This window comes from Bufo gargarizans, chromosome 9 (assembly GCF_014858855.1).
Source record: "Bufo gargarizans isolate SCDJY-AF-19 chromosome 9, ASM1485885v1, whole genome shotgun sequence".
Taxonomy (NCBI): Eukaryota; Metazoa; Chordata; class Amphibia; order Anura; family Bufonidae; genus Bufo; species Bufo gargarizans.
Window position 1 is genome coordinate 144,904,037 of NC_058088.1, and position 288,358 is coordinate 145,192,394.

At 44.0% G+C, this 288,358-nt stretch overlaps 1 protein-coding gene and 1 long non-coding RNA gene across 2 annotated transcripts; one reads left to right on the forward strand and one right to left on the reverse strand.

Moving 5' to 3' along the window:
- Nucleotides 1-23,198: 23,198 nt before the first annotated feature.
- Nucleotides 23,199-175,034, reverse strand: CNGA2 (cyclic nucleotide gated channel subunit alpha 2). Its single transcript, XM_044269008.1, has 7 exons — nucleotides 174,919-175,034; nucleotides 129,229-129,339; nucleotides 107,803-107,982; nucleotides 45,260-45,370; nucleotides 25,338-25,444; nucleotides 24,024-24,787; nucleotides 23,199-23,828 (listed from the first exon to the last, which is right to left on the reverse strand). Exons 1-7 carry the CDS (start codon nucleotides 175,032-175,034, stop codon nucleotides 23,199-23,201), a joined length of 2,019 nt encoding a protein of 672 aa, XP_044124943.1.
- Nucleotides 54,339-60,695, forward strand: LOC122946734. Its single transcript, XR_006391257.1, has 2 exons — nucleotides 54,339-54,696; nucleotides 60,253-60,695. It is a non-coding gene; the product is annotated as an uncharacterized LOC122946734 (long non-coding RNA).
- Nucleotides 175,035-288,358: the final 113,324 nt, after the last annotated feature.

Consider the following 288,358-nt stretch of genomic DNA (forward strand, 5'->3'; position numbering starts at 1 on the left):
CTTCAGACCCAATCCAGCTGAGAAATCCGTGAAGTTCGTGAGGAGTCTAGTGTTCAAGACCCTACTATACCGTGCCGAAGGTGACGGTCAGCTGCCACGTTGGGTGGACCTCCATCGGAAGTTACAGTTGCGGGACAGAGGGAGCCCAGTCTCCATTCCCCAGCGGCAGTGTGAATTGCAGGGAATTGGGAGCCCAGTCTCCATTCTCCAGCGGCAGTGTGAATTGCAGGGAATTGGGAGCCCAGTCTCCATTTCCCAGCAGCAGTGTGAAGTGCAGGGAGAGGAGAGCAGCGTCCTCCCTCCCCAGCGGCAGGCTGAGTTACAGGGGGCAGAGGTAGTTGTTCCTGCCCCCCAGCAGCAGCATGATTTTTTGGGAATTGGGAGCCCAGTCTCCATTCCCCAGCGGCCGTGTGATGTACAGAGACTTGGGAGCCCAGTCTCCATTCCCCAGCGGCAGGCGGAGTTACAGGGTGCAGAGACAGTCGGTCCTGTCCCCCAGCGGCAGAGTGTCCAGCAGGGAATAGAGAGCCCAGTCTCCTTTCCCCAGCAGCAGGACACTATATTGGGAGCGGAGACAGTCGGTCTCCCCCTCCAAAAACCAGGCTCCAACCAGGCTTCTTCCATGGTAAAGCTGGCACCAGGGCAGAGTATCGCTGATACCTGCCCACAAAGCAACCTCCACTCCAAGCCAGGGAGCAACACAGAGACCGGGAGTACCAGCTACCAATATAATCTTGGTGGATTCACTGGACAGAGACAGGCTACTAAATTCAACAGGTCCAGTATTGGGTTGTGGGTGGGCTGCCAGACTAACTCAGGTACCGACCGGCGTGAGGTCAGGTATCTGGTTAGTCTTCCCTGGGGGGGGGGGGGGGGAGATGTTAGATGAAACCAACCTCGCCACTGGGTTTTGGAGAGGCCTGTTTAAACGCCTCTTGCCTCAGGATTATGGCCCATACTAACTTTTAAACCCCTGAACCTATTCCAGGGAATTTTGGATAGGTTTGTCCCAAAGTTATACTGTTTAAATTGATGTAAGTTATATGTATGGCCACTGTAACCTCACAAAGTTGTAACAATTTATAATAAGTGTAACTTGTCAGCGGGGGTGTGATCTGTGTTTGGTGACTAATCGTTTGGCTTAATTCTGTACCAAAGGTGTTGGAACAACAAGCCATAGAGTTGCACATCACCTCGGTTAGGGTTTCTAGTTGGGGGACTATAGTGGTATAGTGGTTGTAGTCCGTCAATCCACCACAGAAGAAGCCACCGGACAGTGCTCTGCTAAATTGGTGCACGGGTTTCCCTGGACGCAGGGGTAAGACTAGAGTCGATTAATCGCCAAGGGCAATGGGCCGTCCATGCAAGGTAAGGAAAGCGAGGCTTCCCACAGTCAGACGGCTGCACAGTACATGAAATCTAGTTTTGGGGCGAAGGCCATGAAACCCTTTAAAGAATGGCATAGATGGTCCAAGGGTACCGCTTGGAGGGGATGTTTGACACCTGGAGATGGGAAAAATTCATAACTGAGTTTAAGCCCAGGCTCTGGACAGCAAGGACCTTAGATGTAGCAGAGCTGTGGCTTCAGAAGTCTATTATGGTAAACCGGCAGGGTATACAGAAGGCGGTATCACTCCGGAAGAACCGCATTATGTATACCTGGCCAGAGGGTATAGCCACAATTGGTTATCCAATGCTGGAAGTGGAAGAGGCTCTTTCTGAGCTAACTCTGCTAAGGCAGGCTAGATCCACCAACACTGTATCTGTTGTAGTTTCCCCTGATGCTTCTGCCATCACCGATGTAACCAACTCTACTCTGCTCTCTCCAGCTACCATTTCTTTCTCTCCCAACTTCACCTAACCGTGTCATCTTTGAAGCTAACCCTCTCTATTAGCCTCCCTCTGCCACATCTGGGGCATTTCCCCTTCGATTACGGTTAATTACGAATCATTTCCAACTGGTGATCTGCAGATGCCGTGAGGGAATTGGGACCAGACTAAGGAACCGTGGGGATTGCATAGCTGCCCTGAGAGCTTTTGATTCAGCCATACCTACCATCTACCCTTCATTGGATGGCTTCCAGACGGGCAAGGTCATGGGCGACGTAGTACATAGTAGCCCACCAATGAAGCCACAGCCTCCAAGGTATACACCTTACCCCACTTATGTCTCTGACCCTGGTACTTATCAAGTCCGGGTGCAACAATACGAGGGTGTACCCAATGCCAATGGTGAAAGGACTTTAGGGGAGAGGGTGGTATGGCATGTCCCTTTTGCTTCCTCGGAAATTAGAACCATCTTGGCCGAACTGCCTGAATATAGAACAAATCCATGAGGGTTCGCGAGAATGTTTTGTCAAAATCAGTTTAGTTATGGCATGAGCAGAACGGATTGTGCCCAGGTTCTGAGGGCAAAAGTGGGAAAGGAACTGGCAGGGGATAATCTCCCGTTGCAACATTGTCACCCACAAATAGGCCACTTCTGGAGTTAAGGCATTCTGTGGTACCCTACTAGCCAAACTTCCAGAGATGTATTGTGCATCCTCTACTACGGATGTGATGAAACTCAGTCAAAATCCTGGGGAGGATAAAGAAACAGGATAAAACATCCAAAGTCCTTGTGTCTCAAGCTCCTGGTAATCAATAATCAAGATCGTTGAAAAAAGACACAACGCTGGAAAACCAGAACTTGTTACATCTGCAAAAAGGAAAGACATCTAAAGTGTGACTGTCCTAACAGACCCAAGGGTAAGTGGCAGTTCATTCAAGACGATCCAACAACTTTGGTTGTGGGGATGGCCAGCACGGCTATGATTCTTCATAGGACATTGGCAAACTTGTGTCAGGCCATTTCAACCTGTTTATTATGGAATTAAAATATCCCCTTCCTTGCCTCATTGACATGATGCAGCCAAAACTATTCTGCGGCAAGGTTTCCCTCTCTGGGAAGACTATACCCACTGTGGGTCTCACAGATCAGACAGTGTCTCTACAGACCACCAAACCACTCCATTGTACACTAGGGCAGCACACGGAAGCCATCAGGTCTGTACTGGTTTCGGATGATGTTCCCATTAATTTGTTGGGAGCTGATATCTTATCATAAATACAAGCGATTATTGAGTACACTCCAGCTGGTATTGTGGTCATTAGTGCACTAACAGAAGAATGATTATGTGCTATGGTAGCATTACCATATCTAAGGGAACCAGCCTGTTTCCTGGAGTTGGATGTGCTGGCAGAGGTAAATTTCAAAATTTGGGCGGCTGACAAGTACGATGTGGGTCTTCTGCCTGTGCCACCAACTACAGTTAACATCAAGTCAGGGAGCGTTTTGCCCGATTACCACAATACCCCTTGAGTGTGGCTTAAATGGATAGTCTTAAGATCCAAGTGGACCGATATCTACAGATAAAGGTCCTCATGCCAACCAAATCACCCTGCAACACCCCACTATTCCCAGTGGCCAAAAGGTCGGTCAAAAGCCAGGAAACAACATACCGGCTAGTGCATGACCTGAGAGCTGTAAACAAGATTATTATTAGTGATGCTCCTCTGGTACCTAACCCCCACACCTTGCTGGCCTCTGTACCACCAAACACAAAGTTTTTTTTTTATTGTTATTGATTTAACCAATGCATTTTTCTCTGTACCACTGGACTCCCAGTGCCAGTACCTTTTTGCTTTTACATTCCAGGGTCAACAACTAACATGGACACGTCTCCCTCAGGGGTCGGTGACCAGTCCCTCGGAATACAGTTGCAAGCTTAAAATTGTGTTAGACCAGTAGTCCCGATGGATTCAGGGGTGGTACTGCTGCAGTATGTGGATGACTTGCTAATTTGCTGTCCCACGCGGGAGGTCTGTTATTAGCATACTGTATCATTGCTTAACCATCTGGCATCCCTGGGGAATAAAGCTAGCAAGGAGAAACTACAGTTTTGCAAGGAATAGGTTATCTTTTTGGGACATTGCATCTCTCAGGGAACCCGACATTTAATCACCCAGAGAGTACAGACATTGAAAGACCTGCAGAGACCTAAAAACACCTGACAATTGAGAGCCATTCTTGGACTAATCAATTATTGCAGAGACTGGGTCCCTAACATATCATCCAAATTAGGGTCCCTTTATGAGCTGACATCAAAAACACCTTTTCAATGGCCAGATGACAACTGGTTGATCCTACAGGATCTGACCCAGGAGCTCTCCAAAGCACCCTCCTTAGGTCTGCCCAACTATGACCTCCCCTTCTATCTCTTTTGCCATGAAAATCAGGGCCATGCAACTGGAGTATTGACCCAACTACACAGGTCCAGGTACTGACCCACCATATACCTATCGACCGCACTAGATCCGGTCATCCAAGGCTCACCGTGATGTGTACGAGCCGTGGCCGCCTCCGGTGTACTACTACAGAAAGTAGGTGACATAGTCTTGGACTCCCCGTTGACCCTCTATACTCCCCATTCGGTGCAGGAGATCCTGAATCAGTCCCAGACAAAACACCTCTCGGCTGCCAGGTTGACTAAGTACAAAGTGGCTCTCCTAACACCCACTAACCTGACTTTAAGACGATGCACCATTTTGAACACAGCGTCTCTTTTCCCTGTTATTAAGGAGGAAGAGAAGTGTGAAAACAATGGTGTGAACAACAACAATTTTCCAACTTTTACTAACCATTCTAACCTCTCAACTTCCAATCAATTTTCCAACCTAGTAGGAAATTAACTTGAGGACCATCACGACTGGTTTTCCTTGATGGAACTTGAGTCAACAGCCATCAGCCCGGTGAGGAAGACTCCCATTGCAGAGGCCTAAAACCTTTTTGTAGATGGTTCCAGGTACGACACCCCAGACGGTAAGCCACACACTGGATATGCTGTACCTACAGTCAGTGAGGTTGTGGAGAAAGGCTCTTTGAGCTCACACATGTCAGTACAGGAGGCTGAGCTGTAGGCACTGGCAAGGGCTTGTGAGATCCACAAGGACCAGAGGATTAATGTCTATACAGACTCTAGGTATGCTTTTGAGATAGCACATGACTTTGGAGGAAGAGAAGGGATGCGCCAACGCCACTATCATAGCAAAAAAGGCCATGTCCGAGATAGTGTGCCTCTGGGGCCTGCCTGAAACGATCGAGTCAGATCACGGCTCTCACTTCACCGGTCAGATTTTTGCATAAATATGTAAAGCTCTACATGTCAACCAGGGATTACATACCCTGTATCATCCTTAGAGCAATGGTAAGATTGAATATCTTAATGGGATTATTAAGAGCAGGTTCTTAAAAATCATGGCCGATACTCAAAAAACATGGCCTGAATGTCTTGCTATAGCCCTTTTGTCACGGGGCACCAAAGGCGCACTATCAGCCACAGACCTGCTGCTTAGCTTCGGGAGCGAGGATCTGTGTGTGCCCTCGTTCCCAGGGCGGCTTTGCTAGCTGGGAGGCTCCCTGCTCCTAGGTCTGCCTTGAGCGCCAAGCTTATCACTCGGTGCTCGACTTGTCACATGACCCTCAGACCCCACTATTAATACAGGCAGCCTGCTGGCCACAGGTTGCCTGTTAATTCTAGGTTCCTGGCTATTTGTTGGACTACTGATTACTCACCTTACCCTGTTCCCTGACCATCCTTTGCCTGCTCCTCCTGTACTGCGTATCCCTCCTGGTAATTGTGACCTCGGCTCCCACCTGACTACTCTTTGCGGACTCCTCTGGTACTTTTCTACTCTCCTGGTATTTGACCCCGACTTCTCCTGACCATTCTTTGCTTAACCCTTTGTACTGCGTAGCTCTCTTGGTTCTGACCCAGTCTGTTCACATTCTGTTATTTGTCTTGTCTGTCTTCCCAGCACGTATCCTAAGTTAGAGACTGCCGTCTAGTTGTCCCCTGTCATTTGGACTTGCGAGGCAAGTAGGCAGGGCCAGGGATGAGGCTGGAGCGCAGTGGTCACTATCCTCCCCCTGTATGTAGTGTACATGACCGTCAAACCTTTATTCTATCAAGAATGCCCCCAGGAAGCCCCATGGGTTATGGCCCTACAAAATTTTATTTGGTAGTCCTCCAAAGATGGGATTGTACTACCCTAAACAGCTGTCTTATTTACATTCCCAGCTGACGGGGTATGTGCAGTCTCTGCAAAAGGAGCTCAAAAAAGTCCACCACCGGGTCCAGGAGTCTCTCCCAGACCCAGACTCAATAACCGGTGTTCATTCTATTCAAACAGGTGATAGGGTCGTGCTAAAGAAACATCAGAGGACTGGACTAGAACTGAGATATCTTGGGCCATTCCAGGTGCTGTTGATGACGCCAACCTCTCTGAAACTCGAAGGACGAGACAACTGGGTCCACGCCAGTCACTGCAAGAAGCTGCTTAACTACATCAAAGAATGAGAAGTGTAATTTTAATTTATTTGTGTAGTATAGTTTAGTCTAGCGAGGGAAACTATCAAAAGCATCCTAATCTTTTGTTTAAAATGCACCTCCAGCTAGCCAATTGCTGGGTGTGCTCTAAATCCCCCCCTAGCCATTATACCCCAGCAATGGCAGCTGTTTATGCTATATACAATATTCATATTGGCATGAAGAAGTACGAGAAATTAGCCAAGACCACCCAGAGACATTTGTCGATAGGATTTAACTATACATTCCTACAGGGTAACATCAGTTATAGTTTTAATATTAGCTCTGGGTCTTGCGCCTCGCTTGCCAATCCTGTATGGGTGTCCGGTCAGTTAGGCGACCCGCAGGTATGCTTCAACATCAGCTTCGGTAAAGGGAATAGAATTGTGGGATCCTCTAGTTGTAAGAAAGGTATAACAGTCAACCTTACTAATGAAACCCCTGATCTCTTTAGTAACACCCATAGACCAGATTATATCTGTTGGAAAGAAGAATGCGATGTTCAGACTGCAGGGGCGATCCCAGTCTATTCAGTTATTATTTAGTGCATGAGATCATCAGAGGCCCATATTATTTCCTGTGCAGTTCCGCCGATTATAAGGTAGTCCCCCCTAATACAAGAGGTTCATGTGCTTTAGTGAAGCTTGTTCCAGCATCTTACATTGCAGCTAATCGAGAGGATCTGATTGTGCGTAAGAAGGCAAAGATGTCCGGGAGAGCTCGTAGGGAACTATTCTCTAGCCACGATCAGGTTTGGGCATGGTTCCCCGCGTGGACTGGATGGGGGATCGAGCTTATGAAGCTATTGAACAATTTTTCCTCTATTGTAGATGAGATGTTCAATGAAACCGTAGAAGCTGTCAGGGAGATCACCCAGGAACAACGACAGATGAAGACTCTAGTACTGCAGGAAAATATGGCTCTTGATGATCTTTTAGCGTCCAAGTGGGGTTTCTGTGAATTCATAGGTGAGGACTGTTGTACCTGGATAACAGACACCAGTGACATGGTCAATGCACATATGGATAAGGTTAGCACCCTGCAAGGCAGAGCCAGAGCTATAGCTAGTGAAGGTTGGAAACCTTTTAAAGGTTTGGGAAGCTTCTGGGATTTTTTGTTTTCCATTGGATCCTGGCTTAAGGAAATAGGAGTATATATACTTATGGTGTTTATGTTTCTTTTCCTTCTATACGCCGGAATGAGATGTTCCTATTGTCTAATCGACCGAGTCACCAAAGCCCAAACAGATGACTACATTTTCGTTGCCGAGACAAGACATCCTAAAGACCAACCCATGGACCAGATACAGAGGATTCCAAACAGACCGGCGACCATCGCGACCCACCACCACCTCTGAATTACCTCCCGAAGAGCAAAACCTCTGAGTTAGGATTTGTTTTTAAGCTCTATTATTTTCCATCATCTGTTTTTCTTTTTGGATTCAGGACTTTTCGTATACAAGAGGGACTGTTTATTTTCTTTTTCCAAAGAAGATCGTGATTCATCGAGGGACACTGGGGAGCATATGACAAAGAGGAGGGACTGTTGTGGAAATTTTATTATATGGAATTATGCAGACATTTTGTCTTAGGATGTGTGAGTGTGTTTTATAGATTGTCATCTGTCTCCCTGTGTCGGATTTAACCGAGTAACGCTCTAGCAGAGGGTACTTGGGTTGAATCGGGAGCAGCGGTAAAACCGTCAGTATAAAAACCTTCTCATGGGCTTGGAGATGTGTTCTTAGTGTGTAGGGGGTAGAGATGGCTATGTGGTTGGCCCGGCGGTTGTTTTGTGGCGAACTTTGCGTGTTCGCGATTCGCCGAACATGCGAACATATGGAGATTTTCGCGCCTGCCATATTCTTTTACATTGTGAAGAACTTTCACCCATGACACATCCATCAGGTGGTACAGGACAGCCAATTGAGTCGTTTCAGCACATGGACATACCCCCACCTTATAAATAAACCTGATCTGGCTGCCATTTTACATTCAATGTTTTGCCAGTGTAGGGAGAGGTTGCTGTGTGGAGCAGGGACAGGCTGTTAGGGACACCAAACGCTAGCTAATTGGGCCACAAAAGTCCTTTTAAGGACTGGTATAGGTGTGCTATCGATAAGTGTGATACACAGAGGGGTGCGATATACTTATAATATACTTTTATAATGAATCAAAAACACATAGATCTATATAGTGATCACCTGAAAGTCAGGGGCTAGGGGCTTACTAGGGCCATTTTTATATAGGGTAATGTTCCGGACGGGGTCGCTTTTATTAGGGTGGGTGGTCTGTGGTTAGGCTATCAGGGCCAAAATAGCACCCCCCTGTAGGGCAATATCAGGGACAGGTCTTTGCCCACCCTGTCCTTCAATACCACATCATCATCTAGCCCAGGGATAGATGTTTTTTGCTTTCCCTCCGGGATTCATGGATGTATACTGGAACCCCCCCTGATTGTGGTAAGACATATGGTTTCTTATCAGGTGCTGCCGAGCACCTGATTTAGTTCCGCCGAGCACTTGTTATTGCCTACTATGCTTTTTGCTTAACTTTAATAATTTAATTCATTTTCATTTTGAGGGATATCTTTTCCATTTACACGTCCGCAAAATGGGCCCGCATCCGTTCCGCAATTTTTTGCGGAACGGGTGCAGACCCATTCATTTTCAATAGTGCTGAAATGTGCTGTCCGCATCTTCCGCACTTCCGCATCCATGCTTCCGTTTCCGAATAGAACATGACCTATTCTTGTCCGCAATTGCAGACAAGATTAGGCATTTTCTATTATAGTGCCGGCGATGTGCGGTATGCAAATTGCGGAACGCACATTGTCGGTGTCCGTGTTTTGTGGATCCGCAAAACACTTACGGACCTGTGAATGGACCCTCATAGTAACATTATTAAAGGCAGGGGCATAGCTATAGGGGGTGCAGAGGTAGCAGTCGCTACCGGGCCCAGGAGTCTGAGGGGGCCCAAAGAACCTTGCGCCCAGTAAGAAGACACCAGTATTATAGAAAGTGCATGCTGGTCAAGTTATAGCTCTGGCTGGAGGGAAGGGCTTGGGTCAAGAATTTGGCATGGAAGGGTATGGGGGGGGGGGGGGGTCTAACTGTTAAAATGTTTGCCGCAGGCATCATGAAGGCTATGTGCTTCCCTATCCACAAAACACTGAGGGAAGGGTGGGGGCCCAAGCTGAACCTTTAGACCAGGTCCCATGAGCCTTTAGCTACGCCCCCGATTAAAGGTTATGTTTTATCTTTATGTATATTCTAATGGATTGCCTTCCTTGTACAATGTTATAGTATACTTTCTATGTTAGAAAGTATATTATAGTGCATTTGTATTGTGCGGCAGTTGTGTGTGGTTCTGCTGTGATACTGCAGGTATATAGAGGGACAAGCGTTATTGGAACAAATAATTTCTACTGGTGTGATATACCAGTCGCCCCCCAAAAAAACTGATTGAAGCAGGGTGTTATATACCAATATACTTTCCTTATAGTGCATTTGGGTACTATATAGTGCATTTGCGCATGCTCGTATACGAAAATTATATTGCAGATATTTTGCATTAAAAAAAATAATGAATGGCGATCACAAATTCGAATAATACATCTGGTATGTCACTGTCCATGTTGTGGGACTATTTGTGCACTTCTAGTAATTTATTTCTTGGCTTCAAATATGAACTGAAGGTTTTTCAGGTTCGCCTGCCATTAAAATGAGTGGGACTCACCGTGAACTTGTGGTTCGCGAAGATTTGATCGCGTTCGCGCATTTGCGTTTGCGAACTGTCACGGCAGATGTTCGTCCATCACTAGTAGGGGGGCATTTTCCGGTTTTCCAGTATTTATTTTTACAGCGTTATCCCGAGGGGTTCGGTCAAGTGATATTTTTATAGAGAAGATCGTGACGGATGTGGCGATACCCAATATGTATACTTTTTCCTATTTATTTAAGTTTTACACAACAATAGCATTTTTGAAAAAAATGTGTCCAATGTTTTTTTTTTTTCTACGGTGTTCACCCGAGGGGTTATCATGTGATATTTTTATAGAGCTGGTTGTTATGGACGTGGCAATACCTAATATGTATACTTTTTTTATTTATTTCACATTAACACAATAATAGCATTTTTGAAACAAAAAAAAATGTTTTAGTGTCTCCATGTTCTGAGAGCTATAGTTTTTTTTTATTTTTTGAGAGATTTTCTTATGTAGGGGCTAATTTTTTGTGGGAGGAGGTTATGTTTTTATTGGTACCATTTTGTGGGACATACGCTTTTTGATCACTTGGTGTTGCACTTTTTGTGATGTAAGGTGACAAAAATAGCTTTTTTGGACAGTTATTATTATTTTTTTATGGTGTTTATTGGACTGGGTCGATCATGTGATATATTTATAGAGCCAACTGTCATGGACGCGGCAATACCAAATATGTCTATTTTATTATATTTTTTCTATTTAAAAAAAAATAATATATTCCTTACTTGGGGATATTTTTTTTTACATGTGAAACCTTTTTTTTAATTTTATTTTTTTAGCACTTTATTTTTATATATTTTTTTTACACTTTTCGTCCCCCATAAGGTCTTACAAGACCTCTGGGGGACAATTACTTCACTTTTTTTTTGTTTTTTCACTGTTGATTTCTTCTGTAACTGGGGCTGACATGCAGCGATCCAGAAGGCAAGGACACCTGGGCACTGTCCCTGCCTTCTCTTTGGGTTACCCTGCTGTCACTGACAGCGGGCAACCCGATCAGCAGCTCCACGATTAGCGTGCATCTGCAGTTTCTGAATGGACATTCTGGAACGTCCATTCAGAAATAGAGAACCACCTCCCGTACGTTTTTAGTCTATGGGTGGACGGGAGGTGGTTAATTTGTCAAGTGATTGGCACATTTGTGCATTAGGCCTTTGACGAGGTGTACAGCATTGGTGTCAGTTACTTTGTGCGGTTTGGTTCTCCATGCCGCTCCGTCCCCTACATTAAGTATAATCATGTATTGCACTCGCATTGCTTTTTCCGTAATATGTTAAAATAAGATATATACTTTGTGCACAATTATTGATTAATTGTTCTTAATTACTTGTAATCATGTGGACATGTATTTATATCTGCACTGAGCACTACTTTATTGTCATCACTGCTTGAGAAAGGTTCCATTGAGTGGACCAAAATGTCGCTGTCACTTGGTGAATAAACACACGTTTGATTTTGGAAGGTCCCACCAACCCAATTAACCAGCTGAATAACTATTATATATCCCTGTGACAGTGGCAAGTAGAGTGTTTTTTCAAACAAAAAAATAGGTAGATCTCGCAGACACCATTAACCAGCTGAATAACTATTATACTGTATATCCCTGTGACGGTAGCAAGTACAGTGTTTTTGCAACCAATAAAATAGGTAGGTTTCACCGACCCAATTAACCAGCTGAATAACTATTAAATATCCCTGTGATGGTGGCAAGTACAGTGTTTTTCAACCCAAAAAATAGGTAGGTCACACCAACCCAATTAACCCTTTGAGGACCATAAGATTACCGTCATCAATGTAAAAATAATTATATTTTTTTCCATTTATGAATGTATTTGAACAATAAATAAAACCATTTCCACACTTGTGTCATTTTTGGGGGAGGAGTTATGACACGGGACAAATGTGACTTTTTACATTACTTTCAATGGAAGGCCAAAAGAAGCTAAATTTTTTTTGTTACAGCAACTGAAGTTCGTACACTTCAGTTGCTGTAACTAAGCCATTTCATGAAATAACTGGCAAAAAGCTAGATCCATTTGTTGATAAGAACTAATATTTTGACTGAAACAAAAAAAAAAAGTATTTTAAGTTCTTAATCAGACGATACAGGCAATTAAAAACATGGAACAAATACGTCCCTTGGTCCTCAAAGGGTTAACCGGCTAAATAACTATTATATATCCTTGTGACCAGGCTCATACTGGCCCACAGGGGTACAGGTGAATCCCCTGGTGGGCCCCTAGTCTCCCACCTCCTGCACAAATGGCACATAGCACAGTAGACTTACTGCACTACATACATATATTACATGTACCGAACCTCAGCCAGCCGATGTTCACATAAAAACTTGATAGATTATTAAAGAAACTCCCCACTTTATTATAATAGACACGATCAGAGCTGAGACGACTTCTAGGTATAGAGGAAAGCTACTAGTGTCCTCTTCTCCCCAGGACCTACCTTCTCAAAGTTGCTGCAGGGAGACCTATAATCAATCATCTGGTAGCATCTTACTGCTGCGTGAGCTGGTAATATTTGAATGTATCCGTATGGTGGGCCCCCAATATAAATTTTACTGGTGAGCCCTAGGCACCCCAGTCCGACACTGCCTGCGACGGTGGCAAGTACAGTGTTTTTTCAACAATAAAATAGGTCGGTCTCACCAACCCAGTTAATCGGCTGAATAACTATTATATATCCCTGTGAGGGTGGCACATACAGTGTTTTTTCAACCAAACAAATAACCGACCCAATTAACAAGCTGAATACTTATTATATATCCCTGTGATGGTGGAAAGTAAAGTGTTTCAAACAGCAAAAATAGGTAGGTGACACCGATCCAATTTACTGGCTGAAAAACTATTATATATTCCTGCGACAGTGGGCCAAGTACAGTGTTTTTCACAACAAAATATTAATAAAATAGGTAGGTCTCAATGACCCAATTAACCGTCTGATTAACTGTTATATTTCCCTGTGATGGTGGCAAGTAAAGGCTATTCAGATTCTTATCTTGCTACTAAAATAGGTCAAGCTGTAGTATGGCCTGTTTCCAAGCAAGGGCACTATGAATATGGCTAAAACAATTGCATCACTATGGAATTTATCTTTATTGAAGGTTCCTCTGTGGTGCTCCTATGAACACTGCAAAATGCGATGGCGCGCTGTGAGAGACCCTGCTTATGCAGTTCAACAACCCAACCACGTTCAAAAAGAGAGAGTTTTTTTGCCTTTGCCATCACAACGTGTTACTACCTGACATGTGGTCCTAAAATTTGGATCAGCTGAAAAACAGCTTGTTTCAGTTTAATCGTTATTTTCAATTAATTGAATGCTCAAAAAATGTTTTGTCTCACTCTCATTTCTTCTTGTTGCATGTTGAAGCTCTACTTGGAACCTTGTTAAGATCCAACAATAAAAAATATGATTTTTTGCCATTTTTCAAGTGGTCTTAAACTTTTGATCAGGATTGTATCAATGATATAATATAATGAGAAACATTGATATCTATGGACTTAAATTAAACTGTGTACTTTGATATAACAGTTTGGGTTTGGAGAGACAGGGGACCATTGTCTATTAGCCTTAGAATACTCTACCTCATTGCCATGTTCTGCCTGCCAACTATACTATTTCCTGTATCCTGCCTTTCTGCACTGTCTCTAATAAACATGTTAGAGCCTTCCTAAGAATAATCAGTTTAAAGAATTTAATATTGCTGGGGATGCTTTCCAACAGGTCTTCTCAATGATAAGAAAAATCTATATACTCGAGTTGAGAAAATTCTTTACAGATGCCTTTGTCTCTAAAACAAACAAGGATCCATGTGTTTCTTTATCTCCACCTTAGAAGAAATGCCATCTCTAGGGAAAAACGTGACTGGTGAAGAGGAAATTCAAAATGAAGACTATTCAGTCATTCAGGATGTTATTGTAGATGGATGATATCCTGACTACAATAAATTTCACAGATATCTACCAGCACATGCCCATGTAATACTGGCCACAGGAAATTTCTGAAAATTACAGTATATACAAACATGATAAACCCCACCTTGTCACCTGTGCCTCAAAGTGTGCACCCAAACCGGTTGTGGTTATCCAGCAACCCCACCTGGTCAACAAGAAGGATCAATGTGGTGCCCTTCCATTGATCCCATCTGTGATAATCTGGTGAACCACTGCAGTATCCAGCGTATCCATGATAAAATTATTATAGGTGGAGCATTATCTTGGAGCTGTCACGCCCATGTTTATGGTCGTGACTCCTTGGGAGCTGCATGCAGTTGCCCGCGGTCTGGGTGTTGTGTCAACCGCAGCTGTGGGCACTTAGTTGTTTGCCTCAAGTGCAGTTGCCGCGGACAACAGGTATGCGTCCGGTTGCCTTTGGTTATGTGTGGGTGTTTGTATGCACTTTCTATGTCTGGTGTGCACGGGGTTTATGTATGTGTGCACTGTGACACTTCCCTTCGCCGGTGGCTGCCCGTGGCAATGTGTTGTTTTGTTTACATGTGTTGGCAGTGTCTCTGCCTTCTGGCCGCCTCCCAGGACACGGTTGCCACGCATGTCGTTGTCGCCGGTAACTGCTGCAGTGTATTTAGTTATGTGTGCACTTTCCCCTTTTAGTGGCTTCACTACCCTGTTTGGTGATGGAAGGGTTAACTCCCTTTCCACAGTGTGTCTGTGTGAGTGTGGCCACTTTGGGCTATAAAGCCTCTGTGGAGACCTGAAGCTGAGGGGTTCTTCAGCCATGGTTTGCTGGAGACATCCTCCTGGTTATTCACCATCTCTCCAGTGAGGGCCACCCTTGTGGTCATAACTCTTGTTTGATGTTATGAAAATGTGTCTGTGGTATGCTTGTTTATTGCACCTTATGGTCCTGGGTTCCTGTGTGATGTGTGTTGTGTGCTGTCTCCTTTTGTAGTGGATAGCAGCACTTGCACATGGGTTCCAGGCTTAGTGTCTGTGGCAGGTGAATATTGTGTTTGTGGCATGTACCTGCCATTGCCATAAGTTGCATATGTCCCCCTTCCTTGCAGTTTGGCCAGTGAGACTCCTGTTCCTCTGTATCCAAAAGGAACAGGTTGTCTTACTCTGCTCCTAGTTTAGGGCCAACCTGAGGGCTAGCAGGGACTTCAAGGTTCCAGAGTATGAGCCCTCCTACCATCAGGGTCGGCTCATACAGCTAGGAGTCAGGGTCAGATTAGGGATGCGATTAGGAGGTGACCTGCTCCCTAATTCTGTCGTCCTGGTCGAGCAGCGACCACCATCTTCTGTCATCGCACGGCTGAGGGTTTTCCCCATCCTCAGCCGTGACAGTATGACCACAATGGCTCCTCACGTGACCTTCGGAAGAGGGTGCAGCATGCATTGCCATAGGTTTTTGGGGTGCATGCGCTTTCTCCGGAGGGAGAGCATTTTGGGGATCACCGCTAACGGCGCAGTTGGTGGCTTATTCTCCGCCACCTTACCTTTCGTGTCTGTGTTGGTGATCCCTCATCCCTCTCTGTGTTCCTATCGCTGGTCATTTGCTGGCAGCATTCCGTTTGTGTTCCGGCTGTGTGCTGGTTAGGGGTGTCTGTTGGCAGTGACTGGAGTGGAAACGTTAGTAGACAGTGGACACAGCGTCAATGCGGTCTCCCCGAGCTGTTTCTTTGCTGGTCTCTGGTTCCTGTGTGTTGCTCCAGAGGCTGGCAGTCGGATCCTGGTTCCTATGTGTTGCTCTAGGGTTTGGCAGCAGTCCTGGGGAGACTCGCATGTACCGGTGCTGATTCCCCATTTTTTCCCTTCTCCCATCCCATTTTGAGTTCCGCTTTAGTTTCCCCTTTTTTTTTGGTGGGGGGGCTTTGAGGGGTGGGAGTGTCACGCCAATGTTTATGGTCGTGACTCCTTGGGAGCCGCATGCAGTTGCCCGCGATCTGGGTGTTGTGTCAACCGCAGCTGGGGGCACTTAGTTGTTTGCCTCAAGTGCGGTTGCCGCGGACAACAGGTATGCGTGCGGTTGCCTTTGGTTATGTGTGGGTGTTTGTATGCACTTTCTATGTCTGGTGTGCACAGGGTTTATGTATGTGTGCACTGTGACACTTCCCTTTGCCTGTGGCTGCCCGTGGCAACGTGTTGTTTTGTTTACCTGTGTTGGCAGTGTCTCGGCCTTCTGGCCGGCTCCTAGGACACGGTTGCCACGCATGTCATTGTCACCGGTAACTGCTGCAGTGTATTTAGTTATGTGTGCACTTTCCCCTTTTAGTGGCTTCACTACCCTGTTTGGTGATGGAAGGGTTAACTCCCTTTCCACAGTGTGTCTGTGTGGGTGTGGCCACTTTGGGCTATAAAGCCTCTGTGGAGACCTGAAACTGAGGGGTTCTTCAGCCATGGTTTGCTGGAGACATCCTCCTGGTTATTCACCATCTCTCCAGTGAGGGCCACCCTTGTGGTCATAACTCTTGTTTGATGTTATGAAGATGTGTCTGTGGTATGCTTGTTTATTGCACCTTATGGTCCTGGGTTCCTGTGTGATGTGTGTTGTGTGCTGTGTCCTTTTGTAGTGGATAGCAGCACTTGCACATGGGTTCCAGGCTTAGTGTCTGTGGCAGGTGAATGTTGTGTTTGTGGCATGTACCTGCTATTGCCATAAGTTGTATATGTCCCCCCTTCCTTGCAGCTTGGCCAGTGAGACTCCTGTTCCTCCGTATCCAGAAGGAACAGGTCATCTTACTCTGCTCCTAGTTTAGGGCCAACCTGAGGGCTAGCAGGGACTTCAAGGTTCCGGAGTATGAGCCCTCCTACCATCAGGGTCGGCTCATACAGCTAGGAGTCAGGGTCAGATTAGGGATGTGATTAGGAGGTGACCTGCTCCCTAATTCTGTCGTCCTGGTTGAGCAGCGACCACCATCTTCTGTCATCGCACGGCTGAGGGTTTTCCTCATCCTCAGCCGTGACAGGAGCATTGTTTTTAGGGAATATATTTTATTTGATATTTATTAGTAGGGTCTGATGAAAAGGCCAAAAGAGCCTAGAAAGCTTGCAATTTTGTCATAATCTTTTCAGTTAGCCTTTAAAAGGTATCCACTGCTGAGGAATCTTTCTTTATCAGATAATTTATGAGGAGTCACATCTAGTTGCAACTCAGAAGCTAAATTATCTGGTTTGATCATAAAATCAGCTAACATGTCATCAGAGAGGAGAGACATAACCATGAAGTGGGTGAGTCACCTCTTCCCTTACCCCTAAGTTTCTCTTTGCTATAATAAAAAAGTGTTGGATCTCCTATTCTCATCATACATACAGGCCATATCTCATAGACAACATACATACAAGAGCCTAAAGATGTACAGTAGGCTTTTTGGATGTATCCATCAACTCGCCAAGATCTAAAGTGGTGGGTAAAACCCCCAGCAGCCTGCTACATGGAAAATTTCTGATTCCCCATTCTCATAAAAATCCTCACTACAGATGACTCCGCCTGTGACTTGGGTACACATGTAGACAGATAGGCCTAAGAAGAAGAGGCTGTCTTCCAACCTAAAAGATCTCGGGGCAGTCAGACTAGCCTTAGCTCACTTCTGACCTTACTCTCACAACCACCAAATCCTTGTCCAGGTTAACTAATTTTCTAATTGTTTTGTATCAATAAACAGGCTATAATTAGCTTTATATAAGACTGGCACTCACTATGTGGGTCACATCAACACAATTTAATAAAGCATCGGAAATACATATGCTAATCACACCATAAAAATCACATAGGGGTAAAGCCACTGAGGAAGGGGAGTGAAGTCCCCGAAACGCATCTGGCGTTATACCCCTGCACCTACAAGAAACTGGACACAGCTTGGACCACCTAAGAAAGTTCAAAGATTGGAGCGCTCCAAATTTCTTCACTTTGTGAGTACAGTCTCACCTACGAAGCGGACTAAAAGACCAAACCTTGCGATATCTCTGAGATAGTCACGTGAGACGCACCAGAGAGCGAGGACGCCAAGTGAGCAAGAACAGCCATGCGGTGGTGAGTAGAAAGCTAACAAACGGGACTGCCAACTGCCGTCATCTACCGGTAAGATCTGTATTCCCATACCACATTGTATTGCCTACAACACCATTGGGCATAATGTTACCTTGATCACGGCATCTGCTCCCTGCCGGATAAAACCGCTATACATTGAGTGTGGATATTGCACTTCAGGAGGAAAGACTTTTTGTGGCTAGACTGCATTGTCATATGCCCAAAGTGAACTTTCTACTCTAGGAACACAGACGGACATTGCTTCTTGCCGAATTAACTGCCATATGGACAGTACAAATACTCTTTGTCAAGGAGCACGATTGAAAATCAAATATACTGCTGCATAATAACAGGCTGGTGGAACATTTGGCACTTGAGTAGCATAATATCCCACAATACAGCATTTGAAGGAATTTTTTCTATAGGGCCCTACTTTGTATGTAGAGGACTGCTGCGAGTGCATTGCGTTTTTTAAGCGCTTTTCATACATTTTAGATCGTGATTGAATGTGATTGCTTTCATTCTATTATTTCCACAGATATACATCTATCTGGAACTGTGGTCATGTAGAGTTGTTTTAAGTGATTTTTATGGTGTGATTAGCATATGTATTTCTGCTGCTTTATTAAATTGTGTTGATTTGACCCACACAGTGAGTGCCAGTCTTATATATAACTTTTTTCATTACAGATTCTTTACTGATTGGGTGATCAGTCAAGACTAGAGCACCTTTTCCATTCTGAGAAAGGTTGTGAGCTATCCACGTTAGGCTAGGTCTACACGACAAAATGTCGCGCGACAAATGTCGTCGTGTAGACCTAGCCTTAATCCACTTTTATAATTAGCTTTATCCAGAGGAGTGGAACCTCAACTGTACAATCTTCTCTTGGATAGTGAAAAAGTTGTAAGAACCTGCTCTGGAGGCTATACTGAGGAAATAATAAGATATCCAACTTTGCTGTCTGAATTGATCTCACCTTGTTCAAACATCATGTGATTTTATTGATCAGCTAGGATAAGAAGCTGCTGTATATACAGACGTGGACAAAATTGTTGGTACCCTTTGGTCAATGAAAGAAAAAGTCACAATGGTCACAGAAATAACTTTAATCTGACAAAAGTAATAATAAATTAAAATTCTATAAATGTTAACCAATGAAAGTCAGACATTGTTTTTCAACCATGCTTCAACAGAATTATGTAAAAAAATAAACTCATGAAACAGGCATGGACAAAAATGATGGTACCCCTAACTTAATATTTTGTTGCGCAACCTTTTGAGGCAATCACTGCAATCAAACGCTTCCTGTAACTGTCAATGAGACATCTGCACCTCTCAGCAGGTATTTTGGCCCACTCCTCATGAGCAAACTGCTCCAGTTGTGTCCGGTTTGAAGGGTGCCTTTTCCAGACTGCATGTTTCAGCTCCTTCCAAAGATGCTCAATAGGATTGAGGTCAGGGCTCATAGAAGGCCACTTTAGAATAGTCCAATTTTTTCCTCTTAGCCATTCTTGGGTGTTTTTAGCGGTGTGTTTTGGGTCATTGTCCTGTTGCAAGACCCATGACCTGCGACTGAGACCAAGCTTTCTGACACTGGCTAGTACATTTCTCTCTAGAATTCCTTGATAGTCTTGAGATTTCATTGTACCCTGCACAGATTCAAGACACCCTGTGCCAGACGCAGCAAAGCAGCCCCAGAACATAACAGAGCCTCCTCCATGTTTCACAGTAGGGACAGTGTTCTTTTCTTGATATGCTTCATTTTTTCGTCTGTGAACATACAGCTGATGTGCCTTGGCAAAAACTTCGATTTTTGTCTCATCTGTCCACAGGACATTCTCCCAGAAGCTTTGTGGCTTGTCAACATGTAGTTTGGCATATTCCAGTCTTGCTTTTTTATGATTCGTTTTCAACAATGGTGTCCTCCTTGGTCGTCTCCCATGTAGTCCACTTTGGCTCAAACAACGACGGATGGTGCGATCTGACACTGATGTTCCTTGAGCATGAAGTTCACCTTGAATCTCTTTAGAAGTCTTTCTAGGCTCTTTTGTTACCATTCGGATTATCCGTCTCTTAGATTTGTCATCAATTTTCCTCCTGCGGCCACGTCCAGGGAGGTTGGCTACAGTCCCATGGATCTTAAACTTATGAATAATATGTGCAACTGTACTCACAGGAACATCTAGTTGCTTGGAGATGGTCTTATAGCCTTTACCTTTAACATGCTTGTCTATAATTTTCTTTCTGATCTCTTGAGACAGCTCTTTCCTTTGCTTCCTCTGGTCCATGTCGAGTGTGGTACACACCATATCACCAAACAACACAGTGATTACCTGGAGCCATATATATAGGCCCAATGGCTGATTACAAGGTTGTAGACACCTGTGATGCTAATTAGTGGACACACCTTGAATTAACATGTCCCTTTGGTCACATTATGTTCTGTGTTTTCTAGGGGTACCATCATTTTTGTCCATGCCTGTTTCATGAGTTTATTTTTTTACATAATTCTGTTGAAGCATGGTTGAAAAACAATGTCTGACTTTCATTGGTTAACATTTATAGAATTTTAATTTATTATTACTTTTGTCAGATTAAAGTTATTTCTGTGACCATTGTGACTTTTTCTTTCATTGACCAAAGGGTACCAACAATTTTGTCCACGTCTGTATATTCCCATAGCTTACATTATTACCAGAGCCTTAAAGAATCTCAGTCCAGCATTCATTGACTGAACCATATTGTGGTTGTATATAGTGTTAGCTCCACTGACTAAGCATCAGTTTAAAACAATGGAGGATTCTTCTTTCAGGTTTATCAGTTTTCAGGATTGTCTTGATAGTTGTCGTCACCTCTGCAAAGTGTATTAATGAACTACAGGATTGGTCATACAAGGAACTTTATTAGAGATCTAGATTCCGACAGGTCACAAACGGGATGAATGACACTCCCTTGATGTCATAAGGATTGTTGATGTCCTATGTACTGTATTACCATATATCCAGAAGACAAATATTTTCAGAAATTCTGAGACCCTGTTTCTTCACCATCCAGGACCTAATAAGGGCCAGAGAGCAAGTAATACCACTAGCTTGGTAGATCAGGGGACCTATTGAGAAGTACTACCAGTTTCATTAGTCACGGCCCCTTTCATGCGGGCGTTCCGGGAAAATGTGCGGCTGCGTTGCGGGAACACCCGCGATTTTTCCGCGCGAGTGCAAAACATTGTAATGCGTTTTGCACTCGCGAGAGAAAAATCGCGCGTGTTTGGTACCCAAACCCGAACTTCTGCACAGAAGTTCGGGCTTGGGATCGGTGTTCTGTAGATTGTATTATTTTCCCTTATAACATGGTTATAAGGGAAAATAATAGCATTCTGAATACAGAATGCATAGTAAAATAGCAACAAGGACCTTTGGTGACGTCACAGTCATCACATGATCCATCACCATGGTAAAAGATCATGTGATGGATCATGTGATGACTGTGACGTCACCAAAGGTCCTTGTTGCTACACAAAGCTAAGATCAAGACAGAAGGAGATGCCGGGCTGCACGAGCAAGTGGACTAAGGTCAGTTAAATTATTATTATTATTTTTTTAACCCCTCCAGCGCTATTTTACTATGCATTCTGTATTCAGAATGCTATTATTTTCCCTTATAACCAAGTTATAAGGGAAAATAATAATGATCAGGTCTCCATCCCGATCGTCTCCTAGCAACCGTGCATGAAAATCGCACCGCATCCGCACTTGCTTGCGGATGCTTGCGATTTTCACGCAACCCCATTCACTTCTATGGAGCATGCTGTGATTTTCACGCAACGCACAAGTGATGTGTGAAAATCACCGCTCATGTGAACAGCCCCATAGAAATGAATGGGTCAGGATTCAGTGCGGGTGCAATGCGCTCACCTCACGCATTGCACCCGCGCGGAATACTCGCTCGTGTGAAAGGGGCCTACTTGCTCAACTGCCATCTCCTGTACTGAACCGGGGCACATACTACTGGAACAATTTTTGCAACGCGGATGCTTGGTCAATGTCATTACCCTTGATGAAGAAAGACAGGCTATACATTGTTTCTGCATAGGCCTTTATTTACCATAATATTTGAACGTAGTCTCCTATCCCACCCACTTGAAATTGTAATTTCTTGTTTTCTGTAGGCAGCACAAGTTTCCATCCCTTTAATAAATTCAATATTGCTTTATAAAAATATACTGGCTCCTTCTTCCTGCCCATATTTTATAGGGGCCAGGGTGAATAGTTATTTGATTGATCATGACTGCGTATTACCTTTCTCTGTCTAGTTGTACCTAGGGATCTTTAACCCATGTGTGACTGTGCTGCCTACAGACGTCATGAAATGAACATTTCAGGTAAATTATAATCTATCTATCTATCTATCTATCTATCTATCTATCTATCTAGTGTTTGTTTTTGAAATATATGTAGTCCCTACCAAAGCATCACAGACATCATTATTCTTTTGATGCATTCTTGCCTACCAATGAATCTCCTTATAGCTCCCTGATATAAAACTTATCGATGATATTCTCATTAAAGCACAAGTCATGTATATTTTGCTTCTACTTAGCAAAGGTATCTGATCTGAAAAATAAATAGTTTTGAATATGTATAAGCAAGCATTGCTTGTATAAACTGAGTTTAGTTTAGTTTTTTCTGTTCTTTATTGACAGGATAAGTTTGATTGGTTGCTTAGCAAGTGCCCAAGAGATGAAGTACATGTGAAGCAGCAATATGCTGAAATCATGAGGTAATTAGTAATGTGTTTGATACTCAAATCCCAGTTGACACAATTATCAATCAACTAGGGAGTGGGAGCGCCACCAGAACCTGTATATGTGGAAAAAGTCAGACTGGATTTTAAGAAATGCAAAAATAATGTTATTTGAAAAAGGAGAATCACACATAAACTGCAATATTTTGGTTAGAACTTAGAACATCACATTCTCAGGACAGTTCATGAAATGAAGCCATTTATATGAAAGGAAAAAAACTTTGTTAGGCATCACTTTTTCCCTCCATGTCATCTGAGGATATCTCACCAGCTTGTAAGTCTTTTAATCTTCCCTCTAAAAAAGTGACCCTTTGTTTGAGGTTCTGCTGTGCATCACTATATTCTCGAAGCAAACGGGCAAATCGAGTGTGCAGCAGGTCCAAATTCGACTCTAGGAGCTCTAATTTCTCTTCTGTAGATTTACCATTCATTGCATTTTTCTCCTTTGTTTCATCAAGTAGGCCCTCTTTTACAAGTATTTCTTTTCCTCTTTCTTCAAGAATCTTTTTAGCATCTGGATATTCTACTAATGCCTCCATTAGATCATCTTTTGAAAGGCAAAAAAGGTCAGAGTAACCAAGGCTACGAATGCTAGCTGTCCGGCGGTTGCCCATCTTGCTCCCTTCAATATTTAAAATACTAATCTCACCAAAGCAGCTCCCTGAAGTTAAAATAGCATATTGAGTAATTCCATCTTCCCCAACAACAGCTAGTTTTCCTTCCTTGATTATGTACATTTCCCGACCTATATCCCCTTTCCGACAGATGTAATCTCCTGGGCTGAAAACCTGAGGTCTCAGTTTAAGAACCAACTCCACTAGGAGGCCTGCTTCACAATTTTGAAAAATGCGTACCTGAAAAATATCAATGTATAGATCAGAGATGAAAGAGAAATTTACATAACTAATATACAACAAACTAAAGGACAATAATGATCTTTATACAAGTAACATAACACTTGCACATGTTGTCCTCTCATATACTGCAAGAGATATTGAATAAAAAATTCCAAAACAATTATAGAGATGGAGGATTTAGCAGCAACTTACCTTCTTTAGTGTCTCCAGATGAACATTTATTGCAATCTCAGCCCTAAGTTTGTCAGGAAGATTTTTCAGCACTTCTCTTTCATCTACTGTCTTTTTGTTGGTCCAAAGGTAATCAAACCACCTGATAACTTTGGCCTCCAAATCTTTGCTTACCTTTCTGAATTGCATATAGTGTTTGATAGCATCTATTTTAGCCTGAAACTCAGCCCTGGTTGCATTCATGTTCGAGATCATAGAACCAACATTTCCTACAATAGTAGCGAAGATCAAAACACCAACCAAAAAGTCAAAGATGACAAAAAGGTACTCTGTGTCTGTGACTGGAGGAGGGGTTTCTCCAATTGTAGTAAGTGTTAAAGTAGACCAGTATAAACAGTAGACATATTCACGTGTCAGATAACCATAGGCAGGATCAGTAACATTAGGGTAAACCCATGTGTCCACACCAAAACCAATTGCTTTAGATATAGCGTAATAAATGCAAGCATTCCAGTGGATAATGAGTAGAATGTATAGCACTAGATTGAATATTCTGAAAATGTTTGGATAACTAGTTCGAGTCTCAGTTTGGTCAAAACATTCAAACATGCGTGGGAAATGTAGTAATCGGTTAAAGCGAAGCTCTGGGCGGTGAATCCCAAGCCCAAGGTAACCCAAGTCTGTGGGAAGTATAGAGATGACATCTAATTTGAACTGCAAGGTTTGTATATAACTGTCACTGAGCATCTTGGGATCTCTGACAAGTAGTCCTTGCTCTAAGAATCCTAAAAACAGGAGAGAGTACAGGTCTGTAAGTTTGATACCTTTTTAAATTGTTCATTTTAGTAGTTTTCATTTGCTCGCTGCAACAGTACATGAAGACATTGTGACTGTGACCATGTCTTAAAGTTAGTACAGTTCAGGCACTAAACATTGTCAAGTAAACATTTGGTACACCTGTATGAGATCTATGTGAGCACTATAGACAAATGAGTGCAGTGGACTAACATCCCCTTCTTCCTTTTGTTCCCTCACCGTGTCAGTCTCCCATTTACATGATTTACCTTTCCAGTTTTAACCACTACTGTGGCCTAATGTGGTTCTGATACTGTTAGTGCTTCAAACAGCTATCCTTTTTATTTGCTTTATTTTTCAAAATATTTTTCATTTAAGACTATAAACACTTTGAGCTATATTCCCAGCAGAATGTCTCTTGTCCCATATTGTTTGATTCTGTATATCTTTTGTTATGCATGTATTGGATTGTTATAACAATTTTTGTTGTAAAACTACTGATTGTAAAATTGAATGAAAAATATTGAAAGCATAGATTACCTGTGCGAAATCGAATAATTATGTCAATGATGTATATGATGTCAGAAACATAATCCAGTGTGAGCCACACTATAATATAACTGGTCTGAAGGTCATTAAAACAAGCCCTAAAATAAAAAGAACAATTATCAATGATTACTGGAAAATTACTGGAAGCCCAAGACTCTGATTACATTTTTTTGTAATTTAACTAGTTCAATTAAAGGCATTGTCAAGTTATATTTATTGGTCATCAATATCAGATTGGCGGGGGTCTGACACCCAGCACCCCTGCCAATCAGCTGGTTGATCAGAAAGTACAGCCATCTCTTATTTGTTTACCTGCTCGCCATCGCAACCGCAGAGGTGAGCAGGTGTAACTACAAGAAACAGTCCCATTCACTTCTATGGCATAGCTTATTCCTTTTCAAGGGCATATGAACGAGTTGTCCCATAGATGTGAATGGGAGGGGGGGTTCTTGTAGCTACACCTGCTCACCACTGCAGTTGCAACAATGAAGAGAAGGCAGTGATGGCACAGCAAGTGCCTTCTCTTCAACCAGCTGATCAGCAGGGGTGCTGGGTGTCGAACCCCCACGATCTGATATTGATAACAAAAATAAATTGGAAAACCTCTTTAAAACAAAACAGTTTATGTTGAGTTATTTCTATTGACTTTAAAAGTCCTCCTTGCTCTCTGTAGGTTTCACTGGAGCCAAACTATTACATAGAGCTCAGAGCACAGAGCATCTATCTCTGTTAGTTGATACAGGAGCAGAAAGCTTCATGCAGCAGCTAAGTACACAAGCTTTAGTAGTCTCCTGGTTGGATGGTAAGGCTGTCACCCAAAGCAAAAAGGAGGGACTGTGAAGCAGCTCAACTCAGAGAGCAGGTTCTGGAAAGGGAGCTGGCTTGCATGTCTGTCTGTCACAGTGCAGTTCAACGTGACGAGTGTTGCCGTGCAGGCTGGCTGCATGGTTTTTGTGTACTGGCTGCGGGTGAATCCTGTGCAGGCTGGTTGCTAGGGGCTGCATGCTGTATGCGGTTTCTAGTCTGTACTCTGCTCGTGTACGTGTGTACCCCTTTGACTGTATCTGCATTTCTGTATCCCGTGTATGCCGGTTGCCAGGGGCAACGTCTGGTTCTGTTCTTGTGTGTCTTGTTCTGTGCTCTGGTGCTGATGGGGTTAACCCCCCCTGTCTGCTGTGCCTGGGTGGGGTTTTGCAGGTGCACTCGTTCCTGGGGTCAGTTCTGGTTTATTTGTTCTGTCTGTCAGTTTATCCTGTTCCGTTCTTGGTGAAGCTCCTTGCTGCTAACCCAAGGGGTCTTTCCATCTGTGGTTCCGCCTAGGTTTACATTGTTGTATTCTGTATTTAGTATCTTGTTTTTGCCATGTCCTGTTCTGTCTGTACCTGCCCTGTACTATGATGTTATTTGTTCCTGTTCTGTTCCTTGCTAGCCTAGCAGTGCTTAACTGCATCCGTTGTCATTTCTGCATTTCTGTATAGCCTAGCAGAGCTTATCTGCATCTGAGCCTAGCGGAGCTTATCTGCGTCTGTTCCGTGTCCTGTTATTTTCTGTCTGGCAGTCCTTACTGCTTCTGTTATTCCGTTCATGTCTGCTTCTGTTCTTGTTTTATGTCTGCCTCCGAAAGAGGGTCCCTGGCTTCTCCGGAGGGGGAATCACCATCCGTGTGCAGCTCTGCCTGGGGCCGCTTAGCTTCTATCGCTTGTTGCGCAGGTAACTGCTTCTGCCTTGTTATGCCTTGCCTGTCTTTAGTTCCTGCATCTGTTTCTTTATCAGTATCACTGTCTGACTCTGCTGGTACCATTGTTCGTATCTTCCGGTCTGCTGGACCAGCTGCCACTGACTCGGTTTACGCTCTGGAGTAGCCCCTGGCAACTACCGTGGCTCAAGTCTATCCTCATCACCAGAGCCGCTAGTGAAGACCTGGTGTTGCTTAGTTACGCCCCTCTAGAGTATTGCCAGTTAGTGGCACAATGGGTTCACACCCGCTGGTTCGTTACAATGTCTTATTGAGGAAAGTATAATCCTGGTGGTATGTTTCAGTTCTCTTGCTTTGGATAGAGAATTGGATTGCACATCTCACTTGTAGTTAACAATTAATTAATTAATACTCGTGTTTATTCGCGCATGTCTATTGGCTTTTTAGAAAATTAGATGAGTCTTAGGAGAGTAGAGGGTGTTATATAGGAAAATGTTATCATATCTGATAAAAAAAAATAATCCAAATTAATAGAATTGATTTGCTCATCTTAAGTATGTATATTCTGGCAGCATCAGAATAGTGGCTAAAGCACGTGCTGAGAAGTAGCTGGCCATTTTTCACAATATTCTGGTATGGCAGAACACTGCAGTCAGAGCATTACTGCAGTTGCACATTACTTAAGTTGCTGCTGATGGAGCTGGTGCTGCTCCTGCACCCCCCCCCAGCAGTTATGGCAGTGGAACGTGAGGGAAAAAGGTCCCTCCGGTCAGACCTTCTTTAGGATGGGCGATGGGACACATAGGCAGCGAACAACCAACTACAAAGGATGTCTCGATAGTACTTGAGTTTATCATCCCTCTCAGCAGGTGTAAAAAAGGCCCTAATTTTGTTCTGGCAGCTAGGGTCTAACATCATGAAGAGCCACACGTCATCCGCTTGCCAAATGGTGATAATGTGGCTATCACTACGTAAGCAACTCAGCATTTGTCCATTTGCGCAAGGGAATTGAAGAGAATCCACTGCATTCTGCTACAGTGTGTTAGGGTCATCTGCCTAGTCTTTCTCATCTCTCATCACCCTCCAGCTCCTCATGCTCCTCCTGTTCCTCTCCTGTCTTTTGGGAAGATAAACCGCCTATTTCTGTATGTAATCCCTGGGCATTAATGTCCTCCTCCTCCACCAGTTCAGCCCCCATAGGGCTCATATGGCTGTAAAATGGAGGCAGCATATCTCCTGTCCCCTGGCCAGCCAGATTTATCAAAATCTGCTCCAGGACGTGAAGGAGTGGAATTACATCATTCATCCTCTGGTCCTGCCGACTGACAAATAAAGTAGCCTCCTCAAAGGGCCTGATCAAATGGCACAATGTGGAAGCTGCCACTGGTTAACGTGGAAGTTATACCAGGGAGTAGACCTGTCTGTCTGCTGCATAAAAAAATCATTGACCGCCTTTGTCTGCTCATACAGGCGGTCTAATATACTGTATGTAGCGTGGGAGTTCCAATGGGTAAAAATCCAGGATATCAGATGATGTTGGGGAAGAGCATTTTTCCTTGCAGCTCAAGGAGGGCATGACGTGTTAGTGTGCTGAAGTGCATGCACAGTTTTCTAGATACAAGAGGCATTATTGTGGAAAAAAAAAACATGTCTCAGCTTTTATTTACATTTGAGCAAAAAATACAAGATGTTCTGTGGAAAATCTCAGAGGACATGGACGGAAGCCAAAAGCGACACCTGTGCTGGCCAGGAGGATAGTTAGAGAGGTTAAAAAGAATCCAAGGATCACCACCCCAAGGCCATCCTGGTGATTCTGGGCTCTGCTGGTGGCAATGTCTCAAGGCAGACAATCCAACGGACACTGCACACTGCTGGGTTCCACTTCTCCAGATAAGGCACAAAAAAGCTTGCTTGGCCTTTGCAAAAGCTCATCTGGACAAAGAAGAAGACTTCTGGTCTTCTGTGTTATAGTCAGATGAAACCAAAATTTAATTGTTTGGTCAGAATGATGTTTCCTCCATTTGGCGTAAAAAAGGAGAAGCCTTCAACCCAAAGAACACCACCCCCACTGTCAAACATGGTGGTGGGTACCTAATGCTTTGGGGGTGTTTTTCAGCCAATGGACCAGGGAACCTAATCTCAGTAAACGGCACCATGAAAAAAGAGCAATACATGAGGATTCTCAACGACAACATCAGGCAGTCTGCAGAGAAACTTGGTCTTGGGCACCAGTGGACATTTCAGCATGACAATGACCCAAAACACACAGCAAAAGTGGTGAAGAAATGGTTAGCAGACAACAACATTAACGTTTTGGAGTGGCCCAGCCAGAGTCCAGACTTGAATCCAATTGAGAATCTGTGGAGGGAGCTAAAGATCAGGGTGATGGCAAGAAGACCCTCCAACCTGAAATATTTGGAGCTCATTGTTAAAGATGAATGGGCAAAAATACCTGTGGAGATATGCAAAAAGCTGGTCTGCAATTATAGGAAGCGTTTGATTGCTGTAATAGCCAATAAAGGCTTTTCTATTGATTATTTAGAAGGGTATGAATAATTTTGGACTGGACACTTTTTGCTCAAATGTAAATAAAAGCTGAGAAAAGTTTTTTTTCCCCACAATAAAATATTAATTTTGAGTTATATTTCTCCAATCTCTGGCCCTGACACCCAGAAGGTATTGGACAAATGTTTCTAGTTACTGCAGACACCCTCTATAGAAAAAGTATTGAAAATGGTGGAAAAATATAGTAATTTTCACTTATATTTTTCCAATCTCTGGCTCTGACACACACAAGGTATTGGACAGATGTTTCTAGTCACTGCAGACAACCTCTATAGAAATAGTAGTGAAAATTATGAAAAAAATATATAAATTTTCACTTATATTTCTCCAATCGCTGGCCCTGACACAGAGAAGGTATTAGACAGATGTCATTAGTCACTGCAGACAACCTCTATAAAAAAAAGTATTGAAAATGATGAAAAAAATATAGTAATTTTCACTTATATTTCTCCAATCTCTGGCCCTGACACACAGAAGGTATAATATAGATGTCATTAATCACTGCAGACACCCTTTATAGAAAAAGTATTGAAATTGATGGAAAAAAATATAGTAATTGTTTACTTATATTTCTCCAATCTCTGGCCCTGACATTCAGTAGGTATTGGACAGATGTCTTTAGTACTGTACCCCTCTATAGAAAAAGTATTGAAAATGTTGGAAAAAATATAGTAATTTTCACATATATTTTCCAATCTCTGGCCCTGACACACAGAAGGTATAATATTGATGTAATTAGTCACTGCAGACACCCTTTATAGAAAAAGTATTGAAATTGATGGAAAAAATATATTAATTTTCAGGTATATTTCTCCAATCTCTGGCCCTGACATACAGAAGGTTTTGGTCAGATGTCTCTAGTCACTGCAGACACCCTCTATAAAAAAAAGTTTTACAGATGGTAGAAAAAATATAGTAATTTTCATTTATATTTCTTCATTCTCTGGCCCTGACACACAGGAGGTATTGGACAGATGTCTCTAGTCACTGCAGACACCCTCTATAGAAAAGTATTGAAAATTATGGAAAAAAATATAGTAATTTTACTGATATTTCTCCATTCTCTTGCCCGATACACAGAAGGTATTGGACAGATGTTCCTAGTCACTGCAGACACCCTCTATAAAAAAAGTGTTGAAAATTTTGTACTGTAGCTATAAAATACTGCCAGCCTGCCACCACACACAATAGTCCTTAAAAGGACTTTTGGGTCTTTGAAACGTTTTTTTACTGAATTGATTTCAGACTCCCTACACTCTCTTTCCCTTATGAAGCGCAGCTCTTGCTGACTACAAATGAGTTGAACATGCGTCATCGGGTGCTATATAGCACCTGATGACGTGTTCCGGCCAGCCAATCACTGTAATGCCAGTAGCCAACATGGCTACTGGTATTAAAGTGAGGGCAGTACTTACCTGCACGTTTATTGGCTGCATTGCAGCCGCAAAACTTGCGGAGAGGAGACTCGAGCATCAAAGTTTCTTAAAACCTCACAGAGGTCAGACATCCATGCCCACACCTCACTTGTGAATAGCGAAAGCTGACTGGAAAGGCGATGACCATGTTACAGCTGGTATTCCACTACTGCCCTCTGCTGCTCACAAAACCTGTCCAACATGTGGAACATGGAGTTCCAGCACATGCTCACATCGCAAAACAGCCGGTGAGCTGGCAATTTAAAGCGCTGCTGCAGCATTGACAGACCGGCTGAAGCTTTCGATGTCTTGCGGAAATGTGCACACATGCGGCGCACCTTCACCAGTAGTTTAGGCAAATTGGGGTAGGTTTTAAGAAACTGCTGAACCACTAAGTTTAAGACGTGGGCAAGGCATGGGATGTGTGTGAGCTTGCTGAGCTCCAAAGCTGACACCAAATTACGGCTATTATTAGACACAACCAAACCTGGTTGTAGGGTAAGTGGCGAGAGCCACAGTTAAGTCTGGTCTCTTATCCCCTGCCACAGCTCTACGGCAGAGTGCTGCTTGTCTCATAAGCATACCAGCTTAAGAACGGCCTGCTGCCGCTTCCCCACTGCAGTGCAGTGCTTCTAGCTACCAACTGATGACAGGCAGGTGCGGCAGGCAAATAATTCGGACGTGGAAGTGAAGTAGGAGGCGGAGGAGGAGAAGTGTGTGTTGCAGCCACTAACATAGGTGCTGGCGGAAACCTTGATAGATGTAGGGCCCGCAATCCTTAGCATCGGTAGCACCTGTGCCATCCCAGGGTAGAACTCGCTCCAGGCCTCCACAACATTCACCCAGTTTGCCATCAGGGAAATGTAGCATCCCTGGCCGAATGCACTTGTCCATGTATGCGTGGTTAAGTGGACCTTTCCCAGTAACTGCGTTGGTCAGGGCATATGTGATGTTACGGGACACATGTTGGTGTAAGGCGGGCATGGCACACCTTGAAAAATAGTGGCAGCTGGGGACTGCATAACGCGGGACGGCAGACAACATCAGGCTGCGGAAGGCTTCTGTGTCCACAAGCCTAAATGGCAACATTTCCAGGGCCAGTAATTTGGTAAACTGCACATTTAGTGCTACAGCCTGTGGGTGGGTGGCTGGTTATTTGCGCTTGTGTTCAAAGGCCAGTGGTAAGGACATTTGGATGCTGCGCCGGGACACGGAAGTGGATGTGGTCTCTGATGGTGCTTGCAAAGGTCCAGGTGAAAAGCGGGAGGCATCCGGGCCTGCACCTTCAACAGGGGATTGGCCAGAAGGTAACATAGGGGAAGAAGAGGCAGTGGTGTGACCCGCAGACACCGATTGTGGACCCAGGTGTTAATCCCACTTATTACGGTGCTTGGATGCCATGTGGCGGATCATGCTAGTGGTGGTAAGGTTGCTAGTGTTCACGCCCAGGCTCATTTTGGTACTGCACAGGTTGCAAACTACTATTCTTTTGTTGTCCGCTCTTTCCTCAAAAAAGCACCTACACCCTGGAGATTTCCGCAAGGGGGTGGAACAGTTGCGGGCCTGTGTGGTGTGGCCCGCCTTCTTTCTTTTGCCACCCCACTGCCTCTTACAGCCTGTTGCGTTGCTGCAGATCCCTCCCCCTCTGTACTGCTGTCCTTGCTCGGCTTTCCACCTTCCCAGGTTGGGTCAGTAACTTCATCCTCCGCCACTCGCCACTTCCTCTTCCACTTCCTCACTCTCCTCATCCTACTGACTTGTTGACCTAGCCACAACCTCAGTGATTGACAACTGTGCCTTATCCTCTTCCTTAACTTCTTGAGACAGTAATTGCTGTTGAGTTATTCACAACTGTGTCTCATCATCATCCACCTCAATAAACAGTAATTGCCGTTCCCCACCGTCTTCTTATGACTGTGGATGCTCAAGAGTTTGGGAATCAGGGCACAAGATCTGTCTCTCTTCAAGCGTGCAGAGGATGTCCCCTCGTCACAGTCACAGTCCTGGGGATAAATAGATGATGGGAGATGGGATAGATCTCTGTACTGACCCCTGTACTGATATATTTATACATATTAATTAGATCTCCCCTCAGTGGTCTTTTTTCTAAAGTGAATAACCCTAATTTTGATAATCTTTCAGGGTACTGTAAATGCCCCATTCCAGTTATTACTTTAGTTGCCCTCCTCTGGACCCTCTCCAGCTCTGCTATGTCTGCCTTGTTCACAGGAACCCAGAACTGTACACAGTACTCCATGTATAGTCTGACTAGTGATTTGTAAAGTGGTAGGACTATGTTGTTATCACGGGCATCTATGCCCCTTTTGATGTAACCCATTATCTTATTGGCCTTGGCAGCAGCTGCCTGACACTGGTTTTGCCGCTTAGTTTGCTGTTTATTAGAATTCCTAGATCCTTTTCCATGTCAGTGTTACCTAATGTTTTACCATTCAGTATGTACGGGTAACTTGCATTATTCCTTCCCATGTGCATAACTTTACATTTGTCAGTGTTAAACCTCATCTGCCACTTACAGTATCTGCCCAAGCCTCCAATCTATCCAGATCCCTCTGTAGTAGTATACTGTCCTCTTCAGTGTTAATTACTTTACACAGTTTAGTGTCATCTGGGAAAATGTATATTTTACTATGCAAGCCTTCAACAAGATCATCAATAAATATATTGAAGAGAATAGGGACCAATACTGACCCCTGAGGTACCCCACTAGTGACAGTGACCCAATCTGAGTGTGTACCGTTAATAGCCACCCTCTGTTTTCTATCACTCAGCCAGTTACTTACCCACATACAGACATTTTCTCCCAGTCCGAGCATTCTCATTTTATATACTAACCTTTTATGCGGTACAGTGTCAAATGCTTTGGAGAAGTCCAGATATACGATTCGCTGCTGTCAAGTCTAGAACTTACCTCCTCATAGAAACTGATTAAATTAGTTTGGCATGAGCGATCCCTCATGAAGCCATGCTGATATGGCGTTATTTGCTTATTTCCGTTGAGATGCTCTAAGATAGCATCTTTTAGAAAACCTTCAAACAGTTTACCCACAACAGATGTTAAACTTTCTGGCCTATAGTTTGCAGGCTCTGTTTTTGGACCCTTTTTGAATATTGGCACCACATTTGCGCCAATCCTGTGGGACATTCCCTGTCAGTATAGAGTCTGCAAATATCAGAAATAAGGGTCTGGCTATGACATTACTTAATTTCTTTAGGATATGGGGGTGTATGCCACCCGGTCCTGGCAATTTGTCTATTTTAATATTTTTAAGTCGCTGTTGTACTTCAATACATTCGAGAAAAAAATATTTAACAGCTTTGCTTTCTCCTCATCATTCTCTGCGACTCCCCCCTCATTACTCTTTAAAGGGCTGACACCTTCAGATTTATACTTTTCAGCATTTATATAATTGAAGAACATTTTAGGGTTAGTTTTACTCTCTTTGGCAATTAATCTCTCAGTCTCTAGTTTAGCCGCTTTTTATAGTTTTTTACATGTTCAATTTTTTTCCTGTTTCAGTGCTTCTGTGCTACCCTCCTGTTTTAGTGATTAATATGCTTTCTTTTTGTCATTTATTGCTTTCTTTGGAGTTCTATTTATCCACATTGGTTTCTTTTTGTTCCTTAACCTTTTATTCCCATACGGTATGTATCTCTCACAATGAGATTTTAGGATGCTTTAAAAGATATCCCATTTTGTGGCTGTATTTTTATTTTTGAGATTTTTGTCCCAGTCAGTTAGGCCCATGGCCTCTCTTAGTTTGCCAAATTTTGCTCTTTTGAAGTTTGGTATTTTTGTTCCTTCCTGTAGAAACGCTCTTTTAAATGATAATTGGGAGGTTATTACTTTATGGTCACTATTTCCCAGGTGTCCCTCTACCTTCACATCTGTTGTTCTGTCAGGCCTATTGGTTAATACTAAGTCCAGTATGGCTGTCCCTCTAGTCGGGTCCTGAACCAGTTGGGAGAGGTAATTTGTCTTTGGTTATTGCCATACAAGTTTCAGTTTCCCAGTCTATATCTGGGTAGTTGAAGTCCCCCATTATAACCACCTCATTATGATTTGCTGCCTTGTCTATCTCGTTTAGTAGTGGTGTAACAACCGTCCGGTCTGTCACTGCAGGTCCAAGGGAGCATTCCTCACCAAGTGACAATAGCTAAAATGTGAGTACATTATCTTGGACAAGCTCCTTGCCCAAGCCAGTGTAAAGCTGTTCTGTAATTATAGGAAACATTTGATTGCTGTAATAGCCATTAAAAGGCTTTTCTATTGATTATTGAGAAGGGTATGAATAATTTTGAACTGGACACTTTTTGCTCAAATGTAAATAAAAGCGGAGAAATGCTTTTTTCCCCGCTGCCTCTTGTACATCGTCTTATTATCTTTTGGGAGACACCTATGTTATTTCCTGTCAAAAAATGACTTGCTGGTTGTATAAAAGTAACTTTAAGTCAAAATTTGCCAGGGGTATGAATAATTATGGGCAGCACTATACTGTCCCCGCCCATGAAAGCTGTTCCATGTGTCCAACGTGGTATGCGCCTTGACACACAGGTAAAACTTAAAGGGGGTGCCGATAATCTTTGCTATGTGTAAGTATAAGGCAGGAATAGCTTTTTGGGAGAAATAATACAGGTTAGTTATCTTCCAGCGAGGCTGAGCTCACACCATTAGCTCCCTAAAGGCAGCAGATTCTACTAAATGGTACAGCAATGACTGTGTAACACCCCAGAATTGTGTTACTAAACTCTTTCACCCCGCTACAATCTGTTAAGAGTCTTTACCTTGTCATCGGATGTGATTTCACATTATGTCTTCACGACTGTGCATTATAAACCATGTTAAATGTTTATTGTTGCAATTTTCCATGTTCACCAGCAAGTGGTGGAAATGTGTTGGTAAGGGACTTAGTTTCAGTTTAGTATTTCTAAGCTGGAATAGTTCATTCCAGCTTAGCTCTCGCTCTGTGATTAGAGTGGGCTGCACCCACATCCTGCAGCTTGGGTGGAGAAGGAAGTTAGAGTGAGTGTGCCAGCCACCACTGTTGGGGAAGGCTGTGTGATAGAGTTGAGGAGTGCTGCTTGTGGTAGGGTGGACGTGTTAGGAGCTCCCAGATATAGGGAAGAAAGGCAGAATCTTGTCTCGGCTGAGACATTGATCACAATCCCCAGCCTGAGCCCTGCAGCCTCAGCTGGATGAAACAGCAGACAATCTCCAGTTCCGGGAAGAAAGCATACCCTGTGAAGATAACTGTGAGTAAAGTCCAGAGACCCAGGAGAAGCCATATTCCTCCTCAGCTAGTCGGTCCCCATAAAGCAGAAGATAGAAAGAAAGTGCAGAAGCCAAATTCCTTCCACAGTATAGAGCTACAAAGCAGTCGTCCTTTCCTGGAAGCTCTAGGTTGATAAAGCAGCAGATTCATTCCTGCCAACCATTGCTGAAAGTCTGCTGGGACCTAAGACAATAATCTGTACCTTGCTTGGATGAAAGTTACCCTCAGTAAAGACGAGTTTGAACTTTACCAAAGGTCTGGATCTCAATTTCTGCTGCAGAATCCATCTATTACTCCTCCTATCACTACACTCCATTTTATTTCAAGTGAGCCAGGAGTCCAGCCGTACCCAGGTAGGAGACACAGTTGACACAATTAACACTACCATACAGAGACATTACCCCACTCTGGCATTCCTAAACTGGGACGTGAGTTATAACACCTTTGGAGGGCCATGTGATTGTACCATGCACACGCTGCAATTGGCATCATGACCAATACTGAACAATTTAAACAACCCATTCCTGGCCACTGCAAATGCACCACCAGCAACTTGGCCAGGTTGAAATTAAGCTTGTGCACCAGATTGCTGGGCTTGTAAATTGGTTTCTTGGCCACGCATTCCATTATCAATGACTGACAAGAGAGTAGAAGGGACGAGTCTGAGCAGAAGAGACAGAAAATGAGGATGATGATGCAAAGGACACCATACTGCCCGTGGATGTAGCCTGGCTTTTGCAAGAAAGTTCTGGAGAAGGAGGAAAATGTTATTGCAGTAGCTGGTGGACACCTCTGTTTGCCCATGGCATGGGATAATGCCACTTCATGTGGTTTAATAGAGCTGTGGTGCTTACTGTATGTTTGTTTTTGACTATCCATGGCTTATTTTACTCTTGCAGAGCTTGCACAAGGCAATGCTTCTGTCCTCAGGCAGTATGGAGAAAACTGCCAGGCAGGAGATACTCTCACAGAACTAGAAGCAGCCAAGCTTGGTTTAGCTCTGGCAAGTTTTGGGCCTAATGCACCCACAGTGTCGGTGGCATCAACATTTCCCAAACAAAAATTGCCCTTGAAATTGTTTGGGAGGTTCTGGCCTTTGTTGCCTCTGCTCTTCATTGCTGCTGCTGCCACCCTCCTCCTCCTCTTCTGATGTTACCTTCTCCTCAGCACTCCAATCTGGCTACCAGGTCCTGTCCAACACACAATCCTAATCACAGTCTTCACCCTCACCCCTCCCTGCCACTTTTAGCAGACTGTGATATATCACGGTGGGCTCTTTGGCTCCTCTTCCGATTTCCTATTCAGAATTTGCCCCAACTGCAACTGTCGCTGTCCCCACCACCAATACCGTGGCTACAGGTGCGACAATTATCACCAGCAACATAGCTCTGCAGGTGGTCCCCAGCCTCCTCCTGAACTCCCTCCTCAAGGCAGTCCAAAGGCTTACGGCTCTCACACGAGTCATCAACAGGAAGACTCTCTGGATGTGGTGGGGTTGTGTTGCCTCTTCTTATGAAAAAGAAGGTGCCCCACTAGAAAGGGGCCATGAAGACAAAGATGATGGCAGTGAATGGTTTCTCTGGGCCTGCAAGAAGGAAGAGCAGGATGTGCTGTGATGCTGTGACCCCTGGCAATTTACAATGTCAGACTCAGAAGTCACCTTCACATCATCCTGCTGTGATTGAGAGGAGTAGTGAACCATCCACTCCACAATCATATCCTCTTTCTCCAAAATGATAATGTTGCCAGGGAGAACTGTGGCCTACTATTACTTCTGGCCAGATAGCTGACACTGCTACTACCCACATTCTTCCTCTGGGAGGCCAAGGTATGGCCCTGAGGCTTTCGTTTGGAACCCTTCCATATTGCTGACATTTTTTTATGTAATATACACAGTCACACAATGTATGGCATGATTTGTCTGTTTTCTGGAACTTAATAACAGAAAGGTACAATTAATTGTCCTAATGATTTGGGCCTAATGTCCATTCATATATGCAGATTCTGAAAAAAGCTTTCTCTAATGTAAAACACAAGTTGTCAAACCACTAGAGATTATTCTCACCCCCACACCAACATTTGAACTGTCTGGAGATGCCCTGTCAAAGATTTTGGACTATTATGTATTGTGTTCTAATTCTTTAAAGCCCTCATGCACACGGCCGTTGTACCCACTTGTATTGATTCTGCAAATCCAGAGACGCGGAACGGAGTCACGGAACAGAACACCGGAAGCACTACGAATGTCATATTTTTTTGCGGTGCGGACATACGACGGACCCATTCAAGTTGAATGGATACGGCCCGCTGCACGGATGTTGCCCGTGCATTGTGGACCACAATTGAGGTCCACAATGCACAGAACGGACGCCCAACGGCCGTGTGCATGAAGCCTAACTCTGTTTTGCCCTGTAACGCTACCCTCTGTATTGCAAAACATGTGTTGCACACTTGTAATGCTATTTTTAAAAAAAACTATAAAAAAGAAACCCTTTCACTCAGTCACAATGTCCTGTCACAGATTTCCAACTACTATGTACCGTGTTTTCACTCAGAGGTTTAAACACTACCCTCTGATTTGAAAAATATGTTTTGCACCCTTGTATTGCTTTTTTTTTGCAAAAATAGAAACAAAAAACACTTGAACTGTCTGGAGATGCCCTAACACAGATTTCAAACTACTATTTCATGTGTTTTCACTTAGAGATTTAAAATACATGTTGCACACATATTACTATTTTTGCAAAAACAAAACAAAAACAAACAATTGTGTGGAGATGCCCTCTCACAGATTTCAGACCACTGTTTTGGGTGGTTTTTTTTTATACTACCCTCTGTATTGTAAAAAAAAATGTATTGCACCCTTGTATTGCTTTTTTTGAAAAAAATTAATAAAAAATACCCCAAAAAATATATCAGGAGATGCCCAGTTGAATAGTTTGGTCTACTATGTAAAGTGTTTTCACTGAGAGATTTAAAACGCTAAGCTTTAAATTATAAAATGCGTACTGCTCACTTGAATTGCTATTTTTGCAGCAAAAAACACTTGCACTGCCTGGAGATGCCCTGTAAAATAGTTTGGCCTACTATTTACAGTGTTTTTACTTAGAGATTTAAAATGCTACACTCTCATTAAAACATGCTGCACACTTGTATTGCATGTTTCGCAAAACAAAACAAAAAAAACTTGAACAGTCTAGAGATGTTCTTTCCCAGATTTACAACTAATGTTTTTCCTGAGAGTTAAAAAGCTACACTCTGGATTGTAAAGCAAGTGTTGTACAGTTGTATTGAGTTTATTCCCCACACACCAACACTTGAATAAAAGCTGTATTTGTATTCAAATCAGAAAAGAAAAGAAATGTTCTTGCAGGTAGCTACTTTTGAAGTCCCAAAGCAGATGCAGCTGTGCCACAGTAGGAGGCACTGCCAAGCACATGCAGTCGCATCTCCATACTCCTAACTCCCTGGCTGAAAGCTTTCCCTGCCTTCTCCTATTCTACACCGTTTTTCTTATTTCAAGTCTTTCAGTAAAGTGTCCCTGACACTAGAATAGAAGCTTGATTGTGACTGTACTGTGTACTGTAATATTGTTTTCTGTCAGACACTGCATTGACCCATCCACCCACATCCAAAGCCCAACACAGAATAATGTTCAGCTCGTTCTGCAAGGGCACCTCCCTGTCTGCTGCAGCACTGATTGGCTCAACCAGGTCTCCTGCCCACTTCCTCTCAGGGTCATGTAAGCCTCCTTATCCACCCTTCCTCCCTCGTGCTTTTTCACACTGACATGTTCAGTAAAATGACTCTGTGCCATTTTATGCTGGATTCATCCATAGCAAACCTAAAAATCTTCGGATTGGTCTGGCGGATAGATTTCAACCCTGTAAGTTTCCTTATGAACTGATCTAGTGCCTTCCTCCATTCCACTCCTAGTTCCATTACCTCAGCCCTAACTCTATCTGCACTATTTTCGCCTCCTATAATGCAATTACATACCAACTCCCCAGTGCCTATTTCAAAAACACCTCCAATTTTCTAGCTATCTTCTCCCCCAAAACAGATGCTCCTTCCTCATTGAGGGGCAGCACATCCCTATGGTAGAGTCTGTAGCCGACTAAGAAGTCAGCTCTCCATAAACCCCAAACCACTCTATCCTTGTTTACCTCCCTAGTCTCCTGCTGCCTTTTTGGTGTGGCTTGTGGTACAGGTAGTATTTCAGAAAATACTACCTTTGAGATCCTTGTTTTGAGCTTGCAACCCAAGTCCCTGCTAATTTGCGCCATGTCCGCTGTCCTTCCCAGTAATCTATCAACCCGATGATATGTCGAACTCAAGAGCCAGGAAGACAACACACCATTTGTTCAATGAGCCCTGTCTTTGTGGCAGATCACCCTATTGATTGAAACTCCCACTACCAGCACCTGTCTGCCCTGCCCTCCTTAGGGGAACAGACATTCCCCTGACTGACAGAGGAATTGTCTTGTTACAGCAGTGAACTGGAATCCCCCTCATCTGCTAACTTTGCAAACTTGTTGGGGTGTGTGAGATCACAGCTATCCTTCCCTGTCACTCTTTCCTTTACTCCACTTTCTAGGTGTTACCCAACTAGCTATCTAAATTTCCTGCCCCTCTATGCTACCACCAATGAGAGGTGAACTCTTTTACATATTTTCAAAGCATCTCAGTGTTGTAAAACTTTAATTTAGATACAGGGTATGGGCTTCCAAATGTGAAATTTGCTTACATTTTGCACACCAATATAAAGTCCTGATTAAAAGTTTAAGACCACTTGAAAAATTGCAAAAAAATCATATTTGGCATGGCTGGATCTTAACAAGGTTCCAAGTAGAACTTCAACATGCAACAAGAAGAAATGGGAGTGAGACAAAACATTTTTTTAGCATTCAATTTAATGAAAACAACAAATAAACTGAAACAGGCTGTTTTTCAGCTGATCAAAAGTTTAGGACCACACCTCCCAAAAAAAAACTAAACCCCCCCCAAAACAGAAATCCAACTTCCAAACATAAACTCAGTAATGAGTAGCTCTGCCATTATTGTTTATCACTTCAAAAATTTGTTTCGGCATGCTTGATGCAAGCGTTTCCATGAGGTGAGTGGGAACATTTCTCCAAGTGGTGAAGACGGACGTACAAAGGCCATCTACTGTCTAGAACTGTTGCCCATTTTTGTAAACTTCCCTTGCCACCCATCCCCAAAGGTTCTCGATTGGATATAGATCAGGGGAACACGCAGGATGGGCCAAAAGAGTGATGCTAGTCTCCTGGAAGAAGTCCCTTGTCCTGCAGGCATTGTGTACTGTGTACCCAGACCATTATGGCGCCCCCTCCACTGTGGCGAGTAGAAAACATCTCAGGTGGGATCTGCTTTTCATGCCAGTAACGTTGGAAACCATCAGGACCATCAAGGTTACATTTTTTCTCATCAGAGAATAAAACTTTCTTTCACCTTTGAATGTCCAATGTTTGGTGGTCTCTTGCAAAGTCCAAATGAGCAGTTCTGTGGCGGCCAAGGAGACGAGGTCTTTGAAGAAGTTTTTGGTTTTTTAAGCCCTTCAGTCTCAGATGCTGTCTGATGGTTATGGGACTGCAGTCAGCACCAGTAAGGGCCTTGATTTGGGTAGAGGATCGTCCAGTGTCTTGATGGACAGCCAATTGAATCCTCCGGCTCAGTGCTGATGACATTTTTTTGGGTCTTCCACTTGACTTTTTTGTTCCATAACCCTTAGGATCATTTAAGAAATTCCAAATGACTGTCTTACTGCGTCCCACCTCAGCAGCGATGGCGCGCTGTGAGAGACCCTGCTTATTCAGTTCAACAACCCAACCACGTTCAAAAAGGGAGAGTTTTTTTGCCTTTGCCATCACAACGTATGACTACCTGACAAATAATGACAATGAATCCACATCTTTGCACAGATTTGGCCTTTTAAAGGCATGTGGTCCTAAAATTTGGATCAGCTGAAAAACAGCCTGTTTCAGTTTAATCGTTATTTTCAATTAATTGAATGCTCCAAAAATGTTTTCTCTCACTCTCATTTCTTCTTGTTGCATGTTGAAGCTCTACTTGGAACCTTGTTAAGATCCAACAATGTAAAATATGATTTTTGCCATTTTTCAAGCGGTCTTAAACTTTTGATCAGGACTGTATATCCAAATGGCTGTTGCAGGACTGCATACATTGCACAAGATGCACAATGGACTGCTTTTTCATAATAGAGCACATGCTTGATAATGGAGATTTCACAAACAAAAAAAAACCTGACAAAGTAAATTATACAATGTAATGAAAATGATAATCAAATGATTAATGCAGTTTCCTCCTAAAGTTCCTGAATATCTTTAGGTCTAAATACACTTTAGGTCTAAACACATTCACAACTCACAAACTCAATGTCTCAGTCTGCTTATTAAGCTGCTATTCCCAGTTAGTTAAAGCCATTCAGCAGTTTTATTTATCTCTGGATTCAAAAGGCCGCCAGAATCCTGTTGGGTCAAAGTACTCATTACACCCCTTGAAAAATTCCTTGGGGTGTAGTTTCCAAAACAGGATCACTTCTTGGGGGATCTTGTTTATTTCAAATTAGAGCCTCAGCAATGGTCAGTAATTAAGTTAAATTAACTAATTAGGCTTCAAATACCCATGGTGCTCTTTTACTCCTCAGCCAGGGGTACTTCAGGGTCTTGCAGCAAAATCTACCCTCCAAAAGCCATATGGAGATCCTTCCCTTACAAACCCTGCTCTGTGCCCATACATCACTTTACAACCACCTACAGAGTGTTTCTGTAAACTGCACCATCAGGGTAATAAATATTGAGGTTTGGTTGCTTCAAACCCTTGCTGCATTAAGTAAAATGCATTAAAATCAAAAATCTGTTAAAGGAAAATAAAAATTTCCTTTATTTTCTGTGGAACACCTAAAGGTTTAACAAAATTTTTGAAATGAGCTTTCATGGGAAAGACACTTTCCGTTACTGATAAATGTATATGGCGGAAATTCCCTTTAACTGTGCGAGTATGGCCAGTATCACTGCCAAGTTAGGTATTATGTTCATACAGTATGTTCACATTAGTACATCGAATTAAAGGCTATAGATGTAAACCATTTATGTCCTTTCTACATGCGAAATTAAAGAACTTTCTAATAAATAGTCTACAGTAGAAGTTTCTTACAATGTTGTGTGTAGGTTCTTCACCTAGGCAGCTGCCCTGCAGAATCTTACATTTATCCGTCATAACATTGATTCTAATAGCTTGCTCTTTTTTCTTAGTGTTATATATGTTGGGAGAGGAAAGACCTTGTGCACAGCAGGTCATATACATTTTTTTAAATAATAATGTAAAAATAAATTACCACTAGTTGTACTGGCTTTCTTAGTGCAGCGTCCCACATTTGTGTAAATGGGATACTTTAAACATCTGCCTATGTATTTGCATTGTATGCTATTTCCTATTATCAGGCTGGCATTGTCATTTCATCTATTCGCCCCTAGGTGATGCTGGCACCACATAATATATATAGCTTGGTGTCTGTTAATAAAGTTAATTGAAGTGAAGTAGTTAGTGAGAGGAGCAAAGCAAGTGTATGGACGAGAGAAACAGGTCTAAATCAACATGTAGCTGTTTTCCTTTCCTCTGGGCCCTGATCAAGCCTGGAGAAGACAAACACAGCAACCAAGCACCAGACAGTGAGTCTATGTCTAAATATAAAGTAAGCCTAGTGAGGGTTACAGCTGAATCTAGCTTATGGACCTCATCAGCACAAGTGCTTAAGAGCAACTTTCCAAGTGCCGGGACACAAATGGATAATTACAGCTCAGAAATGTCATTATTCACTAGAATCCTTCCGGGATATAGTGGAAACCTAAAAACCTGATTACTTTAGGAGAGCATTTTGTAAATAATGTAGCAGAAGACTGATGCCTGCCACGAGGGAGAACGCCCTTTTTGGATAGCTCAAGATAAGTAGAAAACAGCATATTTAGTACCAGAGCTATAGTCGGGGCTTAAAGTAAATATACTCAGTCTTTGCCTGTCAAGTAACAGTATTAGAAAATCCCTCTATTGACAATTGCCTAAACCTGATATAAGGATTACAATTACCTTAACATCTGAATCATTAATGGTGCTATATGAAAGCTCTTTATTGATGAATTGTAACATCTGCCTTTAGATTATTGAATCTATTATTGAGTAAATGTTCAATTGTTTTACAACTGACTCTTCATTACTACTACTACACTCAACATTTGCACCTTGCAGTGCTGGTGTCACGAACACAGGGGCCCAGCCAACAAAGCACCTTAAACACCAATTACCATCAAGGGCACCTCAACCAACATCTGGTTGGTGTTCCCTGCAATAGAGAGTGCCCCGGAGGATTTAGTGCTGTCTTCTCATCCACTGCACTGCCAGCCCAGGGAGGCTCTGCTAACCGTGAATACATGAACAACTACCCCAATCAGCCCACTGTGAGTCTCACGTGGTTCCCCTGCGGTCTGACTCGCTGCATTAGGACTTGTGGTTCTACCCTTGAATAGATTACAAATTTGGATGTTACATATTAAAACAAGATCAAATTAATTAGCAAAACTAAACTGTATTACACTTTATTGCAGACACAAGGTTAATATAAATAAAAAATAAAGTGATTGCAGGTAATGTCATGTAAGCAATCTATAAAATTATGTTTGGTCACTATATGGACCATTTTGGATGATCTCCTAATTGCCAGTGGTTCAGCTACTAGAACCCTGCAGAGATCATCTGCTGTCAGTGGGAAAACTACAGGTACAGTATATCCAAGTTTTCCAATGTCACCCATTACATTCAATTGACATAGGATATGTGGATTTCCTGACAGGACAACCACTATAGAGTCCAAAATAGTTCAGCATTAAGGAGGTTCAAAGGTGGACTTACCTGACAACTAGTAAAAACCAGTTATATAACACAGGTAATGAAATTACAAGAAGCCAACGGTAGTACCATTTTCCAGAGGGGTCAACTACAAGCCTTTCAGATATCTTCAAACTGGTTGCAAAAAGAAATATGAATAATGTGTGTTACACAGGAAATATTTTTATAAGCTGTATAATACAATATGCAAAGTACTAATTTATGAAATGTGTCAGGGACCACATAAAAAAAACATATACTATATGTTCACAACACAGCACACGTGAATGGAGCACACCCAGGGTCGTAACGTTCATGGTCGCAGAGTGTGCGATCGGGCCTGGCTGGGAGGAAGGGGACCCGTTGCGCTCACATGTAACGGGGCCTGGCACTGTCACTGTACTTCATGCTGGGCCCCATCAGAGCACTCAACTAACCTGTATCACATGCAATACAGCATCTATCAGGCCCCAGCACTGCCCTACTAGAATTAGTCACAAATTAAATGGGTGGGTGAAGACTGACTAACATTGGTTAGGCTCCACCCTCCCACTTAATTTGTGAATAATTCTAGTAGGGTAGCGCTGGGGCCTGAGAGATGCTGTACTGCATGTAAAGCAGGTGAGTTAGGCGCTTTGACGGGGCTTGGCATGAAGTACAGTGACAGTGCCATGCCCAGTTACCTGTGAGTGAAGACTGGGGGCAGTGGGGAACATTACTAGGGGCAGTGGGGGATATTACTGGGGCAGTGGGGGACCTTAATGAGGGAAGTGGGGGACTTCACTGAGGGTTAGTGGGGGACATTACTGGGGGTCAGTGAGGGACATTACCTGGGGCAATAAGGGACATTACTGAGGGAACCGGGGGCAGGGTGGGACATTACTGGGGGCAGTGGGGAAATTACTGGGGCAGGAGAAGGATATTAATAGAGGCAGTGAGGGACATTACTGGAGACAGTGGAAGGGCACTGTAGAGATATTACTGTGGGAGCTACAGGTACATTACTGGGGGGTATATTATCGAGACCAGGGGTTGTAACGATCACAGTCACAGAGGGTAAGACCAGGTACAGTGTGCGGGGAAGGGGGGGGTGCGGGGAAAGTTTGCCCTGGCGCCCATAGAACTCTAGTTACGCCACTGAGCACACCTAAAAAAGTAATATATAATAGATCATTTTTTTGTCACAAAAAAGAATGCTTACAATTCATAAAGACTATAGAAGATGCCACATAAATAATATATTGGCAACCTCCTACATTGATATTTGCCAACCTATAAATAAAACATTGAAATAAGAAAAATGCATACAGCCTAATTCAAGTGAATTAGATAATAGAGGAAATTGCCAAGGACCTCTCTGTTGGAGTGCTGTGGGCTAAACCCCCGCGTGTATTGCTTCATCAGTGGTGACTGGCAACTAGTGATGAGCGAACTACAAGTTTTGAAGTTCGACATTCGGGTTTTCTGGCAATTCAGTTATGGATTTCGTTACTTTGGGCCATAACGGAATTCTATGACAGAATGCATAACAGAATACCTTTAAAGGGCTTCTGTCACTCCACTAAACATTTTTTTTTTTTGTGTACTTATAATCCCTATACTGCGATTTATCCATACAAAATGTGATTAATCATTTTGGTTCAGTAGATTTTGCTAAAAACATACTTTTATCATATGTAAATTACCTGTCTACCAGCAAGTAGGGGGGCTACTTGCTGGTAGCAGCTGCATCCTCCTATCATAATGACCCCCCCTCCACATGTTGATTGACAGAGCCAGCGAAATGGATCGTTCTCTGCTGGCCCTGTTTGCATTCAAAATCTGGCGCCTGCGCCGTACCTGTCTTCAATCGGCGCAGGCATACTGAGAGGCGGACGCTCGCTCGGCCGCTCCATCCTCAATGCGCCTGCGCCGGTTGTAGATGTGACATCATCGGCGCAGGCACATTGAGGATGGAGCGACCGAGCGTCTGCCTCTCAGTGCGCCTGCGCCGATTGAAGACAGGTACGGCGCAGGCGCCAGATTTTGAATGCAAACAGGGCCAGCAGAGGACGATCCCGTTCGCTGGCCCTGTCAATCAACATGCGGAGGGGGCGTCATTATGATAGGAGGATGTGGCTTCTACGTTTGTAGCAAAATCTGCTGAACCAAAATGATTAATCACATTATGTATGGATAAATCGCAGTATAGGGATTATAAGTACATACAAAAAAAAAAGTTTAGTGGGGTGACAGAAGCCCTTTAAGAGGCATTATGTCATAATAAAAGTCTATGGGCCGCATAACGGATCCGTCTGATTTCCGTTATGCAGGAGTTCGTTATGCGGCCCATAGACTTCTATTATGACGGAACGCAAAATGGAATGCTTCTTAAAGGTATTCTGTTATGCATTCCGTCAAGAACCATAACTGAATTGCAAGAAAACCCAAACCCAAATGCCGAACTTGAACTTCAAAACAAGAAGTTTGTTCATCACTAGTAATAACCATTACTTGAGTTATTCATTATCGGCATTTCATTGTAAAACCGTGCATCAATAGATTTAACATTGTGCCGTAATCTACAGGGTAGGCCATTTATATGGATACACCTTAATAAAATCGGAATGGTTGGTGATATTAACTTCCTGTTTGTAGCACATTAGTATATGTGAGGGGGGGGAAACTTTTCAAGATGGGTGGTGACCATGGCGGCCATTTTGAAATCGGCCATTTTGAATCCAACTTTTGTTTTTTCAATAGGAAGAGGGTCATGTGACACATCAAACTTATTGGGAATTTCACAAGAAAAACAATGGTTATTTACAAGTTTCTAACCACTTATAAAATGTGTTCAATGTGCTGCCCATTGTGTTGGATTGTCAATGCAACCCTCTTCTCCCACTCTTCACACACTGATAGCAACACCACAGGAGAAATGCTAGCACAGGCTTCCAGTATCCGTAATTTCAGGTGCTGCACATCTCGTATCTTCACAGCATATGCTGTGCAGCACCTGAAACTACGGATACTGGAAGCCTGTGCTAGCATTTCTCCTGCGGTGTTGCTATCAGAGTGTGAAGAGTAAAAAATTATATGGTTGCATAAGTGTGCACACCCTTAAACTAATACTTTATTGAAGCACCTTTTGATTTTATTACAGCACTCAGTCTTTTTTGGGTATGAGTCTATCAGCATGGCACATTTTGACTAGGCAAGTTTTGCCCACTCTTCTGTGCAAAAACACTATAAATCTGTCAGATTGCGAGGGCATCTCCTGTGCACAGCCCTCTTCAGATCACCCCACAGATTTTCAATCAGATTCAGGTCTGGGCTCTGGCTGGGCCATTCCAAAACCTTAATCTTCTTCTGGGGAAGCCATTCCTTTGTTTATTTGGATGTATGCTTTGGGTAGTTGTCATGCTGAAAGATGAAGTTCCTCTTCATGTTCAGCTTTCTAGCAGAAGCCTGAAGGTTTTGTGCCAATATTGACTGGTATTTGGAACTGTTCATAATTCCCTCTAGCTTAACTAAGGCTGTGTGGTACATGTGACAATAACTACGCCACAAGTGACCCCATTTTGGAAAGAAGACACCCCAAGGTATTCCGTGAGGGGCATGGCGAGTTCCTAGAATTTTTTATTTTTTGTCGCAAGTTAGTGGAATATGAGACTTTGTAAGGAAAAAAGAAAAAAAAAGAAAAATCATCATTTTCCGCTAACTTGTGACAAAAAATAAAAAATTCTAGGAACTTGCCGTGCCCCTCACGAAATACCTTGGGGTGTCTTCTTTCCAAAATGGGGTCACTTGTGGCGTAGTTATACTGCCCTGGCAATTTAGGGGCCCAAATGTGTAAGAAGTACCTTGCAATCAAAATGTGTAAAAAATGGCCTGCGAAATCCGAAAGGTGCACTTTGGAATATGTGCCCCTTTGCCCACCTTGGCTGCAAAAAAGTGTCACACATCTGGTATCGCCGTACTCAGGAGAAGTTGCGCAATGTGTTTTGGGGTGTCATTTTACATATACCCATGCTGGGTGAGAGAAATATCTTGGCAAAAGACAACTTTTCCCATTTTTTTATACAAAGTTGGCATTTGACCAAGATATTTTTCTCACCCAGCATGGGTATATGTAAAATGACACCCCAAAACACATTCCCCAACTTCTCCTGCGTACGGCGATACCACATGTGTGACACTTTTTTGCAGCCTAGATGCGCAAAGGGGCCCAAATTCCTTCTAGGGGGGCATTTTTAGACATTTGGATCCCAGACTTCTTCTCACACTTTCGGGCCCCTAAAAAGCCAGGGCAGTATAAATACCCCACATGTGACCCCACTTTGGAAAGAAGACACCCCAAGGTATTCAATGAGGGGCATGGCGAGTTCCTCGAATTATTTTTTTTTTTGCATAAGTTAGCGGATATTGATTTTTTTTTTGTTTTTTTCTCACAAAGTCTCACTTTCCGCTAACTTAGGACAAAAATTTCAATCTTTCATGGACTCAATATGCCCCTCACGGAATACCTTGGGGTGTCTTCTTTCTGAAATGGGGTCACATGTGGGGTATTTATACTGCCCTGGCTTTTTAGGGGCCCTAAAGCGTGAGAAGAAGTCTGAGAATATAAATGTCTAAAAATGTTTACGCATTTGGATTCCGTGAGGGGTATGGTGCGTCCATGTGAGATTTTATTTTTTGACACAAGTTAGTGGAATATGAGACTTAGTAAGAAAAAACAAAAACAAAAACAAACAAAAAATTTCCGCTAACTTGTGCCAAAAAAAATGTCTGAATGGAGCCTTACCAGGGGGGGGGGGGGGGGGGGGTGATCAATGACAGGGGGGTTATCAATGACAGGGGGTGATCAGGGTAATCAGGGTGATCACCCCCCTGTCATTGATCACCCCCCCTGTAAGGCTCCATTCAGACATCCGCATGATTTTTTACGGATCCATGGATACATGGATCGGATCCACAAAACACATGCGGACGTCTGAATGGAGCCTTACAGGGGGGTTATCAATGACAGGGGGTGATCAGGGTAATCAGGGTGATCACCCCCCTGTCACTGATCACCCCCCCTGTAAGGCTCCATTCAGACATCCGCATGATTTTTTACGGATCCATGGATACATGTATCGGATCCACAGAACGCATGCGGACGTCTGAATGGAGCCTTACAGGGGGGTTATCAATGACAGGGGGTGATCAGGGTAATCAGGGTGATCACCCCCCTGTCACTGATCACCCCCCCCTGTAAGGCTCCATTCAGACATCCGCATGATTTTTTACGGATCCATGGATAAATGTATCGGATCCACAGAACGCATGCGGACGTCTGAATGGAGCCTTACAGGGGGGTTATCAATGACAGGGGGTGATCAGGGTAATCAGGGTGTTCACCCCCCTGTCACTGATCACCCCCCCTGTAAGGCTCCATTCAGACATCCGCATGATTTTTTACGGATCCATGGATACATGTATCGGATCCACAGAACGCATGCGGACGTCTGAATGGAGCCTTACAGGGGGGTTATCAATGACAGGGGGTGATCAGGGTAATCAGGGTGATCACCCCCCTGTCACTGATCACCCCCCCTGTAAGGCTCCATTCAGACATCCGCATGATTTTTTACGGATCCATGGATCGGATCCACAAAACGCATGCGGACGTCTGAATGGAGCCTTACAGGGGGGTTATCAATGACAGGGGGGTGATCAGGGAGTGTATATGGGTGATCACCCGCCTGTCATTGATCACCCCCTGTAAGGCTCCATTCAGACGTCCGCATGTGTTTTGCGGATCCGATCCATGTATCCATGGATCCGTAAAAATCATGCGGACGTCTGAATGGAGCCTTACAGGGGAGTGATCAATGACAGGGGGTTGATCAATGACAGGGGGTGATCAGGGAGTGTATATGGGTGATCACCCGCCTGTCATTGATCACCCCCCTGTAAGGCTCCATTCAGACGTCCGTATGCTTTTTGCGGATCCGATCCATGTATCCGTGGATCCGTAAAAATCATACGGACGTCTGAACGGAGCCTGACAGGGGGGTGATCAATGACAGGGCGGTGATCAATGACAGGGGGGTGATCAGGGAGTTTATATGGGGTGATCATGGGTGATCAGGGGTTTATAAGGGGTTAATAAGTGACGGGGGGGGGGGGGGTGTAGTGTAGTGTGGTGTTTGGTGCGACTGTACTGACCTACCTGAGTCCTCTGGTGGTCGATCCTAACAAAAGGGACCACCAGAGGACCAGGTAGGAGGTATATTAGACGCTGTTATGAAAACAGCGTTTAATATACCTGTTAGGGGTTAAAAAATTCGGATCTCCAGCCTGCCAGCGAACGATCGCCGCTGGCATGCTGGAGATCCACTCGCTTACCTTCCGTTCCTGTGAGCGCGCGCGCCTCTGTGCGCGCGTTCACAGGAAATCTCGCGTCTCGCGAGATGACGCATATATGCGTGACTGTGCGCCAGCCTGCCACCTCCGGAACGCACATGTGCGTTAGGCGGTCCGGAGGTGGTTAACAGGGGTGTGTAGACTTTTTATATCCACTGTAGTGGATCCATATTGTAGTGTTTCTATGAACTAGTCATGGGTCCCATATAAAACAATTCATATGTGATACCCATCAATGTGCTGTCTTCGCACAAGAAAAAACACAAGCGCTCACCGTGGTATAGTGTGGTCCGCTAAACCACTTAGCTTATCAATTAGAAAATCACTAAAAGATAGAAAATCACCTTGTAGAAATGACTTGTACTTAACGGTACAAACTGCTGCTAGCTGTGTCTTTTCTGATTTATAGGCAGGAGGTAACTTTTCCAGGCACACTCTACCAACATGCAGATTGAGGATGTAATATGTGGGTCACTATTACAGATATATGCCCACCAGCTGCTTCTCCTCTAATCAGAGCTTACTCTGCAGAGGAGAAGAAGGAGCTTGCTCATCTTCATCCCTCTTGCTCTGCCTGTAGTCTGCTGCCTGTGTTCTCTGTGGCCCTGACATTGCGTTGATCCTCCATCCTGTTAGGTCTGCAGTCAGTGCTCAATGACCTCCTGACGTTCCTTGCCATTGCAGACACTGTACTATGCCACCTGACCTCCTGGTGGCCAGCATCCTCTCCATGTTGCTGCCTCCATGCCCCTGTCTGATGCTCACTGACCTCAAACCTCTTAAAGGGCTAGTATACATAATCGCAAATCTTTCCCCAGCCAGTGGCTGTGGTTCCCTGGGTATTTAAGGTACCCTCTCAAGGCAGAGGGTGCCTGAGCTTTAGGTTCCCTGGTAACCAGCAAAGGTGTTTGATAGTCTAGTACAATTGCGTTTTAACTGCTTTTATGTTGTGTAATTTCCTGCCTGTGTTCCTGCCATGTTCCACTCCGGTAACCATCCGGCTTGTGTGCTCCTGCACTTCTGGTTCAATTCTGTGTTTTTAGTTCTATACCTAGTCTGTCTGTCCTTCAGTCAAGTTCTCAGTCTGCCTGCATTTTATGTGCTTCACCACTAGCCTGCCCGCACATCTATCCTAAGTCTAATACTGTTATTCTGGTGCATTTTCTATATCTTGAGCTCCCGATGCTTGCACCTGGTTGCTAACTCGCACTAAAGTTCAGATCCCTGTATAGGGGTTAAAAGGTAAATCCCAGGAAGTGCCAGGATAACATCCTCAGGGTTATCCCTAAACCAAATCCATTAGTTGGCACCAAACTCACTGATCTGTAACACATCCATTTTGCTGTCCAGTACAGTGGGGTCAGTGCCTATTGGTACTATATACCTCCCCACATGACCTGGCTGGACCAAAAGCCTCCAGCCAATCAGAGTGTTGTTTTTGTTCTGCATTTTACCTAGCTGGCAACAGCGCCAGCCTGGAAGCGTGTGAGGTGGGAGGGAGAATAGCTTATTACAATGAATAGGGGAACAAGGATCCAGTGTCTCTCTGCTCCATCATAGTTTTCAACTGTATCCACGTCCTGAGAAAGCAGAAACAATTTAAACTGATGCTGCTGCTAGGGGCCTTACTGCCAGGAAGCCCATTGCAGGTGCACTATTCGCTCTATGGTTAAAGTAGCCTTGCAGTGGTCTGAGTCACATTAAATAGACTGTACCAAGTTTTTCTGGTAAAAAAGTATAGGGAATTGTCCATAACAGCTCACCACACCCTGCGATTTTGCAAGTTCTCCCACTTAGAAATCATGGAGGGGTGGAGGGGTCTGAAATTCACATTGTAGGTGCATTCCAACTCTGAGAGACAGAATAAAATTAAAATAAAAAATCTGAAAATTACATTGTATAATTTTTAAAGAATGTATTTGTCTTGCACTGCTGAACATAAGTATTTGAACACCTGAGAAACAGCAAGAATTCTGTCTCTCAAAGACCTGTTACTGTGCCTTTAAAAAGTCCACCTCTACTCCACTCATTTTTCTAACTTAGTAGCACCTGTCTGAGCTCTTTAACCCCTTAGTGACCAAGCCTGTTTGGGCCTTTATGACCAAGCGTTTTTCTTCCTTTTTTCATGGTCTCGTTCCAAGAGCTATAACTTTTTTATTTTTTTGTCTATATAGCTTTATGAGGGCTTGTTTTTTACGGGACAAGTTGTAGTTTTTAATAGCACCATTTTGGGGTACACATAACTTTCTGATTAATGTAAGGAAATTATGTCTGTATCCACACACGTTCACATATATGTATTAATTCAGCCTTATATGCTTGTATTAAAGTATACAGAGTTCTTCTTTAAAGGAAGTAACAACAAGGTCTAGTAACACAAGCTAACAGGAAATGGCTGTCTGAAGCTCAAAACCGCATGGCTAGAAAGAGATATGCATGCTTTGCAAAAGAATGCCACATTTATGATGAAGGTATCTGGAGAGAGAATTGCTGAATGCATGACATCATAGCTGCAGAAACATATATATGCATATATACATATATACCTTTTTACACTTATATCTAATATGTGCATTAGACATATATTTTACATTTGCTATAATACTGGTTATATAAGCATCTTGTATATTGACGTTCATCTTTGGTTTAGATAAGTGAAGGATGTTTTATCAGATAAATGTTGGTACAAAATAAACAAGGATGATTCCGCGAAATATTTGAACAGAGCGAAGGTTGACAAACATGGTGGTTAGATATCTAAATTCTAAGAATTATAAATGCGTCACATATGTACCTTGTTTCTAGGAAATTATCATGACTTTTTTTTACTTTGGCTGTATAAAGATGAAATTGATCAATTCGTTACCTGATTGGATTAAACTTAGGGGAGGTATATGCTAATTTTGTGGTTTGAAGCTATAAATTTTCTACGATGTCAAAATAAAGCAGCAACCATTTTATACCTATCAACGTGTATTGGTCTTCAGTGGTTGTCCGGCCGGTGATTCACCCACAGACAAACCAGGGGCTCCTTTCAATTGGTAGCAGAGGATGGTTCACTGACTATCCAGGTGAGTAATAATTTCTGCCACTATTTATGTTGGTTGGAATGTTTCTCTCCTGGATACGGTGGATATCTGATGTATACTGGATGGCAGGTTAGTTGATAGGTTAGTTTAGTGTTCATATGACTGTGGGACAGACACGAGGCAGCACTCAGTGTTCTGCGTATCCTGATAGGAGCGGCGTCTCCTATAGGCACAGTGGTTGGCAGGGGATGTTGTTCCAGGAACATACATCATATTGATGGCAGGGAATTTTCCGAATGTAGAACTAGTCTCTTCGGACGTTGGCAGGGATTTTTCAAGTGGGAATTAGTCTCACTTGACGGTTTATTGAGTTACAGGATAACTCCGGATATATGTGAATGAGTTAAAGGATAACTCTGGATTTATGTGAAACAAGGAAACAAGGTACCTGGAATATATGTAAAGGAAAAAGTGAGGGAAACGCATACATCTCAATGCAGATGTTGGTTTCTAACTCACTAGGATTGTCTGTGGAGTGAATTGTTTAAAGAACATAACTGTACGGTTATAACTTGGAAGGTGACATTGATTACTGCAGTCTATTAAGTCAATAAATGGTGTTGCCCATATTAGATATTTTACACGTGTTATAAGAATATTGTACTGGTGGAAAATCTGATTGTGCTGGCTTAATTGATCCTCAACATAACAGTACTAACACAATTACTTGCTGCTATTCAATTGCTGCTATTTCCACCTCACTGTTTGCTGCTCAAATATATATATATAGAGTTTATTGTCAATTGCATTAAACATTATGGGTAACAGCGTGGGAAAGGATCTGGATGGTGAGCCAGAGACCAGACCCACACCGTTACATTTTGTATCAGGCACCTGTGGGATTAGTGTAACTGATCCATTTTGGGTAAATATCTGTGACCGCAGTCAGCAACTGTGTATTACGCAGATCAGCGATGTAGGTCCTCGCAATGAAGGGGACTGGGAGGAGGTTAAAAAATGGTGGGGCTTCACCCGAAATATAACTATCCAGCCGGTGCCTGGGATGAAAATTATATGAAAACATGTTTTAAGAAATGGGAGAAAGCATTAAAAGAATATAGAAAGAGATTTCCACCAACCCATCACATATACTTAAAACAGGATAGGGGGACAGTGAGTAAAGAGGAAGAAGTTCCATGGTCAGAAATTCTGCCCTCCTTACCAGATAAACCACCGGCATATGACGTGACGGTGTTAGAACCAGAAAAGGCAACACTCCCAGCTGTCTCTACGGAGGACATGCTACAAGACCCTTATGATAAGGTCCCCTGTCCAAAACAAGCAACCGCACCAGAATTATTATTATTTTCTGGTGAGAACCAAAAGAGAACCGGACTGTACCCGGATTTGGGGGATAGAGATTCCCTTGTGAATACTGCAGTTATAGTGGCAGCAGCACTTAGGGAACAAAAAAATGTGACTCCACAAGTCAAACAGGCTCAGGAAAGGAGAAAGGAATATAGAAAAAGTATGAACATTTATGTACAGGAGCTGACCCAACTGAGGGATAAACTAAGGACAGACATAGCCTACATTAAACAACTTCCCCTTCAGAATGTCTTTCCCGTTATATATGATCACGAGAACCCTGATAATACTGACCTCCCTAGTGAGGAACAGATGGATGAATTGAAGGGTATTCTGGGAGGAGAATGTGGAAAAACCAGAGCTGTAACTTACAAAAAGGACCAGCTGCTGACCGAGATAGAAAAACTAAGACAAGAGTACAGGAGGGTGAGGAAGGACTGGGAAACCAGAGCTCAGGAAGAATACAGTAGGAGAACTGAAACACAGATAGGGGCAGACAGTTTAGAACATGGTAGGCCCCTGGCAACCTCCACCCCTAGAGTACCTGGAATAATGCAACCCCTGACAGACATATTTTCCAAACTCGCTCTAACACCTGAGGAAGGGGATAATAGAGGCACAAAACTACAGCTCCCCATGATCACTGTAGGTGACACTGAAGTCCATATCCCTCTTCCTTTAGGATTAATGAAAGAACTGAAGGATATGTGTCCCAATCCAAAAAAGGACCCTAGAGCAGCAGCAATGTTTCTGCAGAAGTATACTGCAGGGAGCCAATTAACAATGGAGGATATTCAGATAATACTCTCAGCCATAGACCCAGACACTGGCTCCCAAATCGGGGGAACAATCACTATTAGGGGTGCCCAGAACGAGTCCCGTCCTTCATTATGCATTTTGTTCCAACTGATTGGCAAATTTTACCACAAGTAATACTGCAAATTGATGGTATTACAGTTAATTTATTGCTTGACACCGGAGCAACGACTTCAAGCGTAAACAAAATAGACTTCATTAACGACAAATGCACCGAAGGAAGTTCTATGGGTATCAATGGGACGACAGTGATACATAAGGTGACAGCACCGCTCCCGGTTTGTACTCTTACGGGGGAACTAGTGACGCACATGTCTTTTGCAGTCCTGCTAGAATGCCCCGTTTGCCTATTAGGAAGGGATCTAATGGCAGCATTACAGATTTCATTAGTTTTTGACAAAAAGGGAAGACTGACAGCAACCTCAATGAAATGTGACCTGACAAACCCAAAAAGACGTGACATGAATGGGTTCTTTTTAAGCATACCAATGTCCCTGGAAAATCATCCAATTTGGGCAAAATGTAAAGACTCAGTAGGAACGATTAACTGTGAGCCCTACCGGCCCTGTTTGAAGGAGGGGGTTATGCCAACCTTTCAGAAACAATACCCATTGAGTGAGGAAAAGTTAGAGGGTATAAGTCCGCAAATTGAGAAATACTTACGGATGGGAATTCTTAGGAAGATTGTCAGTCCCTGGAATACACCGATAAATCCCGTAAAAAAAAATAATGGCACATGGAGATTTGTACAGGATCTAAGGAAGGTAAACAAGGCAATTATCCCACTTCCCCCCTTGGTGGCAGACCTTACAGCTGTGTTTGGGGCCATTCCTGCGGGATCCAAATACTACACTGTAGTTGACCTCAGTAATGCGTTCTTTTCCATACCAGTGGCTTGGGATGCACAAAGTCTTTTTGCTTTTCAGTGGGCTGATGATGGTCAGGTGACTTGGACCCGTCTCCCACAAGGTTTTGGGGATAGTCCAGCAGCCTTTTCTATTGTATTAAAGGCTACATTGGAAGATTGGGAACCAAAGAGGGGATCCACCTTAATACAGTACACAGATGACCTTTTACTCTCCAATTCGGAGTTTGAAGCCTGCGAAATAGATTCACAGAGTTTATTAGACCACTTGGCAAGCAAAGGACACCTGGCCTCGAAGAAGAAAATCCAATATGCAAGTACCCAGGTAGAGTATCTGGGGTGCATAATAGAGGCAGGAGAGAGAAAGATCTCACCCGCTAGAGTCAAGGCAGTGACCTCCCTAAGCAGGCCAGGGGACAAAGCTACAATGCTGTCCTTTCTAGGGTCAATAGTGTATTGTAGGCAGTGGATCCCTGATTGCTCCCATTGGGATTCAATCCTAAGGAAAACTACACTCACAGAAGCACCAAAGGTAGTGGAGTGGACAGAGGACAGAGTAGAAGCCTTTGAGAGATTGATTCGGTCCCTGACCCAAGCCCCAGCCTTGGCCCTGGCAGATTATGGAAAACCATTCCAATTATACTGTGTGGTATCAGGAGAAACCTATGCAGCGGTTTTGACACAGACACATGGGGGAAGAAACAGGCCAGTTTCATACCTATCGAGAAAATTACCTCCTGTAGTTCTTGGAATGCCTCACTGTCTCCAAGCATTAGCAGCCGCGGCCATGTCAGTAAAAGATGTTACTAAGATAGTCCATGGAAATGTAATGGAACTTTTCACCACTCATACAGTTTTGTCCCTCCTTCAAAACATGACCACACAACACATGACAGCTCAGAGACTGTCCGGATATGAGACCATATTACTCAGTACGGCAAACCTGGTGATAAAGACATGTCCAGACACCTCACCAGTGATAAGATTTTTTCATACACTTTTGAGACTTAAGTGTGAAGGTTCTGACGAACAAGTAGACCCAACACCTGAACACAGATGTGATGAAGTGATCTTGTCATGCACAACACCTAGGAAAGATTTAAAGGACACGCCACAGACTGACAGTATAGATGTTTTTGTGGATGGATCATGCACAAGACCAGATGACAGGACATATCAAACAGGTTACGCAGTGGTCATGCTCCCAAATCAAGTGATAGAAGCTGAGCCAATTGTCACAACTTCGGCACAACAAGCTGAGCTGGTAGCGCTCACAAGAGCCTGTGAAATATTCGCAGGACACAAAGTGAATATTTATACTGACAGTAGCTATGCATTTGGAACAGTGCATGATTATGCATTAATATGGAAAAATAGGGGATATATCTCAGCAGATGGGAAGCAGATAGCGAATCAAAAATACATAGATCACCTGCTACGTGCAATTCAACTGCCAGAAGCTATAAGTGTGATAAAAGTGAAAGGACACTCTGCAAAAGGAGATTATCAAGCTATGGGAAACAACTTAGCAGACAGAGCAGCGAAAATGGCAGCCAAGAGAGACACGAGAAGGGAAAGTAAGTTATTATTCATGACAGATTTTGAATGTGAAAACTGGGTGTCAGTAGTATATCAACTTCAGAAGCAGTCTACCAGTGAGGACATCAAGTATTGGAAATCTCAGGGACTGCAGATGACAGGTACAGGTATATGGACAAAAGATCGGATATTGGGGGTTCCCACTGCATCAGCACCGCTCCTAATATCCTATCTTCATGGTCCTGGACATTTGTGAAAACAATACATATCAGAACATTACAAGTCACTGTTCTGTACACACCAATTGCAGAGATTGATAGACGATCTGGTCGACTCATGCATGACTTGTGCACAGAATAATGCTCAAGGAAAAGCACACGGAAGACATGGGAATCTACCACCCCCTACAGGCCCTCTGCAAGATTTGCAGATGGATTACACACACATGCCAAAGCAACCCGGGAATATAAGATATCTCCTTGTAATAGTCTGTAGGTTCTCCGGATGGTGTGTAGCCGTACCTACTTCAGGAGAAACAGCTGGTGTGACAGCTAGGGCATTGATAAATCAATGGATTTCAGTGTATGGACTCCCTCGGGTAATTCATTCAGATCAGGGACCTGCTTTCCAGTCCAAACTAATACAAGAACTGACGAAGATTCTGGGTTTCCAGTGGAAGCTCAATATAGTCTATCACCCACAAAGTTCAGGAGTCGTGGAAAGAATGAACCGAACCATTAAGGATAGGTTAAAAAAGGCTACTTCGGGAACATTGAAGGATTGGCTGAAATTTCTACCCGCCATTCTCTACCAAATAAGAACGACACCAAATAAACAGACAGGGTTGTCACCTTATGAAGTGTTATTCGGTAGACCCCCTAATACCCGTGAGGAACCAGATATTGACAGTAACATTTTTGCCTTGCAGGAGCAGTACGTGAAACATTTGGTAGGTATACTCTCGGAAAATCATGATAAGGTTGCTGTCACCTTTCCTCCTCTTTCCACAGACCCAACTCATCCATTCTTGCCCGGAGACAAGGTTCTGGTGAAACAACTGGCTGTCCGCCACAAGACTGGTCCAATATATCAAGGTCCATTTGAGGTTCTGAGAGTTGCTCGAACGGCTGTCCTTACTGACCAGAGTCCACAGTGGATACACGCCAGCCGGCTCAAGAAGACACCGGAAGGAGTCCTGAAGGAATTCCCCGGACAAGCATGAGTCTTTTGGACAAGATGCCTTCAAAGGAAATGACTTTGATCATACCCCCAAGCCTGCAAAGTAGATATGAGCAATGGCTAAGAGGCTATCCTAAACCACTTTGTCCAGAGGATCCAAAGACTATGCAGGACTTGTATGAGGAAGAATTCATGTTCAGGGAATATACCAATGAACTAGAGACTGAGGACTTGAAAGATCAAAACTTTCCTGAACCATTTAGTAAGCAGATGATTCAGAGAATGAAAATGGTGTGTGGTATAAGGAGTGATCATATGGAATGGGAATTCCATATGATCAAAGAGGGGATTGTAAGGAAATTATGTCTGTATCCACACACGTTCACATATATGTATTAATTCAGCCTTATATGCTTGTATTAAAGTATACAGAGTTCTTCTTTAAAGGAAGTAACAACAAGGTCTAGTAACACAAGCTAACAGGAAATGGCTGTCTGAAGCTCAAAACCGCATGGCTAGAAAGAGATATGCATGCTTTGCAAAAGAATGCCACATTTATGATGAAGGTATCTGGAGAGAGAATTGCTGAATGCATGACATCATAGCTGCAGAAACATATATATGCATATATACCTTTTTACACTTATATCTAATATGTGCATTAGACATATATTTTACATTTGCTATAATACTGGTTATATAAGCATCTTGTATATTGACGTTCATCTTTGGTTTAGATAAGTGAAGGATGTTTTATCAGATAAATGTTGGTACAAAATAAACAAGGATGATTCCGCGAAATATTTGAACAGAGCGAAGGTTGACAAACATGGTGGTTAGATATCTAAATTCTAAGAATTATAAATGCGTCACATATGTACCTTGTTTCTAGGAAATTATCATGACTTTTTTTTACTTTGGCTGTATAAAGATGAAATTGATCAATTCGTTACCTGATTGGATTAAACTTAGGGGAGGTATATGCTAATTTTGTGGTTTGAAGCTATAAATTTTCTACGATGTCAAAATAAAGCAGCAACCATTTTATACCTATCAACGTGTATTGGTCTTCAGTGGTTGTCCGGCCGGTGATTCACCCACAGACAAACCAGGGGCTCCTTTCAATTAACTTTTATTAACTCTTTCTGGGAGGGAGATGGGGAAAAATAGCAATACTGCCACTGCGCTTTTACATTATAAATTTTACCGCGTTCATTTTTCGGTACAAACAACATAATATCTTTATTCTCTGGGTCAGTATGATTACAGTGATACTAAACACTTATAATTGTTTTTAAGTTTTACTACTTTTTTTTTCCAATAAAACCCCTTTTATTAACCAAAAAAATGATTTTGCATTGCCACTTCACAAGACCCATAACTTTTTTATTTTATTTTTCTATGAAGTTGTGTGAGGGCTTGATTTTTGAGGCACAACTTGTATTTTTCATTGGTATCATTTTTGAGTAAATTCCGCTTTTTGATCGCTTGTTATTACGTTTTTTTCGGTGGAAACTAAGAATAAATTAGAAATTCTGTCTTTTTTTTTTATGGCGTTCACTATAGGGGATAATTTATGTAATATTTATGTAGTCCGGGTCGTTACGGACGCGGCAATACCAAACATATGGGGGATATTTTCTTTTTGCTATTTTTTTCATTGAAAAGCGTATTTTCAGTTAAAAAAAGCATATTTTTTATTTTATGGATTTTTATTTATTGAATAAATGTATTTTTTTTCGAATTTTTTTAATACTTAAAAGTCCCACAAGGGGACTATAAAATACAGTATTTTGATTGCTTTTAAAATGTAATGCATTATCTCTATAATGCATTACATTTCTATAGCGATGCTATTTAAACATTGACCAGCAGGCTGCGCCAGAGAGGCACACCTGCTGGAGATAACTGAAGACAGGCTCAGGGCCCTGATCGGAAGCAAGGTAAGCTTCCCAACACATCAGCACCCCACGATCGCATTTTCGGGGAGCTGATGGGAGACAGAGGGAGTCCGCTCCTTCTGTCACCACTTTACATGCAGCGGGCGCCATTGCGCCCGGCATGTAAAGGGTTAAACAGTTGCTGTTAGAGCAGGGCCCCGACTCTCATGTGAGAGCCGGGTCCGCGCTCCCCGCTGCACGGGGGAGCCGTGCAGCGCTTAGACTGGGCCGCCGTAAAAATGCGGCGGCCCAGCCTAAGGCCCCTTAGTGACCACCGTAAAAAGATGTATGGGTGGTCACTAAGGGGTTAAAGACACCTGTCACAGTCAGTCAGATACCAACTACTACCATGGGCAAGACCAAAGAGCTGTCAAAAGACACCAGAGACAAAATTGTGGACCTCTATAAGGCTGGAAAGGCTATGGGGCAATTGCCAAGTAGCTTGGTGAAAATGGATCAACTGTTGGAGCAATAGTTAGAAAATGGAAGAGGCTAAAGACGACTGTCATTCTCCCTCGGACTGGGGCTCCATGCAAGATCTCACCTCGTGGGGTATCACTGATGATAAGAAAGACAACAGAATCACATGTTGTCTTTCTACCAATGGAAACTGGTAAGGTTTGGAAGCAACTATAATGATCCAGCTGCTTTCTAGCTACTAGAGTAATACAAAAACACATCCTGATCTAACCTATGTCAATTAGACTAAACATGATTTTATATCAAATTCTATATTTAACTCACCAGGTTGTAGAGCCCCAGCTTATATATCCACTCTACCTCTTGGTGGTTTATTTTGGTGACAGGATCCTCTCCTTGCCATTTATTTTGTACTCACTCTAGTCCCAGAAAAATTAAGCCTGCTGGATTTTTATTGTGAACTTTTTTGAAATGTAAAGAGGCGCTATGTAATCTCAAGCCCTTTTTTTGATGTTCCAGACATGTTCTTGTACCCTAGTTTTTAGTTTTCTCATGGTTCGCCCCACATACTGGCACTCCAGCATGTAGACGACCCCCGAATGTTCGCATGTCCTTCTATCCTAAAGACTATTCCATTGGTATTTGACACAACCTTCGTAATGCTACGCCTCATATTAATTGCCATGCGATTTTTCTGTTCACCTTTTCTTTTTTCATTAGTAGAAAACTATGCACAAGGTGGTCTTATATATTAGGTCCTTTCTAAAAATAACATCCGGTATGGCCGAGAGCACAGCTCCGAGAATGGGATCATTTTTTAACACTGCCCAATTTTTTCTCAAGTCATTTTTAATGTCTTACATAAGTGTTATACTGGGTAATAAAGAAGAACCTAAAATCTTTCTTTGTCTTTTCTTGTGTTCCATTCATAGTAATCTTCTCTTCCTCTACTTCTCTCCTACAATGTTCTAAATATTTAATTTGATAACCTTTTGATAACCTTTCTTCAAAAACCTTTCTTGTATAATTATACTCTGCTCACTAAAGATGTCGGTACATCAGTACAATTACGTTATAATTTTTTTAATTGTCCTTTCGGGATATTTTTTATCTACGGTCTGTGATTGCAACTAGCAATTTCTATATAGGCATTCACATCCGTAGGTTTGAAGTAGGTTTTGGTCTTTATTTGATCATCCTCCACAAATAATGTTAGATCCAAGAAATATACTGTATCCTGGCTAATACTACCAGTGGACGCTAGATTCCATGTATTGCAATTAATGTTGCAGAAATTCTTCCAATCTCAACTATTCCCCCTCCCACACTAGTAAACAGTCATCAATGTAATGTTTCCAAAAGCATAGTCTCCCTTTCCCTTGTTCAACATTTATAATGGGGTCAATATAAAAAAAAAAAAATTAGTCCACAGCAGTATAGGCCCCAAACATTAGGCAATCACCGGACAGAAAACATCAAGTGATTATGTGCCTGGAGGTATATTAGACGGTCATTGGATATAAATTTTACTGCAGGCCAGTACAAATACATGTCAAATACATATGTTTAAAAGAACTAAAAATATAAAATTAGATTAAAAACATGGCTAACGAAATCCCCCCTCTTGAATAAACCCCAAATGATAATAGATGAAATTGGATAACTCATGGTCATCACAGGTGTTAAAGTCCTCCGAGGCCCCAACAATTAGACATTCACCGTACAAAAAAGATCAAGTTTTATGTGGCTGGAGGTACATATATTAGACGGTCAATGGATATCAATTTTACTGCAGGCCAGTGGACTACAGTCTCCAAAAATTATTCATTCACCAGACAGAAAACATCAAGTGATTATGTGGCTGGAGGTCCATTAGGCGGTCACCTTATAACAATTTTACTGTTGGCCAGTTAGATTACAGGCCCCAAAAATTATGCATTCACCGTACAGAAAATATCAAGCGATTATGTGGCTGGAAGTACATTAGGCGGTCACCGTATAACAATTTTGCAGTTGGCCAGTTACATTACAGGCCCCAAAAATTATGCATTCAACGTATAAAAAAGATCAAGTGATTATGTGGCTGGACGTATATTAGACGGTCGATGCATAGATGGATCTGTATAGCTGCGGTATGTCAGCAGAACCGCACACAACTGCTGCACAATACAAATACACTATATATAAAATATATTATAGGCATATCACACCCCTGCCTCAATAAGTTTTTTTGGGGGCAACTGGTATATCACACTAGTTGCAATTAATTGTTACAATAGCATTTGTCTCTCTGTATAGCTGAAGTATCTCAGCAGAACCACACACAACTGCTGCACAATACAAATGCACCATATAGAAAGTATATTATAGGTATATCACATCGCTGCTTCAATCAGTTTTTTTGGGGGGCAACTGGTATATCACACCAGTTGCAATTAGTTGTTCCAATAGCATTTGTCCCTCTGTATAGCTGCGGTATCTCAGCAGAACCGCACACAACTGCTGAACAATACAAATGCACTATAATATACTTTCTATGTTAGAAAGTATATTATAAGTATATCACACCCCTCAGTATATCACACCTATCGATAGCACACCTATACCAGTCCTTAAACAGACTTTTGTGGCCCTATGAGCTAGCATTTGGTCTCCCTAACAGTCTGTCCCTGCTCCACACATAAGCCTCTCCCTACACTGGCAAAAGACTGAATGTAAAATGGCCGCCAGATCAGGTTTATTTATAGGGTAGGGTGTATGTCCATGTGCTGAAACGTCTCAATTGGCTGTCCTATCCCACCTGATGGATGTGTCATGGGTCAAAGTTAGGCGCTATGCAAAAGAATATGGCGCCGGCGGACATCGCCATATATTCGCATGTTCGGCGAATCACAAACAAGCAAAGTTCGTCCCGAAACGACTGCTGGGCGAGACGCAAGGCCATCTCTAGACCCCACTAAAAAACTCAATACATTTGAAACATTTCTAAATGTGCACAAGTATATAAGGAAGCTTAATCTAGCCAAATATGCTATTGCTAACCCTAGACCAATTTAAAGTATCTTGATTGAAGGAAGAACAGTCCAATCTAACATATGAAGAGAAGAAAGCCTTAAGGTCTTTAGAAGAAAATACTGAAATAGTAATTAAACCTGCGGATAAGGGAGGAGGGATTGTAGTTTTAGACAAAAAGAAAAATGATGTAGAAATGTTGAGGCTGTTAAGTGATGTGAAGAAATATCAGATCCTTAAGAAAGACCCCACAACAATATTTAAAGGAGAGATGGAGACCCTTCTTGTTTAACCACCCCCGTCTGCCCATAGACTAAAAACGTCCGGGAGGTGGTTCTCTATCTCTGAATGGACGTTCCTGAACATCCATTCAGAGACTGCAGCTGCACGCTAATTGTGCAGCTGCAGATCGGGTTGCCCGCTGTCAGTGACAGAAGGGCAACCCTTAGAGAGCGCTGTGTATAGAGTGCAGGAAGCGCTATGCTCTTCCTGTTCGGGCCCGTCGGTTATGTGACCACCGGAGCCGGGTGAGTGTAGGAGCTGTGAGGTCATCTACAGACCTCGATCAGCCCTGCACTGAGGCTGTACAGCACAGTATAGTGCTGTACAGCCTCTCTGGGGGAGTATTTCTCCTGTAACTGGGACTACTATGTTAGCCCCAGTTAAAGGAGAAATCAACAGTAAAAAAAAAAAGTTTAATGTCCCCCAGAGGTCTTCTATGACCCTATGGGGGACGAAAAGTGTAAAGTAAAAAAATAAAAAAAATTAAGTGTTAAAAAAATAAAGGTTTCACATGCAAAAAAAAATTCCCCAAGTAAGGAATTAAAAATATATATATATATATCACATGATCTACCCAGTCTGATAAACACCATAAAAAATTAAAAATAAAAACTGTAAAAGAAAAGCTATTTTTGTCACCTTACAACACAAAAAGTGCAACACCAAGTGATCAAAAATGCGTATGTCCCATAAAATGGTACCAATAAAACCGTCACCTCATTCCTCAAAAAATGATCCCCTACATAAGAAAATCGCTAAAAAACAAAAACAAACTATAGCTCTCAGAAAATGGAGACACTATAAATATCACATGACCTAACCCCTCGGATGAACACTGTAAAAAATAAAAAATAAAAACAGTTAAAAAAACATTTTTGTCACCTTACATCACAAAAAGTGCAACACATAGTGATCAAATAGGTGCATGTCCCACAAAATGGTACCAATAAAACAGTCACCTCATCCCGCAAAAAATGAGCCCATACATAAGAAAATCATAAAAAAAAATATAGACAAGAACATGGACACATTAAAACATAATTTATTTGTTTCAAAAATGCTATTATTCTGTAAAACTTTAATAAATTAGGAAAAGTATACATGTTAGGTATCGCACGTCCGTAACGATCTGCTCTATAAAAATATCACTTGACTGAACCCCTCAGATGAACGCTGTAAAAATAAAGAAACAAAAACTGTGCTAAAACAACCAATTTTTTTGTCACCTTGCCCAATAAAGTGTTTTAGTGAATGATCAAAAGAATCATATGTACCCAAAAATAGTTCCAATAAAACTGGCACCTTATCCCCTAGTTTCCAAATGGGGTCACTTTTTGGGAGTTTCTACTGTAAGGGTGCATCAGGGGGGCTACTAATGGGACATGGCATCTAAAAACCATGTGGCTCTCCTTTTATTCTGCGCCCTGCTGTCTGCCCATACAGCAGTTTATGACCACATGTGGGGTGTTTCTGTTAACCGCAGCATCTGGGTAATAAATATTGAGTTTTGTTTGGCTGTTAACCCTTGATGTGTTAAAGAAAATATTGGATTAAAATAGAAAATCTGCAATAAAAGTAAAATTTACAAATTTGTTCTCCATTTTCCTTTAATTCTTGTGGAACTCCTAAAGGGTTAACAAAGTTTGTAAAATCAGTTTTCAATAACTAAAGGGGTATAGTTTCTACAATGGGGTCATTTATGGGGGTACCCACTATGTAAGTCTGACAAAGTGACTTCAGACCTGAACTGGTCCTTAAAATGTGGGTTTTGGCAATTTTCTTAAAAATTTTAAGAATTGCTTCTAAACTTCTAAGCCTTCTAATGTCTTAAAAAAATAAAATAACTTTTCCAAAATGATGCCAACATAAAGTAGACATATGGGGAATGTTAAGTAATAAATATTTTATTAGGTATCACTTTCTGTTTTAAAAGCAGTAAATAGAAAATTGAAATTTAGAAAATTGCAAATTTTTCAATTTTTTTTGTCAATTCAGGATTTTTTCATAAATAAAGGTGAAATATATTGACTCAACTTTATGCCTAACATGAAGTACAATGTGTCACGAGAAAACAATCTCTGAATAAGCCATTCAGAGATTGTTTTCTCGTGACACATTGTACTTCATGTTAGGCATAAAGTTGAGTCAATATATTTCACCTTTATTTATGAAAAAATCCTGAATTTACAAAAAAAATGGAAAAATTTGCAATTTTCTAAATTTCAATTTTCTATTTACTGCTTTTAAAACAGAAAGTGATACCTAATAAAATATTTATTACTTAACATTCCCCATATGTCTACTTTATGTTGGCATCATTTTGGAAAAGTTATTAGATTTTTTTTAAGACGTTAGAAAGCTTAGAAGTTTAGAAGCAATTCTTAAAAGCGTTCCAAAGTTATTACCACATAAAGTGAGATATGTCAGATTTGCTAAATTAGGCCTGGTCAGGAAGGGGGCAAATGGCCTGGATGTGAAGTGGTTAAATATACTGTGATATTTGTGTAGGATGATCAAATAAATACCAAAACCTACTTCAAACCTATTGATGTGAATGCCTATATAGAAATTACTAGTTGCCATCACGGTCCATGGATAAAAAAGGACAATTTAAAAGATGATATTGTAATTGTACTCTTGTTGATGTCTTTAGGGAGCAGAGTGAAATTATACAAGAAAGGTTTTTGAAGAAAGGTTATCAAAAGAAAGATTTAGAACATTGTAGGAGAGAAGTAGAGGAAGAGAAAGATTTGAGACTCTCTTTTATCACCCAGTATAACACTATTGTTGGACAGATTAAAGTTAATCTGTCACCAGGATAATCGCTATTGAAGTAAAGTCATGGCCTAATAGCATTTAGTACCTTATTTCTAGATGTGACTTTGTTTCAGCAATAGATGTTTTCTATCTTCTGAAAATCCAGTTTATTTGATATTCAAATGAGCCAATAAGGTGCCCAGAGGGGCGTCACTCTTGCAGAAAGGAGCCCAGGCATGCCTCATACTACTGCCCAAGCCCACCCTCATGCTGGGAGCAGGGAAAAAGAGGGCAGTGGACACTCTGTGGCAGAAGGCGTGCCTGAGCTCCTTTTTTTTCAAGAATTACGCCCATCTGGGCACCTTACTGGCTCATTTGCATACCAAATAAACTGGAATTTCAGAAGATAGAAAACATCTATTGCTGAAACAAAGGCACATCTATAAATAAGGTACTATGGCTTTACTTCAATAGCGATTATCCTGGTGACAGTGCCAGATTTCCCTTACAAAGCCATCAGAAAAAAATTGTGCAGTGTTAAAAAAAAAAAAAAAAAAAAAAAACATTCTGGAACTGTGCTTCCAGTCACGCCAGATGTTATTTTTAGAAAGGACCCTAATATGAGGAACAACCTTGTCCATAGTTTTCTACTAAAGAAAAAAGAAAAAGTGTTCACATGGTGTGGTTTTTGTCTAATGTGCAAAAACAGCATGGTAGAAAATAGGAGGCGTAACATACCAAATCAAATTCCAATGGAATAGTCTTTAGGGTAGAAGGAGAACTTACATGCGAACACTTGGGGGTCGTCTACATGCTGGAGTGCTCCTGTGGACTCCATTATGTGGGACGAACCATGAGAAAACTAAAAACTGGGGAATAGGAACATGTTTGGAACATCAAAAAAGGGTTTGAGACACATAGCGTCTCTTTAGATTTTAAAAAAGTTCACAGCAAAAATCCAAAAGGCTTGATTAGAGTGGGTACAAAATAATTGGCAAGGAGAAGATCCTGTCACCAAAATAAACTGCAGAGAGGTAGAGTGGATATATAAGCTGGGGGCTTTACAACCTGGTGGGTTAAATATAGAATTTGATATAAAACCTTGTATAGTCTAATTGACATAGATTAGATCCGGATGTGTTTTTGTATTATTCTAGTAGCTAGAAAACAGCTGGATCATTATAGTTGCTTTCAAACCTTACCAGTTTCCATTGGTAGAAAGACAACACATGATTCTGTTTTTGTGAATGAAGAGCAGGAGTAACAGCTCATTGGCAGTTATACTGCATGTGATCGCCTTTATTTAAAGGGGTTGTCCGAGTTATGAAAAAAAAATATGTAGCACTGTAAATCTCATGGGCAGCATTATATAACTGAGCTAATCAAGTTTTAAGTAAAAAAAAATAATAATAATCTATTTCCTCATTTCCCTGGTTCTCTTCTGGGCAATAACAACAATCTCTGCCCCTCCCCCTGCTCGGCAAAGGGAGTGAATAAGTCTGCCCTGAGTAACATGTCTGACTGCTGGGATACTCAGCAGCATGTTGTATGTGTAGGACTACTAGTCCAAGCTGTACAATTACACTGCTGACACACACAGGATCTTATCCCTACCAGTTCTTGTGCAATGCTCTGCAGAACTCCTTTGTCAGTTTCTGTGCCCAGTATGTGTCTCCACACTGCCTGCAGCTATTCAGTAAAGCCTTCAGCCATGAGTCTGTGCTTTTGAAGGGGGTAGTCTTTCCTGAAGTATCCAGTAGGAGGGAGACACAGGGCAGAGAGCAGCAGCTCAGCCAGTGCTGGGGGCCTGATCAGCACAGTGACATCTTGTGTACAGACTCATATCTGCTCCTCAGGTTTGTACACAAAACATCAACAGAGCAGGGAGAGAAGCTGACATCATAGGTCATGTGACCCCCAGTGAAATCTGAGGAAAGAGGAACTACAGATGCAGTAAGTGCAGGGTAAAGCCTTTACATTTGATTAGTTCAACATACAACATACATGGAAACATACAAAGAACAATAAAATAACTCGGACAACCCCTTTAAGAATGGGGATATAGGAGTAACATCTAATTGGCCAGATAGCAGCATGTGACCATGAATGGACATGTAGGTTTGGGCTTTTATTGGTCTATTTATAACATGTGGTTGCAGGAGGAGGAATATTGAGTTTTTAAATGGTTGGAGGAAGAATGAATACCTTTTGGATGGTTGCAATTTTTGTTTTTCTGATAAAATAATGAAGTGTATATTTTATGGACAGAAATTTATGTGGATATGGTGAAAAATGAAACAAGAAGTTGTATGTGAATATAAAATACAGAGGGAGGAATTACTCCCTGCTAGGTATAAAGGACATGCCCCCGAAAGGTGGTGCACATGCCCTGATGAAGCAGAGGTGAAACCCAGGTCTGGCACATGACAGGAGACTAGTTTTAAATTTGATATGCCTGTGTTTTAAGCAACTTTGTAAGTACAATAAATGCTGGATTTGCAAAAGTGGTTACGGTACTTCACTATCTTCTGCCTCTCTGTCCGTTTTAATACAGGAGAAGCAGATAGGAGTCATTATAATACCAACATTTGCTGAAACCAGCAGAATACAACACGTGGTATACAACCATCAACTCCTATATAAAGTTAAACCAACCTGCAAATAACAAATCGATCCATCTTTATTGCAACAGATAAAATGACATACATAATAAAAATCAAGAAATGCAGAGAGGGGCTTTTGAGTACCTGGCGGGAGAAACGGCCCAACGTTCGTTTCGCAGTGCACCCTTTGAAAAATAGCGACTGCGAAACGGATGTTGAGCTGTTCCTCCAGCCACGTTTGTTATTATTATATATGCTCACGCTGTTCACTGTTGTCTGTGCTTTTGCCCCTATTATAGCCTTTATCTATATGCATGGTAGGTGGCCCCCACCCTGTTAGATTATGTATTATCCTGTATATGCCACTATTGTGGCGAATTGATAAACATGTGTGTAGGGCCGCACCTGGCACATTTGTTCTGGCGTACTGCATATACAACAGTGATCCTTGCATTTACATTTATAGCTGCATTATTCTTGGATCTGGAAGTTTCATCCTCACTTCTCTGCATTTCTTGATTTTTTATTATGTATGTAATTTCATTTGTTACAATAAAGATGGATCAATTTGTTATTTGCGGATAGGAGTCATTGTGGAGTTCATGTCTGATGAATCAGTGATTGACTACATCGTTGTCTATATATTTTGGACTGGCTGGATCTGTATCTACTAGGAGCAGCGCAGTCTTTTATTATTTTATGCTGACACTACCTTCTGAGGTCCGATTTCCTGGGAGAACTGATTTTACACAGAAGTCGTTCCAGACTCGGGAAATCAATGGAAAAATAGAATTCAGCACAATGTCCAATAAAACAAATATCCTTTATTAATCACATTAAAAAGTCCATGAAGTGCAAGTTTAGCAGCTACGCGTTTCAGAAAAATGTCTGTCATCATCATGGCATTTCTGTTGGGAATACGAGTATCGAGTTTCAAGATCCAATGAAATTCCCTCAACATAGAACCTACTGGTACTCAAAAGCCCCTATTAAACAAACATCTAGGAACAGGATAGATGCATCCTGGTAATCATCGGTTAATATCAAATTAACTTAGTTATTGTTCATAAAGAACAAAGATCACCTTCCAGAAGTTAGTTTAAGCAGGTTCTTTGTTCCCTTTATAGAAAGTCACGGGCAACTCTCTACTACATGCGACAAAATGCAATCCCAGACATGTGGTTCAAAATTTATTTGGGTTAATAAGGTGTAGCAGTAGGGACATTGATTTTCATAAAGGAACTTCAAATTTATGTAACAGTAGGTATTAGTGTATATACACAAATAATATTGATAAAGCTTACTGTACAGCCATCTCCAAAGCTAGTTCTGAATTATCACAGTATATAGAACCACAAAAAAAAAAAGGAAACAAAATCTCTTGTTTTCAGTACCATTTATAGTCAGCAATATAAGAAATTTGTGGACATTATAACAAAATATGTCTTTATTATTTACACTGTTAACACTTTACATACTATCACGAAGCTCGTTAAATCGGCTATATCTCGGCCTCCGAGGACAGTGTATCTTGGTGTACATCACTGTGCATTGCAGCAACATGCATAGCTAGTCCTTTCTGGTTACTGTGCATCAGAATTAGAGATCAGCAAATCAAAGTTTACGAAGTGGAATTCAATCTGAATTTCAGGAAAAATTCTATTTGTCCCGAAGTCGAATTTCCTCCCACTTCCTGGTAACAAATCAAATTTTTTCTAAAATGGCTGCTATGCATATTACAAAGTGAAAGTAAGAAGCCCGGAAAAGAGGGAGCACCCATAATTCCGTGCAGGCAGCCAATCAGCAGATAGCCAGCTCCTGTTAAGTTACAGCACTATAAAAATCCTCCTCATGTCCTGTCTCCGCCATTTTACAGTAAACTTAGTGCAGGGAGAAACGTTACAGACACTAGGGACAGTGTTTAGGAAAGAGTTTATTCACAAAAATAAAAAGATTCAGCTGTTCAGGGAAAGATTATTCATAGTGTAGGGAAAGGATAGGGAGGCATTCTCCAAACTATAGAGAGAGAGAAGGGACCAATGGGAAAGTGTAAAGCCTGGGTAATAGGAGCTATTCTATTGCACCTGGCTGCACTACATTGGGTTACTAAAAGTGATCTATTATTACAGATTTTAGGTTGCTTTAAACCGTAATCCTAGCATCTGTTATTGGGTTGAAAGTGCTGTCGAATACAAACAGTTTTGGGACGTGTTTATTTCATACATAAAAGCACTCATCTCTGTGTTTGGGGTGAATTTTCAGCCTGATAGTATTGCTCCTTTCCCCTTTCAGTTTCTTTTAATTTACAGTATGTCGGACAGATCGGTGACAGGCCCTTCCAAGGGAACGGGCAGTGGCCAAAATATTTCTGGAGCAACCAGAAGTAGCAGCACAAGAAGGAGGGGGTGGCAGCATTAGTGGCAGCGACAGGCCTGAGCTGCCAGTCTCATATAACAGTTGTGTCTTGACCAGCAACCCAGGGGTCCTTAAATGGTTAACTCTGTATTATACTTCGTCACTAGCCAGGAGTTGGTGGGTTCCTCTGACACAACCCTGAGACTGGTGAGGGTGACATCAGTGACGTGCAGACAGTAGTGGATGATGATGTGGCCAATAGCACGTGGGAGCCAGGTGAACAGGGGGCTCCATGATCATCAGGAGAAGAGGGTGGCAATAGTGTTGATCGGGCACCAAAGTGCTCGGGTGTTTGGGTCGAACACCTCAGGATGCAAGGGTGCTCTACCGATCATCCGAGCACAATGGAAGTCAATGAGAGAACTCGAGCATTAAACCAGTCACCCCTGCTCTGAAGAGGGGAGGGTGTCTGGTTCATAGGAAAAGGTCAGAAATTTATGTAAATACTACCGAAATGGTTCGGTAACAGCATGAGGAGGCTGTCTGGATGCATCTTGGACTCCCAGGTTGCTGCTGGGAACGATGTTGTCCGAGTACTAGGCCACTTTTACAGACTGAAAATAATATGCACCAAACCAAAGATAAAATCGATTTTAGAGGAAAAATTGTTAGGAAACATTCTTTTCTGTATATTTATTTGTATATAAAGTGCAAGTGCCACCAAACATTGCAAGGAAAAGGCACTCTGATACAACCTGTATATCACATAAAGGAGGGCCTAATTCACATTGTGGTATAATACTTCAGGTATAGTTAGATAGTTACATAGTTAATACGGTTGAGAAAAGACATACGTCCATCAAGTTCAACCAAGGGATAGGTGGGGATCTGAATCCCAAAAGGAATTGAGACTCAGATTTCTACCTGTTTTCATTCATAAGCATTGTTTTTTACTTTTAAGAATTTGTCTAAACCTTTTTCAAAACTGTCTACTGTTCCTGCTGTGACCATGTCCTGAGGAAGTCTATTCCACAGCTTCACAGTTCTTACAGTAAAGAAGCTTTGTTTCCGAAGACTGAACTTTTTCCTCTCCAATTGGAGGCAGTGCCCCCTTGTCTTTTGAGCGCATTTTACATGGAATATTTTTTCATCGTATTTTTTGTATGGCCCATTTATATACTTGTACAGGTTAATCATGTCCCCCACTTAGACGTCTCTTCTCAAGACTAAATAAATTAAATTATTTTAATCTTTCTTCATAACTAAGACCCTTCATGCCCTTTATCAGTTTAGTAGCTTTCCTCTGTACTTTTTCCAGCTGCAGTGCGTCCTTTCTATGTACTGGTGCCCAGAACTGGACTGCGTATTCCAGATGAGGCCGCACCAGCGATTTGCAAAGTGGTAGTATTACATCCCTGCCCCGCGAGTCCATGCCTCGTTTAATGCAGGACAATAGCCTGGTGGCTTTAGAAGCAGCCGATTGACAGTGTGCCGTAATTTGATCTACCATCCACAAGGACACCCAAATCCTTCTCTATAAGTGACTATCCCAGTACTACATCACTTAGGACATATGAAGCACAGAAATTGTTACTACCAAGATGCATAACTTTACATTTGTCCACATTGAACCTCATTTTCAAAGTTGATGCCCTAATAATCAGAGTGTTCAAGTCAGCTTGTAGTTTATGGACATATTCCATAGACTGTACAGTTCTACACAGCTTAGTGTTATTTGCAAAAATAGATATGGTGCTATTAATCCCCTCCTCAATATCATTAATAAATAAATTAAATAATAAAGGGCCCAGCACTAAACCTTGGGGTATACCACTTATAACCTGGGCCCATTGTAGTAGGGAGGAATCGAGCAACTATAGACCAGTGAGTCTGACATCAATAGTAGGCAAATTAATGGAAACCCTATTAAAGGATAGGATTGTGGAACATCTAAAATCCCATGGATTGCAAGATGAAAAACAACATGGGTTTACTTCAGGGAGATCATGTCAAACAAATCTTATAGATTTTTTTGACTGGGTGACTAAAATAATAGACGGTGGAGGTGCAGTAGACATCGCATATCTAGATTTTAGTAAGGCTTTTGACACTGTCCCACATAGAAGACTTATCAATAAACTGCAGTCATTGAGCATGGACTCCCATATTGTTGAGTGGATTAGGCAGTGGCTGAGTGACAGACAACAGAGGGTTGTAGTCAATGGAGAACATTCAAAACAAGGTCATGTTACCAGTGGGGTTCCACAGGGATCTGTACTGGGACCAATTTTGTTTAATATCTTCATAAGTGATATTGCAAAAGGCCTCTTTTTGCTGATGACACAAAGATATGTAACAGGGTTGATGTTCCTGGAGGGAAACGCCAAATGGAAAAGGATTTAGGAAAACTAGAAGAATGGTCAGAACTCTGGCAACTGAAATTTAATGTGGATAAGTGCAAGATAATGCACCTGGGGCGTAAAAACCCAAGGGCAGAATATAGAATATTTGACACAGTCCTGACCTCAGTATCTGAGGAAAGGGATTTAGGAGTAATTATTTCAGAAGACTTAAAGGTGGGAAGACAATGTAATAGAGCAGCACGAAATGCCAGCAGAATGCTTGGATGAATAGGGAGAGGTATAAGCAGTAGAAAGAGTGAAGTGCTTATGCCGCTGTACAGAACACTGGTGAGACCTCACTTGGAGTATTGTGCGCAGTACTGGAGGCCATATCTCCAGAAGGATATAGATACTCTAGAGAGAGTTCAGAGAAGAGCTACTAAACTAGTACATGGATTGCAGGATAAAACTTACCAGGAAAGGTTAAAAGACCTTAATATGTATAGCTTGGAAGAAAGAAGAGACAGAGGGGATATGATAGAAACTTTTAAATACATAAAGGGAATCAACTCGGTAACGGAGGAGAGCATATTTAAAAGAAGAAAAACTACCACAAGAGGACACAGTTTTAAATTAGAGGGGCAAAGGTTTAAAAGTAATATAAGGAAGTATTACTTTACTGAGAGAGTAGTGGATGCATGGAATAGCCTTCCTGCAGAAGTGGTAGCTGCAAATACAGTGAAGGAGTTTAAGCATGCATGGGATAGGCATAAGGCTATCCTTCATATAAGATAGGGCCAGGGACTATTCATAGGATTCAGATATATTGGGCAGACTAGATGGGCCAAATGGTTCTTATCTGCCGACACATTCTATGTTTCTATGTTTCATTCTGAACAGGAATCATTGACCACAACTCTCTGGACACGGTCCTTCAGCCAACTTTCAATTCAATTACAAACTATACTTTTCAAGCCTATAGACCTTACTTTACCTATTAAGCGTCTATGAGGGACAGTATTAAAAAGCCTTTGCAAAATCCCAAAACACTATATCCACAGCCGCCCCTCTGTCCAGGCTACTACTCACCTCCTCATAAAAACAAATCAGGTGAGTCTGACAACCTATGTCCTTAGTAAACCCATGCTGGTTATCACTTATAATATTATTTATAGTCACATACTCCTGTATATAGTCCCTTAAGAGTACTACACTCATAAAGCCTATGCACTAAGTGAAATGGTTTCCAAAAATGACAAGGAACCGGCACTCCAATACACTCTTTATTACACATAAAGGAGGGCATCATACACCCTTAAAAAATAATGATTGATGGACTGCTGGTGACCCTCTAAAACGCAATCAAATATTCAGCTCATATTTGCAGCCACCAAATACTTAGTAGAAGTTCACAAATAATCCCACAACATGGACAATGACATATTAGAGGGGGATCAATGCCAAAAATTCCAACAAAACATATGTATCTTAATCAGGGGACATTTTTATGCGCCTTAAAGGGAAATTCTTTGAAATGTGCCCTGTTGGAGCCTAGAAAATTTTTATTCATTCACCTGACATAAAAGAAATTCTGATTATGTGGCTCGAAGTACATTCTGTGGTCAATAGATAAAAACATTACTGTAGGTCACTGGACTACAGGTCCCAAACATTAGGCATTCACCAGACACAAAAGATCAAATGATTATGTGGCCGGAGGTATATTACATGGTCAATGGATATACATTTTACTGCAGGCCAGTACAAATACAGGTCAAATAAATATGTTTAAAAGAACTAAAAAAATAAAATTGGATTAAAAACATGGCTAACGAAATCCCCCTTCTTGAAAAAAAACCTAATGATAATAGTTGAAATTCGATAACACGTGGTCGTCACTGGTGTTGAATTCCTCCAAGGCCTTCACAATTATTCATTCAGCGTACATAAAAGAACAAGTAAGTTTGTGGCTGGAGGTAGATTACACGGTCATTGGATATCAATTTTCCAGCAGGCCAGTGTACTACAGGTCCCAAAAATTATACATCCAGCATACATAAAAGAACAAGTAAGTATGTGGCTGGAGGTAGATTACATGGTCATTGGATATCTATTTTCCAGCAGGCCAGTGTACTACAGGCCCCAAAAATTATGCATTCAGCGTACATAAAAGACCAAGTAAGTAAGTTGCTGAAGGTAAATTACACGTTCATTGAATATTAATTTTCCAGCAGGCCAGTATACTACAGGCCCCAAAAATGATGCATTCAGTGTACATAAAAGAACAAGTAAGTATGTGGCTGGAGGTCTATTAGACGGTCAATGGATATCAATTTTACTGAAGGCCAGTACAAATACAGGTCAAATACATATGTTTAAAAGAACTAAAAATATAAAATTGGAATAAAAACATAGCTAACGAAATCCCCCCAAAACCCCCTAATGATAATAGTTGAAACATGTGGCCATCACAGGTGTTCAATTCCTCAGAGGCCCAAAACATTAGGGATTCAACGGACAGAAAAGGCATTTTATGCCGCTGTATTTAACTAAGACAGGGGGCAATATTTGTTCTGTTTGGTGGCGGATATTTGTGGGCTGGCATGAGTAAATTCAATAAAACGTGGTCGTCACAGGTGTTGAATTCCTCTGAGATCCATGCCTCATTCATTTTTAGAAATGTGAGTTAGTCCATACTGTCGTGAGCACGGCAAGTACGCTGAACGTCCCTTCGGGCAGGACACTGGACGAGGGGCAAGCCAACAGTTCCATGGCAAATTGTAGCAGCTCTGGCCACAGGTCAAGCCTGCACACCCAGTAGTCCAGGGGTTCCTCGCTTCTCTGAGCGTCCACTTCGGCCGTTAACCTGATGTGGTCAAACACCTGACAGTCTAGGCGTTGCCAGAGGCTGGATCCGGAGGGAAGCTGTCGATGGGTTGGCTGCAAGAATGATCTCATATCCGAAGTGAACAACACATCTTCAAACCACCCTCTTCTTTCATGCGCCGTTGGATTGGTACCCGCAATTGTTTCTCTGTGAGTGGAAATTCCTCTGACAGCACCCGCAAAAGCAGAATGCAGCATTTCTCGAAGCAAGGTAGTAGGGACGGGCAACTATAGGCCAGTAAGCATGACATCAATAGTGGGGATTTTTTAAATCTAAAATAATAGATGGCGGAGGTGCAGTAGACATCGCTTATCTAGACTTTAGTAAGGCTTTTGATTCTGTCCCACAAAAGAAGGCTTATCAATAAATTGCAGTCTTTAGGCTTGGATTCCCATATTGTTGAATGGAATTAGGCAGTGGCTGAGGGACAGACAACAGAGGGTTGTAGTCAATGGAGTATATTCAAACCATGGTCTTGTTACCAGTGGGATACCTCAGGGATCTGTTCTGGGACCCATATTGTTTAATATCTTTATCAGCGAAATTGCAGAAGGCCTCGATGGTAAGGTGTGTCTTTTTGCTGATGACACAAAGATTTGTAACAGGGTTGATGTTCCTGGAGGGATACACCAAATGGAAAAGGATTTAGGAAAACTAGAGGAATGGTCAAAAATCTGGCAACTAAAATTTAATGTTGATAAGTGCAAGATAATGCTCCTGGGGCATAAAAACCCAAGAGCAGAATATAAAATCAGTGATACAGTCCTAACCTCAGTATCTGAGGAAAGGGATTTAGGGGTCATTATTTCAGATGACTTAAAGGTAGGCAGACAATGTCATAGAGCAGCGGGAAATGCTAGCAGAATGCTTGGGTGTATAGGAAGAGGCATTACCAGTAGAAATAGGGAGGTGCTCATGCCACTCTACAGAACACTAGTGAGACCTCATTTGGAGTATTGTGCACAGTACTGGAGACCATATCTTCAGAAGGATATTGATACTTTGGCGAGAGTTCAGAGAAAAGGTACTAAACTAGTACATGGATTGCAGGATAAAACTTACCAGGAAAGATTAAAGGACCTTAAAGGTCTTCTGTCACCCCACTAAATTTTTTTTTCTTTTGTGTACTTATAATCCCTATACTGCGATTTATCCATACATAATGTAATTAATCATTTTGGTTCAGTAGATTCTGCTAAAAACATACTTTTATAATATGCTAATTACCTGTCTACCAGCAAATAGGACGGCTACTTGCTGGTAGCAGCCGCATCCTCCTATCCTAAAGACGCCCCCTTCGCATGTTGATTGACAGGGCCAGCGAACGCGATTGTCCTCTGGCTGGCCCTGTCTGCTATCAAGATCTCGCGCCTGCGCCACAGCGGTATTCAGTCGGCGTAGGCGCACTTAGAGGCGGACGCTCGCTCGGCCGCTCCATCCTCAATGCGCCTACGCCGATGACGTCATCAAGTATACCCGGAAGAGAAGACAATCGCGTTCACTGGCCCTGTCATGCGGAGGGGGCGTCTTTAGGATAGGAGGATGCGGCTGCTACCAGCAAGTAGCCGCCCTACTTGCTGGTAGACAGGCAATTAGCATATTATAAAAGTACGTTTTTAGCAGAATCCACGGAACCAAAATGATTAATTACATTTTGTATGGATAAATCGCAGTATAGGGATTATAAGTACACAGAAAAAAAAAAAAAAGTTTAGTGGGGTGACAGAAGCCCTTTAACATGTATAACTTGGAAGAAAGACGAGAGAGGATATGATAGAAACTTTTAAATACATAAAGGGAATCAACAAGGTAAAAGAGGGGACAATATTTTAAAGAAGAAAAACTGCTACAAGAGGACATAGTTTTAAATTAGAGGGGCAAAGGTTTAAAAGTAATATCAGGAAGTATTACTTTACTGATAGAGTAGTGGATGCATGGAATAGCCTTCCTGCAGAAGTGGTAGCTGCAAATACAGTGAAGGAGTTTAAGCATGCATGGGATAGGCATAAGGCCATCCTTCATATAAGATAGGGCCAAGGGCTATTCATAGTATTCAGTATAATGGGCAGACTAGATGGGCCAAATGGTTCTTATCTGCTGACAAATTCTATGTTTCTATGTTTCAAAGGCCTGGAAGTGCTGACAGCCCTCTGTGATGCTAGTAACATGTCCACCATTTTGTGTTTGTACCGGGGGTATAAGTGCGTTGCCACCCAGTATTGGTCCTTGCCCTTTATGCTTTTTATACCTCTTCAAACACTGGAGCATGAAGGCCCCCATTTGCATTAAACTGGAAACGGTGGAGTGGCCTGGCTCCTGCTCATCGTCCATGATAATGTGATCCTCGGTCTCCTCCCCCCAGCCACGGACAAAACCATGCTCTTCTTGCTCCTCCACCATCCTCCTCTGACTCCTCTTCAGACTCCTGTTGACTTGTCTCAGATAGCTACCCCTGGGAATTCATCCAGCATTGCGACTCATCTTCCTGCTCCTCGACGGCTTGATCAATGAAACAACACAATACACACTCCAGAAAGAAAGTATAAGGTACGATGTCACTGATGGCGCCCTGGCTGTGACTGACCAGTTTGGTGATCTCATTAAATGGGTCGCAGAAGTCTGCATGCGTCGGGCAGCGCTGCCCCCGGTCCCCCTGCTGTGTGTGATGGCGGCGGCTCCATTCCTGAGCCGCCACCATCAGCAGAGTGTCAGCTCTATGCTGACACTCTGCTGTAACCCCATAGTTTCCACGGTTGCGGCATCCATGGGGTTAATAGAGGGAGGGGGCTCCCTCTCTCAACCATCAGGACTGCCGCGCTGCGATGGAAGCACCCAATGGTTGCCATGCAACCGGACGCTTTACAAAAGCGTCCGCTGTTGCCACCTACAGGGCATCTAATAGTATTATACTTTGCAATGCAAGAGCATTGCAAAGTATAGTACAGATATCAGCCCCACTGGATCTTCATGATCCAAGAGGGACTTGATAAAAAAAGAAAGTGAAAATCATAAACATGAAAAATGAAAAAAGAAATAAAAATTTTAATTAAAAAAAGAAATTGCCTTTTCCTATAATAAAAATTTAAAAATAAAATAAAATACACATATTAGGTGTCACCGCATCCGTAACGACCGTCTTTATAAATATATCACATGGTAGCCCCCGTCCGATAAACACCATAAAAAAAAAAGTGCCAAAAAAGCTGTTTTTGTCACCTTACATCACAAAAAGTGCAACAGAGAGAGATCAAAAAGGCTTATGACCCCCAAAATAGTACCAATCAAACCATCACCTCATCCTGCAAAAAATTATACCCTATTTAAGACAATCGCCCTAAAAATAAAAAAGCTATGGCTCTCAGACTTTGGAGACACCAAAACATAATTTTTTTTTTGTTTCAGAAATGCTATTATTGTGTAAAGCTTAAATAAATAAGAAAAAGTATACATATTAGGTATTGCCACGTCAGTAACGATCTGCTCTATAAAACTATCACATGACCTAACTCCTCAGATGAACGCTTTAAAAATAAATAAATAAATGAAAACTGTTCCAAAACAGCCAATTTTTGGGTCACCTTGCCCCATAAAGTGTAATAATTAATGATCAATAAATCATATGTACCCAAAAATGGTACCAATAAAAACCTCAACACTTTCTGCAAAAAACTAGCCCCTACACAAGACGATCGGCAGAAAAATAAAAAACATATGGCGTTTAGAAAACCAATCCAGCAAAATCTGCCTTCCAAAAACCGTATGGCATTCCTTTCCTTCTGTGCCCTGCCGTGTGCCAGTTTACGACCACATATGGGGTGTTTCTGTAAACCGCGGAATCAGGGTAATAAATATTGAGTTTTGTTTGGCTGTTAACCTTCAATGTGTTAAAGAAAAAAATGTAATAAAATGGAAAATATGCCTAAAAAGTGAAATTTAGAAATCTCATCTCCATTTTCCTTTAATTCTTGTGGAACACCTAATGGGTTAATAAAGTTTGTAAAATCAGTTTTGAGTAACTTGAGGGGTGTAGTTTCTACAATGGGGTCATTTATGGGGGTATCCACTATGTAGGCCCCACAAAGTGACTTCAGACCTGAACTAGTCCTTAAAAAGTGGGTTTTGGAAATTTTCGTAAACATTTTAAGAATTGCTTCTAAACTTCTAAGGCCCCTTTCACACGAGCGCGTATTCCGCGCGGGTGCAATGCGTGAAGTGAACGCATTGCACCCGCACTGAATCCTGACCCATTAATTTCTATGGGGCTGTTCACATGAGCAGTGATTTTCACGCATCTCTTGTGCGTTGCGTGAAAATCGCAGCATGCTCCTCTTTGTGCGTTTTTCACGCAACGCAGGCCCCATAGAAGTGAATGGGGTTGCGTGAAAATCGCAAGCATCCGCAAGCAAGTGCGGATGTGGTGCGATTTTCACTCATGGTTGCTAGGAGACGATCGGGATGGAGACCCGATCATTATTATTTTCCCTTATAACATGGTTATAAGGGAAAATAATAGCATTCTGAATACAGAATGCATAGTAAAATTGCGCTGGAGGGGTTAAAAAAAAAATAAAAAAATTTAACTCACCTTAGTCCACTTGCAGCCCGGAATCTCCTTCTGTCTTGATCTTAGCTCTGTGTAGCAACAAGGACCTTTGGTGACATCGCAGTCATCACATGATCCATCATATGATCTTTTACCATGGTGATGGATCATGTGATGACCGGAGTGACGTCACCACAGGTCCTGTTGCTACACAAAGCTAAGATGAAGACAGAAGGAGATGCCAGCTACGCGAGCAAGTGGACTAAGGTGAGTTAAATTTTTTTTTTTTTTTTTTAACCCCTCCAGCGCTATTTTACTATGCATTCTGTATTCAGAATGCTATTATTTTCCCTTATAACCATGTTATAAGGGAAAATAATACAATCTACAGAACACTGATCCCAAGCCCGAACTTCTGTGAAGAAGTTCAGGTTTTGGTACCCAACATGCGCAATTTTTCTCACGCAAGTACAAGACGCATTACAATGTTTTGCACTTGGCGCGGAAAAATCGCAGGTGTTCCCGCAACGCACCCGCACATTTTCCTGCAACGCCTGTCTGAAAGAGGCCCAAGCCTTCTAACATTCTAAAAAAATAAAATTACATTTCCAAAATTATGCCAACATAAAGTAGACATATGGGGAATGTTAAGTGATAAATATTTTCTTAGGTATTACTTTCTGTTTTAGAAGCAGAGAAATTGAAATTTGGAAAATTGTTAATTTTTCAAAATTTTGGGTACATTTTGGATTTTTTCATAAATAAAGGTGAAATTTATTGACTCAAATATATGACTATCATGAAGTACAAATTGTCACGAGAAAACAATCTCAGAATGGCTTGGATAAGTAAAAGTGTTCCAAAGTTATTACCACATAAATTGACGCATGTCAGATTTTTCAATTTTGACCTGGACACTAGGGCATCAATGACCCTTGGTCATGAAAGGGTTAAGGCGGTTGTCCCTAAGTGAGTATTTGGCTTACCGCTACTAATGCGTTGACAGCACAGGCTGCAGGTGGCAACACTATTGTCAGCAGCGGACACATTATAAAAAGCCCACACTGCAGAGCCATGTGCCAGTGTCCTGGGAGTGCGAGATGTGACCGTGCATTGTGGATGGCTCGTTCCAGATACATTATCAGACTGCTTTTTGCCTCCTGTGCACTGTAAGCTCTGCCTGCTTCTCCTCCTTCTCCTCCCTATCTGCTGCTCCGTCTCTCCCTCTGAGCTCCCCTCCTCTTCCTCATTTGTGAGCACCCACGTGACGTCCATAGACACGTCATCATCGTCCCCTTCAACACCACTGACAGAGATCTCGGAGTAGGCAGCAACAGCGGGGACCACCTTCCTTGGGCTGATCTGGGTGCTGTCATCAGACCACTGAGTGGTGGCCGTTGCTACCTCTTCTTCCTCATATGATGCCAACAATAGCTGTGCATCGGTAAAGTCTTGGAATGGATGGGAAAATAATTCCTCTGACTCTAGTGGAGGGGCTATGGTGGTGGTGGTGTCTTTGGGGGTGCACACAGCAGAGAGTGAAGAGGGTGCGGATAGAGAGGATGAGGAGGGTGCAAAAGCGGTAGGCTGAGTGAGCCACTCAACCAAGTCTGGTGCGTCCTGTGACGCAGCAAAACCACAAACAAATTCTGCACTACCCAAATGCACTATATAGAAAGTATATAATTGGTATATAACACCCCTGCTTAAATCAGTTTTTTTTTAGGGGGGGGGGGGAAACTGGTATATCACACCAGTAGAAATTATTTGTTCCAATAGCGTTTGTCACTGTGTGTAGCTGAGATAACGCAGCTAAACCACAAACAAATGATGCAAATTAGGCAAGTTGTATTTTTGAGGATTAATTTTATTATTGAACAACAACCATGTTCTCAATGAACCCAAAAAACTCATTAATATCAAAGCTGAATATTTTTGGAAGTAGTTTTTAGTTTGTTTTTAGTTTTAGCTATTTTAGGGGGATATCTGTGTGTGCAGGTGACTATTACTGTACATAATTATTAGGCAACTTAACAAAAAACAAATATATACTCATTTCAATTATTTATTTTTACCAGTGAAACCAATATAACATCTCAACATTCACAAATATACATTTCTGACATTCAAAAACAAAACAAAAACAAATCAGTGACCAATATAGCCACCTTTCTTTGCAAGGACACTCAAAAGCCTGCCATCCATGGATTCTGTCAGTGTTTTGATCTGTTCACCATCAACATTGCGTGCAGCAGCAACCACAACCTCCCAGACACTGTTCAGAGAGGTGTACTGTTTTCCCTCCTTGTAAATCTCACATTTGATGATGGACCACAGGTTCTCAATGGGGTTCAGATCAGGTGAACAAGGAGGCCATGTCATTAGATTTTCTTCTTTTATACCCTTTCTTGCCAGCCACGTTGTGGAGTACTTGGACGTGTGTGATGGAGCATTGTCCTGCATGAAAATCATGTTTTTCTTACCTTGCAGACTTCTTCCTGTACCACTGCTTGAAGAAGGTGTCTTCCAGAAACTGGCAGTAGGACTGGGAGTTTAGCTTGACTCCATCCTCAACCCAAAAAGGCCCCACAAGCTCATCTTTGATGATACCAGCCCAAACCAGTACTCCACCTCCACCTTGCTGGTGTTAAAGATGTGTGAATTTTATTCTATAATTTTTGTATATCTAGGACTGTAATGAGTTAACTTTTTCTTTTTCCAAGTGCCTTCCTCCCACACCTCTCTCTTTGTCTCAAGCTGGAGAAGGGAGAGGGGGGCAAAGAGCTGTGCTGTGGGAAGTGTCTGATTTCTCATCCTTCTACAGGTATCCTACAGAGTGTGGTGGAAGGCGTAAGCCAATCATATGGCTTGATGATATATATTATTCACTGCCTATAGAGAAGCACCTCTTTGAAGTGTCACATATGACGTATGCAGTATTATTGTTAGATTGTCGGCCATTACAAAATGGCGACCACCTAGATGTTTACATTAGTTCACATTCCAAAGTGGTACCCACTGCGCAGATGTTGAAGTGTTATCTCTGTTTCTCTTATCTCTTCTTCCTTTTTGACCAATGAAACAATGTTTTAGCCTCAGAGAGGACTGCCCTCTTCTGAAGATGTATATACGGCTTACTCCCATATAATAAAGTTAGAGATTGCTTTGACCAACTTCTGTGTCAGTGTCCAGTCTCTCAACCACGCGTGGATATTAACCCCCTGAGGGTACATTGATTTGGAACACCAGGGTGTATCTTAAATGCCCTAATTTTAGGGCAGCTTTATCAAATGGCACCCCAGTTGGCACTCTGAGCGAACGTAGCATCAAACAGCTGACAAGACGGGCCCTGAGCTTGACGAACGGCAGAGGGGAGAGGACTGCAGCCTCAAAGAAAGGTGAGAAAAGTTTTTATCTTATCTGCCTTTCTGCTATTTACTTCGTCATGCTCAGATAGCTCAGTCTGCTGTGAGGTGGTACCGATGTGAGTATAGTAGTCAGCTGTAATGCTGAAAGCTTAGAGTCTATTGAACCAATAGTCTGAAATCATAGATCACTCTTGTGTGTATATGTTTTGTGTGTGTCTGTGATTTATGTGAGGAGTGAGTTGAGCACAGACGGTAAAACCACAGACAAAGGGAGGGGACAGTAACCTCCTGGTTGGGAAGGGGGCGCTGTAGCGCCGAGGTGTGGGACAAGGAACTCCGGCTGACCTGACCAGGAAGATGCGTAGTTCCACATGACTCATTGATCAGGGGAAGACTGTGGAGACTACCTGACTTGAACCCCAGGAAGACGGTAGTTCCACATGACTCATTGATCAGGGGAAGACAGCGGAGACTACCTGACCTGAACCCCAGGAAGACGCGACGGAGCCCGCCTGACCTCTGGTTTTGGGGAAGACGTGCGGGGAGTCCCGGCTGACTAGTCAGACGTAATAGTCAGATTTGAGCCAACCAGAGGGGAGGGTGAATCCTTTGTCTGTGGAGGAAAGGGTTAAAGGTGCTGATCACTCCTCTGTTTTGTGTGTGTGTCAGTCTGAAATACTGTTGTTAAGATGGGTCAGGCCCACTCACACGGAGGAGAATATACTGCTCCTCAGCTTGTAGTGAGAGAAGAAGGAAGTCAACATGTGAAAAATTATAAGAAGTGAATGAAGATTGCAGGATGTGATATTAATGGAGAATTGAATGTTGAACTATTGAAAAGACTGGTACAGCGATGTCGGGGAAAGCTGAGTGATGAAGGATTATTAGGTGCAGCACAGGCATGGCACCGAGCGGCAAGTCGATTTATGGCAACTGGAGGGACAGAAAGATGGGATGAAAAAACAAAGATGTATATGTATACTGTGGGACCAGATGAGCCACCACCCTTTAATGGTGCTCACAGACAAAAGAACTTGCAGCCCCTGTTGAAAAGTGCCCACCCCCAACAGAGACCAGAGGGGTGGGTTTGTGATGTATGCAGGCAGAAAAATCCAGATACACATAACGCTTGCCTGGCATGTGGAGCCCCCAGGCCTTGTAGCACCTCCTCTCTGATAGCAGTAGCTGCAAACCCCTCAGCTCCCCCCCTTGTGGCTGCAGATAATAATGTACCACCTCTCATCTCCTTTGGGGAAACAAAGGAGCCAACTCAGCCCATGCCCCCCCTGCCAGCGCCCATATGTCCAGTCATAAATGCTCACGGCACCTACTACGTACCAGGAAAGGGAGTGTCACAAAGAGTGAAACCAGTGGTGCCAATCATGATGGGGGCAGGAGGAGTGAGGAAGACAGGAGCTGCAAAATCTAATGAGAGAACAGACGATGAGGACAGGGAGAGTACAGGTGCAGGAGATGAGGAACCACCTGAGTTGGACGATATGTCCAAAGTGGAGAAAGAGAAGGAACTGGATCTGATGGTAGCCAAACTGTCTGGACAAATAGACATCCTAACACGACAAGCCCAGACCTCAACAGCCAGGTCCAGTGAGGAGTATAAAACAGGAGGAAGATATGTTACGTTTAGCCCCACCCAAGCCACAAATTTAGTGAACTCACTCCCGGATCCAGAACTGCACCCTATGCCTTTCTACAGAGCAATAGAGCAGATAAGGAAGACGCATTCAGCTGCATGGAGGGACTTGTCTGGGCTGGTACAAATCAAAGCAGGGGACTCCTTCTGGCCCACCATGCAGCGTGAATTGAATCTCCCACCGTATGCATCAGAAGAACACTTAAAGACATATGAGTCAGGGGAGGAGTTTAGTCAGAAGTTGGAGGAATGGGCAAGGGGGAGATTGGCTGATCAAGCTACTCAGATACAAGACATGAAGCAGGACAAAAGTGAATCCGTAGAAAAATTTGCTAACAGGATGAAACAGATGTTCCGGGATCTAGGATTCAAACGTAATGATACAGTGCAAGTAAGGATGTTATCCAGTGCCTTCGTGGATGGGCTAAAAATACCAATCCAAAAATCCTTAAAAATTGCCCGCCCTGAGTATCGGACGGTTGACCTGGAAACACTTGTATTAATAGCAAAAAGCATTGAGGTGGCCCCTCGAACTCATCCTGTTATGGTTAGCAGGGAAGGGCCCAGGGGAGCAGAAGACAGATTTCAGGATCCGGCCTGGAGGGCCCGTATCACCTGCTATGGATGTGGACAACAGGGACATTTCAAACGGGAATGCCCACATCGGCCAAGGGAGGGGCAGAGGAGACCTTCCCAATTTCCTTGGGCACCAGCCCAAACTGCCCAGGCAGTTCAACAAATGGGGGCAGCCCCAAATCAACCATAGGATGGGGGCAAGCCAGATCCACAAGTCGGAGAGGCCATTAATACTATGGCTTTGTGTCCTCCCCAGTGTGGCCCTACACCAACTGTGCAGCTGCAGGTGGGGGGGAACCAACACACCTTTCTTGTGGATACTGGTGCAGCCAGAAGTGTGCTCCGACTCTAAGAGATCTATGACCCGTCCTTTCTAGACAATATTACTGTACGATGTATTGGCATTGATGGAGAGGCAAGAACATCTGTGCTGACTAAACCATTGCCTGTGTCCTCAGGTTTAGTCCTTTCTCCCACGGTCCTGTCACAATTTTAGTGTCTACTACCTGCCCCCTCAATCTCTTGGGGGCAGACCTACTCCAAAAAATGCAAGCAAACATCCAGTTCCATGAAGACGGAACAATTACACTTTCTTCCCTCCTACAACCAGAAGAGACAGTTATGCTTGCTGCCCTACAAATAATACAGGATGAGATATCTGGAACAGCCATCCCATCAGATGTGATGAAGCTGATACCTCCCTATCTATGGTCCTCAGGACCACAAGATATTGGAAGACTAAAGGTCCAGCCGGTAGTAGTCACGCTCAAGTCAGGTGCCATCCTACCACGTAAACCCCAATATCCATTGTCAGTGGCACAAATAGATGCGGTGACTAAGCAAATCTTGGCATTCCAAGAAAAGGGAGCAATAATTAAAACAACCTCTCCGTGTAACACGCCCCTTTTCCCAGTTAAAAAGAAGGGGAAAAAGGGACAGCCAGACACTTATCGTATGGTACAAGATCTACGGGCTGTCAATGAAGTTACAGTCCTGGAAACACCAGTGGTATCAAACCCATATACCCTTTTGTCATGTGTGCCTCCAGAAGCCACCCGTTTCACTGTAATTGATTTGGCAAATGCCTTCTTCTCAGTGCCACTTCATCCAGACAGTCAATATCTTTTTGCTTTCACACACGCTGGATGCCAATATACCTGGACGGTCATGCCCCAAGGAGCACAGAACAGTCCTTCTCAGTTCAGTAAAGCCATGTCTTCCATACTGGATGAATGGAGAATAGAGCATGATACAGTGACACTCCTGCAATATGTGGATGATTTGCTCTTGTGTGCTGACACTGCACAAACATGCAGAGAAGCTTCTGTTGCACTACTACTCTTCTTGGCTCAACAAGGATGCAAGGTCAGTCTTGCGAAAGTACAGTGGTGTCAGGACAAGGTGGTCTTCCTGGGCCATTGTCTCAGCCCTGGGGCTAAACACCTGACTGAAGATAGGAAAACAGCGGTTATGAAGATGACTGAGCCTACAACACCAAAACAACTTCAAGCCTTTCTAGGACTCATCTCATACTGTCGACCATGGATTCTGGATGCAGCCCTTGTATAATTGTGTTCGTACTCAGCCTTTCTACCTCACCTCTGAGGCAAAACAATGCTTTGAACTATTAAAACAAGCAGTCATATCCTCTCCAGCCTTGGGCCTCCCGAACTACAACTTACCATTCAGACTCTATGTCATGGAACGTCAAGGATATGCCACAGGTGTGCTAACCCAACTACATGGAGGCCGCAGTCGCCCTCTGGGCTACTACTCAGCCAGACTTGACCCAGTGGCCAGAGGAAGTCCATCATGTATCCGAGCCATTCATGCATGTCACTTGCTATTGGAAAAAAACAGCTGATGTTGTCCTGGGTCATTCACTTCAAATCCTGGCCCCTCATGACATATCAGCCATCCTTCAGCAGACTCAGCCAAAACACTTGTCTGCAGCTAGATATCTCAGAATGCAGTGTTCTCTCTTACTTCCAGATACGGTCACTATCGGCAGATGCCATGTCCTCAATCCAGCTTCACTCCTTCCTTTCCCTCAAGGGGGGACTCAAGAAGGGAAGGATGACAACATTGATGCCACATACTCAGATGATGAGTTTTATCACGGGGAAGCCCATGACTGCCTACAATTAATTGAACAAGAAACTGAGCCCCTATGGAACATCAAAGAAACTCCTATTCTGGACCCGGACTTGACACTGTTTGTGGATGGATCTAGATATGCAGATGCAACAGGAAAATTCCACACAGGATATGCAGTTACCTCAATAGAAACAGTATTACAGCAACAACCCCTTCCACTGGATAAATCAGCACAGGAGGCTGAATTAATAGCTCTGACTGAGGCTTGCAAGATGGCAGAAGGGAAAACTGCAAACATCTATACTGATTCACGTTATGCTTTTGGAGTAGCCCATGATTTTGGACCAATATGGAAAAGCAGGAAGTTTCTGACAGCAGGAGGCACACCTGTGAAGAATGCGGAAGCTGTGCAGGCACTGATGGAAGCTCTAAGCCTCCCCATACAAGCTGCGATTTTGAAGATCAAAGCCCATTCAAAAGCAGAAACTCCAGAGGCCCAGGGGAATGCTCTAGCAGACAAGGCAGCTAAAGAAGCGGCAGTGAGGGAAATGAAGGATCTCAGCACCATAATGGCTTTTGCTCCGGGTAAAGTGGCCAGGAAAGACGGTGGAATTCCAAAGGGATTCTTCCTCACTAAGGAGATCTTGGAAGACAGACAACGTGAGGCTACAGACGATGAGTATGAGGTGTGGGCTCGGAAAGATGCTGGCCCAGATGAAGATCGAATATGGAGACTGGGCCACCTCCTGTGCCTACCGAGAAGTTTATATCCAAATGTAGTCTGTTGGGCCCATGGACCCACACATCTAGGGAAGACAGCCATGAACAATCTCATATCCTCCATATGGTTTGCACCCGCCATCTCCACTTACACCTCTCGATATGTGAACAGCTGCATGGTCTGTGCCAAGTGCAATCCAGGGAAGCTGGAGAAGGTTCCCACAAAGTGCCTAGCAAAACCCTTGTACCCTTTCCAAAGGATCCAAATCGACCACATCCAAATGCCCCCTGCACAGGGGTTCCATTATGCTTTGGTGGTTGTAGACATGTTCTCTGGATGGCCAGAAGCCTACCCCGTGAAGAACCAGACAGCGAAAACTACTGTGAAGAAGTTGTTGAACGAGGTGGTTTGCCGGTTCGGGGTACCTGAAGTGATCGAGAGTGATCAAGGGACTGCTTTCACTGCGGACATTGCAGAGGAAATATGGACAGCTCTGGGAACGCACTTGGCCTTTCATACACCATACCGACCACAAAGCAGCGGAAAAGTAGAGAGAATGAATGGTACTCTGAAACTAAAGATGCTGAAGATGGCCCAAGAGACTGGCAAACCATGGCCAGAAACCCTTCCAATTGCCCTGGCCAGTGTTCGCCATACTCCCAGGGGAAAAGAGAAACTATCCCCCTTTGAGATCCTATTTGGTAGTGCCCCTAAGCTAGGACAGTATTTTCCAGAACAGCTTGCATTACAGTATGACTGTCTAGCTGATTATGTGATTGCTCTATGTAAACATTTGACTGATCTACATTTTCGAGTTTTTTCTTCAATTCCAGATCCTGAACAGATTCCTGGAAGTCACAAGTTGCAGCCCGGAGACTGGGTCCTGGTAAAGAAACACGTCAGAAAGACACTGGAACCCAGATTTGAGGGGCCTATCACGATCGGCGTGACTATCACATACGTGACACAGAGGGAGGGAAAGAGGAAGGCCCTGCCCAAGTGAGAGGGAAGGTGGTGACCCCTGACTCACCTTGCGGCTGGCACCTGGCTGCCCTGACGTCCCTAGACGGGTTCCTCACCCGTACGCCGATCACGTGCCTAAAACCCTGGTTTTCCCTAAGATGAGCCCTAGATAGTGAACAGGGCGGTGGGAACACTAGTCCGCACCACTAGCTCTAAAGGAAAACACCAAGGGGAGGACAGACAATACAGACTAAACAAATAATCCCAGGTGGGCGACAACAGGAGACAACAAAAAGCCCAACAGGGATCCGGAGGGTAGCACTCTGGAACAACAACCAGGATTCACAGCTCCAGTGGGTCAGTATAGAAGTCCAGGCAGGAAGCTCTATAACTGGCAACTAGAGAAGTGTGAGAGGAGAATATAAGGAGGTTGGGAGTGGCAGACAAGAAACAGCTGAGGAGGAGAAGCTACGGATCCCTGAGTGAGACAAAAAGGATTGCAAGGCAAACACAGAAAACAATCACTAAGAAACAACGTGATCTTTAGACATAGAGCGCGCAGCCACCCGCTGCGACTTCCTGACCCCGGGTATAACGGAGTCAGACGTGGCTCTTGACACCCTCGTGACAGTACCCCCCCTTTCACGAGGGGCCTCCGGACACTCAGGACCAGGTCTCTCAGGATGAGAGGCATGGAAAGCCTGAATTAACCTGTTGGCGTTTACCTCTGACGCTGGAACCCACATTCTTTCCTCGGGACCGTAACCCCTCCAATGCACCAGATACTGAAGAGAGCGGCGGACCCGACGAGAATCAACAATTCTGGATATTTGAAACTCCAGATTACCATCCACAATAACAGGAGGAGGTGGCAGCGGTGATGGTTCTAGAGGTGGAACATACTTCTTGAGTAACGACTTATGGAAGACGTTATGGATCTTAAAAGTCTGAGGTAGCTCCAGGCGAAAAGCCACAGGGTTAATGACTGCTACTATTTTTTAAGGACCAATGAACCTAGGGGCCAGTTTCCAAGAGGTGACCTTCAACTTAATATTCCTAGTAGACAACCACACATAGTCATTCACTCCTAGGTCCGGACCTGGCGACCGTTTCTTATCGGCCATGCATTTATATTTACCACTCATATTTTACCACTCAAGTTAGCTTGCACCTTCTGCCATACCGATGAAAGAGATGAAGAAAACCGTTCCTCTTCGGGAACCCCAGAAGACTCCCCCTCTTTGAAAGTACAAAATTGGGGATGAAAACCGTATGCACCAAGAAATGGTGACTTGCCAGTGGATTCCTGACAGCGATTATTTATGGCAAACTCGGCTAACGGTAAATATGATGACCACACCTCTTGGTTTTCAGACACAAAACACCTTAAATATGTTTCTAGGTTTTGGTTGGTACGCTCAGTCTGTCCATTCGACTGAGGATGGAAAGCTGAGGAAAAGGACAAGTGTACCCCCAAACGGGAACAAAAAGCTTTCCAAAACTTAGAAATAAACTGGGTTCCCCGATCCGAAACCACATCGGAAGGGACCCCGTGAAGCTTAACGATTTCACTGATAAACACCTGAGCAAGAGTCTTAGCATTAGGAAGTGCGGGTAGCGCAATAAAGTGTACCATTTTGCTAAACCTGTCTACTACTACCAAGATAACTGTTTTACCCGCAGACAACGGTAAGTCAGTGATGAAATCCATTGACAGATGTGTCCATGGCCTATTGGGGATGAAAAGTGGCAATAAAGACCCTGCTGGACGTGTATGAGAGACTTTCGCGCGTGCACAAGTAGAACAAGTAGACACGAAATCCATTACATCCTGACGCAACCTTGGCCACCAAAAACGACGAGACAATAGCTCCAAGGTTGCTTTACTACCCGGGTGCCCAGCAAGTGCCGAATTATGATGTTCCTTTAATAATTCAAGACGCAGGTTTAACGGTACAAACAATTTCTCTGAGGGGCAAGAGGCCGGGGCCGTACGCGTCTTTCTCTCTTTTAGAGAGGAAAATGCAATTTTAGCGGCGTCAGACCATTTAGAAAAATCAGTCCCCTTCCTAGTCATGTCAGTAAGAGGTTTAACGATCACTGAATAATTTTTAATGAACTTTCTATAGAAATTTGCGAAACCCAAAAACCGTTGTAGAGCTTTAAGGTTCTCAGGAAGATCCCAATCTAAAATTGCCTGGACCTTCCTAGGATCCATACGGAAACCTGAAGCAGATAATAGATATCCCAGGAACTGTATTTCCTGAACCGCGAAGACACATTTTTCAATTTTCGCATATAATTTATTCATCCGTAGGACCTGCAGTACTTGCCTAACATGTACTTCATGTGTTTTCAGATCAGCCGAATAAATTAAGATATCATCTAGGTATATGACTACAAACCTGACGATGAGATGACTAAAAATATCATTAACGAAATGTTGGAAGACAGCAGGGGCATTGGTCAGACTGAAAGGCATGACTAAATTTTCATAATGCCCCTCAGGGGTGTTAAAAGCTGTCTTCCACTCATCCCCTTCCTTGATACGAATCAGATTGTAGGCCCCCCTAAGATCAAGTTTGGAGAACCACCTAGCACCCGCAATCTGATTAAAAAGGTCAGGAATGAGAGGAAGAGGGTATGGGTCTCGGATGGTTATCCGGTTTAGCTCACGGAAATCTAGGCAAGGACGCAGGCCCCCATCTTTCTTTTTAACAAAGAAAAACCCTGCAGCCACGGGTAAAGAAGAGGGTCTGATGTGTCCCTTAGCCAGACTCTCGGAGATATAATCTTTCATGGCTTGTCTCTCGGGACCCGAAAGATTATACAACCTGGACTTGGGTAATTTTGCACCGGGAATCAGGTTAACCGGGCAATCATAAGGACGATGAGGTGGTAGCTTCTGACAACCCTTTTCAGAAAAAACGTCCTCAAAGTCCGAAATAAATGTAGGTAGGGAAGCTATGGAGGCGATTAAGCAATTGTTATTTAAGCAATTCTCTCTGCAATGCTCACTCCACTCCAATATCTCCCTGGCCTGCCAATCCACCACTGGATTGTGCACTACCAACCAGGGAAGACCCAATACCACAGGAGAGGGAAGGCCCTCCAGAACGTAACATGAAAGACACTCATTATGGTGGTCCCCTACCCGAAGGTGTAAGTTATGGACAATGTGAGTGAGGTTTCTCTGAGACAGAGGAGCAGAATCAATAGCGAATATGGGAATAGGTCTCTGCAGCGTACAGAGAGACAAACCCATAGTGCGGGCAAAATGGGCATCTATCAAATTTACCCCTGCTCCACTGTCTAGAAAAAAAGAAATAGACTCCGTCTTAACACCAAAAACAATAACCGCTGGCAACACAAATTGAGATGTTCGTATGGAGGAAACGTATACCCCCCGGCTGACATCCTTCGCACAGCCTGGGGTTAGTCGTTTTCCGACGGTCTTTTGTTTTTGAGAAAGGACACCTCCCCCCACAGAAAAAACAAGCCCCCCACCTACGGCGACCCTCAGGAGGACGGACCTGACGAGAAGTTCCTCCTAGCTGCATAGGCTCATCTAAGTCAGTACAGACTAACTGCTGCTTGGGAGAGGTTACCAATTGCTCAGGAATTTTCGATCTCTCCCTAAGACGTCTATCTATTCTGATAGAGAGGGACATAACAGCATCAAGGGAAAGGGGGGTCTCATACAGCGCCAGCGCATCCTTAACCCTTTCAGATAACCCAGAGCAGAACTGACTCCTGAGAGCCGGGTCGTTCCACTGAGTATCCGTAGCCCACCTACGGAACTCTGAGCAATATTCCTCTGCTGGCCGATCTCCCTGTAGGAGTCTCCGTAACTTCGACTCAGCCAGGGCGACTCGGTCAGGGTCATCATATATGAGACCCAAAGCCCCAAAAAATCCCTCCACGGACCGGAGAGCCCGGGAACCAGGGGGTAACGAGAACGCCCAGGATTGCGGGTCCCCCTGAAGCAGGGAAATAATAATCCCCACCCGCTGTTCTCCATTACCTGAGGAGTAAGGGCGCAGCTTAAAATATAATTTGCAGGCCTCACGGAACGTCACAAATTTGTCCCTTCCCCCAGAAAATCTGTCAGGAAGAACAACCTTGGGTTCTGTAACAACCTGGTTACCCATAGCAACCGCTGGGCTTGCGGTCTGCTGCATTTGCTGCTGTTGTTGGAGGACAGACGCCTTCAATCCTGCCACCTCCAAAGACAGGCCTTGAAGCTGTTTTGCCAAAGCAGCAATAGGATCCATATTGGATTCTAAGTAGAGAGAAAAAAAAATAAATTTTTTTTTTTTCTCCCAAAAAATAAGGGCCAGTTATAATATCACGATCGGCGTGACTATCACATAAGTGACACAGAGGGAGGGAAAGAGGAAGGCCCTGCCCAAGTGAGAGGGAAGGTGGTGACCCCTGACTCACCTTGCGGCTGGCACCTGGCTGCCATGACGTCCCTAGACGGGTTCCTCACCCGTACGCCGATCACGTGCCTAAAACCCTGGCTTTCCCTAAGATGAGCCCTAGATAGTGAACAGGGCGGTGGGAACACTAGTCCGCACCACTAGCTCTAAAGGAAAACACCAAGGGGAGGACAGACAATACAGACTCAACATATAATCCCAGGTGGGCGACAATAGGAGACAACAAAAAGCCCAACAGGGATCCGGAGGGTAGCACTCTGGAACAACAACCAGGATTCACAGCTCCAGTGGGTCAGTATAGAAGTCCAGGCAGGAAGCTCTATAACTGGCAACTAGAGAAGTGTGAGAGGAGAATATAAGGAGGTTGGGAGTGGCAGACAAGAAACAGCTGAGGAGGAGAAGCTACGGATCCCTGAGTGAGACAAAAAGGATTGCAAGGCAAACACAGAAAACAATCACTAAGAAACAACGTGATCTTTAGACATAGAGCGCGCAGCCACCCGCTGCGACTTCCTGACACCCTCGTGACAGGGCCTTACCAAGTACTGCTCACCACAGCTACCTCAGTGAAACTTGAGGGAAAAAAGACTTGGATACACGCATCCCATTGTAAAAGAACCACGAATCCTGACCCACCTCCTGAACAATGATGATATCCTTTTTCATTCTATTCATCATATGGGGGGTGGGGGGGGGGGGTTATGTAAGCTCAGACAAATGTTTCTACAAAGATGTGTGCCCAAAACCTCCGCTGAAATGTCATTTTTGGGAACCACATTCAGACAGAAGTCCTTTAGTCTTCTGGGTCAACTTAACCAAAGAACCTCAAGTATATGACTTTGATTACTGTGATGTTGCTGATTGCAGATGTTATGATTTGATGACCATACAGGAGTATAAACTGTTCCAATACTATATCTGTGTTACTGAAGCAGGTAACTCTTACTGTTCCTCCTGGTCTAATGTCATCACTAACACAGGGGAAGATTGGGGATATAGGCCCCAAAAGGCTTTAAAAAGTAAGGATAAACAGGGAAAGAACCTGATACATAGAATGCGTTTATTTGACAGAAATGTGGGGAAAACTCGGCCCAGTGGTTGTCAGCTATATCCAAATACCATAACTTGCAAGGGTCCCCAAAAATGTTACCCCCTGACCCTAACATTGCAGAACCCACAAAGGACAGATCTGGGCATGTACGTACTCAGAAGATACCCGTCAAATTATAGAAACTATGCACCTTGGGGGCAGTTCTACCTAAAGGATTTGGCAAGTAGGTTCATTGGCCCCACTCCAACCCCTGGAAACCCCTTACTGTCCCTTGCTCGCAGTCAGGAGGGAAGGAAACCCTATACAGTGAAAGAAACCTTAGTCACAGAAACTGGCTTTGCAGATCATAATGTGTGGCTTGATTGGGTGAGATATACTACAGCCCAGGCCAATAGGAGTGCGTGTATAACTTGTGCTGCAGCCCGGCCCCACCTAGGTACTGTTCCTCTGCATCTCCCTCGAGATCATTTCACCTGTTTCCTTGGCCTATACACCAACTCCACATCTAATGAGATAGCCTGTGAACGATGGAAAAACCAGTACCCTCTTCTGAATGAAGGGCCCAAGATAGTTGGTATTACTATATACAAGGGCAACTACACTTGTTTTGAGATAGAGGGCAAGGAAGGAAAGGAGATGGGAAAATTCCCAGAAGGCTATTGTGGTGAGATAGCAAATACCACTGGACAGGAGTATAAAATCCATTTGGTGAATCAAACCCAGGCTCTAGGAGATATAATATGGATATGTGCAGACATGAAATTGAGAACAAAAATCTAAGTACAATGGCATGGTCAGTGTGCATTAGCCATGGTATTGATGCCCTTCCATATTTTCAATATCCCTGATTGGAGGAACGTTGTAAGTCAGATACAGCAGTCTCCGAGATCCCAGGGGCACATAGGGACAAGGGAAAAACTATTCCAGGTGGTAGTTTGGACGCTCATGTATATATAGATGCTATTGGAGTCCCAAGGGGGGTCCCTGATGAATTTAAGGCACAGAATCAAGTTGCAGCAGGATTTGAATCTATATTCCCAATAATTGTGGTAAACAAAAATGTGGATTGGATAAATTATATCTACTATAACCAGCAACGCTTTGTGAATTACACTCGGGATGCCCTGAAAGGTATAATAGAACAATTGGGTCCCACCAGTACTATGGCATTCCAGAACAGATGGCATTCCAGAACAGAATGGCTTTGGACATGTTGCTGGCAGAGAAAGGAGGAGTTTGCAAAATGATAGGAGAAACCTGCTATACTGTCATACCCGATAATCTAGGGCCCAATGGGCAGGTCATGAGGGCTTTAAAGGGATTGACCTCACTATCAGAAGAATTAAAAAGGAATTCAGGAATAGACAATTCATGGGCAGAAGGGCTAGAGAATTGGTTCAAAAATTGGAAGCAGATGTTGTTGCAAATTGGTATCATCATCATCGTTGTTTTGATTTTGCTTGTTCTAATTATCTGCTGTATTATTCCCTGTGTAAAGAAATTGTTCAACAAGGCAGTTGATGAGGCTGCACCAGAGATGATGATGGGAGAAGTGTATGAAGACTTCGATCCAGAAAATCAGGAGCACTGATGACCTCCAGTCCCCCCATATAATGTCAACACCGGTTAGGGAAAGATCATCTGACTTCCCCGTGCTCACGGGAGGTTGTTCGCTAGGAATGACTTGTCGTGGAAGCTGGTGAAGAGGAGGCCGAGCATTGGGACAGATGGTTAGGTTTAGGGAGAGAATGAAATTCAAGGGGGGACTGTTAAAGATGTGTGAATTTTATTCTATATTTTTTGTATATCTAGGACTGTAATGAGTTAACGTTTTCTTTTTCCAAGTGCATTCCTCCCACACCTCTCTCTTTGTCTCAAGCTGGAGAAGGGAGAGGGGGGCAAAGAGCTGTGCTGTGGGAAGTGTCTGATTTCTCATCCTTCTACAGGTATCCTACAGAGTGTGGTGGAAGGCGTAAGCCAATCATATGGCTTGATGATATATATTATTCACTGCCTATAGAGAAGCACCTCTTTGAAGTGTCACATATGACATATGCAGTATTATTGTTAGATTGTCGGCCATTACAAAATGGCGACCACCTAGATGTTTACATTAGTTCACATTCCAAAGTGGTACCCACTGCGCAGATGTTGAAGTGCTATCTCTGTTTCTCTTATCTCTTCTTCCTTTTTGACCAATGAAACAATGTTTTAGCCTCAGAGAGGACTGCCCTCTTCTGAAGATGTATATACGGCTTACTCCCATATAATAAAGTTAGAGATTGCTTTGACCAACTTCTGTGTCAGTGTCCAGTCTCTCAACCACGTGTGGATATTAACCCCCTGAGGGTACATTGATTTGGAACACCAGGGTGTATCTTAAATGCCCTAATTTTAGGGCAGCTTTATCACTGGCGTACGATCGCGCTGTAAAACGCCTGATGCCCCAAAAAGTACATGAGCTTCTTTGGGGCGTCTTGTCGCGCGTTCCCGTACATAGACTTTCGGGAACGTGCAACAATGGGCGTTCGCTTGTCTCTGTATGCGCGATTGCAAACGCCGGTACAATAGCGCATACAGAGCGCTCCTTTCAGAATGCTCAGGTGTGAACCCAGCGTTAGAGAGAGGTATAAGATTCCTCTTGAGTGGGGGTCCCGTCTGTAAGTGGATCAGTCTCACCTAGTCCCTGGGGTAAACTGATTAAATTAGTTTGGCATCACCGATCCCTCATAAAGCAATGCTGATTTGGCGTTATTTGCTTATTTCCGTTGAGATGTTCTAAGATAGCATCTCTCAGAAAACCTTCAAACAGTTTACCCACAACAGATGTTAAACTTACTGGCCTATACGGTAGTTTCCAGGCTCTGTTTTTGGACCCATTTTGAATATTGGCACCACATTTGCTATGCGCCAATTCCTGTCAGTATAGAGTCTGCAAATATCAGAAATAAGGGTCTGGCTATGACATTACTTAATTCCCTTAGGATACGGGGGTGTGTTTCATCCAGTCCTGGCAATTTGTCTATTTTAATCTTTTTAACGTATAACTGTCATTTTTATTTTTTTTGAGTATTGGATTGTGGTGATTAATATCACCTTGGTGGCCCTATTTCAACTTTTCACTGTGTATTCAATTACCCCTTAATTCCACATTTTTGTTCCCTGTACTGCCTACTTTTACCTGTGCTTAAAATAGGGTTGCTAGTCATGGTCCGTCTATCTGTTGAAGGACGGAGCACGCAGCGTGCAGGCTCACATTACTAACAGCCTGGGACTGTAAGTAAATTATTAAAGCCAGGTCCTCCCCAGCAGCTGATAACAGTGCCTGGGCTGTGTGCACTTCCCCCTGTCCCTGCGCTTGGCAGATGCTCCCTCACTCAGCAGACTTAGAGAATGCAGAGTTGAATCAGTGCAGACCAGGGAAGGGAGATCTGCCATCTACTCAGTGTATAAATGAAAGCAACATGTGGTAAGAGGACCCCTTTGTGCTGCAGGTGATTAACCCTTAAGGGGGAGGGCTCTGGTTACTGACACTTTGGGGGGCTATTGTTACTGGCTAGTGAGGGCAGGCAGGATAAGCCTCAGGGTGAGGGCAGTGGAGGCCATCTTAACTGAATAGTGAAATTGCAGTTTTATGCAGACTGGTTGCTAAGGGCTGAATCTTATTAAATACGGGGTAAGTCAGTCTAATAGTAACGGATTCTGGAATATCATGTTATTAGTAAGTACATATATGAAAATTGAAATTAGGGTCTAAATGTGACAGTTATCCTTTAAGTCGCTGTTATACTTCTTCCTGGGTCAGAAAGGTTACTTTTAATGGGGAATTTATTTTTACATTCTGCATGTCATCTGACAGTTTATTTTCCTCAGTGAATACATTGGAGAAAAAAATATTTAACAGCTTTGCTTTCTCCTCGTCGCTCTCTGCGACGTTTTACTAAGTTAGGTTAGTCTTTGGCAAAATTCATTTCTCGGTCTCTAGTTTGGCCGCTTTTATTTGTTTTTTACATGTTCTATTTTATTCCTTATAGTTTTTCAGTGCTTCCGTGCTCTCCTCCTGTTTTAGTGTTTTGTATGCTTTCTTTTTGTCATTTATTGCTTTCTTTACAGTTCTATTTATCCACATTGGTTTCCTTTTATTCCTTAACCTTTTATTCCCATACGGTATGTACCTCTCACAATGAGATTTTAGGATGCTTTTAAAGATATCCCATTTTGTGGCTGTATTTTAATTTTTTAGGACTTTGTCCCAGTTAGTTAGGCCTATGGCCTCTCTTAGTTGGCTAAATTTAGCTTTTTTGAAGTTTGGTATTTTTGTTCCTCCCTGTAGAAACGCCCTTTTCAATGATAATTGGCAGGTTATTACTTTATGGTCACTATTTCACAGGTGTCCCCCAACCTGCACGTCTGTTGTTCTGTCAGGCCTATTGGTTAATACTAAGTCCAGTATGGCCGTCCCTCTAGTCGGGTCCTGAACCAGTTGGCAGAGGTAATTGTCTTTGGTTATTGCCAAGAATCTGTTTCCTTTATGAGATATACACGTTTCAGTTTCCCAGTCTATATCTGGGTAGTTGAAGTCCCCCATAATAACCACCTCATTATGATTTGCCGCCTCGTCTATCTCGTTTAGTAGTAGATTTTCTGTGGACTTATATCTTCCCGGAGTGTGGGCTTTAGACAGGACTTTACATAAAGGCATACCCCCCCCCCCCTCCAGTTTTGACCATCCTTTCTAAACAGACTGTATTCTTGTACATTCACTGCCAAGTCATAGCTATCATTCAGCCATGTTTCTGCTAATTCCAGTTCCCCAGTTTTATTAGTCAGGCTTCTGGCATTAGTATACCTACATTTGAGAGGTTTATGAATATTTTTACCCTACACCTCTCCTTCTGAACTGTTCTAGTCCCTCCTTCCATTCCTCCCCGTCCCACTACCTTGCCCCCAGTCTCTATCTGCACTATCTTCCCCTCCTATAGTGTAATTTCCCTCCCCCCTAGTCCCTAGTTTAAACACTCCTCCAACCTTCTAGCCATCTTTCTCCCCAACACAGCTGCCCCTTCCCCATTGAGGTGCAGCCCGTCCCTACGATAGAGCCTGTAGCCAATAGAGAAGTCGGCCCAGTTCTCCAGGAACCCAAACACCCCCTTCCTACACCAGTTTTTGAGCCACTTGTTAATCTCCCTAATATCCCGCTGCCTTTCTTGTGTGGCCCGTGGTACAGGCAGTATTTCAGAAAATACTACCTTTGAGATCCTTGCCCTAAGCTTTTGACCTAAATCCCTGAAATCATTTTTAAGGACTCTCCACCTACCTCTAACTCTGTCATTGGTTCTGATATGGACCATGACTGCTGGATCTTCTCCAGCATCTCCCAGTAATCTGTCAACTCGATCCGCGATGTGTTGAACTCTAGCGCCAGGAAGACAGCACACTGTTCGGCGATCACGGTCTTTGTGACAGATTGCCCTATCTGTTCCCCTAATAATGGAGTCTCCCTATATCATCTAAGTTATCAGCCTCCAGCACCATGCTGCATATAGCAACATAGAAGTTATTATACTGGATCACCATTCTTAGTGTTCTTGTCGGTTTTGTATTTTCATTTTTTAAATATTTTTTATGTTGTTCTTACCAATTTATTGACTATTGTATTCAGCGTGTAATACATTTTAAAAGAATATCCCTATGTGATTACAAGTGTATGAATGCCCATCTACATTACAAATTCCTTTAAATGTAAGGATATGCACATGGGGAAAAAATACATGTCACCACACCAGTACATACTAAATGGTAAAACACTCGGTAACACTGACATGGGAAAGGTCCTAGAAATTTTAGTGAACAGCAAACTAAGCTGTAGAAATCAGTGTCAGACAGCTGCTGCCAAGGCCCAAAAATATTGGGTTGCATCAAAAGGGGCATAGATGCACATACTGAGAACATAGTCCTACCACTTTACAAATCACTAGTCAGACCACACATGGAGTACTGTGTACAGTTCTGGGCTCCTGTGAAAAAAGGCAGACATAGCAAAGCTGGAGAGGGTACAGAAGAGGGCAACTAAAGTAATAACTGGAATGAGTGGACTACAGTACCCTGAAATATGATAAAAATTTGGGTTATTCAATTTAGAAAAAAGGCGACTAAGGGGAGATCTAATAACTATGTAAGAAATATATCAAGGGTCAGTAAAGAGATCGCTCCCATAATCTATTTATCCCCAGGACTACGATTGTGATGAGGGGACATCCACTGCATCTGGAGTGGAGGAAAGAAGGTTTGTACACAATCATAAAAGATCATTCTTTATGGTAAGAGCGGTGAGACTATGGGACTCTCTGCCTGAGGAAGTGGTGATGAGTTCATAAAATAGCTCAAGAGGGTCCTGGATGTATTTGTGCAGTGCAATAATATTACAGGCTATAGCTACTAGAGAGGGGTCATTGATCAAGTTATTCTGATTGCCTGATTGGAGTCGGGAAGTATTTTTTTCCCCTAAAGTGGGGGAAATTGGCTTCTACCTCAAAGGTATTTATTTGCCTTCCTCTAGATCAACTTGCAGGATAACAGGCTGAACTAGATGGACAGATGACTTTTTTTCAGCCTTATAAACTATGTTACTATGTTACTATATAATGCATGAAGCTACCAAAACAGGCTTGGTGAAAGGTTCTCTTTAACCCCTTAAGGACTAGTGATGTCCCGAACTATTCGCCGGCGAACATTTCACGGCGAACATGGCTTGTTCGCGTTCGCCGCGGCGGGCGAACATATGTGATGTTCGGTCCTCCCCCTATACATCATCATTGAGCAAACTTTGACCCTGTACCTCACAGTCAGTAGACACATTCCAGCCAATCAGCAGCAGCCCCTTCCTCCCAGACCCTCCCACCTCCTTGACAGCATCCATTTTAGATTAATTCGGAAACTGCATTCTTAGTGAGAGGAGGGACAGTGCTGCTGCTGCTGATTTAATAGGGAAAGCGTTAGCTAGGGCAGTGTTCTGTGTCCACAGACTCATCTGCTGTAAGGACAGCGTCTTGACAGCACCCCAAAAAGGCCTTTTTAGGCCTGGTACATCAGTCTGCTTTTTTTAATATATATATATATTTATATATTGCAGTTGCCTGCCCGTGTGTGAGAGGCTGCAGGCTCACAGACAGTACTGTGTGCACACCATTCATACAGGGTGTCACAGACAGTGTAAAACTTACATAAATAAAAAGAAAGTATACAAATTAGGTATCGCAGCGTCCGTAATAACGTGCACTATATAAATATCACATGACCTAACCCCTCAAGGGAATACCGTAAAAAATAAAAACGTTGTAAAAAAAGCCATTTTTTGTCACCTTACATCACAAAAAGTGTAATGGCAAGCGATCAAAAAGTCACAAGCACCCCAAAATAGTGCCAATAAAACCGTCATCTCATCCCGCAATAATAATACGCTACCCACGGTAATCGCCCAAAAACTCAAAAAATAATGGCTCTCAGACTATGGAAACACTAAAACATGATTTTCTTTGCTTCAAAAAAGAAATCATTGTGTAAAACTTACATAAATAAAAAGAAAGTATACATATTAGGTATTGCAGCGTCCGTGACAACCTGGTCTATAAAAATATCACATGATCTAACCTGTCAGATGAATTTTGTAAATTCCAAAAATTAAAAATGGTGCCAAAACAGCTATTTCTTGTTACCTTGCCTCAAAAAAGTGTAATATAGAGCAACCAAAAATCATATGTACCCTAAACTAGTACCAACAATACTGCCACTCTATCCCATAGTTCTTAAAATTGGGTCACTTTTTGGGAGTTTCTACTCTAGGGGTGCATCAGGGGGGCTTCAAATGGGACATGGTGTAAAAAAAAAAAACAGTCCAGAAAACCCTGCCTTCCAAAATCCGTATGGCATTCCTTTCCTTCTGCGCCCCTGCCGTGTGCCCGTACAGCGGTTTACGACCACATCTGGGGTGTTTCTGTAAACTACAGAATCAGGGCCATAAATATAGAGTTTGGTTTGGCTGTTAACCCTTGCTTTGTAACTGGAAAAAAATTTAAAATGGAAAATCTGCCCAAAAAGTGAAATTTTTAAATTGTATCTCTATTTTCCATTCATTCTTGTGGAACACCTAAAGGGTTAACAAAGTTACAGCTAAAGGGTTAACAAAGGGTTTGAATACCTTGCGGGGTGTAGTTTATAGAATGGGGTCATATTTGGGTGGTTTCTATTATGTAAGCCTCGCAAAGTGACTTCAGACCTAAACTGGTCCTTGAAAATTGTTTTTTTGAAAATTTCTGAAAAATCTCAAGATTTGCTTCTAAACTTCAAAGCCTTGTAACATCCCCAAAAAATAAAATATCATTCCGAAAATGATCCGAACATGAAGTAGACATATAGGGAATGTAAAGTAATAACTATTTTTGGAGGTATTACTATGTATTATAGAAGTAGAGAAATTCAAACTTGGAAGTTTGCAATTTTTTTTTACTAATTTTTGGTGAATTTGGTATTTTTTTTTATAAATAAAATGAATTTTTATTATTTCATTTTACCAGTGTCATGAAGTACAATATGTGATGAAAAAACAATTTCACAATGGCCTGGATAAGTCAAAGTGTTTTAAAGTTATCAGCACATAAAGTGACACTGGTCAGATTTGCAAGAAAAGAGTCCTTACGGGGTTAAGGCTGAGTTCACATCAGCGTTCAGCCTTTCCATTCTCCTGCTTTGTTATAGGAACAGGAGCATGGAAAGGATGGATTCAGCACATAAGTGAGATGAACAGAGCCTACGGACCCTATAGACTTTAATGGGGTCCATTAGGTTTCTGCTCAGAAGATGATTTTGGAGCGGAGACAAAAGTTGTGTGTCCTAAGTATGTTTGTCTTCACACCATATGCAATGCTATGATGAAGGATGACAGGCGTTCATCTGGAACCCTCATCTGAATTGTGTGGCTACTAAATTACCGGTAACACTTTTCTGGACTTTTTTAAAGTGATCAATAAAGTAATTCTGTTTTATTGGATTTGCTGGATTCCATTTTCCACCATTTTTTCCCACTTTCCAATTTATTCTTTCTGCTGGTCAGGATTTTAATTCATTTTAATCAGATTTTTTAAAAAGATAAATAAAAATAAAAGAGAAAACAATGACAGAAAACAATGTTTTGTGTATGAAGCCAACAAAAGTGTTCCCAGGAGTCTACTGTAGAGAAAAACAGCCATTGTCAGGGCTTGTATTTTTTTGATGAGGTCATTGGCATATTGGTAATGTAAAGAAGGTCCTCCACTGAAGATATACAGACACTGACTGCAATTACTAAATATCTATAAAGTGAGTTGGTAACTTACTGGTGACGTCTCTTGCTTTGAGCATTTGTGCCTGGATCCTGTTTCTCTTTTCCAGAATTACCTTCTGTGTTTTGAAGTTCAGGTCCTCGAAATCTGTCCAGAAAGGAATCAGGTCTTTGTTCTTGATCATGCAGGCTTCTGTGGGCCCATTCTCGTAAGACCACTACTAAGCGCACTATCCTGAGAATGATTAACAGACTGCTTAGTTGTTGTCAGCATCACAATAATCATGTATATATAAAGAAACTTAATTAAACCTAATTAAAGGTAATATGATACCCATAGGACAGTGCATGTGGTGGTTATTAACATCTATACACATATATATATATATATATATATATATATACACACACACACACACACATACATATATATATATATATATATATATATATATATGCATGCCCTATCCAGCAATTTGATAAAAATGTCATTGAATGAAAGGTAAAATTAATGTAAAATATAGAGACTAAAATGATATATGAGAGTAACACATAAAATCATCAGGATAAAAAAAAAATGTATGACACATAAGAAAGGCATATTTTATAAATAAAGAATAATAAATAAAGTATAAATAATACATTCTGGAACAGTATCCCTTCTAAAATCTATAATAAAATTAACAAAGAAATACATAAATACTGAATACATGTACAGGAGGTCAATGATATAATGTTGTTGTTCAGAAGGAATGGGATAAATGCCCCTACTCTGTAGAAGTGCTAATTAAAGTTGCTTATACTACATAAAGAATAATATATGATGTACAGTATATGAAAAATTGGGTGAGGGCATAAACAAATATATACTGTAGATGTATACAGTCACTGAGCACTGTGCTCGCAGATCAAACTATCACAGAGAGGAAACAAATGCTTCAATAGATTTGTACTAGGGATGAGTGAAACCAAACTGGAAAGTTCGGGTTCGTACCGAACATTGCAGAGTCCAGGCACCTGAAACCAAACATGGACTTTGCAGCGGAAGTCTGCATTTGGTGTTCGCATGCTGAATACAGCATGAATAAATAAATAAAGCTGAAAGCTGAATAAAGGCTACAGCAAGGCCAATCAATAAGCTTTTAAGCTGAAAGCCATCGCAGTCATACCTAGTATTGGCATGCCTGTGATTGGCCGACGCAGCACGTGACCTGACCTGTATAAATGCCAATTTATGTGTGTTGCCGCCATTCTTTTCTAACTAGTGTAGGGATAGGACGCAGCTGCAGTGAGGGACAGTGTTAGGCCTCATGCACACGACAGTATTTTTTCATGGTCCACAAAAACGGGGTCCGTAGGTCCGTGATCCGTGACCGTTTTTTCGTCCGTGGGTCTTCCTTGATTTTTGGAGGATCCACGGACATGAAAAAAAAGTCGTTTTCGTGTCCGCCTGGCCGTGCGGAGCCAAACGGATCCGTCCTGAATTACAATGCAAGTCAATGGGGACGGATCCGTTTGACGTTGACACAATATGGTGCAATTTCAAACGGATCTGTCCCCATTGACTTTCAATGTAAAGTCAGGAGTCCCTTTTATACCATCGGATCCGAGTTTTCTCCAATCCGATGGTATATTTTAACTTGAAGCGTCCCCATCACCATGGGAACGCCTCTATGTTAGAATATCCGACAGTATATTCTAACACAGAGGCGTTCTCATGGTGATGAGGAGGCTTCTAGTTAGAATATACTACAAACTGTGTACATGACTGCCCCCTGCTGCCTGGCAGCACCCGATCTCTTACAGGGGGCCGTGATCAGCACAATTAACCCCTCAGGTGCCACACCTGAAGGGGATAATTGTACGTATCATATCCCCCTGTAAGAGATCAGGGCTGTCAGGCAGCAGGGGGCAGACCCCCCTCCCTTCCCAGTTTGAATATCATTGGTGGCCAGTGTGGCCCCCCTCCCTCCCTCTATTGTAATAATAGGTTGGTGGCACAGTGTGCGGCCCCCCCGCCCCCCCTTCCTCCCTCTATTGTAATAATTCATTGGTGGCACAGTGTGCGCCCCCCATTGGCCCCCCCGCACACTGGCCACCAATGTTGTTAATGCTATAGAGGGAGGGGGGGCCTATGGGGGGTGCACACTGTGCCACCAACGAATTATTACAATAGAGGGAGGAAGGGGGGGGGGCCGGGGGAGCGCACACTGTGCCACCAACGAATTATTACAATAGAGGGAGGAAGGGGGGGGGGGGCGGGGGAGCGCACACTGTGCCACCAACAAATTATTACAATAGAGGGAGAAAGGGGGGGCGGCACTGGCCACCAATGAAATTTAAACTGGGGAGAGAGGGGGTCTGCCCCCTGCTGCCTGGCAGCCCCGGATCACTTATAGGGGGCTATTATACGCACAATTAACCCCTTCAGGTGCGGCACCTGAGGGGTTAATTGTGCGGATCACAGCCCCCTGTAAGAGATCGGGTGCTGCCAGGCAGCAGGGGGCAGTCTTGTACACAGTTTGTAGTGTATTCTAACTAGAAGCGTCCCCATCACCATGGGAACGCCTCTGTGTTAGAATATACTGTCGGATATGAGTTTTAGATCTGAAAAAGCTTTTATGCAGACGGATCTTCGGATCCGTCTGTATGAAAGTAATTTACGGCCACGGATCACGGACACGGATGCCAATCTTGTGTGCATCCGTGTTTTTTCACGGACCCATTGACTTGAATGGGTCCGTGAACCGTTGTCCGTCAAAAAAATAGGACAGGTCATATTTTTTGGACAGACAGGATACACGGATCACAGATGCGGCTGCAAAACGGTGCATTTTCCGATTTTTCCACGGACCCATTGAAAGTCAATGAGTCCGCGAAAAAAAAAGGGAAAACGGCACAACGGCCACGGATGCACACAACGGTCGTGTGCATGAGGCCTTAGTCTTTTAATCTGTATGTAAAGTCTGCAGGTGATCTATAGCCATTTTTTGAGGGTGCAATACACCTCTTTTGCACACGTGACTAAAATACAAAACTTAATATGGCTGTTAATTCTGTCGGTGACTTTTAGTCATTCTTTGGGGTGGCATACAAATCCTTTGCACCTGTGACACAGAAATACAATACTTAATCTAGCTGTCAATTCTGTGGGTGACCAATAGCCATTTTTTTGGGTGAAATACAAATTCTTTGCACCCGTGACACAGAAATACAATACATATTCTGGCTGTTATTTCTGTGAGTGACCTACAGCCATTTTTGGGGTGCAATACACCTCTTTTGCACCTATGACAAAGAAATACAATAATTAATCTGCTTGTTAATTCTGTGGGTAACATAAACACATTTGGGGTGCAAAACACCTCCTTTGCATCCTTGACACAGAAATACAATAGTTAATCTGTCTTTTACCTTTCCCAACTGATTCAGGACCCGACTAGAGGAACAGCCATACTAGACTTAGTATTGACCAATAGACCTGACAGAACAACAGATGTGCAGGTTGGGGGACACCTGGGAAATAGTGACCATAAAGTAATGACCTTCCAGTTGTCATTCAAAAGAGTGTTTCTTCAGGGAGGAACAAAAATACTAAACTTCAAAAAAGCTAAATTTATCCAACTAAGAGAAGCCATAGGCCTAACTAACGGACAAAGTCCTCAGAAATAAAAATACAGCCACAAAATGGGATATTTTAAAAGCATCCTAAAATATAATTGTGAGAGGTACATACCTTATGAGAATAAAAGGTTAAGGAACAAGAAAAAAAACAATGTGAATAAATAGAACTGTAAAAGAATTTAAATCACTAAAACAGGAGGGTAGCGAGGAAGCACTGAAAAACTATAAGGAAAAAAATTATGTAAAAAACTAATAAAAGCGGCCAAACTAGAGACCAAGAGAGTAATTGGCAAAGAAAGGAAAACTAACCATAAAATGTTCTACAATTATACAGTATAAATGATAAAAAGTATAAATCTGAAGGTGTCGACCCTCTACAGATTAATGGGGGCACTTGGAATCCATCACAGTAAAGCCTAGTATTGGCATGGCTGTGATTGGATGGCGCAGCACTTGAATACAAAACGGAAGCCTTTAAGAGGCATTCTGTTTTGCTCCGTCCTAATACAGTCGTGGCCAAAAGTTTTGAGAATGACACAAATTTTAGTTTTCAAAAAGTTTGCTGCTAAACTGCTTTTAGATCTTTGTTTCAGTTGTTTCTGTGATGTGGTGAAATATAATTACACGCACTTCATACGTTTCAAAGTCTTTTATCGACAATTACATGACATTTATGCAAAGAGTCAATATTTGCAGTGTTGGCCCTTCTTTTTCAGGACCTCTGCAATTCGACTGGGCATGCTCTCAATCAACTTCAGGGCCAATTCCTGACTGATAGCAACCCATTCTTTCATAATCACTTCTTGGAGTTTGTCAGAATTAGTGGGTTTTTCTTTGTCCACCCGCCTCTTGAGGATTGACCACAAGTTCTCAATGGGATTAAGATCTGGGGAGTTTCCAGGCCATGGACCAAAAATGTCAACGTTTTGGTATCACTTTTGCCTTATGGAACGGTGCTCCATCGTGCTGGAAAATGCATTGTTCTTCACCAAACTGTTGTAGGATTGTTGGAAGAAGTTGCTGTTGTAGGGTGTTTTGGTACCATTCTTTATTCATGGATGTGTTTTTGGGCAAAATTGTGAGTGAGCCCACTCCTTTGGATGAGAAGCAACCCCACACATGAATGGTCTCAGGATGCTTTACTGTTGGCATGACACAGGACTGATGGTAGCGCTTACATTTTCTTCTCCAGACAAGCCTTTTTCCTGATGCCCCAAACAATCGGAAAGAGGCTTCATCAGAGAATATGACTTTGCCCCAGTCCTCAGCAGTCCATTCACCATATTTTCTGCAGAAGATCAATCTGTTCCTGTTGTTTTTTTTTGGAGAGAAGTGGCTTCTTTGCTGCCCTTCTTGACACCAGGCCATCTTCCAAAAGTCTTCGCCTCACTGTGCGTGCAGATGCGCTCACACCTGCCTGCTGCCATTCCTGAGCAAGCTCTGCACTGGTGGCACTGTGATCCCGCAGCTGAATCCTCTTTAGGAGACGATCCTGGCGCTTGCTTGGATGCCCTGAAGCCTTCTTAACAAGAATTGAACCTCTATCCTTGAATTTCCTGATGATCCTATAAATTGTTGATTGAGGTGCAATCTTAGTAGCCACAATATCCTTGCCTGTGAAGCCATTTTTATGCAACGCAATGATGGCTGCACGCGTTTCTTTGCAGGTCACCATGGTTAACAATGGAAGAACAATGATTTCAAGCATCACCCTCCTTTTAACAGGTCAAGTCTGCCATTTTAACCCAATCAGCCTGACATAAGGATCTCCAGCCTTGTGCTCATCAACATTCTCACCTGAGTTAACAAGACGATTACTGAAATGATCTCAGCAGGTCCTTTAATGACAGCAATGAAATGCAGTGGAAAGTTTTTTTTGGGATTAAGTTAATTTGCATGGCAAAGAAGGACTATGCAATTCATCTGATCACTCTTCATAACATTCTGGAGTATATGCAAATTGCTATTATAAAAACTTAAGCAGCAACTTTTCCAATTTCCAATATTTATGTAATTCTCAAAACCTTTGGCCACGACTGTACATTCCCCATTAAAAGTGCCCTGTCTGACCCAGGAAGAAGTATATTAATGCAGGGTAAGCAGCACTCCAGATCCCAGCATGGGAAAAATGCCGTTAATAAGGGTAGTGTTGCTCGCGGGTAGAGATGTATTGGGCTCTTATAGTGAATAAACGAATGAATGACAAGGGTGACAGCTGGTCCTATACTATATTTATTATTCTTTATTTATAATACAGATGTGTCCTCTCTTACCTGATCTCCAAACTGGAAGTGGTGTCAATTTTGTCCTGAGAGCAAAACAACATCATATTGCGAGATTGCAACTAAACTCTTAAAAGCTGCAATACACATCAACACCACTGGGCGGTGAGTGCTCCACATTTAGCTTATTGCTTAAGAAGCTAGCCTCAAATTTGAGATATTTAGCGGCGGACCTAGCTAGATTAGGTGAGATCTATTGAGAATATTAAATGTGTGAAAGTCAAACACATGAGAATAACGGAAAACTAAATCTAGAATCCAAATATCATGTGTGATACTGCCTGCAGAGTTTTGTATCTAAGCCTTAGATCCGTTGACACATTGTCACGGCCATGGCTATGACCGTGACTCTCTAACCGCATGCGGTTGCCTGCGGTTTCGTGTGGGTTTAAACCACAGGTGAGGGCCGCTGGCGTGTGGCCTAACTTGTGGTTGCCGCGGGCAACTGTTTGTCTCATGGGTATGTGCAGCAGCAGCCTGAGCGTGGCTAGGCAGCTTGCTGCAGTTGCATGCGGTTGCACCTAACAACCTTTCTGTTAGGTGTGTGTGTATTTATGCACTGTTGTTTGTCTGTGTGCACTTGGGTAGTATGTGTGGTGTGCACTGACACCTTTCCCCTCACTGTGGTTGTCCGTGGCAACGTTTGGCGGTATTGTGTACATGTGGTGGCATTGTCCCGGACTTCGGGCTGACTCCCAGGACAGGGTTGCCATCCATGTCGTTGCCAGCGGCAACAGCCACAGTGTGTGATGTTTGTTGGACACATCCTCTGTATGTTTGTGAGTTTCCCTTCTGTGCTGTTGGAAGGGTTAACTCCCTTCCCAGTGTGTGTGAGGTCACTGGGTGTGTCCTTCCGTTGGGTGTGGCTTATTGGCCTATATAGCGTGGGCCTTTTGCATGGCTCAGTAGGTTGCTTCAGCCTTGCTAGCTGGAGCAGCCTCCTGTGTTGCTATCTGCCAGTGAGAGCCACCACTGTGGTCATAGGTCTAAGTTTATCTTTAAGTTTGCCTGTGTGTTTATGTTGTATGTTATATTCTGTTGGGACTTTCCTTTGTATTTGGTGCAGCATACGGTTCTGGATTCCAGCCCTCTTAGGGATCCAGTCAGCAAGGCTGTGGTAGGTTGGTGGAACTTCTTGTTCGCCTGCCATTCCCGTATAGCTGTTTATGAGTTCCCCTTTTCCCAACAGCTTGGCCGTTGAGACTCCTGCTCCTCCGTGCCTAGGAGGAGTAGGTCGTCTAACCCAGCTCCTAGCGCAGGGATCTGCGGAGGGTAAGACAGGGCTCTGAGGTTCCTGCACATGGGTCCTCCTACCTTTAAGGTCGGCCCATGCAGGTTAGGAGTTAGGGTCAGGGTAGGGACGCTGTAGGAGGTGACCTGCTCCCTATCCTGTTCGCATGGCCGAGTAGCCTTTACAACACCTGGCATCTCACGGCTGAGGGTTTCCCCCATCCTCAGCCGTGACACACATTTTTTCAAGCACTGGGGGGTTCTGTACGATAAACCCGACAGAGCGCCAGTAGCCGAGTCGCACTTGAAGGCCCTCAGTCAGGGTGATCGGCCAGTTGAGGACTACTGCATCCAGTTCCGTAAATGGTGCGTACCCTCCGGCTGGAATAAACCGGCGCTCAAGAGCCAGTTCAGGTCAGGCCTGGCTGAGAATCTTAAGGATATGCTGGTATGCTACCCCTGTCCTGAGACCTTAGAGGAGACCATGACTTTAGCCATTAGATTGGACAGACGTGTCAGGGAGAGACAGCGAGAACAACTGTTTTGCTGGTTGTTGTGGCGTGCTAACAAAGCTTTTCCTTGTTTCGGCCATGCTAACCCTGCCTTCTGTGCTGCTGGTGGTTCCCCAGCTGCGTTTGCAACCTCGTCCTCTTCTTCTGCCTTCGCCTTGTGCTTCCACTGTGCCCTTGCTGTCAGGTGGGAATGCCACCAGCAGCGCGTCTACCAGCTTTCGCTTGTACATGCGCATCTTACGATCACGCTCCAGTGAGGGAATTAAGGACGGTACGTTGTCCTTGTAACGGGGATCCAGCAGCATGGCCACCCAGTAATCAGCACAAGTTAGAATGTGGGCAACTCGGCGGTCGTTGCAGAGACACTGCAGCATGTAATCGCTCCTGTGCGCCAGGCTGCCCAGAGGCAACGAAAAGCTGTCCTTTGTGGGAGGTGTATCGTCTATATTCTCTGTATCCCACCGCCACGCACCAGTGATGACCATGAGCTGGTCTGGGTGCCACCCTGCTATGAACATGGTTTCTCCTCCTCCTTCTCCTCCTCCTCATCCTCCACCTCATCCTCCACCTCGCCATCCTCCAGAACTGTTCCCTGACTGGACAATTGTGTACCTGGCGTTTGTGGGTGCAGCAACCCACCCTCGGAGCCACTTGTGAATGACTGGCCGGAAACCCTACGAAATGATCCCTCTTCCTGTGAAACATCCTATTCTATCATCGCCAGGAGCGTTTTTTCAAGGAGGTATAGAAGTGGGATAGTAACGCTGAGAACGGCGTTATCGGCACTGGCCATGTTGGTGGAGTACTCGAAATAGCACAACAAGGAACACAGGTCTCGCATGGAGGCCTAGTCATTCGTGGTAAAGTGGTGCTGTTCCGCCGAGCGACCCATGCGTGCTGCAGCTGAAACTCCACTATCGCCTGCTGCTGCTGCTCGCACAGTCTGGCAGCATGTGCAAGGTGGAGTTCCACCTTGTGGGCACGTTGCATATGAGGCGGTGAGCCGGAAGGCCGAAGTTACGCTGCAACGCTGACAGGAGAGCAGCAGCAGAGTGAGAACGACGAAAGTGCGCACAGACGGCCTGGACTTTATGCAGCAGCTCTGACATATCGGGGTAATTTTTATGGAATCTCTGCACCACCAAGTTCAGCACATGCGCCAGGCAAGGGATGTGCGTCAAACCGGCTAGTCCCAGAGCTGCTACGATATTTCGCCCATTATCGTACACCACCAGGCCGGGCTCGAGGCTGACTGGCACAAACTCATCGGTCTGTTGTTCAAGGCCCGTCCACAGCTCCTGCGTGGTGTGGGGTTTGTCCCCCAAACAGATACGTTTTAAAACAGCCTCCTGTCATTTGCTCCTGGCTGTGCTGAAGTTGGTGGTGAAGGTGTTACGCTGACCGGATGAGGAGCCGGTAGAGGATGAGGAAGCAGAGTATGAGGAGAAAGCAACAGGAGGCAAACTGAAGTGCCCTGCAATCCTCGGTGGTGGAAGGACATGCGCAAAACTGCTATCCGTCTCAGGCCCAGCCGCCACTGCATTTACCCAGTGTGCTGTTATGGAGATATAACCTTCCTGACCATGCTTACTGGTCCATGTTAGTGATTAGCGCCAAGGATCATATTCGAATTCGTGATATTTTGGAGAATATTCGCCGTTATATTCTACGTTCTAGGTCATGATCGCGTAATATGCAAATTTTTGTAATGCAAATTTTTGTCGCAAATTTTTCAATTGCCGAGCAAAAACATGATTCCTCTCTGCTTCTTGCTTGTGGGCCAATGAGTCATATCACTATATAGAATATATTTATTTTTTCAAATATTCGTAATATTCTAAAACAAAAATATATAGCAATATAATGAATATAAAAAATAAAAATAAATGAATATAGAGCAATTTAGCTAATATAGTGCTATAATCTTTTTTCAATAGGAGAAATTTTTCCCAATCTGAACTTCAGATGAGAAAAAATTACAACTTTTAGACAAAGATTATAGCTCTATATTAGCTAAATTGTTCTATATTCGTTTTTTTCGAATATTCGCTATATTGCTATATATTCTTGTTTTAGAATATTCATAATTTTTCCCATTTAAAGTCATGATTCCTCCCTGCTTCTTGCTTGTGGGACAATGAGTCATTGGCCCACAAGGAAGAAGCAGTGAGGAATCATGTTTTTACTCGGCAATTGAAAAATTCACGATAAAAATTTGCATTCCGAAAATTCTCAATAAAAAAATCTTGAATATTCGAAATTACGAATATATATCACTATATTCTAAATATTCTCGAATTTTCAAAGTACCTATATTCACGATAAAAATTCACAATTCGAATATTCGTGATCAACACTAGTCCACGTATCCGTAGTGAGGTGCACCTTGCCACAGATGGCGTTGCGTAGTTCACACCTGACTTTGTCCCCCACTTGGTTGTGCAGGGAAGGGGTAGCTCGGCTAGAAAAGTAGTGGTGGCTGGGCACAACGTACTGCGGGACAGCCACCGCCATAAGGCCTTTAAAACTATCCATCTCCACCAGACAGAATGACAGCATTTCAAAGGCCATTCATTTTGAAATGCTGGCATTCAGAGCTAGTGATCGTGGGTGGGTAGGGGGGTACTTCCTCCTCCTCTCCAGCGTTTGGGAGATGGAGAGCTGACTCAGGTGATGGTATTGCTGGAAGATCCTCTGTTTGTGGGGTGGCAGGTGGCACTGTCACTCCAGAGGTGGATGAAGAGGCCGAGACTGCAGCAGAAGAGGAAGCAGGAGGAGCCAGAGACCTTTCTTGGTTTTTGAGGTTTCTACTCCATTGCAGCTCGTGCTTTGCTCTTAAATGCCTGGTCATGCAGGTTGTGCTCAGGTTGAGAACATTTATGCCTCGCTTCAGGCTCTGATTGCACAACGTGCAAACCACCCGTGTCTTGCCGTTAGCACATTGTCTGAAGAGCTGCCACGCCAGGGAACTCCTTGGAGCTGGCTTTGGTGTGCTCTGTCCCTTGCTGCGGTGGGCAGTAGAAGGTGTACTGTCTAGAGGATGGCCGCTCCGCTTTTGCACCCTGCTCCCTCTTCTGCTGTACTGGTGGCTCTGTGCGACCACCACCTCTTCCTCCGAACTACATCGGTCACTCGCATGACCTTGATTCCTTGTTGGGTCAAGGACCTCATCGTCCTCCACATCATCTTCCACCCAGTCTTTACCCCTGCCTACCTTTTCGGTCTACACACTTTCGAAAGCCCCAGCAGTTGGCACCTGTGTTTCGTCATCATCCGAGACGTGCTGCGATGGTCCTCCCATGTACTCATCTTGAAAGATAAGTGGTTGGGCATCGGTGCATTCAATCTCTTCCACTTCTGGGGCAGGGCTAGATGGATAGCCCTGGGAACCCTGCTAACAGAGTCATCAAAAAGCAGAAGAGACTGCTGCATGAATTGGGGCTCAGACTGCTTGGCTGATTTGCAAGTGGGTGAGGTGAAAGACTGATGGACATCGGCTGCAGGTGCCAACTGTGGTCTTTCAGCAGGAGACTGGGTGGGAGACAATGTGAAGGAACTGGATCCACTGTCAGCAACCCAATCTACTATCACCTGTACTTGTTCAGGCCTCACCATTCATAGAGCCGCATTAGGCCCGACCAAATACCGCTGCAGGTTCTGTCGCCTACTCGCACCTGAGGAAGGGTTTTCACTTGTGCGTGTAGCTGGCACAGACCAACCACGTCCTCTCCCTGAAACAGGAGCTCCACCAGCAGCACCATGACCTGGGCCACGTCCCTTATTTGATGCTCTCCTCATATTTCTCGAATTTAGGATCTTGCCCTAAATGGGTGTTTAATTAATATTAGAATAGAATGACAGTATGTACAGGGTGTATCTCACATGCCCTGAACCAGACTAGGCTTCAATTAAATTTGTTTGCCCAAAATGCCTGTATTTCAAATACCTGAATCAAACCCCAGTATTTAAAGGGTGTATTTCACACGACCTGAACCAGACTAGGCCTCAATTAAATGTGTTGCCCAAAATGGCTGTATTTCAAATACCTGAATCAAACCGCTATATTTAAAGGGTGTATTTCACATGGCCTGAACCAGACTAGGCCTCAATTAAATGTGTTTGCCCAAAATGGCTGTATTTTAAATAACTGAATCAAACCCCTGCATTTAAAGGGTCTATCTCACACGACCTGAACCAGACAAGGCCTCAATTAAATGTGTTTGCCCAAAATGGCTGTATTTCAAATACCTGAATCAAACTCCTGTATTTAAAAAGTGTATCTCACACGGCCTGAACCAGACTAGGCCTCCATTAACGATTTGTGCACCAAATGGTGTTATTTCAAATATCTGAATAGAACCACACTATGTAAAGGGTGTATCTCATAATGACATATGCAGCAAAGGCTGCCAAATAAACTTTTTTTTGCCCAAACGGGTGCTTGTTTAATAGCTAAATATGGCAGCAGTATATAACCCTGGAATTTCAAACGTCAAGATGCTGCAAGGCCTGAAATATTGTGTATTTTGCCCCAAAAAGGGTGTTTTATTAATAGAATATAAGCCCTGCATATACAGGGTGTATCTCACACGGCCTGACCCACACTAGGCCTCAATTAAACATTTGTGCACCAAATGGCGTTATTTCAAATATCTGAATAGAACCAAACTATGTAAAGGCTGTATCTCACAATGACATATGCAGCAAAGGCTGCCAAATAAACTTTATTTTGCCCAAACGGGTGTTTGTTTAATAACTGAATATGGCAGCAGTATATAACTCTGAAATTTCAAACGTCTTGATGCTGAAAGGCCTGAAAAATTGTTTATTTTGCCACAAAAAGGGTGTTTTATTAATAGAAGAATATAAACCCTGCATATACAGGGTGTATCTCACACGGCCTGACCCACACTAGGCCTCAATTAAATTAGTTTGCCCAAAATAACTGTATTTTAGATACCTGAATAGAAGCCCTGTATTTAAAGGGTGTATCTCACACGCCCTGAACCAGACTAGGCCTCAATTAAAAGATTTGTGCACCAAATGGCGGTATTTCAAATATCTGAATATAACCCAAATATATAAAGGGTGTATCTCACAATCACATATGCAGCAAAGGCTGCCAAATTTTTTTTTTTTTGCCCAAACGGGTGTTAGTTTAATAACTGAATATGGCAGCAGTATATAACCCTGGAATGTCAAATGTCAAGATGCTGCAAGGCCGGAAAAATTTTGTATTTTGCACAAAAAAAGGTGTTTTATTAATGAAAGAATCAAACCCCTGTATTTAAAGGGTGTATCTCACACGCCTGAGAACCAGACTAGGCTTTCTTTTAAGTTTGTTTGCCCAAAATGGCTGTATTTCAAATACCTGAATAGAACCCCGGTATATACAGGGTGTATCTCACACGCCCTGATCTACACTAGGCCACAATTAAATTTGTTTGCCCAAAATGGCTGTTTTTCAAATACCTGAATAGAAGCCCTGTATTTAAAGGGTGTATTTCACACGCCCTGATCCACACTAGGACGCTATTAAAGAATTGTGCCCAAAATGGCTTTATTTCAAATAACTGAATAGAAAGACAGTATGTAAAGACGGTATCTCACAATGACATCTGCAGCAAAGGCTGCCAACTGAATTTTTTTTGTTTAATAACTGAATTTGACAGCAGTATATAACCCTGGAATTTCACACATGCTGATGCTGCAAGGCCAGAAAATAGTGGAATCTGTCAAAAAAGTGTGTTTTTAAAAATCCAGAAAGTTATGGCTGTATTTCTAGCTTAAATTGCACACTGACTAATACAGATGTTGTATATTGCCAAAACAGTGGGTTTTTTTGTAACAGAATATGAAGGCTGTATATATTAAACTTGAATTTAACACTTGCAGATCTGGCAAATAGTGGTTTTAGGCAAAAAAAAGTGTGTTTTTAAAAACCCAGAGAATGATGGCTGTATTTCTAGCTTAAATTGCACACTGACTAATCCAGATGTTGTATATTGCCAAAAAAGTGTTCTTTTTGGTAACAGAATATGAAATCTTTATATAATAAACTTGAATTTAACACTTGCAGATCTGGCAAATAGTGTTTATTGGCAAAAAAATAGTGTTTTTTTAAAAACTCAGAAAATGATGGATGTATTTCTAGCTTAAATTGCACAATGACTAATCCAGATGTATATTCCCCAAAAAGTGTTTTTTTTTTGGGTAACAGAATATGAAAACTTTATATAATAAACTTGAATTTAACACTTGCAGATCTGGCAAATAGTGTTTTTTGGCAAAAAAGTGTTTTTAAAAACCCAGAAAATGATGGCTGTATTTCTAGCTTAAATTGCACACTGACTAATCCAGATGTTGTATATTGCCAAAAAAGTGTTTGCTTTTTTTGGTAACAGAATATGAAAACTTTATATAATAAACTTGACAGATCTGGCAAATAGTGTTTATTGGCAAAAAAAGTGTTTTGTTAAAAACCCAGAAAATGATGACTGTATTTCTAGCTTAAATTGCACACTGACTAATCCAGATGTTGTATATTGCCAAAAATGTGTTTTTTTGGTAACAGAATATGAAAGCTGTATATAATAAACTTGAATTTAACACTTGCAGATCTGGAAAATAGTGGTTTTAGGCAAAAAAGTGAAATTTTAAAAACCCAGAGAATGATGACTGTATTTCTAGCTGAAATTGCACACTGACTAATCCAGATGTTGTATATTGCCAAAAATGTTTTTTTTTTTGGTAACAGAATATGAAAGCTGTATATATGAAACTTTAATTTAACACTTGCAGATCTGGAAAATAGTGTTTTTTGGCAAAAAAGTGTGTTTTTAAAAACCCCAAAAATGATGGCCGTCTTTCTAGCTCAAATTGCACACTGACTAATCCAGATGTTGTATATTGCCAAAAAAGTGTTTTTTGGTAACAGAATATTAAAGCTGTATATATTAAACTTGAATTTAACACTTGAAGATCTGGAAAATAGTGGTTTTAGGCAAAAAATATGTGTGTTTTTAAAAACCCAGAAAATGATGACTGTATTTCAAGCTTAAATTGCACACTGACTAATCCAGATGTTGTATATTGCCCAAAAAGTTTATTTTTTTGGTAACAGAATATGAAAGCTGTATATAATAAACTTGAATTTAACACTTGTAGATCTGGAAAATAGTGGTTTAAGGCAAAAAAGTGTGTTTTTGAAAACCCAGAGAATGATGACTGTATTTCTAGCTTAAATTGCACACTGACTAATCCAGATGTATATTAGCAAAAAAGTGTTTAATTTTTTTGTATCAGAATATGAAAGCTGTATATATGAAACTTGAATTTACACTTGCAGATCTGGAAAATAGTGTTTTTTGGCAAAAAAGTGTGTTTTTAAAAACCCAGAAAATGATGGCTGTATTTCTAGCTTAAATTGCACAATGACTAATCCAGATGTTGTATATTAGCAAAAAAGTGTTTTTTGGGTAACAGAATATGAAAGATGTATATATTAAACTTGAATTTAACACTTGCAGATCAGGAAAATAGTGGTTTCTGGCAAAAAAAGTGTGTTTTTAAAAACCCAGAAAATGATGGCTCTATTTCTATTTTCTGTATATTGCCAAAAAAGTGTTTGTTTTTTTTGTAACAGAATGTGAAAGCTGTATATATGAAACTTGAATTTAACACGTGCAGATCAGGAAAATAGTGTTTTTTGGCAAAAAAGTGTGTTTTTGAAACACAGAAAATGATGGCTGTATTTCTAGCTTAAATTGCACACTGACTAATCCAGATGTATATTGCCCAAAAAGTTAATTTTTTTGGTAACAGAATATGCAAGCTGTATATAATAAACTTGAATTTAACACTTGCAGATCTGGAAAATAGTTGTTTTTGGCAAAAAAAAATGTGTTTTTAAAGACCCAGAAAATTATGGCTGTATTTCTAGCTGAAATTGCACACTGACTAATCCAGATGTTGTACATTATAATAAATGTCTTTTTTGGTAACAAAATATGAAAGCTGTATATATTAAACTTGAATTTAACACTTGCAGATCTGGAAAATAGTGTTTTTTGGCAAAAAAGCGTGTTTTTAATCGCCTCCGGACCGCCTAACGCAGATGTGCGGTCCGGAGGCGGCATCGCTGCGCAGACTGACGCATATACGCGTCATCTCGCGAGACGCGAGATGACGCGCTTTGCCGGCCCGCGCATGCGCAGTTCGGGCCAGCATTTCGTCGAGGAGTATTTAGTCATCAGCTTGCCAGCCAATGATCGCGGCTGGCAAGCTGATGATTTTTAAAAAATCCAATCAGAGTGCCAGATAGCAGATCATATTAGTAAATATGATCTGTTATATGGCTGCCTGCTCCTCTGCTGGTTCTTTTTGTCGGTTGGATCCAGCAGAGGAGCAGGCTACACAGTGAGTACACCAACACTACACACTTAGCCCCAGATCACCCCCCTGAACCCCAATTAACCCTTTGATCACCCCTTTGATCGCCCCTGTCAATCACTAGTGAAAGGAAAAAAGTGATCAGTGCAAACTGTCACTTTTTTTTTCACTGGTATTGACCGTTAGGTTTTAGGTATAGTTTAGGCCCCTTGGTTAGATAGTTTAGGGATCAGTTAGCGCCCAGCCCACCGCACCGCAGTCCGTTATTCGCTGATTAGCGTATCGCTAATCAGCATTTGTACTTTTATAGTATCTGGAAGTGATCAAAACTGATCACGGTCAGATCTATAATTGTATTAGTGTCACTTTAGTTCTCCCTCCACCCAAAACGCAGTGTTTGCCCGATCAGGCCTGATCGGTCGCCCACACGTGCGTTCGCCCACACCCGCCCCACCGCAGTGACAAAAATTTTTTTTTTTTGATCACTGCACATTCACTTTACACGCACTGCGGTGATAAAAAAAATCTGTTTTGATATTTTTTATCAACCGCAGCGGCCTCCGGTACTTCGCTAGCCTCCCCTTTGTAAGACAGGCTTGCTTTTTTTTCTTGGGTAGTCTCAGGGAATACCCCTAAATTTAGTTGCCCACATGTCAAACAGGGGGTAATCTTCTGAAGAGGCCTACAGGCTTCTGACCCAGTCGGATGAGGAATGGGAACCCTCATCTGATGAATCTAGCGGGTCAGAATACGAACCTGTAGAAAGCAGTGGCTCTCTGACCCAAAGTTCGGACGAGGAGGCTGAGGTCCCTGATAGCACCAGGCGTACCCGGCCCCATGTCGCTAGACCGCAGGTTGCGCAGGATCCGCTTCAAGAGCAGCATAGTAGGGCTGCTGCTGTCGGATTATGTGGTGAGGCATACACCAGCAGCGCAGCCCTCCCTGGACCTAGTACCAGCACTGCCGTACAACCTGGTGAAGTGGCGAGCACCAGAAGGGCAGTTGAAGCTGGTACGGTGGCACGAGCAGTAGTGACCCCGTCGCAGCCACCGCAAAGACGTGCCCGTAGAGCCCCTAGAATCCCTAAGGTGCTGGCAAACCCTGATTGGCAGTCCCCAACTTCAGCCGCACCTCTAGTTTTCCCTTTCACTGCCCAGTCTGGAGTTCGGGTTGAGACAGCTCAGATCGGTTCGGCCCTGGGATTTTTTGAGCTGTTCTTGACTGCGGAGCTCTTAGACATAGTTGTGGCCGAAACAAACAGGTATGCCACACAATTTATAACCGCCAACCACCCGGGAAGCTATTATGCCCAGCCTTTCCCGTGGAAACCAGTCCAAGTTTCCGAAATTAAAACTTTTCTGGGCCTCCTCCTCAACATGGGTCTAACTAAAAAGCATGAATTGCGGTCATATTGGTCCACGAACCCAATTCATCACATGCCCATGTTGTCTGCTGCTATGTCCAGGGCACGTTTTGAGGCCATCCTGCGTTTCCTGCACTTTAGCGACAACACCGCCTCCCGTCCCAGAGGCCACCCTGGTTTTGACCGTCTCCACAAAATTCGGCCCCTCATAGACCATTTCAACCTGAAATTTGCAGATTTGTAAACCCCAGAGCAAAACATCTGCGTAGACGAGTCCCTTATACATTTTACCGGGCGCCTTGGCTTCAAACAATACATCCCAAGCAAGTGCGCCCGGTATGGGGTAAAATTGTATAAGCTCTGTGAAAGGGCCACAGGCTATACCCACAAATTTCGGATCTATGAGGGAAAAGATCAGACCCTGGAGCCGGTCGGTTGCCCTGACTACCTGGGGAGCAGTGGGAAGACAGTTTGGGACTTGGTGTCACCCTTATTCGGCAAGGGGTACCATCTTTATGTGGACAATTTTCACACAAGTGTGGCCCTCTTTAGGCATTTGTTTCTAGAACGGATTGGCGCCTGTGGCACCGCGCGAACTAGTCGCGCGGGCTTCCCCCAACGGCTCGTTAGCACCCGTCTTGCAAGGGGACAGAGGGCCGCACTGTGTAACGAAGAACTGCTCGCGGTAAAATGGAGAGACAAGCGTGACGTTTACATGCTCTCCTCCATTCACGCAGACACGACAATACAAATTGAGCGAGCAACCCATGTCATTGAAAAGCCCCTCTCAGTCCACGACTATAACCTTCACATGGGAGGGGTGGACTTTAATGACCAGATGTTGTCTCCGTATTTAGTTTCCCGCAGAACCAGACACTGGTATAAGAAGGTGTCTGTATATTTAATTCAATTGGCTCTGTATAATAGTTTTGTTCTCTACAGTAAGGCTGGGAGAACTGGATCCTTCCTCAAATTTCAGGAAGAGATCATCGAGAACCTCCTGTACCCAGGAGGTTCCGTGGCCCCATCCACCAGTGTAGTTAGCCGTCTACACGAGCGACATTTCCCCAATGTCGTTGCTGGTACCTCAACCCAACCGTCACCCCGAAAAAAATGTTGTGTCTGTAGCAGGAGTGGAATAAGGCGTGACACCCGCTATTTCTGTCCTGACTGTCCTGACCACCCTGCCCTATGCTTTGGAGAGTGTTTCCGGAAGTACCACTCACAGGTACACTATTAGCATAGGGATCATCTCACAGGACAGGCACACAGGGCTATTAGGGCCCATTCACTCACACAGCTGCTGCAAACCTCTCCTTTCACCTGGGACAAAGTGCATAACGCACTTCGCCACATCTTTGGGCGATTTGCGCTTTGCACATTGACCCATGGGGAAGGAGAGGTTTGTTCTATAAAGGTAAAAAAAAAAAAAAAGCACCAGTAAGCAAAAAGGTTAATGTTTAGTTCAAAAAGTTAAAGTTTATATATTCTGTTCCAAAGTTAATAAAATTATTGCGTTGCGGCCTGTTTTTTTTTTTTTTTTTTACCTTCCAGGTGGACCAACCGATCGACTAGCTGCAGCACTGATGTGCATTCTGACAGAAGCATTGCGCTACTGTCAGATTACACGCAAGTCGGTGTATGCGGCGCTGCAAGACGAGATTTCTACTCTGCAGTAACAGATACGTTTGCCGAGGCATACGAGCTGAGGAGGAGGCGGCATTCCTATGCTTTGGCAAACACTTTGTATGTAAAAAAATAATAATAATAAATCCCGGCAATGATTTATTCATCCACATCGATTGATGTGAATGGAGAAATCTGGTTTGCCAGGGCATACGAGCTAAGTGGGTATGGATGTTGGGCGGAGCTCCTATGTCCTAGCAGACGCCTTTCCCCTCCTTTTTTTTTTTTGGCAGAGATTTTTTCATCCACATTGATCGATGCGAATGAAGAAATCTGTGCCGTTCATTTTTTTCTTTCAGCCCAGAGGCTGAACGGAAAAAAAAATCTCATTACCTGTATGCTCAATATAAGGAGAATAGAAGAAACTCCTAATGCTGGCCATACATGTAATGATTGCGGAGACCCTCAAATGCCAGGGCAGTACAAACACCCCACAACTGACCCCATTTTGGAAAGAAGACACCCCAAGGTATTTGCTGAGGGGTATATTGAGTCCATGAAAGATTTAAATTTTTGTCCTAAGTTAGCGGAAAGTGAGACTTTGTGAGAAAAAACAACAACAAAAAAATTTCCGCTAACTTATGCCAAAAAAAAAAAAATTCTATGAACTTGCCAGGCCCCTCATTGAATACCTTGGGGTGTCTTATTTCCAAAGTGGGGTCACATGTGGGGTATTTATACTGCCCTGGCTTTTTAGGGGCCCTAAAGCGTGAGAAGAAGTCTGGGATCCAAATGTCTAAAAATGCCCTCCTAAAAAGAATTTGGGCACCTTTGCGTTTTGAGCAAAGATTCTCTCCTATTCTCTCCCTGAAATCACCAGCAGCATCCTCTCCCTACACTAAGCACAGCAGAGTGACGTGCAGAGCTACGTGACTCCAGCTTATATAGAGGCTGGGTCACATGCTACACTGGCCAATCACAGCCATGCCATTAGTAGGTATGGTTGTGATGGCTTCTAAGGGCACACAGTTAAACGCTTGTTGTTTGCTGCTCTGCAGCCTTTCAAAAAGCGCCACGAAATCACCGAACACCGAACCCGAACTTTTACTAAAATGTTCGGGTTCGGGTCCGGGTTCCAAAAATCCTAAAGTTTGGTACGAACCCGAACTTTACAGTTCGGGTTCGCTCAACCCTAATACTGACACCCAATGTGTCTGAATTGTATTATGTGCATTTGTAACATGTAAAGTATATAATAATCTCTGCATAATACTTTGGTTGGTATGTTGAATATAATAAATATAATACTAAACTAGCATTGTATACCGACACGAAGTGTATCTAAATCATAGTATATGGCATATAGAATTGTAGTGAACAATGGCACAGGTCAAAATATATGGTAAGTAATCTTACAGCAGCCACCTGCTGTCTGAATGTTGTATTGCAATTTATCCAATTTAGATATAACGTCATTTTGTGACACACACCTCAGGACGTATTGAAATAAGTGATCAGTTAAGTGTGGACACATCTGTATGCACCTCCCATATGGGTCAAACATAAATTTTACATAAATTTTACCTTTTATTCAATGAATTATGAAGTTACCAGATTTAGCTTGTGTATACGTATGTATGCAGTGGTATACATAAAGAAGTAAGGGCCCCATAGCAAGGATCAAACCAGGCCCCCCACACAGGACAGAAGAGTTTCTGACTAAACCCCTTTCAATTACCCTTGGGCCATTTTTCCACTGCTTCATTTGCCAAAAGTTGTTCCTTTAGTACCCTCTAAGTCCTGACCAAGTTTTCACCTCCAGTAGAAGATGGGATGATCCCAACTAAGGGTACTTTCACACTTGTGGCAGAACGAATCCGGCAGGCTGTTCACCCTGTCGGATCCATCCTTCCGCTGTTTCGCCGTGCCGCGGGACCGCCGACTATAATGGGGACGGGGTGGCGCTCCGGCGCAGTACAGCAGTTCGCGGTCAGAGGCCACCGGACTAAAAAGTCGCACATGCAGGACTTTTAGTCCGGCGGCCTTTCGCCGTGCACTGCCGTACTGCGCCGGAGCACCGCCCCCATCCCCATTATAATCTAATGGGGACCGAGTGGCGGTCCGGCAGCACGGCGAAACATTGGAAGGACAGATCTGACTTGGTGAACAGCCTGCCGGATCCGTCCTGCCGCAAGTGTGAAAGTACCCTAAGACTATGATTTAGTTGACTGTTTGAGACACCAATTGGTCTTGCAATGTTCTTTCACTTTGTTATTATATCACACTTACACGTTGTCCTTACACTTTGTTATTTATCATTCTTTGAAGGACAAATCTAGATATAGACAGAAAATATTTAATTCCTGTCATTCTGGTCATTTGAGACCATACTGACCCACTGACCGTTATAGTAACAGCTAAGGCACTGTTGATGTATTGTTTAACCTACTTACCTGGACAATGCACCTCTCCCTCTAAAAGATGCTCGTGACACAACATCACCATTATCTTGGGAAATAACTCTTTGCAGCTCAGAGGAGGTATCATCACACACAGACAAAGCTCTATTGGGCATAAAATATAAAAATAATTATCCAGCCATGATCCCCTTAAGTATTGCATAATGTGGTATTGTTTCAGTGATTACATGCATAAAATTTAGATCAACCTAACAGTGTAAGAAAATGGTACTAGGAAGAGTGAACAAATGCAATTTAAAAGCAGCTGTTGCGTCTGCTGAAAGAAGTTGCACAGGAATGTATATGAGAGAGTTTTAACATAGAAGTGTCAATTCTAATGGTAATAAGGACAAGTGCAATGGGCACCTCCCTCTAGGGCCCTCTATATTGCACCTCCCAGGTGTAGGAATGCCAAGTGGTATAGTGCGGCCTATCTGTGTCTTTGTGTGTGTAACGGTGCTCCTACCTGGACACGGCTGGACACCAGGCTTTGGCTCTGAAGAAATAAATAGGGGGAATAATTGAGGGATAAAAGAATAACTTGAGTCCAGACCTTCAGATTAAGTACAATGGCAGCTTTACTTGTGCTCAAAAGTACCCAAGGAAAGGTAAAATGCTGCATAAGAACATAAATAGACTGACATCGAGACAGCTACCACTAGGTTCCTGAACATATGAGTAGGGTGTCTATTCACAGTTTGCCTTCTCTGTATAACCAGTGAACCAAAAAAGATACTGCACTAAGAGCTCAAATACTCCACACAGGACTGGGCCAGAGTCATATATTGAGCATGGGGGTGTCATGTACTATGAGACACCCACAAATAGAAGGGTGGCTTCATCCTGTAATCCCCTAATAGCACCAAGGCCTTATAATGCCTTATACTTTGTCACCTTGATTACTGAACAGGTAGCTAAACATTTATGTCCTTAAGACGGCACACTAAGCCTTAAGACATATCAAACTAGGAGGAAGAGACGGTTCTCTCCCATATCTCCCATGGGGGTTAATCCCTCTAAACACACATTTTTTGCAGCGGGGTTACCCTTGACGTGGTGCCAATATTCAAAAAGAGTCCAAAAACAGACCCCGGAAATGATAGGCCGGTAAGTTTAACATCTGTTGTGGGTAAACTGTTTGAAGGTTTTCTAAGAGATGCTATCTTGGAGGATCTCAATGAAAACAAACAAATAACATCATATCAACATGGCTTCATGAGGGATCGGTCATGTCAGACTAATTTAATCAGTTTCTATGAGGAGGTAAGTTCTAGACTTGACAGTGGTGAATCAATAGATGTTGTATATCTGGACTTCTCCAAAACATTTGACACTGTACCACAAGGTTAGTACCGTATTTTTCGCCCTATAGGACGCACCGGCCCATAAGACGCACCTAGGTTTTTGGGGAGGAAAATAAGAAAAAAAAATTTTTTGACCAAAAGGTGTGCTGTGTGTTTGGTGGGTTTGGAACTAATTGTGGTCTGTGGATGGCACTATTACTGGGGATCTGTGGATGACTGACACTGTTATGGGGGAGATCTGTGGATGACGGACACTGTTATGGGGGAGATCTGTGGATGACGGACACTGTTATGGGGGAGATCTGTGGATGACGGACACTGTTATGGGGGAGATCTGTGGATGACGGACACTGTTATGGGGGGATCTGTGGATGACGGACACTGTTATGGGGGGGATCTGTGGATGACGGACACTGTTATGGGGGGATCTGTGGATGACGGACACTGTTATGGGGGGGATCTGTGGATGACGGACACTGTTATGGGGGGATCTGTGGATGACGGACACTGTTATGGGGGGATCTGTGGATGACGGACACTGTTATGGGGGGATCTGTGGATGACGGACACTGTTATGGGGGAGATCTGTCGTTGACGTCACTGTTATGGGGGGATCTGTGGATGACGGTCACTGTTATGGGGGGATCTGTGGCTTGCACTGTTACAGGGGGGATCTGTGGCTGGCACTGTTACAGGGGGGGGATCTGTGGCTGGCACTGTTACAGGGGGGGGGGGATCTGTGGCTGGCACTGTTACAGGGGGGATCTGTGGCTGGCACTGTTACAGGGGGGGCATCTGTGGCTGGCACTGTTACAGGGGGGGGGAATCTGTGGCTGGCACTGTTGTATATGTGCCATCCACAGACCCCCAGCCCATAACAGTGCCATCCACAGACCCCCCAGCCCATAACTGTGCCATCCACAGATCGCAGCCGCACCCCCCCCCCCCTGCCGCCGCCACCATACAAATATAAGATGTGATATTCAATTAATAATTATCAAACATGCCCCCTCACTGTCTCCTATTACTACCTTACATCCTAATCGCTGCTGTTTTCAGGCAGGACGGTCGGGCGGCCGGCGTGTCTCACTGACGTCACTTGCCTGCGCCGCCTGCTTCATTCATAAAGTAGACGGCGCAGGCACGTGACAAGAGTTACGCTGCCGCCCGCCCGCCTGGCCTGCATGAATTCAACAGCAGCGATTAGATGTAAGTTAGTAATAGGAGTGAGGGGGCATGTTTGATAATTATTAATTGAATATGACATTGTATATTAGTATACTGGAGCGGCAGGGCGGTGCTATACTACACTGACTGCACCGCCCCGCCGCTATTGCCAGCCCCCAGACCCTCCTCCCAGTCCCTCCCCGAGTCCCCGCTCACTGATACATCGCTGCCAGCGATGTAAAACTGCAAGTATTCGCCCCATAAGACGCAGGGGCATTTCTCCCCCATTTTGGGGGAAGAAAAAGTGCGTCTTATGGGGCGAAAAATACGGTATATAAAATGAGAATGCTCGGACTGGGAGAAAACATCTGTATGTGGGTAAGAAACTGAATCAGTGATAGAAAACACTCAGATTGGGTCACTGTCACTAGTGGAGTACCTCAGGGGTCAGTATTGGGTCCTATTCTCTTCTATATATTTATGAATGATCTTGTAGAAGGCTTGCACAGTAAAATATACATTTTTGCAGGTGACACTAAACTGTGTAAAGTAATTAACACTGAAGAGGACAATATACTGCTACAGATGGATCTGGATAGATTGGAGGCTTGGGCAGATAAGTGGCAGATGAGGTTTAACACTGACAAATGTAAGGTTATGCACATGGGAAGGAATAATGCAAATCACCAGGCAGTCGACTCCTCTGACCCTTTCACCTCAGGCTCGTCACTACCCCACACCATTTCACCCCAGTAAATGCCATTTTGTCGTCTTCTGGCTTTCTGGCACACACTGGTACAGGGGGCGTACTCTTGGAGGTTGAGTCTTCACTTCCTTCATTTGCACTGGGTAGCTGTCGCGTCCCACTCTTGGGCTGAGCATTTCCCTGTTTTCCCGCTTTTGAGGTACAAGAAGAACATATGCCATCACTGGCAAAGATGGCGGATTAACCCCTCGGTAGCTGGGCACGCACAATTCTGGCGCCTGTTGCTCTGCAGTAAACATAGTATAGTCATTCTTAGGTGGTTCTTTTACAATTCTTGTAGTATAAAGGCATGCAAGTAAATCCTGTTTGTGATGCCAAAATTGCAATGGGTGCCTCCCCCTAGGGCCCTTTATGTTGCGCGTCCCAGATGTAGGAATGCTGAGTGGTATAGTGCGGTCTGGACATGGCTGCACCCCAGGCTTTGGCTCCGAAGCAATAAGTAGCTGGAATACTTGAGGGATAAAAGAATAACTTGAGATGAAGTGCAATGGCAGCTTTACTTTGCATAAATGTTTTCCAGAACGGTTTACAGGCTTTGTCTTGATTCCAGGAGGCTTTAGTATGAAACTGGCAGGCAAACTCCACTCTGCTATATCTCTCAGAATCTGCTGTACTGACAGGCTGGCTGTATAACTCAGCTTCCTCTGTATGCTGCACTTCACTTTGTATTCTGACTCTAGGTTACGCCAGGGAACTTTTCTCCTGGCTCCTGAAGTTTTAGCCTCCATGGCCAGCAGAGCTTAAGGTGCTCTGGCTGGCGTGGGCATATCCAGCAGAGACATGCCCCTGAACACCTGTACCCTAGCAGGGGATAAGCTAGACTAGAACTAACTGTTCCCCACCCTATCCTGCAGAAAGTAGGACTCGACCACCTCTCTCAAGGGGAAGTTTAGAATGGAATGTAAGGTTCCATTCTAAGAACACATCTGCCGTGTTTGCTGCCACCTGCTGGTGAACCAGGCACATTACATGAACAGTTACATAACATTAGAAATGCACAGTGTGGAGGACCTAGAATAAATGCATAAGATGAAATTATGTTAGACCATTAAGGATAGTAGCATGGTATAGGAGTGGCAACACCACTCAGGGGTGTTACACAAGCCTTTTATTCATTTGGATTTCTAGCATGAACATAGCTTTACTCCCGTCCTGCCACAGGCAATTTTCGCTGTTCCTCCTGTATTCCCAAAGCCATACCATTTTATTTTCTAGCTCACATAGCCATACAGGCTTGATTTTTAGGGAGCAAGTTGTAACACAAAATTTATGTGTTCGAGTTGAAAAATAGCGCAACTGGCCACTGTTCTATGGTGTTCACAAAAGGTAAAATGCATCTTTATTATTGTTAGCATTATTCTGTCTGTCATTATGATTGCAGCAATATCAAATTTTTATAGTTATATATAGTTATATACAGTTTCTAAAAGCTCCATCCAGTTTATAGTGACAAATAACTCTAAGGGCCTCCCAGCACTGGGGGAGAGAGTGTGTGTTTATATGCATGTAGATGCAGATATATAGATCCAGTGTCCATCTGGGGTTGGATTGATTTGTGCTTGTTTTTGTTATTGGGTTTGTTCTTCTGCTGTTCTGACTACTGGTACCCGCCTGCACGTAAGGAGACTGACCGAGAGAGAGCGTTACCCTAGAATCTTACACTAATATTGGGGGTAGCCAGGGGGAGCACCCAAGAGCTTTTAATAAGTTAAAGGACTACAGGTTTCCAGCTCCATAGCAACAGGTTAGAGTCCCTGCTGGAGCTTATGTTGTTTATAGTAGTTAGGAGAGCTACTACAGGTTTCTGTCTCCATAGTGAAAGGTTAAAGACCCTGTTGTTTAGACAAAACTAATTTAGAGATGGCGAACATCCAAGGTAGAAAGGGACCGATAAGGATCTCAGCTGCAGAAATGGTAAATGAACACAACCTGAAATGGGAAGCTGGTCACACTTGTATATAATGACACCCAAGGTATATAAACATTGATTGAATTATGGGTAGTCTTAAAAGATAAGTCTTTAATTAGGTAATGTTAAAATGATAGGCTCAACAAATAAATGTGTAATAACACAGACCTCTCATGGAGGACAAAAAGAAGAACAGGTTATTCCCTGCCAACTACAGTGAACTGGTCAGGTTTGAAAAAATGTGGAGCCAGGAGGTGTGAACACTGGCCCACTCGGAGGAGTGAGTTGGAGAACAAACAGGTGATAGATATATGGAGAGGGAGACAGATGCTGGGTCTCAACCCTACATTAATCCCTGTGTTCAATCGTGTCTGCTCCTGCCGTCTGACCCTAGATGGCCCTCAGACCTAATGTTTGACTGCCCAGCTTCGTCGGAAGTAAAAAGGACCAGTCACTTCTAGGAGATCAGATATAATGAAGAGAAAAGAAAAAATGACGACAAAAGAATTTGTCCCTGTCCCTACGCGTTTCACTGGCTTGCGCCAGATCATCAGGGGACTCAGATATCACCAGGACCTCCGGTGAATGGTGACAGGCAGTATATGCCTATCTCAGCTATAAAAGTTATGCTGCGGCAGCAGAGGACACAATCCTATATGTGACAGGCAGTACTTAGCTTGCTCGGTGTTCAGCTCGGGTCCGGGGTCCGCACCTATCCTGCGTGTGGCAGTGGCAGCGGATGATTCACGCTGGCGTCCTTTTAAAGATGCGCGCGTCCTCTAGGTCCTCCCCCCCATACCATGTGACCGATCACGTGACTGTGACGTATCCGGTCGCGTCATACGTTGTCACGTGAACGAGGGCGGTATCGGGCCCTCCATGCTAATGCGGCCACATTACTCAGAGGTGATTGGCCGCATAGCAGGAGGGGGAAGTGTCTACAGGTAGAGTCTATTAGTGGCTATGCGGAGGCGAGCCTCTCCCACCCCCCACAATAAACCCTATTCCTGACGAGTCAGGCACAGGTGCGTCTCTCCCTATTGTTATGGGAGGCGCTACCGAAGGTATTTTAGGCAAGTTACATATGTGACAGTTTAGATGGCCATTCACAGGTAGTATAGAGAAGAATGACTCAAGAGCTTTAAACATTGAAAACGCAAATACAGTGTGGACATGAACAGATAAATGAGTATCTGTATGTGTAAAACAGCTCCTAAGCTGTAATGAAATGTCATAGTTAGTATTATCATAAATACATCAAAAATGACGCACCAGTAAAGAGATCAAAAAATGACGTCTGGGATACAGGATGAAATACATGGATATATGCGGAATGTATACATGTATACATACCAAATAACTCCCAAATAGAGGGATCTCCGGTGGCGTAGTCTTGTATATGAAATACATTGTGTGGAGGTGTGTCAGGAAATGGACCACACATACGGTATAGGTGTTTTAATCCTAAGTTATATACAAAGCTGTAGGTGTCCTAATCCAATATAGACACGTTGGGTATATGGAGGATAAGTCTGTAGAGAATGCAGGTGATGGTAAGAGCTAATGTGTGGATCTAGATTCCTCAATGAACGAGCTGAATGAAAGCTGCTCATTGAGGCCTGTAGGATAGACAGTTTTAAGCTCAAAGATCCACCATGTCTCTCGCTGTAATATCCTCCTGTCCCAATTGCCCCCTCTCTTCAATGGGGGGATGGATTCAATACCCATAAACGTAATGCCTTTAAAGCTACCATTGTGGCTAATTTCGACGTGTTTTGGCGAGGGGGGTATCCCTTTTGTTCCTGATGTCTCCGAGATGTTCCCCCACTCTCCTACGGAACTCCCTTGTGGTTTTACCCACGTACTCTAGTCCACAATGGCAAGTGGCCTTGTAGATGACTCCCTTAGATCTACAGTTCAAGAATTTCTTGATACTGTAGACCTTATTTGTAATGTTGCTTGTGAAAGTACATCTTTTTTTGATGAACGGACAAGCCACGCAGCCACTGCAGCGAAAGCAACCCACCGGCGGTTTTAACCAGCCTTCTGTTCGGTCGTCGGTCTCGCTGAAGTGGCTGCGTATAAGTCTGTCACGTAACGATCGACCCCTGCGGTAAGTGATGTTAACAGAGGGCGCAACCATATCCTTGACATCAGGATCCAGTAACAGGATGTTCCAATGTTTGGAAATTACCTCCCGTACCTCTTTGGCTGCCCCATCAAAAGTACCAATTAGGCGGATTTGTTTATCCCCTTTATCCGCCTTGTTAGGGTGCAGCAGCTCGGATCGATTTTTTGAACAAGCCATCTGATATGCTGCCCTAAGGGTAGAATCTGGATAACCCTTTGCCTTAAATCTTGTCCGTAGCTGCAGAAATGGTCAAATAGAGGGAGGGTAAAAAGGCAGTGAAGAACAGGAGCAAGCTAATAAAAGGTGTAAAACTCAATCCAGAGGACTGAAAAAATTATCTAGGGCAAACAAAGGGTGGCTGAGATATAACAAGCTCGCAGAACATGCAGACGTCTGGTTGCGAGTATCAAGGGACGTGCATAGAGGAGGTTGTAGAGAGACAAAGTGGCAAGTATTATTATGAATGTTATCATGATAATGGTAAACCCCTTCCCCAACAGAGAAAGGAAAAAGTAGGTCTGACACCCTATAATGGTTCTGGGGGGTGGACCTGCAGAGTCTGCAGGACCCAGAACCCAGATTGGAGAAAGAGTTGTTCTGCGTGTGGTAGTCCTCATCCACATAAATGGATTGTATTCTGTGTTGACCATGCCTGGACCACTGTACTCACAGACACCCATGTTTTCAGGGATGGCTGGGGACAGTGAGGACGATTCCTCTGTCCTCCGGTGTATTCACTCTGCAGGTGCCATACCCTAATATGGAAGGGATGAAGACATTGGATCAAACTGGTCCATCCTTCACCCCTTCGGTGAGACCCTGAACCCCAGTTGAGTGGGCAAAGGATAAGTTAGCCGGCTCAATACGTGACTGTGTCAGATATGTCCCAAGAGAAGGGAGAGACAATGGAAAAGTTCTTTGCCTGCCATGGACATGGGATATAAAGCAAAGAATGAGATGCATCAGAAGGTTTTAGGGACCGCTTTTGCAGACAGTCTCAAGTCCATAAGAGACGCCCTAATTAATGCCCATCCCGAATGGCGTTCTATGGACCCAGGGGAACCTGGTGAAAGTTACAAAGGGGATAGAACAATTTCAGGAGGAGATCTCACCCTCTGAAAGTATAAGTTGAGTAAACAGGTGCCTCTCCTTCTGGACTCATCCTCCCTATCAAAACACTCAGTGCCTTTTACAACTGTGGGAAGCCTGGTCACATGGCTAGGAACTGTCGGTCCCATTCCAAGGAGCAGGGCAGTCCTGCCCAAGAGCATCTCCTCAGGTCTCCTCAAACCAAAATTAGTATGCAGGCAATCCAGTATCGGCTGTACCCTTAAACACTTTAGCAGATTAAGGTAAGACTTAAATATCCCTCACTCTGGGTAATAAAGAAGTAGTTCTGTTTTTGATTGATACTGGAGCAGCCAAGACAGTTGTGAACAGCAAACAAGTTCCCCATGTCTTAATCTCCTGTCCTTGTTCAGGAGTTGATAGTAAAATAGTACACTCCACTTTAACTGAAGACATCCGTGTTAGATTTGCTTGTAACTAAGAAGTGCTTACTCAGTTGCTGGTCAGCGACACCGCCCCCTGGGTGCAGACTAGCTTGCAAAAGTATGTGTCAACATTTCATACCAGGAGGATGGCACTGAGAAACTAACATGTGCCTTCAATAATCAGGAACTTTGTTTGTTGGCCATTAGTGATAAAACACCCTGCTCCATGTTTGTGTTAGGACTCCCAGAAGATGAAAGGTAAGCCTTGCTTGCGGGACTGCCGGACCATTTCTGGGCTACAGGGACTATGGATATTGGCAAGCTCCCAGGCCCTCTGTGAAAGTGGAGGTGAAACCTGGTACCCCACTTCCAAGGAAGATACAGAATCCCTTCAGTATGGCACAGTCAGATGCCATATCTCAAATAGTCTGAGACTTTTTGAAAAGGGGGGTTATTAAGAAGATTGTACCCCCTTGCAACACTCCTTTGTACCCAATGAAAAGAAAAATGAGAAGGGCAAACCCACCTAGTACAGGATAGTATATGACCTACGCGCTGTCAATGAAGCGACAGTTTTTAACACCCGCATTATGCCTAAACCACACACCTTGTTGTCTCAGGTTCCCGCTACCTTTACACACTTCACTGAGACTGATTTGGCAAAGACTTTCCTTTCAGTACCACTACATCCAGACAGTTGGTATTTGTTTGCCTTCACACATGAGGGTAAACAGCATACCTGGGTGGTGCTGCCACAGGGTGCCCAGAACTCACACATTATGTATACTGCAACCATGTCACAAGTTTTGTCAGATTGGAACTTACCACATAAGGAGGTTCTGCTCCTGCAATATGTTGATGACTTATTGCTCTGCTGTCCCTCCAAGGACATCTGTTTACAGGCTTCCCTGTCATTCCTGTCCGTTTTGGCTGATCAAGAATGCAAGGTTTCAAAAATGAAACTTCAGTTTTGCTGAATTACTGTTACCTTTCTTGCAGACCTTGGATACACAATGCCTCAAGTTTGATGCAGCCTCTTTATAATTGTTTGTCTTGAAGTCCCTTCCACCTTACAGATGAGGTGGTAGATGCCTTTTATGCCCTAACACTGGTAGTTTTGTCCTCCCACATACTGGGTCTACCAGATTATACCAAACCATTCAGATTGTATTGTACAGAAGTAAATAGCCATGCCTCAGCTGTCTTCACCCTACAGTGTGGCCAACAACAACGTCCTGCGGCATATTATCCAGCTAGACTCGACCCTGTGACTAGAGGTTTGCAGATGATGTCACAGGAGACAGCGGGGTTCGACCATGTGGTGGATCGGCCATTAGATAATCCATATCCTGTGCTCTTTGTGGATAGATCGAGGTATGGTCAGGAAGGCAAGTACTACACAGGTTGGGCAGTGATGACTCCACATGAGACTCTAAAAGCAGAACCCTTACCACGTCTGAGCTAAAGGCTCTGGAGATGGCTTGCAGAGGGAAAAACAGCAAACATTTACATTTATTCCAGGTATGCCTTTTGGTTAGCCCATCACTATGGACCCATTAGGAAAGCGAGAGATTTCTTGACCTCTTCAGGTAAACCCATAAAAAATGGGGAATCAGTAAGGTCTCTGATGAAATCCCTCATATTGCCAACTTGATTGGTGGTGATAAAAATGAACGGCCATTGTAAAACAGACTAATCAGTTGCAAAGGGAAATGCCAGGGCAGATCAGGGGGCAAAGGCAGCTGCTCTATTGCCTAGGCAGACTTCTGCCCTAGTGGCCACAGCTCAGATCCCTGAAATAATTCCTCCTGTCTGCCTGGACGTTCTTAAGACCTTACAGAACCAGGTGGGGAAGGAGGAAAGGGAACAGTGGTTGTCAAAAGGAGGGAATGCAAATGAGGAAGGCCTAATGCAGTTCCAAGGGAAACTCTGACTTCATAGGTCCCTCTACACCATGATGGCACAGGTAACGCATGGAGTGACTGTTCTGTGTGATTTAGTACATAGTACATGGTATAGTTTATTAAATAAAGTCCCTTTTAGGAACCCTCGGGATATTATTAGTAATGACACATCTATGGTCTATTCAGACCCTAAATTCCCTGTAGGGGTCCCTAACTGAAAATAAAAATATTTCTTTATTAGTTATTATTTTAAAATAAATGAACCAAACAACTATAGAAAACTATTAAAATTATCAGTGTCTGATGGAGGGTACAATTGGAGTGTATGAATGTATTTGCCTTTGTCACATGTAGCCACTGTGGAGTGCAGTGCCTCCCATTCATTTGTATGGGGTATAACTGCACTTGCAAGCCTCTGCTAATACTTTGTTTGTGCATTCATACAATGTGATGGCAGATTGGGCGCTCCTATTAAGATCCTTTTATCGTTCGGCCTTTATATTCAGGCTGGACAACAGTGAAACAATGTTGCTAGGTTTGTGTGTACTTTTGAAGCTGCCACTAGTCTGCTCAATTCACTTGTCTCTAGGCTACACTCTACACTTTTGTGCTACTGACTGCTCTATTTCATCCATAGAAGTCACTGTTCACGCTAAACCGCTCATGTGGCATGCTCAATTCCACTCCTCAATGTCTGGTGCTGTCTCTGCAGCGTACTCTTTTTATACTAGTCCCTAACATTTCAGGCACTGTTTAAAATACAGGACGTCATACCACCCCTCCCGACATGTTTCGCCACGCTCGGTGGCTTCGTCAGGGGATGTGGGGTATGTGGACGCCGCGCGCATGTCTCAACCCTCTTAAATAACTTTCTAGGTCCCGCCCACCTATCCCAAGTTTCCCTTCAGCCAATTACTGTGGGCGCTCCGGTAAGGTCCTCAAGTCAAAGCACAGGATGTCTCTCTGACGCACATCCTGTGCACTATTCTCCTCCCCCGTAGTGACTCACTGCTGATGTCACATTTGTTTCGTCAGATGACTAATGGGGCGGTACCCACCAGGGCGGTACCCGGTAAGGTCCTCAAGTCAAAGCACATGATGTCTCTCTGATGCACATCCTTGAGGACCTTACTGGAGCGCCCACAGTGATTGGCTGAAGGGAAACTTGGGATAGGTGGGCGGGACCTAGAAAGTTATTTAGGAGGGTCGAGACATGCGCGCGGCGTCCACATACCCCACATCCCCTGACGAAGCCACCGAGCGTGGCGAAACATGTCGGGAGGGGTGGTATGACGTCCTGTATTTTAAACAGTGCCTGAAATGTTAGGGACTAGTATAAAAAGAGTACGCTGCAGAGACAGCACCAGACATTGAGGAGTGGAATTGAGCATGCCACATGAGCGGTTTAGCGTGAACAGTGACTTCTATGGATGAAATAGAGCAGTCAGTAGCACAAAAGTGTAGAGTGTAGCCTAGAGACAAGTGAATTGAGCAGACTAGTGGCAGCTTCAAAAGTACACACAAACCTAGCAACATTGTTTCACTGTTGTCCAGCCTGAATATAAAGGCCGAACGATAAAAGGATCTTAATAGGAGCGCCCAATCTGCCATCACATTGTATGAATGCACAAACAAAGTATTAGCAGAGGCTTGCAAGTGCAGTTATACCCCATACAAATGAATGGGAGGCACTGCACTCCACAGTGGCTACATGTGACAAAGGCAAATACATTCATACACTCCAATTGTACCCTCCATCAGACACTGATAATTTTAATAGTTTTCTATAGTTGTTTGGTTCATTTATTTTAAAATAATAACTAATAAAGAAATATTTTTTATTTTCAGTTAGGGACCCCTACAGGGAATTTAGGGTCTGAATAGACCATAGATGTGTTAGTACATGGTATGCACCAGGGTTCAGCACTGTAGCATCCAGATTTACTCAAGGATGTATGATCTGTGCCCGGAGCAACGTGGATCAGGTGGTTAAAGTACCCCAGAAACACATGCCTCGCCCCTTGTATGCATTTCAACGTCTGCAGATAGACTACATTCAACTATGTATTGGTGTGTGTTGACTTGGTTTCAGTATGGCCAGAAGCATATCCAGTGGCTAAGGTCACAGGCTAGACCACAGCAAAAAAGATTATGGCCGAAATTGTATGCAGGTATGGGGTACCTGAGACCATTGAAAGTGACAGAGGTACTCACCTCACAAATGATGTGATGCAGGAGATAATGAAGGCTTTGGCTGCAGAACAGGCCTTACATACTTTGTACCATCTGCAAAGCAGCGGTAGGGTAGAAAGACTGAAAGGGACACCAAAGTTCAAAATTCAAAATGCCATGGCAGAGACTGGTAAGCCACCGACAGAGTACTTGTCGATGTCCCTCTTTTCAGTAAGGTATACCCCTAACCATAAGACAGGACTCTGTCCCTGTGAGGTCCTGTTTGGGTCAGCCCACAGCAGCTCCAGATAAAACATGGTTGTCTGACCGACTATGTGATCAGTTTGCATAAGCATTTGACTAAAATACATTCTCAAGTTTTTTTCTTCACTTCCAGATATAGACAAAGTACCAGGAACCCACCCACTTGTGCATGGAGATTGGGTGGTGGTAAAGAGACATGTTAGAAACCCTGTTTGATAGTCCATTCCAAGTGTTGTTGACCACAAGCACATCAGTGAAGCTAAAAGGAAAGCCTAATTTGATCCACAACAGTCATTTCAAGAAAGTGTTGAGTCTGGAGACTGGAAAGGATGGTGTTTCTTATTCCCTCTTGTGTGGCTGCTGATTCTGACTCAAAGAATATGGATTCGAAATTAGATAGTAAAAATAGGTTTCTGGGCCGTGAAGAAGTTGTGTAAAAGGAAGAAAAAAGCTGTTACAGTCTGATACTTCCAGTCCAGTGACCCATAGTATTACCCAAAGATTCTCTGTATTAACAGTTTTTATGTTCATATTACACATAGAGCTAAGTAGCAACACATATAGTACTCAACTTAGTAAGTGAAGGATACACATATACGTATAATCAGTTATTACTTGTAGTATTGTTTAATTAGATGGCATGACTTAACTTCTATTCTTTTTCCTTTATAGGATTAGGTCAGCACTTGTAGCGCACTTCATCTTGATTCATAAAAGGTTGTTGTGATTGATGCAGATGTTCAGGACTCCAGGGTCCTGGGGAATTGGGTGAAGATGTTAGGTAAAGTCTTGCATTTAATACAAGGTCAAGTGAAGTACCAGGCCCTGGGTGTCCTGCCCATCTAGAAATCACAAAAGGAGGGAATTGTGATGGAAATGGTCTGAACTGTGGTAAACTGTGGTCAAGTTGTGTATGCCTCACAGTTATCTTAAGACCAGATAGAACCTACGGTAATCTTTATTGATTTCATGTGATGATTCGCTGTTAAAGAATGCTAACTTTGAGATACGATGTTGCACACGCTTTTTAACTACTAAGATGCCGTTAGTACGGTCAGGAAGTAACTATAGTAATATGAATAACTAATCAAATAACTAGTTTCGATTTCCACTCCATTCTTTGTTCGGTTACCTATAAGACTGTATGTTTTAATAATGAAGGTGGAAATTTGCTTGGGAACACAGCAAGTCTGTGTGCTGTGTGTGTAATTCCTCTGAGTCGTATATTCTTTTATCTAATTAGGAGTCATGCTGGGAAGATAGAAGACATCACATGTTTACACAAGTCACTGCTGCGTCTTAGTTTTGTGACAGCATTTGTCCATTTTTTTTCTTACATATATTTTTCTACAAACATGTTCTAGGTTCTCCACCATATATTTTACTATATATGTATCTCTATTCTATATAGGCCATGAACAAGGTCCAGGTTTCGCCGAAACGTTGGCCAAGTTCACATTTTTATATGGATGGATAAAATAAAATAAACCTCTAATTGCAATACATCATGAGAACATAGTTCTGCCACTTTACAAATCACTAGTCAAACCCCACATGGAGTACTTTGTACAATTCTGGGCTCCTGTGAACATGGCAGACATAGCAGAGCTGGAATGGTTGGACTACAGTGTCCAGAGAAATTATCAAAATTAGGGTTATTCACTTTAGAAAAAAGACGACTAAGGGGAGATCTAATAACTATGTATAAATATATCAGGGGTCAGTACAGAGATCTCTCCCATCATCTATTTATCCCCAGAACTGTAAATGTGATTAGGGGGCATCCTCTGTGTCTGGAGAAAAGAAGGTTTGTACACACACATAGAGAAGGACTCTTTACGGTAAGAGCAGTGAGACTATGGAACTCTCTGCCTGAGGAGGTGGTGATGGTGAGTACAATAAAGGAATTCAAGAGGGGCCTGGATGTATTTCTGGACTGTAATAATATTATAGGTTATAGTTACTAGAGAGGGGTCATTGATCCAGGGAGTTACTCCGATTGCCTGATTGGAGTCGGGAAGGATTTTTTTCCCCCTAAAGTGAGGAAAATTGGCTTCTACTTCACATTATTTTTTTTTTTGCCTTCCTCTAGATGAACTTGCAGGTTAACATGTTGAACATTTCTTCCTATTTCCAAGCAGGAAATCAGAATAACTCCATGGATAAACAATCATTTTCCAGAAATCTAGTAACTATGGGTATAATATATTAAGGCAGGTGTTTTAGACAGGACTCTGCGTATCCAGCACCAGTCTAAATGTAAGCCAGCTTCCATGCTGGCTACATTTAGACCATGTTCTATGCCTAAAACGTGGAAAAGTCGCAAATTGCAACACAAATAACCTTTGCGCGGCACTCTGCACCAGAATTGCGACTGCACCAGAATTACGAGTAATATAGGCGTATTTCTGGATAGTAAATTACCCACTATAACCTGTAATATTATTCAACTCCAGAAATGCATCCAGGCCCCTCTTGAACTCTTTTAGAGAGTTTGCCATCACAAGCTGCACAAGCTGGTACAGTGGTCATAATGATTTTAACTTCCCAGAAATTCACTGGGGTCATGGTTCTGCCTCAACTGCAAAGGGGAGAAGATTCCTCAACTTGCTGCAGGGCCACTTTATTGGCCAGTTTGTAGAAGCAACCACTAGGGGCAATGCTCTGTTGGATCCGGTAATTTCTAATGATTAGTGTTGATCGAGCATGCTTGAGTCTCCTCCCCACATGTTTGTTGGCTGCTACGCAGCCAATAAACGTGCACGTAAGTACTGCCCTTTACTGTAATGCCGTAGCCATGTTGGTTACTGGCATTACAGTGATTGGCTGACATGTGTTCGGCTCAGTGTTGGTCATGGAGAGCTGTGCTGAGGAAGGGAGAGATAGAGAAGGGAGTGAAATTATTATTTTTTTCTGCAGAAAAACTTGTCAGAGTCCCAATAGTCCTTTTTAGGACTATTGTTGCGTGTAGCAGAAGCAATATATATTTTTATCACAAACTGCGCTAAATTTCTAAAACTTTACAGACCCAAAAGTCCTTTTAAGGACTATTGTGTGTGGCAGCAATATCTATTTTTAAAACATCCTGCGGACAGTAACATTAACTGCACTACATCTCCTGTGTAACATGTGGACATCCAAAATACCTGTGACATTCCCTGTAATTTTATATTAGCCGCTGCTGACATCAGCGACATTATCTGCGGTATTTCTCCTGTGTAACGTGTTCACATCCAAAAACTATCAATGGCATCCAGTGTACTTTTTCTGTAGACGGTGTCCGCTGCGGACAGTGACATTAGCTGCGCTACATCTCCTGTGTAACTTTTTCACATCCAAAATACCTGTGACATTCCCTGTAATTTTATATTAGCCGCTGCTGACATCAGCAATTTGCGGTATTTCACCTGTGTAACGTGTGCGCATCCCAAAGATATCAGTGACATCCAGTGTACTTTTTCCATAGACGGTGTCCGCTGCGGACAGTGACATTAGCAGCGCTACATCTCCTGTGTAAAGTGTGCACATCCAAAATACCTGTGACATTCCTGTAATTTTATATTAGCCGCTGGGGACATCAGAGACATTATCTGCGGTATATCTCCTGTGTAATGTTTTCACATACAAAATATCTGTGCCATTCCCTGTAATTTTATATTAGCCGCTGCTGACATCAGCGACATTATCTGCTGTATTTCTCCTGTGTAATGTGTGCACATCCCAAATACCTTTTTTATTTTTTTGCTCATACACTTACAAATCCTACGCTACAGTGACATACTTTTAGGCATATACAGGTCCTTCTCAAAGAATTAGCATATTGTGATAAAGTTCATTATTTTCTGTAATGTACTGATAAACATTAGACTTTCATATATTTTAGATTCATTACACACCAACTGAAGTAGTTCAAGCCTTTTATGTTTTAATATTGATGATTTTGGCATACAGCTCATGAAAACCCAAATTTCCTATCTCAAAAAATTAGCATATTTCATCCGACCAATAAAAGAAAAGTGTTTTTAATACAAAAAAAGTCAGCCTTCAAATAATTATGTTCAGTTATGCACTCAATACTTGGGCAGGAATCCTTTTGCAGAAATGACTGCTTCAATGCGGCGTGGCATGGAGGCAATCAGCCTGTGGCACTGCTGAGGTGTTATGGAGGCCCAGGATGCTTCGATAGTGGCCTTAAGCTCATGCAGAGTGTTGGGTCTTGCGTCTCTCAACTTTCTCTTCCCAATATCCCACAGATTCTCTATGGGGTTCAGGTCAGGAGAGTTGGCAGGCCAATTGAGCACAGTAATACCATGGTCAGTAAAGCATTTACCAGTGGTTTTGGCACTGTGAGCAGGTGCCAGGTCGTGCTGAAAAATGAAATCTTCATCTCCATAAAGCTTTTCAGCAGATGGAAGCATGAAGTGCTCCAAAATCTCCTGATAGCTAGCTGCATTGACCCTGCCCTTAATAAAACACAGTGGACCAACACCAGCAGCTGACATGGCACCCCAGACCATCACTGACTGTGGGTATTTGACACTGGACTTCAGACATTTTGGCATTTCCCTCTCCCCAGTCTTCCTCCAGACTCTGGCACCTTGATTTCCGAATGACATGCAACAGTCCAGTGCTGCTTCTCTGTAGCCCAGGTCAGGCGCTTCTGCTGCTGTTTCTCGTTCAAAAGTGGCTTGACCTGGGAAATGCGGCACCTGTAGCCCATTTCCTGCACACGCCTGTACACGGTGGCTCTGGATGTTTCTACTCCAGACTCAGTCCACTGCTTCCGCAGGTCCCCCAAGGTCTGGAATCGGTCCTTCTCCACAATCTTCCTCAGGGTCCGGTCATCTCTTCTCGTTGTGCAGCATTTTCTGCCACACTTTTTCCTTCCCACAGACTTCCCACTGAGGTGCCTTGATACAGCACTCTGGGAACAGCCTATTCGTTCAGAAATTTCTTTCTGTGTCTTACCCTCTTGCTTGAGGGTGTCAATGATGGCCTTCTGGGCAGCAGTCAGATCGGCAGTCTTACCCATGATTGCGGTTTTGAGTAATGAACCAGACTGGGAGTTTTTAAAAGCCTCAGGAATCTTTTGCAGGTGTTTAGAGTTAATTAGTTGATTCAGATGATTAGGTTAATAGCTCGTTTAGAGAACCTTTCCATGATATGCTAATTTTTTGAGATAGGAATTTTGGGTTTTCATGAGCTGTATGCCAAAATCATCAATATTAAAACAATAAAAGGCTTGAACTACTTCAGTTGGTGTGTAATGAATCTAAAATATATGAAAGTCTAATGTTTATCAGTACATTACAGAAAATAATGAACTTTATCACAATATGCAATTTTTTTTAGAAGGACCTGTATAAGATTTAATATGAAGAAGGCGAGCAGTAAGGGACAGGGAAGTGTCTGTGGTGCTGATGGTGCAAGCAGAGGCCGTGGCCCTGGGCGCGTTGAAACGGTGCCTGCTTGCAAAGCACAAGATACTCACGATACCTAGCTTCATGTCCCAGTTTGCAGGGCAGTGCAGGACAACGCTCATGAAGTCAGACTAATGCGACCAGATGGTCAGTTGGATTGAGGCAGATAATGCTTTTCAGTCGGTTAAGCACTACCCTGTCTTCCACCAAGTCCAGTCTCAGTAGCCAAGAGTCTAGTCAACACAATCCTCACCCTGATCCTCCTTCCGCCCACCATGGAGAGTCTTGGCAAACAAGTGATGCCACACTCGGATATTCCAAGGAGCTCTTTTCAGCGCCATTTCTTCATTTGGGCCTCTCGACAAACCCGCTTGAAGAGGGACATGAGATCTTGTGTCCTGATTCCCAAACTCTTGAGCTTCCACAGTCACAAGAAGATGATGGTAGGGAATGGCAATTAGTGTTTCACGAGGTAGATGATGATGATAAGACACAGTTGCCAATAAGTCAAAGGCAATTAGTGTCTCAAGAGGTTGATGATGAGTATAAGACTCAGTTGTCAATAACTGAGGTTATTGTTAGGTCAACAAGTCAGGAGGATGAGCAGAGTGAGGAAGTGGAAGAGGAGGTGGTGGACGATCAAGTCACTGACCCAACCTGGGAAGGTGACAAGCCGAGTGAGGACAGCAGTACAGAGGGGGAGGAATACGAAGCACCGCAACAGGCTGGAAGAGGCAGTGGGGTGGCAAAAGGGAGAAGGCACCAAACAGGCCTGCAACTGTTCTACGAATCACACCCTTGCGGAAATCTCCCTTGCCAAGGGGTAGGTGTTCCGCAGTCTGGCGCTTTTTTAAGGGAAGTGCAGAGTGCAGACGACAAAATAATTGTAATTTCCAAACCTGTGCCATACAAAAATGAGTAGGGGGATGAACACTAGCAACCTCACCACCACCAGCATAATCCGCCACATGGCATCAAAGCACCGTACTAGGTGGGCCGAATGCCTGGGTGCACAATCTGTGTCTGCGGGTCACACCACTGCCTCCTCTTCCCCTGTGTTATGTGCTGGCCAATCCCCTATCAAAGGTGCAGGCCCAGATGCCTCCCGCCCTGCATCTTTACCTTCGCAAGCACTATCAGCGACCAAATCCACTTCCGTGTCCCATCACAGCGTACAAATGTCCTTACCCCAGGCATTTGAATGCAAGCGCAAATACCCAGCCACCCATCTGACCAAGCTGATCTGCTTAGGTGACAAACAGCACACTGCCGCAGAGCTGTGGCAGGGGATAAGAGACCAGACTGAGCTATGGCTCTCGCTGTTCAACCTAGAACCAGGCATGGTTGTGTCTGATAATGTTTGTAACTTGGTGGAGGCTTTGGAGCTAGGCAAGCTCACACACATCCCTTGCCTAGCCCATGTCTTCGACTCAGTGGTTCAGCGGTTTCTCAAAACCTACCCCAATTTGCCTGAGCTACTGGTGAAGGTGCGCCACGTGTGTGCTCATTTCCGCAAGTTATCGACAGCTTCCGCCAGTCTGTCAACGTTAAAGCAGCACTTAAAATTGCCAGCTCACCGACTGTTGTGCGATGTTAGCACATGCTCGAATTCCACATGTTGGCCAGGCTTTGTGAGCAGCAGAGGGCAGTAGTGGAATACCAGCTGCAACATGGTCGTCGCCTTTCCAGTCAGCTTCCGCTATTAACAAGCGAGGAGTGGGGCATGGATGTCTGACCTCTGTGAGGTTTTAAGAAACTTTGAGGAATTAACACAGATGGTGAGCGGCGATAACGCTATTATCAGCGTCACCATCCCACTTCTGTGTCTACTCAAATGCTCGCTGGTGACAATTCAGGCCGACGCTTTGCATGTGGAAGAGGTGGAAATGGGGAAAGACATTGCACAGGGTGATATCCAGACCACCCTCAGTTCGTCTTCTCAGCACAAATAGGATGAGGAGGAGGAAGAGGAGAATGAGGAGGAGGAGCAGGAGACGTTGCCTCCGCTACAGAAGGTAGTACCCATTGAAGTTTAATTCCATCTGTTCAGCGTGGATGGGCAGAAGAGGAGGAAGAGGATGAGGAGATTGAGAGTCATCCTCCTGATGACGATGACAGCAAAGTCTTGCCTGTTGGGACTCTGGCACACATGGCTGACTTTATTTTAGGCTGACTTTCCCGTGACCCACGCGTTTTACTCATTTTGGACAACACCGATTACTGGTTGTTGACCCCCACTACAAAGATAACTTCTCATCTCTCATTCCTTTTGGAAAAATTGCTCCAAAATTTTACAGCTGACAACCCTGGCAGCAGAAAACATAGTTCCTTGGCCAACTGAGAAGGGGAGACAAGGGGAACACACAGCAGTTCCAACAGATGCAAGGCAATACTCTCTAAGGCCTGGGACAGTTTCATGACACCCCGCCAGCACCCTCACCTTGATGCGTGGCCTAGTGTCACAAGGAGAGAAAAGTTTTGGAAGATGGTGAAGGAGTACATAGCAGACCGTGTCAGCGTCCTCAATGATCCCTCTGTGCCTTACAAGTACTGGGTGTCCAAGCTGGACACATGGCACGAACTGGCACTCTACGCTTCGGGGGTGCTGTCCTGCACTGCCGCCAGCGTTTTGTCATACCAGGTTTTTTTGCTGCTGGGGGCAAAATAACTGATAAACGCATTCGCCTGTCACCTAAAAATGCTGACAGGTTGACTCATATCAATATAATCAAGGCCTGGATTGCCCCTAACTTCTCTACTCTACCAGAGGAAAGCAGCTGAACATAAAGGCACTATAAATACACTGCAGTCCCATTCACTCCTTCCAACACAAAAAAGGTATATGGTTCAACCTTCCTTTTCTCGTCCTACTCCTATTTCATCATATCAACATCAACACCTACAGTTTTTAGTAGGTCAGCTCACCAGCAGGCTCTCACCTACAATATTTTATAGGGTTAGTTGACCTGCAGGCTCTTGCATATGTTTTAGAGGGTCAGCTCACCAGCAGTCCCTCAGCTACAATCTTTTAGAGGGTCAGCTCGGCATCAGGCCCTCGCATATAATGTTTTAGACGGTCAACTCGCCAGCAGGCCCTCACCTACAATCTTTTATAGGGTCAGCTCAGCTGCAGGCCCTCGCATATAATGTTTTAGAGGGTCAGCTCACTAGCAGCCCTCACCTACAATATTTTAGAGGGTCATCTCACCTGCAGGCCCTCGCATATAAAGTTTTAGAGGGTAAGCTCACCAGCAGGCTCTCACCTACATTCTTTTAGGGGGTCAGCTCACCTGCAGGCCCTTTCATATAATGTTTTAGAGGGTCAGCTTACCAGCAGGCCCTCGCATAATATTTTAGAGGGTCAGCTCACCAGCAGGCCCTCACCTACATTCTTTTAGAGAGTCAGCTCACCTGCAGGCCCTCGCATATAATGTCTTAGAGGGTCAGCTCACCAGTAGCCCTCACCTACAATATTTTAAAGGGGTCAGCTCAGCTGCAGGCCCTCACATATAATGTTTTAGAGGGTCATCTCACCAGCAGGCCCTCACCTGCAATCTTTTAAAGGGTCAGCTCAGCTGCAGGCCCTTGCATAAAATGTTTTAGAGGTTCAGCTCACCTGTAGGCCCTCACCTATAATCTTTTAGGTGGTCAGCTCACCTGCAGGCCCTTGCATGTAATGTTTTGGAGAGTCAGCTCACCAGCAGCCCCTCACCTACAATATTTTAGAGGGTCAGCTCACCTGCAGGCCTTCGCATATAATGTTTTAGAGGGTCAGCTCACCAGCAGCCCTCACCTACAATATTTTAAAGGGGTCAGCTCACCTGTAGGCCCTCGCATATAATGTTTTAGAGGGTCAGCTCCCTAGCAGGCCCTCACCTACAATCTTTTACAGGGTCAGCTCACCTATAGGCCTTGCATGTAATGTTCTAGAGGGTCAACTCAGCAGTAGGCCCTCCACTACAATCTTTTAGAGGGTCAGCTCACCTGCAGGCCCTCGCATATAATGTTTTAGAGGTCAGCTCACCAGCAGGCCCTCACCTACAATCTTATAGAGGGTCAGCTCACCTGTAGGCCCTTGCATGTAATGTTTTAAAGGGTCAGCTCAGCAGTAGGCCCTCCACTACAATCTTTTAGAGTGTCAGCTCACCTGCAGGCCCTCGCATATAATGTTTTAGAGGGTCAGCTCACCAGCAGGCCCTCACCTACAATATTTTAGAGGGTCAGCTCACCTGCAGGCCCTTGCATGTAATGTTTTAGAGGGTCAGCTCACCAGCAGGCCCTCACCTACGATATTTTAGAGGGTCAGCTCACCAGCAGGCCCTTGCATATAATGTTTTAGAGGGTCAGCTCACCAGCAGCCCCTCACCTACAATCTTTTAGAGGGTCAGCTCACCTGCAGGCCCTTGCATATAATGTTTTAGAAGGTTAGCTCACCTGCAGGCCCTCGCATGTAATGTTTTAGAGGGTCAGCTCACTAGTAGGCCCTCACCTACAATCTTTTAGAGGGTCATCTCAGCTGCAGGCCCTCGCATATAATGTTTTAGAGGGTCAGCCCACCAGCAGGCCCTCACCCTCAATCTTTTAGAGGGTCAGCTCCCCTGCAGGCCCTTGCTCCTAATCTTGTAGAGGGTCAGCTCACCTGCAGGCCCTCGTCGCATACAAAGTTTTAGAGGGTTAGCTCACCAGCAAGCCCTTGCATAATGTTTTAGAGGGTCAGCTCACCAGCAGGCCCTCACCTGCAATCTTTTAAAGGGTCAGCTCAGCTGCAGGCCTTTGCATAAAATGTTTTAGAGGGTCAGCTCACCAGTAGGCCCTCACCTATAATCTTTTAGGTAGTCATCTCACCTGCAAGCCCTTGCATGTAATGTTTTAGAGAGTCAGCTCACCAGCAGGTCCTCACCTACAATATTTTAGAGGATCAGCTCACCTGCAGGCCCTCGCATATATTGTTTTAGAGGGTCAGTACACCAGCCGTCCCTCACCTACAATCTTTTAGAGGGTCAGCTCACCTGCAGGGCCTTGCATATAATGTTTTAGAAGGTCAGCTCATCTGCAGGCCCTTGCATGTAATGTTTTAGAGGGTCAGCTCACCAGTAGACCCTCACCGACAATCTTTTAGAGGGTCAGCTCAGCTGCAGGCCCTCACCTACAATCTTTTAGAGGGTCAGCTCAGTGTCAGGCCCTCGCATATAATGTTTTAGAGTGTCAGCTCACCATCAGGCCCTCACCTACAATCTTTTACAGGGTCAGCTTACCAGCAGGCCCTCACATACAGCACCCGAGCACTTTGGTGCTAGATCAACACTACTAATGATGCAGAGCTTGTTGGAAATGTTACTGTTCAAGAAACACTTGGTAATAGTGACCACAATATAATTATATTCCCCCTGAACTATAAGAAGCAAACTGTGGCTGGTAGAGCAAAAACACTGAATTTTAAAAAGGTTGAGGGCAGCATTTTAGGGCATAGACTGGGAGCAGCTACTGTCACATAATAATACTGAGGATAAATGGGAGTGCTTTAAATACACATTGAGTAATTGCACAAAAAAATTATTCCTTTAGGTAACAAGTATAAATGGCAAAAATGGCTTATAGCTGCTACTGTAATAAGGGAAATAAATTAAATAAAAAGGGCATTTAAAAAATACAAATCTGAGGGGTCAGCTGTAGCCTTTGAAATTTACAAAGGGCTTAATACATTTGTAAAAAGGAGGTTAAATCTGCAAAAAATACAAATGTAGAACAGTTGGAATGAGAGAGCAAAACAAATCCCAAAACTTCTTTATACAAACCGGATTCCAAAAAAGTTGGGACACTATACAACTGAATGCAATGATGTGGAGGTGCCAACTAATATTTTATTCAGAATAGAACATAAATCACGGAACAAAAGTTTAAACTGAGAAAATGTACCATTTTAAGGGAAAAATATGTTGAATCAGAATTTCATGGTGTCAACAAATCCCCAAAAAGTTGGGACAAGGCCATTTTCACCACTGTGTGGCATCTCCCCTTCTTCTTACAACACTCAACAGACGTCTGGGGACCGAGGAGACCAGGTTCTCAAGTTTAGAAATAGGAATGCTCTCCCTTTCTTGTCTAATACAGGCCTCTAACTGTTCAATCGTCTTGGGCCTTCTTTGTTGCACCTTCCTCCTTATGATGCGCCAAATGCTCTCTATAGGTGAACAATCTGGACTGCAGACTGGCCATTTCAGTACCCGGATCCTTCTCCTACGCAGCTATGATGTTGTGATTGATGCAGAATGTGGTCTGGCATTATCTTGTTGAAAAATGCAGGGTCTTCCCTGAAAGAGATGACGTCTGGATGCGAGCATATGTTGTTCTAGAACCTGAATATATTTTTCTGCATTGATGGTGCCTTTCCAGACTTGCAAGCTGCCCATGCCACACGCACTCATGCAACCCCATACCATCAGAGATGCAGGCTTCTGAACTGAGCATTGATAACAACTTGGGTTGTCCTTGTCCTCTTTGGTCCGGATGACATGGCGTCCCAGATTTCCAAAAAGAACTTCGAATCATGACTCGTCTGACCACAGAACAGTCTTCCATTTTGCCACACTCCATTTTAAATGATCCCTGGCCCAGTGAAAACACATGAGCTTGTGGATCTTGCTTAGAAATGGCTTCTTCTTTGCACTGTAGAGTTTCAGCTGGCAACGGCGGATGGCCCAGTGGATTGTGTTCACTGATAATGGTTTCTGGAAGTATTCCTGAGCCCATTCTGTGATTTCCTTTACAGTAGCATTTGTGGTGCAGTGTCGTTTAAGGGCCCGGAGATCACGGGCATCCAGTATGGTTTTACGGCCTTGACCCTTACGCACAGAGATCGTTCCAGATTCTCTGAATCTTCGGATGATGTTATTCACAGTTGATGATGATAGATGCAAAGTCTTTGCAATTTTTCGCTGGGTAACACCTTTCTGATATTGTTCCACTATCTTTCTGCGCAACATTGTGGGAATTGGTGATCCTCTACCCATCTTGGCTTCTGAGAGACACTGCCACTCTGAGAAGCTCTTTTTATACCCAATCATGTTGCCAATTGACCTAATTAGTGTTAATTGGTCTTCCAGCTCTTCGTTATGCTCAAATTTACTTTTTCCAGCCTCTTATTGCTACTTGTCCCAACTTTTTGGGGATTTGTTGACACCGTGAAAATTTGAATCAATGTATTTTTCCTTTAAAATTATACATTTACTCGGATTAAACTTTTGATCTGTCATCTACGTTCTATTGCAAATAAAATATTGACATTTGCCATCTCCACATCATTGCATTCAGTTTTTATTCACAATTTGTTTAGTGTCCCAACTTTTTGGGAATCCGGTTTGTATATATATATAATGTAACAGCAGCTGCTGTACGCCGCTATTCCCCCGCTTATTGCAATGGTCCCAGGTGCCCCGCTTAGCGGTGACCTGTGGTTGGTGCTTCACATTTCACCTCTGCGGTCCAGAGCTTTGTTTCTGTTGGTTTTGAAGATTCCGCTCCACAGCTTCCACTCAGCCCTGGACACAGCATGAGGTTGGCTGGTTTCATGTCACACTGCTCTAAGGGCGGAGCATATCATTCCCTAGGCTGTGTGGGTTAGGTCAGGTGACCTCGCTGACCAACCCTGGCTTTCCTGCAGGTATTTAAGGCTCATACCTCTTCCCAGATGGCTCATTGTCAAGGTCCTTTAGTTTGCTAATCCCTGATATTGTCGTAAGCTCCTGATTTATAATTGGTTCCTGGACTCTGCTTGTCGTCTGATCCCTGCCCGCTTGCCTTGTCTCTCCTGTTGCCGACTCGGATTGCCTGACCTGGACCTGTGCTATCTGCCCTGACCTTTTGCCTGTCTGACTACACCTCTGCCTCATTCTTCGGTACTGCACTTTTGCTCCTGGTAACGACCCCACCTGCCTCACTATGTGTGTAATTCTAGTACCTACCCAGGTATCTCCTGGACCAGCTGCTTCTGACTCGGGGATTGCTCTGGAGTAGTCCCTGGCAACTACCCTACAGGGTCAAGTCTATCCTCACCATCTGAGGCTCTAGAGAAAACCAGGTAATTGCTTATACACGCCCCTCCAGAGTATAGTCAGTCAGTGGCACAATGGGTTCACACCCGCTAATCCGTGACAGTACACTGAGGCCATGGAGCCTGCTGGTTACTCCAAGCCTGTTGTTCAGGAATTATTTCATGAAGTGAGGCGCCAGAGCGAACGTCAGGATGTCATGATGCACTTCATACAAAATGTTGCTGCTCATCTGGATGCCGTCTCTTCTCCAGCTACTGCATGGTCGCCAGTCGCTGCTTCTCCTACAATTCCCACCGAAGTGAATCCAGATTTGTGTACCGCCAGTGTGCAACTCCCACTGGCATCACACTTTGTTTGAGATCCAAAGACCTGTCACGGATTCCTGAACCAGTGCCTGATCCACTTTCAGTTGCATGGGCAGAAGTTTCCTACTGAGCTGTCCAAGGTTGCCTTCATTGTGTCCCTGCTGTCTGCTGAGGCACTTGCATGGGAAAATCCTATTTGGGAACATGTAGGTCCAGAGACCACTAATCTGCAGTCTTTCCTGGCTACTTTTCGGCTTGTCTTTGAAGAACCCGGCCGCACATCCTCCGCTGCATCAGCTCTGCTGCGTCTACGACAGGGTTCCTCGTCTGTGGGTTAGAACGCCATCCAGTGTCCTACCTGGGCTGCCGAACTTGCATGGAACAATGAGGCTCAACTAGCGATGTTCTTGGAAGGTCTCTCTGACCGGATTAAGGATGAATTTGCTGGTCGCGACTTTCCATCTACTCTGAATTACCTGATCACCTTTGCCACAAGGATAGATATGCTTTTCAGGGAATGTTCTAAGGAGTTTGCATGCACAAGAAGGCCACCTTATTTGACTCCATCCTTCCAGAGGCCGGTCCTTCTTTTAGTGTCCATACCACATGAAGAGCCCATGCAAATAGAGCGCCTTTGATTGTCTGACCAAGAATGTTTACGCTGCAAAGCAGAGAACCTGTGTCTGTATTGTGGAGTCAAGGCCTACTTTGTGCTTAATTGCCTCCTGAAGCCGTGAAAACGTCATTGTCTAGGATCTGTTGGAGAGGTGGTCCTAGACAAATAAAATCCTCTCTGAAACTTTGTTCTCTCGCACAAGGGAGCCATGCTATTTGTGCCTGCATTCCTAGAATCTGGGCCGGCTGGTAATTTCATTCAGCAAGCTCTGGTCCATCAATTCCAGCTTCCTACTATCCATCTTGAAAGCCCTCTGCCAGTGGCCTCCGTTAATGGACTGGCACTCCCTGAACCAGTGCCCTCTGTGACTATGCCCCTCAAGCTGCAAATTGGGGTTCTGCATTCTGAGATGATTTCCTTCTACGTGCTGCTAGCATCCGTGAATCCGGTTATCCTCAGACTTCCCTGGCTGTGTCAGCACTCTCCAGTTCTGGACTGAAACTCCAGTCAGATTCTATTCTGGAGATCATCCTGTAATTCCACCTGTCTAATGGAGTTCCGACCTGCTTCCTCGCCTACTGTAATAGTAGACCTGCCTGAACTCCCGCTGCAGTACATCAGTTTTGCAGATGTTTTCAGCAAGAAAGAAGCGGAGACCCTGCCTCCTCATCGTCTGTATGATTGTCCGATCAACCTTCTGCCTGATGCCACTTCTCCTTTTGGTCAAGTCTACCCCCTCTCACTTCCTGAGACCCAAGCGATGTATGAGTACATTAAGGAAAATCTCGAGAGGGGGTTTATCCGGAAATCGACTTCACCAGCCGGGTTCTTCTATGTGCAAAAAAAAGGTTGGATCCATACGGCCCTGTATTGACTATCGTGGTCTGAATAAGGTCACAATCAAGAACCAATACCCGCTAATCTCAGATCTCTTCGCAGGATTCGGGGAGCTAAGGTCTTTACTAAATTTGACCTGCGCGGTGCATATAATCTTATCAGCATTTGAAAGGGCGATGAGTGGAAGACTACTTTTAACACTCGTGACGGACACTACGAGTATATCGTCATGTTGTGCAATGCTCCCGCGGTATTGCAGGAGTTGGAAAACAACATCTTCCGGGATCTGCTTTATGTCTGTGTAATAGTGTATCTGGACAATATACTGATCTATTCCCTGGATTTAACCACTCATCGGAAGTATGTACTTTTAGTATTACAGCGGTTGAGAGAAAATCGTCTTTACGCCAAACTGGAGAAATTATTTTTCTCGGAAACGTCATCTCGGATACCGGGTTGCAGATGAATCCTGAAAAGATGAAGGCAGTAATGGACTGGCCCCGCACACAGGGTCTTCGGGCTATACCGCACTTCCTGGGATGCGTTAATTTCATTCGGCAATTCATCTCCGATCTCCACTCTTACTAGGAAAGTCGTGAATGCCAAGGACTGGACTCCAGAGCCAGAGGCCGCCTTCGTCCAATTAAAGAAGTCCTTTGCTTCCACACCGGTTCTGCATCACCCTGATGTCTCCTGCAAATTCTTTCTAGAAGTGGACACCTCCTCCATATGAGCCGGTGCTGTTCTTTTACAGAGAGATTAAAAGGTCAAGATGTTTACCTCTGGGTTCTCCTCCAAACTCTTCTCACCGGCTGAGAGGAATTACTGTACAGGGAGTGCAGAATTATTAGGCAAATTAGTATTTTGACCACATCATCCTCTTTATGCATGTTGTCTTACTCCAAGCTGTATAGGCTCGAAAGCCTACTACCAATTAAGCATATTAGGTGATGTGCATCTCTGTAATGAGAAAGGGTGTGGTCTAATGACATCAACACCCTGTATCAGGTGTGCATAATTATTAGGCAACTTCCTTTCCTTTGGCAAAATGGGTCAAAAGAAGGACTTGACAGGCTCAGAAAAGTCAAAAATAGTGAGATATCTTGCAGAGGGATGCAGCACTCTTAAAATTGCAAAGCTTCTGAAGCGTGATCATCGAACAATCAAGCGTTTCATTCAAAATAGTCAACAGGGTCGCAAGAAGCGTGTGGAAAAACCAAGGCGCAAAATAACTGCCCATGAACTGAGAAAAGTCAAGCGTGCAGCTGCCAAGATGCCACTTGCCACCAGTTTGGCCATATTTCAGAGCTGCAACATCACTGGAGTGCCCAAAAGCACAAGGTGTGCCATACTCAGAGACATGGCCAAGGTAAGAAAGGCTGAAAGACGACCACCACTGAACAAGACACACAAGCTGAAACGTCAAGACTGGGCCAAGAAATATCTCAAGACTGATTTTTCTAAGGTTGTATGGACTGATGAAATGAGAGTGAGTCTTGATGGGCCAGATGGATGGGCCCGTGGCTGGATTGGTAAAGGGCAGAGAGCTCTAGTCCGACTCAGACGCCAGCAAGGTGGAGGTGGAGTACTGGTTTGGGCTGGTATCATCAAAGATGAGCTTGTGGGGCCTTTTCGGGTTGAGGATGTAGTCAAGATCAACTCCCAGTCCTACTGACAGTTTCTGGAAGACACCTTATTCAAGCAGTGGTACAGGAAGAAGCCTGCATCCTTCAAGAAAAACATGATTTTCATGCAGGACAATGCTCCATCACACGCGTCCAAGTACTCCACAGCGTGGCTGGCAAGAAAGGGTATAAAAGAAGAAAATCTAATGACATGGCCTCCTTGTTCACCTGATCTGAACCCCATTGAGAACCTGTGGTCCATCATCAAATGTGAGATTTACAAGGAGGGAAAACAGTACACCTCTCTGAACAGTGTCTGGGAGGCTGTGGTTGCTGCTGCATGCAATGTTGATGGTAAACAGATCAAAACACTGACAGAATCCATGGATGGCAGGCTTTTGAGTGTCCTTGCAAAGAAAGGTGGCTACATTGGTCACTGATTTGTTTTTGTTTTGTTTTTGAATGCCAGAAATGTATATTTGTGAATGTTGAGATGTTATATTGGTTTCACTGGTAAAAATAAATAATTGAAATGGGTATATATTTGTTTTTTGTTAAGTTGCCTAATAATTATGCACAGTAATAGTCACCTGCACACACAGATATCCCCCTAAAATAGCTAAAACTAAAAACAAACTAAAAACTACTTCCAAAAATATTCAGCTTTGATATTAATGAGTTTTTTGGGTTCATTGAGAACATGGTTGTTGTTCAATAATAAAATTAATCCTCAAAAATACAACTTGCCTAACAATTCGGCACTCCCTGTATAAGAAACAGAGAAATTCTAGCCATAAAACTTGCCTTGGATGAGTGGCGTCATCTGTTGGAGGAGGCCGAGCATCCAGTTATAATATTCACAGATCACAAGAACCTCACGTATCTGCAGGCAGCCCAGCGTCTGAACCCTCACCAAGCCAGGTGGGCTCTCGTTTTATTCTCTCGTTTCAATTTCGAGTTGCACTTTTGCCCGGCTGATAAAAACATCAAGGCGGATGCTCTGTCTAGGTCATTTGATTTTGCAGACCAGCAGGAGGAGCCCCAATTCATTGTAGATCCTGCTCGCTTGATCACAGTGGCTCCTGTCCTGGTAGGAGAGATTCCTCCCGGGAGAACATTTGTGCCATCTACCAAAAGGAAACATATCCTAACGTGGGGCCACAACTCCATACTGGCCGGTCACCCAGATATTCGCAAGACCACAGAACTGGTGTCTTGCCACTACTGGTGGCCCACATTATCCAAGGATGTGCATAATTATTATAATAAAATCTCCAGGAGCAAACCGCCTGGTCTGTTGCTACCGCTACCTGTTCCTGATTCTCCATGGCAACACATTACCATGGACTTTATTACAGATCTGCCCTCTTCAGACGGATGTAATGGGATATGGGTGGTCGTGGACCATTTCTCCAAGATGGCACACTTCGTTCCTTTGACTGGATTGCCCTCGGCTGCGGAACTTGCTAAACTGTTTGAGAAACATATATTCCGTCTGCATGGTTTACCGGGGCATAATTTTTTCGATCGGGGAGTCCAGTTTAACTCCAAGCTCTGGAGAGCTCTTTGCCGACTGCTAGAAGTTGACCTAGACTTATCCTCCGGTTATCACCCCCAAACAAATGGGTAAGTAGAACGGGTCAATTAGATATTTAGGAATTACCTTCGGCATTTTGTTTCAGCTCAACACGATAACTGGGTACAATTGTTACCTTGGGCAGAGTTCTCCTACAATAACCATACTAATGAGTCCAAGGGGTCATCTCCTTTCTTTGTCGTTATTGGACAGCATCCTTGTACTCCTCTCCCTGTTCCTATATCTTCTGGGGTACCAGCGGTGGATTCCTCTTTTAGGGATTTTTTTTTAAAGATCTGGCAGGATACCAAAATTTGCATCAATAAAGCAGTAACCCGCATGAATACGAATACAGACAGGAAAAGAAGAAAGTCGCCTGAGTTCTCGCCAGGAGATAAGGTATGGCTCTCCTCCAGAAACATCCGTTTAAGGGTTCCTAGTTTCAAGTTTGTCCCTAAGTTCCTGGGACCCTTCGTAGTTGTGAAAAAGATCAATGAAGTCACCTATAAGTTACGGCTACCTCTCTCTCTTCGTGTCCCCAATACCTTCCATGTATCCTTGCTCAAACTGGTAGTCCTTAACCGCTTCTCTACAGCTCCGTCTACGGCGACTCTGGTGTCTGAAGACTCGGAAGAGACATTGGAGGTCAAAGAAATCTTGGACTTCAGGAAACATGATACGAAAACCTACAGATGTAGCAGGGTTAACACACAAACTCTTAACTCAAATTTCTTAACTCATCGCGTTATCTTGAAACAAAAGCCATTGAAAACCAATCGAAGGTATTTGCCTAATGCATTTAGTTTAGATAACAAGTCTAATAAAGCATGTGTGTTAACTCTACTACATAGAAACATAGAATGTGTTGGCAGATAAGAACCATTTGGCCCATCTAGTCTGCCCAATATACTGAATACTATGAATAGCCCCTGGCCCTATCTTATATGAAGGATGGCCTTATGCCTATCCCATGCATGCTTAAACTCCTTCACTGTATTTGCAGCTACCACTTCTGCAGGAAGGCTATATTATGCATCCACTACTCTCTCAGTAAAGTAATACTTCCTGATATTACTTTAAAACTTTGCCCCTCTAATTTAAAACTATGTCCTCTTGTAGCAGTTTTTCTTCAATAGTCTTGCCTCTTTTACCTTGTTGATTCCCAATTCCTCCCTACTACCTTTCTTGTGAAGGGGCACAACATTTGCTACTGTACTACCTGGTGGATTGAAAGGGCTTCAGTCCGGAAGAGAGGTCTTGGAAGCCAGAGGAGAATATTCATGCTCCGGACCTGATAAAAAGGTTCTTCTCCCATCATGGACTCAAGAAAAGGGGGTGTAAGGTGGAGTACTGTAACAGTGGCTCCTGTACGCCGCTGTTCCCCCGCTTATCGCCGGAGTCCCGGGCACCATGCTCAGCGATGACCTGTGGTCGGTGCTTCCCATTTCACCACTGCGGTTCTGGGGTTTGTTTCTGTTGATGGTATTGCTTTTGAGGATTCCACTCCATAGCTCCCACTCAGCCCTAGACACAGCATGAGGTGTGCTGGATTCGTGTTACGCTGCTCTAAGGGCCGAGCCCATCACTCTCTGGGCTGTCTGGGTTAGGTCAGATGACCTCCCTGACCAACTCTGGCTTTCCTGCAGGTATTTAAGTGGCTCAGCCCTCTTCCCTGATGCCTCAATGTCAAGGTCCTTTAGTTTGCTAGTTCCTGATACTGTCGTGTGCTCCTGATTTATACTTGGTTCCTGGACTCTGCTTATCGTCTGATCCCTGCCTGCTTGCCCTATCTCTCCTGTTGCCGACCCAGATTGCCTGACCTGTACGTGTGCCGCCTGTCCTGACCTTTTGCCTGTCTGACTACTCCTCTGCCTCGTCCTTCGGTACTGCACTGTTGCTCCTGCTAACGACCCCGCTTGCCTGACTATGCGTGTACTTCTGGTACCTACCCAGGTATCTCCTGGTCCTCCTGGACAAGCTGCCTCTGACTCGAGGATTGCTCTGGAGTAGCCCCTGGCAACTACCCTACTGGCTCAAGTCTATCCTCTCCATCTGAGGCTCTAGTGAAAACCAGGTAGTTGCTTAGACACGCTCCTCCAGAGTATAGCCAGTTAGTGGCACAGTGGGTTCACACCCACTGATCCGTGACATATAATTGCTTTAAAAACAAGGTCTGAACAGGTAGGTCCCTAAATAAGGGTAAAGGGGTGTTAGTCACTAAAGATAAGGAAAAGGCAGAGTTAGTAAAAAAAATTTTAGCTCTGTATATTCAGAAGAAGAGAAAGGAAGTTATATATGTGGTTCCATGTCTGTTAGTACATCCAGTAATATACTTAATTGGCTGACTGTAGATATGGTCCAAGCTAAGCTAAATAAGGTAAATGTGAACAAGTCTCCGGATCCAGATGGATTACACCCAAGAGTTCTTAAAGAGCTCAGTTCAGTCATTGCGGTGCCCTTGTTTATAATTTTTAAAGATTCTCTAGGCATTGGTACAATGCCAAGTGGCGCAAGGCAAATGTGGTGCCCATATTCCCAAAAAATTCTAGGTCCTCTATATGTAAATATAGACCAGTTAGTTTAACTTCTGTTTTGGGAAAAATGTTTGAAGGACTCTTAAGGGAGTATGTGACTGTAAATATCATAAGTAATAACCAACATGGGTTTACCAAGGACAGAAGTTGTCAGACTAACCTGATTTGTTTTTATGAGGAATTAAGTAGAAGCCTGGACAGAGGGGCAGCTGTGGATGTAGTGTTACTGGATTTTGCAAAGGCTTTTGATACTTTCCCTCATAGACATTTAATAGGTAAAATAATGTCTTTAGGCTTGGAAAGTATAGTCTGTAACTGGATTGAAAACTGGCTGAAGGGCTGCGTCCAGAGAGTTGTGGTCAATGCTTCCTATTCAGAATGGTCCGGGGTTATAAGTGGTGTGCCCCAAGGTTTAGTGCTGGGTGCTCTATTATTTAATTTATTTATTAATGATATTGAGGATGGGATTAATAGTGCCATTTCTATTTTTGCAGATGACATTAAGCTATGTAGTACTGTGCAGTCTATGGATGATGTCCATAAACTACAAGCTGATTTGAACACTCTGAGTGATTGGGCATCAACTTAGCAAATAAGTTTCAATGTGGATAAATGTAAGGTTATGTATCTTGGCAGTAACAATGTATGTGCATCATATGTCCTAGGGAATGTAACACTGGAAGAGTCACTTATAGAGAAGGATTTAAGATTTGGTTGTAGATCATAGATTAAATAACAGCAAACAATGTCAATCAGCTGCTTCTAAGGCTACCAGGATATTGTCCTGCATTAAATGAGGCATGGACTCGCGGGACAGGGATGTTATATTACCACTTTACAAAGCATTGGTGCGGCCTCATCTAGAATATGCAGTTTAGTTCAGGGTACCAGTCCATAGAAAGGAGGCTTTGGAAATTGAAAAAATACAAAGGAGAGCGACTAAAGGAGCATGGAGGGTCTTAGTTATGAAGAAAGATTAAAAGAATTACATTTATTGATAAGATATGTCTAAGGAGGGACAGGATTAACCTATACAAATATATAAATGGGCCATACAAAAAATCTGGTGAAAAACTGTTTAATGTAAAATGCCCTTAAAAGGCAAAGGGGCACTGCCTCGACTGGAGAAGAAAAACTTCAGTCTCCATAAGTGTCAAAATTTCTTTACTGTAAGAACTGTGAATCTGTGGAATAGACTTCCTCAAGCCATAGTCACAGCAGGAACAGTTGACAGTTTTAAAAAGGGTTTAGATGAATTCTTAAAAGTAAATTACATTAATGCTTAAGAGAATGTGTAGAAATCTGAGTCTCACTTCCTTCTGGGATTCATGTACCCACCTATCCGTTGGATGAACTTGATGGACTTATGTCTTTTTTCAACTGTATTAACTATGTAATATCCTTTGGCAGAAAGTTAAAAATGGTCTCACTGCTCTAACAGTAATGAACCCTTTTCGGTGTTGATGAAGAAACCTTCTTTCCTCTAGATGTAGAGTTTGTCCCCTCTTCACAGTCTTGGATATAAATAGATGATGGGAAAGATATACAGTCGTGGCCAAAAGTTTTGAGAATGACACAAATATTAGTTTTCACAAAGTTTGCTGCTAAACTGCTTTTAGATCTGTGTTTCAGTTGTTTCTGTGATGTAGTGAAATATAATTACACGCACTTCATACGTTTCAAAGGCATTTATCGACAATTACATGACATTTATGCAAAGAGTCAGTATTTGCAGTGTTGGCCCTTCTTTTTCAGGACCTCTGCAATTCGACTGGCCATGCTCTCAATCAACTTTTGGGCTAATTCCTGACTAATAGCAACCTATTCTTTCATAATCACTTCTTGGAGTTTGTCAGAATTAGTGGGTTTATGTTTGTCCACCCGCCTCTTGAGGATTGACCACAAGTTCTCAATGGAATTAAGATCTGGGGAGTTTCCAGGCCATGGACCCAAAATGTCAACATTTTGGTCCCCGAGCCACTTAGTTATCACTTTTGCCTTATGGAACGGTGCTCCATAGTGCTGGAAAATGCATTGTTCTTCACCATTAGTCTAAAACATATGTTATATTTATGGTAACCGGAATACCCCTTTAACTTCTTCTGCATTGACTGTGGGTTAATGTACTTAAAAAAAATATATTTAAATTTAAAAAAATTAATTAATTAATAAAAATAAGTACAGATTTTTGTTTTTAAGTCATAGTAATAGTTATCAGCACTAGCAATAGTATAGCAGACTACGTACAAAACCATAATAATATCCAGACCCTTTTTTGTTCATAAAAAAATTAAATAAATATACATTTATTATATTTATATATATTTCTTAATTTTAGCAATAGTATAGTGAAATTTGTGTGTGTAAAATATACAACCATACACACATTTTTTTATTTTGAAAATATAGGTATTTGTTTTAGCTATATTTTGTATAGCAGTTTTCTGTGTAAAATATACAAACGCACACATATTTTTTCATGCAAACAAACAAAATAAAACTTAAAATGTCCAAATTTCCACAATATGAATATCTTAGATGCCTTAAAAGTCACTTTGAAGGGGCTTGTAACATTTTGGCACTGTACAAGATTTTTCTGGCAGTACAGTGCCATAGAACCAGCAATAGAAAAATAGGCAGCCAAAATCCAAAATGCGCTCCAGTCTTTTGAAGCCTAGGGGTGGGCCCAGCCAGTAGATAAATTACATAAATAGTGTCCACTTTCAGAGCACAAGTGTACATTGATGGTTTTAGAAATGTTTTGTCTTGAAACCTTTTTTAATAGTTAGGGATGAGTGAAACCGAACAGTAAAGGTTGGATTTGTAATGAATATCGAGGATTCGGGCACCAGAACTCGAACACAGACTTTATTGCGGAAGTCTGCGTTCAGGTTTGTTGTTCAGATTCTGAATAAAGTTGGTTGAAAGGCTGCAAAGTAGCCAATTAACAAGCTTTTTAGCTGTGGGCACTTGGAATCCATCACAGTAAAGCCTAGTATTGGCATGGCTGTGATTTGATGGCGCAGCACTTGAATACAAAACGGAAGCCTTTAAGAGGCATTCTGTTTTGCTCCGTCCTAATACAGTCGTGGCCAAAAGTTTTGAGAATGACATAAATATTAGTTTTCACAAAGTTTGCTGCTAAACTGCTTTTAGATCTGTGTTTCAGTTGTTTCTGTGATGTAGTGAAATATAATTACACGCACTTCATACGTTTCAAAGGCTTTTATCGACAATTACATGACATTTATGCAAAGAGTCAGTATTTGCAGTGTTGGCCCTTCTTTTTCAGGACCTCTGCAATTCCACTGGGCATGCTCTCAATCAACTTCTGGGCCAATTTCTGACTGATAGCAACCCATTCTTTCATAATCACTTCTTGGAGTTTGTCAGAATTAGTGGGTTTTTGTTTGTCCACCCGCCTCTTGAGGATTGACCACAAGTTCTCAATGGGATTAAGATCTGGGGAGTTTCCAAGCCATGGACCTAAAAGTCAACGTTTTGATCCGCGAGCCACTTAGTTATCACTTTTGCCTTATGGAACGGTGCTCCATCGTGCTGGAAAATGCATTGTTCTTCACTAAACTGTTGTTGGATTGTTGGAAGAAGTTGCTGTTGGAGGGTGTTTTGGTACCATTCTTTATTCATGGCTGTGTTTTTGGGCAAAATTGTGAGTGAGCCCACTCCCTTGGATGAGAAGCAACCCCACACATGAATGGTCTCAGGATGCTTTACTGTTGGCATGACACAGGACTGATGGTAGCACTCACCTTTTCTTCTCCGGACAAGCTTTTTACCCGATGCCCCAAACAATCGAAAAGAGGCTTCATCGGAGAATATGACTTTGCCCCAGTCCTCAGCAGTCCATTCACCATATTTTCTGCAGAAGATCAATCTGTCCCTGATGTTTTTTTTTGGAGAGAAGTGGCTTCCTTGCTGCCCTACTTGACATCAGGCCATCTTCCAAAAGTCTTCGCCTCACTGTGCGTGCAGATGCGCTCACACCTGCCTGCTGCCATTCCTGAGCAAGCTCTGCACTGGTGGCACTCCGATCCCGCAGCAGAATCCTCTTTTAGGAGACGATCCTGGCGCTTGCTGGACTTTCTTGGACGCCCTGAAGCCTTCTTAACAATAATTGAACCTCTTTCCTTGAAGTTCTTGATGATTGTTGATTAAGGTACAATCTTAGTAGCCACATTATCCTTGCCTGTGAAGCAATTTTTATGCAATGCAATGATGGCTGCACGCATTTCTTTGCAGGTCACCATGGTTAACAATGGAAGAACAATGATTTCAAGCATCACCCTCCTTTTAACAAGTCAAGTCTGCCATTTTAACCCAATCAGCCTGACATAATGATCTCCAGCCTTGTGCTCGTCAACATTCTCACCTGAGTTGACAAGACGATTACTGAAATGATCTCAGCAAGTCCTGTAATGACAGCAATGAAATGCAGTGGAAAGTTTTTTGGGGATTAAGTTAATTTTCATAGCAAAGAAGGACTATGCAATTCATCTGATCACTCTTCATAACATTCTGGAGTATATGCTATATATAAAAACTTAAGCAGCAACTTTTCCAATTTCCAATATTTTTGTAATTCTCAAAACTTTTGGCCACGACTTTACATATTTATACATGGTTATTAGATCACCTCTCATCTTTTTTCTAAACTTAATAACCCTGATTTTGATAATCTTTCTGGGAAGTGTAGTTCACTCATTCCAGTTGTTAATTTAGTTGCCCTTCTCTTAACCCTCTCCAGCTTTAATATGTCTGTTCACAGAAACCCAGAATTATACACAATACTCCAGGTGCAGTCTGACAAGTGATTTGTAAATTAACAGAACTGTGTTACATGCATCTATGCCCATTTTGATGCAACCCATAATCTTGTTGGCCTTGGCAGCAGCAGCCTAAAACTAGTTGCTACAATTAAGTCCCTTTCTATGCCAGAGTTACCAAGGGTTTTACATTTAGTATATATTGGTGACTCATATTTTCCCTTACCATGTGTATAAACTTACATTTATCAGTGTTAAACTTCATTTGCCACTTTTCTTCCCAAGCCTCCAATCTATCTGTAGCAGTATACTGTCTAATTTTGTGTTAATTACTTTACACAGTTCATTATAATCAGATCATAAAAAATGGAGAATATGGCTCAATACATAAGGGGGTGATTTGAAGTTTTTATTTTTTATATATATATTTTTAACTTATTTGTTTTAACATATATTTGCTCTCTGTTATATTGACTCCTGACTTGAGGCTTTTACAGCAGAGTGGAATTGGGCCATAAATGCCTAAGCAACTCTCCCACAAAGCAATCGCGGTGGACAAGTCCTATCTGCTAAACAGACAATAAACACTGCTGTTTAATCTTGGGAATCAAGTTACCATGCCTGATGCTTCCAGACCTGGGGGGAGCAATGGTCTGCGGTGATCTGTTCTGCAAGACTGTTTGTTCTTTAGAGGAAGGACTGCTCTGGACTCAAGGATGCTACCTACAGGAATGTGTTAACCTCTACAACTATATCTACAGATTATAAATGGGCTGTGCTGATTGGCTAAGACAGTATCTTGGAGTTGTTTCAGGGGTGGGCACTATATGGGCTAGGTGTGTGTACATATGATTAGTATATAAGACATACAGTGAGGAACAGAAGTATTTGAACACCCTGTGATTTTGCAAGTTCTCCCACTTAGAAATCATGGAGGGGTCTGAAATTCACATTGTAGGTGCAGTCCATTGTAAGGAAGTCAAATTGTAAGGAAGTCACATTGTAAGATTTTTAAAGAATTTATTTGTCTTGCACTGCTGAACATAAGTATTTGAACACCTGAGAAAATCAGTGTTAATATTTGGTACAGAACCTTTTGTTTGCAATAGAAGAGGTCAAACATTTACTATAGTTCTTGACTAGGTTTGCACATACTGCAGCAGGAATTTTGGCCCACTCCTCCACACAGATCTTTTCTAGATCTGTCAGGTTTTGGGGCTATCACTGAGCAACATGGAGTTGCAGCTCCCTCCAAAGATGTTCTATTGGATTTAGGCCTGGAGACTAGCTAGGCCATTCCAGCACCTTGATATGCTTCTTACAGAGCCACTCCTTGGTTATCCTGGCTGTGTGCTTTGGGTCATTGTCATGTTGGAAGACCCAGCCACGACCCATCTTTAAAACACTGACTGAGGGAAGGAGGTTGTTGCTCAAAATCTCACAATAAATGGCCCCATTCATCCTCTCAAAATACAGTCCAGTCGTCCTGTCCCCTTCGCAGAAAAGAACCCCCAAAGCATGATGTTACCACCCATATGCTTCACAGTAGGGATGGTGTTCTTGGGATGCAACTCATCCTTCTTATTACTCCAAACACGACGAGTGAAGTTTAAACCAAAAAGTTCTACTTTGGTTTTATCTGACCACATGACTTTCTCCATGCCTCCTCTGGATCACCCAGATGGTCATTGGCAAACATCAGATGGACATGGACATGTGATGACTTGTGCAGGGGAGCCTTCCGTGCAATGCATCATTTGAAATCATAATGGTGTAGTGTTCCACCGACAGTGACCTTTGAAACTGTGGTCCCAGTTCTCTTCATGTCATTGACCAGCTCTTCCCTTGTAGTTCTGGGCTGATTCCTCACCTTTTTTATCATCAGTGATACCCCACAAGGTGAGATCTTGCATGGATCTCCAGTCCGAGGAAGACTGACAGTCGTCTTTAGCCTATTCCATTTTCTAAAAATTGCTCCAACAGTTGATCTATTTTTACCAAGCTGCTTGGCAATTGTTCCGTAGCCCTTTCCAGCCTCATAGAGGTCCATAAATTTGTCTCTGACTGTCTTTTGACAGTTCTTTGGTCTTTCCCATGGTAGCAGTTGGCGTCTGACTGACTGTGGGGTGTACAGGTGTCTTTAAAGAGCTCAGACATGTGCTACTAAATTAGATTAATGAGTGGAGTAGAGGTGGACATTTTAAAGCCAGAATTCTTGCTGTTTCTCAGGTGGTCAAATACTTATGTTCAGCAGTGCAAGACAAATAAATTCCTTAAAAATCATACAATGTTATTTCCTTTTTTTATTTTTTTATTTTTATTTATTATTCTGTATCTCATAGTGGGAATGCACCTACAATTGGAATTTCAGACCCCTCTATTATTTCTAAGTGGGAGAACTTCTGCTCCTCACTGTAGTGAGGCACTTCCTTCCCTACTCCTTCTCTTATATTCTCTGCTCCTGCCCTTTAGTTACTTAGTTAACCGTTTATGTATAATTTCCTGTACCATTATAAATACCTTATTAAAGATCCAGTAGCTATTTTGTTAATTTATAATTAACTGGCCCCCCAAAGCTCAACAGATTCTACACACTATACACTCTATACCATAGACTACAATCATATAGGACACCATGAAGGGAATATTTGAAGTTAGTTTAAATGTTGTATGTTGCTTGTAAAAGTTGGCACATCTTTACACCTAACACTTTTATCTTTAAATACTCTTCAGTTCTTTTATTTTATGCCACCCACACAATGCAACTTTTTTGAGACTTTTACGTTACAGTGATTGATTGACTGACTGACTGATTGACTAACATAGCTAACCATGCCTACATTTCCATTGACTTTTAAAAATCAGAGTGAGATGTGTAGATTAAAAAAGATTAACATTTTTGGCAAATAAGACTGAAAAGTCACTGAAACCATATTCTGGAGTGCAGGGTGTGATAAATTCCCCATGTTCTTATTAAGCTTTACCTGATGAACTTTATGATGGGAGATCTGGGAGCCTTAAGCCCCTTTCACCACATATGTGAGTTTTCCGTGTGGGTGCAATGTGTGAATGAATGCAAAGCACCTGCACTGAATCCTGACCCATTCATTTCAATGGGTCAGTGCACATGACCATAATTTCTTTGTTGCGTGAGAATCATGGCATGTTTTATATTCTGCGTTTTTCACGCAACCCTGGCCCCATAGAAGTGATTGGGGCTTCATTGAAAAATGCAATGCATCCGGATGTGAAAAAATAATCAAAACTGATTGGACCTGTGCAGAAAAAACTGAAACACTAAACGCAATTGCAGATGAAATTGACTTAACTTGGTTGCAAAATCATGCATGTTTCATTGAACACATCCTGAATGCATCCTTAGAGAATCCTAATGTTTGTGTGAAAGGGCCCTTAACAAGGAGTTGTTCTCAGTCATGGACACTGCAAGGGAATGTCAAATAGGTGTATACTAGCAGAAGGACCCGGCTTCGCACGGGTATATTTAATCAATTTAATTTAATGTTTGTGTGTGTCGTTAAAAGATATCAACAGTATCCACTAAAACAGCGACATCTTCAGTACCCCGCCCCTTAACAGTGACCTACACAGCCCCCACCCCTTAACACTGACCCACCCACAGTGGCCCGTCTCCTTAAAATGGGACCTCCACAGCAGCCCACCCCCTTAGCTTTGACCTTCACAGCAGCCTGCCCCTTTAACAGTGAGTTCCACAACGCCCACCCCTTTGACAGTGACCACTATAGGGACCCTTAACAGTAACCTTTACAGCACCCGGCCCTTAACACTGACCATAGGTTACAGTCCCCTTAACTGACCTTCACCATTCTGGGCCCCCTTAACAGCGACCTCCACAGAGACTGCCCCTTTAACAGTGACTGCAACAGTACCCCGTTGCCTTAACAGTGACCTCACAGTACCCCACTTCCCCTTTAATAATGGCCTCCACAGTCCCCTCCTTCCTTAACAGTGATCTCCACAGTGCCCCCCTTTAACAGTGACCTCCACAGCGGTCGCCCCTTTATAAGTGACCTTAACAGTAACTGTCTCATTAACACAATAACCCGCCCCCTTAACAGTGAACTCCACAGAGCTCCGGTCCCTTAAAATGTGACCTCCACAACATCCCACCCCCATAACAGTGACCTCTACAGCACTCCGCCCCTTAACACTGACCTCCATAGCGGACCAACCCCTTAACTGTGACCTCCACCGTTCCCTGCCCCTTAACAGACACCTCCACAGCACTTGCCCCTTTAACAGTGATCTCCACAGCATCCCACCCCCATAACAGTGACCTCCACAGTGGCCCACCCCTTTAACAGTGACCTCTACAGCGGCCACCCCTTTATTAGTGACCTCCACAGTGCCCCATCTCCTTCAACACTGATTTCCACAACACCCTGCCCCTTAACAGTGGCCTCTACAGCAATCTGCCCCTCAACACTGACCTCCATACAGTGGCGTACACACAATCCATGGGGCCCGGGTGCAAAATTGATCCATGGGCCCCCCCCCAACCCGCCTGCCGCACCCACCCCCACTACCGCCCCTCAGATGATCAGATCAGCCCAGGCCCCAATCTGGCAATCCCATCAAAGCAAGGCAGATGGCCCCTGGCAGTTGACCCGGGGGGGGGGGGGATAGGGTTTACAGTCACTGGCACTCGTCTCTGGCAGGAAAAGCCTGCAGCAACAGGGCACACTGAGGCCCTCAGCCCCGCAGGCATCCCCCCTGGTAGATGACCGGGGGCAGGGGGAGGGTAATTACAGACTACAGTCACTGGCACTCATTTCTGGCAGGAAAAGCCTGCAACAGGGCACACTGAGGCCCCCAGGCATCCCCCCTGGCAGATGACCGGGGGAGGGTTTACAGTCAGACTCAGTGTGCCCTGTTGCGGGCTTTTCCTGCCAGAGACGAGTGCCAGTGACTGTAAACCCTCCCCCGGTCATCTGCCAGGGGGATTCCTGGGGGGCTGGGGGCCTCAGTGTGCCCTGTTGTGGGCTTTTCCTGCCAGAGACGAGTGGCAGTGACTGTAGTCTGTAATTAGCCTCCCCCTGCCCCCAGTCACCTGCCAGGGGGGATGCCTGGGGGGCTGGGGGCCTCAGTGTGCCCTGTTGCGGGCTTTTCCTGCCAGAGACGAGTGGCAGTGACTGTAGTCTGTAATTACCCTCCCCCTGGTCATCTGCCAGGGGGGATGCCTGGGGGGCCTCAGTGTGCCCTGTTGCAGGCTTTTCCTGCCAGAGACTAGTGGCAGTGACTGTAGTCTTTAATTACCCTCCCCCTGCCCCCGGTCATCTGCCAGGGGTAATGCCTGGGGGGCTGGGGGCCTCAGTGTGCGTGCTCCCCCCCCCTCTTTTACTTACTTACCGTCTGCAGTTCTTCTCATCCTCTTTCAGTCCTTCCGGATCCCAGCCTGACTTCAGGCGCGCGCCGCGCGCGCATGTTCTCGCGAGACTTGCACAGGAGTTCGCACAGGTCTCGTGGGAGTTCACGGGCCCGGCGCCGGCCGCAAGGAGGAGGGCGGGGGCAATGTAACTGGTATTGGGATGGCAATCAGATGCCAGACACAGCTGCAGCAGGGGCCACGGGTCCTCAGGCGGCCGGGCCCCCTGGGGTGCCGGGCCCGGTCGCAACTGCGACCCCTATATGTACGCCACTGCCTCCATATCGGATCATCCCCTTAACTGCGACCCCCACAACAGCCTGCCCCTAGGGTGGCCAGAGATCTGGTTTTAGGCCAGACAGTCTGGATTTCAGACTCCCTGTCCTCCGTCCGGTGCGGGGTCTGGACGTACATAGGGATGTCCTTTTGAACAGCTCACTCTCAGACAGAAGCACAGTGTGAGCTGCAGGGAGAAGGTCACCCTCCCTCCTACCCCTGCAGCTCACAGAAGTTTATTTTTACCTTTATTTTTTTCAGTCCCCGTCGACTGCGGAGTGGGCGGGGGCATGGCCTAACTGGGTCAGGCGTGGCTTAATGGGGACCTGGGGGTGGGGTTTTTAAGTCCGTCTTTTGAGGGTGGCATAAATGGCCACTCTACCTACCCCCTTAACTGTGACCTCCACATCACTGCGCTCTCTTAACAGTGTCATACACAGCGCTCTGCCCCTTTAAAGCTGACCTACAGAAGTGAAGAAAAATGGCTGGGTTGTTATGGAAACCTGGTGTAAAACTGTGTGTATGTAGAGATTAAGGGCCTGCGAGCTTCTATTGGATAATAAGGGTCATGTAACCATGTGTATGGCAGTTGGGATATGAGGAGAAAGACCTGCGGGCTTCTATTGGCTAATGTAGGTCATGTGATGTGCCATATTTGAATTTATGGGGGAATATCTCAGGAACGGTGCATCCTAGAGAACTAAGCCCGGTCTCAAACCTTCCCGGATACCTGATGTACCTGTGTGCCAAATTTCCTGATTGTAAATGCCACGGTGCAGATTTCTTTAGCAGACATACATGCAAACATACACTCAGCTTTATATATTACATGGCCAGTTCAGCTCCTGAGCCAGTGCTATATTTAGTCAACCACCATATAAACATACCAGTTTCCATAATCTCATTGCGAGGGACTGTTCTAAGTGATCTCTCACATGTTGTAGTCACAATTGAACGTGTAACCTGAGAGGTTAAATGTGTGTTATTGGAGTTGCCTACAATCACGTACATTGCATCCTTTTTAACAGTACCTGTATGTTTTCTAATGTGCACCTTAATTGCAGTCCCCAAACTGAGTGCATAATGTATATGACCAGCTTTCTTCTGTTTATTAAACAAAATGCATTAGATTACTTATTATCTTACCTACTCCCACAATTGTCTGCAGATTCCAATTCATTTTCACTTGGTGTCTTAATTGTTAACTTTGGATGTAAATCAGGAGAGGAAGAGTTCTTGTGCACATTTGTTTGACCAGTCATCCTCCATGGGAACACTTAGAAACGGAGCTTTCAGGTCTGGAGATTGCCAACTGTATAGATAAACAGATATGTGTACAGCAGAAGAGACATATAGTGAGAACAACCAATTAATTTGAATACCCAATTTTATTAAATATGTTTTATCTAGAAAGTATTCCCTAGATTACTTAACTAGCATTTCATAACTAGAACATTTTCAGAAAACTTGTTTACTATCCCACAACTTTATATGTCGTGGTGGTAGAAACCTATCTGTAACCCGCCGTATAAAGCGTCAGGTTACATCACGATCTTCAAGCGGCCTGTGCGGTTGCAGATCGCTGTAACCGCACTGTGATTAGACAGCTGCGGTCACAGGGAGATGTGCCATGACCTGCATGAGCCATAAGGCAGTAATAGATGCTTGCAGCTCTCTGCTACAAGCATCTATTACATTGTAAAGTCTAAGTGTGCCACATGCTGGCTATAAAATTAACTGTTAGCCTGAAGACTGGGAATTAAAGGGGTATTCCGGCAAAGTAACTTAATTTTTGAAAAACTGCATTAAGGTTGCAAGCTGTGAAACAACCAGAACCCATACCTATATGTGTAACCAGAGCTTCAATTTACCTTGCAATCCATTTGTCCAGCTCCTGTGTGAGTCTGCAACACACTAAGAGTATCATGGCGCCTGATCTTACCTCACAAAACTAAAATCCCCACAATCCCTAGCTTTCCTGCTGTGAGTGTTAATGTCTATTGATTGGCTACCTGACATACAGTCCGGTCACGCCCCCCACACTCAGTAATCACCAGCACACTGACACGCCCTTTGTCTCACAAAACATTTAGCTAGAGAAGTGATAGCAACACACTGAGCATGCTCGACCTGACAAAGGCTCAGAACTACAGGTCGATGCCATGGTAATTTATAGGAAACACAGCGGGTAGCAGAGGAAGAAAACTACTTTTAGAACTACTGAACTGTAAATATGTAATATTTAACGATGGGAAGGTTATAGGCCAGGTGGATGCCCTCTCACCAGCCTCCCATGGTTATGCATGTGTTCACCCTCACGTGCTTGAACAAAGGGAAGGGGGGGAGTATATGAGACAGTGACAGGCCTCATGGCTGATAGGAGAGAGGAATGGCGGATTATCCATCTCTTTCCCATTAGTGGGATATATTTCCACTGGACCGGGGGTCGAGTGGAGGGGTGGACCGTAGGCGCAAAAACGCAACCAGAGTATTTTTAGAAACCCATAACAATAATAAAAAAACATTGGTTTCTAAAAATACTCTGGTTGCGTTTTTGCACCTACGGTCCACCCCTCCACTCGACCCCTGGTCCAGTGGAAATATATCCTATTCATCGACCCAGACGGCGGCTTGGCCCCCGCCAAAGGGGATTGCGGACGGAATCGACAGCATCAACCAGTGAGACGTAATCACTCCTATCCACCTCCAGTCCAGTTGCACCAAACAATAGGTGCATCAACAACAGGTGAGCAGTACCACTCTTCCTGTTGCTCTGGAGGCTCGGCTCTTAACTTATTTACCCTATGAGCGCCTTTTTCTCTCCTTGGCCATTATCTACTTTCCCATTAGTGGTCAGGCCTGAGGCAGCAACAGGTGCCACAATCAACAGAGTATAAAGCTGTCCTCAAGGGGTGTTTCTTGTGTTGTACAGAAGCCTGGAGTGGTTTTGTGTGTGGTCTGAGCTGGGAGCGCAGAGAGACCACGAGGCTTGGATTAGCCTGAGGTTTGGAGGGTCCCGCAACGCCTAGGGATTAGAGTGACATGGTCAGCTTCGGGCGGACGACTAGAACAAAATCCCCCAAAAGACAGCGGTGTGGTTACAGCCAGGATGGACATTAAGGTCGGGGAAAGCCGCATGGGTTCACGTGTGTGTGAACGGTGATTTAGGTGAGTTATGGATATACTGTGTTTAGGTAGTGCCTAGCCAGGCAGGCTTTCATTTTGTTTTGTATCGTTTGTTTGTGCTTGTGTCGCAATAAAGCATGAGTTGGGACATGAAAACCTGTTGTATGCGAAGGTATTTGTGAGGATGATCCCCGGAAAGAAAGCTACCCCTCACAATTGGTGGAGGATGTGGGCACCAGGGTACCTGCGGGCACCAGCAAGCATTGTCTGTGCGGAGTGCTGCAGAAATTACTGTACGGGGATGTAAAGTGTTGCTAGTGGCAAGCATCTGGGCTGAACAGTAACAGGCAAAGTGTTACTGGGAGCAACGACAAGACAGAACGAGTAGGTGCTGCTGTAAGGCTGTTTGAAGCTTAAAGGGCCAGTAGCCTTAATTTAAAGAGACTGCAGGCAGATATTTGTGAGGATGATTCCTGGAAAGAAAGCTACCCCTCACAATATGTTATATGTTTTTTTTATCTATTTGAATTAAGTCTTATGTGTTTTCTATCAGCCTGAGATCTGTATGTTCAGGACCGCCCATCCCCACCCCCTAACCCGTTTTTGGATTTTTTTTCTATAGTATATAATGTTTATAATGTAATATAAGTGTGTATAAGTTGTACTATAAGTGTATAAGCAGTCTGTACCTGAAGAGAGGGTTTTTATTCCCCGAAATGCGTTGAAGTTCCGATCAACATTATCGGCTAGTTCCTTGTGCAGTGGTATTCTCTTATCTCCACTGGATTTGTTTGCCTTCTTGGGGACCCCAGGCAAGTGCTTGCATCACTGGCCACATACCATCCACCTCTGGGGGCTTTGAATACCCTCTGATGAGCCTACACTAGCATTGCCAAAACACAGTCGGCTAGTCTGATAACTGAATGCGTGGCCAGGAAACAACAATCAAATGGTGTCCAAGATTAAATCCCACTTGGCAAAGTTGCATTTGCTGCTGTACTACTTAGTAGATTCTGCTGCCTTTGGAGAACTGATGGCATGTGCTCAGCCTCAATGGAAGATACCTAGTCATAATTATTTTTCCAAAATAGCCATCCCTGCCTTATACTCATGTGGTGGAGAACGTGAGCCACTCCTTGCAATTGTTGCTGTACGGCTAGGTGCAAGCCACCCTGAACACCTGGATTAGCTGTTACAGGCAGGGACAGTACATATCTTTCATGTCCCGATCAGTCAATATTTTGCACGGCCAAAATGTGTGTGTTTAGAGATGAGCGAATTTCGAAAAAAATTGGATTCGGCCTATTTGTCGAATTTTTGGAAAATATTCCATCCGAATTTATTCGCAGTGAAGCACGTTAAAAAATGCTATTTCCTGGCTGCAGAGAGCCTGTATAGTGTTGTAGAACACTGTGCGTTGCAGTAACACGCACAGGGAGTCTGCTGTGGTAGTGAAACAATACTGTGAGTCAGTATGACACGGAGATGACAGGCGTGGCTCTTAGAATCACTGCATACTTCACTTATTTGGGCAGTTACAGGGCCAAAACTGACTCAAGTGTGAATGATAGCGCCAGGTATAAAGAATCGTGCAGAGGCCCAAGATGCTACTGTAGCGTTAAAAAGCACACTTCTTTTAAACCGCTGTTAGCTGATTCCACATAGATGTCTACAGAACCTTTTCTATTAAATGCTTATACAAGTAGAGCCCCCCTGACTGAGTGGGGAGGGTGTCAGCAGTAAGTTTGTGTTGATGTCACTGATTATTTTGCCCTTCCTCAGAACAATAACCCCCCAAAAAACAGATCCTGTTTTTTGAGCATCCGCCTTCACTCAGTCATCAATTGGTCAGTAATCCATCAGTATTACTAAAGCCCCCCCCCCCCAAAAAAAAAAACAAGTGGATCTAAAACAGAGATAACACGTGAATTGAATATTTGCATGTCTTCTGTGTTTTGTACCCACTCCTGCTTTTGGCTACCAAATCATAAGCTAATTCTGATGGGACCATACAGGCCTTAGAGCTGCAACACAGAGAGAATCCGCTGTGCGTCTCACTTTTTCTTCCAGATCAGAAGAAAGGTCAAATAAATCATTATGTCAACCAGGCAAAAAGGGCAAAATAGAAGCCTAGTCAAGGAGTGGGGAGGGTGGGAGAACAGCATGAACAGTCCATGGAGTGGCCCAATGACATAGTGTTGGGCGAACAGGCAAGTTCTCCTTGGGGTAACTATGGCCCCCGCTGCACTGAACACCTACTCTGATGCCACAATTCTGGCCAGGCAGGACAGCTTTTCCATGGCAAACTCGGCCAGTTGCAGCCACAAATCCATTTTGGCTGCCGAGTAGTCAAGCGGATCTTCAATGTGGGATGGCAGGGTGCTGTCCAAGAATGCCACTACCTGCTGGTTCAGGTCCTGCTCCAGGTCTAGCTGCTGGTGGTGGTGAGTAGTTTTTTCACTAGGCGGGTTAAGAAAGCTGCTCATCATCGACTCTAGACTTAAGCTGCTGCTGATGGAGTTGGTACTGCTCCTACCCCCCACCTTGCCACAGCAGTTATAGCAGTGGAACGAGAGCGCAGAGGGCCAGACCTGCAAGAGTATAGACGATGGTGCAGATAGGCAGCAGCCAACTGACTACATACAATGTCTCTATAGTAGGCCCCTATTTTGGACCGGTAGCAAGGGTCCAAAAAGGTGGAGAGACAGAAGTCATCATTCTGCCAAATAGTGACAATTCAGCTGTCACTACCCAAGCAAGTAAGCATGCAGAAGGACATTTTCACAAGTGACTAGGAGGGACTCCCTGCCTCCATCTCCACTGTATACTGCCATAGTGTTCCTGGGTCACCTCCCTTTTGCTTCCCCGGCTGCTCCTCCTCTCCTGTCACCTGTGTAGAAAAACCACCCATTTCACTACAGATTGCTTGTGCTCCAATGTCGTTGTCCTCCTCCTCCAGTTCAGCCCCCAAAGGGATCATGTGGCTGTGAGATGTAGGCGCCACGTCTCCAGTCCCCTGACCAGCCAGCTTTACCAGCATCTGTTCCAGGACATAAAGCAGTGGAGTGACAACATTCATCTCATAGTCGTGGCAATTGACAAATAATGTGGCATCCTCAAAAGGCCTAAGCAAATGGCAGGTGTCACGCATGAGCTTCCACTGGCTGACATTGAAGTTACACAAGGGAGTACTCCTCTCCGCTTGGATCAACAAGAAATTGTTTATGGCCTTTCTCTGTTCATATAGTTGGTCCAACATATGGAGGGTGGAATTCCAACAGGTGGAAACGTTGCATATCAGCCTATGTTTGGGGACGCCGTTCTGCTGCTGCAGCATAAGGAGGGTGTGTTTGGCGGTGTACACAGCAGTGCTGAATTCTCCCACGTAGTGGGGAAGATATAACAACATATAAAGCTGCAGTAAATCCTATAGTTTTCATAGGCTCCCAGACGGATAGATAGAATTAACCATTATGAAAAAGAGGACACCATTCAGGATATTGTGCAATACAGTAATTAAGATCCATTTTAGATTGAAGGGGATCAAAGTAGTGATGAGCGGCAGGGGTCATATTCGAATTCGCGATATTTCGCGAATATTTTGTAGAATATTCATCGAATATTCGAAAATTCGAAAATTCGCGATTTTTTTCTTGAAAAAAATAGGCAAGGTAATGATTGTGTAATATGCGAATTTTCGTAATTCGAATTTTCGGATTCTAATTTTTATTGCGAATTTTTAAATTTACAACTATTAGACAAAGAAGATTATAGCACTATATTAGCTAAATTGCTCTATATTCGATTTTTTTAATATTCGCTATATTGCTATAACACTTTTTTTTCGAATATTCGTAATATATAGCAATATAGTGAATATTCGGAAAAAAAACGAATATAGAGCAATTTAGCTAATATAGTGCTATAATCTTTTTTTTATAGTTGTAATTTTTTTCTAATCTGAACTTCAGATGAGAAAAAAATTGCAACTATTAGACAAAGAAGGTTATAGCACTATATTAGCTAAATTGCTCTATATTCGTTTTTTTTTTCGAATATTCGCTATATTGCTATAACTTTGTTTTTTCGAATATTTGTAATATTCTAAAACAAGAATATATAGCAATATAGCGAATATTTGAAAAAACGAATATAGAGCAATTTAGCTAATATAGTGCTATAATCTTCTTTGTCTAAAAGTTGAAAAATTCGCAATAAAAATGCCAATCCGAAAATTCGCATATTACACAATCATTACCTTGCCGATTTTTTCAAGAAAAAAAAATTGTGCATTTTCGAATATGACCCCTGCTGCTCATCACTACTCCTAAAGTCAAGTATATTGCAGCCTTCTTATTGGCCCACAAGCTAGAAGCAGGAATGGATCATGTGTACTGATTAAAAAAATAAAAATAAATCAGAAAGAAAAAAAAAAGAAAAAATTTGGAAAAAAAAATCGAATATTCGAAATTGCGAATATATATAACTATATTCGAAATATTCGCGAATTTTCGAAGTACCTATATTCGCGATAAAAATTCGAAATTCGAATATTCGTGATCAACACTAGATCAAAGTCATAGTATAAAGACAATTTTCTGCTAAGACCCAGATCTATAGGAAGAATTCACACATGACTGAGATGGGGGCATGTGTCTCTTGTGTGGGAGATATGGGAGATATGCCCCCATATTATGTACATTTATACTTATGTCCAGAGGAGCATCATATTAGATTATGTACAGATGCGTCCTCTCTTACCTGATCTCCAAACTGTAAGTGGTGTCAATTTTGTCCTGAGAGCAAAACAACATCATATTGCGAGATTGCAACAAAACTCTAAAAAGCTGCAATACACTTCACAACCCCTGGGTGGTGAGTGCTCCACATTTAGCTTATTGCTTAACCACCTCAGCCCCCCTAGCTGAAACACCCTTAATGACCAGGCCACTTTTTACACTTCTGCACTACACTACTTTACCGTTTATTGCTCGGTCATACAACTTACCACCCAAATGAATTTTACCTCCTTTTCTTCTCACTAATAGAGCTTTCAGTTGGTGGTATTTCATTGCTGCTGACATTTTTACATTTTTTGTTATTAATCGAAATTTAACGATTTTTTAGCAAAAAAATGACATTTTTCACTTTCAGTTGTAAAATTGTGCAAAAAAACGACATCCATATATAAATTTTGCGCTAAATTTATTGTTCTACATGTCTTTGATAAAAATAAAATGGTTTGGGGACAAGTTATAGTGTTTGCAAACTATGGTACAAAAATGTGAATTTCCACTATTTGAAGCAGCTCTGACTTTCTGACCACCTGTCATGTTTCCTGAGGTTCTACAATGCCCAGACAGTAGAAAACCCCCACAAATGACCCCATTTCGGAAAGTAGACACCCTAAGGTATTCGCTGATGGGCATAGTGAGTTCATAGAACTTTTTATTTTTTTGTCACAAGTTAGTGGAAAATTATAATTTTTTTTTCTTACAAACTCTCATATTCCAATAACTTGTGACAAAAAATAAAAACTTCCATGAACTCACTATGCCCATCATGAAATATCTTGGGGTGTCTTCTTTCCAAAATGGGGTCACTTGTGGGGTAGTTATACTGCCCTGGCATTTTAGGGGCCCAAATGCGTGAGAAGTAGTTTGAAATCAAAATCTGTAAAAAATGGCCTGTGAAATCCGAAAGGTGCTCTTTGGAATGTGGGCCACTTTGCCCACCTATGCTGCAAAAAAGTGTCACGCATGTGGTATTGCCGTACTCAGGAGAAGTTGGGGAATGTGTTTTGGGTGTATTTGTACATATACCCATGCTGGGTGAGAGAAATATCTTGGTCAAATGCAAACTATGTATAAAAAAAAAAGGTAAAAGTTGTCTTTTCGCAAGATATTTATCTCACCCAGCATGGGTATATGTAAAATGACACCCCAAAACACATTCCCCACTTCTCCTGAGTACGGCGATACCACATGTGTGACACTTTTTTGCAGCCTAGGTGGGCAAATGGGCCCACATTCCAAAGAGCACCTTTCTAATTTCACAGGCCATTTTTTACAGATTTTGATTTCAAACTACTTCTCACGCATCTGGGCCCCTAAAATGCCAGGGCAGTATAACTACCCCACAAGTGACCCCATTCTGGAAAGAAGACACCCAAAGGTATTCCGTGAGGGGCATGGCAAGTTCCTAGATTTTTTTATTTTGTGTCACAAGTTAGCGGAAAATTATGATTTTTTTTCTTACAAACTCTCATATTCCACTAACTTGTGACAAAAAATAAAAAATTCTAGGAACTCGCCATGCCCCTCACGGAATACCTTGGGTGTCTTCTTTCCAAAATGGGGTCACTTATGGGGTAGTTATACTGCCCTGGCATTCTAGGGGCCCTAATGTGTGGTAAGTAGTTTGAAATCAAAATGTGTAAAAAATGACCTGTGAAATCCTAAAGGTGCTCTTTGGAATGTGGACCCCTTTGCCCACCTAGGCTGCAAAAAAGTGTCACACATCTGGTATTGCCATACTCAGGAGAAGTTGGGGAATATGTTTTGGGGTGTCATTTTACATATACCCATGCTGGGTGAGATAAATATCTTGGTCAAATGCCAACTTTGTATTAAAAAAATGGGAAAAGTTGTCTTTTGCCAAGATATTTATCTAACCCAGCATGGGTATATGTAAAATGACACCCCAAAACACATTACCCAACTTCTCCTGAGTACGGCAATACCAGATGTGTGACACTTTTTTGCAGCCTAGGTGGGCAAAGGGGCCCACATTCCAAAGAGCACCTTTCGGATTTCACCGGCCATTTTTTACAGATTTTGATTTCAAACTACTTTGCACGCATTAGGGCCCCTAGAATGCCAGGGCAGTATAACTATCCCACAAGTGACCCCATTTTGGAAAGAAGATATCCCAAGGTATTTCGTGATGGGCATAGTGAGTTCATGGAAGTTTTTATTTTTTGTCACAAGTTAGTGGAATATGAGACTTTGTAAGAAAAAAAAAATCATCATTTTCCGCTAACTTGTGACAAAAAATAAATTATTCTAGGAACTCGCCATGCCCCTCACGGAATACCTTGGGGTGTCTTCTTTCCAAAATGGGGTCACTTGTGGGGTAGTTATACCGCCCTGGCATTCTAGGGGCCCTAATGTGTGGTAAGTAGTTTGAAATCAAAATGTGTAAAAAATGACCTGTGAAATCCTAAAGGTGCTCTTTGGAATGTGGGCCCTTTTGCCCACCTAGGCTGCAGAAAAGTGTCACACATGTGGCATTGCCGTACTCAGGAGAAGTTGGGGAATGTGTTTTGGGGTGTAATTTTACATATACCCATGCTGGGTGAGAGAAATATCTTGGCAAAAGACAACTTTTCCCATTTTTTTATACAAAGTTGGCATTTGACCGAGATATTTCTCTCACCCAGCATGGTTATATGTAAAATGACACCCCAAAACACATTCCCCAACTTCTCCTGAGTACGGCAATACCACATGTGTGACACTTTTTTGCAGCCTAGATGCGCAAAGGGGCCCACATTCCTTTTAGGAGGGCATTTTTAGACATTTGGATCCCAGACTTCTTCGCACGCTTTAGGGCCCCTAAAATTCCAGGGCAGTATAAATACCCCACATGTGACCCTATTTTGGAAAGAAGACACCCCAAGGTATTTAATGAGGTGCATGGCGAGTTCCAAGAATTATTTTTTTTGCCACAAGTTAGCGGAAATTTTTTTTGTTTTTTTCTCACAAAGTCTCCCTTTCCGCTAACTTGGGACAAAAATGTAAATCTTTCATGGACTCAATATGCCCCTCAGTGAATACCTTGGGGTGTCTTCTTTCCAAAATGGGGTCATTTGTGGGGTGTTTGTACTGCCCTGGCATTTGAGGGTCCCCACAATCATTACATGTATGGCCAGCATTATGAGTTTCTGCTATTCTCCTTATATTGAGCATACGGGTAATGAGAGTTTCTTTTTCCGTTCAGCCTCTGGGCTGAAAGAAAAAATGAACGGCACAGATTTCTTCATTCGCATCGATCAATGTGGATGGAAAAATCTCTGCCAAAAAAAAAAAAAGGAGGGGAAAGGCGTCTGCCAGGACATAGGAGCTCCGCCCAACATCCATACCCACTTAGCCTGTATGCCCTGGCAAACCCGATTTCTCCATTCACATCAATCGATGTGAATGAATAAATCATTGCCGGGATTTTTTTTTTATATACAAAGTGTTTGCCAAAGTATATGAACATTGCCGCCTCCTCAGCTCATATGCCTCGGCAAACGTATCTTTTACTGCAGAGGAGAAATCTCGTCTTGCAGCGCCGCATACACGGACTTTTGTGTAATCTGACAGCAGCGCAATGCTTCTGTCAGAATGCACATCAGTGTTGCAGCTAGTCAATCGGTTGGTCCACCTGGAAGGTAAAAAAAACTAAACAAAAAAAAAAAACAGGCCGCAACGCAATAAATTTATTAACTTTATAATAACTTTTGAACAGAACATATAAACTTTATTTAACTTTTTGAACTGAACGTTAACTTTTTTTGCTTACCGGTGTTTTTTTTTGTGTGTGTTTTTTTTACCTTTATAGGACAAACCTCTCCTTCCCCATGGGACAATGTGCAAAGCGCAAATCGCCCAAAGATGTGGCGAAGTACATTATGCACTTTATCCCAGGTGAAAGGAGAGGTTTGCAGCAGCTGTGAGTAAAAGGGCCCTAATAGCCCTGTGTGCCTGTCCTGTGAGATGCAATCCCTATGCTAAGTGTACCTGTGTGTGGTACTTCCGGAAACACTCCCCTAAGCATAGGGCAGGGTGGCCAGGGCAGTCAGGACAGAAATAGCGGGTGTCACGCCTTATTCCACTCCTGCTACAGACACAACATTTTTTTCGGGGTGACGGTTGGGTTGAGGTACCAGCAACGACATTGGGGAAATGTCGCTTGTGTAGACGGCTCACTACACTGGTGGTTGGGGCCACGGAACCTCCTGGATACAGGAGGTTCTCGATGATCTCTTCCTGAAATTTGAGGAAGGATCCAGTTCTCCCAGCCTTACTGTAGAGAACAAAATTATTATATGCAGCCAATTGAATCAAATATACAGACACCTTCTTATACCAGCGTCTGGAGCGTCGGGAAACTAAATAGGGAGCCAACATCTGGTCATTGAAGTCCACCCCTCCCATGAGCGCATTATAGTCGTGGACTGAGAGGGGCTTTTCAATGACTCGGGTTGCCCGTTCAATTTGTATTGTCGTGTCTGCGTGAATGGAGGAGAGCATGTAAACGTCACGCTTGTCTCTCCATTTCACCGCGAGCAGTTCTTCGTTACACAAGGCAGCCCTCTCCCCCCTTGCAAGACGGGTGGTAACGAGCCGTTGGGGGAAGCCCGCGCGACTAGTTTGCGCGGTGCCACAGCAGCCAATCTGTTCTAGAAACAAATGCCTGAAGAGGGCCACACTTGTGTAGAAATTTTCCACATAAAGATGGTACCCCTTGCCAAATAAGGGTGACACCAAGTCCCAGACTGTCTTCCCACTGCTCCCCAGGTAGTCAGGGCAACCGACCGGCTCCAGGGTCTGATCTTTTCCCTCATAGATCCGAAATTTGTGGGTATAGCCTGTGGCCCTTTCACAGAGCTTATACAATTTGACCCCATACCGGGCACGCTTGCTTGGGATGTATTGTTTGAAGCCAAGGCGCCCGGTAAAATGTATAAGGGACTCGTCTACGCAGATGTTTTGCTCAGGGGTATACAAATCTGCAAATTTCTGGTTGAAGTGGTCTATGAGGGGCCGTATTTTGGGTGGCCTCTGGGACGGGAGGTGCTGTTGTCGCTAAAGTGCAGGAAACGCAGGATGGTCTCAAAACGTGTCCTGGACATAGCAGCAGAGAACATGGGCATGTGATGAATTGGGTTCGTGGACCAATATAACCGCAATTCATGCTTTTTGGTTAGACCCATGTTCAGGAGAAGGCCCAGAAAAATTTTAATTTCGGAAACTTGGACTGGTTTCCACCGGAAAGGCTGGGCATAAAAGCTTCCCGGGTTGGTGGCTATAAATTGAGTGGCATACCGATTTGTTTCTGCCATGACTAAGTCCACGAGCTCCTCAGTCAAGAACAGCTCAAAAAATCCCAGTGCCGAACCGATCTGAGCTGTCTCAACCCGAACTCCAGACTGGGCGGTGAAAGGGGGAACTACAGGTGCGGCTGAAGTTGGGGACTGCCAATCAGGGTTTGCCAGCACCTCAGGGACTCTAGGGGCTCTACGTGCCTGTCTTTGCGGTGACTGCGACGGGGTAACTATTGCACGTGCCACCGTACCAGCTTCAACTGCCCTTCTGGTGCTTGCCACTTCACCATGTTGTACGGCAGTGCTGGTACTAGGTCCAGGATGGGCTGCGCTGCTGGTGTATGCCTCACCACGTAATCCGACAGCGCCAGCCCCACTCTGCTGCCCTTGAAACGGATCCTGCACAACCTGTGGTCTAGCGACACGGGGCCGGGTACGCCTGGTGCTATCAGGGACCTCAACCTCCTCATCTGAACTTTGTGTCAGACTGCTACTGTTTTCTACAGGTTCATATTCTGACCCGCTAGATTCATCAGATGAGGGTTCCCATTCCTCATCCGACTGGGTCAGAAGCCTGTAGGCCTCTTCAGAAGAATACCCCCTGTTTGACATTTGAACTACTAAATTTAGGGGTATTCCCTGAGACTACCCAAGAAAAAAAGCAAGCCTGTCTTACAAATGGGAGGCTAGCGAAGTACCGGAGGCCGCTGCGATTGATAAAAAATATCAAAACAGATTTTTTTATCGCCGCAGCGCTTGTAAATCGATTGTGCAGTGATAAAAACAAAAATATATATTTTTTTATCACTGCAGTGGGGCGGGCGTGGGTGAACGCACGTGTGGGCGACCGATCAGGCCTGATCGGGCAAACACTGCGTTTTGGGTGGAGGGCGAGCTAAGGTGACTAACTAATACAATTATAGATCTGACTGTGATCAGTTTTGATCACTTACAGATACTATAAAAGTACAAATGCTGATTAGCGATACGCTAATCAACGAATAAGTGACTGCGGTGCGGTGGGCTGGGCGCTAACTGACGCTACCTACCTAACCAAGGGACTCTGGGAGCTAAGTGTGGTGTTGGTGGGTACTCACAGTGATGTCTGCTCCTCTGCTGGAACCAACCGACCAAAAAGACCAGCAGAGGAGCAGAGAAGCCATTTAACACCTTATATTTATAAATCGAATTTGATTTTTTTAAAATCAGCAACCTGCCAGCGACGATCATTGGCTGGCAGGTTGCTGACAAAATACTCCTTGAACTTTTGCCGGCCCGCAATGCGCATGTATATTTATTGGCAAAGCACGCAATATGAGGGAGGTCGAAAGAGGATTATATACTGGCACTATTGGTGAAAATGGAGGAGCATTAAACACTAGAGCCATTAAATATATATATATATATATATATATACAGTATATACACACAGTGCTGCCCATAATTATTCATACCCCTGGCAAATTTTGACTTAGTTACTTTTATTCAACCAGCAAGTAATTTTTTTGACGGGAAATTACATAGGTGGCTCCCAAAAGATAATAAGACGATGTACAAGAGGCATTATTGTGGAAAATAAAAAACATTTCTCCGCTTTTAGTTACATTTGAGCAAAAAGTCCAAGATGTTACGCACTGTGGAAAATCTCAGAGGACGTGGTCGGAGGCCAAAAGTGACACCTGTGCTGGCCAGGAGGATAGTTAGAGAGGTGAAAAAGAATCTAAGGATCACCACCAAGGCCATCCTAGTGAATCTGGGCTCTGCTGGTGGCAATGTCTTAAGGCAGACAAGCCAACGGACACTGCCCAATGCAGACCAAGGAGGACACCACTTCTCCAGATAAGGCACACAAAAGCTCACTTGGCCTTTTCAAAAGCTCATCTGGACAAAGAAGAAGACTTCGGGTCGTCTGTGTTATGGTCAGATGAAACAAAAATTTAATTGTTTGGTCACAATTATGTTTTCTTCATTTGGTGTAAAAAAAGAAGAAGCCTTCAACCCAAAGAACACCATCCCCACTGTCAAACATGGTGGTGGGAACCTAATGCTTTGGGGGTGTTTTTCAGCCAATGGACCAGGGAAACTAATCACGGTAAACGGCACCATGCGTTTGATTGCTGTAATGGCCAATAAAGGCTTTTCTATTGATTATTGAGAAGGGTATGAATAATTTTGGACTGGACACTTTTTGCTCAAATGTAAATAAAAGCTGAGAAATGCCTTTTATTTTCCACAGTAATGCCTCTTGTACATAGTCTTATTATCTTTTGGGAGACACCTATGATATTTTCCGTAAAAAAATTACTTGCTGGTTGAATAAAAGTAACTTTTAGTTTGCCAGGGGTATAAATAATTATGGGCAGCACTGTGTATATATATATATATATATATATATATATATATATTTATTTACTTAAACTTTAAAGGGGGCATTATAATACAGGGCACAGTACAGGGGAGCTATAACTGCAGAGGGCATTAGAACTACACGGGGACCTGCAGGGGCGGCATTATAATTACTGAGGGCACTATGGTGATATTATTACTTGGGAACCATTGTGTTGCTCGTTATTGAAGGATACCGCTGCTATTACATGTAGCTATCTCCTTCATACTATTGGGAGGATCAAACACTAATGCCATCACTCCACCCCATATAGAATAGGTTGAGAAAGGGTTAAATCACTCACAGTCCCAAAGTTATATTTTGCACTTATGATTGTAAAGTACTTTTTTTTTTTATACCTTTTGCTATATCATTGTATTTACTGTCCTTCTGTGTTCATTGTGCCTACAGTCATATTTATACTTTGCAATTAAAATAAAAAAAACAACAGATACATGTGGTTATTTTGTTTTAAAAAATATTTTACTTACAATAACACCAGCAAAAATAATTATACAAATCTAAGTACATTCTGTATGACCCGCACAATATACATTATATTTGCAATGGGCAAGTGCTTATGTAGCATGGCAGAAATTGTGTGTTAAAAAAAAAATTGCTTTAAAAAATTCTTGTGTAATGTTTTCTCACACAATAAAACTGTTATTTTACAGAATCTAATAACTTTCTCAGACTGTCAAATTTATAAAGTGAAATTCAGTTGGAAAGGGATTGAGACATTGTTGAGGAAGGGTTGAGACGTATGCATATATATCCATGCATGCCTGCAAACACGTGCGGGCATGTATGGTATATATGTGCATACATTAACTACAGCATCATGGGACGATGTGCGCAGATGTGCCCAGCATCTGCGCACGTCTGCCCATGGTGATCCCCAGGGGCTCATGGTGGCCCCTGTGGGAAATATGTGCCTCCTTTAGACCGTGCCCCTTATAATATATATATGACTGTGGCCCCTTATAACATATATATATATATATATATATAATATATGTGTGTATATATTATCAGGAGGACATGTATGTGTATCTGCCATGGCTCTCCCCCAGGTGTATATATGTATATATATATATATATATATATATATATAAAAAAATAAAAAAATCTATATCTATATATATATATATATATATATATATATATGGGCCTATAACTGCCCATGTATGCCCCCAGGTTTATAATGAGTATATATATGTATATAGATGCGCCCCAAGTATCTATATATATATATATATATATATATATATACTTAAATTTCCCCGGCGTTCAGCGAGTTCCTGCAGGGGGTGGATATGTCTCCAGGTGGCTGGTGACTTCAAAGGCACTTTGTTGAGTTTATCAGCCTATTTACTATGCGGCCCCACCTTGTGTTTGTGACATGGCTGGATGTGTGGTGCTGCTAGCCTCAGGGGGCCAACTGGCAGGCATACGTCACAGTCACACTATGATGTCACACCCCTGAGAAGGGGGGAGGTGGGGGTTTCTGAGGCTGATAGGAGTCTGAAACCAGGAAGAGTCTCTCTTGCAACCAGACTACAATCAGAGACACATGGGGACTGCTGCCTGAAGGAAGAGAGGCCCATATGCCCCTGGAGATGGCTGAGTATACGCTGGCATGGCATTGTACCTCTGCCCTTGCAGTGCCAACCATATTCACCCCTTCCCTGCCTATCCCTTCACTGCTGCCTGCTTCCAGTAGCAGCTGAGTGTGTGTTTTGGGGTGGGCTGCTAAGGAATGTATGTACAGCTAGAGTGTGGGGTGGAATTGGGAATTGTCTAGTGTAGCTAGGTTTGTATTGTGGTGTGTACGTCTATATGTATATATATATATATTCATATCCACTGATCTATAAATATATATAGATATAGCGTATAATTAGATTACGATTATCCCCCCCCTGGTTTACCCTTTTCCTACCCTGATTAACCCCTGGTTGTAACCCCACCTTAAACCCTGCCACCCCTCCCCCTCACTGTACACTTGCAGGGTATTTATCCACTGCATTGCTGTACAATTATCCCCATTGTTAATCCTTTGTGTTTGTGGTCGGCTTACACCCCTGTAAGACCACCGTTAACCCTCGGTGTACCCCGTAGGGACAGTGCAGACGGGTGGGTTATTGTTAATATTACTTGTGTGTGTATTGTATAGTTAGTTTGTGGGTGGAATTTGGGAACGTGTAGTGTAGTTGAGTACTGTATATTTAGTGCTGTATTGTTACTGTATTGCGTGCTTAGTGTATTAGGTTTTAATAAATACCGTTATATTTGTACCCTTTGTGTAGCGTGTACTTGTTAGCGGTAGCGAGTTAGTAAGGCGCATGCAGCTAGTGTAGTCGATTTGTGTAAAGCATAGCGAAAGTATTGTGTTGTTATTATATAAAGGCAAACATAGGCAGAGTCATCACTAGACGGCTCCTCCTATTTATGAATATTAATTATCGATATTCGCATAATATTGGTGATTAATATTCCCCCTTTACATTGGCGAGCCAGGTAGGAGACATATCCACCCCCTGCAGGAACTCGCTGAACGCCGGGGAAATTTAAATATATATATATATATAGATACTTGGGGCGCATCTATATACATATATATACTCATTATAAACCTGGGGGCATACATGGGCAGTTATAGGCCCATATATATATATATATATATATACACCTGGGGAGAGCCATGGCAGATACACATATATGTCCTCCTGATAATATATATACACATATATTATAGATATATATATATATATATATATATATATATATATATGTTATAAGGGGCCACAGTCATATATATATTATAAGGGGCACGGTCTAAAGGAGGCACATATTTCCCACAGGGGCCACCATGAGCCCCTGGGGATCACCATGGGCAGACGTGCGCAGATGCTGGGCACATCTGCGCACATCGTCCCATGATGCTGTAGTTAATGTATGCACATATATACCATACATGCCCGCACGTGTTTGCAGGCATGCATGGATATATATGCATACGTCTCAACCCTTCCTCAACAGACATCCCAATGGCTGCTGGGATGCTAGTAGTTCTTCCATGGCTGGACTCTGGGCTATCCTTGGAAAGTAGGGTTCAGCGTTCCCAGAACTGTAACCCTAATTTTCTGTGAAAGCAGCCAATCAAAAAGCTTTTAACTCGTGTGCCCTTAGAAGACATCACAGCCATGCCGACTAATGGCATGGTTGTGATTGGCCAGTTCAGCATGTGACCCAGCCTCTATATAAGTTGGAGTCACGTAGCCCTGCACGTCACTCTGCTCTGATTAGTGTAGGGATAGGATGCTGCTGCTGTGAGGGAGAGAATAGAAGAGAATCTTTAATCTGAAGTGCTTGTTAACTCAGCGATCTACCTAGATTTTGTTTTGTGGGTGCAGTGCACAATATTTTTACCCTGCCCTGAGCCCAGTGACCCAGAAAAATAGCTTTTATCCGTCTGTTAGGTGGGCAGCAACGGCAATTTTATGCAAGTTCTGTGCAACAGCACAGCATATGTGCATTTGTGACAGTCAAATAGAAGCTTGAAATGCTGCAATTACAGTTGCAAGAAAAAGTATGTGAATTCTTTGGAATTATATGTATTTCTGCACAAATTGGTCATAAAATGTAATCTGATCTTCATCTAAGTCACAACAATTGAAAATAACAGTCTGCTTAAACTAATAACACACAAAGAATGAAATGTTACCATGTTTTTATTGAACACACCATGTAAACATTCACAGTGCAGGTGGAAAAAGTATGTGAACCCCTAGACTAATAACATGTCCAAGAGCTAATTGGAGTGAGGTGTCAGTCAACTGGAGTCCAATCAATCAGATAAGATTGAAGGTGTTGGTTACAGCTGCCCTGCTCTATAAAAAAACACACACCAGTTCTGGGTTTACTTTTCACAAGAAGCATTGCCTGATGTGAATGATGCCTCGCACAATAGAGCTCTCAGAAGACCTACGATTAAGAATTGTTGACCTGCATGGAGCTGGAAAGGGTTATAAAAGTATCTCCAAAAGCCTTGCTGTTCATCAGTCCACGCTAAGACAAATTATCTATAAATGGAGAAAGTTCAGCACTGCTGCTGCTCTCTCTAGGAGTGGCCGTCCTGTAAAGATGACTCCAAAAGCACAGCGCAGACTGATCAATGAGGTGAAGAAAAATCCTAGTGTGTCAGCTAAAGACTTACAAAAGTCTCTGGCATATGCTAACATCCCTGTTAGCGAATCTACGATACATAAAACACTAAACAAGAATGGGTTTCATGGGAGGATACCACAGAGGAAGCCACTGCTGTCCAAAAAAATAATTGCTGTATGTTTACAGTTTGCACAAGAGCACCTGGATGTTCCACAGCAGTGCTGGCAAAATATTCTATGGACAGATGAAACCAAAGTTGAGTTGTTTGGAAGAAACACACAACACTACGTGTGGAGAAAAAGAGGCACAGCACACCAACATCAAAACCTCATCCCAACTGTGAAGTATGGTGGTGGGGGCATCATGGTTTGGGGCTGCTTTGCTGCTTCAGGGCCTGGACAGATTGCTATCATTGAAGGAAAAATGAATTCCCAAGTTTATCGAGACGTTTTGCAGGAGAACTTAAGGCCATCTGTCCACCAACTGAAGCTCAACATAGAAGTAAATCAACAACAGAATGGCTTAAACAGAATAAAATACGCTTTCTGGAGTGGCCCAGTCAGAGTCCTGACCTCAACCCGATTGAGATGTTCTGGCATGACCTCAAGAAAGCGATTAACACCAGACATCCCAAGAATATTGCTGAACTGAGACAGTTCTATAAAGATGAATGGTCAAGAATTACTCCTGACCGTTGTGCACGTCTGATCTGCAACTACAGGAAACGTTTGGTTGAAGTTATTGCTACCATAGGAGGTTCAACCAGTTATTAAATCCAAGGGTTGACATACTTTTTTCACCTGCACTGTGAATGTTTACATGGTGTGTTCAATAAAAACATAGTAACAATTAATTTTTTGTGTGTTATTAGTTTAACCCCTTAAGGACCGGGCTCATTTTCACCTTAAGGACCAGGCCATTTTTTGCAAATCTGACCAGTGTCACTTTAAGTGCTGATAACTTTAAAACACTTTGACTTATCCAGGCCATTCTGAGATTGTTTTTTCGTCACATATTGTACTTCATGACACTGGTAAAATAAAGTCAAAAAAATTAATTTTTTTGCATAATAAAATACCTAATTTACCAAAAATTTAGAAAAATTAGCAAATTTCAAAATTTCAGTTTCTCTACTTCTGTAATACATAGTAATACCCCCAAAAATTGTGATGACTTAACATTCCCCATATGTCTACTTCATGTTTGAATTATTTTGGGAATGATATTTTATTTTTTGGGGATGTTACAAGGCTTAGAAGTTTAGAAGCAAATCTTGAAATTTTTCAGAAATTTACAAAAACCCAATTTTTAGGGACCACTACAGCTCTGAAGTCACTTTGCGAGGCTTACATAATAGAAACCGCCCAAAAATGACCCCATTCTATAAACTACACCCCTCAAGGTATTCAAAACTGATTTTACAAACTCCGTTAACCCTTTAGGTGTTGCACAAGAGTTATTGGCAAATTGGGATGAAATTTGAGAATTTCATTTTTTGCCTAATTTTCCATTTTAACCCATTTTTTCCACTAACAAAGCAAGGGTTAACAGCCAAACAAGACTGTATCTTGATTGCCCTGACTCTGCTGTTTACAGAAACACCCCAAATGTGGCCGTAAACTACTGTACGGCCACACAGCGGGGCGTAGAGTGAAAGGTGCGCCGTATGGTTTTTGGAAGCCAGATTTTGCTGGACAGTTTTTTTGACACCATGTCCCATTTGAAGCCCCCCTGATGCACCCCTAGAGTAGAAACTCCAAAAAAGTGACCCCATCTAAGAAACTACACCCCTCAAGGTATTCAAAACTGATTTTACAAACTTTGTCAACCCTTTAGGTGTTGCACAAGATTTAATGGAAAATAGAGATACAATTTCAAAATTTCACTTTTTTGGCAGATTTTCCATTTTAATATTTTTTTTCCAGTTACAAAGCAAGGGTTAACAGCCAAACAAAACTCATTATTTATGGCCCTGATTCTGTAGTTTACAGAAACACCCCATATGTGGTCGTAAATTGCTGTACGGGCACACAGTAGGGCGCAGAAGGAAAGGAATGCCATACGGTTTTTGGAAGGCAGATTTTGCTGGACAGTTTTTTTGACACCATGTCCCATTTGAAGCCCCCCTGATGCACCCCTAGAGTAGAAACTCCAAAAAAGTGACCCCATTTTAGAAAGTACGGAATAGGGTGGCAGTATTGTTGGTACTAGTTTAGGGTACATATGATTTTTGGTTGCTCTATATTACACTTTTTGTGCGGCAAGGTAACAAGAAATAGCTTTTTTGGCACGTTTTTTTTTTTGTTATTTACAACATTCATCTGACAGGTTAGATCATGTGGTAATTTTATAGAGCAGGTTGTCACGGACGCGGCGATACCTAATATGTATACAATTTTTTTTATTTATGTAAGTTTTATACAATAACTTCATTTTTAAAACCAAAAAATTGTTTAGTGTCTCCATAGTCTAAGAGCCATAGTTTTTACAGTTTTTGGGCGATTATCTTGAGTAGGGTCTAATTTTTTGTGGGATGAGATGACGGTTTGATTGGCACTATTTTGGGGTGCATATGACTTTTTTTGATCGCTTGCTATTACACTTTTTGTGACGTAAGATGGCAAAAAATTGCTTTTTTTACACTTTTTTTTTTCTTTTTTTTTTACGGTGCTCACCTGAGGGGTTAGGTCATGTGATAATTTTATAGAGCCGGTCGATACGGACGCGGCGATACCTAATATGTATACTTTATTTTTATTTATAAAAGTTTTACACAATTATTTTATTTTTGAAACAAAAAAAATCATGTTTTAGTGTTTCCATAGTCTAAGAGCCATAGTTTTTTCAGTTTTTGGGCGATTATCTTGAGTAGGGTCTCATTTTTTGCGGGATGAGATGACGGTTTTATTGGTACTAATTTGGCGTACATGCGACTTTTTTGATCACTTTTATTACCTTTTTTGGGAAGTAAGGTGGGCAAAATTTCAATTTTTTTTTTTTTATTTTTTTATTTTTATGGCGTTCACCGTGCGGGGAAAGTAACATGACCGTTTTATAGATCAGGTCGTTACGGACGCGGCGATACCTAATATGTGTAGTGTATTTTTTTATTTTTATTTTTATTCAGTGATAAATGTTTTTTTATTTTATCTTAACTTTTTTCACTTTTTTTAAAAAAAATTGGACCCAGACCCACTTGGTTCTTGAAGATCCAGTGGGTCTGATGTCTGTAAAATACAGTACAGAAACTATATAGGTTTCTGCACTGTATTTTACTTACACTGAACAGATCTATGCTTTCAGCACAGATCTGTTCAGCACCATGGACAGCAGGACGCCTGAGCAGGCGTCCTGTTGCCATGGGAACCTTCCCCGTCTGTCACAACTTCGCAGACGGGGAAGGGTGAGGACGGGGCTTCGGGGGGCTCTCTGGGGGCTCTCTCCCTCTCCCATCGGGGGGCTGCAAAGGCACAGCAGCCCCCCGATCGGAGAGGGAGGGAGCTCCTTGCACTGTTAACCTTTTCCATACAGCGGTCCGTACGGACCGCTGCATGGAAAGGGTTAAACGGCTGACATCGCATCACCGATGTCAGCCGTTTATACCAGGGTGCCAGCAATGTGCTGGCACCCTGGTATAACCCACTAGACTGCCAACGATTATGCAATGGGAGGCGGGCGGGGGATCGCGATCCCGCCTGCCGCACCGCCCGCCTCCCGCAACGCCCCCACCGCCTGCGACACCCCCCCTGCACCACCCGCCGCCATCAAATCATGCAGGGGTGCAGGGGGGGTGCGCAATATTGATTTTAGGCACTCTGAAGTTTCTGATCCCCGCGGTCAGGGACCGCGGGGATCAGAAACTGCAAAAAGCGCAGCAAACCGCAGGTCTGAATTGACCTGCGGTTTGCTGCGATCGCCGACACGGGGGGGGTCAAATGACCCCCCCCTGCATTGTTACGGGATGCCGGCTGAATGATTTCAGCCGGCGTCCCGTTCCGATTAACCCCCGCGGCGCCGGAATGCAGATTTTAAGTCAGGACGTACCGGTACGTCCTCGGTCCTTAAGGACTCGGGAAATAGGGCGTACCGGTACGTCCTCGGTCCTTAAGGGGTTAAGCAGACTGTGATTGTCTATTGTTATGATTTAGATGACGATCAGATCACATTTTATGACCAATTTGTGCAGAAATCCATATAATTCTAAAGGGTTCACATACTTTTTCTTGCAACTGTATATTCTGGGTTTAAAAAAATCACCCATTTTTGGCAAGAACCTACATCTGTGGCCTTTGCAGCATTTGTCTGTGTGCAATTTAAAGGGGTATTCTCATCTTCCCTTTTCATACTTACCTTCCTTGAGCGCGACGTTCACTTCCTGGATTCTTCGCAGGGCCGCGCTTGCGCAGAAGACTGAAGAATTTCTCCTGGCCGGGTGGAGCAATGTCCTGAACGCGCACGCCGCTGTGCATGCTCCATGGTGACTTATTCCTGGCCTGTATAGTACAGAGCCGGCGTGCGCGTTTGCGGCTCTGTACTATACTGGTCAGGAAGAAGTCATCATGGCGCATGCGCTGCGCCGTGTGCATTCAGGACATTGAGCTGCCAGGACAGGAGAGAGTTTTCAGTCTTCTGCGCAAGCGCTGCCCGGCGGGATCCGGCAGGAGAGGTGGCCGTAACCAGGGGAGACCAAAAACAACATCAGGTAAGAGGGGACTTATTTTTTAAAAAAAGGGTGGGAATTAGGTAATAAAATGTATTTAGAAAAATGATCACTGTCAAATCATTAACAGATTTAACAGTGATCATAAAGATGAAAATACCCCTTTAAGCTTGAAATATTGCAATAATTTTCTTGGTTTTTAAAAACACACATTTTTGGCAATACCCTCAATCTGGGGCCTATGCAGCATTATTCAGTGTACAATTTAAGCTTGACATACAGCAGTAATTTTCTGGGTTTTAAAACACACCCTTTTTGGGCAAAATACAAAATTTTACAGCCCTGGTTGCATCTGTGCGTCTGTGTGAAATACAAGCGTTAGATACTGCTGTCATATTCTGGTATAAAAAAAACACCCATTTAGGGCAAGATCCTAGACAGGCGATAGTAGATTGGGTTGCTGACAGTGCATCTAGTTCCTTTACATTGTCTCCCACCCAGTCTCCCGCTGAAAGATCAGAGTTAGCACCTACAGCCGATGTCCATCAGTCTTTCACCTCACCCCCTTGCAAATCAGCCAAGCAGTCTGAGCCCCAAGTCATGCAGCAGTCTCTTCTGCTTTTTGATGACTCTGCTAGCAGGGTTTCCCAGGGCCATCCACCTAGCCCTGCCCCAGAAATGGAAGAGATTGAGTGCACCGATGCCCAACCACTTATGTTTCAAGATGAGTACATGGGAGGAGCACCACAGCACGTCTCGGATGATGACGAAACACAGGTGCCAACTGCTGTGGCTTTCGAAAGTGTGCAGACCGACAAGGAGGGCAGGGGTAAAGACTGGGTGGAAGATGATGTGGAGGATGATGAGGTCCTCCTGTTGCTTCCTCCTCCTACTCCGCTTCCTCATACTCTACCGGCTCCTCATCCGGTCAGCATAACACCTTCACCACCAACTTCAGCACAGCCAGGGGTAAACGACAGCATGCAGTTCTAAAACGTATCTGTTTGGGGGACAAACCCCACACTGAGCTATGGACGGGCCTTGAGCAACAGACCGATGAGTTGTTGGTGCCAGTGAGCCTCATGCCCGGCCTGGTGGTGTGCGAAAATGGGCAAAATCTCGTAGCAGCTCTGGGACTAACTGGTTTGACGCACATCCCTTGCCTGGCGCATGTGCTGAATTTGATGGTGCAGAGGTTCCTTAAAAATTACCCCGATATGTCAAAGCTGCTGCAGAAAGTGCTGGCCGTCTGTGCGCGCTTACGGAGTTCTCACCCTGCTGTTTACCTGTCAGCGCTGCAGCATAACGTCGGCCTTCCCGCTCACCGCCTCATATGCGACGTGCCGACAAGGTGGAACTCCATCTTGCACATGCTGGGCAGACTGTGCTAGCAGCAGCAGGCGATAGTGGAGTTTCAGCTACAGCACGCATGGGTGAGTCACTCTGCGGAACAGCACCACTTCGCCACCAATGACTTGGCCTCCATGCGAGACCTGTGTGCCTTGTTGCGCTGTTTCAAGTACTCCACCAACATGGCTAGTGCCAATAACGCAGTTCTCAGCGTTACTATCCCACTTCTATGCCTCCTTGAAAAAAACGCTGCTGGCGATGATGGAAGAGGATGTGGCAAAGGGACATTTCATAGGGTTTCCAGCCAGTTATTCACAAGTGGCTCAAATGCCAGGTACACAATTGTCCAGCCATGGCACAGTTCTGGAGGATGAGGAGGTGGAGGAACCATGTTCACAATAGGGTGGCACCCAAACCAGCGCAGGGCCATCACTGGTGCGTGGATGGGGGGGATATAGAGGAAACGGACAATACACCTCCCACAGAGGACAGCTTTTCATTGCCTCTTGGCAGCCTGGTACACATGAGCGATTACATGCTGCCCTGTCTCCGCAACGACTGCCGAGTTGCCCACATTCTAAATTGTGCTGATTACTGGGTGGCCACCTGACAGCGGTAGCACAGTGGAAGCACAATGCAAAGGCAGAAGAGGAGGAAGAGGTCGCCAACGCAGCTGGGGCACCACCAGCACCTCAGAAGGCAGGGTTCAGGGTTAGCATGACCGAAATGTGGAAAAGCTTTGTCAGCACGCCACAACAACCAGCACCACCAGTTGATATGTAACATATTTAGCAGGAGGCAGCATTTTTTCCGCAACATGGTAGAGCAGTATATGTGCACACGCCTACACGTACTGAATGACGGGTTGGCCCCCTTCAACTTCTGGGTCTCCAAATTGGGCACATGGCCGGAGCTTGCCCTTTATGCCTTGGAGGTGCTGGCCTGCCTGCAGCCAGTGTATTGTCTGGACATGTGTTTAGCACGGCAGGGGGCGTTATCACAGACAAGCGCAGCCGCCTGTCTACAACCAATGTGGAAAAGCTCACGTTCATTAAAATGAACAAGGCATGGATCCCACAGGACTTGTCAATACCTTGTGCGAGAATAGACACGTATACCCGCCTTATCCAGCCATTGTTATACTACAGCGCAATTGCTCATTGTTGTATTTTGGATATTTCCCACTCTTTTGGAGTGTACCCTAATAATAAAATATAAATATTTTTAACCAAAAACCAGTGTTGGCTACCTGGTCCTCCTCCACCTCCACTTCCACCTGCACCGCTACGTCCACCGCCTCCTCAAACTCCTACTCCATATGGACCTCCACATTATAAATAAAGTACATTTTTTTTGTATTTGTACGTATTTTATTTTATGTAATTTCACTAATTTGTCTGTTACATTTTCAGGTGAAATTCACCAATTTTTGGGTGGAATTCATACATTTTTGGGTGTGATATACCCCTGCTCTAACTAGTAGACAGATAACATTTCACTAATTTGTCTGTTACATATTCGGGTGAAAATTCACCAATTTTTGGCTGTGATATACCTCTGCTATACCTAGTAGACAGGTAAAAACATTTCACTAATTTGTCTGTTACATTCTTGGGTGACATTTGAACATTTTTGCAGTGATTAAACCCCTGCTCTACATAGGTAATAGTGACATAAATTTCAAAACATCGTCTGTTACATTGTCTGGTGAAATTTTACCAATTTTGACGTATACAAACCCCTGCCCTGCGTATGTGACAGGGAATTAAATTTTAAAAAATTCTTCTTTAATTGTTGCGTGCCCCCTCCTTTCATTCAATGCTTAAACTTTAACAACTTGTCCCACATTTGCGCTTCAATAATTTGTCCCACTTTTCCACTCAATCATATTTAATTTCAAACAATTAACCTCCCTTGGATGTGGTCTCTCTTTCTCACGCTCCCTCTCCGGCGTGGAACCCTGATTCGCTGCTAACCGTGATCAACATGGTAGGCGCAGAAAAGAACAACAAAAGTTGATAGAGAAGATATCCAATTGGATCATGGACTTCACGGGGACGTGCGATCAGGCAGAAGTTATCTAGAGTCAACAAAGTCACAGAAGGGCCTCTCCTTTCTAACGTTTCCAAACCCAAAATACCCCAGTGACATTCCTTGTATTTTTTTTATTAATCATTCAAATAACAGGGCATCCTAAGACTCCTGTATTGTTATTTATCGTCACTACCTCCCCGAGTCGGGAGTGGGTAATTGCTGCGCGCCCTCTCCTTTACTTGGAAGCTTCTGCTTCAATAATTTGATCACATTTAATTTCATCCATTGACCTCCCTTGGATGTGGTATCCCTTTCTCAGGCTCCCTCTCCGGGGTGGAACGCTGATTCCCCGCTACCCGTGATCACCATGGTAGGCGTAGAAAAGAACATCGAAAGTTGATAGAGAAGATATCCAATTGGATTGTGTATGTCACGGGGACGTACGACATGATTGAGCAGTATGTGTGCACACGCCTACACGTACTGACTGATGGGTCTGCCCCCTTCAACTTCTGGGTCTCCAAATTGGGCACATGGCCTGAGCTTGCCCTTTACGCCTTGGAGGTGCTGGCCTGCCCTGCAGCCAGTGTATTATCTGAACGGCTGGAGGGGGTTATCACAGGTTATATTTCCCAATGTTTTGGAGGTGTAACCTAATAAAAAAATAAAAAAATTTAAACCAAAAACCAGTGTAGGCTACCTCCCTCCTCCACCGCCGCTTCCTTCTACACCTCCACATTCCCTGCCTGCTCAACCTCCTACTCCATATGGACCTCGTCCTCCTAGATCAAGATTATTATTTTTTACTTTTACGTATTTTATATTTGAAGTAATTTCCCTATCCACATTTGTTTGCAGAGCACTTGACATGCTCTTAACCACATTTTGCTGGCATTTTCAGCCCTCTAGCCCTTTCCATGACATTTTTAGAGACCTTTTAGGGCTCAAAAGTTCGGGTCCCTATTGACTTTAATGGGGTTCGGGTTCGGGGTCAAGTTCGGGTCCCGAACTCAAACTTTTTTGTGAAGTTCTGTCGAACCTGAACATCCAGGTGTTCGCTTAACTCTAGTAGCAAGGCATTTCAAGGTGTCACGGATAATGCCAATCTCTGTTAGGCCAATTGCACATGAATGTGTGTGCTCCGTTCCCGTATTGTGGGCCGCATTTGCAGATCTGCAATACACGAGCACCGTTCCGTGTGCATTCCGCATCACGGATGCGGACCCATTCACTTCAATGGGTCCGCAAATCCGGAGGTGCGGAACGGAAGCACGGAATGGAACCCTACGGGAGCATTACGGAGTGCTTCCGTGGGGTTTCGTCCCGTACTTCCGTTCCGCAAAAAGATAGAACATGACCTATCTTTTTGTGGAACGGCCGGATCGCAGACCCATTAAAGTGAATGCGTCTGCGATCTGCTGTGGCTGCCCCACGGATGGCGTTCGTGCATTACGGCCCGCATTTTGCGAGCCGCAACACGACTACGGGGTGCACACGTTCGCGTGCAGTAGGCCTTATTCCCAGCCAAGTTTCCATTAAAGAAGAACTACCATACTTGTGAGACTGTTTCCATTTGTGGACTTGCGCCGAAGCAGAATTTCTCTCTTATTGCAATTTTTTCCTTTTGTGGGACTGGACATCCCATCAAAAAGCACTCACAATCTGTGGCTGCAGTTCCGGAAGATAAGTCTCATCACTTTAAAGCCTTCAATAGAGTTATGCCTAAATTTTGCACAACCAAAAAAGGTGAGCCTTCACAATTCCTATGATATTATCATTGTATCTGTATATACATACTACCCTATTGTGCGCCCCTTTTCTCTCCTATTTCTCTATTCCCCTCATTTATTGAGAGGAATTTAGATCTGTCCAACACACCAAAGACTTATTCCCAGCCTGAACCTATTCCGGCATCTGGATAAAATATCCTCCTTCAAGTTGCTGGGCAGAGCTCTCTTTGCCTGAATGCCATCTAAGTTCACAGTCTTGACCCAGGTCAGGTACATCGCATGGGGCACATGCTCTTGGAAGCTTGCTTGTGCAAAACGATGCAGCTGTCCGTGACTTGTGGCAAACAATAATTCAACCAGTTCTGGGGTGATGACAGTTAGGCCTCATGCACACGGCCATTGGGCAGCCGTGGCCGTATTGCAGCGCGCAAACAGCGGATCAGCAATCCACGGCCGCTGGTCGTGTGCACCATGGATGCAGACCCATTCACTTGAATGGGTCCGCAATTACGGAGATGCGGAATGGAGTCACGGAACACCGGAAGCACTGCGTAGTGCTTCTTTGGTGTTTCTTTCCATTGTTCCATACGGACCCATTCAAGTTGAATGGGTCCGGACCGCTGCACGGATGTTGTCCGTCCATTGGGGACCACAGTGGCGGTCCCCGATGCATGGAATAGCCGCACAACGGCCGTGTGCATGAGGCCTTAGAGGAATGTCAGGTACAGCTGAAGGCAAGGATGTCATTTATGGGTAGGTCCTGCGTTGGCTGTGCCGGTGTACTAAACCTGTATGGAATTCCAGGAGTTTTATAAGGTCTGAAATAAAGACAAGGACTAAGAAGGAGTTGATTGATCGGATACTTAAGTTCTGGTATGATGTCCTAACTGTACAACAATGCAACAATTACATTGATCATCTGCATAAAGTCCTTCCATTAGCGATAGAAAAGAAAGGCCATGCCACTGGCATGTAACATTCTGTATCGCTAAAGCTTTTCATGTTAGCCATGGAAAAGTAAAGGGCAGACCTACTGTAGATCCATGATGTGGTCCTGGACTACAGCTGCACCATTGTAATTCATTGGGAAATGTTGTAAATGAAAATGGTGCAATTGTTATTTTCTGCATTAAACCCATAATTAAAGTTTATTCAAATTAAACTCTGAATCAGGAGTACTCAAGCATTTTTTCGAAAGGTCCACATACCTGGGTCTGCCGCTGGGTGAAGGTCCCAACAGCCCAAAAAAAAAATGTAAGGGAATGTAGTGCTCTGTGGAAATTTTTTTTTTACATTTTTTTCTAAAAATAAGCACCGCCTCAGGGACCGAAGGCAATAAGGCCCCTTTCACACGGACAAGAATTCCGCGCAGGTGCAATGTGTGAGGTAAACGCATTGCACCCGTACTGAATCCGCACCCATTCACTTCAATGGGGCTGTTCAGAGGAGCGGTGATTTTCACGCATCACTTGTGCGTTGCATAGAAATGAATGGGGATGCGTGAAAATCACAAGCAAGTGCGGATGTGGTGCGATTTTCACGCATGGTTGCTAGGAAATTATAGGGATGAGCAACCCCACTAAAGTCAATTTACTATAATATTTTCCCTTATAACAGAATGCTTACTAAAAAATAAATAAAATTAATTCTGCTCATCCTGTTGTTCACGCAGCCTGCGTGTCTTCTTTTTTCTTCTTTTAGGACCTGCCAGGTCCTGAAAGAAGAAGAAAGACATGCCCGCTGCGTGAACAAGCGGATGAGGTGAGTTCGTTATTATTATTATTTTTTAACCCCTCATGCCACATTTTAGTAAGTATTCTGTATTAAGAATGCTATTATTTTCCCTTATAACCATGTTATATGGGAAAATAATAAAATCTACAGAACACCGAACCCAAACCTGAACTTCAGTGAAGAAGTCCGGTTTCGGGTCTGGGTACCACAATAGTTTTTTTCTCATGCGCGTGCAAAACACATTGCACTCTCGCGGAAAAAACTGAGCAACGCAACTGCAGTCAAAACTGACGCAACGCATCCAGACCTAATCCGGACATACTTGTCTGCAAGGGGCCTAAGAATGTTTTGTGTTATGTTTTCCAATAGCTACATGAATGGACTTCTATAGCTATTTAACTTGTAATCAGGCCTCATCCACAAGCCAGGGAAATACAGAGACTGAAATACATCAGCACCTCCCCCACCTCTCTTTTCTCAGCAGTGGCTGGAGCGTACAGATCTATCTCTGTATCTGTATAACACTCTATACAGATACATACAATAGCTTCATAGACATAGACATAGGATTAAAAACACAGCTCAGCAGACACCATCACACTCTATACACAGTATCACACCTAATAGGATTAGATACACAGCTCAGCAGACAGTATCGCACATGAAAGAATTAGATACACAGCTTAGCAGATAGTATAACACATTTTAGGATTAGATACGCAGCTCAGCAGGCAGTATCACCCGAAATAGGATTAGATACACAACTCTGCAAACAATATCACACATGATAGGATTAGATACACAGCTGAGCAGACAGTATCACACTCTATACACATACATATAGCTTTCAAGACAGTATCACACCTAATAGGTTTAGATACACAGCTCCTCAGGCAGTATCATACAAAATAGGATTAGATACACAACTCTGCAAACAATATCACATGATAGGATTAGATACACAGCTGAGCAGACAGTATCACACATGATAGGAATAGAAACACAACTCAGCAGACAGTATCACACACAATAGGCTTAGATACACGACTCTGCAGACAGTATCACACATGATAGGATCAGATACACCACTCAGCAGACAGTATCACTGTTCTGCCCATTTTGTGCATAGTAAATGTATGTAATGTGCTGTAAAGATTGTACTGCAATGTTATGTTTGACGTTGCTGCCATCTAGTGGTCAAAGTTAGTTACTACTTTGCCAGAACTTTACAGGAAGTGTATTTTTCTCAGTCAGAGGCAGTAACCTTTAACCTGGAACTGTATTTCCTCCATTACATGACTGCTCCTGGATCTAGCAGGCTGCATGCAGAGGAGCTCTTGATCTATTCCTGGACTTATGATGGAATTGTCTGTGAGTACTCTCACTGATGGAGTGAGGCTGCTGTATTATGTGTTATGTACTGGCACATTTGTTTTGTTTATGCTTATGTTGTAGTTTTACAAGGTTATTCAGAAAAAAAACAATACATACAAATCTGATGTCTCACATTTCTTGACTTCTGAATTATTGTTACGCTGTCTGACTAGTGTTATACAACAGTCAATAACATGAAGCAGAACAATTACACAGGATTAGATTAGATACACCACTCAGCAGACAGTATCACACATGATATGATTAGATAAGCAGTTTAGCAGGCAGTATCACACATAATAAGATTAGATACACAGCTCTGCAGACAGTATCACACATGATAGGATTAGATATGCAGCTCAGCAGACAGTATCACACATGATAGGATTAGATACACAGTTCAGCAGAAAGTATCACACATGGTAGTATTAGATACCCAGATCAGAAGTCAGTATCACACATGGTAGGATTAGCTATGCAGATTAACATGCAGTATCACACATAATAGGATTAGCTACACAGCTCAGCAGACAGTATCAAACACAATAGGCTTAGACACAGGACTCTGCTGACAGTATCACACATGGTAGGATTAGCTATGCAGATTAACATGCAGTATCACACATAATAGGATTAGATACACAGCTCAGCAGACAGTATCAAACACAATAGGCTTAGACACAGGACTCTGCTGACAGTATCACACATGGTAGGATTAGCTATGCAGCTTAGCAGGCAGTATCACACATGATATGATTAGATACACGACTCTGCAGACAGTATCACACATGGTAGGATTAGCTATGCAGATTAACATGCAGTATCACACATAATAGGATTAGATACACAGCTCAGCAGACAGTATCAAACACAATAGGCTTAGACACAGGATTCTGCTGACAGTATCACACATGGTAGGATTAGCTATGCAGCTTAGCAGGCAGTATCACACATGATATGATTAGATACACGACTCTGCAGACAGTATCACACATGATAGGATTAGATATGCAGCTGAGCAGACAGTATCACACATGATAGGATTAGATACACAGCTAAGCATACAATATCACACATGATAGGATTAGATACACAGTTTAGGAGACCGTGTCACACATGATAGGATTAGCTATGCAGCTTAGCAGGCAGTATCACACATGATAGGATTAAATACACAGCTCAGCAGACAGTATCAAACACAATAGGCTTAGACACATGACTCTGCAGACAGTATCACACATGATAGGATTAGATACACAACTCAACAGGCAGTATCACACATATTAGGATTAGATACACAGCTTAGCAGGCAATATTACACATAATAGGTTTAGATACACAGCTCTGCAGACAGTATCACACATGATAGGATTAGATACACAGCTAAGCAGACAATAATCAATAAGTATTTTAAATGTCATGCAAAAATTGCGGTATATACTGACACCCAATGTGTCTGAATTGTGTTATGTACATTTTTAACATGTATTGGGACTGTTAAAAGTATATAATAATCTGTGCATAAGGCCTCATGCATACGACCGTTGTTATGGTCCACATCCAAGCCTCGGGTGCTGACTCGGGTGCGGCTCGGGTGCTGACCCATTCTCTTCAATGGGGCCGCAAAAGAAGCGGACATCACTCCGTTTGCTGTCCGCATCCTTTGCTCCGTTCTGTTGCCCTGCAAGAAAAATATAAAATGTTTTATTCTTGTCCGTTTTGCGGACAAGAATAGGCATTTCTACAATGGGTCGCCTGTTGCAGAAGGCACATGAGCGGCTTCCGTGTTTTGCGTATCTGCAATTTGCAGACTGGAAAAACCGAAACGGTTGTGTGCATGAGGCCTAACACTGTGGTTGGTGTGTGTTATTTTGAATATAATAAATATAATACTAGACTAGCACTGTATACTGACACCAAGTGAATTTAAATCATACGGCATATAGAATTGTAGTGAACAATGGCGTTGGTCAAAATATATGGTAATCTTTGCACAGTAAAAAAAAAAAAGAGCATCCATTTTTCATATATGTTAAATGTAAGACAAAGACCTGATGTGAACCCGGCCAAATTTCACAATTGTAATTCCATTACCAGGTCTTTAACTTAAGTTCAGGTATTTAACTAGTAACACAAAGCACCATCTGCTGTCTGAACGTTGTATTGCAATTTATCCAATTTAGATATAACGTCATTTCGTGACACACATCTCAGGACATGTTGAGATAAGTGATCAGTTAAGTGTGAACACATTTGAATATTCATGATGATCATGTGGCCATTGATAATGCGGTCACATTAATCATGTGACCATTTGCATGGTGATCATATGACTCGTTTGCATAGTCGTCATTTGGGCGATTTGCATAATCATTTTACCATTGGTCATGTGTTCGCATTGAGAATGTGACCATTTGCATGGTGATCATGTGATCAATTTGCATAATGATCATGTGACCATTTAGGATTGTATATGTGTTTGTGTATACACACACATTTGTTTGCTTGAGAAAGACCGAGCGGTCAAAACATTGCAAATTTTGGTGAATAAACAAGCATGAATCTGGATGATTTGGGGATACTACAGACTGGTATCCAACACTGCGGGCACCACCACCATAGAGACTTTTTGCTATAGCTTCGTAAGTGCTGCTACTTTTTTTATTTTTTGACCCTCTTCTCCGGATGATGATGAAGCCCCTTTGTCACCCGGCTCCCAATTGCGATCAGCAACATCATCATCGAGTGGTGTCTGAACATCACTGCAGGAGCCTGACTGCTCGCAACACCAGCTCCCATGCCACTCTCCTTATCACTACTTGCCCACCTACCAGAGGAAGTAGCAGATGTCTCCTCCAGATCTTGGCTGGGCAGTAACTGCTGACTGTCCTCTAGTAGCTCGTCTTCGCTGTATAGCGGAGCTGAGCCCACAGCATATAATACTTCTCTGGCTGAGGGAACAGAAAAGGACAGAGGCAGGTTGAGTACAGGTGAGGGCACAGGGCTTGCTCCTAACTAAGGGTTGTGTCTGACAAACCCACCGACTCGTGGCTAGAGGTTTATAATGTCACTTGGGACCAAGTCATCCATTCAAAAACCTCTAGGTTGATGGTCAAGACACGACCGCTAGATGACACTGGGATCTCAGGCCTCTCGAAGTGATCCCTGCTGCCACGGCCCCTTACTCTGCTGCGACCTGTGCCTGCGCCAGAAACATTTAGGCCTCTGCCCCTCCCCTGTGCAGGGCCCGTCACTTCTGTCTGATATACTGTTAGATCAACTATGTAAATAAAAAGGAAATTAATACACCCCTAAAAGGCTGTCATTTTGTCACTTCACACAACAGCAAATAAAACTTTTTTTGCCACTAATACACGCCAAAAAGGGCTTTACTTTTCTCACTTCACCACGCAACGGCTAATAAGCCCTTTTTCACACTTATACAGCTCCAAAAAGGCTTTAGAACATATAACTGCACCGCACAAGGGCTAATAAGACATATAAATATTTCCTAGTAAAACACTCTGTTAATGGCTGCATCACACAACACTTGCACCCCAATAAAGAGAATGGTTTGCTGGAATTGCAGGTATCATCTATTGCAAACCTGAAAGCATAATGGCAATTTGGATCCCCAGTCAGTGCAGCAAGGTGTAATAGGATTGTTCCTATTACCCAGGCTGTACACTCCCCTATTGGACCCTGTTCTGCTTCAATACTGTGGAATATTTCCTCCCTATCCTTGCCCTACACTTCTAATGCTCTTTCCCTGAACTTCTATTCAGCAAAATAAAAGTTTTTTGAGCACTTTCCCTAGCGCCTGCTGACATCTCTCCCTGCACAAGTATACTGGAAAATGGCAGAATCCAAGATGGCTGAGGCTACTTATAGGGCTGTGACATCACACGGCTGGCTACTGATTGGCTGCATACATGGCATTGTAGTTGATCTCTCGTTCCCAGTGTTCTTTGCTCCATGTCTTAAAGAGGACCTTTCACCAGAATTAAACTTGTAAAGTAACTATACAGGCATGTAGAGCTACGCCCAGGGACCCCCCTGCACTTACTGTTATACGTGGGCGCCACTCTGTTCTCCCGGAATTACCTCCGGTATCTTTACAGTTAGGCTCCACCCAGGGGAACCTGCCGGCGCCCCCTTCTCCCATGCTGCAGCGCTGTCCAATCACAGCGCTTAGCTCGTAGCCTGAGAGGCTTTTTTCTCTCTCAGGCTATGAGCTGAGCGCTGTGATTGACCAGCGCTACAGCCTGGGAGAATGAGCCGACGGCAGGTTCCCCTGGGTGGAGCCTAACTCTGAAGATACCGGAGGCAATTACGGGAGAACGGAGCGGCGCCCAGGTATAACAGTAAGTGCAGGGGGGTCCCTGGGCGCCGCTCTACATGCCTGTATAGTTACTTTAGAAGTTTAATTCTGGTGAAAGGTCCTCTTTAACATGTGCAGAAGCCATTTTAGGAAAAAATGTCATTCGTTACCACTTAGCGTGAGGAAATTCGGATTTGGTGCAAATTGAATTTTTCCTGAAATTCGGATTGAATTCCACTTCATCAACTTTGATTCGCTCATCTCTATTTGTGTTGGTCTGGTTTCACACCAGGAACTCATTCACCTTCTCCACATCCTCCTTAAGGGATATCCTCCAACAGAAGCATGGCAGAGTATTGCTTCCGCTCCATCATGCGTTTAAAGTGAAGCATTGCCATGCGGTCTTAAAACTGATGAGCCTGGTCGAGAGAAGCTCAGCGGATCAGTTGGTATCAGTTGATAACCTGCATCAAGCTGCAACTGGGCAAGGTGGTAACTAACAATGGCAGGAACATCGAGGCTGTGCTGTATTTTGGAGGAATGTGATACATTTTGTGGTGCAGCATTTTTTGAAAAAGTATCCTGGCTTACAGAGGTGCAGATTATGTCCAAGACTGTCCATGCATTCCATCCAGTTTTCATTTAATAGAGAATTGCGGCACACAGCTTCTTTTGTCTGCGGTTTATGGCATTTATTAGTGTTACATCACTTGGTATTTAGGATACAGTTACATCTCAGAAGCAAAATAGTCACATACACTAGATTTGGCGACTGGACGTTTCGGCCTATCAAGGCCTTCCTCAGTGGTCTATTATCTTAGTATGACAAGAAGTCATATTAAGATAATAGACCGCTGAGGAAGGCCTTGATAGGCCGAAACGTCCGGTCGCCAAATCTAGTGTATGTGACTATTTTGCTTCTGAGATGTAACTGTATCCTAAATCCCAAGTGATGTAACACTAATAAATGTCATAAACCGCAGACAAAAGAAGCTGTGTGCCACAATTCTCTATTATTTGGCTACGACTGACATGTCCTTGCTGGCAATAACAGTGTGCTGTGCTCTACCTCTACACCGTTTTTCATTTTAAGCATCATTTTTGCACACTTGTTCAGAAAAAGCTACTGCTTCTTCTGGAATTATTGTGTGTAAACACAAGCAGGCATCTACCCCCATTAAGGCATACATTTTGGAGCACTTGTTTAGAACGAGCCAGTGTTTTTTTTTTTCTGATAACACCATCTATTCCCAATAAGGGACAATTTTTTGGAAAGTTTAATTTTAAAAAGCATAACAAATGCAATGCTGCAGTGTGTTTAAACAGGCTACTTATAACAGCTTGTTTAACCATGTGTTTACCCATAGCTATATATGTCAGTGTCATTCTGACATTATTTACAATTGCCATCATTGCTTTAAAAAGCTGAAGGGGGTGGGGAAAATTGAAAACAAGTATATGAAATAAAAAAATAAAAAAAGAGAAAGACAAAAGAGAATAAATATGCGTGAGACCTTGGAGTGTCACATATCATTTTTCAGGCCAATGTGAGAACATATGATACTGGTAGAATCAATTCGGACCTGAATCAGATTTTATGATCAATTTGTTAGAATCGTATCTTTGCTCATCTCCAATCCAGACTTAGCACAAGCAATACTAATTCATGAAGTATTGCAGTTAATTGCATTTGTTGTAGGTAACAGATTTCATTTTAGACATTACCATAGAATATATCTTTATGACTAAAATGAATGCAACTTGATTAGGTATTCATTTGAAAAATATACAAGTCACCCTAGTTTAAGCTAGTATTCTTACCTTAATGTAATACTGTAGTTGTCTCCAGTCAAGAATTTCTTCCGTTGAAATGCAACAGCAAGGTGTATATCTCCTAAGAATGCATTTGAGGATAAGTACAGGTTGTATATTTGTAAGGAAGGTTTTGCCCCTTCTGTTAGTGGTTTAAGTTTTTTTCATTGATTCGTGCTGTTTTTTCATGCGCTTGGGTGGCATCAGAGACCTCTTTTATCCTTCTGTTGTCTGTGTCCCTTTTTACTCACCGTCTCTTCTTTATTCATAGCTCCCGTACAGCAGTTCCTTACCTTACAGCATCCTCCAGCTTGCTCCTGTTTGTTTTCATGTTAATGAAAGAGACTAATTATTCTCTAGGGAGGGACCACATCCGTAGTGACATGAGTCAAAAGATAGAAGTACACACTATAATGCCATGTAATAAGGATGACTAATATACCTACTGTAAGTTAGTATGATTTTTGTAGTTAACCTTTTCAGCTGTTCATCCTTAAATATTTGTATGTAAACGTCAGTTTGCAATCAGTGGCGAAGCATGAGGGGCCAAGGATGAGGTTTCCCTGGGCGCCAAATTGGGGGTGCACCAGGCAGCAGGACGCAGAAGATTGCAACTACATCACCATGACCTCCTGCACCAGGTCTCGCAAGATTATGTGATGACATGGTGCAAGCGGGCAGACTGGTGTGTTCATGACTGCCTGCACCGAGATGCCCGAACTCAGACCACAAATGATGACAGATTAGCGAGTAAGAGAGGTGAGAATGTATTATTTTTTTAACATTTTTTTTAAATACCCTAAGGCAGGCTGAACTATGGGCACATGGAGGCGGGGGGGGGGGGGCATTATCACACAAGAGAAAGCATACAAAGGAGGAGCATACAATAATATATATAAAGAATAGGGGCCATTATATATTTTGTTTATACAGAGGGGCCATTATATATTTTAATAATAAAACAGAGGGGGTAATAATAATAATACAGAGGGGGCCATTACTAATTATTATTAATAATAATATTACAGAGGGAGTAATAATAATAAAGAGGAGGCCATTATAATACAGAGGGGGTAATAATAATAATACGAAGGGTGTAATGATAATAATAATAATTAGAGATGAGCGAATTTCATATTTTGAAATTTGTTCACACTTCGTTTGTTGGTTAAAGGTGAATTGCATTATGGGTTCCGTTACCAAGGACCATAACGCAATTCTATGATGGAATGCATAACTGAATGTCTTTAGAGGCATTCCGTTATTCATACCGTCATAAAAGAAGTCTCTTGCCTGTAACACAGATCCGTCCCATTTCCGTTTTGCAGGAGAGGAATCCCTTGCATAACGGAAACAGAACGGATCCGGTTTGCAGCCCATAAACTTATTTTATGACGGAATGAATAACGGAATGCCTTGAAAGGCATTCCATTATGCATTCCATCATAGAATTGCGTTATGGTCCGTGGTAACGGAATTCATAACGCAATTCACCTTTAACCAACAAACGAAGTGTGAACGAATTTCATAAGCGGAAATTCGCTCATCTCTAATGATAATAATAATAATACAGAGGTGTGTGGTTAAATCTTGGCGCTCTGGAAGTACTGCTATTTTTCCCCCCTTAACTTACCAATTATAACTACATGGGGCGCTGCAGCAGGTCTTTATAAATACTTGGCATTATAACTACTACAGATACTATAGGGGACTTTAATACTATTGCAGGCTCTAATAGGGGTACCTTATAGAGGGGCCTTGTTACTACTTGGGGCACTATAGGAGGCCTTATTTCTACTAGGGGCCCTATGGGGGCATTATTATTGAGCACATATTAATGGGGTTGCTATTCGAGGTACTGTAGGGCAGTGTTCCTCAACTCCAGTCCTCACGGCCCGCCTACCGGTCATGATTTGAGAATATCACACAAATACAAGCGTTAGATACCGCTGTTATATTCTGATTTTAAAAAAAAACATCCATTTTGTGCAAGACACTACATCTGGGGCCTTTTCTGCATTTGTCACTGTCAAAAACAACCAGTCAATACTGCAGTTACATTGTGGATTGACAAATTCAAAATTTTTGTGACCATGAAGAAATTGTATAAAATTTGCCTATCACACTGTTGTGTGACCTCAAGAAATGTATCCTCTTTATGACACCGGCACTGCCTTACTCTCAGTGAACTTAATTGTTGACTATTGGCAGTTACATTGTCGCCTGACATAAACTATCTGTTAGTTTGGTGGGTGAACGCAAAGAATGAGGAGAGCGTCAAATAAGGGACATGGCCCCTGTCTTGGTGCTGCTGGTGGAGCTCCTGTTGCAGGGAGAGGATGTGGTCGATCTGTGCCAGCTATACACGCGACAGAATCTTCAGCGTTATTTGGTAGGACTGAAAGTGGCTCTACGAATGGTGAGGCCAGAACAAGTACAGGCGATAGATTGGGTGGCTGACAGTGCCTCCAGTTCCTTCACATTGTCTCCCACCCAGTCTCCCGCTGAAAGATCAGAGTTGGCACCTACAGCCCATGGCCATCAGTCTTTCACCTCACCCCCTTGCAAATCAGCCAAGCAGTCTGAGCCCCAAGTCATGCAGCAGTCTCTTATGCTTTTTGATGGCACTGCTGGCAGTGTTTCCGTGGGCCATCCACATAGCCCTGCACCAGAAGTGGAAGAGATTGAGTGCACTGATGCCCAACCACTTATGTTTTAGCATGAAGACATTGGAAGACCACCGTAGCACGTCTCTGATGACAAAACACAGGTGCCAACTGCCGCGGCTTTCTGCAGTCTAAAGACCGACAAGTAAGGCCAGGGGTAAATAGTGGGTGAAAGATGATGTGGAGAATGATGAGGTACTAGACCCCACATGGAATCAAGGTCATGCGAGTGACTTGTCTAGTTCGGAGGAAGAAGCGGTAGTCACACAGAGGCACCAGCTCAGCAAAAGAGGGAGCAGGGTGCAAAAGCGTCTGTTACATTCTTGGGTGACATTTTACCATTTTTGCTGTGAATAAACCCCTGCTCTGCATAGGTGACAGGGACATAAATTTCTAAAAATCGTCTATTACATTGTCAGGTGACATTTTACCAATTTTGCCTTATACAAACCCCTGCTCTGCATAGGTGACAGGGACCTAATTTTTTTTTAAATCGTCTGTTCAATTGGTGGGTGACATGAACACAGTTTTGCCGATGAAAAACCCCTGCTCTGCATAGGTGACATGGACTTAAATTTCAAAAATTCATCTTTAATTGACGCACACCACCTCCTTTCATTCGATCCTTCCGCTTTAACAACTTGTCCCACATTTCCGGTCGATCACATTTCAGCCATTGACCTCCCTTGGATGTGGTATCCCTTTCTCAGGCGTGGAACCCTGCCGCTAACCGTGATCAACTGTCACGGCTGAGGATGGGGAAAATTCTCAGCCGTGCGATGCCAGACGATGTTATGGCTGCTCAGCCATGAGAACAGGATAGGGAGCAGGTCACCTCCTACAGCGTCCCTAACCTGACCCTAACTCCTACCTGCATGGGCCGACCTTGATGGTAGGAGGACCCATGCGCAGGAACCTCGGAGCCCTGACTTACCCTCTGCAGATCCCTGGGCTAGGAGCTGGGTAAGACGACCTACTCCTCCAAGGTATGGAGGAGCAGGAGTCTCAATGGCCAAGCTGTTGGGAATGGGGAACAAATGCAAGCCTATGTATATGGCAGGTGCTGCACTAGTTCCAGCCACCTGCCACAGCCTTGCTGACTGGATCCGTGTGCAGGCAAGCTGAAGTCCACAAATAAACAAACAGAACTCAGCACAAACTCATCCACACACCGGAACCCAGATACATGGCAGCACAGAATTATACAGGAAAACATAAACAGAACATCACACAGACTTAACTTAAACTTATGACCACAGTGGTGGCTCTCACAGGCAGATAGAAAACACAGGCGGCTGCTCCAGCTAGCAAGGCTGAAGCAACCTACTGAGCCATGCCAAAGAGAGAGGCTATATAGGCCCAAGTGGCCACACCCAAGGGTTGGACACACCCAGTGACATCACACACACACAGGGAAGGGAGTTAACCCTTCCAGCACCACAGAAGGGAAAACACACATAAAGGGGAAGTGCACACAATGCAAAAAACACAGTGCACACAACACACACACCTAACATAAAGGAAGTCAGGTGAGACCGCATGCCAGGACAGCAAGCTGCCTAGCGACGCTCAGGCTGCTCTGCTGCTAAATACAAAACTAGTTGCCCGCGGCAACCACAAGTGGGGCCACACACCAGCGGCCCTCACCCGTGGTTGAACACCCATACAAAACCACAGGCAACCGCATGCGGTAAAATAGTCACGGTCATGGGCATGGCCGTGACACTCCCACCCCTCAAAGCCCCCCCACCAAAAAAAAAAGAAACTGGTGAGGAACTCGCACAAGGGGATGGGAGAAGGAGACGTCCACTCTCAGGACATGGTTCCCAGGAGGTCACTGTCAGTTGCATCCTCTCCCAGCTCACACTAGCCAGTCCGACGAGGCCTGCAGCCCGCACCAGCGACAAGGGAAAGGAACCACAGAGAGTGGACGAGGGGACTCTCCACTCACGTCCCCACTCCAGTCGCTGCCAGCAGACACTCCGAAACCAGCACGCAGCCGGACCACTTACGGAGTGCTGCCAGCAAACGACCAGAGATGGGAACATGGAGAGGGATTACACACATAAAGGGGAAGTGCACACAATACAAAAAACACAGTGCACACAACACACACACCTAACATAAAGGAAGTCAGGTGAGACCGCATGCCAGGACAGCAAGCTGCCTAGCGACGCTCAGGCTGCTCTGCTGCTAAATACAAAACTAGTTGCCCACGGCAACCACAAGTGAGGCCACACACCAGCGGCCCTCACCCGTGGTTGAACACCCATACAAAACCGCAGGCAACCGCATGCGGTAAAGGAGTCACGGTCATGGGCATGGCCGTGACATCAACATGGTAGGCGCAGAAAATAACATCGAAAGTTGATAGAGAAGATATCCAATTGGATCATGGACGTCACGGGGACGTGCGATCAGGCAGAAGTTATCTAGAGTCAACTAGTTATCTAAAGTCGCAGCAGGGCCTCTCCTTTCTAACATTTCCAAACCCAAAATACCCCAGTGACATTCCTTGTATTTTTTTATTTATTAATCATTCAAATAACAGGGCATCCTAAGAGTCCTGTATTGTTATTTATCGTCACTAACTCCCCGAGTCGGGAGTGGGTAATTGCTGCGCACCCTCTCCTTTACTTGGAAGCTTCTGCTTCAATAATTTGTCCCACATTTCCACTCGATCACATTTAATTTCATCCATTGACCTCCCTTGGATGTGGTATCCCTTTCTCAGGCTCCCTCTCTGGCCTGGAACCCTGATTCCCCGCTACCCGTGATCACCATGGTAGGCGTAGAAAAGAATATTGAAAGTTGATAGAGAAGATATCCAATTGGATCATGTATGTCACGGGGACGTACGACATGATTGAGCAGTATCTGTGCACACGCCTACACGTACTGACTGATGGGTCTGCCCCCTTCAACTTCTGGGTCTTCAAATTGGGCGCATGGCCTGAGCTTTCCCTTTATGCCTTGGAGGTGCTGGCCTGCCCTGCAGCCGGTGTATTGTCTAAAGGTTTGTTTAGCATGGCTGGAGGGGGTTATCCCAGGTAAATTTTCCTAATGTTTTGAGGTGTACCCTAATTTAAACAAAAATAAAAAAAATTTAAACCAAAAACCAGTGTTGGCTACCTCCTTCTCCTCCACCGTGGCTTCCACCTACACCGCCACATCCACCGCCTCCTCAACCTCCTAGGTCAAGATTATTATTATTATTTATTTTTTACGCATTTTATGTTATTTTAAGTCATTTCCCTATCCACATTTGTTTGCAGAGCACTTGCCATGCTCCTAACCACATTTTGCTGCCCTTTGCAGCCCTCTAGCCCTTTCCATGAGTTTTTTAGAGACATTTTAGTGCTCCAAAGTTCGGGTCCCCATTGACTTCAATGGGGTTCGGATTCGGGGTTAAGTTCGGGTCAACTTCGGGTCCCGAACTCAAACTTTTTTGGGAAGTTCGGCCGAAACCGTCGAGCCCGAACATCCAGGTGTCCACTCAACTCTAATTATGAGAACAGCAGCCTTAGGCCTCATGCACACGACAGTATTTTTTCACGGTCCGCAAAAACGGGGTCCGTAGGTCCGTGATCCGTGACCGTTTTTTTGTCCGTGGGTCTTCCTTGATTTTTGGAGGATCCACGGACATGAAAAAAAAGTTGTTTTGGTGTCCGCCTGGCCGTGCGGAGCCAAACGGATCCGTCCTGAATTACAATGCAAGTCAATGGGGACGTTGACACAATATTGTGCAATTGCAAACGGATCCGTCCCCCATTGACTTTTAATGTAAAGTCAGGGGTCCGTTTATACCATCGGATCAAAGTTTTCTCCAATCCGATGGTATATTTTAACTTGAAGCGTCCCCATCACCATGGGAACGCCTCTATGTTAGAATATACTGTCGGATATGAGTTACATTGTGAAACTCAGATCCGACAGTATATTCTAACACAGAGGCGTTCCCATGGTGATGGGGACGCTTCAGGTTAGAATATACTAAAAAACTGTTTGGTGGCCAGTGCGGCCGGCCCCCCCTCCCCCCCTGTAGTTAACTCATTGGTGGCCAGTGGGCCCCCCTCCCTCCCCTGTAGTTAACTCGTTGGTAGCCAGCTCCCCCTCCCTCCCCTGTAGTTAACTCGTTGGTGGCCAGCCCCCCCTCCCCTGTAGTTAACTCATTTGTAGCCAGTGGGCCCCCCCTCCCCTGTAGTTAACTCGTTGGTGGCCAGCCCCCCCTCCCTCCCCTGTAGTTAACTCATTGGTGGCCAGTGAGCCCCCCTCCTTCCCCTGTAGATAACTCGTTGGTGGCCAGTGGGCCCCCCCCCTCCCTCCCCCTCCTAATTAAAATCTCCCCCCTATCATTGGTGGCAGTGGAGAGTACCGATCGGAGTCCCAGTTTAATCGCTGGGGCTCCGATCGGTAACCATGGCAACCGGGACGCTACTGCTGTCCCGGTTGCCATGGTTACTTAACAATTTGTAGAAGCATCATACTTACCTGCGAGCTGCGATGTCTGTGTCCGGCCGGGAGCTCCTCCTACTGGTAAGTGACAGGTCTGTGCGGTGCATTGCCTAATGATCTGTCACTTACCAGTAGGAGGAGCTCCCGGCCGGACACAGACATCGCAGCTCGCAGGTAAGTATGATGCTTCTACAAATTGTTAAGTAACCATGGCAACCGGGACAGCAGTAGCGTCCCGGTTGCCATGGTTACCGATCGGAGCCCCAGCGACTAAACTGGGACTCCGATCGGTACTCTCCACTGCCACCAATGATAGGGGGGAGATTTTAATTAGGAGGGGGAGGAAGGGGAGAGGGCCCACTGGCCACCAACGAGTTAACTACAGGGGAGGGGGGGCCCACTGCCCACCAATGAGTTAACTACAGGGGAGGGAGGGGGGGCTGGCCACCAATGAGTTAACTACAGGGGAGGGAGGGGGGGGGGCTGGCCACCAACGAGGTAACTACAGGGGAGGGAGGAGGGGGGCCCACTGGCTACCAATGTGTTAACTACAGGAGGGGAGGGGGGGGTCTGCCCCCTGCTGCCTGGCACCAACTTCCAGGCAGCAGGGGGCAGTCATGTACACAGTTCTTTTAGTATATTCTAACCTGAAGCGTCCCCATCACCATGGGAACGCCTCTGTGTTAGAATATACTGTCGGATCTGAGTTTTCACGACGTAAAAACTCAGCTCTGAAAAAGATTTTATGCAGACGGATCTTCGGATCCGTCTGTATGAAAGTAACCTACGGCCACGGATCACGGACACGAATGCCAATCTTGTGTGCATCCGTGTTCTTTCACGGACCCATTGACTTGAATGGGTCCGTGAACCGTTGTCCGTCAAAAAAATAGGACCGGTCTTATTTTTTTGCCGGACAGGATACACAGATCACGGTCTCGGCTGCAAAACGGTGCATTTTCCAATTTTTCCACGGACCCATTGAAAGTCAATGGGTCCGCGAAAAAAAACGGAAAACGGCACAACGCCCACGGATGCACACAACGGTCGTGTGCATGAGGCCTTAGGCCCAGGAGGATTAAATGACAGGAATGATTTGAGTGTGTTTATTTGAATCTGCAATGATACATCATGTATTTACTTGTATTGTTTTAGGAAAATGTGTTCAGGAAAGCGCCCATTGTCGTCATGGCAATGATACGCTTTGAGGTATAAAGGTCAGCACACAGGTGTGTGCTGATGTCAGTGGCCAAATGAAGCGTTAGAGATGTTGCAAAACATAAAATTTTCTGTTTGCGAACGGCAAACGCAAATTTCTGCAAATGTTTGCGAACGAGCGAACCGCCATAGACTTCAATAGGCAGGCGAATTTTAAAACCCACAGGGACTCTTTCTGGCCACAATAGTGAATGAAAAGTTGTTTCAAGGGGACTAACACCTGGACTGTGGCATGCCGGAGGGGGATCCATGGCAAAACTCCCATGGAAAATTACATAGTTGACGCAGAGTTGGATTTTAATCTTAAAGGGCATAAATCACCTAACAATCCAATTTTTTTTTTTTAACAACGTGGTTTAAAACATCCAGTGTGTGTATACGATCAGGTATGATGTTGTATCGATCAGGTAGTGTAAGGGTTACGCCCGCTTCACAGACATTGACAGACCAAACTCCCCTTTTAATGCACCGCAAATAACCGCAAACAGTCCATTTGCCCAACAGCAAACTTCCCATTTGCACAAGGTTGGATACCAAGCTAGCCATGTCCCGTGGATGTCATTGAAGGTTTCTTCCTCCACCCAGCCACGTACAACACCAAGGGTCCCCGAAAGGTGAATTGAATAGATTTTTCAAATGGGGAGATGGTTAAAAAAACGCTGGCTCCCTCCCCTTTGTTTGAATTCACGCCACGGTCATTGCATCTGCGCCGTGCAATTTACTGTCACAGAGTGGTATTTTCTGTAGCACTATTCTCATCAGTTTAATCCCTGTTACGTCCCATATCAGGGATTGCCTTTTGTGAAAAAAAAATTAGGCTGGGTACCTCCGACTGCCTTCACAGTGACAGACCAAACTCTGATACACCAAACTGAATTGATTTTAGGAACCGGGAGATGGAAAAAGCAGCTTGGTCGGTCCTCTTACTCCCAAGTTGGGGCACTGCGCGTGCACGGAGCAATGTGCTGTGACACCCTATATGAGTGGTGTCTTAACTAGTTCTATTCCTATCAGTTTAATCCCTGTTACGTCCCCTATCCGGGGACGTGTGTCTAATTGATTAATCATTGTCGAATTAACGACATCCTGAAATAATTTTGTTCTGAGCTCTGTACTTGCTTTGTATTGGAATTGATGGGGATTTTTTTGAATTGTCTGCATTATTTCTAATAAACTATTAAGAGACTTTATTATGATTTTTGTATTTTATGTATTAAAAACCCATAGTTAACTTTTTCATTTTTTTTAACCCTCAATTGACCTTGTACTAAGCATTCTGTATTAACCACTTCAGCCCCGCTAGGTGAAACCCCCTTCATGACCAGAGCACTTTTTACACTTCGGCACTACACTACTTTCACCGTTTATCGCTCGGTCATGCAACTTACCATACAAATTAATTTTACCTCCTTTTCTTCTCACTAATAGAGCTTTCATTTGGTGGTATTTCATTGCTGCTGGCATTTTTACTTTTTTTGTTATTAATCAAAATGTAACGATTTTTTTGCAAAAAAATGACATTTTTCACTTTCAGCTGTAAAATTTTGCAAAAAAAACGACATCCATATATAAATTTTTCACCAAATTTATTGTTCTACATGTCTTTGATAAAAAAAAAATGTTTGGGCAAAAAAAAAATGGTTTGGGTAAAAGTTATAGCATTTACAAACTATGGTACAAAAATGTGAATTTCCGCTTTTTGAAACAGCTCTGACTTTCTGAGCACCTGTCATGTTTCCTGAGGTTCTACAATGCCCAAACAGTAGAAAACCCCCACAAGTGACCGCATTTCGGAAAGTAGACACCCTAAGGTATTCGCTGATGGGCATAGTGAGTTCATAGAACTTTTTATTTTTTGTCACAAGTTAGCGGAAAATGATGATGATTTTATTTTTTTTATTTTTTCTTACAAAGTCTCATATTCCACTAACTTGCGACAAAAAATAAAAAATTCTAGGAACTCACCATGCCCCTCACAGAATACCTTGGGGTGTCTTCTTTCCAAAATGGGGTCACTTGTGGGGTAGTTATACTGCCCTGGCAATTTAGGGGCCCAAATGTGTGAGAAGAACTTTGCAATCAAAATGTGTAAAAAATGACCGGTGAAATCCAAAAGGTGCACTTTGGAATATGTGCCCCTTTGCCCACCTTGGCAGCAAAAAAGTGTGACACATCTGGTATCGCCGTACTCAGGAGAAGTTGGGGAATGTGTTTTGGGGTGTCATTTTACATATACCCATGCTGGGTGAGAAAAATATCTTGGTCAAATGCCAACTTTGTATAAAAAAATGGGAAAAGTTGTCTTTTGCCAAGATATTTCTCTCATCCAGCATGGGTATATGTAAAATGACACCCCAAAACACATTCCCCAACTTCTCCTGAGTACGGCGATACCAGATGTGTCACACTTTTTTGCTGCCAAGGTGGGCAAAGGGGCACATATTCCAAAGTGCACCTTTCAGATTTTGCAGGCCATTTTTTACACATTTTGATTGCAAGGTACTTCTCACACATTTGGGCCCCTAAATTGCCAGGGCAGTATAACTACGCCACAAGTGACCCCATTTTGGAAAGAAGACACCCCAAGGTATTCCGTGAGGGGCATGGAGAGTTCCTAGAATTTTTTATTTTTTGTCACAAGTTAGCGGAAAATGATGATTTTTTTTTTTTCCTCTTTTTTCCTTACAAAGTCTCATATTCCACTAACTTGCGACAAAAAATAAAAAATTCTAGGAACTCGCCATGCCCCTCACGGAATACCTTGGGGTGTCTTCTTTCCAAAATGGGGTCACTTGTGGGGTAGTTATACTGCCCTGGCAATTTAGGGGCCCATATGTGTGAGAAGTACTTTGCAATCAAAATCTGTAAAAAATGACCGGTGAAATCCGAAAGGTGCACTTTGGAATATGTGCCCCTTTGCCCACCTTGTCTGCAAAAAAGTGTCACACATCTGGTATCGCCGTACTCAGGAGAAGTTGGGGAATGTGTTTTGGGGTGTCATTTTACATATACCCATGCTGGGTGAGAGAAATATCCTGGCAAAAGACAACTTTTCCAATTTTTTTATACAAAGTTGGCATTTGATCAAGATTTTTATCTCACCCAGCATGGGTATATGTAAAATGACACCCCAAAACACATTGCCCAACTTCTCCTGAGTACGGCGATACCAGATGTGTGACACTTTTTTGCAGCCTAGATGCGCAAAGGGGCCCAAATTCCTTTTAGGAGGGCATTTTTAGACATTTGGATCCCAGACTTCTTCTCATGCTTTAGGGCCCCTAAAAAGCCAGGGCAGTATAAATACCCCACATGTGACCCCACTTTGGAAAGAAGACACCCCAAGGTATCCAATGAGGGGCCTGGCAAGTTCATAGAATTTTTTTTTTTTTTGCATAAGTTAGCGGAAATTGTTTTTTGTTTTTTTTTTTCTCACAAAGTCTCACTTTCCGCTAACTTAGGACAAAAATTTAAATCTTTCATGGACTCAATATGCCCCTCAGCAAATACCTTGGGGTGTCTTCTTTCCAAAATGGGGTCAGTTGTGGGGTGTTTGTACTGCCCTGGCATTTGAGGGTCTCCGCAATCATTACATGTATGGCCAGCATTAGGAGTTTCTGCTATTCTCCTTATATTGAGCATACAGGTAATGAGATTTTTTTTTTCCGTTCAGCCTCTGGGCTGAAAGAAAAAAATGAACGGCACAGATTTCTTCATTCGCATCGATCAATGTGGATGAAAAAATCTCTGCCAAAAAAAAAAATGGAGGGGAAAGGCGTCTGCCAGGACATAGGAGCTCCGCCCTACATCCATACCCACTTAGCTCGTATGCCCTGGCAAACCAGATTTCTCCATTCACATCAATCGATGTGGATGAATAAATCATTGCCGGGATTTATTTTTTTTTTTTATATATATATATACAAAGTGTTTGCCAAAGCATAGGAACGCCGCCTCCTCCTCAGCTCGTATGCCTTGGCAAACGTATCTGTCACTGCAGAGGAGAAAATCCCGTCTTGCAGCGCCGCATACACCGACTTGCGTGTAATCTGACAGCAGCGCAATGCTTCTGTCAGAATGCACATCGGTGCTGCAGCTAGTAGATCGGTTGGTCCACCTGGAAGGTAAAAAAAGAAAAAAAAAAAAAAAAACAGGCCGCAACGCAATAATTTTCTTAACTTTGCAACAGAACATATAAACTTTAACTTTTTTAACTGAACATTAACATGTTTGCTTACTGGTGTGTTTTTTTTTTTTTTTTTTACCTTTATAGAACAAACCTCTCCTTCCCCATCGGTCAATGTGCAAAGCGCAAATCGCCCAAAGATGTGGCGAAGTGCGTTATGCACTTTGTCCCATGTGAAAGGAGACATTTGCAGCAGCAGTGAGTGAATGGGCCCTAATAGCCCTGTGTGCCTGTCCTGGTGAGATGATCCCTATGCTAATAGTGTACCTGTGAGTGGTACTTCCGGAAACACTCTCCAAAGCATAGGGCAGGGTGGTCCGGACAGTCAGGACAGAAATAGCAGGTGTCACGCCTTATTCCACTCCTGCTACAGACACAACATCTTTTTCGGGGTGACTGTTGGGTTGAGGTACCAGGAACGACATTGGGGAAATGTCGCTCGTGTAGACGGCTAACTACACTGGTGGTTGGGGCCACGGAACCTCCTGGATACAGGAGGTTCTCGATGATCTCTTCCTGAAATTTGAGGAAGGATCCAGTTCTCCCAGCCTTACTGTAGAGAACAAAACTATTGTACAGAGCCAATTGAATTAAATATACAGACACCTTCTTATACCAGCGTCTGGTGCGTCGGGAAACTAAATACGGAGACAACATCTGGTCATTGAAGTCCACCCCTCCCATGTGGAGGTTATAGTCGTGGACTGAGAGGGGCTTTTCAATGACACGGGTTGCTCGCTCAATTTGTATTGTCGTGTCTGCGTGAATGGAGGAGAGCATGTAAACGTCACGCTTGTCTCTCCATTTCACCGCGAGCAGTTCTTCGTTACACAGTGCGGCCCTCTGCCCCCTTGCAAGACGGGTGGTAACGAGCTGTTGGGAGAAGCCCGCGCGACTAGTTCGCGCGGTACCACAGGCGCCAATCCGTTCTAGAAACAAATGCCTAAAGAGGGCCACACTTGTGTAAAAATTGTCCACATAAAGATGGTACCCCTTGCCGAATAAGGGTGACACCAAGTCCCAAACTGTCTTCCCACTGCTCCCCAGGTAGTCAGGGCAACCGACCGGCTCCAGGGTCTGATCTTTTCCCTCATAGACACGAAATTTGTGGGTATAGCCTGTGGCCCTTTCACAGAGCTTCTACAATTTGACCCCATACCGGGCGCGCTTGCTTGGGATGTATTGTTTGAAGCCAAGGCGCCCGGTAAAATGTATCAGGGACTCGTCTATGCAGATGTTTTGCTCTGGGGTATAAATATCTGCAAATTTCTGGTTGAAATGGTCTATGAGGGGCCGAATTTTGTGGAGCCGGTCAAAAGCAGGGTGGCCCCTGGGACGGGAGGCGGTGTTGTCACTAAAGTGCAGGAACCGCAGGATGGCCTCAAAACGTGCCCTGGACATGGCAGCAGAGAACATGGGCATGTGATGAATCGGGTTCGTGGACCAATATGACCGCAATTCATGCTTTTTTGTCAGGCCCATGTTGAGGAGGAGGCCCAGAAAAGTTTTAAGTTCGGAAACTTGGACCGGTTTCCACCGGAAAGGCTGGGCATAAAAGCTTCCCGGGTTAGCGGGGATAAATTGTGTGGCATACCTGTTTGTTTCGGCCACAACTATGTCTAAAAGCTCCGCAGTCAAGAACAGCTCAAAAAATCCCAGGGCCGAACCGATCTGAGCTGTCTCAACCCGAACTCCAGACTGGGCAGTGAAAGGGAAAACTACAGGTGCGGCTGAAGTTGGGGACTGCCAATCAGGGTTTGCCAGCACCTCTGGGATTCTAGGGGCTCTACGGGCACGTCTTTGCGGTGGCTGCGACGGGGTCACTACTGCACGTGCCACCGTACCAGCTTCAACTGCCCTTCTGGTGCTCGCTACTTCACCAGGTTGTACGGCAGTGCTGGTACTAGGTCCAGGGAGGGCTGGGCTGCTGGTGTATGCCTCACCACGTAATCCGACAGCACCAGCCCCACTCTGCTGCTCTTGAAGCGGATCCTGCGCAACCTGCGGTCTAGCGACACGGGGCCGGGTACGCCTGGTGGTATCAGGGACCTCAGCCTCCTCGTCCGAACTTTGGGTCAGAGAGCCACTGCTTTCTACAGGTTCGTATTCTGACCCGCTGGATTCATCAGATGAGGGTTCCCACTCCTCATCCGACTGGGTCAGAAGCCTGTAGGCCTCTTCAGAAGAATACCCCCTGTTAGACATGTGGGCAACTAAATTTAGGGGTATTCCCTGAGACTACCCAAGAAAAAAAAAGCAAGCCTGTCTTAAAAAAAGGGGAGGCTAGCGAAGTACCGGAGGCCGCTGCGGTTGATAAAAAATATCAAAACTGATTTTTTCATCGCCGCAGTGCGTGTAAAGTGAATGTGCAGTGATAAAAAAAAAAAATAATTTTGTCACTGCGGTGGGGCGGGTGTGGGCGAACGCACGTGTGGGCGACCGATCAGGCCTGATCGGGCAAACACTGCGTTTTGGGTGGAGGGCGAACTAAAGTGACACTAGTACTATTATAGATCTGACCGTGATCAGTTTTGATCACTTCCAGATACTATAAAAGTACAAATGCTGATTAGCGATACGCTAATCAGCGAATAACGGACTGCGGTGCGGTGGGCTGGGCGCTAACTGATCACTAACTACCTAACCAAGGGACCTAAACTATACCTAAAACCTAACGGTCAATAACAGTGAAAAAAAAAAGTGACAGTTTGCACTGATCACTTTTTTCTTTTCACTTGTGATTGACAGGGGCGATCAAAGGGGTGATCAAAGGGTTAATTGGGGTTCAGGGGGGTGATCAGGGGCTATAGTGTAGTGTTTGGTGTACTCACTGTGAAGCCTGCTCCTCTGCTGGATCCAACCGACGAAAAGAACCAGCAGAGGAGCAGGCAGCCATATAACAGATCATATTTACTAATATGATCTGATATCTGGCACTTTGATTGGCTTTTTTAAAAATCAGCAACCTGCCAGCCACGATCATTGGCTGGCAGGTTGCTGACGAAATACTGCTGTGCGAAATGCCGGCGCGAACTGCGCATGCGCGCGGCATTTTCGCGTCACCTCGCGTCTCGCGAGATGACGCGTATATGCGTGACTGTGCGCAGCGCTGCCACCTCCGGACCGCACATCTGCGTTAGGCGGTCCGGAGGTGGTTAAAGAATGCTATTATTTTCCCATATAACCATGTTATAAGGGAAAATAATTACATCTACACAACACCGAACCCAAACCTGAACTACAGTGAAGAAGTTCGGGTCTGGGTACCACATTCAGTTTTATTACGCGCATGCAAAACGCATTGCACCCCCGTGATAAAAACTCAACAACGAAACGCAATCGCAGTCAAAACTGACTGAAATTGCGTACCTACTCCCGCAGGTTTGCCACAATGCACCCGGGACACATCCGGACACTCTTATCTGCAAGGGGTCTTACACTGAAAGTCAATAGGAGGCGGATCCATTTTCAATTGCACCATATTGTGTCAGTGAGAAACGGATCTGTCTCCATTGACTTACATTGTAAGTCAGGACGGATCGGTTTGGCGCAGCATCGTCAGGCTGACATCAAGAAGCGTTTTGATGTCTGCCTCCAGAGCGGAATGGAGGCGCCTTATCCATTTAGAATGCATTGGGGCTAAACTGATCAGTTTTGGGCCGCTTGTGAGAGCCCTGAAACGGATCTCACAAGCGGACCCAGAAACGCCAGTGTGAAAGTAGCCTTACTGTATATTGATTGGTGACTGTATTTTTTGTGCTTGTTTCCCACAAGGGCCCCGTGTGAGTAAACCCTTGCCGGAGGTTACCTCTACTACATCTGTACGGCTTAGCAGCATTACTGTATGTATAGAGAGTGTTGTAGAGAGAGGGACCAAATTCATGTAAGAATTGTACCTAAACATAATCTTGAACTGTATTCCACTTCTCGATCGCACTTTAGCCTTTTCATGTCACACCATTTTTTGGGGATGGCCGGTATCTCATGCCGCACTCCATATTTTGCATATAACTGATTGAAGAGTCAGTACTATCTCCTTTTTGTCTTTTCTTTTCGTGGTTAAGTCATATCCCTGAAGAAGAAATTGCTGATGGATAAAGATGAAAGCATATATTCAAAACATTTTTAGTATACCACATATTAACCCCTTAGGGACGCATGACGTACCGGAACAGCATGTTTCCCGAATCCTTAAGGACCCATGACGTACCGGTTTGTCATGAGTTTAAAACGCGATTGCGGGGGTTAATTCAGTTACAGGATCGCGCTTAAGTCCGCGCGATAGACGGAATCGCGCGGCGAATGAGGAGGACGGCGCATGTGCAGCCTGTACAAGCACGGTCCCGGCGACTGAGCCGGGTGTCAATTACAGTGCATAGAGGCGGGGTTAGGGCAGGGGAGGTACAGCCTGAAGTGAGGGAAGGGCTACCCCCTTGACTTCTAGTGTGACTGTTGGAGCAGGAAATGATTACTTTATAAGACGTTTTTTAAGGCATATACAGCGCATGAAAGCGGCACAAGGATGTATAAGAACACACTGAAGATGATCTATAAGGTACTGTTGCTAGTTTATTAAGTGAAATTGAGGTGAAAGGTTCGCTTTAAATGTATGCTTTACAATGTACTCAATCCACAAGATTCAGATGCACCCTTTTTACTCCAAAAAAGGGTATATGTTTGAATCTTGTTTACTCATCCTCCTCCTCCTCCTGTTCCATACAGTATATATGCCCTCAGTACAATGTTTCATACGGTCTGCTCACCTGTAGGCCCTCACTCCAATGTTTCATACGGTCTGCTCACCTGTAGGCCCTCACTCCAATGTTTCATACGGTCTGCTCACCTGTAGGCCCTCACCTGTAATGTTTCATACGGTCTGCTCACCTGTAGGCCCTCACCTTCAATGTTTCATACGGTCTGCTCACCTGTAGGCCCTCATCGCCAATGTTTCATACAGTCTGCTCAGCTGTAGGCCCTCACTACAATGTTTTATGTGGTTTGCTCACCTGTAGGCCCTCACCTCCAATTCTTTTTATACGGTCTGCTGAGCTGTAGGCCCTCACCTCCAATGTTTCATACGTCTGCTCAGCTGTAGGCCCTCACTACAAAGTTTTATGGGGTTTGCTCAACTTCAGGCCCTCACCTCTAATGTTTCATACGGTCTGCTCAGCTGTAGGACCTCACTACAATGTTTTATGGGGTTCGCTCACCTGTAGGCCTTCACCTCCAATGTTTCATACGATCTACTCAGCTGTAGGCCCTCACCTCCAATGTTTTATGGGGTTTGCTTACCATAAGGCCCTCACTACAATGTTTTATGGGGTTCGCTCACCTGTAGGCCTTCACCTCCAATGTTTCATACTGATCTGCTCACTGTAGGCCCTCCCCTCTGATGTTTTATGGGGTTTGCTCACCATAAGGCCCTCACTACAATGTATAATGGGGTTCACTCACCTGTAGGCCCTCACCTCCAATGTTTCATACGGTCTGCTCAGCTGTAGGCCCTCACTTCAGTGTTTTATGGGGTTTGCTCATCTGTAGGCCCTCACCTCTAATGTTTCATACAGTCTGCTCACCTGTAGGCCCTCACTACAATGTTTTATGGGGTTTGCTCACCTTCAGGAACCTCACATCCAATGTTTCTTATGGTCTGCTCAGCTGTAGGCCATCACTACAATGTTTTATGGGGTTTGCTTACCTTCATGCCCTCACCTCCAATGTTTTTTATACAGTCTGCTCAGCTGTAGGCCCTCACTACAATGTTTTATGGGGTTTACTCACCCTCGGGCTCTCACTAAAATGTTTCATATGGTCTGCTCACCTGTAGCCCCTCACCTCAGGTTTTTTTGGGGGTTTGCTCAGCTGTAGACCCTCACCTCCAATGTTTCATACAGTCTGCTCAGCTGTAGGCCCTCACTACAATGTTTTATGGGGTTCGCTCACCTTCAGGAACCTCACGTCCAATGTTTCATATGGTCTGCTCAGCTGTAGACCCTCACTACAATGTTTTATGGGGTTTGTTTACCTTCAGGCTTTCACCTCCAATGTTTTCATACGGTCTGCTCAGCTGTAGGCCCTCACTACAATGTTTTATGGGGTTCGCTCACCTTCAGGAACCTCACGTCCAATGTTTCATATGGTCTGCTCAGCTGTAGGACCTCACTACAATGTTTTATAGGGTTTTCTCACCATAAGGCCTTCACTACAATGTTTTATGGGGTTTGCTCACCTGTAGGTCGTCACCTCCAATGTTTCATACGGTCTGCTTAGCTGTAGGCCCTCACCTCTAATGTTTCATACGGTCTGCTCACCTGTAGGCCCTCACTACAATGTTTTATTGGGTTTGCTCACCATCAGGCCCTCTCTACAATGTTTTATGGGGTTCGCTCACCTGTAGGCCCTCACCTCAAATGTTTCATATGGTCTGCTCAGCTGTAGGCCCTTACCTCCAATGTTTAATACAGTCTGCTCACCTGTAGGCCCTTACTACAATGTTTTATGGGGTTTGCTCACCTTCAGGCCCTCACCTCCAATGTTTCCAGGGTCAGCTCACCAGCAGGCCCTCATCCATAATGTTTAAGAGGGTCAGCTGAGCAGCAGGCCCTCACCCGTAATGTTTAGAGGGTAGCCAGCAGGCCCTTGCTCCTAATGTTTTTTGAGGGTCAGCAGCAGGCTATTATTAAATTTTAAAGGGTGTGTATGATGCCCTCCTTTATGTGCAATAAAAGGTGCATTTGATTGCGCGTTCCTTGTAATTTTTGGCAGGCCTTTTACTTAGGACATAGGCTATATGAGTGTAGGAGTCCCACTACCTGAGCAATTGTAGCACCATGTGAATGAGGCCCTCCTTTATGTGTTATAGAGGCTGATGAGGCCCTTGCTTATGCAAATCCAATTTGGGAACATGCAGGTCCAGAGACCACCAATCTGCAGTATTTCCTTGCTACCTTCTGGCTGGTCTTTGAAGAGCCTGGCCACACGTCCTCTGCTGCATCACCTCTGCTGCGTCTACGACAGAGTTCCTCGTCTGTGGGTCAGTACGCCATCCAGTTTAGTTCCCTGGCTGCCGAACTTGTATGGAACAGGGAGGCTCAACTTGCCTTGTTCTGGGAGGGCCTTTCTGACCAGATTAAGGATGAATTAGCTGGTCGCGACTGTCCATCTACTCTGAATGAACTGATCACCTTAGCCACAAGGATAGATATGCGTTTCAGGGAACATTCTAAAGAGGTCGAATGCACCGGAAGACCACCAAGTTGGGCTCCATCCTTACAGAGGCAGGTTCTTCCTCTAGTGTCCACCCCATCTGAAGAGCCCATGCAAATAGAGCGCCTTTGATTGTCTGATTAGGAACCTGTGTCTGTATGGAGGCAAGACCCACTTTGTGTGTAATTGTCCTCAGAAGCTGGGAAACGCCAATGTCTAGGATCAGTTGGAGAGTTGGTCCTAGACAAGGAGAAGTCCTCTGCAAAACTTTCAGTTCCAGTTACTCTCTCTCACAAGAGAGTCACACTGTCTGCCTGCATTCTTGGACTCTGGGTCGGCCGGTAACTTCATTCAGTAAGCTCTGGTTCATCAGTACCGGCTTCATACCATCCATCTAGAAAAGGCCTCTGTCAGTGGCTTCCGTTAATGGACTGCCACTTCCCGAACCTGTGCTTTCTGTTACTATGCCGGGTTCTTTGTGCAGAAAAAAGATGGATCCCTACGCCCTGTATTGACTATCGAGGTCTGAATAAAGTCACAGTCAAAAATCAATACAATCTACTGCTAATCTCCGAACTCTTTGACAGGATCCGGGGAGCTAAGGTCTTCACCTGCGCAGCACATACAACCTTATCCGCATTCGCAAGGGCGATGAGTGGAAGACTGGTTTCAACACTTGTGATGGACACTACGAGTATCTCATTATTCCCTTTGGTTTCTGCAATGCTCCCGCAGTATTCCAGGAGTTGGTAAACAATATCTTCCGGGACCTGCTCTATGTCTGCGTGATAGTGTACCTGGATGATATACCGATCTATTCTCCAGATTTAACCTCTCACTGGCAGCATGTGCATTTGGTTTTATTGCGGTTGAGAGAGAATAGACTTTATGCCAAACTTGAGAAATGCATCTTTGAAAAATCTACTGTACTGTTCCTCGGATATATAATCTCGGATGCAGGGTTGCAGATGGATCCTGAAGAATGTAATGCAGTAATGGACTGGCCCCACCCACACTGTCTTTGTGCTATATAGTGCTTCCTTGGATTTGCTAATTTCTATCGCCAGTTCATCCTGAATTTTTCATCTCTTACATCTCCAACCTCCGCTCTTACTAAGAAAGGGGTGAATGCCAGAGACTGGACTCCTGAGGTGGAGGCTGCCTTCATCCAATTAAAAATGTCCTTTGCTTGTGCACCTGTTCTGTGGCATCCCAATGTCTCTTGCCAATTTTTTTTTAGAAATGGATGTCTCCTCCATAGGAGCCAATGCTGTTTTACTACAGAAAGGTTCCAAGGGCAAGATGTTTACATGTGGCTTTTTCTCCAAGCTTTTCTCCCCTGCTGAGATAAATTACTGTATAGGAGACAGAGAGCTTCTGGCCATAAAACTTGCCTTGTAGGAGTGGTGTTATCTTTTGGAGGGGGCCCAGCATCCAGTGATAATCTTCACCCACCACAAGAACCTTACATATGTGCAGACGGCCCAACGTCTGAACCTTCGCCAAGCTAGGTGGGCACTCTTCTTCTCCCGTTTTGATTTTGAGCTTCACTTTCTCCTGGCCAAGAAGAACATCAAGGCGGATGCTCTGTCTTGGATTTATCTGACCAGCAGGAGTATTCCCAGTACATGTTAGATCCTGCTTGCTTGATCACAGTGGCTCCTGTTCTGGTAAAAGACATCTCCCCCAGGTAGACATTCATTACATCTGCCAAGTGAAAATGTATTCTAGCTTGGGGGCAAAATTCCATACTGGCTGGTCACCCAGGGATCCGCAAGACCACAGTAATTTTTTCTCGCCACTACTGGTGGCCCATACTGTCTAAAGATGTGAGTGATTATGTGTCTGCCTGCACCAATTGTGCTCAGAATAAAGTCTCCAGGACCAGACCACCCAGGTTGTTGTCATGCCATGGACTTTGTTACCCAGATTTGCCCTCTTCTGCCAGATGTACAGCTATTTGGGTGGTCGTGGACCGCTTCTCCAAGATGACGCACTTTATTCCTTTGGCTGGACTGCCCTCGGCTGCTGAACTTTCTAAACTGTTCGCGAGACACATATTCCGCTTGCATGGTCTATCTAGGCATATTGTTTCTGATCATGGAGTCCAGTTTACCTCTAAGCTCTGGAGAGCCCTTTGCTGGCTGCTCGAAATTGAGCTGGACTTATCTTCCAGTTATCATCCCCAGACCAACGGGCAAGTAGAGCGGGTGAATCATATATTAGAGAACTATCTCCAGCGTTTTGTTTCAGCCCAACACGACAACTCTGAAGAGTGGAGGGTGTCTGGTTCACAGGAAAAGGTCAGAAATTGATGGAAACACCACTGAAATGTGGAGGCTGTTTGGATGCATCATGGATTCCTAGGTCGCTGCTGGGAACCATATTGTCCGAGTAGTACGCCACTTTTACAGACTGACAATAATATGCACAAAACCAAAGATAAAATCGATTTTAGAGGAAAAATTGGTAGGAAACATTCTTTCCTATATATTCCTATATAAAGTACAAGTGTTACCAGAAATTTCAAGGAAGAGGCACTCCGATACAACCTGCATATCACATAAAGGAGGGCCTCATTCACATTGTGGTATAATTGTTCAGGAAGTGGGACTCCTACACTCATAAAGCCTCTTAAAGCCTATGCACTAAGTGAAAGGGTTGCCAAAAATTACAAGGAACCGGCACTCCAATACACCCTTTATTACACATAAAGGAGGGCATCATACACACCCTTGAAAAATTATGATTGGGCTGCTGGTGACCCTCAAAATCATAAGGAGCAAGGCCCTGCTGGTGACCATCTAAAACATTAGGGGCAAGGGCCTGCTGCTGATCTGAGCATCTAAAACGTTAGGGGCGAGAGCCTGCTGCTGATCTGACCCTCTAAAACATTAGGGGGTGAGGGTCTGCTGCTGAGCTGACCCTCTAAAACATTATGGGCAAGTGCCTGCTGCTGATCTGACCATCTAAAACATTAGGGGCGAGGGCCTGCTGCTGATCTGACCATCTAAAACATTAATGGCGAGGGCCTGCTAGTGACCCTCTTAAATATTAGGTGTGAGGGTCTGCTGCTAAGCTGACACTCTAAAACATTTGGAGCGACGGTAGCCTAATAAACATGTTGATATGATGGAGGATGAGGAGGAGGACAAGAAAAGGAAGATTAACCATATAACCTTTTTTGTGGTGGAAGGGATGCATGGGAATACAGTGTATTCAATACACCATAAAAGCTACATTTAGAGTGCCTTTATGTTCAGCCGCTTTCCTCTGGTGGAGTAGAGAAGTCAGGGGCAATCCAGGCCTTGTTCATTTTTATGAGTCAACCTGCCATCATTTTCAGTTGACAAGCAATCAGTGTTGGCCAAAATGCGTATAAAGCGAGGGTCACTTATACCCTGCCACAGCTCTGCGGCGGTATGCTGTTTGTCACCGATCAGATCAGCTTCAGCGCGGCCTGTTGCCGCTTCCCCACTGCAGTGCTACACTACTTCCAGCTACTGACTGATGGCTGACTGGTGCTGCAAGATTAGAATTCAGAGGTGGAAGTGGAGGAGAAGAAGGGGAGGTTGCAGCAACTAATGTAGGTGGTGGCGGAAATCCTGATGGAAGTAGGGCCCGCAATCCTTGGTGTCGGTAGCACCTGTGCCATCCCTATTAGGGTGCATGGATGCCATGTGGCGGATCATTCTGGTGGTGGTGAGGTTGCTAGTGTTCACATCCCTGCTCATTTTGGTATGGCACAGGTTGCAAATGACAATTCTTTTATCGTCCACACTTTCCTCAAAAAAGCGCCAGACTGCAGAACACCTACCCCTTGGCAAGGGAGATTGCTGCAAGGATGTGCTCCGGGGAACAGTTGCGGGCCTTTTTAGTGTGGCCCGCCTTCTCCCTTTTGCCACCCCACTGCCTACTCTAGCCCATTGCGGTGCTGCAGATCCCTCCCCCTCTGTACTGCTGTCCTCGCTCGGCTTGCCACCTTCCCAGGTTAGGTCAGTGACTTCATCGTCCACCACCTCCTCTTCTACTTCCTCACTCTGGTCATCCTCCTGACTTGCTGACCTAACAACAACCTCACTTATTGACAACTGTGTCTCATCCTCATCATCAACCTCTTGTGACACTAATTGCCGTTGACTTATTGGCAACTGTGTCTCATTATCATCCACCTCGTGAAACACTAATTGCTGTTCCTCACCGTCATCTTTTTCTGACTGTGAATGCTCAAGAGTTTGGGAATCAGTGCACAAGATCTCCTCATGTCTAGGGATGAGCGAACCGTAAAAGTCCGGGTTCGGGTTCGCTGTTCGTCGCTTTCTTGGCGCATTTTGAAAGGCTGCAAAGCAGCCAATCAACAAGCGTCATACTACTTGCCCCAAGAGGCCGTCACAGCCATGCCTACTATTGGCATGGCTGTGATTGGCCAGTGCAGCATGTGACCCAGCCTCTATTTAAGCTGGAGTCACACAGCGCCACCCGTCACTCTGCTCTGATCAGCATAGGGAGAGGTTGCAGCTGCGACGTTAGGGCGAGATTAGGCAGTGATTAACTCCTCCAAAAGACTTCATTCAGAGATCGATCTGCAGCTGTGGATGATTGAACTGCTGCTATTGAATTGCTCACTGTTTTTAGGCTGCCCAGAGCGTTTTTCAGTCACTTTTTTCTGGGGTGATCGGCGGCCATTTTGTGTCTTGTGGTGCGCCAGCACAAGCTGCCACCAAGTGCATTTAAGTCTCAATAGTGTGGTTATTTTTTGGCTAAATCCTACATCAGGGTCAAGCTGTCACACCAAGTGCATTCAACCAGCAATAGTGTGGTTATTTTTTGGCCATATACTACATCAGGGGCAAGCTGAGCCTGTCACCAAGTGCATTTAACCCTCAATGGTGTGGTTGTTTTTTGGCTAAATCCTACATCAGGGTCAAGCTGTCACACCAAGTGCATTTAACCATCAATAGTCTGGTTATATTTTGGCCATATACTACATCAGGGGCAAGCTGTCACCAAGTGCATTTAACCCTCAATGGTGTGGTTGTTTTTTGGCTAAATCCTACATCAGGGTCAAGCTGTCACACCAAGTGCATTTAACCATCAATAGTCTGGTTATTTTTTGGCCATATACTACATCAGGGGCAAGCTGTCACCAAGTGCATTTAACCCTCAATGGTGTGGTTGTTTTTTGGCTAAATCCTACATCAGGGTCAAGCTGTCACACCAAGTGCATTTAACCATCAATAGTCTGGTTATTTTTTGGCCATATACTACATCAGGGGCAAGCTGAGCCTGTCACCAAGTGCATTTAACCCTCAATAGTGTGGTTGGTCAAGCTGTCACACCAAGTGCATTTAACCATCAATAGTGTGGTTATTTTTTGGCCATATCCCAGTCTAATTCTGTCAGTAAACGTATACCTGTCACCCAGCGCCTAAATACTAGGCCTCAAATTTATATCCAGCTAAATCTGTCGTTACTGCTGTGGCTGGTCAAGTTATTTAGTGTTCGTCAAAGCACAGTTTTTGTTCTGGGTTGAAATACAATTCCCAATTTAGCAATTTCCTAATTCAGTGGTTTCTGCTGTATCAGAGCTATTTTAAATCTATCCCTAAAAGGGTATATAAGATTCAAGGTGCACATAGGGTCATTCTGAATAACTCCACACACACGCTACTGTGCATTTCCAAGTCTAATTCTGTCAGTAAACCTATACCTGTCACCCAGCGCCTAAATACTAGGCCTCAAATTTATATTCAGCTAAATCTGTTGTTACTGCTGTGCCTGTATTAGTGTAATACGGTACGTAAATAGATAGCCAGATAGTGTTAGGTGTCTGTATAAAAAGACCTGAATTTGAATTCAATACATTGGGCCAAATAATTTTTTTCTTATTGTGGTGAACAGTAACAATGAGGAAAACATCTAGTAAGGGACGGGGACGCGGACATGGTTGTGGTGGTGTTAGTGGACCCTCTGGTGCTGGGAGAGGACGGGGCCGTTCTGCCACAGCCACACGTCCTACTGTACTAACTACCTCAGGTCCCAGTAGCCGCCATAATTTACAGCAATATTTGGTGGGGCCCAATGCCGTTCTAAGGATGGTAAGGCCTGAGTAGGTACAGGCATTAGTCAATTGGGTGGCCGACAGTGGATCCAGCACGTTCACATTATCTCCCACCCAGTCTTCTGCAGAAAGCGCACAGATGGCGCCTGAAAACCAAGCCCATCAGTCTGTCACATCACCCCCATGCATACCAGGGAAACTGTCTGAGCCTCAAGTTATGCAGCAGTCTCTTATGCTGTTTGAAGACTCCGCTGGCAGGGTTTCCCAAGGGCATCCACCCAGCCCTTCCCCAGCGGTGGAAGACATAGAATGCACTGACGCACAACCACTTATGTTTCCTGATGATGAGGACATGGGAATACCACCTCAGCATGTCTCTGATGATGACGAAACACAGGTGCCAACTGCTGCGTCTTTCTGCAGTGTGCAGACTGAACAGGAGGTCAGGGATCAAGACTGGGTGGAAGACGATGCAGGGGACGATGAGGTCCTAGACCCCACATGGAATGAAGGTCGTGCCACTGACTTTCACAGTTCGGAGGAAGAGGCAGTGGTGAGACCGAGCCAACAGCGTAGCAAAAGAGGGAGCAGTGGGCAAAAGCAGAACACCCGCCGCCAAGAGACTCCGCCTGCTACTGACCGCCCCCATCTGGGACCGAGCACCCCAAAGGCAGCTTCAAGGAGTTCCCTGGCATGGCACTTCTTCAAACAATGTGCTGACGACAAGACCCGAGTGGTTTGCACGCTGTGCCATCAGAGCCTGAAGCGAGGCATTAACGTTCTAAACCTTAGCACAACCTGCATGACCAGGCACCTGCATGCAAAACATGAACTACAGTGGAGTAAACACCTTAAAACCAAGGAAGTCACTCAGGCTCCCCCTGCTACCTCTTCTGCTGCTGCCGCCTCGGCCTCTTCTGCTGCTGCCGCCTCGGCCTCTTCCTCCGCCTCTGGAGGAACGTTGGCACCTGCCGCCCAGCAAACAGGGCATGTACCACCAACACCACCACCACCTCCGTCACTAAGCATCTCAACCATGTCACATGGCAGCGTTCAGCTCTCCATCTCACAAACATTTGAGAGAAAGCGTAAATTCCCACCAGCCACCCTCGATCCCTGGCCCTGAATGCCAGCATTTCTAAACTACTGGCCTATGAAATGCTGTCATTTAGGCTGGTGGACACAGACAGCTTCAAACAGCTCATGTCGCTTGCTGTCCCACAGTATGTTGTTCCTAGCCGGCAATACTTCTCCAAGAGAGCCGTGCCTTCCCTGCACAACCAAGTATCCGATAAAATCAAGTGTGCACTGCGCAACGCCATCTGTGGCAAGGTCCACCTAACCACAGATACGTGGACCAGTAAGCACGGCCAGTGACGCTATATCTCCCTAACTGCACACTGGGTAAATGTAGTGGCAGCTGGGCCCCAGGCGGAGAGCTGTTTGGCGCACGTCCTTCCGCCGCCAAGGATCGCAGGGCAACATTCTTTGCCTCCTGTTGCCACCTCCTCCTTCTCGGCTTCCTCCTCCTCTTCTTCCACCTGCTCATCCAGTCAGCCACACACCTTCACCACCAACCTCAGCACAGCCCGGGGTAAACGTCAGCAGACCATTCTGAAACTCATATGTTTGGGGGACAGGCCCCACACCGCACAGGAGTTGTGGCGGGGTATAGAACAACAGATCGACAAGTGGTTGCTGCTGGTGAGCCTCAAGCCCAGCCTGGTGGTGTGCGATAATGGGCGAAATCTCGTTGCAGCTCTGGGACCAGCCGGTTTGACGCACATCCCTTGCTTGGCACATGTGCTGAATTTGGTGGTGCAGAAGTTCATTCACAACTACCCCGACATGTCAGAGCTGCTGCATAAAGTGCAGGCCGTCTGTTCGCGCTTCCGGCGTTCACATCCTGCCGCTGCTCGCCTGTCTGCGCTACAGCGTAACTTCGGCCTTCCCGCTCACCGCCTCATATGCGATGTGCCCACCAGGTGGAACTCCACCTTGCACATGCTGGACAGACTGTGCGAGCAGCAGCAGGCCATAGTGGAGTTTCAGCTGCAGCACGCACGGGTCAGTCGCACTACGGAACAGCACCACTTCACCACCAATGACTGGGCCTCCATGCGAGACCTGTGTGCCCTGTTGCGCTGTTTCGAGTACTCCACCAACATGGCCAGTGGCGATGACGCCGTTATCAGCGTTACAATACCACTTCTATGTCTCCTTGAGAAAACACTTAAGGTGATGATGAAAGAGGAGGAGGAGGAGGAGGAGGAGGAAGAGGGGTAATTTTTAGCACTTTCAGGCCAGTCTCTTCGAAGTGACTCAGAGGGAGGTTTTTTGCAACAGCAGAGGCCAGGTACAAATGTGGCCAGCCAGGGCCCACTACTGGAGGATGAGGAGGACGAGGAGGAGGTAGAGGAGGATGAGGATGAAGCATGGTCACAGCGGAGTGGCACCCAACGCAGCTCGGGCCCATCACTGGTGCGTGGCTGGGGGGAAAGGCAGGACGATGACGATACGCCTCCCACAGAGGACAGCTTGTCCTTACCTCTGGGCAACCTGCCACACATGAGCGACTACATGCTGCAGTGCCTGCGCAACGACAGCAGAGTTGCCCACATTTTAACGTGTGCGGACTACTGGGTTGCCAACCTGCTGGATCAACACTACAAAGACAATGTGCCCACCTTACTTCCTGCACTGGAGCGTGATAGGAAGATGCGCGAGTACAAGCGCACGTTGGTAGACGCGCTACTGAGAGCATTCCCAAATGTCACAGGGGAACAAGTGGAAGCCCAAGGCCAAGGCAGAGGAGGAGCAAGAGGTCGCCAAGGCAACTGTGTCACGGCCAGCTCCTCTGAGGGCAGGGTTAGCATGGCAGAGATGTGGAAAAGTTTTGTCAACACGCCACAGCTAACTGCACCACCACCTGATACGCAACATGTTAGCAGGAGGCAACATTTCACTAACATGGTGGAATAGTATGTGAGCATTCCTCTCCACGTACTGACTGATGGTTCGGCCCCATTCAACTTCTGGGTCTCTAAATTGTCCACGTGGCCAGAGCTAGCCTTTTATGCCTTGGATGTGCTGGCCTGCCCGGCGGCCAGCGTTTTGTCTGCACGTGTATTCAGCACGGCAGGGGGCGTCATTACAGACAAACGCAGCCGCCTGTCAACAGCCAATGTGGACAAGCTGACGTTCATAAAAATGAACCAGGCATGGATCCCACAGGACCTGTCCATCCCTTGTGCAGATTAGACATTAACTACCTCCCCTTAACCATATATTATTGTACTCCAGGGCACTTCCTCATTCAATCCTATTTTTATTTTCATTTTACTATTATATTGCGAGGCAACCCAAAGTTGAATGAACCTCTCCTCTGTCTGGGTGCCGGGGCCTAAATATATGCCACAATGTTGGGTGACGTGAAGCCTTATTCTCTGCTATGACATGCAGACTGATTCTCTGCTGACATGAAGCCAGATTCTCTGTTACGGGACCTCTCTCCTTTGCCTGGTTGCCTGGGCCTAAATATATGACAATGGACTATTGCAGTGGTGGCTGACGTGAAGCCTGATTCTCTTCTATGACATGCAGACTGATTCTCTGCTGACATGAAGCCAGATTCTCTGTTACGGGACCTCTCTCCTCTGCCTGGGTGCCTGGGCCTAAATATATGACAATGGACTGTTGCAGTGGTGGCTGACATGAAGCCTGATTCTCTTCTATGACATGCAGACTGATTCTCTGCTGACATAAAGCCAGATTCTCTGTTACGGGACCTCTCTCCTCTGCCTATGTGCCTGGGCCTAAATATATGACAATGGACTGTTGCAGTGGTGGGTGACGTGAAGACTGATTCTCTGCAGACATGAAGCCAGATTCTCTGTTACGGGACCTCTCTCCTCTGCCTATGTGCCTGGGCCTAAATATATGACAATGGACTGTTGCAGTGGTGGCTGACATGAAGCCTGATTCTCTTCTATGACATGCAGACTGATTCTCTGTTGACATGAAGCCAGATTCTCTGTTACGGGACCTCTCTCCTCTGCCTGGGCCTAAATGTATGACAATGGACTGTTCCAATGTTGGGTGACGTGAAGCCTGATTCTCTGCTATGACATGCAGACTGATTCTCTGCTGACATGAAGCCAGATTCTCTGTTACGGGACCTCTCTCCTCTGCCTGGGTGCCTGGGCCTAAATATATGACAATGGACTGTTCCAATGTTGGGTGACGTGAAGCCTGATTCTCTGCTATGACATGCAGACTGATTCTCTGCTGACATGAAGCCAGATTCTCTGTTACGGGACCTCTCTCCTCTGCCTGGGTGCCTGGGCCTAAATATATGACAATGGACTGTTCCAATGTTGGGTGACGTGAAGCCTGATTCTCTGCTATGACATGCAGACTGATACTCTGCTGACATGAAGCCAGATTCTCTGTTACGGGACCTCTTTCCTCTGCCTGGGTGCCTGGGCGCCTGGGCCTAAATATATGACAATGGACTGTTCCAATGTTGGGTGACGTGAAGCCTGATTCTCTGCTATGACATGCAGACTGATTCTCTGCTGACATGAAGCCAGATTCTCTGTTACGGGACCTCTCTCCTCTGCCTGGGTGCCTGGGCCTAAATATATGACAATGGACTGTTCCAATGTTGGGTGACGTGAAGCCTGATTCTCTGCTATGACATGCAGACTGATTCTCTGCTGACATGAAGCCAGATTCTCTGTTACGGGACCTCTCTCCTCTGCCTGGGTGCCTGGGCCTAAATATATGACAATGGACTGTTACAGTGGTGGGTGACGTGAAGCCTGATTCTCTGCTATGACATGCAGACTGATTCTCTGCTGACATGAAGCCAGATTCTCTGTTACGGGACCTCTCTCCTCTGCCTGGGTGCCTGGGCCTAAATATATGACAATGGACTGTTCCAATGTTGGGTGACGTGAAGCCTGATTCTCTGCTATGACATGCAGACTGATTCTCTGCTGACATGAAGCCAGATTCTCTGTTACGGGACCTCTCTCCTCTGCCTGGGTGCCTGGGCCTAAATATGTGACAATGGACTGTTCCAATGTTGGGTGACGTGAAGCCTGATTCTCTGCTATTACATGCAGACTGATTCTCTGCTGACATGAAGCCAGATTCTCTGTTACGGGACCTCTCTCCTCTGCCTGGGTGCCTGGGCCTAAATATGTGACAATGGACTGTTCCAATGTTGGGTGACGTGAAGCCTGATTCTCTGCTATGACATGCAGACTGATTCTCTGCTGACATGAAGCCAGATTCTCTGTTACGGGACCTCTCTCCTCTGCCTGGGTGCCTGGGCCTAAATATATGACAATGGACTGTTCCAATGTTGGGTGACGTGAAGCCTGATTCTCTGCTATGACATGCAGACTGATTCTCTGCTGACATGAAGCCAGATTCTCTGTTACGGGACCTCTCTCCTCTGCCTGGGTGCCTGGGCCTAAATATATGACAATGGACTGTTCCAATGTTGGGTGACGTGAAGCCTGATTCTCTGCTATGACATGCAGACTGATTCTCTGCTGACATGAAGCCAGATTCTCTGTTACGGGACCTCTCTCCTCTGCCTGGGTGCCTGGGCCTAAATATATGACAATGGACTGTTCCAATGTTGGGTGACGTGAAGCCTGATTCTCTGCTATGACATGCAGACTGATTCTCTGCTGACATGAAGCCAGATTCTCTGTTACGGGACCTCTCTCCTCTGCCTGGGTGCCTGGGCCTAAATATATGACAATGGACTGTTCCAATGTTGGGTGACGTGAAGCCTGATTCTCTGCTATGACATGCAGACTGATTCTCTGCTGACATGAAGCCAGATTCTCTGTTACGGGACCTCTCTCCTCTGCCTGGGCCTAAATATATGACAATGGACTGTTCCAATGTTGGGTGACGTGAAGCCTCATTCTCTGCTATGACATGCAGACTGATTCTCTGCTGACATGAAGCCAGATTCTCTGTTACGGGACCTCTCTCCTCTGCCTGGGTGCCTGGGCCTAAATATATGACAATGGACTGTTCCAATGTTGGGTGACGTGAAGCCTCATTCTCTGCTATGACATGCAGACTGATTCTCTGCTGACATGAAGCCAGATTCTCTGTTACGGGACCTCTCTCCTCTGCCTGGGTGCCTGGGCCTAAATATGTGACAATGGACTGTTCCAATGTTGGGTGACGTGAAGCCTGATTCTCTGCTATTACATGCAGACTGATTCTCTGCTGACATGAAGCCAGATTCTCTGTTACGGGACCTCTCTCCTCTGCCTGGACCTAAATATATGACAATGGACTGTTCCAATGTTGGGTGACGTGAAGCCTGATTCTCTGCTATGACATGCAGACTGATTCTCTGCTGACATGAAGCCAGATTCTCTGTTACGGGACCTCTCTCCTCTGCCTGGGTGCCTGGGCCTAAATATGTGACAATGGACTTTTCCAATGTTGGGTGATGTGCAGCCTGATTCTCTGCTATTACATGCAGACTGATTCTCTGCTGACATGAAGCCAGATTCTCTGTTACGGGACCTCTCTCCTCTGCCTGGGTGCCTGGGCCTAAATATATGACAATGGACTGTTACAGTGGTGGGTGACGTGAAGCCTGATTCTCTGCTATGACATGCAGACTGATTCTCTGCTGACATGAAGCCAGATTCTCTGTGACGGGACCTCTCTCCTCTGCCTGGGCCTAAATATCTGACAATGGACTGTTACAGTGGTGGGTGACGTGAAGCCAGATTCTCTGCTATGGGACCTCTCTCCAATTGATATTCGTTTATTTTTATTTATTTTATTTTTATTTTTATTCATTTCCCTTTCCACATTTGTTTGCAGGGGATTTACCTACATGTTGCTGCCTTTTGCAGCCTTCTAGCTCTTTCCTGGGCTGTGTTACAGCCTTTTTAGTGCCGAAAAGTTCGGCTCCGCATTGACTTCAATGGGGTTCGGGTTCGGGACGAAGTTCGGATCGGGTTCGGATCCCGAACTCGAACATTTCCGTGAAGTTCGGCCGAACTTCTCGAACCCGAACATCCAGGTTTCCGCTCAACTCTACTCATGTCCCTTTTCAAGAGGGCTTGGTGAGAGGGCCAAATCAAGGAATGGCGATGAAAAGATCTCCTCAGAATATCCGAGTGTGGGATCACTTGTTTGCCAAGACTCTCCATGGTGGGAGCAAGGAGGATCAGGGTGAGGATTGTGTAGAGCACACTCTTGGCTACTGAGACTGGAGTTTGAGGAAGACAGGGTGGTGTTTAACCGACTGGAAGCATTATCTGCTGTAATCCAATTGCACTGGTGTGACTTCGAGAGTGGTGTCCTGCGCCACCCTGCAAACTAGGGCATGAGGGCCGCGGCTCCACAAAAAAATAGAACATGTCCTATTTTTGTCCGCAATTGCAGACAAGAATAGTCAGTTCTATGGGGGGGTGCCGGCTGGGTGAATTGCGGATCCACAATTTGCGTGTGAATGGACGTGTGAATGGACCCTTAGGATGTTCAAACATTATGCAGAAGATGTAGCGCAGGCAATGTCGCTGTCATCAGCGGTGAAAAAATTTAACTGAATGTCACAGATATTTAGGAAGCGCAAACATTATACATTAGATGTAGCGTAGGTAATGTCAGCAGTACTTTTGGGTCTCTAACACCTTTCAAGACTAAACCATGCCTAAAATAAATAAAAAAAAATATTCCTGTTCCTACACTATCTGTCCCTTCTGCTGCAGCTCTCTCTAAGACTAAGACTGAGTAGAACCATGTGTCATTGGGTGCTATATAGCACCCAATGGCGCGTTTGGGCCAGCCAATCACTGTAATGCCTGTAACCAACATGGCTTAGGCATTACATTGAGTGCCAGTACCACCACGCCAACAAAAGTGCATGGAGGAGACTCGAGCTTTGCAATTTGTATTTCTGCTTTGCAATTGGTGGAACTGTAAGTCAACACACATATAACTGGTTCAATATACAGTTCCAATCACAATACTAACAACAGGAACATTGTATAACTGTTTTAAATACCTATTTTGGCCTCTCCTACTTCCATAAAAACACAGCTCTCAGTGAAGTAAATGTCTGTTCAGCTCCTCTCTCTGGTGAGTAATGATTCCAGCTGCTCCTGCTAAGGCAATTCCCAGACAGACTGTGTGTGAGACTGACTGTGATTGGTAAAAACTCTTGCTGCATGAGAAGCTGGCTGTGATTGGTCTAGACTTCTGCCCAGCAACAACAGATTAACACTATGCTTTCTGTTTTTTCTGCTGTGTCACTGAGCTTACCTTACACTATAAATTAATCTTAAATTATCTTTTCTGCTTCTGTGAACACAAAATATAACAGTAATATGACCTAAAAAACATGATGTCACAGTAAATAACTCTGCTTTTGTCTTTAACACATAAACATAGAAACTGTATTAAGGCTATTGGCAGGTCTAGCTGTATACACATATAAGCTATAATACTAGCAACCTAGGACAGGTCTTAGCTGGCCAGCTACACTCCCACCAAAATTACCTATAATTCTATGTTCTTAGTGGTAGGACTTGAACATGAATTTGAGGAATTTTCCATCAGGTTCTCAACTTCCAAGTGTCTTTTATCACTCTCAAGTAGAACAACTAACTTCTGTATAGAAAGTTCCAACTTGAGTGGAGTAGTGAGACGTTTTCCTTTTTTGTCAAGTTTTGAGTCTCCTATTTGTAACAACACTCTTCTTACTAGTCTGTCTTCATCCTTTTGATCTTCTACAACTTTGAAGTTTGGCCAATTTCCATTGACTTCTAGGTAAATCTTCTTCTTTCACCTGATTGGAGTCGGGAAGAAATTTTTTATTCCCCTAAAGTGGGAAAAATTGGCTTCTACCTCACAGTTTTCTTTTTGCCTTCCTCTGGATCAATATGCAGGATGACAAGCCGAACTGGATGGACAAATGTCTTTTTTCGGCCTTATGTACTATGTTACTATGTTACTAACACTACGTATGTCACCAACTTGGACATTTCTTCTGGGTGTTTGCCATTTACTTCTTAGCATAAGATTGGCTAAGTACTCTTTCCTCCATCTATTCCAAAACTGATCTGATAGATATTGAACTCTTCGCCTTCTCCTTTTAGCATATAAATCCTCTTTGGTGAACTTGCCAGGTGGTGGCTGTATGTAATCAAACTTAAGGTGAAGTAGATAGTTGGAAGTTAAAGGGTCCAAACTTGTTGGGTCGTTGATGTTATCAACTGTAAGTGGATGACTGTTAACAATAGATATTACTTCATAAAATAGGGTCCTAAGTGAAGCATCATCTATTCTTCCGGCGTTATTTTTCAACACTGAACTTAACACATTTCTCACAGTTGTGATTTGTCTTATCCAAACTCCTCCTGTATGGCTTACATGTGGAGCATTCATATGAAAATCACACAGTTTCTCTAACAAATACTTTTTCTTTATCGATCTCTTTCAGAGCTTTCTTCAATTAATTCTTTGCTCAGACAAAATTAGATCCTTTGTCATATCTAAGTTCTCGGACAGTACCTCTAATGGCTATGAAACATCCTAAGGAGTTGATGAATGCGTCAGTTGACATATCCTCTAACATTTACAGGTGAATTGCTCTGGAGCTCAGACATGTAAATATTCGTTCATATCTCTATTATTCCTTGCGGTTCTGTTTGGTGATGAATGGGCCAAAGCAATCCATTCTGCTATAAATAAATGGTGGTGATGGGTTTACACGATCTGCCGGTAAATCTGCCATTCTTTGTTCTTCTGCAGATCTATGTGCCTTTCTGCAGACTACACATTTATTTATATACTTTGCTATAACTTTGCTTCCTTTCACTATCCAGTAACCACCTTCTCTCAAACAACTTTGGGTAAAGCTTATTCCTTGATGCAAGGGTTTGTTGTGGTAGTGATCAATAATTAATCTTGAGAAGGTAGAGTTTTTGGGTAGAATTGCTGGATGCTTCACTCTGCTAGGTAACAATGCATTTTCCAGTCTCCCTCCCACCTTTAGTATACCATCCCGCAGAACAAGATTAAGCTTGTACAATGGGTGGTTGTCTGGAAGCCTTTTAGGTTCTTGACTAAGTCTCTTCAACTCTTTACTGTAAAATCTGTTAAATGAGTCTTATAACTGTTTCTTCAGCTTTCATTCTTTCTTCTACATTCAACAATTCCTTCTTTCTGATTCCCTTTACCAAACGTTGAATACAAGCTACTACGTTTATGACTGTATTCCATTTTAAACATCTGGCTAGTCTTTCAAGTATGTCATCTTGACACTTGGCAGCAGTGCTCAATGTTTGTACAACTCTTACTTCTGGATCACCCATAGACAATTCTGTGTAACCTTTACTGGGCGTAATTTCCTTTTCCCAAAGGAACTCTGGGCCTGTGAAACAATTTGAATTTTTCAATTCTGTTACATTCTGGCCTCTTGAAGCATGATCTGCTGGGTTATGCTTTGTGTCAATGTGATGCCAATGTTCTGGATTTGTTATTTCTCCAATTTTCTCAACTCTGTTGGCGACAAAGCTATGGAATCTTTGAGCTTCATTGTATCTGTATATTGTATATGTATCCTAGGACAACTTGTTAGTCTGTCCAAAAATATTTTTCATCTATTTTCAATTCCAATTATTCTCTCAGAAACTTGCTTACTGATGCTGAAACAAGAGCTGCTGTCAGTTCAAGTCTTGGTATTGTCTGAATACTGGTAGGTGCAACTCTGGTCTTCCCCATAACCAGGGCACAGTGTATCTTTTCTTCTCCTATTACTCAAATGTAGGAGCACTGACCATAACCATAACTACTGGCATCTGAAAAACGATGAAGTTCTATTTTCTTGTACTTTCCGAAATCATGAGGTACAAAACATCTGGGTATTTGGAATTCTCTCAAGTTTTGCAAGTCTCTTATCCAACTCTCCCACCTTGACCTCAAATTTTCAGCTATGGGCTCATCCCATCCCAACTTCTGTCTGCATAATTCTTGCAGCATTCCTTCTGCTCTGAGGATTACTGGGGCCAAGAATCCCAATGGATCAAATATAGAAGCCACTGAGGAAAGAATGGTTTGTCTAGTTGAAACTTTCTCTTCAATAGATACTTTAAAGAAGAACTTGTCGTTCTCTACATTCCATCCCAATCCAAGTACGTTCTGAACTGGAAGATGATCATAATTGAGATCTGCATTCTTCATTGTTGCTGCACGTTCAGAGTCACTGATGGATTCCAGTACCTCTCTGTTGTTTGAGATGAATTTGTGAAGGCACAGGTTTCCTCTTGCGCATAACTCTTGGCTTTCTTTCATTAGTTTGATTACAGATTCTGTGGACTCTAGACTTATGAGACCATCATCTACAAAAAAGTTTTTCTTCAGAAAATTTGCTCCTGATTAGCAATCCTTTTTATTCTGATTGGCCAGGTACTTCATACCATAATTGGCGCAACTTGGAGACGATGCTGCTCCAAACAAGTGTACTTTCATTCTGTATTTTGCTGGCTCTGAATCTGTATCTCCTTCCTCCCACCATAGAAACCTCAGGAAGTCTTTAGCTTCATTTTTCAGATGAAACTGGTGGAACATCGTTTCAATGTCACACATGACCGCTACGGGATACTTTCTGAATCTACAGAGTACTCCAGGCAGAGCATTTGTAAGATCTGGTCCTTTTAGTAGATGATCATTCAATGCAACACTATTGTACTTTGCTGAGCAATCAAATACTACTCTAATCTTATCTGGTTTCTTTGAATGGTAAACATCTTGATGTGGGATGTTCCACACTTCTCCTTCTTTAGGTTTGTTATTAACTTTCTCTGCATATCCTACTTCAAGGATGACTTCCATGAATTTCAAATAATCCTGCTTGAATTAGGGATCTCTTCCCATCTTTTGCTTCAAATATTTCAATCTTGCTAGGGCAAGATTTCTGTTATTAGGCAGACGAGGTCATTCTCTAAAAGATGACTTTGTTGATTCTGCTGAATATTTTTTTCTAGAGTGTATACAAACTTTAAGTCTTCTTGGGATACACTCTTTTCTTCAGAACTAATATCTGCAAAGTCTGATTCAAGGATCTTGATTACTTTTGCTGGACTTACAGTTGGTAACTCTTGGACAGATATTTGATGACACAATCCTGTCACCTGTCTTGAGTTTGCGATCTGCTGTTTTCCTCCAACAAAACCCCATCCTAGATCAGTTTGAACAGCATAGGGTTCACCCTTTCCTCCTGTGATTACCTTTCATGGTGCGAAAGCTTCGGGACAATCGTAGCCTATCAACAGTCCACCAAACTCCTTCAGCGGGGACATTTCATGAGATATGACAGATAGGTGCTCCCATTTATTGGGACAAATTTTTTCTTTTCTTCTGGGGACTTCGCCTTCAATTGTTGGCACTTGTGTATGGAGTGGTTCTCTCCACAGAACATACACTTAAAGGTAGTCTGAAGACTTGTCGGTTCTGTCTCTCTACTGATCCCAGTAGTGACTTTGAACTTGCTTTCGTAAGTATCTGGACCTTTAGTTGCGGCGTTGTTTGCAAAGCTAGTTGCTCTTGCGTGTCTTATATCTCTTGCAGGCCTTTCTTCTAAGGATTTTAAGACGTAAGATGATGTTACTGGATTACATGCTATCTGTGCTTCCTTATTGACAAACTCAGAGAACTCTTTAAAACTTGGGAAGTTCTTGCCTATATCTAACTGTTCAGTCATATATAACGATTCCATCTAGAAGCCACTTCTTCAGGTAGCTTAGTTAGCATCCTGTGGTTTTCTAGATAGTCGTTCAGTACTTCCAGTCCTTGAACATGTGGGATGGCATTGCTGCATGCTTGCAGGAAGTCACCATACTTTTGTAGTCTGTTATAAGAGAACCTATTTTAGGCCAGTTATTTAATTTCTCTCTAAAAGCTCTTTGTACTAAGAAAGGATGAACATATCTTGCATTTAAGTTTTCCCTAGCTTGCTTGTAGGCTTCTTTGTCTTTTCTATAGAAGTTACCTTCAAGAACTTTATTTGCTTCACCACTAACATATCTCTGAAGGTAGAATAACTGGACTGAAGCAATGATGCTCAATGATCATTTCAAAACTTGCTTTCCACTCTATGAACTTCAGTATGTCTCCTGAAAACACAGTGGGTTCCTGCACGGGAAGTCTAGCGAGGACTGTTGTCTGTTGTCCTGTTGGGACAATAGTTGTAACAGTCTTCTGAGCATTGCCGTGACATCTAGGAATAGAATCATCCAGTTCTATTTTCTCACTTAGTTCTGAATTAGGTGAGTCCTTTTATTTATCTTTTCTGGTAGAGATAGAGGGTAAATTCACAATATCTTTTTCCTAACACTAGACTTTGTTTTTCTGAGCAAGAATGGAAGGATACTAACTTATTCTCTCGCTAAATGCTGGAGTTTCCCTTCCATTCTCATGGGCGTAAGTAGGAAAGTAGGAGTCTGCTTCACTTAGAATAGATTTGAACCTATGACTACTCTGATGCATATCCTCTTCATGTACTCTGAGTCTGGCTTCTATGATCTTAACTTCTTTTTGCCTTTCCAGACTTCTCATCTGTTGGCGCTGTGCCTCCATTTCAGCTTCTATTTGATGGCGCTGTGCCTTCATTTCAGCTTCCATCTGATGGCGTTGTTCATCCTTTTCAGCTTGCTTTTCAGCCATCAGTTGACGCTGAGCCTCAATGGCAGCTTCCATCTCAATTTCTTCTTTCTTGAAAGCAAGTTGTTCAGATAATTCCTTTCTTTTGGCTGAAATGTTTGAGGACTTTGATATGTTGGTGGCACTTCTTCTAGCGAAGGAAGTCACACTTGAGATTGTGGTTCCCCCTAAGGACCTAGCATAGTCTCTCATAAAAAGCTTGTTCATTCTACTTCTTGATTTAACTTCATCATATTTTGCTACAGATGATAGTTCTCTCATGAGCTTTACTAAATCTTCAGTGACTGCAGTGCGTGTGTCCATGTTCCTTACAATATCCTGGGAAGGTGTCGCAAATGACCGCAGATTGACATATGCTGCCATAAGCTCTGATTCAGATTCTTCTACCGTCTCTAACATATCACTCAAGTTCCTTTTTATACTTTCTTGCTTTAGCTTTCTACGAATGTCTTTAATTTATGATTTCCACTTATCATATATCCGGGCAATCTTTTTCCCTTTCAGTGCTGCTTCTTGCTCCAAATTTTACAGCATCTTTGAGGTCTGTTTCCTGCACGTGATGAGCATCTTAGTTCATCTGTTTGGGCTATATTTGTTTGAGGCAAGACTAATTCTGCATCAGACTCTTCTACCTGAGACAGGTTCCCTTGCTCTTCAACTTCTACTCTATCTACCTTTGCATCCTCTAACAGTGGCATGGTAATACTAGGCTCAGACATTTTACTTTAAATGCAATACTGACAATAAATGCGAATATTAACCTCTTCCGGACACATGATGTACCGGTACGGCATGATGGCCACTACAGTGCCGGGAGGCTAGTTGTTTTGCTGCACGCACGCTATCGGAGGCACGCAGTGTCTAGTCAGTAGATCTAAGTGTGTCTGGCAAGATTATTGCGTACCCACCATCAGGGTCGCAGTACATGGTGCCTGCCAAACATTCGGATCAATGCTCCTGATGAAATAGTCGGAAGGGAAACGCGTTGAGCATTAGACTGCAGTATAGTATACATGCAGGCTGACTCTCGTCTCTTTATTGAGCCCCAATAGGGAATAATCCTTTTAGTGTTAGGTCCTAAATAGCACTGGCCAAGGGGTCCACAGACCTGTGAGTCTAGTGCAGAAATTTTCTATTAGGACCACAATAGGAGACACCCCTCAGATTTCATACTCCTACATACAAAAGGAGTTCTAGTAGTAGGGTGCACCCAGGAACCAGCATATAATTGGTCTGTAATAGTTCCAGTTTAACCTATCAGCCTATTAATGTGGAGACAATCTTTTTAATATAACAAAATAAAGTGTTTTTAACATACTTCAGTTAGGCAGTAAATAGTATTTAATTAGTACGTCTACAAGATCATCATACTTAAGTTAACCAGCTTATATACACATATAAGCTATACTAGCAACCTAGTACAGGTCTTAGCTGGCCAGTTACACCCCCTTTGAGTAAACAAAATGAAATTCAGTCCATTTAGAATTGAATCCATTTGGTGAATTTTCAATTGCTCATAGATATTGTGATATCTACCATTCCAGGAGGCATGTCGCTCTAACAAAACAGGGAGATCTTCCGTCTGCCACACTGCCCTCACCAAAATCCTCTTCAGGTTCCCAATCTTCATAACACCTCCACCTGGTGCACGCCAACTTTAGGACACGCCTTTTCCTACAGTACAAATGTGTGAGAGCATCGTGATCCCTCTCCGGGTCCAGTAGTTGTTGTCATTTAGAGCTAAAAATTCCTTTAGGAAAGGGTTGTCCCATAACGGGGTAAACTCCTGAGCGTGCGCAACCAGCAAAATAGATTTTATCTTATTCCATACTTTCTGCAGCATTGAGCTTATAGGGCAGGTATGTTCACTGCGGCCTCAAAGTCCAGCCTCCACTGCACTAAATATATTCTGTATAGGGCACGTCAGTTGTTTAGTAAGGTAAGATATCAATAAGCCATCTCCCACATTAATGCACCATTGTAGTTGAGAGCACAGATAATATCCCTGGAAATATGGAAGACCAAGGCCACCATCAGCGTTTCAGAGAATTTGGCAGTACATCCAACCGGCCTCACAACTGCAGACCACATGTGACCACACCAGCCCAGGACCTCCACATCCAGCATGTTCACCTCCAATATCGTCTGAGACCAGCCACCCGGACAGCTGCAACAACAATTGGTTTGCATAACCAAAGAATTTGTTCACAAACTGTTAGAAACTATCTGCATGCTTGTCGTCCTCATCGGGGTCTGGACCTGACTGCAGTTCATCATCGTAATCAACTTGAGTGGGCAAATTATCACATTTGATGGCATCTGGCACGTTGGAGAGGCGTTCTGTTCACGGATGAGTCCCAGTTTTCACTGTTCAGGGCAGATGGCAGGCAGCGTGTGTGGCGTCGTTTGGGTGAGTGGTTTGCTGACGTCAACGTTGTGGATTGAGTGGCCCATGGTGGCGGTGGGGTTATTGTTTTGGCAGGTGTATGTTATAGACAATGAACACAGGTTTTCATTGATGGCATTTTGAATGCACAAAGATACCGTGACAAGCCCATTGTTGTGCCATTCATCCACAACCATCACCTCATGTTGCAGTATGATAATGCATGGCCCCATATTGCAAGGATCTGTACACAATTCCTGGAAGCTGAAAACATCCTAGTTCTTGCATGGCCAGCATACTCACTGGACATGTCAACCATTGAGCATGTTTGGAATGCTCTCGATCGGCGTATACGACAGCGTGTTCCAGTTCTTGCCAATATTCTGCAACTCCGCACAGCTATTGAAGAGGAGTGAACCAACATTCCACAGGCCACAATCAACAACCTGATCAACTGTATGCGACGGAGATGTGTTGCACTGCGTGAGGCAAATGGTGGCCACACCAGATACTGACTGGTTTTCTGACCCCCCCCCCCCCCCAGTAAGGTGCACATTTCAGAATGTCCTTTTATTGTGGGAAGTCTAAGGCACACCTGTATAATGTTCATGCTGTCTAATCAGCACCTTGATATGCCACACCTGTGAGGTGGGATGGATTATCTCGGCAAAGGAAAAGTGCTCACTAAGATTTAGACAGATTTGTGAACAATATTTGAGACTAATGGGTCTTTTGTGTATGTAGAAAATATTTCAGATCTTTGAGATCTTTGAGTTCAGCTCATGCAAAATGGGGGCAAAACTGAAAGTGTTGCGTTTATATTTTTGTTCAGTGTAGTTCAATAAAATTGGTATAATAATGGTGTTATTGCAGTATTGCTTTTGCTAAAACTTAGTTATCTTGCAGTAATTTACAATGTGTTCAATAACACAGGCATTATTGCAGTATTGCTTTTGCTATAATAATTAAAGGTACATTGTGCATTCAATAACGCTGGTATAATGCACTGAAATGCCCAATTATAGATGCAGTGCCCTGAAACACACTGCTTAATACTGTGATTGTGTTTCATGTAAATTGTGCTTGTATATGAGTTCCAATAAAGTTGTATAGGGAGGTGGAGGTTCTAACAAGCCTCCCAGGGCTGACTCCGCACTGTACTCAGTACAGATGAGAAGGAGAAGGAGGTTAGTGTGTGTGATGTCTGAGGACAAAGCTGCAACTCAGCAGTCATCTTGCAGAGTTACGAAAACTCCTAAGTTAGTTCCATGTACCAGCCCATAGAGGGGAAAGATTACAGAAGAACCAGGCAACTCAGAGAGGGAGTGAGAATATTGGCAAAGGAAGGTAACTGTTGTTTTTCAGGCTCTAGTGTCCTTTGCATTAGGTGGAGAGATTCTAAGCTACAAGCTGCTCATCATAACCAAGAACCGAAAGGCCCTATTTTAGAAATTAGTATTCCAAGAGAGGATACAGAAGTATATACAGAACAAAATAGATAGTCCAGCCCTCCAGCCTGGAGAAACAAGGGAGAAAGTATGATTGTCATAGAAAACTGCCCCTTATGCAACTTTTGGGAACTAATATGAATCACTGTAAAATTGATGTAAATGACTTTTGCATACATTGATGACCTTTGGATCAGCTTCAGTAAAGTACTGGGAGTTTGGTAAGTAACTTGGTCTCCTTGTTCCACATCATCTCCTAATTGCACCTCATGTTGCTGGCATCACGAAAACAGGGGCCCAGCCACAAAAGCACCCTAAGCGTACCCATTACCATCAAGGGCACCTCAACTTCCATCTGGCTGGTGTTCCCTGCAATAGAGAGTGCCCTGGAGGATTTAGTGCTGTCTTCCTCATCACTGCACGTCGACCCAGGGAGCTGCAAAACCATGAGTACGAATACTACCCCCATCAGACCACCGTGCACTCACATACTGCCCCTGTGGTCCATTCCGCTGCACAAATGGTAACTAGAAACTGCTTTTTAGGGAAAAAGGCAATTACTCTGAGCTTGCATCAGAGTGTATGCTATTGGGGTGCTGGCAATAAGCCTATGAACTATAGAAACTTTTTTACAACAAAAAAAGTTTGCTGATTATTCATACAGAAATATATGAGTTTCTTGCAGAACATGCTAGCAAGGTGAATGAAAAAAAACAGGCCAGTCCCTCACTCACTCTCTATGCTAAGCTTTCTCTTTTAAAACTCTGAAATGTACAGAATAATATCTACAATTCCCACGCCATAGTGCCCCTATAGAATTCCTGGTAACTGGCTTGTCTCTGTTTTTTTTTTTTGGGCAGACACAGCAACAACACATCTATCATAACCCCAGCTGCACACAGAATGGCATTTCTTCTTTCTGTGCAGAAGGACCTGGCTGAATACTACCTCCCGACTGGCTGATCAGGTTGTCTGTCAGCATCAAAACAAGTCCCCTCACTTCCTCCCAGTATTATGTGATCCTTCATCTGGCTGGATGCAATTTTTGTGTGATTTGTCTGAAACAAAAAGCTAAAACTTTAGATTAGTTTGGCGGATGTATATTTGCGAAATTTGTTATGAATCTGATTTGTTTAGAATCAATGCGCTCATCTTTAATCAAGATGTCATTGAAAAACCTGCCACCAGAATAAAATCTCAGTGGTCAAGTTTGATGCATCCACCATGATTTCCCCTCACTAGCCTAGGAGTTGCCCATTTCATCTCTTCTATACCTCACTCTCACTTGTGCTTTCTCTTTCTCTCTATGGTTAGTTTCACATACCGTATGAAGCTGGAATTCTCAGGATCCGGCATGGCTGGATACTGCCATCTGCCCGGCGGACACTTTTGACTATAGATATTCGGCTACTACTGCTGTATTTTTTGTCTGGCCGATTCCCAGCATTCTTGTTTCAATAGTTTTTTATTGTATTTAACAATTACAAGGATATATTGGGCATACCCGATGGATACGTACAAGAGTTACATAATATCTTAGCAACATTAATCAAAATCATTCTTCAATACGAAGAAACCTTTAAGAGTTACATTAACTTGTGATACCTGTGGCTAGAGAGTGGTTGTTGTTTGAGAAATGTGGCCACCTATGTCATGTCTAAGGAGACCAATGGCAAAAATCCCACACTTCAAATATTGTATTTTAGAGGATTTGGCTTAGGACAGAAAGGGTGGAAGATCTGTGGAGCCTCTAAGACGGGGAAACATATGAGGAGCTCGACCAGGGTTTCAAATTCAGCTGGAAACTGTTATATCCCTCTCCACCCATAGCGATTATCTTCTCATAAGAGCAGATAATGTTAAGTGTAGATATTAATACAGAGATATCCGGAATGTCCGGGGTCTTCCACTTCCGTAACAGTAACAATTTTGCTATTACACAATATATACAGAATAAGGCCCTCATACTGGCTGGCAGGATATCAACTCCTATCAATAGAAGGACCAGTTGCGGAGACCAGGTTACCACAGAGGGTATAATCCTGCCAAGCTGGTCTCTGCAAGTGGACCAATACATTTGAATCTTAGGGCATTGCCATAATCTATGTAATAGGGTGCCTCTGCAGCCGCACCCTCTCCAGCATAAATTAGAGACAGAAGCATACATGAGAGACAATCTATCCGGCGTGTAGTACCATGTACTGATTCTACATGGGAAGTGCACTTCAGATGTTTGTGGATCATTCTGAGGGCCTGCAGCCAATCCGCTTCAGAAATAGACAAATTCAGGTCCCTCTCCCAAGCGATCATAGGGTGAGAGCGTTTAAAATGCCCCGGGTGGAGAATGGAATTATATAGGGGCTTCAAACCCTTCATGTTGCCTGTGATAAATAATTTGGCTAATTTGTCTAGTTTTACCCCAGATGGCTGCAGGTCCTGTAATAAATGGCGGATCTGGAGATATTTAAAGAATTCCCTGCTTGGGATTGAAAACTTTTCACTTATCCATTGAAAAGGTTGTAGTACCCCTTGGTCTAATAGGTCCCCCACCGTAAGGATATTGGCCGACGCCCACAATTACAAATCAGATTGAGGAAGTAGAGACCGGAGCAGAGAGAAGGAAACAGAGGCAATTGTAGGGGGTCATCAGCATCTGCTTGTATATGGTATGTAGACCATGCCTTCAGCGATGCCAACACCGTTGGGCCTAGGTTTTTGGGAATAGGGATCTTCCAAAATGGTAAATTTAACAACATCCTCAAGGGGTATGGGGCAGCCTGTGATGCTTCTAGGTGAACCCAAGGTAGGTCCTGGGAAGACTGAACCCATCCCTTCAGCATGGAGACCAAAGAGGATATATAGTACAATTTTAGGTCTGGCAATGCTAAGCCTCCTATACGACATTCCCTAGTTATGATGTCCAGAGCTATCCTGGGGTGTTTTCTGTCCCTAACATAATTAGAGAGAAGTGAATGCGCTTGGGAAAAGAACCTCTCTGGGAGGATTATGGGCAGAGTGCGATACAAATATAAAAACTTAGGAAGGATAAACATTTTAAATGCAGCGATCTTCCCCATCGATGAGGTATCAAATCTAGCTACGAGTTCCTTTTCTGTGGAAAGTAGGAGAGAGTCATAATTGAGTGTGTACAGCTGGGCCTGGGTATAAGACATGTTGACGCCTAAGTATTTAATGCTGTGATGTCGCCAATCATAATTCCAAGTGTTCTGAAGATTCAACCCCAGGGCTTCTGGTAAGTTAATAGGTAAGGCTTGCATTTTGGAGTAGTTGAGGTGGTAGTATGAAAGGTCGCCATATTGGGAAATTTGGGCCATAACCGCACATGGACTCCTCAGGGTTTGTGAGGGTTAGACATACGTCATCAGCATACAAGGATATAACATGGAATCGTCCACCCACAGTAACCCCTGTTATATTGGGGTCTTGTCTAATCGCCTGGGCCAGTGGTTCCATGGCTATTATAAAGATAAGGGGAGATAGAGGGCATCCCTGTCTGGTGCTGTTCGTGAGCTTGAATACATATGACAAGGCCCCGTTCACAAACGTTCTGGCTGTGGGATTGCTATAAAGTGCTCTAACTGCGGTGAGTATATGTCCGGTGAAACCCATTTGTTCAAGTACCGAGAAGGGGAACGACCATCTAAGTCTATCGAATGCCTTCTCGGCATCCAAAGCGAGGGCCAACGTGGGAATTCCATTCTTGTGGACATGATGAAAAATACCTAGTAGGCGTCTCGTGTTATAATAGGTCTGACGGGTCAGGACGAAGCCTGCCTGGTACACATGGATAATGGAAGGGAGCTAAGCATTCTCTATCAGAACAACCTGCCATACACCCAGCCGCATATGTGAAACTAGCCACACTATGACAGCCAACCAACTGACTAGTATTCACAGAGCAGCTGAACAATGAGTGTTAATTGGTTGAGTCAGTCCTCAGGGTACTTTCACACTTGCGGCAGAGGATTCCGGCAGGCAGTTGCGTTGTTGTACTGCCTGCTGGATCCGGCAATCTGGACGCAAACGGATGCATTTGTGAGACGGATCCGGATAGGGATCCGTCTGACAAATGCATTGCAATACCGGATCCATCTTTCTGGTTGTCATCCGGAAAAAAGCCTCCGGTATAAAAAAAAATCTAATTTGTAAAGGTCTGCACATTCACAGACCGCAAAACCGTATACGTTTTTCCGGGACACTTGGGTCCGGATACAGCATTAATGCATTTCAATAGAAATTAATGCCGGATCCTGCATTCCGGCAAGTGTTTAGGATTTTTGCCTGGAGAGAAAACTGCAGCATGCTGCGGTATTTTCTCTGGCCAAAAAACGTAAGAGGGACTGAACTGATGCATCCTGATGCATACTGAATGGAATGCTCTCCATTCAGAATGCATTAGGATAAAACTTATCAGTTTTTTTCCGGTATTGAAAAAACGTTAGTGTTAAAGTACCCTTGGTTATAACATTTTACTGTAAATTTCCATGATTCTTCTATTTCTGTTTTGTAGACTGTTCATAACACTTAACCACATTCCTGAAGCATTTTCTAAACACCTACTGGTCTGGAATTTAATCTAGAAACAGCTGGAAACTGAATAGTTGAGACAAAGTTTAACTCTTTATGAATTGACTACATGTTTGTCATTGTTAACAACATTTCACAATAAAAATATATACAACTGACACTGAATGAGCTTATAGAGAATTAACAATTAATTATTCAGCAGCCATACTTAGGGAAGAGATTTATATGGCAAATATTAAGCTAAATGTACATTTGTTTAATTTTATTTTATTTTTGCAATTTTAGGTGACCCCATTACCTCCAACACAGAGGGGTTCTGAGAACTAAAATGTGTCACTGCCCATAGGTGTTGGCTTTACTGCACATTCAAAGGGCTTCCTTTATCAAAACCAATCAGAGCTCAACTTTCATTTCTTAAAGTGTTCTGAAGAAATGAAAGGCGAGCTCTTATTGGGTGCCATGGGCAACTAATACAGTTTTCCTGTTTTGATAAATGAGACCCACTGAGTGTTAGCTAATGAAACCGATTAATTTGTTTTACTGCAAATTCAACTTAAATGACAGAATTGACACTGAACCCAGTTTCTGGTTTTAGTTGGTTGGCTTATCTCTCACCTGTTTACGTGGGGCAATGATCAGGAATATGGATAAACTCTTGCACAGATACACTTCCAAGTTGCTTCAGTAGTGGAAGCAGAGACTATGCGTTTGCACCGTTACTTGGTGCAGTAGCGCAGGCAAGATTGTCAGAGGTGTTTTGAGATGTCTGGGCCTTTCAATGAAGAGGGAGGTGGGCGCTTCTTCATCTGCGGGTTCAGCCAATCACAGGTAAAGAACTTTTGCTGATGAGACAAATAAATTCCCCCATCCTTAATCAGGAACAAATCTTTAAATAAGCAACATGTCCCTTCTTGAGATGGTTTCCAAGCAGACACTCTGCTGGTTGTGCACACGTGGACTGGCACAATTGAATGCAGCTAATCTGAGATCAAATCAATGGCATGAAAAAAACTACGGTACATATCTGTGGCAGATGTCTGGGGCTCAGCCTCCGCTTTGTGGATTTTGCAGCATTAGATGTTTCTTATGTGTATTTTACTGTGTGAACATAACCCGAGGCCTACAGAATGAGATGTCAGAGCATCTACTGTATGTGAAAGTTTTGGTTTTACTCCTTAGTGACCAAAACAAAGAGCTGTATTTTTTTTTACTGTTGATGTACAGTACCTGCATGAGGAGTACTTTTTGCATGACAAGATTTTATTGCCACCATTTTGGGGTACAAATTAGAGATGTAAATCACTGAAAAAAACACCATAGTTAGTGCAGTGGTAGGACCCCTTGCCATGCTGAGTGACCGTGACATGGTGCATGATGGGCTCCGATATCTTCCTGACAGGAATATATTGGCAAAAGTCTCAGCTTTTATTATCTGCTTGTATGACCAGCTAGTATAGTCAGTGGTATATCTGTTTGGTGTTTTTTTCAGTGATTTATATGAATGTATTTTCATCCGCACAATGCTCCTGTCTGTGTAGGATGTTTTTGTGGTGCATGTGGACCGCGCTGGCGTCCTCCTTTGTATGCATTACTTGCTCGGGATGGTCATTTGCTGCGGTCCACATGCGGTGGGATGGTTTCCCCAATGATAAACACGCTACAGTGTTTGGGGTTTGAGCAGCTCCCCCATACTTGCCACGGTAATTTTGTGGTTCACATGCGGTGGGACTGCTCGCCCAATGAAAGACACGCTACAGTGTTTGTGGTTGAGACAGTTCCCCCATATTGGCCACTATATTTTTGTGATGTTACAAATTAGAGATGAGCTAATCGATTCTAAATTAATTGGATTCATCAAGAATAAAAAAAAAATCTTCTTCTAAATGATTCTTAAGTTTTGGCAATTCACTTCAGACATACAGTATCGAGCAAAATGGCTCCTGACATTTTACTCTTAACTCTTTGAATTTCAGAGAATATTTCAGTTTTGCATTTTTGTTAACTCCCTGCCTATAACCGTATAAGCCATAACTATTCTATTTTTCAGTTTAAATAGCTATGTGAGTATTTATTTTTTGAAGGACAAGTTGAACTTTCTAACAATACTATTTAATATTGCATACGATGAAATAGGAAGCTCTAAAAACTTTCCAAATAGGGAGGAATTGGAAAAAAAATGCAATTAAGCCACTATTTTATTTTTTTGTTTTTGTAGTGTTCCCTTTGTGGTAAAACCGACCTATTACCTTCATTCCCTGGGTAAGGGCTTATGCTAAGGAATGTGTGCCAGCCATGCCTGTATTGCACCCTGCAAACAGCAGATCCATAATATACGGGCACTGGCAATGTGCGCAATCCGGAAGATACAGAGTGGAGGCACTGCTGTGCAGAAGGATCATGCATAGAGTTGAGCGGACACCTGGATGTTTTGGTTCGACGGGTTCGGCCGAACTTCACCAAAAAGTTTGAGTTTGAAACCCGAACTTGACACCGAACCCAAGCCCCATTGAAGTCAATAGGGACCCGAACTTTTGAGCACTAAAATGTCTGTAAAAATGTAATGGAAAGGGCTAGAGGGCTGCAAATGGCATCAACATGTGGTTAAAAGCATGACAAGTGCTCTGCAAACAAATGTGAATAGGGAAATGACTTAAAATAACATAAAATACAGGAAAATAAAAAATAATAATCTTTATCTAGGAAAACTAGGTCCATCTGGAGTAGGAGGTTGTGGAGGTGGTGGATGTGGCGGTGTAGGTGGAAGCAGCAGTGGAGGAGGAGGAGGTAGCCTACGCTGCTTTTTGGTTTAAAATTTATTTATATTTTTTTTAAATCGGGGTACACCCCAAAACATTGGGAAATATAACCTGTGATAACCCCCTCCAGTCATGCTAAACACATGTTTAGACAATACACTGGCTGCAGGGCAGGCCAGCACCTCCAAGGCGTAAAGGGCAAGCTCAGGCCATGTGCCCAATTTGAAGACCCAGAAGTTGCAGGGGGCAGACCCATAGTCAGTTCATGTAGGCGTGTGCAAACATACTGCCCCACCATGTCGCACGTCCCTGTGATGTTCACGATCCAATTGGATATCTGCTCTATCAACTTTCGATGTTCTTTTCTGCGCCTACCATGTTGATTACGGTTAGCAGCGAATTAGGGTTCCAAGCCGGAGAGGGAGCACACATCCAAGGGAGATCAATGGATGAAAATTTATTGTGATCGAGCGGAAATGTGGGAGAAGCTATTAAAACGGAAGAATTAAAGGAAAGGAAGGGGCGCGTGGCAATTACCCACTCCCGCCTTTAGGAGGTAATGACGATACATAACAATACAGGACTCTTATGATACCCTGTTATTGGAATGATTAATAAAAAATTCTAGGGAATGTCACTGGGGTATTTTGGATTTGGAAACGTTAGACAGGAGAGGCCCTGCTGCCGCTTTGTTGACTAGTAGATAACTAGAGTTGAGCGGACACCTGGATGTTCGGGTTCGAGAAGTTCGGCCGAACTTCCCGGAAATGTTCGGGTTCGGGATCCGAACCCGAACCGAACTTCGTCCCGAACCCCATTGAAGTCAATGGGGACCCGAACTTTTCGGCACTAAAAAGGCTGTAAAACAGCCCAGGAAAGGGCTAGAGGGCTGCAAAAGGCAGCAACATGTAGGTAAATCCCCTGCAAACAAATGTGGATAGAGAAATGAATAAAAATAAAAATAAAATAAATAAAAATTAACCAATATCAATTGGAGAGAGGTCCCATAGCAGAGAATCTGGCTTCACGTCACCCACCACTGGAACAGTCCATTGTCATATATTTAGGCCCAGCACCCAGGCAGAGGAGAGAGGTCCCGTAACAGAGAATCTGGCTTCATGTCAGCAGAGAATCAGTCTGCATGTCATAGCAGAGAATCAGACTTCAAGTCAGCCACCACTGCAACAGTCCATTGTCATATATTTAGGCCCAGTACCCAGGCAGAGGAGAGAGGTCCCGTAACAGAGAATCTGGCTTCATGTCAGCAGAGAATCAGTCTGCATGTCATAGCAGAGAATCAGGCTTCACGTCACCCAACATTGGAACAGTCCATTGGCATATATTTAGGCCCAGGCACCCAGGCAGAGGAGAGAGGTCCTGTAACAGAGAATCTGTCTTCATGTCAGCAGAGAATCAGTCTGCATGTCATAGCAGAGAATCAGGCTTCACGTCAGCCACCACTGCAACAGTCCATTGTCATATATTTAGGCCCAGCACCCAGGCAGAGGAGAGAGGTCCCGTAACAGAGAATCTGTCTTCATGTCAGCAGAGAATCAGTCTGCATGTCATAGCAGAGAATCAGGCTTCACGTCACCCAACATTGGAACAGTCCATTGGCATATATATAGGCCCAGCACCCAGGCAGAGGAGAGAGGTCCCGTAACAGAGAATCTGGCTTCATGTCAGCAGAGAATCAGTCTGCATGTCATAACAGAGAATCGGGCTTCACGTCACCCAACATTGGAACAGTCCATTGGCATATATTTAGGCCCCGGCACCCAGACAGAGGAGATGTTCATTCAACTTTGGGTTGCCCCGCAATATAATGGTAAAATGAAAAAAAAAAAAGAGGATTGAATGAGGAAGTGCCCTGGAGTACAATAATATATGGTTAAGGGGAGGTAGTTAATGTCTAATCTGCACAAGGGATGGACAGGTCCTGTGGGATCCATGCCTGGTTCATTTTTATGAACGTCAGCTTGTCCACATTGGCTGTAGACAGGCGGCTGCGTTTGTCTGTAATGACGCCCCCTGCCGTGCTGAATACACGTTCAGACAAAACGCTGGCCGCCGGGCAGGCCAGCACCTCCAAGGCATAAAAGGCTAGCTCTGGCCACGTGGACAATTTAAAGACCCAGAAGTTGAATGGGGCCGAACCATCAGTCAGTACGTGGAGGAGTGTGCACACGTACTGTTCCACCATGTTAGTGAAATGTTTCCTCCTGCTAACACGTTGCGTATCAGGTGGTGGTGCAGTTAGCTGTGGCGTGTTGACAAAACTTTTCCACATCTCTGCCATGCTAACCCTGCCCTCAGAGGAGCTGGCCGTGACACAGCTGCCTTGGTGACCTCTTGCTCCTCCTCTGCCTTGCCCTTGGGCTTCCACTTGTTCCCCTGTGACATTTGGGAATGCTCTCAGTAGCGCGTCTACCAACGTGCGCTTGTACTCGCGCATCTTCCTATCACGCTCCAGTGAAGGAAGTAAGGTGGGCACATTGTCTTTGTAGCGTGGATCCAGCAGGGTGGCAACCCAGTAGTCCGCACACGTTAAAATGTGGGCAACTCTGCTGTCGTTGCGCAGGCACTGCAGCATGTAGTCGCTCATGTGTGCCAGGCTGCCCAGAGGTAAGGACAAGCTGTCCTCTGTGGGAGGCGTATCGTCATCGTCCTGCCTTTCCCCCCAGCCACGCACCAGTGATGGGCCCGAGCTGCGTTGGGTGCCACCCCGCTGTGACCATGCTTCATCCTCATCCTCCTCCACCTCCTCCTCATCCTCGTCCTCCTCGTCCTCCAGTAGTGGGCCCTGGCTGGCCACATTTGTACCTGGCCTCTGCTGTTGCAAAAAACCTCCCTCTGAGTCACTTCAAAGAGACTGGCCTGAAAGTTCTAAAAATGACCCCTCTTCCTCCTCCTCCTCCTCCTCCTGGGCCACCTCCTCTTCCATCATCGCCTTAAGTGTTTTCTCAAGGAGACATAGAAGTGGTATTATAACGCTGATAACGGCGTCATCGCCACTGGCCATGTTGTTGGACTACTCGAAACAGCGCAACAGGGCACACAGGTCTCGCATGGAGGCCCAGTCATTGGTGGTGAAGTGGTGCTGTTCCGCAGTGCGACTGACCCGTGCGTGCTGAAGCTGAAACTCCACTATGGCCTGCTGCTGCTCGCACAGTCTGTCCAGCATGTGCAAGGTGGAGTTCCACCTGGTGGGCACGTCGCATATGAGGCGGTGAGCGGGAAGGCCGAAGTTACGCTGTAGCGCAGACAGGCGAGCAGCGGCAGGATGTGAACGCCGGAAGCGCGAATAGACGGCCCGCACTTTATGCAGCAGCTCTGACATGTCGGGGTAGTTGTGAATGAACTTCTGCACCACCAAATTTAGCACATGCGCCAAGCAAAGGATGTGCGTCAAACCGGCTAGTCCCAGAGCTGCAACGAGATTTCGCCCATTATCGCACACCACCAGGCCGGGCTTGAGGCTCACCGGCAGCAACCACTCGTCGGTCTGTTGTTCTATACCCCGCCACAACTCCTGTGCGGTGTGGGGCCTGTCCCCCAAACATATGAGTTTCAGAATGGCCTGCTGACGTTTACCCCGGGCTGTGCTGAGGTTGGTGGTGAAGGTGTGTGGCTGACTGGATGAGCAGGTGGAAGAAGAGGAGGAGGAAGCCGAGAAGGAGGAGGTGGCAACAGGAGGCAAAGAATGTTGCCCTGCGATCCTTGGCGGCGTAAGGACGTGCGCCAAACAGCTCTCCGCCTGGGGCCCAGCTGCCACAGCTGCAGTGTGCAGTTAGGGAGATATAGCGTCCCTGGCCGTGCTTACTGGTCCACGTATCTGTGGTTAGGTGGACCTTGCCACAGATGGCGTTGCGCAGTGCACACTTGATTTTATCGGATACTTGGTTGTCCAGGGAAGGCACGGCTCTCTTGGAGAAGTAGTGCCGGCTAGGAACAACATACTGTGGGACAGCAAGCGACATGAACTGTTTGAAGCTGTCTGTGTCCACCAGCCTAAATGACAGCATTTCATAGGCCAGTAGTTTAGAAATGCTGGCATTCAGGGCCAGGGATCGAGGGTGGCTAGGTGGGAATTTACGCTTTCTCTCAAATGTTTGTGAGATGGAGAGCTGAACGCTGCCGTGTGACATGGTTGAGATGCTTGGTGACGGAGGTGGTGGTGGTACATCCCCTGTTTGCTGGGCGGCAGGTGCCAATGTTCCTCCAGAGGCGGAGGAAGAGGCCGAGGCAGCAGCAGCAGAATAGGCCGAGGCGGCAGCAGCAGAAGAGGCCGAGGCGGCAGCAGCAGAAGAGGCCGAGGCGGCAGCAGCAGAAGAGGCCGAGGCGGCAGCAGCAGAAGAGGTAGCAGGGAAAGCCTGAGTGACTTCCTTGTTTTTAAGGTGTTTACTCCACTGCAGTTCATGCTTTGCATGCAGGTGCCTGGTCATGCAGGTTGTGCTAAGGTTCAGAACGTTAATGCCTCGCTTCAGGCTCTGATGGCACAGCGTGCAAACCACTCGGGTCTTGTCGTCAGCACATTGTTTGAAGAAGTGCCATGCCAGGGAACTCCTTGAAGCTGCCTTTGGGGTGCTCGGTCCCAGATGGCGGCGGTCAGTAGCAGGCGGAGTCTCTTGGCGGCGGGTGTTCTGCTTTTGCCCACTGCTCCCTCTTTTGCTATGCTGTTGGCTCGGTCTCACCACTGCCTCTTCCTCCGAACTGTGAAAGTCAGTGGCACGACCTTCATACCATGTGGGGTCTAGGACCTCATCGTCCCCTGCATCGTCTTCCACCCAGTCTTGATCCCTGACCTCCTGTTCAGTCTGCACACTGCAGAAAGACGCAGCAGTTGGCACCTGTGTTTCGTCATCATCAGAGACATGCTGAGGTGGTATTCCCATGTCCTCATCATCAGGAAACATAAGTGGTTGTGCGTCAGTGCATTCTATGTCTTCCACCGCTGGGGAAGGGCTGGGTGGATGCCCTTGGGAAACCCTGCCAGCGGAGTCTTCAAACAGCATAAGAGACTGCTGCATAAGGCTCAGACAGTTTCCCTGGTATGCATGGGGGTGATGTGACAGACTGATGGGCTTGGTTTTCAGGCGCCATCTGTGCGCTTTCTGCAGAAGACTGGGTGGGAGATAATGTGAACGTGCTGGATCCACTGTCGGCCACCCAATTGACTAATGCCTGTACCTGCTCAGGCCTTACCATCCTCAGAACGGCATTGGGCCCCACCAAATATCGCTGTAAATTTTGGCGGATACTGGGACCTGAGGTAGTTGGTACACTAGGATGTGTGGCTTTGGCAGAACGGCCACGTCCTCTCCCAGCACCAGAGGGTCCACTAACACCACCACGACCATGTCCGCGTCCTTTACTAGATGTTTTCCTCATTGTTATCGTTCACCACAACAACAAAAATATTATTTGACCCAATGTATTGAATTCAAATTCAGGCCTTTTTTTAAAGACCACTAACACTATCTGGCTATCTATTTATGTACCGTATTACACTAATACAGGCACAGCAGTAACCACAGATTTAGCTGGATATAAATATGAGGCCTAGTATTTAGGCGCCGGGTGACAGGTATACGTTTACTGACAGAATTAGACTGGGATATGCACAGTAGCGTGTGTGTGAAGTTATTCAGAATGACTCTATCTGCACCTTGAATCTAATATACCCTTTTAGGGATAAATTTAAAGTAGGCCTGATACAGCAGAAACCACTAAATTAGGAAATTGCTAAATTGGGAATTGTATTTCAACCCAGAACAAAAAATGTGCTTTGACGGACACTAAATAAGTTGACCAGCCACAGCAGTACAGCAGTAACGACAGATTTAGCTGGATATAAATTTGAGGCCTAGTATTTAGGCGCTGGGTGACAGGTATACGTTTACTGACAGAATTAGACTGGGATATGGCCAAAAAATAACCACACTATTGATGGTTAAATGCACTTGGTGTGACAGCTTGACCAACCACACTATTGAGGGTTAAATGCACTTGGTGACAGGTACAGCTTGCCCCTGATGTAGTATATGGCCAAAAAATAACCAGGCTATTGCTGGTTAAATGCACTTTGTGTGACAGCTTCACCCTGATGTAGGATTTAGCCAAAAAACAACCACACCATTGAGGTTTAAATGCACTTGGTGGCAGCTTGTGCTGGCACACCACAAGACAGAAAATGGCCGCCGATCACCCCAGAAAAAAGTGACTGAAAAACGCTCTGGGCAGCCTAAAAACAGTGAGCCATTCAATAGCAGCAGTTCAATCATCCACAGCTGCAGATCGATTTCTGAATGAAGTCCTTTGGAGGAGTTAATCACTGCCTAATCTCGCCCTAACGTGGCAGCTGCAACCTCTCTCTATGCTGATCAGAGCAGAGTGACGGGCGGCGCTATGTGACTCCAGCTTAAATAGAGGCTGGGTTACATGGTGCTCTGGCCAATCACAGCCATGCCAATAGTAGGCATGGCTGTGACGGCCTCTTGGGGCAAGTAGTATGACGCTTGTTGATTGGCTGCTTTGCAGCCTTTTAAAAAGCGCCAAGAAAGCGACAAACACTGAACCCGAACCCGGACTTTTACGAAAATGTCCGGGTTCGGGTCCGTGTCACGGACACCCCAAAATACAGTTCGGGTTCGCTCATCCCTATAGATAACCTCTGCCTGATCGCAAGTCCCCGTGACATCCACGATCCATTTGGATATCTTCTCTATCAACTTTCAATGTTTCTTTTCTGAGCCTACCATGTTGATCACGGTTATCGGCGAATCAAGGTTCCAAGCCGGAGAGGGAGTGTGAGAAAGGGATACCACATCCAAGAGAGGTCAATGGCTGCAATGTGATCGAACTGAAATGTGGTACAAGTTATTAAAGCAGAAGGATCGAATGAAAGGGCCAATTAAAGATTAATTTTACAAATTTAATTACATGTCACCTATGCAGAGCAGGGGTTTTTCATCGACAGAAATGGGTTAATGTCACCCACTAATGGAACAGATGATTTTTTAAAATTTCGGTCCCTGTCACCTATGCAGAGCAGGGGTTTATTCACGGCAAAAATTGCTGAATTTCACCCAAGAATGTAACAGTATAATTAATGAATTTTTTTTACCTGTCTACTAGGTATAGCAGTGGTATATCACATCCAAAAATTGGTGAATTACACCCGAATATATAACAGACAAATTAGTGAAATGTTACATGTCTACTAGGAAGAGCAGGGGTATATCAAACCCAAAAATTTGTAAATTTCACCAGAAAATGTAACAGGCAAATGAGTGAAATGTTTTTACCTGTCTACTAGGTACAGCTGGGGTATATAACAACCAAAAAGTGGTGAAATTCATCCGAATATGTAACAGACAAATTAATGTTTTTTTACCTGTCTACTAGGTATAGCAGTGGTATATCACACCCAAAAATTGGTAAAATACACACAAATATAAAACAGACAAATTAGTGAATTGTTACTTGTCTACTAGGTAGAGCAAGGGTATATCACACCAAAAATTTGTGAATTTCACCCGAATATGTAACGGACAAATTAGTGAAATGTTACCTGTCTACTAGATAGAGCAGTGGTATATCACACCCAAAAATTGGTGAATTTTAACAGAAAATGTAACAGACAAATTATTGAAATGACATAAAATCAAACAAAATATGTAAAAAAACAAAACAAAAAACTTGATGTATAAGGTGAAGGTCCATATGTAGTAGGAGTTTGAGGATGCGGCGGACGTAGTGGTGCAGGTGGAAGCAGCGGTGGATGAGATAACCAACACTGGCTTTTGGTTTGAAATTTTAATTTTAATTTTTTAATTAGAGTACACTCCAAAAGAGTGTGAAATATCCAAAATACAACAATGAACAATTGCGCTGTAGTATAACAATGGCTGGTTAAGGCCGGTATACATGTCTATTTTGCACAAGGTATGGACAAGTCCTGTGGGATCCACGCCTGGTTCATTTTAATAAACGTGAGCTTGTTCACATTGGCTGTGGACAGGCGGCTGCGCTTGTCTGTGATAACGCCCCCTGCCGTGCTAAACACACGTTCAGACAATATACTGGCTGCAGGGCAGGCCAGCACCTTCAAGGCGTAAAGGGCAAACTCAGGCCATGTGCCCAATTTGGAGACCCAGAAGTTGAAGGGGGCAGACCCGTCATTCAGTATGTGTAGGCATGTGCACACATACTGCTCCACCATGTTGCTGAAATGCTGCCTCCTGCTAAGACGTTCCATATCAGCTGGTGGTGCTGGTTGTTGTGGCGTGCTGACAAAGTTTTTCCACATTTCGGCCATGCTAACCCAGCCTTCTGAGGTGCTGGTGGTGCCCCAGCTGTGTTGGCGAACTCTTTCACCTCCTCTGCCTTCGCCTTGTGGTCGCAATATGCCCCCTCTGTCAGGTGGGAATGCCAACAGCAGCGCGCCTACCAGCGTGCGCTTGTACTCGTGCATCTTACGATCACGTTCCAATGATGGAACTAAGGATGGTACATTGTCTCGGTAATGGGGATCCAGCAGCGTGGCCACCTAGTAATCAGCACAAGTTAGAATGTGGGCCACTCGGCGGTCGTTGTGGAGGGACTGCAGCATGTAATCACTCATGTACCAGGCTGCCCAGAGGCAACTAAAAGCTGTCCTCTGTGGGAGGTATATCGTCTGTGTGCTCTGTATCCCCCCAGCCACGCTCCAGAACTGTGCCCTGGCTGGACAATTGTGTACCTGGCGTTTGTGGGTGCAGGAACCCACCCTTGGAGCCACTTGTGAATGACTGGCTGGAAACCCTACAAAATGATCCCTCTTCCTCCTCCTCCTCCTGTGCCACATCCTTTTCCATCATTGCCAGTAGCGTTTTTGCAAGGAGGCATAGAAGTGGGATAGTAACGCTGAGAACTGCGTTATCGGCACTGGCTATGTTGGTGGAATACTCGAAGCAGAGCAGCAAGGAACACAGGTCCCGCATGGAGGCCCACTCATTGGTGGTGAAGTGGTGCTGTTCCGCAGAGCGACTCGCCCGTGCGTGCTACAGCTAAAACTCCACTATCACCTGCTGCTGCTCGTACAGTCTGGCCAGCATGTGCAAGGTGAAGTTCTATCTTGGGGGCACGTCGCATATGAGACAGTGAGAGGGAATGCCAAAGTTACTCTGCAGCACTGACAGGCAAGCAGCAGCATGTTGAGAACGCCGAAAGCGCGCATAGACGGCCCGCACTTTATGCAGCATCTTTGACATATCGGGGTAATTTTTAAGGAATCTCTGCACCACCAACCTCTGTGCGTTAAACCGGCTAGTCCCAGAGCTGCTACGAGATTTCGCCCATTATCGTACACTACCAGGCCAGGTTTGAGGCTCACTGGCACCAACCACTCATCGGTCTGTTGTTCAAGGCCCGTCCACAGCCCCTGCGCGGTGTGCGGTTCGTCCCCCAAACAGATACGTTTTAAAACTGCCTGCTGTCGATTACCCCTGGCTGTGCTGAAGTTGGTGGTGAAGGTGATATGCTGATCAGATGAGGAGCTGGTAGAGGATGAAGAAGCGGAATAGGAGGAGGTAGCAACAGGAGGCAAACTGAAGCGCCCTGCAATCCTCGGTGGTGGAAGGACATGCGCCAAACTTCTATCTGCCTCAGGCCCAGCTGCCACTGCATTTACCCAGTGTGCTGTTATGGAGATATAACGTCCCTGACCGTGCTTACTGGTCCACGTATCCGTAGTGAGGTGCACCTTGCCACAGATGGCATTGCGCACCCGATTTTGTCCGCCACTTGGTTGTGCAGGGAAGGGATGGCTCGCATGGAAAAGTAGTGGCGGCTGGGCATGACGTACTGTGGGACAGCCACCACCATAAGGCCTTTAAAACACTCTGTCTCCACCAGACGGAATGACAGCATTTCAAAGGACAATCATTTAGAAATGCTGGCATTCAGGGCTAGGGATCGCGGGTGGGTAGAGGGGTACTTCCTCTTCCGCTCCAGTATTTGGGAGATGGAGAGCTAAACGCTTCCGTGGGACATTGAGGAGATGCTTTGTGACCCAGATCCTCTGTTTGCAGGGTGGCACGTGGCACTGTCACTCCAGAGGTGGCAGGCGTACTGTCAAGGGGACGGCCGCTCAGCTTTTGCACCCTGCTCCCTCTTCTGCTGTGCTGGTGGCTCTGTGCGACCACCGCCTCTTCCTCCGAACTACATAGGTCACTCGCATGACCTTGATTTCATGTGGTGTCGAGGACCTCATCATCCTCCACATCATCCCAGTCTTCACCCCTGCCCTCCTTGTCAGTCTGCACACTTTTGCAAGCCCCAGCAGTTGGCACCTGTGTTTCGTCATCATCCAAGACGTGCTGTGATGGTCCTCCCATGTACTCATCTTGAAACATAAGTGGTTGGGCATCGGTGCACTCAATCTCTTCCACTTCTGGAGCAGGGCTAGGTGGATGGCCCTGGGAAACCCTGTTAACAGAGTCATAAAAAAAAAACAGAAGTGACTGCTGCATGACTTGGGGCTCAGACTGCTTGGCTGATTTGCAAGGGGGTGAGGTGAAAGACTGATGGACATTGGCTGCAGGTGCCAACTCTGATCTTTCAGCAGGAGACAGGGTGGGAGACAATGTGAAGGAACTGGAGGCACTGTCAGCAACCCAATCTACTATCGACTGCACTTGTTCTGGCCTCACCATTCGTAGAGCCGCATTAGGCACGACCAAATACCGCTACAGGTTCTGTCGCCTACTCGCACCTGAAGAACGGGTTTCACTTGTGCGTGTAGCTGGCACAGATCAACCACATCCTCTACCTGCAACAGGAGCTCCACAAAGCAGCACCACAACCTGGGCCTTGTCCCTTATTTGACGCTCTTCTCATATTTCTCAAATTTAGGATCTTGCCCTAAATGGAGGTTTAATTAATAGCAGAATAGAACGGCAGTATGTAAAGGTTGTATCTCACACGTACAGATGCAGACTAGAGATGTCGCGAACATAAAATTTTCCGTTCGCGAACGGGCGAACCGCCATTGACTTCAATAGGCAGGCAAATTTTAAAGCCCACAGGGACTTCTTCTGGCCACAATAGTGATGGAAAGGTTGTTTCAAGGGGACTAACACCTGGACCGGCATGCCGAAGGGGGATCCATGGCAAACCTCCCATGGAAAATTACGTAGTGGACGCAGTCGGGTTTTAATCAATAAAGGGCATAAATCACCTAACATTCCTAAATTGTTTGGAATAACATGCTTTAAAACATCAGGTATGATGTTGTATCGATCAGGTAGTGTAACTGGTTACGCTCCGCTTCACAGTGACAGACCAAACTATGACAGACCAAACTCCCTGTTTAACGCACCGCAAACAGTCCATTTGCGCAACCGCAAACTCCCCATTTGCACAAGGTTGGATACCAAGCTAGCCATGTCCCATTTCTTGTCCTCACTGATGTCATTGAAGGTCTCTTTCTCCACCCAGCCACATACAACACCAAGGGTCCCCGAAAGGTGATAACAAGCCCCCTGGGAAGCCTGCTGTGTTTGGTCTTCCACCTCCTCAAAGCCACCTTCCTCCTCTGACTCCTCTTCTTCAGACTCCTCTCTCTGAGTTGCCTCTCTCTGCATTATTATAAGGTGTGTTAAGTGGTACTATTCCAATCAGTTTAATCCATGTTACGTCCCCTATTAGGGACGTGTATGGAATAGATTTTAGGAAGCGGGAGATGAAAAATGATGCTTGGTTGGTCCTTCTACTTCCAATTTGGGGCACTGCGCGTGCAATCGAATGTTCCACCAGATAGCAGTGGTGTGTTAAGTAGTACTATTCCTATCAGGGGACATGTATATGGAATCGATTTTAGGAACTGGGAGATGGAAAAAGATGCTTGGTCGGTCCTCCTACTTCCAATTTGGGGCACTGCGTGTGCAATCGAATGTGCCACCAGATATGAGTGGTGTGTTAAGTAGTACTATTCATATCAGTTTAATCCCTGTAACGTCCCCTACCTGGGGACGTGTATATGGAATCGATTTTAGGAACCGTGAGATGGAAAAAGATGCTTTAATCAGTTTAATCCCTGTTACGTTCACTAGTATTATTATTATTATTATTATAAGGTGTGTTAAGCAGTACTATTCCTATCAGGGGACGTGTATGGAATAGATTCTAGACAACAGTTGTCAATAGTTGACACACTCATGACATAAATTTTATTCCTCTATGCGTCAATCTTGGTGTAGTGGGAACTGTGCTCGTCCACACGTTTGGGAGATTGCAGCCGATGGGGTTAACAGTTAAGTGACCCAGAAAACAATCATTCTGCAGTGTGGGCCCATTGTTGGCCTAGTAGGCTTTAATGATCACCTTAGATGATCACAAAGAAAATGTATGTTTTTCTATGCAAAATATCCAGCCGATCGCTTTTGGTCTATTCACAATGAAGCAACGACCTTATCATCTGAGGTGTGCCAACATTGCCATTGCCAACACACTCATAGAAGTGGTCGCTTCATTGTGATACGCCAGCCCCTTCACCACAACAAGGTAACGATCACGAAGGGCAATTGACACATGTATGTGCCTTTTTTTGGGGTTGGTTTTTGAAGGCACAGTGCAGCACCAGAGGCCAGAAAAATTAGGCATGTACACCTGCCTGAAAAACTATGCACTGTTGCAGCTGCTGCTGTAGCAGCGGCCAGAAAAATTGATGTTTCCCAGGCATAAAGTGCCCTAAAACTTTCACCTCTTCCCCTGTTAGATTCCCGTTGTGCTGTGACATTACCCTTATACGCTGTGTAAAGCATACTTTTTAATTTATTTTAGAACTGCTGCATCTGTTCCGACTTCCGGCAATTCGGTAACATTTCAGGCTTTTTCTGCTTATACCGGTGGTCTAGTAGCGTGGCCACCCAGTACAGGTCGTTCTCCTTTAGCCTGTCATGCCCTGCTCTGACTATGTGCGGAGGTCGGCCAGAATAGCAGCACGTATTTAGTGTTTTGTTTTGGAGCCGTGCTGGATCCGCCTTCCATCAGGTGCACTGGGTGGGGTCATTAGTTTAAATAGCACTCCATCCCTGTGCTCTGAGCGGGTTATAGAAATCATTCTGGCCTTGGAAGCAAGGAAGGAAGGTTGTCTGTTCCAGCTCTGAATAGATAAGTGTTGTTTCAGTTTTTGTTGTTTGCTATCTTGGTTGTGTTGGTGTCATCTCTCCCATCCAGGTTCTGTGCGAGCAGGCTGCTCCTATTCCCCTTTTCACCATCTCAGGGAATCCAGGGTGTTTTAGCCCAGGCACGGGGACACATCATTCCTACCATCTAGGTCTGAATGTGGGCTGAGCAGAGCAGGGAGAGAAGTCAGGGATTTGCTAGGAGGTGACCCTTCCCCTGCTTCTCGTCTAGAGCCTGGTTTGCTGGTTTATCTGTATTTCTGATATCCCATCCGGCGTGACACAGCCTTTTTATACGAGGGTCCCTCAACAGGCACGACAGCATGAAAGACCCCATTTGCACAAGGTTGAATGCCGAGCTCCTCATGTCCCATTCCTCGTCCTCACTGATCTCAGTGAAGGTCTGTTCTTCCCCCCCAGCCATATGCAACACCATGGGTACCAGATAGGTGACAACGAGCACCTTGGGATGCCTGCTGTGGTTGGTCTTCCTCCTCCTCAAAGCCACATTCCTCCTCTGACTCCTCTTCCTCAGACTCCTCTTCCAGCGTTGCCGCAGGTCCAGCAAGCGATGCTGATAAGGCTGTTTCTGGTGGTGATGATGGTGACCACAACTCTTCCTTTTCACGCTCATCTATGGCCTGATCCAGCACTCTTCGCAGGGCACGCTCCAGGAAGAAAACAAATGGGATGATGTCGCTGATGGTGCCTTCGGTGCGACTGACTAGGTTTGTCACCTCCTCAAAAGGACGCATGAGCCTACAGGCATTGCGCATGAGCGTCCAGTAACGTGGCAAAAATATTCCCAGCTCCGCAGAGGCTGTCCTAGCACCCGGTCATACAAATACGTTGACGGCTTTTTCTTGTTGGAGCAGGCGGTTGAACATTAGGAGTGTTGAATTCCAACGTGTCAGGCTGTCGCAAATCAAGCGCCTCACTGGCATGTTGTTTCGTCGCTGAATGTCTGAAAAGTGCGCCATGGCCGTGTAGGAACGCCTGAAATGGCCACACACCTTCCTGGCCTGCTTGAGGACGTCCTGTAAGCCTGGCTACTTATCCACAAAGCGTTGTACGATCAGATTACACACATGTGCCATGCACGGCACATGTGTCAACTTGCCCAAATTCAATGCCGCCAACAAATTGCTTCCGTTGTCACACACCACTTTGCCTATCTCCAGTTGGTGCAGAGTCAGCAACTGATGCACCTGTGCATTCAGGGCAGACAGGAGTGCTTGTCCGGTGTAGCTCTCTGCTTTCAGGCAAGTCAACCCCGAAACAGCATGACGCTGTCATATCCGGGATGTGGAATAGCCCCTGGGGAGCTGGGGGGGTGCCGTTGATGTGGAGCAAGAGGCAGCAGCAGAAGAGGACTCAGCCGAGAAGGTTATGGAAGAGGATGGAGTAGGAGGAGTAGAGGAGGTGGCAGCAGGCCTGCCTGCAAGTCGTGGCGGTGTCACCAACTCCTCTGCAGAGCCACGCATTCCATGCTTGGCAGCCGTGAGCAGTGGTCAGATGGACCATTGCCCCAACACTGTGTGCTAGACATGCCATGACTTCCTTTTGCACAATCGAGTACAGGTTGGGGATTGCCTTTTGTGCAAAGAAATTTCGACCGGATACCTTCCACTGCGGTGTCCCAATAGCTAAAAATATTTTTTAAAGGCCTCAGACTGCACCATCTTGTATGGTAAAAGCTGGCGGGCTAAGAGTTCAGATAAGCCAGCTGTCAGACGCCAGGCAAGGGGGTGACTTTGTGACATTGACTTCTTACGCTCAAACATGTCCTTGACAGACACCTGACTGTGGGCAGATGAGCAGGAACTTCTCAAGGCGAGAGGCGGAGTGGCAGATGGTTGAGAGGGGGCAAGGAGGACTACAGTGGTTGACGTGGCTGAAGATGCTGGACCATTAGGAGGATGGTGGCTTTGAGTTTGTGTGCTGCTTTTACTCATGTGTTGATCCCATAGGCGTTTGTGATGTGAGATCATGTGCCTTCGCAAAGCAGTTGTACCTAGGTTGGGTGTTGGACATCCCACGACTCAGTTTCTTTTGGCACAGGTTGCAAATGGCATCGCTGTTATCATAGGCAAACGCACAACAAAAATGCCACACTGCTGACCTTTGCAATGACGGCATTCTGGTGGTGGCAACAGCATGCGTTGATTGGCGTACGGTCTGGCTGACCCTGGGTGCCTATACACGCTGTCTGACTGTGCCACTAGCTCCTTGCGACGACCTCCCCCTGCTTCCAACTCGTCTCCTCCTCCTCTCTGTCTCCCCATCTGAACTTTCTCCCTGTTCTTCTTCTCTTCGAGCGGGAACCCACGTGACATCCACGGACACATCGTCATTATCAACCGCTTCACTTGTATCTGACAACTCAGCAAAGGAAGCAGCAGCGGGTACAACATCATCATCATCACACCGTACGTCCATGTGTGTAATGCTGCCTGACTGAGACATATCCCTGTTATCTACATCCTCTGGCAATAATGGTTGTGCATCACTCGTTTCTTCCAACTGATGTGTAAATAACTCCTCTGACAGATCAAGTGAAGCGGCTGTGGTGCTAGTGTTGGTGGTGGCGGCAGGTGGGCGAGTGGTAACTTGAGATGTGCCCGAAGCTGAGCTGGAGGAGGATGGTGCGTCAAGGTTCCGAGCGGAAGCTGTAGAAGATTGGGTGTACTGTGTTAGCCAGTCAACTATGCCCTCAGAACTTTTTGAGTTCAGGGTATGTGGCCTCTGAATACTGGGCATTATTCTAGGGCCAAAGGGAATCACAGCACCACGACCATAATGGCCCCTGCGGGGTGGTCTGCCTCTGCCTGTCATTTTTTTTAGATTAGTTAAGTTGTACTATGCGTGCAAGCTACTGTGACATCAGATATGAGTTGCGCTGAAGTGACACTATGGACTTGCAGCTGGGCCTTAAACACAAAAACACGTGTGTGCAACTGACTGCTATTTATTTAGTCAAAATAGTTTTTTCTTTAAATGGAATCGAATGTGACACCAGATATGAGTTGCGCTGAAGTGACACTATGCGCTTGCAGCTGGGCCTTGAACACACAAACACGTGTGTAACTGACTGCTATTTATTCAGTCAAAATTGTTGTTTTTCTTTAAATGGGATCGAATGTGAGACCAGATATTAGTTGCGCTGAAGTGACACTATGCACTGGGCCTTTAACACACAAACACGTGTGTAACTGACTGCTATTTATTCAGTCAAAATTGTTATTTTCTTTAAATGGAACACAAGATATGAGTTGCGCTGAAGTGACACTATGCGCGTGCAGCTGGGCCTTTAACACACAAACACGTGTGCAACTAACTGCTATTTATTCAGTTAAAATTGTTGTTTTTCTTTAAATGAAATCGAACGTGACACCACATATGAGTTGCGCTTAAATGACATTATGCGCTTGCAGCTGGGCCTTAAACACAGAAACACGTGTGTGCAACTGACTGCTATTTATTCAGTCAAAATTGTTGTTTTTCTTTAAATGGAATCGAATGTGACACCAGATATGAGTTGCGCTGAAGTGACACTATGCGCTTGCACCTGGACCTTTAACACACAAACACGTGTGTGTAAATGGCTGCTATTTATTCAGTCAAATGTGTTGATTTTCTTTAAATGGAATCAAATGTGACACCAGATATGAGTTGCGCTGAAGTGACACTATGCGCTTGCAGCTGGGCTGTAAAACACACAAACACGTGTGTAACTGACTGCTATTTATTCAGTCAAAATTGTTGTTTTTCTTTAAATTGAATCGAATGTGACACCAGATATGAGTTGCGCTGAAATGACACTATGCGCTTGCAGCTGGGCCTTTAACACACAAACACGTGTGTAACTTACTGCTAGTTATTCAGTCAAAAATTTTGTTTTTCTTTAACCCCTTAAGGACTCAGCCCTATTTCACCTTAAGGACTTGGCCATTTTGTGCAAATCTGACCAGTGTCACTTTAAGTGCTTATAACTTTAAAACGCTTTGACTTATCCAGGCCATTCTGAGATTGTTTTTTCGTCACATATTGTACTTCATGACACTAGTAAAACGAAGTCAAAAAATTATTTTTTTTACCTAATTTACCAAAAATTTAGAAAAATTAGCAAATTTCAAAGTTTCAGTTTCTCAACTTCTGTAGTAAATAGAACAGAACAGAAAATGAAAAACAAAAAAATTTAGTGGCAATTCTGGAGGAGCTGCTCAGCCCATGACACTGTAGCGTGTCTTTAGTTAGGGGAGCAGCCCGACCGCATGTGGACCGCAGTAATCGACTAACCCCAGCAAAATATGCATACAATGGAGGATATCGGCGCGGTCCACATGCACCACAAGAGCAAACTACACAGAATGTAGCAATCATAGAGAACACACAGAGAAAATGCACCAAACAGATATAACACTGACTATGCTGGCAAGACATAAGTAAAGGTATTAAAAGCTGAGACTTTTGCCAATATGTTCCAGTCATGGAGATATCGGAGCCCACATGCACCACGTCACGGTTTCTCAGCATAGCAAGGGGTCCTAACCACTGCTCTGACTATGGTGTGAATACGGTCTGGGGATGATATAATTCAGCTCACAGCCAAGCTCCCCACAATTGCCCAGCATAAATACTGTGGTTGTACAATGTGGATGAAGCCAGGCCGTGAGCCACACCCACACCAGACCATGTGAGGGAGGTTACCAGGTGCAAAAAAGTGCTAGAGTGCCAAGTAAAGGCAAACACACTCAAATCTAACAAGACAGAAAATGAAAAACAAAAAAATTTAGTGGCAATTCTGGAGGAGCTGCTCAGCCCATGACACTGTAGCGTGTCTTTAGTTAGGGGAGCAGCCCGACCGCATGTGGACCGCAGTAATCGACTAACCCCAGCAAAATATGCATACAATGGAGGATATCGGCGCGGTCCACATGCACCACAAGAGCAAACTACACAGAATGTAGCAATCATAGAGAACACACAGAGAAAATGCACCAAACAGATATAACACTGACTATGCTGGCAAGACATAAGTAAAGGTATTAAAAGCTGAGACTTTTGCCAATATGTTCCAGTCATGGAGATATCGGAGCCCACATGCACCACGTCACGGTTTCTCAGCATAGCAAGGGGTCCTAACCACTGCTCTGACTATGGTGTGAATACGGTCTGGGGATGATATAATTCAGCTCACAGCCAAGCTCCCCACAATTGCCCAGCATAAATACTGTGGTTGTACAATGTGGATGAAGCCAGGCCGTGAGCCACACCCACACCAGACCATGTGAGGGAGGTTACCAGGTGCAAAAAAGTGCTAGAGTGCCAAGTAAAGGCAAACACACTCAAATCTAACAAGACAGAAAATGAAAAACAAAAAAATTTAGTGGCAATTCTGGAGGAGCTGCTCAGCCCATGACACTGTAGCGTGTCTTTAGTTAGGGGAGCAGCCCGACCGCATGTGGACCGCAGTAATCGACTAACCCCAGCAAAATATGCATACAATGGAGGATATCGGCGCGGTCCACATGCACCACAAGAGCAAACTACACAGAATGTAGCAATCATAGAGAACACACAGAGAAAATGCACCAAACAGATATAACACTGACTATGCTGGCAAGACATAAGTAAAGGTATTAAAAGCTGAGACTGAGATCTGTTTGGTGCATTTTCTCTGTGTGTTTTCTGTAGTAAATAGTAATACCCCCAAAAATTGTGATGACTTTACATTCCCCATATGTCTACTTCATGTTTGAATTATTTTGGGAATGATATTTTATTTTTTTGGGGATGTTACAAGGTTTAGAATTTTAGAAGCAAATATTGAAATTTTTCTGAAATTTACAAAAACCCAATGTTTAGGGACCACTACAGCTCTGAAGTCACTTTGCGAGGCTTACATAATAGAAACCACCCAAAAATGACCCCATTCTATAAACTACACCCCTCAAGGTATTCAAAACTGATTATACAAACTTCATTAACCCTTTAGGTGTTGCACAAGAGTTATTGGCAAATGGGGAAGAAATTTGAGAATTTCATTTTTGTTCCTAATTTTCCATTTTAACCCATTTTTTCCACTAACAAAGCAAGGGTTAACAGCCAAACAAGACTGTATCTTTATTGCCCTGACTATGACGTTTACAGAAACACCCCATATGTGGCCGTAAACTACTGCACGGCCACACAGCAGGGCGTAGAGTGAAAGGTGTGCCGTTTGGTTTTTGGAAGGCAGATTTTGCTGGACTGGTTTATTTACACCATGTCCCATTTGAAGCCCCCTGATGCACCCCTAGAGTAGAAACTCCCTAAAAGTGACCCCATCTAAGAAACTACACCCCTCAAGGTATTCAAAACTGATTTTACAAACTTTGTTAACCCTTTAGGTGTTGCACAAGATTTCATGGAAAATAGAGATACAATTTCAAAATTTCACTTTTTGGGCAGATTTTCCATTTTAATATTTTTTTTTAAGTAACAAAGCAAGGGTTAACAGCCAAACAAAACTCAATATTTATGGCCCTGATTCTGTAGTTTACAGAAACACCTCATATGTTGTTGTAAACCGCTGTACGGGCACACGGCAGGGCGCAGAAGGAAAGGAAAGCCATACGGTTTTTGGAAGGCGGATTTTGCTGGACTGTTTTTTTTGACACCATGTCCCATTTGAAGCCCCCCTGATGCACCCCTAGAGTAGAAACTCCAAAAAAGTGCCCCCATTTTAGAAACTACGGGATAAGGTGGCAGTTTTGTTGGTACTAGTTTAGGGTACATATGATTTTTGGTTGCTCTATCTTACACTTTTTGCCACTTTTTGGCACCGTTTTTTTTGTTGTTATTTACAACATTCATCTGAAAGGTTAGATCATGTGGACGCGGCGATACCTAATATGCATACATTTTTTTTTATTTATGTAAGTTTTACACAATGATTTCATTTTTAAAACAAAAAAGTTTTAGTGTCTCCATAGCCTAAGAGCCATAGTTTTTTCAGTTTTTGGGCGATTATCTTAAGTAGGGTCTCATTTTTTGCGGGATGAGATGGCTGTTGTATTGGCACTATTTTGGGGTGCATATGACTTTTTGATCGCTTGCTATTGCACTTTTTGTGACGTAAGATGACAAGAAATTGCTTTTTTTAAACCGTTTTTTTTTTTTTACGGTGGTCATCTGAGGGGTTAACTCATGTGATATTTTTATAGAGCCGGTCGATACGGACACGGCGATACCTAATATGTATACTTTTTTTATTTATGTAAGTTTTACACAATGATTTCATTTTTGAAACAAAAAAAATCATGTTTTAGTGTTTCCATAGTCTAAGAGCCATAGTTTTTTCAGTTTTTGGGCGATTATCTTGGGTAGGGTCTCATTTCTTGCGGGATGAGATGACAGTTGGATTGGCACTATTTTGGCGTACATGCAACTTTTTTGATTACTTTTATTACCTTTTTTGGGAAGTAAGGTGGGCAAAATTTCAATTTTCTCATAATTTTTATTTTTTTATTTTTATGGCGTTCACCATGCGGGGAAAGTAACATGACCGTTTTATAGATCGGGTCGTTACAGACGCGGCGATACCAAACGTGTAGGAAAAAAAATTTTTTTTCATTTTTTATTAGTGATAAAGGTGTTTTTTGATTTTGACTTTTTTTTTTTTCACTTTTTTTTACGCAGACCCACTTGGTTCTTGAAGATCCAGTGGGTCTGATGTTTGTATAATACAGTACAGTACAATATATATTTACACACTTTGTCTGAACAGATCTATGCCTTTAGCATAGATCTGTTCAGCACCATGGACAGCAGGTCGCCTGAGAAGGCGTCCTGTTGCCATTGGAACCTTCCCCCCCTGCGAAGTTGTGGCCACAACTTCGCAGACGGGGAAGGTTAAGGACTGGGGCTCCCTCCCTCTGTCACCCCATCCTGTCGGGGGGCTGCAAAGGCACAGCAGCCCCCCGATGGGAGAGGGAGGGAGCCGCATCTTACTGTTAACTCTTTCCATATGTATGGAAAGGGTTAAACGTCTGACATCCATTCACAGATGTCAGCCGTTTATACCAGGGTGTCAGCAATGTGCTGACACCCTGGTATACCCACTAGAAGCCAACGATTATTCGGCGGAAGGCGGGCGGGGGATCGCGATCCTTCCTGCCGCACCGCCCGCCGCCCGCACCGCCCGCAACACCCCCCCCTGCACCTCCCACCAGGCTAAAATCATGCAGGGGTGCAGGGGGGGTGGTTCATATATATTTGTGCCACACTAAAGTTTCTGATCGCGGCAATCAGAAACAGCAGAAATCGCAACAAACCACAGATCTGAATTGACCTGCGGTTTGCTGCGATCACCGATACGGGGGGGGGGGGGGTTGTGACAGGATGCCGGCTGAATGATTTCAGCCGGCATCCTGTGCGGATTAACCCCTGGGGCGCCACAATCTCACTTTAAACTCATGACGTATGGGTCCTTAAGGACTCGGGATCCATGCCGTACCGGTACGTCATGGGTCCCTAAGGGGTTAAATGGAATCGAATGTGACACCAGATATGAGTTGCGCTTAAGTGACACTATGCGCTTGCAGCTGGGCCGTAAAACACACAAACACGTGTGTAACTGACTGCTATTTATTCAGTCAAAATTGTTTTTCTTTAAATGGAATTGAATGTGACACCAGATATGAATGGCGCTGAAGTGACACTATGCACTGCACTGAGCCTTAGACACACAAACACGTGTGTGCAACTGACTGCTAGTTATTTACAGTCAAATTTGTTGTTTTTCTGTAAATGTAATCGAATGTGACACCAGATATGAGTTGCGCTGGTGACACTATGCACTTGCAGGGCTGTGAGCCTGACACACACGCTGGCAGCCAGGCAACTGCAATTTGATTACACAGGAAAAAAAATAAAAAAGCAGACTGATGTTCTAGCCCTAAAAAGGGCTTTTTGGGGTGCTGTCCTTACAGCAGATTAGATGAGTCTTTCAGGACTGTAGTGGACACTGAATACACTTGCCTAGCTATCGATTTCCCTAATAAATCAGCAGCAGCTACACTGTCCCTCCTCTCATTAAGAAAGCAGCTTCTGAATGAATCTAAAATGGATGCTGTTCAGCAGGTGGGAGGGTCTGGGAGGGAGGGTCTGCTGCCGATTGGCTGGAATGTGTCTGCTGACTGTGAGGTACAGGGTCAAAGTTTATTCAATGATGATGTATAGGGGGATACAAACTTTAGATACTGTGGTTATATTCTTCTATTAATAAAACACCCTTTTTGGGCAAAAAACTTTAATTGCAGCCTAGTCTGCATTAGAGATGTCCCGAACTATTCGCCGGCGAACAGTTCCCGGCGAACATAGCTTGTTCGCCGCGGCGGGCGAACATATGCGATGTTCAGTCCGCCGCGACGCAGCAAAACGACAAACAAATGCTGCACTGCCAAAATGCATTATATAGAAAGTATATAATTGGTATATAACACCCCTGCTTCAATCAGTATTTTTGGGGGGCAACTGGTATATTACACCAGTGGAAATTATTTGTTCCAATAGTGTTTGTCACTCTATGAGCTGAGGTAACACAGCAAAACGGCAAACAAATGCTGCACTACCCAAATGCACTATATAGAAAGTATATAATTGGTATATAACACCCCTGCTTCAATCAGTTTTTGGGGGGCAACTGGTATATTACACCAGTGGAAATTATTTGTTCCAATAGTGTTTGTCACTCTATGAGCTGAGGTAACACAGCAAAACGGCAAACAAATGCTGCACTACCCAAATGCACTATATAGAAAGTATATAATTGGTATATAACACCCCTGCTTCAATCAGTTTTTGGGGGGGCAACTGGTATATTACACCAGTGGAAATTATTTGTTCCAATAGTGTTTGTCACTCTATGAGCTGAGGTAACACAGCAAAACGGCAAACAAATGCTGCACTACCCAAATGCACTATATAGAAAGTATATAATTGGTATATAACACCCCTGCTTCAATCAGTTTTTGGGGGGGCAACTGGTATGTCACACTAATAGAAATTATTTGTTCCAATAGCGTTGGTCACTCTTTGCAGCTGAGGTAACGCAGAAAAAACGCAATCAAATGCTGCACTACCCAAATGCACTATATTGAAAGTATATAACTGGCATTTAACACCGCTGCTTCAATCAGTTTTTTTGGGGGGGGCAAACGGTATATCACACCAGTAGAAATTATTTGTTACAATAGCATTTGTCACTATCTGTAGCTGAGGTAACACAGCAAAACCGCAAACAAATGCTGCACTTCCCAAATGCACTATATAGAAAGTTTAATATTGGTATATCACACCCCTGCTTCATTCAGTTTTTTCGTGGGGCAACTGTTAAATCACTTCAATAGAAATTATTTGTTCCAATAGCGTTTGTCACTCTATGAGCTAAGGTAACGCAGCAAAACCGCAAACAAATGCTGCACTACCCAAATGCACTATATAGAAAGTATATAATTTGTATATAACACCCCTGTATCAATTAGTTGTTTTTTTTTGGGGGGGGGGGCCAAATGGTATAGCAAACCAGTAGAATTTGTTCCAATAGCGTTTTTAACTCTGTGAGCTGAGGTAACGCATCAAAACTGCAAACAAATGCTGCACTCCCGACACCTGGATGTTCGTGTTCGACGTGTTCTGCTGAACTTCACAAAAAAGTTTGCGTTCGGAAACCCGAACTTGACCCCGAACCCCATTGAAGTCAATGGGGACCCAAACTTTTGAGCACTAAAATGGTTGTATAAATGTCATGGAAAGGGCTAGAGGGCTGAAAATGGCATCATAATGTGGTTAGGTGCATGGATAGGGAAATGACTTTAAATAACATAAAATATGAAAAAAAAATAAAAAAAAAATAATGATCTATGAGGACAAGTTCCATATGAGTAGGAGGTTGAGGAGGTGGCGGATGTGGCGGTGTATGTGGAAGCGGCGGTGGAGGAGGTAGCCTACACTGCTTTTTGGTTTTAAATGTATTTATATTTTTTTAAATTAGGGTACACCCCAAAACATTTGCAAATATAACCTGTGATAACCCCCTCCAGTCGTGCTATACACACGTTCAGACAATACACTGGCTGCAGGGCAGGCCAGCATCTCCAAGGCGTAAAGGGCAAGCTCAGGCCATGTGCCCAATTTGGAGACCCAGATATTGCAGGGGGCAGACCCATCAGACAGTTTATGTAGGCGTGTGCACACATACTGCCCCACATCCCCGTTATGTTCACTATCCAATTGGATATCTGGTCTATCAACTTTCAATGTTCTTTTCTGCGTCTACCATGTTTATCACGGTTAGCGGTGAATCAGGGTTCCACCCCAGAGAGGGAGCATGAAAAAGAGAGACCACATCCATGGGAGATCAATGCATGAAATTTAATTGTGATTGAGCGAAAATGTGGGAAAAGCTGTTAAAACTGAAGAATTGAAGGAAAGGAGGGGGCGCTCCGCAATTACCCACTCTCGACTCGGTGAGGTAGTGACGATAAATAACAATACAGTACTCTTAAGATGCCCTGTTATTGGAATTATTAATAAATTATAGGGAAAGTCACTGTGGTATTTTTGATTTGGAAACGTTAGCCAGGAGAGGCCCTGCTGCTGCTTTTTTGACTCTAGCTAACTTCTGCCTGATTGCACGTCCCTGTGACGTCCACCATACATTTGGCTTTTCTGAGCCTACCATGTTGATCACTGTTATCGGCGAATCAGGGTTCCATGCCGGAGAGGGAGCGTGAGAAAGAGAGACCACATCCAAGGGAGATAAATGGATAAAAAAAATTGGGAAATATGGGAAATGTTATTGAAGCGCAAATGTGGGACAAATTATTGAAGCACAAATGTTGGACAAATTATTGAAGCACAAATGTTGGACAAATTATTGAAGCGCAAATGTGGGACAACTTGTTAAAGTTTAAGCATTCAATTAAAGAAGA

Bases quoted from the DNA above. Each gene is read 5' to 3' on its own strand.
- CNGA2 (XM_044269008.1), bottom strand. From the start codon at position 175,034: ATGACTGGTCAAACAAATGTGCACAAGAACTCTTCCTCTCCTGATTTA. The intron at 45,371-107,802 runs GTAAGTTACCAA...TTTTGCAACCAG, and splicing joins CAAAGCAAGAGACGTCACCA to TTTGAAGATATCTGAAAGGC. The intron at 24,788-25,337 runs GTAATCTATGCT...TCCTGTTTTTAG, and splicing joins AATTATTCGATTTCGCACAG to GATTCTTAGAGCAAGGACTA.